The 257,596-nt window shown below is 41.6% G+C and overlaps 1 protein-coding gene, 1 long non-coding RNA gene and 1 other non-coding gene across 4 annotated transcripts; 1 reads left to right on the top strand and 2 right to left on the bottom strand.

Moving 5' to 3' along the window:
- The first annotated feature begins 12,060 nt into the window (after positions 1-12,060).
- On the top strand, positions 12,061-12,133 carry TRNAE-CUC. The gene has a single exon. It is a non-coding gene; the product is annotated as a tRNA-Glu (tRNA).
- A 3,606-nt stretch (positions 12,134-15,739) lies between these two features.
- CLDN23 (claudin 23) lies at positions 15,740-17,818 on the bottom strand. The gene has a single exon (XM_043893405.1). It carries the CDS (start codon positions 17,426-17,428, stop codon positions 16,547-16,549), a length of 882 nt encoding a protein of 293 aa, XP_043749340.1. The 5' UTR covers positions 17,429-17,818; the 3' UTR covers positions 15,740-16,546.
- Positions 17,819-47,306: 29,488 nt separating this feature from the next.
- Positions 47,307-234,521, bottom strand: LOC122688096. Of its 2 annotated transcripts, XR_006339329.1 has the most exons (7): positions 234,444-234,521; positions 229,122-229,389; positions 227,387-227,504; positions 60,508-60,599; positions 53,929-54,431; positions 50,951-51,044; positions 47,307-48,000 (listed from the first exon to the last, which is right to left on the bottom strand). It is a non-coding gene; the product is annotated as an uncharacterized LOC122688096 (long non-coding RNA). The 2 variants fall into 2 exon arrangements; XR_006339330.1 differs by lacking the exon at positions 53,929-54,431.
- Positions 234,522-257,596: the final 23,075 nt, after the last annotated feature.

The raw sequence follows: 257,596 nt of genomic DNA, 5'->3' as shown, positions 1-257,596 counted from the left end.
GCCCATTGTCTTCAAAAGGAGGTAGGACAAAATATAAAAGATAAAAAGTGAGACAAAAGAGCTAAGGACGGAGATCCGTCCCGGGAAGGGAGTCTTTAGAGGACGTTTCCAGACACCAGGAAACCCTTGCACTGGCGGGCCTGGGGGAAGTGTTTGAATCTCTGAGGGCAACCTGACTGGGAGGGAAACAATAAATAAAACCCACAGATTACTAGCCTAAAAGCAACTCCCAGCAGAAAAGTACCCCAGACACCCGCATCCGCCGCCAGCAAGTGGGGGCAGCACCGAGAGGATTGAGCGGCATTGCTTGGGGTAGGGTCCGGGCCTGAGAGCCCTGAGGACAATCGGAGGGAGCTTTTGTGAGTTATCAACTTAAACTGTGGGATAGCAAGAGAGAGAGAGATAATTAACCTGCCCGAACACACTGCCGGCCGTTCGCAGAACAAAGGGACCGAGCAAGTCCAGAGAAGAGCTCGCAGACTGCGGACCAGCCCAGCCCCGCCGGAGGCAGGAGCAGGTCGCGGCGAGACACAGGGCGCAGGCACCCGACAGGTGCGGGCGGGGACTGGGGCTGGGGACGCGGAGGGCGGAAGGCGCAGGCACCGGACTGGCGCCAGCGGAAACTGAGACTGGGACCGCGGAAGGGAGTAGGCGCGCTGCACCCGGGGAAAGTGTGCCCCTTAAGCCCCTGGCTGCCTGGACCGCTCTGATGGGGAAGGCACAAAGAGCACGCACAGCTTTCTGTTCCGCGCTTTTGTGGAACACCCGAGGGCTGGATCCTCGCGCAGCGCGGGAGGCGCTCCATATAGAACAGCCGGGAGCCTGAGCAGCGCAGACAGAGAAAGCAGCACCAGCCTCTCCCCGCAGCGCCGGCCCCTCCCCGCAGCGCCAGCCCCTCCCCACAGCGCCAGCCCCTCCCCGCAGCGCGACAGAACTAGCTACCTGAATAAGAGTCCACCTGCGCCCGCCTGTGTCAGGGCGGAAATGAGGCTCTGAAGAGACCGGCAAACAGAAGCCAAATAAACAAAGGGAACCGCTTCAGAAGGGACCGGTGCAACAGATTAAAATCCCTGTAGAAAACACCGACTACACCGGAAGGGGCCTGTAGATATCGAGAAGTGTAAGCTGGAACGAGGAGCTATCTGAAACTGAGCCGAACCCACACTGACCGCAACAGCTCCAGAGAAACTCCTAAATATATTTTTACTTTTTTTTTTTAAGTAAGAAAAAAAAATTTTTTATTTATTTATTTTTTATTTTTTCTCTTTTATTTTCCTTTAAAATTCCCTATTATTCCCCCATTACTCCTTAACTTTCATTTTCATAGATTTTTATGATTTTTTTTAATTAGGAAAAATTATTTTTTCCTTTCTTTTTTTTCCTTTTTCTCTTCTATTTTCTATTTTTCTTTTCTCTTATTTCTTTTAAAGTCCTCTAGTACTCCTCTACTACTCCTTAATTTTCATTTTCAATACACTATAACCTTACAAAAAAAAAAAGAGAAGCCCTATTTTTAAACTGAACTTCATATATATTTATAAAATTTTGTGTGTGTGTGTTTTTGGTTTTGTTTTTAATATAGTATTTTTAAGAGTCTAAACTCTACTCTAGATTTTTAATTTTTGTTTTTCAGTATGTGATATAAATTGTGAACATTTAAGAATCCAATATTCAGTTCCCATTTTTATTCAGAAGTGTGTTGATTATTCTCTCCCAATCTTGACTCTCTGTTTTCTACCTCAGAATACCTCTATTTCCTCCTTTCCCCTTCTCTTCCCAATCCAATTCTGTGAATCTTGGTGGGTGTCTGGGCTACGGAGAACACTCTGGGAACAGACAACTGCGTAGATCTGTCTCTCTCCTCTTGAGTCCCCCTTTTTCTCCTCCTGCTCATCTCTATCTCCCTCCTCCCTCTCCTCTTCTTCTTGTAACTCTGTGAACCTCTCTGGGTGTCCCTAACGGGGGAGAATCTTTTTGCCATTAACCTAGAGGTTTTATTATCAGTGCTGTATAGTTGGAGAAGTCCTGAGACTACAAGAAGAATAAAACTGAAATCCAGAGGCAGGAGACTTAAGCCCAAAACCTGAGAACACCAGAAAACTCCTGCCTACATGGAACTTTAAGTAATAAGTGACCGTCCAAAAGCCTCCATACCTACACTGAAACCAACCACCACCCAAGAGCCAATAAGTTTTAGAGCAAGACATACCACACAAATTCTCCAGCAACGCAGGAACATAGCCCTGAACGTCAACATACAGGCTGCCCAAGGTCACACCTAACACATAGACCCATCTCAAAACTCATGACTGGGCACTCCATTGCTCTCCAAAGAGAAGAAATCAAGTTCCACACACCAGAACACTGACGCAAGCTTCTCTAACCAGGAAACCTTGACAAGCCAGTCGTCTAACCCCACCCACTGGGTAAAAGCTCCACAATAAAAAGGAACCACAGACCTCCAGAATACAGAAAGCCCACTCCAGACACAGCAATCTAAACAAGATGAAAAGGCACAGAAATACCCAACAGGTAAAGGAACATGAAAAATGCCCACCAAATCAAACAAAAGAGGAGGAGATAGGGAATCTACCTGAAAAAGAATTTAGAATAATGATAATAAAAATGATCCAAAATCTTGAAAACAAAATGGAGTTACAGATATATAGCCTGGGAACAAAGATTGAAAAGATGCAAGAAATGTTTAATAAAGACCTAGAAGAAATAAAAAAGAGTCAATTAAAAATGAATAATGCAATGAGTGAGATAAAAAACACTCTGGAGGGAACCAAGAGTAGAATAACGGAGACAGAAGATAGGATAAGTGAGGTAGAAGATAAAATGGTGGAAATAAACGAAGCAGAGAGGAAAAAAGAAAAAAGGATCAAATGAGGACAACCTCAGGGACCTCTGGGACAATGTGAAACGCCCCAACATTCGAATCATAGGAGTCCCAGAAGAAGAAGACAAAAAGAAAGGCCATGAGAAAATACTCGAGGAGATAATAGCTGAAAACTTCCCTAAAATGGGGAAGGAAATAGCCACCCAAGTCCAAGAAACCCAGAGAGTCCCAAACAGGATAAACCCAAGGCGAAACACCCCAAGACACATATTAATCAAATTAACAAAGATCAAACACAAAGAACAAATACTAAAAGCAGCAAGGGAGAAACAACAAATAATACACAAAGGGATTCCCATAAGGATAACAGCTGATCTATCAATAGAAACCCTCCAGGCCAGAAGGGAATGGCAAGACATACTGAAAGTAATGAAAGAGAATAACCTACAACCTAGATTACTATACCCAGCAAGGATCTCATTCAGATATGAAGGAGAATCCAAAAGCTTTACAGACAAGCAAAAGCTGAGAGAATTCAGCACCACCAAACCAGCTCTTCAACAAATGCTAAAGGATCTTCTCTAGACAGGAAACACAGAAAGGTTGTATAAACGTGAACCCAAAACAACAAAGTAAATGGCAACGGGACCACACCTATCAATAATTACCTTAAATGTAAATGGGTTGAATGCCCCAACCAAAAGACAAAGATTGGCTGAATGGATACAAAAACAAGACCCCTATATATGCTGTCTACAAGAGACCCACCTCAAAACAAGAGACACATACAGACTAAAAGTGAAGGGCTGGAAAAAAATATTTCACGCAAACGGAGACCAAAAGAAAGCAGGAGTCGCAATACTCATATCAGATAAAATAGACTTTCAAATAAAGGATGTGAAAGAGACAAAGAAGGACACTACATAATGATCAAAGGATCAATCCAAGAAGAAGATATAACAATTATATATGCACCCAACATAGGAGCACCGCAATATGTACGGCAAACACTAACGAGTATGAAAGAGGAAATTAATAGTAACAAAATAATAGTGGGAGACTTTAATACCCCACTCACAACTATGGATAGATCAACTAAACAGAAAATTAACAAGGAAACACAAACCTTAAATGACACAATGGACCAGCTAGACCTAATTGATATCTATAGGACATTTCACCCCAAAACAATCAACTTCATCTTTTTCTCAAGTGCACACGGAACCTTCTCCAGAATAGATCACATCCTGGGCCATAAATCTGGTCTTGGAAAATTCAAAAAAATTGAAATCATTCCAGTCATCTTTTCTGACCACAGTGCAGTAAGATTAGATCTCAATTACAGGAAAAAAATTGTTAAAAATTCAAACATATGGAGGCTAAATAACATGCTTCTGAATAACCAACAAATCACAGAAGAAATCAAAAAAGAAATCAAAACATGCATAGAAATGAATGAAAATGAAAACACAACAACCCAAAATCTATGGGACACTGTAAAAGCAGTGCTAAGGGGAAGGTTCATAGCATTACAGACTTACATCAAGAAACAAGAAAAAAGCCAAATAAATAACCTAACTCTACACCTAAAGCAATTAGAGAAGGAAGAAATGAAGAACCCCAGGGTTAGCAGAAGGAAAGAAATCTTAAAAATTAAGGCAGAAATAAATGCAATAGAAACTAAAGAGACCATAGCAAAAACCAACAAAGCTAAAAGCTGGTTTTTTTAAAAAATAAACAAAATTGACAAACCATTAGCAAGACTCATTAAGAAACAAAGAGAGAAGAACCAAATTAACAAAATTAGAAGTGAAAATGGAGAGATCACAACAGACAACACTGAAATACAAAGGATCATAAGAGACTACTACCAGCAGCTCTATGCCAATAAAATGGACAACTTGGATGAAATGGACAAATTCTTAGAAAAGTATAACTTTCCAAAACTGAACCAGGAAGAAATAGAAGATCTTAACAGACCCATCACAAGCAAGGAAATCGAAACTGTAATCAAAAATCTTCCAGCAAACAAAAGCCCAGGACCAGATGGCTTCACAGCTGAATTCTACCAAAAATTTAGAGAAGAGCTAACACCTATCTTACTCAAACTCTTCCAGAAAATTGATGAAGGTAAACTTCCAAACTCATTCTATGAGGCCACCATCACCCTAATTCCAAAACCAGACAAAGATGCCACAAAAAAAAGAAAACTACAGGCCAATATCACTGATGAACATAGATGCAAAAATCCTTAACAAAATTCTAGCAAACAGAATCCAACAACATATTAAAAAAATCATACACCATGACCAAGTGGGCTTTATCCCAGGAATGCAAGGATTCTTTAATATCTGCAAATCAATCAATGTAGTACATCACATTAACAGATTGAAAGATAAAAACCATATGATTATCTCAATAGATGCAGAGAAAGCCTTTGACAAAATTCAACACTCATTTATGATTAAAACTCTCCAGAAAGCAGGAATAGAAGGAACATATCTCAACATAATAAAAGCTATATATGACAAACCCACAGCAAGCATCACCCTCAATGGTGAAAAATTGAAAGCATTTCCCCTGAAATCAGGAACAAGACAAGGGTGCCCACTCTCACCACTACTATTCAACATAGTGTTGGAAGTTTTGGCCACAGCAATCAGAGCAGAAAAAGAAGTAAAAGGAATCCAGATAGGAAAGGAAGAAGTGAAACTCTCACTGTTTGCAGATGACATGATCCTCTACATAGAAAACCCTAAAGACTCTTCCAGAAAATTACTAGAGCTAATCAATGAATATAGTAAAGTTGCAGGATATAAAATTAACACACAGAAATCCCTTGCATTCCTATATACTAACAATGAAAAAGCAGAAAGAGAAATTAAGCAAACAATACCATTCACCATTGCAACAAAAAGAATAAAATACTTAGGAGTATATCTACCTAAAGAAACAAAAGACCTATACATAGAAAACTATAAAACACTGATGAAAGAAATCAAAGAGGACACAAACAGATGGAGAAACATACTGTGTTCATGGATTGGAAGAATCAATATTGTCAAAATGGCTATTCTACCCAAAGCAATCTATAGATTCAATGCAATCCCTATCAAGCTACCAACGGTATTTTTCACAGAACTAGACCAAAGAATTTCACAATTTGTATGGAAATACAAAAAACCTCAAATAGCCAAAGTAATCTTAAGAAAGAAGAATGGAACTGGAGGAATCAACCTGCCTGACTTCAGACTATACTACAAAGCCACAGTCATCAAGACAGTATGGTACTGGCACAAAGACAGAAATATAGATCAATGGAACAGAATAGAAAGCCCAGAGATAAATCCACGAACCTATGGACACCTTATCTTTGACAAAGGAGGCAAGGATATACAATGGAAAAAAGACAACCTCTTTAACAAGTGGTGCTGGGATAACTCATCAACCACTTGTAAAAGAATGAAACTAGAACACTTTCTAACACCATACACAAAAATAAACTCAAAATGGATTAAAGATCTAAATGTAAGACCAGAAACTATAAAACTCCTAGAGGAGAACATAGGCAAAACACTCTCCGACATAAATCACAGCAAGATCCTCTATGACCCACCTCCCAGAATATTGGAAATAAAAGCAAAAATAAACAAATGGGACCTAATGAAACTTAAAAGCTTTTGCACTACAAAGGAAACTATAAGTAAGGTGAAAAGACAGCCCTCAGATTGGGAGAAAATAATAGCAAATGAAGAAACAGACAAAGGATTAATCTCAAAAATATACAAGCAACTCTTGAAGCTCAATTCCAGAAAAATAAATGACCCAATCAAAAAATGGGCCAAAGAACTAAACAGACATTTCTCCAAAGAAGACATCCAGATGGCTAACAAACACATGAAAAGATGCTCAACATCACTCATTATCAGAGAAATGCAAATCAAAACCACAATGAGGTACCATTACACGCCAGTCAGGATGGCTGCTATCCAAAAGTCTACAAGCAATAAATGCTGGAGAGGGTGTGGAGAAAAGGGAACCCTCTTACACTGTTGGTGGGAATGCAAACTAGTACAGCCACTATGGAAAACAGTGTGGAGATTCCTTAAAAAACTGGAAATAGAACTGCCATATGACCCAGCAGTCCCACTTCTGGGCGTACACACTGAGGAAACCAGATCTGAAAGAGACACGTGCACCCCAATGTTCATCGCAGCACTGTTTATAATAGCCAGGACATGGAAGCAACCTAGATGCCCATCAGCAGATGAATGGATAAGGAAGCTGTGGTACATATACACCATGGAATATTACTCAGCCGTTAAAAAGAATTCATTTGAATCAGTTCTAATGAGATGGATGAAACTGGAGCCCCTTATACAGAGTGAAGTAAGCCAGAAAGATAAAGAACATTACAGCATACTAACACATATATATGGAATTTAGAAAGATGGTAAAGATAACCCTATATGCAAAACAGAAAAAGAGACACAGAAGTATAGAACAGACTTTTGAACTCTGTGGGAGAAGGTGAGGGTGGGATGTTTCAAAAGAACAACATGTATATTATCTATGGTGAAACAGATCACCAGCCCAGGTGGGATGCATGAGACAAGTGCTCAGGCCTGGTGCACTGGGAAGACCCAGAGGAATCGGGTGGAGAGGGAGGTGGGAGGGGGGATCGGGATGGGGAATACGTGTAAATCTATGGCTGATTCATATCAATGTATGACAAAACCCACTGAAAAATAAATAAATAAATAAATAAAGGAAAAAAAAAAGATTTTTTCCATATCTTGGCTATTGTGAATAATGCAGGTATAAGCATAGGGGGTGCATTTATCTTCTTGAATTATAGTTTTGTCTGGATATACGCCCAGAAGTGAGATTGTTACCAAAAGTAGGGTCCGTCCAGCTGTTTGCTGCCCAAAAGCCAATAAAGAGGCAAGGTGGATGGAAAAGAAAAAGTTTGCTTTATTTCTGAGGCTGGCCACGGAGAGTGGAGTCAGTTGCCAAAGGCCAACTACCGCCCATTGGCAATCAGTGGACAAGAGCTTTTATTGGTGAAGGGACAGGGCTACATGCAAACAGCACAGTCAGCTGTGACAGCCCTCTTGAAATTGGTTATGCTGTGGTCTGACCGGCATCATCTTGATTTTATTTAGGTACAGTTAATCTTCAGTTCCAGAGTCATTTTGTTCCCATTTTTTTGAGGCCAGCTCTTGAAACTGTGGCAGCTTATGTCATGGCTTACAGTCTTGTCATCACGTACTTAACTTCTTCCACCTGGTGGGAGTTTTAGTGTCTATAATATTAAATACTAACACATTTTTCCTTAATCAGTTCAGTTCAGTTGCTCAGTTGTGTCTGACTCTTTGCGACCCCATGGCCTGCATCACGCCAGGCTTCCCTGTCCATCACTGACTCCCAGAGTTTACTCAAACTCATGTCCATTGAGTAGGTGATGCCATTCAACCATCTCATCCTCTGTCATCCCCTTCTCCTACCTTCAATACTTCCCAGCATCAAGGTCTTTTTAAATGAGTCAGTTCTTTGTATCAGGTGGCCAAAATATTGGAGTTTCAGCTTTAGCATTGGTCCTTTCAATGAATATTCAGGACTGATTTCCTTTCAGACTGACTGGTTGGATCTCCTTGCTGTCCAAGGGACTCTCAAGAGTCTTCTCCAATACCACAGTTCAAAAGCATCAATTCTTTGGTGCTCAGCTTTCTTTATGGTCCAATTCACACATGCATAAATGACTATTGGAAAAACCATAGCTTTGACTAGGCAGACTTGTGCGGTTAAAGCAAATATACAATGTATGTTTAGTAGGCTACAAGCAGGCTGTTTCAGTTAACCTAAAGTTCAAATTAAATCATATATAAGCCAGAATGACTTCCCTATACCTCAATATGTGAAAATTTCTTCCATCATTTCCCCCTTTTAATTGAAAATCTCTTCACAGAAAGCACTGATAATATATTTTTCCAGCATTGCCAGAATGCCTTAGTTGCTGCTCTGGGTCCATTCATGTCCCTTGGTGCTAGGCCTACATTTTGTTTATATATTGGCCCAGTTATCCACGTTGGATTCTAAAGCTAGACATGCGGAGGTATTGACACAAAGAGTCTTTGGACTGGAAGTCATCTCAACTAGCTCATGTCTGCTAGGGAAACAAGTAAATGCTACTTAGATCCCAACACCCGTTTGTGCCAATACCTCTGCGTGTCTTCCTGGATCACTGTTTTATTCATACCCACATAAGGAATCAAAGGAATTAAATCTGTGATGGGACACAGGTAACAAAGCAGGAATATGGTCTAAAGTTCAACAGCAGAAACCTTGGGCAAATCACTTAATCATGAAACTGTTACCCCAGAGATAAAAAATAGGAAGGATTAACAGAACCTACATCAGGCCATTTGGGTACTGAATTAAAACACAAAAATGCCTGCTTAGCCTAGTACCTGAGACTGGTAACATGAGCCGAAATCATAATAAACACAACTTGACTTGGAAGATTTCTTGCTTGTATCTTTTCTAGACTATTTATCCTTAGTTTCTTGCAGCATGAACTTGTATAGGATGCTAAGCACAAAGAGAAGTCCTAGGCTTATTACTAGGAGTGTAGTGCATAAAACAAACTGTGTTTTGCAGTCAAGTGTAAAAATTCCCAAGTACAGATCAACCTGACCTGACCTGGAGAACACTCGCTGGGGGCTCACCTTGCTCAAGGCCAGGAGACACATGGAGCATCATCAGATTGCCTCTGGGGCTCAGCTGTCCTTGAGAGAACCCATCTTCACCCCATAGTACTAGACCCCTCTTACCCACAGGGTCAGTCTCGCACTGCTCTTGCCATCTTGCCCAAGAGCCCTCTTCACTGCTAAGTCTGCCCTTGGCAAGGTTCTGCCTCTACCTGTGCAAAAGGGACTCAAAAGCATCCAGATACAAAACCTATGACACAGAAGCATCCAGACTGAAAGCCTGCAGAGACGAGGTATGATGGAATTACCCCTTTCTGAACATGCTGAGGCCGCTCTCTTGGCTCCTTAGACCTTAGGCCTCCAGCAGACTCGCAGGGTTGTGTCCTGGGTGGCTCAGTCTGCTTCTGCGGGCTCTGTTGGAATGGTACTCCCAGCCTCCCTCCTGCTCTGCAGACCTGTTTCGTGTTTGGGCCCCAGGAACACCCCCTGTTTGCTCTTCCTGGGAAAAAGGGAGCTGACTGCAGCTGAACTGTCTCATATGCACTCTTTCCATCCTGACCGCTCTTATTTATATCTTTCTTGTCTTTGGTCCTTTATGAATGTGTGCCTATTATCTCATCTGAATGTACTATAACACATCCAATTGCACTTTCTCTATTCAAGAATTCACAAAATATCTGAATGTCCTTTTCACCAGAAAAGCTTAATTTTATGAACAATATTTAAAACTTTATACTTAATTTCTAACCATCCCATCACCTAAACTGATTGTAATATGTCCATTTCACGACCTTATCTATTTGCAGCAGTGGGCATGTTATGAAGCATAAAAGCCTTCTAGTGTGATCATCTCCTCATTAATTTCTCAATTCCTCTACAGCTGACAAATGGAGCGGTAAACCTATAGAAGGAAATTCTGCATTTCATTATAGAAACTCAACTTCTATAACCTGGTAAATAGGTTTGAGTTTTCTTCTGGAAGAAAAAAAGAGCTTTAGAAAAGTTCATGTTTTTATGCTTTAGGCCCCAAGGGCCCTACACAAAACTTGACCTCTTGTATCTACTGCTAGCAATTAGAGAATTAAATTAAGAATTTATACTGCTGTTCCTTGGTATCCATGAAGAATTGTTTCCAGGATCCTCAAGGAAATGGCAACCCACTCCAGTATTCTTGCCTGGAAAAATCCCATGGACAGAGGAGCCTGGTGGGCTACAGTCCATGGGGTCGCAAGAGTCGGACACGACTGAGCGACTTTACTTCCTCATGGATACCAAAATCCATGGATGCTCAAGGCCATTAGAGCCAGCCCTCTGTATCCACAGGTTCTGCATTGAAAATATTCCATTTGCATTTGGCTGAATCCATGGATGGAGAACCTACAGATACAGAAAGTAGACAGTGCTTATTTTCTTTAGGAAACAAACAAATTAGTGGACAATGGGCTTCCCTCAAAGTTCTGTTGATAAAGAGTCTGCCTGCAGTGCCAGAGACCTGGCTTCAATCCCTGGGTTGGGAAGATCCCCTGGAGAAGGAAATGGCAACCCACTCCAGTGTTCTTGCCTGGAGAATCCCAGGGCAGAGGAACCTGGCGGGCTACAGTCCATGGGTTGGAAGAGTCAGACATGACTTAGCAACTAAACCACCACCACCATGAACAATGATGAGTGTGCTGTTCTAAGTTCCTACCATTTTAATTGTTGACAGGCTTTGGAAATTCAGAGAAACTGAAAACCAGAATATGGAGTTTGTTGCTTTCAGGCCAGATACTAATTTTATGTCAGTCAGCTTCCCCAACTTTCACTGTTCAAATTTCACATCTCTTCTTCCAGCCTCATATCTCTTCAAAATTCACATCAAATTTCACATCTCCTCTTCCAGCCTCACATCTCTTCTTCCAACCTTCACTCTCAAAATATTTAGATTTGGGAAGACCTTCTGATAACATCAAATCCAGTCTTCCCGGTTATGCAGCTGATGAAACTGAAATCCAGCGAGGACAAGACTGAGGCTATCATTAGGGAACATATTATTACCCACACTCTGGAAAAATGGCAGTGACTTGTTCAGTTTCCTCAGCCGAGTGGTGAGTGGCAGCAATTCGGGAGGCAACCACGGTGGTGGGCGAGGAGTGCAAGGGCCATCTGTCACGTGGATGGCCAGGGTGTGTGGCATCCTGGACAAGAACGCGGTAGAGCTGCACTTAACTCTCTCCCCCCTCAGTCCCACGGGTGAATCAAGCCCTCTGGTCAATACTGTCTCCCCTCACCCCACCCCAAACCCCCGCCCAGCCTTGTTCATATTATCTTTTATTTGTACAGATTAAAACCTTGTTTTCCTGTGCTCAGTCCGGCTTTGTGCTCAGTTCTACTTCATAAAGACTTGCTGGAGGAGGTCATTTTATTGTCTTCAGTGAAAAAAGCAGCAGAATTTGGGCAGCATTTGGGGGAGGGGGGGAGATGGGGTAAGACTTCTACGTAAGTTTTTACTTAAAATATTGGTCGGAGGAGATCCTGGTGGTCCAGTGGTTAGGACTCTGTGCTCTCACTGCTGAGGGCCCAGGTTCAATCCCTGGCCAGGGAACTAAGGTAAGGCTGGGTACAGCCAAACTTAAAAGGAAGAACAATTGATTGAGTTCCTTATTCTCCTCCTTTCCCAAAGGGAGAAAGATCTCATCTGTAGTGTCTTGGGAATAGAGCAGACATGGGTTGTGATGGGCTGATCTTTGTAAGCCAATCATAAAGATAAAGATTCACAAGGCTGCTCTCATGGCCCTTCCCTTGGGTTTTGGGCTAGTGGCCTCGGGCCATTAATTACTTTCCACATACATGATAAGTTGTGTATGACAACTTGAGGAAAGCACTTGGGTACAGAAAGGGCTTTTAGAGGCAACTTTTAAATTCATTTATAATTTAATTATTTGCTAACAGGCTCTGAAGAACTGTTAGTACCCATTCTAGGATTACAAATATAAATAGAAGCCATCCATGCCCAACCTTCAATTTAGAGATGAGATGAGAAAGTACATCAAGAAAAGCACACATCTGAACATTTAAATGGTATGTTCAAAGATGACACCTTTAAGCTGATGGGGGAAAGTAGTTTAGAGTATGTGTGTGGGAGAAAGTGATAAGGGTGAAAGCCTAAGCCTTGGCCAAGTCATGAATGGAATTTAAGAGTGAAGGATAGGTAAGGAAGACGCTGGGACTCTTAAAGATGAATTACGGTTCTTCATTTTAGGAAGATCAGAGTGAAGATATGAGACACAGTGAGATGAGTGTTGGGAGAAACAGCCTGCTTATTAACTATTCCCGTCACTTCAGGGATGTGATGAGGCTCTGAGGCTAAAAGACCTTCTTCTGCCTGTTGCACTGTGGGCTTGTCTACACATTGGCAGAACAAAAAGTTCTTCACCTGCTATTCAAATATCAAATTGTTTATACTTGACTCTGAAAACATTCTATGCTACAGATTGAATCCAGACTGTGTTCCCTCTTTTAAAAAGCTACTAGACCAGAAGAGGTCCTTGGGTTCTCTCAGTTGGTCCCCCCAACTTTGTCCTGTCCTTACCACCCCCATCTAGGGTGAAGAAAAAGTAAAGCAAACTGATACTGTGACCACTATGGCAACCTGTTTTCACTAACATTTCTTTCCTGGGAACTTGGAGTTTGCTGTTCTCTCTGACGCCCGATCTTTTCTCTCAGTTCTCTGCTCAAGCCCCCCTTCTTCCCAATCACCTTTCTTAAAATATGGCATTTTTTTCTCCAGACTTTGACCCTGCACATTTTCCTTGCACATCTTTCTCATGCTAGAGTATGAAAGTTCTACAAAGGCCAAGCCTGGAATAAATTTGCTTTCCAAGGCACTCAAAGATGTGCTGACAGGATGACAGGTACCCCCAAACTTACAAATGATCTAGACCATGAAAATGAGGGTGGTTGTTGAGGTATCTTTCATGCACCTCCCAGAGCCTCAACAAGGGATCAGCAGCCTGTGTGCCCCAAACCCCGCCCCTCCCTAGTGAGGGTGGGTGTCTGAATCAGAGCTGATTGGCAAAGGGGCAGAGCAGGAGCTGTGTTAACACAGGGTGTGCTCTATTTTCAGATTCCTCACTCCTCCAGGCAGAGCTTGAGTAATCTTGGAAAGACTTCGCCCATTAAATGGGGACACATACTCTGTATGTCATTAGGATTATTAAAAGTGAATCCTCACAACAAAGTCCACATAGTCAAAGCTATGGTTTTTCCAGTGGTCATATATGGATGTGAAAATTGGACCATTAAGAAGTCTGAGCACCAAAGATAGATGCTTTGAACTGGGGTGCTGGAGAAGGCTCTTGAGAGTCCCTTGGACTGCAAGGAAATCAAACCAGTCAGTCCCAAAGGAAATCAACCCTGAACATTCACTGGAAGGTCTGACGCTGAAACTGAAGCCCCAATACTTTGGCCACCTGATGTGAAGTTCCAACTCATTGGAAAAGACCCTGATGCTGGGAAAGACTGAGGGTAAGAGGAGAAGGGGATAACAGAGGATGAGGCGGTTGGATGGCATCAATGACTCAATGGACATGAGTGTGAGCAAACTCCAGGAGACAGTGAAAGATGGGGAAGCCTGGCAGGCTGCAGTCCATGGGGTCTCAAGGAGTTGGACAGGACTAAGCGACTAAAAACAACACAACAATGTAAAGCAACTATACTTCAATTTTTAAAAAAGAGTCTAAGAAAAAAGTGAGTTGTGATGGTGTGTCAGAGGTGTGACGGGCTTGAGGCCAGGAGGCAGTGTTATTTCACGTTAGAGTCTCACTGTGGCGTAGCTGCTAGGTTAGGTGGATATTAGGTTTAGGGAAAGGACTTGTCCATGAGAGCAAGTCCTGAGGCTTCAGCCTCCTCCAACATCTTGAGTCTCAAGTCTCTTGTCATTTTTTACTGCTTTAACACAGCATGACTCTCAGGTCAAACCCAAATCCTGCCCCAATGCAGGGAGGCTCTTTCCATGTTGTCTTGAGTATTTAATAGTAAAAGAGAAATTTGGTTTTCTTAAAGACAGTTTTCATTTTATTCCTCTGGATGAAGCAAAAATGGAGTTCTAACTCAGCAGCAAATCCTAATCACAAAGAAGTGTTTTGGATATAAGCCAGAGGAGAGTGACCAGGCAGGGAAAAGTAAAACCATACTACTAGTATTGACTGTTTTTACCAAGGCTTCTCTAGGAACACCGGAATTATGATGCAGGCAAGAGTCAGATTCGGTACTTGCCAGAAACTCAATATCTTTATGTTGTCTGCCTGGTGCTGACTTCTCAGGTGCCCAATTACTACCTTTTGAGCTGTCAGCTGAAAAAAGTAGGGTTGCCATTTCTCTAGTCTGGCTTGGTTCCCTAAATCAAGTCCCCAAACTCATCTAGGCAATAGTTTTCAAAGATCTGATTACATGCGGCCAGTCGGGATTGAAATTTGAGTGAGGCGCAGTCCCAAGGAAAGACATGCACCCCAAAGGGGGGCCTGTGAAGTGGGCAGCACTGGCGTCTCCTGGGAGCTAGTTAGGAAATCAGTTTCAGGCCTCTCTCCAGACCTACAGAATCAGAATTTGCATTTGAAAAAGATCCCCCAGGGATATACCAGCACACTCAAGCTTGGTTGCAAAAAGAAACCGGTGACTCCAGTACAAAATGGCAAAGAAAATGAATCTGTATTATCCCTTCCACTGCTAACACTCTGCATGTGCTGCTGAGTTAGTTCTATTATAGCTGTGTTGTCAGTGTTTGCTGAGCTCCTACCTCTGAATTGGCTACCATTCAGTTCAGTTCAAGGCAGCCCTTCAATCAACCACTTGGAATTGGAGCCAGCCCTGCTGGAGATTTAGTCCAGCTCATTGTACACATAGCTGTCTACCTGTGATTTTAGGCAGCACTGTTACAAGAGGAAAAGATTTCTAGTCTCACCTCATGTGGAAACTGGTGCTTCTAGTTTTTTCAACAATAGACCTGGCTTTGCACAGAAAACAGCATGAGCCTGAAAATAAAGCAATCAAAAACTGAAGGGGCCCATTGGCTACTTTTAGTAATCTTACGCTAAGAGGTGCAAAGATCTGAGTGCTAGATTTCAGAAACTGTGTAGGCAGCCAGGAAATTGTTAGTAATGAATGCTTAAACTTCCAAAGGTTGTGCTGGAGACAGAAATGCTTCTGTGAGTATAGTGAAACTCTTGCTCTCAAATTTTATTTATAAATAAGAGATATATACACATGTACAATAGCCTAATGTGATTAACAGGTTCCATTTTGTTCCAAATATTTAATATATAGCTCTTTATGGCCAGTGTGAGGTAGCCAAGGAATAGAACAATACAGCATTAGTCCCTTCATTCTCCTTCTGGCGTCTAGAAGAGAAACTCTGGAGTGACTGATAAAAGGATAAATCCTCTTTATACCTGAAGAAATGTAAATATGAGTTAATCGGGTTACCTCGTTCCATAAGAGTCACTAAAGCTGCTGGTATTTGCATGGCTCTATGTTTAAGAGCCTCCTTCAAATATAACCAGAAACATACTAGTCTCTTGAGAGTTTGCATGAAAATGAATTATACAGTGGGGAAAAATTAATAATTATACTGATCCAGGGTCCACAGGCATTTCAGAATATTGTTGTTTCAAGGTGTTAAAACGGTTCTGAGCCTCCATTTGCTTATTTTGACATTATTATTAACAGGATGCAAAGTCACTCTATCTACGTCTCCAGCTAAAAGTATGAAATGCCTGTCGCTCCAGAAGAGGGCCTTGATTCCTCTGGGGAGGAACACTAAACTCTTTAAAGAAAATCAAACCCAACCTGAACCAAGAGTTCAAGGAATCTAGTTTGGCCACAGGAAAGGAAGATCGCCCTCCAAACCAGTTACAGGAATGTGTCCCAGGGTCCGACTCCGAGTCAGGGGTTTTCAGCGGAAAGGGAAGGTCGGATCCTGGTGAGACAGAGCTGGGTCAGAGCAGGCTGGGGCTGCCACCTACACATCCGAGTCGCAGGGCAGCGCGCTGCCGCAGGGCCGAGTGCTGCGGGAAGACCCGCCGGGTTCGGAGTTTGGAGCCTTCTCCCCGTCGAGCACGTCCACCGGGTTGCTGTAGGCTCTGGGTGGGGGCCGGGGCATCGGGAAGCCGGCCTTGCGCTGGCTGGCGGCGCCCAGCTGATCAGGCCGCGGCCGGTGCTGGCCCTCACTGTAGTACTTGATGGCCGGCGTGAGAGCCGGCTCCGGCCCGTCGATGTACACGGTGCTGATGCTGCTGCGGCGCGCGCTGCTGGGGGGCGCCTTGCGGCAGCTGTCACAGCGCTCGGCGCACCAGGGCGCGAAGCTGAGCGCCAGCGAGAAGCCGCCCAGCAGCAGCAGGCAGCTGCCCAGGTAGCCCAGCACCAGGCTGTAGCCGACGTGCACCGTGACCGGGCTGGCCTGGGCCGGCAGGACGGTGCGATCCGCCAAGAAGTGGTTGTACCAGGAGACTGGGATGAGGCTCAAGAGGCCCGCGGCGAAGAGCACGACGCCCGAGAGGCCGGCCAGCGCGAAGTGGGGCTCGTCCCTCCAGCAGCGCACGCCGAGCGTCGCCAGCAGCAGCCCCAGGCCCGTGACGGCCAGCGACGTGACCGTCAGTCCCCGCGCCACGCGCACCGGCTCGGCGGCGAAGTAGCCCAGGTCGTCCCGCTGGCCGCACTGGCGCTCGCGACTGCTCTGCTCGCGGCACATGTCCCACAGGCCCTGGTACAGCACCAGGTCCAGCGGCTGGTCGAGGAAGCCCTTCACCAGCCTCCAGCCGGGCGTCAGCGTGCTGGTCAGGGTGAGTAACAGCCCACAGGGCGCGAGCACCATGCCCAGCGTCATCACCACCGGCGTCCGCATCTTGGGTGGCGCACCTGCCGCAGGCTGGTGATCTCTGGCCCTCGCGCCCTCAGAGAGCGCCCCGGGCTCCGGCTCCCTGAGGTCCGCACGCTCGCCACCGCCGCCACGCCCGCGCTCCCGCACTCGGTTCTCCTCCGGCCGCTCTTTGTCTCCAGCGCAGGACTGTCCGCTCTCGGCCGCGCGTCCTTAGTTTGCTCCGAGCGTCCCAGCCGCTCCGCCCTGCCTCCCGCCCGGCCGGCTGATCGAAACCAGTTCGCGGGCGAGTCTGATCGAAACCGCAGCCAGAGGTGTGGACGCAGCAGCAGCCGCCGGCCCAGCCCGTCCGGGTGGGAGGGGCGGGAGGGCCGGGAGTGGCGAGCAGGAAATTGCTAGGGCCCCTCCGGCCTAACCGAGCAAAGGTCGCCCCGCCCCGTCCCTCCGCTGGGCCCGCCGGCCGTGGGCGGGGAAGCAAAGGGGCGGTGCCACCCCGACGGCCCGGCGCACCTGGCCCGGCGCTGAGCAGGCTCCTGCTTCTCAGCGGCTAAAGCTTTTCTCCGGTCCCTGACGGTCGACCGTTCACCTGTAGCCTGTCTTCCCTCCACTCCCTCCAAGAGAGTTCCCCCGAAGTTTTGCGCTGTTAGCTTGCAGCCACTCGTGGCCAAATGGATGGAACCTCCCAGGGTGCGCTGGGCAGGTGTGCACCAAGGGTCCACTCGGTCGAGCAGTGTGTCCCAGAGGGTTGCACTTGTGTATTTTGTTTCATTTGCTTAAAAAACATGTCATACTCCGAATTAACCTTGATGCAAAAGAATCAAAGCGAGTGTTTCTGGGATGAAGAGTTCCTGAGGATTTTACTTTCTTTTTTTAGTCTCTTGAAAGATTTTGAAACTGACCAAAAAAAGAGAGGGGTGTGTGTGTCCTGCCTAGCGCACAGTTTTTTGGTTTGTCTAATTCTATAGACAAAGAGGCTTCCCTGGTGGCTCAGAGGGTAAAGCGTCTGCCTGCAATGTGGGAGACCCGGCTTCGATCCCTGGGTCAGAAAGATCCCCTGGAGAAGGAAATGGCAAACCACTCCAGTATTCTTGCCTGGAAAATCCCGTGGATAGAGAAGCCTGGTAGGCTACAGTCCATGGGGTTGCAAAGAGTCAGACACGACTGACTGACTGACTTCACTTTCACTTAAGTCTATAGGGTCCTGAGAGTTTGAGCTGTTTACAACTCTGTAATTTGCAGAAAACCTGTAGTGTCACAGGTGATTTTTGTCTGTAGTAGTGCAAATTAATTTGTCAGTAGAATGTTAATGATTATTACCCAATGAATATAGACCTGTTTGGCAGTGATTTGTAAATTCACTTTAGCAGGCCAGCTTGCCTATATACATGTGTACTCCTTGCACTGACCTTCAGATCGGCTGTAACATCATACTGGTTTCCTTAATAAGTTAAATAAAATCTTTGACACTCATTCATTTTATATTTGTGTGAGAATCATGATTTTACATTTTCCTAAAAATTATCCTTTAACAATGTTTTCCTCATTTTCTGTATTTCTTACAATGGAAGTGTGTTAACCTTTACAACTGGTTAAAATTATTTCTAAAAAAGCAAAGTTAAGCATTGGTTTGAAGTAATTTTGAACATTCTAGGAGTGGACAATACCAAGGATGGGTCCCTTTTTTTTTTGAAAATTTTTAAATTCAAAAAATTGTGGTAAGATACACAAAAACAAGGAATTTACCATCTTAACCATTTTAAGCATACAATTCATTGGAATTAAGTATACTTATATTATTCTACCATCCCCATCAGCCATCTCTTGAATTTTTTCATTTCTCCAAACTGAAACTATTCATTTGTCAGTAACTCCCCAACCCAGCCAATAAATTACCAACAACCAACCCTCCTACCCCTAGCCTGGGGCAACTGCCATTTTACTTTCTGTCTTGATGAGTTTGAATCCTCTAGGTATTTCATGCAAGTGGAATCATGCAGTATTTATGACTGGCTTATTTCTCTTAGCATAATGGTTTCATGGTTCACCCATGTTCATAAGCATGTGTCAGAATTCCTTATCTTTTTAAGGCTGAAGGTCCTTAAGGTTCTTTAAGGTCCACTGCAGGTATAGACCACATTTTGTTTATCCATTCAGCCTGTGACACACACGTTGGTTGCTTCCATTGTTTGGCTCCTGCAAATGATCCTGCTATGAATAAGGGTATAGTAGTATCTCTTAGAATCCCTGCTTTCAGTTCTCCAGAAGTGGAATTGCTGGATCATATGGTAATTTTATTTTCAATTTTTTTGAAGAAATACTTTGCTGTTTTCCACAGTCGCTGCATCATTTTACATTCCCACCAACAGTACACAAGGGTTACAATTTCTCCAACTACCCCCACACACACACTTCCTCATACCACAACTCAGGAAGCCTGGATTTCTCATTTTTTTTTCTGGCGTGTTGTGCTCCCTTTTGCCTCTAGACTTGGGTATATGCTCATTTCTTTTCCTAGAGTCCTGCCTGCCACTTCCCAAATCCAGTGCATCTCTCAGATCTTTGCTTAAATGCCATTTTCTCTGGGAGAGCTTCTCTATCCCATGGATTAACTCTTCCTATTGGACTTCCATACACACCCTCTTCTATTGTAACACTTGTCACAATTCTTTATTACTTGAATCATCTAGTTGTCCAGAGCAAGGATAAATTCTTTGAGGGCATGGGTATTGTTGTTTGGTTCCACCCTAAAATCTATCTTGATTGCCTGGCCTGAAGCAGTCATTCCACAAACTCATTTTCTCTCTTTCCCCTGTGTGTCCTTTCACACAGTATCCACACAATTCTCTTACAGATGGGTGCGTGGTCACAATAAACTGTTAATGCATTTTAGTAAAGTTGTTTATTATTTGAATTTTTTTCCCCCAGCATAGAAAACAATGAGATTTAGGGTAGCTCCAAAATTTATGACACACACAAAAAGTGTAGCCTGTGTGGGTGATTTTCTGTAGTAATAAAAGATGATTGCATTAAATGCAGCATCTGATTCTAGACCTGGGCTCTTTGTTCCCTGTGCCTCTGAGTTCATCGCAAGGCTGAGTGAAAGAGAAAGCATGAATCACAGTGCGGCAAGGATGAATTATTTCTGAGATTAGTACCTGCTGTGTAAGACGATCCTCAGGCCCTAGAATAGCTTTCTTCTCTGCAAAGGGGCCTATGGTAAGATAGGAATCTGTTTACAGTGCCCTGTGGACAGAGAAGCCTGGTGGGCTACAGTCCATGGGGTCAAAAAAGAGTCAGACACAATTAGCAACTAAATAGCAACAACAAAGATCCCCAGATAAATAGGGGGCTCCCAGAGACTAATTCTAAAGTTGGTCCCCTGTTAGCCTACACAGGCTGGGTCTCGTTGCAAATTTGGGGAGCAAAGATCAGTATGCTATTATGAGGTATCCTCAGAGTTCCTTTATCAGGTCTTTATGTTTCACTCTATCCACATATTAAGACCCTGTTAATATGTTAGTCTTCCAATGGCAATTCCAGTTCAGTAGGTCATAGAATAAAAATTCTATGAAAAAAAATTAAACTCTGATCATCCTCTAGTTTTAAATAGCGCCTGAAGTGAATGAAGACCACTCATGTGGCATTAGTTTTCCTTGATGACCTCTAGCCTGACAACTGGTTTCAAGCTTTGTGTGCAAAATATTGTAGAGAATAGATAACCTTGGATATACAATTTAAAGTAGCCCCCCAGTTAGCCCAGTATCATATCACCCTAGTTTATTTTCTATATAGAACTTATCACTACCAAATATTTTCTTATTAATTGCATATTAACCTATTTATATTCTTTTTCTACCACTGCATTGTTAAGTTACAAATAAGTGCTTGGTACCCTGCTGGCTATATCTCAGCACCTGGAATGGTACCTAGCTTATAGGTGGTACTCAATAAATATTCTTAGTTAAATAAGTGAAAGAAATTTTGTAAAATCCTATCCAGTAAAAGGAAGATACAGCACACATCATTTAAAAAATCATAGTAAAATACACAGAACATGAAATGTATCCTCTTACTTATTTAAGTGTACAGTTCAGTAATGTTAAGGGCATTCACATCACTGAATCTCCAGAAAACTTTTCATCTTGCAAGACTGAAATTTTCTACCTATCAAACAACTCTCCTGTCCTCCCAGTCCCTGACAACCATCATTCTACTTTGTGTCTCTGACTTTGACTACTGTATCCAAGTTATAGAAGTGGAATTACACAATATTTATCCTTTAGTAACTGACATTTCTTTGATCACAGTGTCCTTAAGTTTCATCCATGTTGTAGCATGTATCAGAATTTTCTTCCTTTTTAAGGTTTAGTAATATTCTACTGTATGTATAGACCAAAGTTCGCTTCAGTTCAGTTCAGTTCAGTCAGTCAGTCGTGTCCGACTCTTGGCGACCTCATGAATCACAGCATGCCGGGCCTCCCTGTCCATCACCAACTCCCAGAGTATACTCAAACTCATGCCCATCGAGTCGGTGATGCCATCCAGCCATCTCATCCTCTGTCGTCCCCTCCTCCTCCTGCCCCCAATCCCTCCCAGCATCAGGGTCTTTTCCAATGAGTCAACTCTTCACATGAGGTGGCCAAAGTACTGGAGTTTCAGCTTCAGCATCAGTCCTTCCAATGAACACCCAGGACTGATCTCCTTTAGGATAGACTGGTTGGATCTCCTTGCTGTTCAAGGGACTGTCAAGAGTCTTCTCCAACACCACAGTTCAAAAGCATCAATTTTTCGGCGCTCAGCTTTCTTCACAGTCCAACTCTCACATCCATACATGACCACTGGAAAAACCATAGCCTTGACCAGACGGACCTTTGTTGGCAAAGTAATGTCTCTGCTTTTTAATATGCTGTCTAGGTTGGTCATAAGTTTCCTTCCAAGGAATAAGCGTCTTTTAATTTCATGGCTGCAATCACCATCTGTAGTGATCTTGGAGCCCCCCAAAATAAAGTCTGACACTGTTTCCACTGTTTCCCCATTTATTTCCCATGAAGTGATGGCACTTCACTTATTAATCGATGGACATGGGTTGTTTCCACCTTTTGTCTCTTGTGAGTAATGATGCTAATAGTAAATCAATGTATTTATTACTTATTTTATTCAGCATGTGGTATCATCTTCCTGTAGCGGAAGAAAGTAGCACCAGGGAAGTCCCTAAAATGTTTTCATTACATCAACTAAACCAACAAATTGTTGCAAAATTTCCACCAGTGACATGAAGTATAATTGATGGTTAACCTTTTTTTTAAGACTGAAGTGTAGCTGATTTACAATGCTGTGTTAGTTTCAGGTGTAGAGCAAAGTGATTCAGAACCACTGAACTGCCAGGGAAATTGCCAGTAAATAAGTTTAAATTTATTCTATATCATTTCTGTGTGGTCATTGATCATCTAAAGCAAGCATCTACTTGCCATTCCTCTTTTACATATAAGAAGATATCACAGGATATTATGACACTTAAAAAGGAAAAAAAAATCTGCTTAAGTTATATCTTCTAGAGGCTTCTAATCTTTTTTGGTCTAGCATGAAGGTTGCTTCCTTTACAAAGTTGCCGATGTGTGGTGCGGGTAGGGCTGGTCCCAGGAATCAGCAGCTGTGCTTACATAGCCTGCTTTCCTTCAACTCTGTCCATTTCTATCTACTGTAGGGCAAAAAAAGATTTACCACACCATGGACTAGGTTCACTTAGGTCAATATTTCATATTATGAAACCTTGATTACTTTGTCATAGTACATAGACAAACATTTGAAAATTTTAGACATATTACAATGAAGATGATAATCAAAATTCATCTTTACATTATTCTCAGAATGTTTTTTCCCCTTAATGGTTAAAGCAGATGTACAATGTATGTTTAATAGACCACAAACAGGCTGTTTTGGTTATGCTGAAGTTCAAATTAAATCATGTATAAACCAGAATGACTTCCCCGTACCTCAACATGTGAAAATTTCTTCCACCACTTTCCCCTCTAAACTGCAAATCTCTCCATAGGAAGCACTGATAATCAGTACATTTTTCTAGCATTGCCAGAGTGGCTCAGTTGCCTGCTCAGGGTCCATTCATGTCCCTTGGTGCTAGGCCTATTTTTGTCTATACCCTGGCCTAGTTATCCATATTGGGGGGAAACTAATCAGACATGACAAACAAGTACAGAGGTATTCTGATGGAGAAATTTTATAGCTTATACTTTTGATCACTTATACCAAATTATCACACAAGAATGGTACATGTGCTTTTTTTTTTTTAATTTATTTTTATTAGTTGGAGGCTAATTACTTCACAACATTTCAGTGGGTTTTGTCATACACTGACATGAATCAGCCATGGAGTTACATGTATTCCCCATCCCGATCCCCCCTCCCACCTCCCTCTCCACCCGATTCCTCTGGGACTTCCCAGTGCACCAGGCCAGAGCACTTGTCTCATGCATCCCACCTGGGCTGGTGATCTGTTTCACTATAGATAATATACATGTTGTTCTTTTGAAACATCCCACCCTCACCTTCTCCCACAGAGTTCAAAAGTCTGTTCTGTACTTCTGTGTCTCTTTTTCTGTTTTGCATATAGGGTTATCTTTAACATCTTTCTAAATTCCATATATACGTGCTAGTATGCTATAATGTTCTTTATCTTTCTGGCTTACTTCACTCTGTATAATGGGCTCCAGTTTCATCCATCTCATTAGAACTGATTCAAATGAATTCTCTTTAACGGCTGAGTAATATTCCATGGTGTATATGTACCACAGCTTCCTTATCCATTCATCTGCTGATGGGCATCTAGGTTGCTTCCATGTCCTGGCTATTATAAACAGTGCTGCGATGAACATTGGGGTGCATGTGTCTCTTTCAGATCTGGTTTCCTCAGTGTGTATGCCCAGAAGTGGGATTGCTGGGTCATATGGCAGTTCTATTTCCAGTTTTTTAAGAAATCTCCACACTGTTTTCCATAGTGGCTGTACTAGTTTGCATTCCCACCAACAGTGTAAGAGGGTTCCCTTTTCTCCACACCCTCTCCAGCATTTATTGCTTGTAGACTTTTGGATAGCAGCCATCCTGACTGGCGTGTAATGGTACCTCATTGTGGTTTTGATTTGCATTTTTCTGATGATGAGTGATGTTGAGCATCTTTTCATGTGTTTGTTAGCCATCTGGATGTCTTCTTTGGAGAAATGTCTGTTTAGTTCTTTGGCCCATTTTTTGATTGGGTCATTTATTTTTCTGGAATTGAGTTGCAGGAGTTGCTTGTATATTTTTGAGATTAATCCTTTGTCTGTTGCTTCATTTGCTATCATTTTCTCCCAATCTGAGGGCTGTCTTTTCACCTTACTTATAGTTTCCTTTGTAGTGCAAAAGCTTTTAAGTTTCATTAGGTCCCATTTGAAGAATGGTACATGTGCTTTTAGCAGTAAATTTAAAGCCAGCAGTAATACACATCATGAGTAGTTATACCCTGTGACAACTTCCCTAGACAATTTTTTCCATCCTAAACATTGGGGTCAAAAATATGGTTTGAAGCAAAGCAATCACTTTCCACTAGAATTCTTTAAATTTCTTATCCATTAGAATTCTTTTATGCTTTCCATATAATTTATCGTATTAAATAATCCTAGTTGCCTTAATGATTCTTTTGAGATGCCTAGGGGCCCTTTGGAATACTCAAAGCTAGAGAAAGAAACTTACAATCTTACAAAAGCAGCTAAGTATTCCCCATCCCAAAACAAGCAGCTCTAGGACAAAATTATCATCATTTTTCCTCACAAAAATATCTCCATTCTTTGTATCTTCTCTGACCAACAACACATATCCTACTTGCTTTACTCACTGAAATGCTTTCCTTGTCATTTTTAGTAGCTTTAATTACATATAAAAAATTTTAACATTTAAAAGCCTTAACAAAACCAAGAAACAAGTAATTAAACTGTTATACCAGAATTTACTGATTGGCAAACTTAGAACATATTTCATAACCTCTAAAAACTTGCATTTTTTTCTCATAGCATAATTTCTCTTTAATGTGAAACAAGATGTGTTTAATAATCCCAAACATCTTTTGAAATTCTACTATTTAACTCAAACCTAAAGTCCCAGGCAAAGTGGGATAGTCTGTATTACAAGGATATGATAAGAGTTAACGTCAAGCTTTCTTCTAGGCTTATTTTTGCTGGTGAGAATCCTGAAAACAGCATTTTATCAAGCTAGCTTCCTCTAACTATATATACAAAAAGAACCAGTGTTGGAATTTCAAAAGAGTTTCATCTTAAACAATCTTCTCTGGAGTTTCAAGAATACTGTTGCCATACATTGTTTACAAAATCTTTCTATTTCTTTAATTGTAATTTCATAGCTAAAGCTTTTCTAATGAATTGAGCCTGAAATTCCCATTTTACAAAAGACAACAAAGATACTGATCACACAAATGGAATACATGTTCACACACCAGAAGATAGAACCATCACAAATCTGCCAAGAGAATAAACAATATTGAGTCCCAAACAGACACCTCCTCCACAAAAATGGCCCTCCACATCAGACATACATCAGAACCAACTGGCCAAAATGACCAATAATAACACTTTGTGCTCACAATCATCAACAATAGATACCCATCAGAACCAATTGGCAAAATGCTCAAATGACATTCAGTGCTTACGAACAGTTCTCAGTGGTAGACACCCATCAGAACCAACTGTAAAATGCTCAAAAAGCACCTTATGCTCAAAAGAGAAGTTTGCCCAAGTACACACAGATGGACTTACTTGGGTGTGGAGCTTGTCAGCTTGTCCAGGCGCATGTTTCCACTCCACCACGGAAATGTGTATGTTTGCAGCCGGTGCCAAGCACAGGAGACTGATCTGGATCCTTGAAACAAATGATATCCCCCAAAGCCCCCTCTTGGGGCCAGTGGGCCTTGAACAGTGAGTTCCTTGCAGCCATCCTGGCCATCATGGCCACGTTCTGATAGGGGAAAATGCTGGGAGACCAGTATCGCGAGAGTACAGCCTCACGTTGGGCGCCAGAGTCTATTAGCCAAAGTGGGTCCAGCTGCTCTCCACTTAAAAGCCAATAAAGAGCCAAGACTGATGGAAAGGAAAGTTTGCTTTATTTTGCGGGCCAGCAACCTGGTTGGAACGGCAAACTCCTGTCCAAAGGCGGACTTCCCTCACCTCACCCTACCATTCACAGTCAGTCGAAAAGAGATTTTTTTTTTTTTTCGAAAAGAGATTTTATAGACAGAGGAGAGAGGCTACATGCAGAAACAGCACAGTCATCTTGAAATTGGCCATGTGGTCATCTGAGCAGTTTCATTTTGATTGTTTTAAGTACAGTTAATCTTTAGTTTCAGGGTCGGTTTATTCCCGTTTCTCTGAGGCCATTCCCATTTCTGTAAATTACGACAGCTTATGACATGGCTGCAGTCTGGGTATCATGAGGTTAACTTCTTCAGCCTGGTAGGGGTTTCAATATCTACAAAACAGCTCAAAAGACATGGCTTAGGATATGATCTACAGCCCTTGAAGAGGAACTAAAGGTCCTTGAATTTACTTAATGACTAAACTATTATTATTTGGTCTCATTTGACTGTTTCCCTCTATTTCTACATTTTTTCATTTCTCTGATTAAATTTTTCATTTGGCTAAAGTTTTCTACAGGCAAAAGGTAGGTTGAAGACATGAGGCAAAGGATCATAGGGTCCTGCTCTGTTTCATTAGGACAATTCTTTCTGTTCTTGTGGCAGAAAAGAGGTTAATATTTCATATCTCTCTGGTGAATCAATAAGAACACAATATTGCAATGAAAAATGGGCAAAGAAAATGTACAATCACAGAAGAGAATAAATATCTATTAAGCACATTTAAAGTGATAAACTAAATGACCCTTTTATTCACATAAATGCAAAATAAAATGTGCATGACCATTTTTTCTCCTTTTAAATTGGACACGTTCCCACATGCCACAGGTAGAAAGATTCCACATACTGAAACCTAAAAAAAAAAAAAGGACCACAACTAAGACCCCAAGCAGCCAAATAAAACATTAAATAAATAAACAAATTTGACAAATTAAGGGGAAAAGATGCTATCAGTTTTGGCTAGATTTGGAAAAGTCACTAGAGGAAATGTAGTATTATATTTCACAAATAACACTGCAGTTTGTTTTGAAAGCTTTGATTATGTGCCTTCTCTTTGATTTTTCAATTAGCTTTTCAGGTATTTTTCTCCAAGGAAATAAACAGTATGTGGAAACGTTTAACTATAAGCATATTCACTGTAGTGCCATTTATAATAAGCAGATTACAAAATAGTACTGTAGCATGAAACCAATTAGGTTAAAAAGAAAGTTTGTGCATAGAAAAATACTAGAAGAAGATATACCAAAATGTTAGCTGTATTTGGAGTGATAGATTTCACAACCATTCTTTATTTTCTTTGAACTTTTATACATTTTCAAAATTTTCTTATTCTAGGTTTTTAAAAGCATTTATTTATTTTAATTGGAAGATAATTACTTTACAATATTGTGATGGTTTTTGTGATACATCTGTATCAGTCAGCCATGGGTATACATGTTTTCCCTCCATCCTGAACCCTCCTACCACTAGGCTTTTTTAAATTTGAAAATGACTTTTAAAAATTCATGGCCAACTAAGTTTCACAATTTCTCTAACTTTGAAGTCCAGTCCCACATTCTTATGACACAAATTTTTCTTCCATAGTTGTGAGTGCACAGTCTTTTATGGCTATAATTAGGCCATATGTGAAAAATGGGAGAGAGCAGAGTTCTGTCACATCGTCATCCACAGAAATGTACATACAATGAACAATATGAACATACACCAGAAAGAAAATTGGGTGGTATTTTTCCAAGTATTTTTCATGTTTATACATGAAATAGAAACCCTCTTTGAAGTGAAGTGAAAGTCACTCAGTTGTGTCTGACTCTTTGTGGCCCCATGGACTATAACCTTCCCAGGCCCCTCTGTCCATGGAATTCTCCAAGCAAAAATACTGGAGCGGGTAGCTGTTTCCTCCTCTAGAGGATCTTCCCAACCCAGGGATCGAAACCAGGTCTCCCGCATTGCGGGTGGATTCTTTACTGTCTGAGCCACAGGGAAGTCCAGAAATACTCTTTACCCAGCAACAAACAGCAAGGGCAAAATTCAGCATATAAATCAGTCATGAGTTTCATAATTCACATTTGGCTTTGACTTTGAACTTCAAACTTACATCAATATTTGGGAAATATGTTGTGGACTGGTAAGCAGAGAAGCCATACATCCAATTTTCTCATTTTTGCATTATTTCTTCTTTTGGAAGATCATTTTTATTAATGTCGTTCATAAAAACAGTGAGGATGGTATATTTAAAAGTAGTAAGAAACATATTTTCCCTTTTTCTTCCTGGAACTCTGAATAGACTTTCCTGTGGTTGCTAAGCAGATAGGACAACCCTATGATTTACCCAGTGTTATGTTTATAATGTCATGCTATGTGAATTCTAAACACATGTGAAGAATGCATTGAATCTAATAGCACAGGCAAAGACCATACTCTGCTAGCCCATAAACTTAAGTTAGAAAGTTTAGATTAAAGGGGAAATTTCAGCTTAAAGATACCAGATAGAATTATAGTGGCTGTATAGGGAACTTTTGCTACATCCCATAAGATTTAATTATATTTGGATGAAGTAAAAGTGAGTAAATTTAACAAGAAGTTGTTTTGACTGAAAGATCTTCCAGACTTGGAAATGAAAAAAGGGGCATAAAAGGTGTCTCCCTCCTGATTGGAGGACAAAATAACCCCTTTGCCTGGACATTTGCAGAACATATTTGTTCTCTGACAGGTAGAAATCTGTAGAATTGTTCTGGAGAATTATTTGTCCTGTTTCATTCCTGTGGACAGCTATGTTTCACATCAGCAGACAGAAATGGGGTGAATTTCACTGAAATAACTATAATATGAGAGATAAAGGAGTTATATACATCACTAACATCTAGAAGACTATCGAAACATGCAGAAGTGTATTATATTCACTTTATGGTTGGTGTGAGATTTGTTTAGTATCTAGAAAGCAAATGTTTAAAAATAGAGACCTTTCTAAGCATAAGCTTTTGAGAAGGATCATTTTCTCCTCAGTTCAGCATTCCTTTCCACCTCAATCTTGTAGAAGCACTTCAGAACAGAACCTGTTAAACTTGCAAAACTTGTCCGTGTGAAGCTTGATGCCATCAGTCAGGCATTTTATCAGTTTTTCAGTTCACCTGAATCAATAACAACCATAATGTTTACAACCAGACAGGCATACTTCATTTCCTGACCCAGTTACGGGTAAGAAAGACCTGGACAAAGCCTAGTAATGGAGAAATGGGCAAAACCATTATGGTATGTGCAAATCAGCTAACCTTGGGGCTGGAAGGATAGAGCATAGACTCTTATTTCCCTGATGTAAATTCAGAGGTGCAGAGAGGAGAGGTGACTTCAGAATGATGGAGTGAAGGCCACTGGCACCAGCTTTGACATAGAGCAGACCTTCCGTGTCAACTGGTTCTGCCATACATTGCTTATTGCTGGGCCAAGTTGAGCTCTCCGAAGCTGACCTTTTCTCTTCAAGTCAAAATGGAGCAGTTAGTTTCTACTCAACAGGATTGGTATAAGGATGAATGAAATAATCTTTATAAAATAGGCACTTAAAATGGCATTTTATTAACAGTGACAACACAATTAATATGTATTTGAATGATATCACCTTAAACCTCATTATACTCTTTACCTAGTATTTCTAAAATTTATAATGAAAATGGGAATCTAGAAATCTCAAGAGCATAGTGGAGAGTAGTGTGTTCATATGGGTGATGTGGTAGTGACTTGAAATAAAAGGCAATGTTTTGGTCCGTGTAGTTTTCTGTGGCTATAGAATATAAGATAAAGAGGCAACCGTCGAGGTGGTGGCATTATAACAATTGTGTCCAGTCTGCAAACCAGTAAGAACATGGACCATTTACAGTAACCTGAACCCTAGGCTAGCATTCCTTTTGCCTTTAGACCAAGGTATTCATTCTGTAAGACTTCCCTGGTGGCTCAGCGGTGAACAAGCTGCCTGCCAATGCAGGAGACTCAGAGATTGAACCCTGGGACACCACAGTGAAAGGACCAAGTCCTAGCTGCTGGATGGCCAAGAAATTTCCAATTCTGGCCAATACAGAAGTCTAAAGCTAATTGAAACTATTTTTTCACAGTCATTGAAAATGTAATGGGGCATTTCTGAAAGTAGAATGTTCATATATAATTGGACAATGTGAATGCAAAATTCCAAATTGGAACAACACAATTCAAATATAAATTCCAAATTGGAATAATACTTTGTTAAGGGGATGCAAAATACAACCAGTATAATGAAGATGACAGAATCAAAAGAAAGTGAACACACTGGAGTTGGAATCTCTAAGAAATGTAGAAGGATGGTCAGTCAATAGATACTCTCTTCTATTATCAGATCCCAGCCACATGGTACTTATGGTTTTGCTTTGAATATGTTTTAAATTTCGTGGACAATTTATTTCATTAGAGTACAATTCATGAACAGTTCTGGTCATGATGTTACTGGGCTGCTAGCCAAGTTATTTGGTTGCTCAGCTCTAAATAACAGATTCAATTAATTGAAGGATGCACGCTTCCATCTTTTGCCTGGGGGACACCTGCTGGTCCCATGGGGAGGAGGCTGGCTTTGGAGGATTAGTCAGCTGGAAGACTCCCTGGAGAAGTAATGACCTAATTCAGAAGCGCTGAATTGTTAGTCACATCACTTGTGAAAAGTTACTTATTGTAGGGGCAATAAAACCTATGTCACAGAGGCAAGAGTGTTTGTCCGTAAAAGGCTGGGCAAGAAGGAAGTTTCTTGAGAGAAAACTATAAGTTAGATACTGTTTTGAACTGCATGATAAGGCAAATGAAGAGACAGGGCGTTGGTAAGAAATGACATACTGGTGACAGGTTTAGCTAATTTAAAATCTATTTGCAAGAGATGAGATTATTTTGATTAAAGTGAATTAAGACTAATCCTCACAATACAGCTGATCTCTCAAAGACTGAGAGTACTGAATCATTTGGCCTTTGCTGCATTAAAAATGATATCAAAATTTCATGATTTGAAACAATGCTTTTTCATTATTTCTTTTGATTCTATGGCTTGGCTGGGAGATGCTTCTGTAGGTCTGGTCTGGGCTTAGTCACACGGCTGGGAGCTGGGCTCTGCTAGGACAGCTAGGTCCCCTTGCACAGCACGTTCTCTGTCCTCAGAGTCATCCTCCGGGAGACCGCCTGGGGCTGTTTCACGTGTGACTTCAGGGTTCTAGCAGCAACAGAGGGCAAGCCTAACTCACAGGTGCTCGGCACACCTCTGCTCACATTTGCCAAGTCACATGAACAAGCTCAGAGTAAGTGGAGAAGGGGTCTTCCGGGGTCCGCATAAAGGGTGATGAGAGCAAATCCAGGCCATTAATGCCACTATCTATCACAGATATGTTCAACCATCTCTCAATAGGAATGTCAAGATATCTGAGAAATGTTGGCAATCAGAGAGTAGAATTCAGCTAGATCAGTGCTGTCTAATACAGATACATGTCATTAGGTGTGTGTATGTATGTATATATATATATATATATAAATGGGGCTTCCCTGGTAGCTCAGCTGGTAAAGAATCTGCCTGCAATGCAGGAGACCCCGAGTTCGATTCCTGGGTCTGGAAGATCTGCTGGAGAAGGGATAGACTACCCACTCCAGTATTCTTGGGCTTCCCTGGTGGCTCAGCTGGGAAAGAATCCATCTGCAATGAGGGAGACCTGGGTTTGAGCCCTGGGTTGGGAAGATCCCCTGGGGAGGGCATGATAACCCAGTCCAGTATTCTTGCTTGGAGACACCCCATGGACAGAGGAGCCTGGCAGGCAACAGTCACTGGGGTTGCAAAGAGTCAGACATGACTGAGTGACTAAGCACATATATATAAATACATCCATACCAAGTGCTTCATGGCTGCCTGTGGCTGGTTACTGTTGCATTGCTGAGCACAGATGGAGATGTTGACAGATGGGGCAAGTGGGAGAAGGGGGATTTTAAGACTAGGACTGATGAACAGTCTGTATGCAGGGCAATCGTCTCCCTCCCAGCCATGCACACAACCTAGCAGTGAAGGGTGGGAGGTGGGGGAGCGAGACTCTGTATAAGAATGAAAGCCCATAATATAATCCATCATGTTATTAACTTAGAAGAAAACAAATAACCATACTAAAAGATTCTTTTTGATAAAACTCAATATGAATTACTAATTAAATCAACAACAGCAAGAACCCTAGTGAAATGAGAGAGAGAGAGAGAATTCTCTCAGTGGTAAAGAATACCTAAATCAGTAGCCAACATTGTAAGTGCTGAAATAGCAGGCACATTCCTGGTAAGTTCAGAAGTCATTTACAACAATGACCTGGAAGGCTAACAAATGAAACTGGAGAAAACCTAAGTTGAAGAGTAGAAATATTGGAAGGAAGAAGCAAAATGGCTGGGGCTGGGGGCAGGTTCATTCATAACAGCATATAACAACACAATTAATTTAGTAGGATTTCTATGACATGGAGGATTAAAAATGACTGCAAATTCTTTGCCACTTTGTCCATGAATAGGTAAAGTCTAAGTAATTTCCCTCCCACATTGGCTGGGCTTGCCATGGCCAATGAGACCACCATGCATAACTGAACAGAGGCTTATGGAATGGAAGTTGTCCAAGTAAGTAAGCTAGTCTTACTACTTGTATGGATGGATGGAGGAAGCCTGGAGGCGAACCAAGGCATCCAGTGCACAGTTAGCATCGAAGCCCCCTGACAAGTGAGTTCATCTTGGACCTTTCTTCTCAGCCAGCTGAATGCAGTTGGAGGAGTGAGACCAAATAAGACCAGAGGAAAAGACACTCACCAAACTCTAGAGAAATAATAAATAATGAACCATTAAGTCTTAGAGTAGTTTGTTAGGCAGAGTATTTATCTGATAAAGAACACTGCCTTCGTATCCTACAGTTGTAATTATTTTAGAAAGCATTGAATTGCATTTCCTTGTAACAAAAGGATACTGGAAACTAGGATTAGAGAGTTTCAACAAGGAATGACATTGGCAGGCTTGGTCCAGGAATCTAGTTTCCATCAATTTATTAATTTATCTGTTTTTTTTTTTTTTTTACCAGGCTTTCATTGAGTGCTCATGCTGAGCCTGGTGCTAGCAAGAGAAAGATCAAACCAGATCTGTTTAGAAGGCAAGAAGAATTATAAATGAACAGTCACGATTCAGAGATAGATACTGAAAGAAAGGAATGTGTGAAGTGTCATTTCCGGAGAACCCAGGGTCGGGGTGGGATGGTCACAGAAGTGTCGTTTGCACTGGGCCATAAACGATTAGTAATATGTTGTGAGTCAGAGAAGGTTGGGAAAGGACAGTCCAGGCAGAGACAGAGGGACTGAGAGCCAAGAAACATCTAAGTGAAGCCTGCTCTGGGAGATCATGAGCACTGTGCAGCCTAGTTATAGGAGGACTTGATTTGGTTTGCCCTTTGCCCATTGTGGGCCTAGTTCTTCCAATCCATTTGTGATTGCCTTCCCCCAGTTCAGTCCAGTTGCTCAGTCGTGTCCGACTCTTGGCGACCCCATGAATCGCAGCATGCCAGGCCTCCCTGTCCATCACCAACTCCCAGAGTTTACTCAAACTCATGCCCATCGAGTCGGTGATGCCATCCAGCCATCTCATCCTCTGTCGTCCCCTCCTCCTCCTGCTCCCAATCCCTCCCAGCATCAGGGTCTTTTCCAATGAGTCAACTCTTCACATGAGGTGGCCAAAGTATTGGAGTTTCAGCTTCAGCATCAGTCCTTCCAATGAACACCCAGGACTGATCTCCTTTAGGATGGACTGGTTGGATCTCCTTGCAGTCCAAGGGACTCTCAAGAGTCTTCTCCAACACCACAGTTCAAAAACATCAATTTTTCGGCGCTCAGCTTTCTTCACAGTCCAACTCTCACATCCATACATGACCACTGGAAAAACCATAGCCTTGACCAGACGGACCTTTGTTGGCAAAGTAATGTCTCTCCTTTTTAATATGCTGTCTAGGTTGGTCATAAGTTTCCTTCCAAGGAATAAGCGTCTTTTAATTTCATGGCTGCAATCACCATCTGTAGTGATCTTGGAGCCCCAAAAAATAAAGTCTGACACTGTTTCCACCGTTTCCCCATCTATTTCCCATGAGGTGATGGGACCAGATGCCATGATTTTAGTTTTCTGAATGTTAAGCTTTAAGCAAACGTTTTCACTCTCCTCTTTCACTTTCATCAAGAGGCTTTTTAGTTCCTCTTCACTCTCTGCCATAAGGGTGGTGTCATCTGCATATCTGAGGTTATTGATATTTCTCCCGGCAATCTTGATTCCAGCCTGTGCTTCTTCCAGCCCAGCATTTCTCATGATATACTCTGCATATAAGTTAAATAAGCAGGGTGACAATATACAGCCTTGACGTACTCCTTTTCCTATTTGGAAACAGTCTGTTGTTCCATGTCCAGTTCTAACTGTTGCTTCCTGACCTGCATACAGGTTTCTCAAGAGGCAGGTCAGGTGGTCTGGTATTCCCATCTCTTTCAGAATTTTCTGCAGTTTATTGTGATCCACACAGTCAAAGGCTTTGGCATAGTCAATAAAGCAGAAATAGATGTTTTTCTGGAACTCTCTCGCTTTTTTGATGATCCAGCAGATATTGGCAATTTGATCTCTGGTTCCTCTGCCTTTTCTAAAATCAGCTTGAACATCTGGAAGTTCATGGTTCACATATTTCTGAAGCCTGGCTTGGAGAATTTTGAGCGTTACTTTATGAGCGTGTGAGATGAGTGCAATTGTGCGGTAGTTTGAGCATTCTTTGGCATTGCCTTTCTTCGGGATTGGAATGAAAACTGACCTTTTCCAGTCCTGTGGCCACTGCTGAGTTTTCCATATTTGCTGGCATATTGAGTGCAGCACTTTCACAGCATCATCTTTCAGGATTTGAAATAGCTCAACTGGAATTCCATCACCTCCTCTAGCTTTGTTTGTAGTGATGCTTTCTAAGGCCCACTTGACTTCACATTCCAGGATGTCTGGCTCTAGGTGAGTGATCACACCATCGTGATTATCTGGATCGTGAAGATCTTTTTTGTACAATTCTTCTGTGTATTCTTGCCACCTCTTCTTAATATCTTCTGCTTCTGTTAGGTCCATACCATTTCTGTCCTTTATAGAACCCATCTTTGCCTGAAATGTTCCCTTGATATCTTTAATTTTCTTGAAGAGATCTTTAGTCTTTCCCATTCTAGCCTTCCCCCAGAGAATCCTAATTGCAGCTAACTCATCACCAACCTTTTTGCAAAAAGTTCCTGTAAAATTTTAAAAAGCATCTGTAAATTTAAAAGGTCACGTCTTGCAATATTTTGCTAGAGGGTTCAGAATTTATACTTTGCCTCCTCTCTGCTGTTCTGCTTTTAATGTGACATGTGTTTCACTGCTGATTAATTTTATCCTAATAGATAGGTGAACATAATTCCCAGTGTGACTTTTGAGGATAATCTGCACTCGTAAAATGAACTGATTGATTTCCTCCTGGGCAGAAGATGGAAGAGGAGAACCCCACTAATTCACAAATACTCTGCTTCACCATGTCCCATTTTTGTCATCAAAACATGACCTTTAACTTCCATGCTGTGAATCTGAGTACCATTTACTGGAATTTGACCCAGTGTTCCTCATTGTCTACATTGTCCTCTTTGTAACTAGGGAAATGTGTTTTCTGGGAGTTTTTAAATTCCAGTCTATAGTCTAGTTAATCTTTTTATCCCTGTAGATAAATAGGAAAAAAATGTATCAAACATTGTTTTTATTTTCACTAGCCCACATCCTTATTCAGAGGTTGTGCTGTTGACAATAATAAGGAAATCAGGTTCTTTCCTAAACACTTGACAAATTACTTGTTCCTGGTGAATATGGAAATAAATAGCTCTTATTTTAAGGCTGGATTATACTATTCCAGTGTTTAAGTTAAATTGGATAGAATAGCACATCAAACTACTTGTCAATAAAGAAGGACATATCATCTTGTCTCCTTATTTTGTGAGTTTAAAATATGTACACACTGTCAAACATGCTTCATTCTTCTCATTTCAACGACTTTTAAAATTCATTTAGTTTGCTTTCATGTTTTTCATTTAAAAAATATGTTTTTTATTTTTTTGTAAATTTTCTTGAGTAGTGCAATCCACTCTCAGTGCCTGCCATTCTAGACACACACTGTTATTCTGTCAGGTATTGTGCTGGGTTCTTAGGAAGAAGAACATATAACTATCACAGGGTGTGACGAACCCTCTCCCCGGAACACAGGGACAGGGGACGACTTGCAGAAAGCAGCTGGAGGGATACAGATGAGCTGGTGCTTGAAAGATGAGACTTTCCCAGGCAGATAAAGCATGCAGGCGAGAGAAGCCGTAGGAGGAAAAGCACAGAGGAGTGATTCTTTCCGTGTGTAAGTGTGTGTGTTTGTGAAGACATCATCACCAGCGCTACGACACCGTTAAGGCAGTTCTGAATGAGATCGCATGCCTGCTGAGATGTGCGGTCTTCATTCTTCAGGAAACAGAGGTATCAGCAGTTTTTAAAGCAAGGCAATGTCATGTTCTGGTCTGTTTTTGAGCCATCACTCTGGAGTAGAATAGAGAACTGGGAGAAGTGGGATGAGATAAGAGGCTACTTATTGTAATGCTTAAGGTGACACATTTTAAATTTATAGGCAATTATTTGGCACTTTTATCCTCATAGTGAAAAACCACTTTCTAAAAAAGTGTTATTATACAGAGAGAGGAATTTCAAATTACAGGTAAAGTTAAAGATGTTAGTGAATTTTAGGAACTATTCTGCCTACTATAAAATTGAGATTATGTATCTTTATGGTATCTTCCATAAAGAATTGTAGTGCTGGAGAAGACTCTTGAAAGTCCCTTGGATTGCAAGGAGATCAAACCAGTCAATCCTAAAGGAAATCAACCCTGAATTTCATTTGAAGGACTTGATGCTGAAGCTGAAGCTCTAATACTTTGGCCACCTAATGCGAAGAGCCAAATCACTGGAAAAGATCCTGATGATGGGAAAGCTTGAAGGCAAAAGGAGAAGAGGGAGGCAGAGGATGAGATGATTAGATAGCATCACCAACTCAATGGACATGAATTTGAGCCAACTCCAGAGATAGTGGGGGACTGAAGAGCTTGGTGTGCTGCAGTCTATGAGCTCACAAACAGTCAGACAGGAGTCAGCAACAGAACACCACCACCAAACAATAAAGAGACAATGGCGGCTGCCGTTTCTTGGGTGCCTACAGTGTACAAGGCAAGGTGCAAAATACTTAGTTCACGTCAACTCATTTTATCCTTTTGTGACAGGATGTGAAATGTGACTTTTCCTGTGTTCTCCATGTGCTTGGCAGGTGCTTCAAAGCTAGAGAACAATAAAAGCCAGACTATCTCTGCAGAACAAGTTCTGCCACCATAACCCATCGACCACCTCCAAGCTACACAACAGAAAAAACCCACGAAGACTTTCTAGGAGAGAGTATTCCTTCAGAGACAGTGGCGCGCCCACCTCCCAAAGCCCCACATCCACACTGGACTCCACGGACAGAGCAGAGGCCAGCTCCATTCTTTCTCAACACTGGGTTGTGACACTTTTCTATAGCGCTGTTCTTCCTGCCTCCGGATGGATTTCTGAGTCACAGCACTCCTTGTCCCTTTCAGATATTAAACAGACCGATAGCAAAATGCTAGCCACACACTTAGCTCACAGCCGTTCCCCTCCCCAGGCCTGTCCCGGCTCAGGCTGGGACGCGGGCAGTGTGGCCAGGAGAGGGTGAGCACGGCTCTGTTCCCTCCTGTCCGCTCCGTGCCCCCTACTCACCGTGCCCATTCGGGATTCAAGGGAAGAACGAGAAGAGCTGAGGGGCCACACGTGTTGGATCTGACTCAGACAGTTATAATCTGCCCCCTCAAGTGTGGCAGATGGCCAAACACTGGCTGCTTATCCCCAGGAGCCTTTTTGCGGGGATCTTGAAGACGCCACTGGGCACAGCCAGCTCTCATTTCAATCTTGGCCCCTCTGACCGCTACCCACCTGACTCCCTGCAGGGCAGGACCGCTGCCATCTGCCCGCTTCAGCCCAGGTGGCCTTCTCAGGCAGAGATAGGAGCTCCCAACTACCTTATTCACTGATTCCCGTAAGTGTAAAGCTTGGCAAGAGCTGGAACAAAACCCCTGGAAAACACCTGTCAAGGCCCAGGATGACAGACCTGCAACGTATATCAGCTGATCTCTGGTTCCACCTACTGGAATAAAGTGGTACTTCATGCTTTTAAAAGTTCAGCTATCACCGTTGTCTTTAGACCCAGCTGTTACTGGGTGGCGTTTTTGTCTGTCGTTATTAATGCAAACACACCTTGTATTAATAAGAGTTTAGTTAGGTTAACTCTAAAATGTGTCCCACCTGAGTGCTATAGGAAAGTGAGGAATTGACTTGCAATAATTTCTTCAGGCTACACCAGTGAGTTTTACTGCTTGCATTGTTAGAAATTAATCCCTATTACACATCATCCAGAACACAGGGCAGGACTTGCAATGGGTCCTGTCAGACCACCGACGGGGCATTAGGGTGTTGATGTGGCATGGCTGGGGGGTCCTCTGGCTCCACCCACCTGGTCAGAGACCTGGAGGCTCTTGCATCTTTTACCTCCGTCTTCTCCTGTGTGATGCTTACCTCGGTCGGCTTCACTTTGCACAGCGGAACGACAGTCTGTTTTACAAAACTTCTTTATTCGGTGTTATCCTTCCACTTGTCAGCAGGTGTCAGCAAATCTCAGGAAGTAAAATACACGGTTCCTAGATGTGGCCTTTTGTCACTAAACTGGGGATGAGGGAGAGGGATAAAGACAACAGATAGTGATTTATAAACGATAAATCAGGGTGCCTTTATCAGAGTTTGCTAAGGCTTCCTTGAAACAGGCGGAGTGTCATTCTTCAGAAATACCTTTGGGTTCAAAATACCAGCTATGTCTTTCGGGGACTCTGTCACTTTTGGTTCTTAAGTTGTGTACACTTTCCAGGCCACGGCTTACTCAGCTGTGAAAATGAGAACAAAGCCTTGACCTGCCTTTCAGGATGAAGTACCACAGAATGTGTGAGCTTCTTTTTAAAGTCAACTATAGGGAATTCTCTGGCTGTCCAGTGGTTAGGACTCTGAGCTTTCACCGCAGAGGCCTGGGTTCAGTCCCAGGTTGGGAAACTAAGATTCCACAAGCCTCACAGAGCAGCCAAATCAAACACACAAATAAAGTTAACTATGGTACCCTCTGGGCTTCCCAGGTGGCGCTAGTGGTAAAGAACCTGCCTGCCAGCAGGAGACATAAGAGACGCAGCTTCGATCCCTAAGTCAGGAAGATAAGTATTCTTGTTTAGAAAATCCCATGGACAGAAGAGCCTGGTGGGCTACAGTCCATGGGGTAGTAAAGAATCGGACATGACTGAAGCTCCTTATCACACACCTGTGGCACCCTCTAGAAGTAGGGCATTAGTAAAACATTTTTGGTGAGAAACTGGATTCAAATTTGCGTTCTGCCTGGGGCCAGTGAGTTCTTGTGATGGTATCCAGTTCTATGGGAGTCTGAGTCAAGGGGTGGGGGTTAATAGTTTCTTGTAGCTGCCGTAACAAATGAGCAAGGAAATTTACTCACACAGTTTGAAAACTAGAGGTCTGAAATAGTTTCCATTCGGAAATTCAGGGAGAATTCATTCCTTGCTTCTTCCTGACTTGGGGGGTTTGTGGTAGAGCCTGAGAAATTATGCATTTCTAACAATCTCCCATGGAGAAGGAAGTGGCAACCCACTCCAGTGTTCTTGCCTGGAGAACCCCAGGGACGGCGGAGCCTGGTGGGCTGCCGTCTATGGGGTCGCACAGAGTCGGACACGACTGAAGTGACTTAGCAGCAGCAGCAACAATCTCCCAGGTGATGCTGTTGGTCCATGGACCACACTTTGAGCAGCAGGTGTAAAGCACTTGGGCTTTTGTTTTTTTTCACAAGAGAAAATGGATTACAATCACTTCTCTTCTAATGAACATTCAGTTCACTAATATCAAATTTATGCCCCGCTGCTTTGTCTTCCTGCCTTTCTGAAGACACTGTAAGTTTTCTTTTCAATACTGAATCATGGTATAATCTTTCTGAAGACATTTTACACGGCAATTAAACCTGGTACATGTAATACCAGCAACGCACATAATCCCGCTAAAGTGATGACAACTGCAATGGCTGTGAGCAAGTTTGCACATGCGGGCAGTGACAACTAGGTCACGTTGTTGCCTGCAGGCCAGCGATCGTAAGATCATATAGGATGTATGCCAATTTCAGAGAGTTCAGAGATGTCAAAATGTGAAAAAAATGTGCATCTTAGAATCAATGCCAAATGGAAACTACTCTTTTTGTTTGTTTCTTTTCTACTCCTTCTTTGCTCTTAGCTTGAAATTTCCATCAGTGATTGATTTCACAGAATCTCTGTGCTCAGTTGGTTTTGCTTTTGGGGGGTGAGTTCTCTACCCCATCCAGACCCATTTAAGGTTCTACGCACGTGGTCAGGGCAGTGCCACCCCATGACCTTGTTTGAGGGTCTCTGTCACCTTCCAGCCTGGCCACTCATTCTCTTCCTTGGAAGCCTCTGGGGGTCCATGAGTCATCATCCCTCCTGGATACCTTCTTGGCATGGCCCTACCTTCTCTGAGCTTCAAAGACCAGTGTCCTGCTGACAGGCTAGGAATGCACTGAGCTTCACACAAGATAGATGCTTGGAAATGTCTGTGAACGCTTTAGAGTGATAAGCCCTGCCTGATCTGTGATGCTTGAACATCTTGAGTTACGGAGGATTCATTTTATTACAGGAGATTATGGACTGCGTTAGTCAGCTTGAGGTGAGGTAGGGGTGGCAATTTCCATTTGTGAGCAGTTATGCTAGGAATTTTTCTCACAAATTCACATGTTATCCACCCCTGACCTAGAATGGAATAGCATCAGAAAGAAGGGATAGGGTAAGTAAACATGTGATGAATTTAATCTCTAGATCCACATTTCCCTCAAATATTTTCCATGCAAAAACATTTGCGTTTCCAGAGATGAATAGGTGTGCCAAAAAATGACTTCCCCAACCATGTGAAGTAAACACACACCTCCACTTACCTCCCACTGACCTCAGCTATAAAACTTGGACAGAGCACAAATCAAATACGTTTGGGAAATTTGGGGATAAACCAAGTTAATTAAATAGGTTTCTTTACCGCACAAACCTGGATCATCTTTTTTTACCTTAATATTTGGCAAACTAGAATCAAATAGATATTTGAGGTAAAAAGGGGATGCCTTCACAGTGACAAATGATGCACTAGGATAGGATTAACAATAATGATTTCTATATATTTTGAAACCTGGGTCATCTTTATTAAACTCTAAAAGGGGCCCATTTGTACTTAGTGTTTTGCAAACAATTTGATTATGATTTTTTTTTCCTCAAGGAATATCCCAAGAGATGTGCTGTTTTCATGTATTCCCTCCTGTGCATTAGATGGATAAGACACCACACATGGCTTACCTTGAAATCATACTTTTTAAGACAACTGTTATATTTTGGGGCAAACAACCTGTCAATTCATGGTGACTTTAGCTTGGCTAGCAGATGGAAGGCTATATACATGGTCAGTTCTTGTAGTTTCTTATTATACCAGACTTGCTTTTTTCCCCCCTCTTGAATGATTCATGTAGCAATAATTAAAGCAGTATACAATGAGATTAACTTCCCTAAAACTCAGTAAGTTTGATTGACCAAGAGGGCAAGGAAAATAAAAGTAAGGAAGCAGCTTATAATTGTACAGAGTTGCATAGATGCATTTAGCACTGCTGGGGAGTTGATGTTGAGCAGATTGGTAACTTTGAGATATTCCTCTAATGCCGTATTGGGGATGCTGGAAGAAGACAAAACCAACAAAGTTTTGTTAGAAAACATACTGAGAAAAAAAATCAACACGTTGAAGATCACATTTGCTCAGACATAGACTTTGCTTTCAACACTGTTCCAGGAAGGATTAAGTATGTTAGATTTTTTGCAATGTAACAAATTATCCCAAACACAGAAGTGACTAAAACATAGCATATACTGTGTGCAGTATATAGTATGTAGCTCTAACTTATCACCGTCTTCCTGTTAGTGGTAATTTATGACTCTCATCCCCATCTGCCTACCCTGGAGAGTCCTCCAGGCTCTGCCCGGGTCTCTCTCTTGCTATACTACAGAGCAGAAGGTCTCCCAAGGCAGCAAGCTGGAGCAAAGGTACGGCTCATAATTTTTCCTTATTCTTCAGAGATCACTGTCTTCCATTGTCTGAAGACCAGTGTCTCAAAAACTGTTCTGTCATACATTTTGCTGATTTTGTTTGCGTGTATGTTTGTTTCAGGCAGTAGCCAAATCTGACATCGTTTCTCCACTTTAAGCGGAAGCAAAATCCCTCAACCGGTGCCTCTTTAACATGAATAAGACAGGTTCCATCCCTGGGTTGGGAAGATCCCCTGCAGAAGGGAAAGGCTACCCACTCCAGTATTCTGGCCTGGAGAATTCCATGGACTGTATAGTCCATGTGGTCGCAAAGAGTCGGGCATGACTGAGCGACTTTCACTTTCACTGAGTAATCAATGTTTTACTGATGAGGAAAGTGAGACACTGAGAGGTTAAAGGTCACAAAGCCAGTCCACGCCCTAATCATGAGGCCGCCTCCTGTCCTCACAAGAGAAATTTTAGTGAAATCTTTCGAATACAGCCCAATACTTGGCTCTCGTTATATTTATAAATGCTAATAGGAGTCAAATCACAATTATGCTAACCTCTGTGTCTAGTTCTACTGTTGCAAGCAATTATGGTCAATGAGCTCAGTTTGTAAGCTGGAATTTATTAAATCTAGCAACTTAAATACTCCTCTGTTTTAGGAGACTGCCTCTAACATTTTTGACTAAAACTATTTACTTTAAAAATATCCTAATAAGATACAAAAAGGCTTTTCATCTTTATTTTCCTTTGATAGAACAGAAAAGGAAAACATGCCTGGAGTCAGATTTTTGGCCTATCTATTAGATAACAAGGACTCTGTGAAGCTCTTCAAAAATATTTCAAAGAATGTTTTCTGAAGAAACATGCCCAGCTCCAGCTCAGAGCAGTAAAGGAACTGTGGAGGCCTTGAGTGAGAGAAACCTTATATTCTGGACAGTTGGTGGCACAGGTAGCTAGGAAGACAGTTAGGGCAGGAAATTAAACATACATGAGATCCTTTATATTTACTTTTCATATGTTTATTTGGATACCCATAAAATGCAGATATGTTCAGTGGATTTAGAACTAGCTTTAGGCAAGATTCTGAAGTGTAACTTACTCTCCTTGGTAAAATGAGAGCTGTAACTGACAGGGTCTTGAAGGTACTTGCTTTTCCTGAGAGTTTATGACTCTCTGGTCCCCAAGCTCAGCCTTCTAAGGCTCAGGACTTCATGCTGGCCTGGGTTCCCAGAACCTACCACGTGGTGCCTTGCAAAACCCATCACAGAGGAGACTGGCTCCAGCCAGTGTTCCAGCTTCTCTCCTAGGGTCGACATTTACCTTCTCTCAGGCCTGTTTCCTTAAGGCATGATTTCCCCCGGTTGATCGGATCAACTAACACCAGGAAGTTATCCCTTGTATTAGAGGTGTTCGGTAGAGTGCAAGCAGGAGGTGCATCCGATATTCACTGGATGAGGGAAAAACAATATAATTCTTATATATATTTATTATTACTTCATCTTTTTGTAATTTATATTTTGTTCCAGATGGTTAAGAACCCACCTGCAATGCAGGAGACCTGGGTTTGATCTCTGGGTCTGGAAGATCCATTGGAGAAAGGAATTGCTATCAACTCTAGTATTCTTGCCTGGAGAATTCCGTGAACAGCGGAGTTTGATGGGCCACATACAGTCCATGGGGTCACAGAGTCAGACACAACTGAGTGACTCACTTTTTATATAATGTGCATAATGTACTAATTATAATAGTACACATATGCAACTAAAATATATACACATGTCATAGGATATATATATAGTACAGTACATATATATAGTCCTAACCTTTCCCTAATTGTGTGAATTTCCTTTCTAATCAGTATATTCTGTGAATTCATCTTAGGCTTTCCCTTGGCCATCATCTTGGGACTTACTATTGCTTCTCTCTTTACTGGTTCCTCTGTTACCTGGATCTCTTGTTTCCTTTTTCTGTATCTATTTCTGGTGTGCCTAGCTTCCTAGAGCTTCCAGTAGCTTGCTGAGGAGAGGTAGAAAGGTACCTCTCTAAAGGCCTTGTATGTCTGAAAATACCTTGAGTGTACCTTCACAATTAATTGATAATTTTGCTGGATATACAAATCATTCTTCCTCAGAAATTTGAAGGCATTGCTTCATCATCTTGTAGTTTCCAGTTGCTACTGAGAAATTTGATGCCATTCTGATTCGTGATCCTTTGTGTAAAACCCATTTTATTTTTATTTTCATATTGGAAATTTGCAAGATTTTCTCCAAACATTCCCTTTAAAAAGTAACCAACGTGCTGAGCTCTAACACGGTAGCTTTTATTGTGAACATATTGTAGATAGAGTCACAGGATATGTGCTTTTTTGTATCTGGCTTCTTTTACTCAACATTGTGTTTGTGAGATCCATCACAATACCTAGCAGTAATTATTCAGTCACATTAATGTATGAAGTTCTGCTGTGCCAATAAAATACCACTTATGCATCCCAAGTGTTCATTTTGTATATCATCTATTTTTGCTTTATGGATGCAATATATTGCCTTATCTCCATATTAATATTAATGAAATACTTTTTCCTCACTCCCATATAGTCTTTTATTTATTTTATATGATTTCCTCACATAGTCTGATAATCCTTGGCATCTTGCTCATTTATGCATGAGATGCTAAAAGACTGATGGCTTTAGGACGCTGTGCCCATGGGTGGTCTTCACTGTAGGGTTAATTTGCTACACTGTTTTCTTGGGGGTGATTCCTAATGTAGTACCTTTAGTTTTTCTCTCCTTCTCTTGAGCTGCTCATGTTCTTTTTTATCATTCATCATTTTCAGCCAAAATCTAATCCTGACTCCCAGCACTTTGGGAGCCAGCTCGAGGGAGAATTTGGGGGAACCTCTTCATTGGTATGCGACCCCATTTTCAGTATGCCTCCCACCCTCCCACCCTCATCTCCCATCCAAGACTGTTTTTCTGTTTGTCCCTGTTTGGAGAATACACCTTGAGTGTTCTCCTGGTGAGGGTAAGAGATTTTGCCTGCTGCTTGGATTTGGGGAGGCCACCTGGGGGCCAAACTAACAACTGATTTTCTGCTTTAGCTCTGTCTCCACCTCCATTTTCAGAAGTATCTGGTGATACCAGCTTCTGATTTGGGGAGGCTTCTACAAAGTAAGACAGGATTTTCATGGCTGTGAATTTTCACTTGCTCTCTGGCTTCCAAAGGTTTTTGTTCTTGTCTCCTCTCTCATTGTCCTTTGCATTTATGTCTTTGAAAATCTTTGTACCATTATTTTGCAGGGCTTTAGGAAGAGGTGGAATCAAGAAGGTGTGCTCAGTGCTTGATTTTCACCCAAAATTCTGGTCTGATAATTTTTTGAACTCAACTCTCCAGCATTCTGATTTTGAAAAAAGGCTCCAGGACCCAAAGAGGAAGTGGTACTTGCGCCAACATTTATAACTATTTACTTTTGTTAATATTTATGTGCTTATTCACCCTTTCTTCTAGGTTGGCCTGATAAATTTTGTTTCCTGTGCTTATAGGGTGGATTAGCATCCTGGGTTTTTAAAATATTTTCAAGATATGGTACCATTTGCTGAATTATCTTCTAGATTCCTTAGGAATCTGTTACTGCAGGAAGAAATGTAGGAAAAGCATGTTTTTGATGCTCCTCCAAATCCACTCACTATATCAGTCATTTATGACAACATGGATGGAATTCAAGGGCATTATGGTGAGTGAGATAAGTCAGAGAGAAAGACAAATACTATATGATATCACTTATAAGCGACATCTAAAAGGAGCTGAACTTTTAAAAACAGAGAATAGAGTGGAGGTTACCAGGTGCTGGGAAGAGGGCGATTTAGAGAGATGCCATTTAAGGCAACAAACTTGCAGCCAGTCAATAAATAAGTGTTAGAGATCTAACACACAGCACAGAGATTAAAATCGACAGTACTGTATTATAACCTTCAAAGTTGCTAAGAGACTGGATCTTAATCATTCCCACCACAAAAAAAGAATGTTAATTATGTGACGTGGCAGAGATTTAGCTAATAATATGATGGTTAACGCTCTACAATATTTGTAAATGTATTAAGTCCACGTGTTATACAGTTTATGGCTGCACAATGTTATATCAATTATATCTCTGTAATAACACTAAGAAAAAAAGATTAGGACAGACAGAGACAATCTGAAAGTGAAAGTCGCTCAGTCGTGAGCAACTCTTTGTGACCCCATGGGTTGTATAGTCCTCCAGGCCTATATTCTGTCCTTCAGACCTGAATTCTCCAGGCCAGAATGCTGGAGTGGGTAGCCTTTTCCTTCTCCCGCAGATCTTCCCAACCCAGGGATCAAATCCAGGTCACCTGCATTGCAGGCAGATTCTTTATCAGCTGAGCTACCAGGGAAGCCCAAGAATACTGGAGTTGGTAGCCTATCCCATCTCCAGGGGATCTTTCCAACCCAGGAATCAAATCAAGGTCACTTGCATTGCAAGTGGATTCTTTACCATCTGAGTTACCAGAGAAACCTGAGACAATCTGGGCATGCTAATAATAACTCTCTCCAGTTCTCCAATATCAGGAACAGTCAATGAGATCTGATTTTTGCTTTTTTTTTTTTTTTTGCAGTCTAGGTGGCTACAAATGAGTGCAGTTGAAGGATCACTCCAGCTGGAGCACTAAAGGAACCCATCACCAGAGCTTTCCCAAGAGAATACCATAAGGAAACACAAAGGTTATAACTTTGACCAAATAAAATCAGAAGTGTCCGGCAGCATGAGAACTATCTGTGTTCCTACAGTCCTCTTAACACATGCGGCAAATTAATGTTCCCGTTTCTAAAGGCCAGGATCTGGAACATTTTTGTCTGCAATGTTGTCCTTTCAGGTGTGAAATCCTCTGGTGTTTCTACAGAGCAAGCAACATTCCACAACTTGAAAGTTTCTGACATGACCTTTTGGGGTCAAGCAGACGCTCCCAGCTGATGCGCGTTCCAGAAGACTGAAGTCAAGTTGTCCTTTCCCCTGAGCACAGCCAGGAGAACAATTCCAGGCAACCAACGCACAGCGAGTGCGACCTAGTTCTCCTTTTCTCCTTGGAGGAAAAGAAAAAGAAAAAAAGAATTGAATCTGGGCCAGGTAATAATGCAGTCCACTGGTTTGTGCCCAAGATGCTGATTCTGAGAGTTGCAGTCATTTCCATAAGATGATCTGTGCCTGGAGGAAATGCGTAACCTTTCTCCCAGTTTGTCTTTTAGGGGTCGATTACCTTGCAGTCACCTCTTTTTACCGGCACTAACACCCCCAAATTAGTCTCCATTCACAAAGTATCTCTGATGCTGCCTCCCTGGGAAAACTTAAAAGCCTATTTAACGAAAGGAGAGCCTGCTGCCAAGAAGTCAGCCTGGGAGAATGGCAGTAATTAAATGATGATAATATTTAGGATCCTGCAGGTATAACAAAGGCCCCTTTCTTTGTGTCTCAGGTGGGGACACGTTAACACATTGCCTCTGTCTGGGAAAGCATGTAGGCCAAAGAGGAACGAAACCATCCTGGGGGTATGAGAAAGAGGAACTGGGGAAAGCCTTGTGGCAGGGGAGGGGTGGCGACTCCTGAGCACTGGGGGAGAGACTGAAGCTGGGAGGTGGGGAAGTTTAATCTTAATATTCATCACAGATGGGCCCCGTGGTGTTTCAGCCTAAGATATATTAGAACAGGTGAGAGATGAAACAAAGCGTGTTTTCTGTTCCGTGGTCGATGGTCTGTGGGAGGCAGGGAAGGGAGGGAGGCGGGGCTGGGGAGGAGGGTAAGAGAAAGAGAAAGATGAACTATCGCCATCAGAAAGGTTTATTTGAGTGGATCTTGCACGGTACACTTGGCTGGAGATGTGAAGATGCTAGAGCTCTTGGCAGAGCCTCACGTCATAGTCTCACAGCGGTGGGGAGATGGAAATTTGAGTCTAATAACCAGCCTTTCCTCTCTCCAGTTGTGTGATCTCCTGCACGTCACTGAACAATCAGCTGTACCTCCCTCACAAAGGGGAGCCTGCTCAGCCCCTAGCCCAGCAGCCCACCAGCCAGACGCACTGCAGATGGACACCTGGGCGCCTGGCCCTGTCTGTGAGCACCAGGGCGGGCTTGTCTCCTGAGTTGGGTGGTCCAGAGGTCAGTCTGATGGGTGCATCCTGTTAAACTAATACATAAGTAAATCTGTGCCACTTCTTTCAGCGAAAGCAATTTCATCTTTTCAGCCCACAAAGAAGATAAAGAAAATGCACAGCTCAGGGCTCAGGGCCAGGGTTCCAAACATGTGGGAAGGGGCCTGAGTTTCTCGTTCATCTCTGCCAGAATCTGACAGATTCCATCCAGGAAGCCAGAATCAGCCTCAATCTCAGATCCACCTATTCCTCTCCCCTCCCCTCCCCTCTGCCCCGCTCTTCTCCCCTTCTCTTTGGTGGGGTTTAACTCTGGCTAAGCAATCTGAACCTTAGCGGCCACAGTGCAAAGACCAGGTTGCTGTTTGCAGCGTTTGTCAAGATGCCCTGTTTTGCAGTTAGGAGCGTGAAGGGCGGTGGGAGGAAAAAGAAGAGGAATTTAGCCAGAGGGTCTTCTCATTGTATCAAAGCAAGTCTGACCTGGGATCCCACATTGTTTACTTCTTAAATGAACACAAAAGAAAGAAGCCTGAATTTCCCCAGGGATGGACAAGGGAGGGATGGGAAGGTATACAGGAAAGAACAGACAAGAATTCTTTTTTATGCTTCCATTATTGCTGTTTTTTTCTGTTTGTAAATATAACACACATTCAGTATACAAAGCTTAGAAAACACACGAAGGAGTCTAAAAAGGGAAATTAAAACATTAACAATACTAAAACTCAAGGGTAAACACCATTAACCTTTTGGAGAACTTTATCATTTTAGTATACATTTTTCTTTTAATAATCATTAAATATTTAATGGCCTACTGTTTTCTTTTAAATCATTTTATGGGCATTTCCCAAAGACATCGCAAAATCTCCAAAAATTGTTTTTAAATTAGTTGATTCATAATTCTTTATATGGATAAAATGTAAGTTTTTAAAAAAGCATTTCATAATGTTAGCACTTAGGTTTTTCTTTTTTCTGTTATGATAGAAAAGCTCCAGTAAACACACACACACACGTATAGTAGAATATCATAGAATGTATGAATATACGAATAGAATAAAATAGAATTATTTTCTAGAAGTATGTTCATGAGAGTAGAATCATCAAATTAAATTCCCTAGCTGTGGAAATTCTGTGAAGAACAGTCTCACCGTTACACATAGGGGGCTCCAGCATCTCAGGGTTGCGACAGATGGCAGCTCATATACCAAAGGTCTTCTCTGGCTCACTTGAGTGTGAGTGTGTGTGTGTGTGTGTGTCTGTGTGTCTGTGTGAATGTGCACATGCATACATGCACATGTTAATGAGTGCACACAAGCATGTGTGAGAATTCTAGGAGGGGAGAGTGTTCACCTGAGCTGTTTCAGGTGGACTCCTAATTCAATATGACTGTGTTTTTACAAATACCATGTGAAGAGATTAACACGCACATACATACACACAAACACACACAGAACTCCCTATGAACGGGTGTTGTGTTGCCACGAGCCAAGAAACTACCAGAAGCCAGGGGAGGGGCCTGGAACAGCCCTTTCCCTAGCACCGCGAGAGGGAGCAGGCCCTGCTGACACCCTGATCTTGAATTTCTAGCCTCCAGAACTGTGAGAGGATACACTTCTGCTGTTTAAGCCACTCCGTCTGTGATCCTCTGTTAAGGCAGCCCCAGGACTGCGCTAGTGGTATAGAACCCACCTGCCAATGCAGGAAACACAAAAGACACAGGTTTGATCCCTGGGTCGGGAAGATCCCCTGGAGGAGGGCATGGCAACTCACTCCAGTATTCTTGCCTGGAGAACCCCATGGACCGAGGAACCTGGTGGGCTACAGTTCATGGGGTTGCAAAGAGTCAGACACAACTGAAGTGTGTCTGAAGCACACAGGATGCTAATGCACTCACCTTCCCCCAGGAGCTCAGAAGCCTGCTAACCTTGGAAGGACTCCTGGCCTCTTCACAGCTCTGCTTTGTCCAGAAAGACCAACCAGAGTCAGGCCTGATGTAGAGACAGGGAGACTGTGTCTCAAGAGAGATGAAATGATTCATTTGAAATTGCTTTCTTATAAAATTCTTTAAAAGAACAAAGCCAAGAAAAGTTAACTCTGCCAACATGCTAATGTCTGCCAGCTACTTACCTCACATGCAAGGCTCCTGACCCACCTTAAGGCTGGCCTCGGGGAGGCCTGTGCTCATGGGTGGAATGGCCACAAATGAGTAGCAGGTCAGGGGTGTCGAAGAGTTACACCAAGCCAAGTCTTGCTAGAACATAGAAGGACCCATTTGGGTCACTAAAACCCGCCAATATAAAAGGGTGTATACACCTAAAGTATATATGTTCATGCCATAAAATGCCAAAGAATGCCTTGAATTTTTTTTTTTTTAAGTATTTTTTACCCTGAAGGTGGAACTTCCCAGGTTCCCAAATTCTTCAGCAAGCATCTGGATCAGAACCATGTTTTAAGTGCCCAGTCATGAGGGATTAAACATAAAAGATTCTAAAAGAAGGCTGCAAGATAAGGAGGACCAAGCAGGCTCTGGGGTCAAGACATGCAGCTGGAGTTTGAGCTCCATTCTCACTGGAGGACCGACATTAGGCATGATGCCTTAACATTTTTGAGTCTCGTCTATAAACAGGCCAACCAACACCACCAAGTTCCAGAGGATCTGAAAGGAGTGATGCAGGTGGAAATGATTTATAAAGGGCAAAGTTACTAAGCAGCACAAGCAGTTGGGTCCTAGGTGTGCAAGGAGGACAGTTCAGAATTCCCAGGCAGCCCTGCACCTGGGAGTATCCTGGCACAGACCACTGAGTGCACACTGATCTCTGACTTGGAGACGTGAACTATGGGAAAGATTTGGGGAGATTAAAAACCAAAATGTTTTGCAAATGTGTGCATGTTCACTTTCTGGGGAGAGAACTCAGGGGTATAAGAGTATGTGACCATCTTCATCTTTCCTCCCGAAGGCTTCTTTGGAAAGGGTGTACCGGGTAGGATGGGGCACACAGATAGAACAGTAGGGAGGAAAGGAGCTGGGGCACCTTGAAAGAAGTACAGAAAAAAGTCTGGAGACCTGTATCCATCAAATCAAATGATCAATAATCTCCTCTCCTAGCCTTCTCCACCTTACCTAACACCCTACCATACTCAGCCTTCTCTCCAGCAGGCCACCTTTCTGTGACTCTTTTTTACCCCCTGAAGGCTTAGCCTGTGTCTTTCTGGGAGGAAGGGGAGGTGACAGCGGGGTCAGGTGTTTAATGGAGTGTCATTTGTGTCTAAGTCCCCTTCGCTTTAGACTAGAGCTGGGTGTCCTCTTGTACCCGTAAGAGGCTGTGGTGTCAGAGGGCGCTGTGAGGGAGTCAGACTGCCGCTGCCCTGTCCCGTTCCCCCAGGAAGACATCTGAGAACAAAGAGTGGCTCCTGCCAAGCTTTGGGTGTTTGTCAGGAGGATGTAGGCTGGAGGTGGAGTGAGCAGGGGAAGGAGGAGGGAAGGAAGGTGAGAGGGCTGTGACTCACTCCAAAAGAATTGTGGTTTCTCAGGGGCTGGGAAAGCAAACGCAAATGACCTCAAATTTAGCTAATAGAGAACATTGATTTCCTTTGTGCAGCACAGCCAAGTACATTTAACTTCTACTTTTAAACATTGCTAGCAAGAATGTTTCTGCTCTTATATTCAAATTCCGTTTTTAGGTCACCTTTAAAATTTCCTAGCTGTCCCTTTGAGGAGCTGCATTCAGCGATGATGTCTCAATCAGGCAAGACATCTGACTGTTAATTATGCGGCCAATATGCACTTGTTCCTTCCTTTTTCAAAGAGTAGAGAGAAAAAAGGCAGACATTCACTCCACACAGTTATTTTATTGTGATGTGTTTATAGAACTGCTGTATACATATGATCCCATCTCTGGCAGTCTGCCTCTGGGCTTACCTGTCCACCAACCACTCCGCCAAGCCCAAGCATGGTATTTATCAGAAGTGGGAAAGCAGCAGCTTAATAACAGCCACAAAAAGAGCAAGAAGAGAGTGTATTCTTTTTTGCTGGCTCCCACGGTGGCACTATATTATAATTATAATTTTGTATTGTCTCTATATTCCTTTAATCTGACTTTAGGTGACAGTCCTAAAGCAAATGATGCTTTTACTTTCATTTGCTTAATGTTAAAATGTATACAGAATTTGTGAGCTGACAATTATTAGGAACTAAAGAATATTTTACTCTCTAAACTAATTATCACTGTCGTATTTAGTCTCACAATAGGAAAACCCTGACATCCCTCCTCCATGGAAGCTGTCTAGGAAACGCATCTCAACCACTGGAGAAATTCTCATGCCATGGGTGTTTCTGGCTTCCTGCTCTTTTCTCCCTTGGGCTCCCCTCCCCCTCCACCCTAATGAATATTCAGCCTGCATCCTTCATCCAGGAATCTGAATAGGATGCTTCCTGTTTTTCCTATTAAAGATTAACTGTTGTCCTGGGTAAAGAGGATTGTTTGGTAAAACCTTGCAGCTGGGAATTCCTGTTTATTTTTCATTCTGACCCTGGTTCTGGGGACAACATATATCCCATAGTTTCAAAGAGGGCCCAAAGCTCTGTTAGCCCTGACTTTAAATATAACCTGCCTACCTCTTTCATCTCACTGTGAGAAATCCAAAGTCAGGGACTAGGTCTTATTTAAATGCTCTTTTCTGGTGCCCCACATAGTACCCAGAACAGAGCAGAAGCTCAATAAAATTTGTTGAATGGATGAAAAGTCATAGTGATTATAAGTTCCAGACAGAAGTGGTCATAATCATCCATTGTCCTCAGGCTAGAAAAGGATAAAGGGAGATGAAGATTCATTTGTGCCCATTGTCTGTACTTTTTGGAGAACTGGTGATTACCTAGACATGTTGAAGCATGAACCAGTGGATCCTGGAATTGGGTTTTCTTCTTCTGTCTTTCCCAACAGTAGATTTTCCCACGTTTCTCTCAAGTGCTTAGTAGCTGGCACAGATTTGCCTGGTTACAGGGGCTCCATGGATCATGGATGCTCTTCCTTGTTTGGTGTATACTTCAGAAGTCAATCACAAAGGATGTTTTGTGAACATTCAGTGGTTGTTACCTGGCTAAACTGAGATGGTCTGGAAGAACTAATTTACAGGAAGGTGATGGTCTTGTCACTTAACAGAGAATTATGAGCAAAAGCATGTTTGAAAACATGATTCTACCAAAGCCATTTATAAATATGCTGACATTTGCCACTTAAATCCTGTAGATTCTCGATCTATGACTTGGACTACACAGGTGAGCCATGAAGAAATGTCTGGGAACCTTCTTACGATTAAAAGGAGATCCATGAGTTCCTTTCCTGAAGACTTCATGGATGATGTTTTGCATTTGCCATCTGGGGGGAAAGATAGAAACACCTTCGTATTTCCTTCATACTCATTTTTAAAGGCTGCAAATGTACTTAATAATCATCATTTCATAAATCCTTAAACCAAGCCTGGGAAATAGTAGATATGCTTAACACCTTCTAAAATCTCTCAATAGCTTCCTCTCTCTCAAGGGATAAATTCTTCCACAGCAGTCTCTGATTCTACCCTCTGAATTCTTTCTCAAGCACTGACCTCCAGTTACACTAAACTTCTAGCCTCACAGACATTTTTCTGTTCTCAACCCTTTGTGTCCACTGCTCTTCCTTCTAGAAATACTCCTCCCTCCTCCCTCCTTTCCCACTTTTAGTCCTTCAAGTTGAGAAATTTGAATGTTGCTTCCTGGAGACGGGTTTCCCAACTCCTGCTCTAGGTTAGGTCCCTTGCTATTTGTTATCTTATGGAGGGAGCTCCAAAAAGAAATTAAGATTAGCCTCCAACTAATAAAAATAAATGGGAAAAAAAAAAGAATATTTGGGGATCACTATTCTGTATTATCTTATTATGCTGTAAATATTATCTTATTATGCCATAAAAAAAGCATCAAAAAAAAAAAAAGAAAGAAAAGAAATTAAGAGCCTAAGGTGCACACATTTTCAGGGTAATAACAACTTTTTAGAAGTTATTTTAGATGTACATAGGAAATACTTGAGCTCAGGATTGTCCTTTTTGTGATAATCCATGTCCTTCTATTTGCATATTTGAAATGAGGTCCTGTCAAAATTTGCTGCCAAAATTTCATTTTAGAGGAACCAGGAAAAGGCTGTCAAACATCTTGACTTGTAGTTTGGAGGGTTTTACTTTATCAGATTACCTTGGTTGTCCAGGGAGCAAGTAAATCACACTTAGTTCTTTAACATATTATCAATATTAGTAGTTGGACCATAATTCAAATTCCATTATTAGGAACGTCCAAAGAGTATATATATGTGTGTGTGCTAAGTCAATTCAGTTGTGTCTGACTCTGTGCAAACCATGGACTGTTTCCTGCCAGGCCTCTCTGTCCATGGGATTCTCCAGGCAAGAATACTAGAGTGGGTTGCCATGCCCTCCTCCAGGGGACCTTCCTGACCCAGGGATGGAACCCATGTCTCTTAAGTCTCCTGCATTGGCAAGTGGGTTCTTTACTGCTAGTGTCACCTCGGAAGCCCCAAAGAGTATATGAGTATGTGACTTTTCTAATTATATTGGGACGTGCTTTTATTAAATATTATTTAAAGTAGTTAGGGACTTCCCTGGTGGTCCAGTGGTTAAGAATACACCTGCCAATGCAGAAAACACAGGTTCAACCTGGTCCAGGAAGATCCCATATGCTGCAGCCCGTGTGCCACAACTACTGAGCCCAGACCGTATTCTGGATAACTGTGTCCAAGTTCTTCCCACACCCAGGTCTGAAGCCTTCACACTCCTTCCATCGTCTGTCTCTCACGAGTTATTGTTGTGTCACAGAAGGACACTACTGTGGAAGTAACAAATTCTAATTCTCCCTCTGTCACTTAGTATTTTGTGAAGAGAATCAAAGAGGAAGCAAAGCTGGTCAGCTATTCATTCCATAGCAGCCTGACCCCTACAATCCTTGGTTTCAATTTCCCATCTGTCTATTGAAGACCTTGCACTTCAGTGGAGGAGGCTTAAGCACCCTAAAGAGTTGTACTATTTTTTTTTTATTTACCAGCAGAAAAAACTGGAGGAGGTATTCAGGATTTGGGCAAATGGATTCTATTTTTAAAAAATTCTGCGAAGACTATTAAAATCCATCTCATTGAAATACTTGACTTGAATACCATTAATTTAGATGGTAAAGTTTTGTGGCTATTATAATGTGATAGCTGATTCCTTTGCTAAGCCCTGTGTTTGTTTATTAAACCCTGGAAACCATTATAATAAAGTGAATAGGAAGAGGGAGGTCCCTGAACTTAGTGTACTTGGCAGTTCCTGAAAACAGCCCAGGGTTAGTAAGTGGATGGCCCCTGGTAAAATCTGTGCAAACAGGAGGTGAGGACGCCTCTGGAATGCTTACCCCTCCTCCTTCACTTAATTATCTACATTCAAGTCACTTCCTTAGGGCCATGTCCATTTAAGATGGATCACTGTAAGGATATTTTTATTACAGCATGTTTGAGGGCAGATTGTTTCACAGATATATAAAGGTACAATTAATTTGCCCCTAGCCCAGGGCATGGTGTATAAGCGCTTAACTAAAAGTTACTGGATTCTGTTAATTTGAGAAAAATCCATAACGTTTAAACAGAATATTTGGGCCAACTTGCAACTAAATCACTTCTTTAGAAACTGCTTCACCCTTAAGAGTATGTCTGATTTTGTTTTCTGGAGATATCAAATGGCTTCTGAAAATAGTTAACACAAAGTTTTCACAATTAGCCATTGGTAAAATGAAGATTAGAGGATTTTTCTGCCTCAGAGCATTGGCATAATGGTTAATGGAGGTAAATCTGTGTAAAGAATTTTCAAGAGTGCCTGGTGTATAGCTGGTTCTCAAAAAATCTTAGGTAGCATTATTGTCATCATCGATAAATAGCTTCTCTGGTGGCTCAGAAGGTAAAGAATCTGCCTACAATACAGGAGACCTGGGTCTGATCCCTAGGTCATGAAGATCCCCTGGAGAAGGGAATAGCTACTCACCCCAGTATTTTTGCCTGGAGAATTCCATGGACAGAGGAGTCTGGCAGACTATAGTCCATGCGGTTGCAAAGAGTAGGACACAACTGATCAACATTCCCATTCGCTTTTGTTTTGAATCTATGATCAGTCTAGATATATTTAGTAGTCAATATGAACTTAGATTTCAAAAAATTACCACTGTCCACTATACTCTAAAGTTTTATATCTGAAGAAATACTACCTTCCATTTTTTTCTCTTTTAGCCCTTAATTTAAGGAAACCATTTGGTTTAAATATCTGACAGGAGTCTGGCAGCAAGATCTAAAGTCAAAGTTTTCTATCATTATGGAAACAGGTTTCTCTGGCCATTTTCCTCAAAAAAAGCAAAACAAAAAACCAAACCTAAACAAACAAAAAAGCCATGTGCTTTATAAGCATTAAAAAATCTGCATTGAAACTTAGAGGACTGATAGAAGAGAAAGGATTGTAAAAAAGCGTGCTGTTGGTAAAATGGTATGTGAACCTACAAAAATATATATAAATGAGAAACGTCTCAAATGTCTGCCTTGGGAGGCTTCAGGAAGCTGGAGGAAGCCCATTTCCTGACCTGAGGTTTCTGAAGAAGGAGCCAGGCCAAGGTCTTGTAACCTTGACCTGAGTCCCCGGCTGGCCTTTCCTCCCTCACTCCAACCCAGTGGATCAGGCAACAGGGGACTTGAATTCTATAGTTTTAGCTCAATCTTTAGCCCTTCCTGTGCCTACATATTTCTCATCCCTCTTTCGTGCACCCACAAATGTCTGTCAGCACCCAAAACACTATTGAAAATGAAAGTCACTCAGTCATGTCCAACTCTTTGTAACCCCACGGACTATAAAATTCATGGAATTCTCCAGGCCAGAATACTGGAGTGGGTAGCCGTTCCCTTCTCCAGGGTATCTTCCCACCTCAGGGATTGAACCCAGGTCTCCCTCATTGCAGGCGGATTCTTTACCAGCTGATCTATCAGGGAAGCCCAATTAAGGCTGTTGACCTAAAACAAAGAGACTGCCAGCTATTTCTCCAGCAAAAGTGGGCTTAATTGGTATCAACAAACAAATGCAATTCAGGGTTTATAACCATGGCAAGCCATGTGCAAGACCCCAAATAAGGAAAGAACCTGGAAAAGACTCTTGAGAGTCCCTTGGACAGCAAGGAAATCAAACCAGTCCATCCTAAAGGAAATCAATCCTGAATATTCATTGCAAGGACTGATGCTGAAGCTGAAGCTCCGATACTTTGGCCACCTGAAGTGAAGAGTCGGCTCATTGGAAAAGACCCTAATGCTGGGAAAGACTGAAGGCAAAAGGAGAAGAGGGTGGCAGAGGATGAGATGGTTAGATACCATCACTGATTCAATGGATCTGGATTTGAGCAAATTCCTGGAGATAGTGAAGGACAGGGAAGCCTGGTGTGCTGCAGTCCATGGGATGAAAAAGAGATGGACATGACTTAGTGGCTGAACACCAAAAAAAAAGGCGGGGTGGGGGTAGGGGAGAAAGTTAGGAGGGCTACAGTAAACATTGGAGGAATTCAAAGTTCTAAGCATAGCGGTTTCTCATTGGCTGAGATCTGCAGTCTCTCAGTGGCTAAGCTCTTGCCAGGCAGACAGTCTTTTTTTTCCCTTCATGAGCTCAGGAGTACTCCCCCTTCTGGTTTCCTCATTCTATTTGAATTGAGATTTCTGTTGATTAATTTTTACAATATCCAATTTCCTTACAATTTCCTTCATGGTAAAGACTCTTTGTTATCTATCTTTATACTTCTATGTTTAAAACATTGCCTTGCATTTTTTTAGTGCTCAAAATATATATTAAGTGAATGAATGAAATAAAATTTAAATGAAGTGACTGTAGTGTAAGTGCCTGACCTTATGCTTTTGGTTGCCAAGACAATCATTTTGAAGACATTCATCTCGAATAAACATATTGCAAGATGCATGACACAGATACCATCAAAACATCTAGATAAGAAACTAGGCTGCCCCCAGTCATGAAAGTCTCCTTTCAGAAAGCCCTGAGTAACCTAGAAAACGCATCACTTGAGTGACTCCACTTCTCCCTACCCACACCCTCATTCCAGCTCTGAACTTTAAATTCACCAATAAAGAGTGAACTCTCAAAACGCTAGATACCCAACCCTTGGACCCTAATAAAGACAGAGCTCCTGGTCTGCATTTCCTTCCACTGTGACCTCAGTGTAACATGGGTACATGGCCCTTGGGCATGCGGTGTACCCCCTAGGACCTTGTTCTTCAAAGTTCCCTGATGTTTATTGCTGAGATGTGTGCTGCAATCACGATAAAACCCACAAACCACGATAAAAACCACAACATTGGTACAGGTTGGGGAAACATCTGTGGGGACTATTATAAGTTGTAAGGTCCAGGCAAGTGTCTTAGGCTATTCCTAACCAATAACCCCACTATTAACAGGCTGAGATTCACACAGCAATGAAATAAAATGTTATTTTGTAACCCAACATAAATTAACTACTCAATAAAGAGTAGGTATGATTATAATAATAAATAATATTTTATTGCCACACATGACATTTCTCAAAAAATGTAGTTTAGTCTTATAGGCCATATTTTTAAAAAGTTATCAAACAATGAAGGCTTAAATATTCAATTGAATTTCTCTTATATGTTAGTCTCTAGAATATGCTCCTGAACATAATTCTTTTACAAAATACATTTTATTTTTCTTGTTATGATAATGTTAGGTGTTAATTATAATAATTCATAAAATACAGAAAAAAATTATGCCTAGTTTTATTATCTGGAGACAACCATATCCATATATAAGAAACTTTCAGCATCTTTTTTCTATGCAAGAGTCTTCTTTTTAGCATAGTTGTAATTCATTCCTTGATTCATTTAACAAATATTTATAAAACGCTTACTATCTGCCAGAATTGTGCTCACACTATGTATACTGTGATTATATAAATAATTTTGCTCCCAATTTTTCAGTTAATAGAGAAAACAAACATTTGCCTATATTACTAAAAACCCTTTGTAAATACAATTATACTGTGTTTAACTACACCTTCTTGTCAGACACTTAGGTCTTTTTAGGATTATAATGCTGCAGTAACATTTTGGACGTTTAGGATGCTTTGTTTAGGAAAGAATCCAAGGTCTGGATTTACTCAGAGGAAAGCTATGAACATTGGAGACTTGATACATTTACCAACTTGCTTTCCAAAATGATGTACAAATGAACTGAATGGAGGTCCATTGATATATAGAAATATAGAAAAAATAAATAAAACATATAGAAAACACATTTTCTTCACATAGAGTATAAAAATGCAGTTTAAAAAGTATACCTCAGTTTTAAGGTTTAAGTGATAAAACAGTGAGGCAGTGGCATTCAACCAACCTTGCTTCGCAAATACTTGACATTCATTTGGAGTTGCCAGCTTGTCGGGAGGTTGTGCCGGGTTGAGGCGCCTTGTTCCTAGTCCAGGGTCTCTGAAAAGCACAGAGCCTTGTTAATTTAAACAAGATGTCTCATTGGTATGTCTACAAGTGCCTAAAACTATGACAAAGCCGGGACAAATATAGCTGACTCTATGCACCCAAGAGTTTCACGTAACAAGTAAAACCAAGATTTCTTTAAAGGCTTAACATTTCTTTCATGTTAAATATACTTCTTTATTTTTAGATGGGAGAAGCTCTGGGCCTAAGCAAGCAATGTAATATCATCTTGTATTGTCTTGTCTTGAAGGATATTAGCCAGGAGTTTGATTCATTTTTAGCCATGACATTCCAAGAACCTTTAAGCACAGGAAACTAATACTTTCTGAAAGTAATTTTAGCCAAAAAAGACACAGACTTTTGAGGCAGAAGATGTAAACATTGCAGGCATTTTCAATTCAGTTATATTTTCTTTCCTTTCTTTCTCCCACCCTGTCTCTTCTGTCTGATGTATGATATACATACAAGTAGGAAATGTAGGTGACTTCAATGATATTTCAAGATTTCCCTTACTACTAGTGAGTATAAATCTCAGAAATTTAGTTGTGAGTAAGAAGATAGAGTATTTACTTTACTCTTGAAGCCCTTTCCTGAGGCATTCATGTAAAGGCTGTATGTTTTTTCAATTTCTATCAATGCAAAAATTTGTCATCCCTTCACTGGTTACAAGCATTATACAAATGAAGTCACAATTTCAGTCCCCATGACACTGTGAATTGTATACTGTTTCATAATCAGACTACCCCAGATTCCACTGGATTGATGTGTGGTGTTTGAGGAGAGTGGGAGTAGGTAGACCCTGGGAAGGAGGAAGCCTGGAGGCAGAAGCATCTGTTTACCCACTAACGTATGTCGTTCATTTCACAAGGAAGACCAGCTAAAAGAATAATGGTAGGTCACTCACTACAAATTCATCACCAGCATGGGAGGAAACAGCGTTGACAGTAGAGCATCAGCGCATTTATGGTATGAAGGATAGTTCATCTCCAACTCTAGTCTATAAAAGCCCTGTTTACAAATAAAGACATATTATCATTAACCACTATCAGCATAGGTCCCTTAGTTTCTTATCTAGCTTATTCACTCATTCATTCAATAAATATTTATGAACAGCTCATCGTGTGCCAAAGTTCATAGTTGGAAGGTTAATTCTTCTTTTCTAGAGAGGATATGTCATATGACACAGCCTTTAGCAAATCATAAAACCAACCTGAACTAGGAGTGACTGTGAATTCGGTATGCCAATAAACTGCATTGATATAGTAGCAATCTACACAAGGTAACTGACTTCCTTGGAATAGATAAGGCCAACTAAAATCAGACAAAGTGAAAAGGAAAGAGGGCTAGGTATGGGAATGTAGAGAAACTAATATTCCAGGGACTTTGGAGGAAAAACCATTAAGGGTGATTTAGAACGATGATGAAAGAGGGACCACTTTTTCTCTTTAAATCAAACTGTTTCTAAGAACTAGTTTAGCCAGATCAGAGATTCAACTTTCCCTGGTCTCTGTCTCTGGAAACAAGTGCTTTGTCTACTGCCTTAGGGAGACTTTTCTCCTCCTATAGGACTTTGGTTCAGATATGGACGTCAGATGCATAAAGTGCCATGGCATGACTGAGACAGTTCAGTCACTCAGTCATGTCCGACTCTTTGTGACCCCAGGGACTGCAGCACACCAGGCCTTCTTGTCTATCACCAACTCCCGGAGTTTACTCAAACTCATCCATGCCACAGTTCTGTTCAAGAGCAGCCTCTTTCAACCCCTCCCTACATCTATAGTAATAAACACTTGTTCCTCTCTTGTAACCCAATCCACTTCATCTGAAGGAGACAGCCGACCCTCCTCATGCCACTCAGCGGGATTTGAGACTTAGAGAATCAGTGCAAGACAATGCCAATGCTCTAGCCACTGCCGTTGCTGTAATAAAGTTCATTGTCTCTGGCCCAGGAGTCTCGTGTCTTATGTCAACATCCATGATCATAAGTGAATTGTTAGTTTGCAGGTAGAGTAAAATCTCAGACCTCTCTTGATTCTTGATAGTTTTGTTGACATGGGTAAGATGCCAACTGAGACATGGCTTTCTATAACAGGAAGGACAAGGGCATCCAGGGCTAATGAATGGAATTTGAGGAAAGTCCATTGGGATCGTAGTGATCATATTGACTGCTTGAAAAAAAAAAAAAAAAAAACCTATGCCTATTTCCAACTTTTAGTCTATTTAGATGGTTCTATTCTAGATTCTTGAGTGGATTTCAGACTTAGCCACTTTCAATAATTTTTAAATAATTAAAGAATTAAGACTAGATTACTTCTTCCTCCAAATGCAATGAGCAGCATCTGCCCACTGGGAATGACTATGAATATTCCTGCAGCTGGTCCAATGGGGAGGATGGAGGCAAGCAGCTGGAGTTTAATAGCTAGAAGCTCCTTGGGAGGAGGGTCTCCCAGCTGGCTCATGGGGAAGCATCATAAACCCCCAGAAAAGTTCAAGAGATTCAAGACAAAGGGGACTATTGTTGGTTTACAGGATTTAGCGGGGGACTCTAGAAGCCTCATAGGTAAGTTACCCATCCATTTGCGTACAATGGATAGGCAATGCCAGTATTGTGGTGAGTAGATGAGTGGGCCTGAGGGCATGATGTAGGGCAAGTGAGGGTCCTCTGATTTCCAGAATGTGATTGAGCAGCAAGGTCTAGTTGGGGAGAGTGCAGAGCAGATGGAACGTGAGACCAGAAACTGTGGTGGGACCACAGACGTCAGTAGCATCCGGTGTGGCATGATGATGCCCCTGGCCAGGTGCATCCACCTGCCCTGCAGTGGAGACAAGGTGCCTGGACAGCAGACAGGCCTGTGGGAAACTCTGGTCCCTCCAGGGGAAGAGGGGAGAGGAGCGAAGAGGACAGTCTTTAATATTCACCTGCCTGAGTTTAAATCTTGAATTGACTCTAATCCAAAAGTGACACAGGTTCTGAGTTGAAATGGGGCTTATAAACTAATCTAGGTTCTATTACAGAAAAGGAGTTAAAGTTACACATTTAAACACCTGGGGCATAAGTTTTAACCTTTTGTATATACACGTTCTGAATCCCCTTTCCCCCACTGCCTGTTTTAGAACTATCCTTTGCTCCCTTTCTCTCTGAAATCTTCGGTCTCTACACACTGATCCGAGTTAGTCATGCTTCTGTGATTCATTACTCTGCTCAACAACTAAAAAATCCTTTTCTTGACCTGCCATGCCCTTTCAGCTACATCTGCATTTCTTATCTTTCCTACCTAAGTTTCCTATAAACATTCTTACTGTCTTTAATCAACTTCCACTCATTTCTTAAAGCCACTCTTATTTGGTTTCAATCACCATTATTCTACTGCCATTGAGCTTATAAAGTTCACAAAAATTGATTGCTTCCTTTCAGGTAAACCCCTGCCCACCCCATTCTCCCATCTTCTGTGATATGTATCAATGTTAACCAAGCTCTTACTTTCTTTTTTTCATTATAAAATTATTTTTAATTCTAGTCTATCTTAAGTTAAAATTTTCCTGATTCTAACTTTCTTCATGGTTGGTTAATTTATTCCAAGCACTGAAGCTCCCATCATGGGTTTACTTGTTCAATTTATTAGATTGAATCATGCATGTTTATTTTTAAGGGTGAAGAAACAAACTACTGTGATGAAATCTACTTGATGACTCAGGTACACAGCCACCAAACTAAAGAGCTGGTGTCTGTTACTCTTTCTGAGGAGTGGGAAAGCACTAAATCAGTCCAGCTATTTGTGCTATCTGGCAGACACAATCTGATTGATGTCGCACACATTTGCATAAATTAGTCTCACTTTTCTTTTTCCTGCTTAACTCTCTCTAAAGAAAGACCTCCCAGCCTTTGGGAAGATGGGAGCCAGAAGGCTGAGCCACGGTGACCATCTGACACTGGGGAGTGCTGGCCTATAATTAACCATGGTAATGACTGCGGGGGGGATAAATTGAACTATTGACACCAACGAGGCCAGACCCTTGCTTGTTCCACAGAAAGAACATATATTGAGATCGTTGCAGGAACAGCACATATTTGGGGATGCTGAAAGCTTAATCAACTATAGACCTCTGCTCTCTGATTTGGAAAGGGCATCATATATAATGTTGCTTCTGACTGCTTTTGTTTTTAACTACAGTTTATAGTCAAATAGGAAAAAAGCATAAACTCTCTGAAATGACTTCAGATGATATTTTATGTGAAATATTGCTGGTGAAACTTGAAGATGCCGTATAGAAACGTGAGTTACCAAATGCAAGCACATGAGGTTAGGGGACCAAACTCCACTAAGGTATGTTTCCATGGTGGACTCCCAATACTTGTTTCTATCCATTTCTGAGTTTTATTAAATGAGACATTCTTTCTAGGCCCTTCCATGGTTTTTGACACCAGTTATTTATCACTAGTACAAACCATACAAAATTTCATTGACAAGAAGTATTCATCCTTGCTCCTGAATTTATGGGCCAGTTGGGCGATTCTGTGGATCTTCACTGAGCTCCTCCATAATCTGTGGATAGGGAGGCAGGGGCTGGATGAGCTAGGATAGCTTCAGTGACCCATTTGGCTGTTGGTTGCTTGTGAGCCAGGGCAACAAGGTGATGGAACCACTTGATTTCCATGATCAGCAAGCTAGGTCAGGCTTGTTTTCACTGTGGCTGGATAGGATTTCAAGAATGAGAGCAGAAATTAGGCTCAGAACTGGCCCAACACCATCTTTACCATATCCTATTGATCAAAGCCAATAATCAAAGGCCAGACTCAAGGATGGAACAAGAGCTTCCACTTCTTGATGGGAGGAGCCACTAAGTCACAGTGCCAAAGGAGTTGAGGTAGATACACGGAAGGAAGGAGAATTAAGAAAAAGTTTGCAATACATGTATTACAGGGATATTTCTTATAGATTATTATTTTTAAAAACTTTGCAAACAGACTTAACCAAGCACCTATGTCAAAGACTATGCTGAGATAAAGGAGAAAAAGAATGTGGTAACTACAAGAATCTGGTAGCATGACCAAGACAAAATCTTCATAGTGTTTCAGAATATTGCCTGAATCTGACTCACAGGTTAAACCAAAGAGTCTCTTTGGAAGGAAGTGAAGATCACAATGAGCCTTTTGAAAATAAGTATTGATGAAAGTTCTTTTTCTCTAAGTAGATTCACCTTTTTGCAGATTAAACGTCTGTGGTTTTTCACATCAGTGCACGTATTACCAGGGAGGTAGTCTAAAAGTTATCTTGTCTAATGGTTTTCAAACCTGCTTAGTTCCGTGGGCCCTGAGGCTTTCATGGAGGTGTTCCATAGGCGCCTCCTATTGGGGGAATGCGCAGGACAAACAGAGGGGACAGAGTTGTGAAGCCCTTGAATGGGTCTGGGTCAGAGCCCTAGGCCCTCCACATGAATCTTCTTATTTCGTATATTGGGCTTTGACATACAATTTCATTAAAGGTAGCAGCTTCCAAAGCTTTTTCAACAACAAAAATCCTGATAACCTAATTAAAATATGGGCAAAGAATTTGAATAGACATTTCTCCAAAGAAGATATACAAATGGCCAATATGCACGCGAATAGATGCTCAACATCACTAATCACTAGGGAAATGCAGATCAAAACCACAATGAGATATCACTTCACAGCCATTAGGACAGGATGGTTGCTTAAAAAAGAAAAGCAGAAAATAATAAGTATTGACAACAATACTAATTTCTAATTTCTGAAATTAGAACTCTTGTGTATTGTTGGTGAGAATGTAAAATGAAAACACTATGAAAAACAGTATGGAGGATTCTTAAAAAGTTAAAAATAGAATTACTATATGATTCAGCAATTCCACTTCTGGAATATAACCAAAATAATTGAAAGGAAGAAGAAGAAATATTTGCATACCCAGGCTTATAACAACATCATTCACAACAGCCAAAACGTGGAAGCAACCCAAACTGTCTGTTGAGAGATGACTAGAGAAACAAAATATGGTCCAGTTGTATAAGAGAATATTATGCAGCCTGAAAAAGGAATGAAATTCTGCGAATGCTACAACATAGATAAACCTGAAGACATCATGCTGAGTGAAATAAGCCAGTCACAAATGGACAAATACTGCATGATCCTACTTACAGGAAGCACCTAGAGCAGTTGACTTCATAGACATGGAAGTAGAATAGTGGTTGCCAGGGGCTGCAAGGGGTGGAGGAAGAATGGAAGGTTAATGTTTAATGGATACAGAGTTTCAGTTTGGAGAGATGAAAAAGTTCTGGAGACAGATAGTGGTAATGGTTGCTCAACAATGTGAATATACTTGGTACCATTGAATTGTACACTTGAAATGGTTAAAATGGTAAATTTTATGTTATATACATTATATTACAATTTGTTTTACACTTGCTCAGTGGTAAAGAATCCACTTGCCAATGCAAGAGATGCAAGAGATACAGGTTCAATTCCTGGGTCAGAAAGATCCCCTGGAGAAGGAAATGGCAACCCATTAGTGCTGGGAAATCCCATGGACAGAGGGGCCTGGTGGGCTACAGTCGGTGGAGTCACAAAAAGTCAGACATGGCTGAGAGACTGAACAACCACAACAACAGTACTTTGTGTTAAAAAAGCTGGAAAGCCACTGATCAAATTTAATCCCTCATTTTACATTTGAGAAATACTTTGCTTTTTTTAACCCATGGATATAACTTGAAAATCTTTACACATCAGTCCGATAGGTCTGCCCAGGAATGTTTGAACCCCTGCTCGCTATTCCGCAATTTAGATGCACCACAAATTATTTAACCAGGCCCCCAGGGATAGGCAGTGAGTTTCAGTGTGTTGTCATTACATCTAGTTTTTGCTCTGGCTTCCACTTGTGAACTGCAAGCACCTTCCAGAGGTGTGGACTGCATCTCATTCATGGTTCTCTCTCCAGAACCCTGCACAGTGCTCCAACCTTGATATGTTTACTTATTAAAGAAATGAATGAATACAGGCCATATATGGCCCAGCAAACATAGATTCTGGTCTTGATTCACTATGAATGGACCCTCTGACTTTGGGCAAGTCCCATCCCTTTCCAGGCTTCAGTTTCCCTACTGATATAAGTAGCTAAAAGGAGAGGTGCTTCGAGCTCTGAAATCCCAGGATCCCAGGGGTAGACCGACCCGGGATCTGACATGATTTTCAGCCTCAGGAATGGAGAAGGGAGGGAAGAGTCCCTCCTCTGCCGTTGGTAGAGTCTTCCCTTCCCTGGGCCACCACTGAGAGCTCAGCCTGTTCAAAGCCTGCCATTTTCACCTGGGAGTGGACATATCGTGCATCCATGCTTTTGGTTCAGCAGTGGGCTGAAAAGCCTTCCAAGGGGCCTTTGCCTGGGTCACAGAGACTGATGGAGCACTTTCACACGGTTAACTGCTATTTGCATAAAATGTCCCAATAATGCAGGGCACTGTGCCTTTTCTGCAAAGAAAGAAAGAAAAAAAGGGACTAACAAAAGGCCTCACAATGTTGGGAAAATGGATGTTAACATTTCTGCCTGACTGATAATCTCTGATGGTACCCTTGGGAAGCCCCAGCTTTCAGAATGATTTATTTGTCAGGGTTTGGAGGTTTTTACTCCTATAATGGGCAGTGAAGGGAGGCTCAGGGCTGGAAGCAAACTGAGAAGGGTTTTATATGTTTTCTGGAGATTTTATTTGTTTTTTATTTCCAAAGCAAAATTTTCATTTTGAACAAAGAAGGAACAAAAAGGGACAAAGAACCAGTGAGCTGTTTTGTTTGGTTTGTTTTTCTTTACATGACCTTTTCCTTTTTTCAGCGCCAAACTCTGAAATTGAATGTTTGGCCCTCAGGGGTGAAGCAGAGGGTGAGGTTTCTTTCTGACTTGTCCTGGGATATCTTGGGTTTTATATTTCTTTGGTGTACAGGAACATTATAGAGACATTATAAGAGAATTCACAGGAAGAGATTGTGCCAAGGGGCCAGAGCAAAATCTGCTTTGTGGCACACAGCAGGCATTGTGAGCAGGAGGGATGCCAAAAGGCCAGGACCCCAGGGCTTCCTTCCAAGGGAGGACACAGGACGCTGCCTGTGTTCGCCCTCTGCTTTCCCTTCACTCTTCCATCTGACAATCATCTATCCTTGGTTAAGGGCCCATGTGCTTTTCTAAATGTTTGTGCATAAAACAGTTTTCTTTCCACTTGCTTCTCAAAAATCCCTCATTATTTTGAGAAAAATATCAAACTTAACACCTGAACTTTGAATCCAGGATTCAAGTCAATACCTCTTAGCAGTAATGTCAACTTGAGATCAATGCTGTGTTCTTGGCATCATATTGTGAATGAAAAATATTGCCTGCCATATCAGTAAACAAAGGATGCTGCAGCCATCACAATACAACCACCCTGATGGTGAGCCCTGAGGGAACTCAGGATGGAAACAGGATGCCCACCATCAAGCCATCAACCAACCCACCAAAGATGCACCTTGAGGAGACTCAGGATGAGAAAACACAGGAAACTGGCCCCAGATAGCTGAGGTGCCTATGAAAGGAATGATTTCAGTGAGCCCAGACTCTTGCATCTTCCCATACATAGAAACTGGCTAAATTCTTTAACTTGAGATGTCTGTTTTTCTTTAATGAATAGTAATCTTTTGATGTTCCAACTACCTGGTCTTTGTCGCAAAAACCACTATGTATCCTGGTTCCTCCCTACCTCTTTAGAACAGTCCCTCAGAACTATCTGAGATGCCATGTCACAGGCTTAAGTCCTCAGTTTTGTCCTCCAAAGAACCCCATAATTCTCAACTTTTAGGTTGTTCTTTTTTTCCAGTTGACAGTATGTAGTCCTAGGAGTGTAGATGAAGGCTCACTTACTACCCAACAGACATGTATTTACAGCCAGCACTGAAATAGCTGCTCTAGGGTAGAACACATGGTTTTTTCTCTCACTGGATTAACAATGTGAAAGAAATAAGAAACATTAACAGATATCACAGGTGTAACAGGTATCACGAGACTGCTTCTGACTAAGTGCCAAGAGAGTGGAAGAAGTAGTGGTAGATGCTAAGTGAGATGTCTAAGAAAATCTGAATCAAGGGGAATCAGAACTTCATGGTTGGGACTTCCCTAGTGGTCCAGTGGCTAAGGCTTCGGGCTCCCAATGCAGGGGGCCCGGGTTCCATCCCTGGTCAGGGAACTAGATGCCATGTGCCACAACTAAGACCCAGCACAGACAAGTAAATAAGTAAATATTTTTTAAAAACAAAATCTTTCATGGTTATGTCTGTAGAGTATCCTTACCTCTATAACCTCAAAAATGTGATGTCATCTGGTAGACAGCACAGTTTGGAATTTAGTAACTCCACTGATAACATTCCCAAACCTTGAACTTGTCTTGCACTTGAAAGGTTTTCACTTCAGTAGGAAACGAAAATGATGGAGATGACCTCCATCAGAGGGATGTAGCATGTAATTCATTAATTAAAGGAGAATTCTTCAGGGAGCCTTACACACTCCTTGTGAGAGCAATTGCTGCAGCCTCCCTTCTGATTTACCAGGAAACAGTATTTGGGGACAAGGCTTTGGCATAGAAAATACGATTAGAATCTCTCTCGTTAAAAGTGTAATTACAGGGGGCTTTAAATTGACAGTGGTTGACAAGATTTCCACTCGCACATTAGAAAATCAATGGCAAACACTCTTCAACATCAGGCGGTTGTGATGGCTGCCCCTAAATTTGACAGCCAGGGAGAAACCTGTAACTAGTTGCGGTTTACCTAATATTGGCTTCTATATCTCTTTACAGAGTCTAACAACATTGTTTCCAATCTCCCTCTGCCTTTCCTAGGCCAAGTCTCTGCAGAGGAGATTAAATTTAATTTTCTTAATTATCACTCTATCTTGACGGGGAATTCAAAATGCATGACTTTGAGGTCTAAAAAAAAGTCTCAACTCAAGAGTAGAAAAATGAAAGAAGATGTAAAGTATGGTTCACAAATTTGCTCCCCAGTTTTAGTTAAGTCCCTCTGCTAATTAGAGAGAAATGTGCTTTTAAAGAGGAGAGCACAGCAACCCACTCCAGTATCCCTGCCTGGAGAATCCCATGGACAGACGAGCTTGGCCGGCTGTAGTCCAAAGGGTTGCAGAGAGTCAGACGCGACTAAAGCAACTGAGCAGGCATGCACATGCTTTTAAAATTTCTTCCAATACACTCTAAAAAAATTAATAGCAGGATTTAGCTCTGTGTGTGCGTGTGTGTGTGTGTGTGTGTGTTGGGGGGGGTCGGATTCTTAAATAAAAACAAGAATTTTAAATTGGCCTTACAAGTTTTTACAAGTGCTTTTCGGTTGTCCAGTTGGTTCCGAGAATAAAGCTCATGAGGCTAGGTTGTTTTTTGGTTGGACTCTTTGAAATCACCAAATTGTGGAGCAAAAACTACTGAATATTGACAATTTCCTAAGTGTCAACCTAAAAGTCAGTTAAAAGCCTGGTGACTGCTTGTGTGCTGTGATTTTTAAGACTTGTACAAAGGACCTATAATCTTAAAATTAGATAAAACTTCCTGTTTCATGAGTAAATAACTTAATAATTATAAAATAATAAACAGTAAACAGTATATAGATCAATGAGAACAATGCATATCATAACTTGAAATAAAGTACAAATGAGCAACATCAGAGTCTTTGCTTTGAGATAAAGAGGCCACTGAGCAGCAGACTCCAGGTGCCTACAAGGAGGACAAGGAAAGACCGCAGCATCTTTGCAATGACTCTGCCAACCCCTGGCGCTTCCCTTTCTGAAAGGTCATCTTTCCAGGTATAGTCAGCGTATCGGCTGAGGAGGCGTGTTCTCAGATTCATGCAGATCCACTGCACCCTCACTGATCTCTGATGTGGGGAGGCTAGACTGATCCTCATCCAAACTCATGGCCACTGAGCTATTTCTGGTCCTGTGTGACCTCCTGGGTTGAGGTTGAGAGACTGAACAAAGGGACAATGACTAGGATATATGTAAAACTAGGCTCTGACCCATCACCTGCAGCAACTGCCCAGGAAATCGCCTCCTTAGCTACCATAACGGGCCCAGGATGTGGGAGGCACAGAAGGTCAGACTGCTATCTCTAGCAACAGTCCAGGAAACCAAACAGTAACTTCCACAATAATCAACCCCAAATGGCCAGAACTTGAGTGATAACTGACAGCTTCCCTATCTGTCTTCTAACCTGGGACCAGCCAGAGAAAGCCAAACATCCATGGTTAGTCAATCATCCTGGATATGCTACTAGTCAGTCTGCCTTATAGCTTCTTCATGCAGGCAGCCTCCAATTGCCTTCCCTTTTTTCCTTTATAAAACTTCCCCATTCCTCTGCCTTAATGTGCCAGGACACAGAATGGGTTTACTTCTCTAGGTTCATAATTGTAAACCAGAGAAACCAACTCTGGTCCACAGAAGCAGAAGGGGGAACTGATTATATGCATTCATTCATGTGGGAGTAATCTCACCCAGAAAATAGGTGAACATTGTTTTGGGCAGAGCTAATAAGAACTTAGATAATACAATGGTCTACAGCTCTCTAAAGGGCCATTGTATTTAAACAGATATACTGAATACTCTCTACCTTAGTAAAACTTTATGGCCCAAGTGGTGGGAGTGGGGGTTGGGGCAGGGAGGTGGTCAGGAAACACAAGTCTGAAAAGGCCCCGTAGAGACACAGTTGGGGGTTGGGAGGTAAAAAGTTTATAAGAAGGAAGCAGGCAACTCTGACTCTATGTGTCTATACACAGGCTAGACCCCCAGATCAGATCAGAGGACAGCTGTAGCCTTAGGCCAAACTACAGAAATATGCCATTATTGCCACTGGTCACTGGATGCCCCAACGCTGGGGCAGGAAGCAAATTCCTGTTGCTTTGTTTTATTCGCTCCAACCTAAGTATCCTAGGCTCTCTGGTCCTCCCAAGACTCATTCATCAGTAGATTCCCCACAGATGTTCCGGCAGGCAGGCAGAAATGACAGTGCCCACATGTGGGGAACTGTCAATGCTGTGATTTCAAGTTCTGCTTGAGCCCCAGGACAGCACTAGCTTTGAAGCTTCATGTTTAATGTTGCATGCTCTTTGATTTGGGTTCCCCTCCGTCCTAGCTCATTGTCGTTCTGGCTAGTGTTTGTCCATAAGGCAAGTGTATTTTTTTAATCTTCTGATCTTTGACTTAGACTCCTGGGGCAACTAGAGATGCCACTCATTCTTTTCATGCTTTCTCTTTCCCTCCAGGTGAATGGGTTCTGGAATCATAAATGCTTTCTAACTTCTGACCACTCTGTGGAATTTTCTTGACTGATTCATTTTTACTCAACTTTCTTATTATTCTCAGGGCTTTCCTTTATCAGCCTTACCCAGGTTCCCAAGGTGGGAAGACTTTGACTTTTTAAACTCACATTGGGGTGGGATGGGGAATTGGGGGCAGGGAAGAGCAGAGGTCAGCTGGGTGGCTCTGGAAAAATTCTCATGGAAATCACGGGGTTTGCCTGGTGTATTTCTTGCATAATTAATGCAATCATTTATTTCATGGAATGCTTTGAATTCCAGTCCTGACATTATCTTAGCTGTATGTTTAGAATTTCACATACATTCTCTTACATAACAGTAACACTGTGATAAGACCCTTATTATGATATCTATTTTCTAACAGGATATGCATATGTAAGAAGTATATGCTCTCAGAATTTAAATACTTAAAAGGAGAGAGGAAAAATCCAATCTTTTTGCACAGCCTGTGCCTTATCAAGATCTTCTCTGATGATTTCAGCCCCACAGTGAATTAGGTATCTCCATCTTTCCTAAATTGCATGTTCTATGACTGCAGAGATACTCCAGACATTCTCCCCGCCACTCCCCCCACCTCCCCCCAGTTCTTGGCTAGCTGGCCTCAAGCCAGTTTATTTGTATTCATTAAAAAAAAAAAAAAAAAAGCCTCTGTCCCCTCAGTCACATCAGTCTCTGCCCTTTCTGTGTGTTACTGCTGAACTATGAAGTCAGCAAGGCTGACTTACTTAGTGTATGCCTAGTACTGGCTAAAAGGTTTACATGGAAGATTTCATAACTTCTATAACTGTATAACTCTGTAGCATAAGTACCACTCTCATCTAGATTTTACAGATGTGGAAACTGAGGATGAAAATAATTTAAGATCATACAGCTAAGAAAGGGGTAGGGCTGGAATTCAAATATCCATCTCTAAGCAATAAAGTGGGCTTCCCTTGTGGATCAACTGGTAAAGAATCCGCCTGCAGTGTGGGAAACTTGGGTTTGATCCCTGGGTTGGGAAGATTCCCTGGAGAAGGGAAAGGCTACCCACTCTAGTATTCTGGCCTGGAGAATTCCATGGATTATACAGTCCATGGGGTCACAGCAAAGAGTTGGACACGACTCAGCGACTTTCACTTTCAATTTCAAACAGGAAATTAGGGCTCCCCTGGCGGCTCAGTGGTAAAGAATTCGCCTGTAATGCAAGAGATCCGAGTTCAATCTCTGGGTCAGGAAGATCCCCTGGCGAAGAAAATGGCAATCCACTCCAGTATTCTTGCCTGGGAAATTACATGGACAGAGGAGCCTGGTGGGCTACAGTCCATGGGGTCGCAAAAGAGTTGGACAGGACTTAGCAAGTGAACAACAAGAACAAACAGGAAAGTTAAGAGAGTAAATCCTAAGAATTCTTATCAGGAGAAATGTTTTCGTCATTTTTCTTTTCTTTTCTTTTTCCTTTTCATTGTGTATACTTGAAAAGATGGATATTAGTTGAACCTATTGTGGTCATCATTTCACAATATGTGTAAATCATGCTGAATGCCTTAAACATATACAATGATGAACGTCAATTATTTCTCAATAAAACTGGAACCCACCCCCACCCCACCCCTCACACACAAATATCTACCTGTCTGACTTCTGTGCCTAAGTTCTTCATTTCTATATGTCCTTGTCATCTTTATATGTCTCTTTTTTGCCCATAAGTTGGCTTCCCCCAGGGGCTTCTAGATTCCTGAGGATGAGTGTCATGACTTCTGTATCTTGCATCTAAGACTAGTGCCTAGAACATAAGGGGCCTCAATAAACACTTACCTACTAAATGGATGGATGAATGGATGAGTTTGCTTTGGGGCTTTTCTGAAAACATAATTTTCAGGTATCTAGTGAATATCACTGCTTAAGATGTCCAATGGGCTGAACAATACATTGACTCAGAACTGTGAACTCTCCTCTAGTTTCCTGAGAGATGAGGCTGTTTTCATCAGCCTGGGTGTGGTTGTTTCCCAACCAATGTCTTGTTTTCCTTCCTGTTAAGTTTCCTTCCAGATGCACTAGGCCACCTGTACCTGGAGGACATTGTGAAAGGAAAAATCGGGGGATCCTAGGAATAAAAAGTTTTAAACAAACTGTAGGCATTTAAAGCATGTATTACATAAGGACTGACTTGTAGAAAAGGAGTTTTCTTTCTTCTTTCTTTTGCAAGCAGTCATAATAATTGGGGAATCATTAGATACTTGAAAAGATAGATGGAAAACTATAAAATTATGATGAAGATCATGTTTTATATTTCTTTAAACTCTTTCTCATCTCAATTTTGGTTTTAAAATTATATGGTATCAGTTGTTTTAGTTTGTTTAAACCTCAGCAAAAAAAGGGTTTTCTCTTTTTAATGGTTCTTTTATTTGAAATCCCTGTCTCACAGTGCTGTCAACTCCCTGGGTACCTGTTGAGGGCTGTGAGTATTTAATTATTTGGATAATTAGTTGGAGTTTTCTCTTAAGGTACTTGCATCTTCTTGAATAAAAAAACTATTTATTTCTTCCAAAATGGTTCAAAGAATAGGTCTGTAAGATACAGAAGTGAAAAATAAAGTCCTGAATAAACTTATAATATAATTCCAACTCAGAGAAATAAGGGGAAAGCGTAATCTTCTAGCTCCCCTACAGCTTTCCTCCACTGGTGTTCAACCTCTCAGTTTCCCAAGAAGACAGCTTCTATTTGCAAACAGGCTTCTGAGAGAATTACTTCCAGCCAACTTTCAGGTTAATATTTATGGCAAAGAAAATGCCCAGACTTAAACACGTTGGCAGCAGAGCTTGGAACCAAATTTATGAGGTTCTTCCTGACTTTCACATCCTCTTAGTGAGTGGTTCTCAGCTGCATCTGAATCACTCGGGTATCTTTAAACATTCTGATTACATCTCCCAGAGATTCTGATCTGGTTTTAATGATGTGTATAATATGGGAATCAAAATTTTTAAAAGCTTTCCAAGAAATGATAATGTAGAGCCAAGACAGAGAGTCCCTATATGGGAGATAACATAGAACAATTTCTAATGAAGAAAGAGAGGGGTGAGAGTTGTCACAGACTTAACTATAGGAAAGCAACTATGAAATGAGAATCAAGTGGAGTCTCTGTACCAACCCACCCCATGCTGGTCATCTAGATCCCACTCCTTAGAGTTTGGTCTGGATCAGCCACAGCAGAATCACCTGGAAGCTTGCCGGAAATGCAAAATCTCAACCCCACCGCAGACCTACTGAAGTAGATTCTGCACTTCATCAAGATCCTCCAAGTGATTCATCTCACCTTAAAGTCTGAGAAGCCTGAACTAGAGAGCCATGGGGTGGAACAGGATATTGATGCCTGGGGAAATACCTCCTTTTGGCTTCATAAGGAAGGCCATGTGAGGGTCTTGTTTAGCTGGCAGATCTTCACAATGACTCTTGATTCCCAGTACTCTCCTAAAACCTTCTCCAGGGTTTCTTTCATGAATGCTGTTTTTCCTGCCTCCCTTCTTACTTTTCTTTAGAAAGAGGGTTGTAAACAGGTTTGCTGCTGCTGGTGGTTGGTCCAGTTGTGCTTGCCCTTATCATACCTTATTTCTAACTATTCGTTATATATACTTATACAACTAATCTCTACCCCTTGACACTGGAACTAGGCAATTTTAGAATAAATAGGGTAGACTCATCATAAGCAATACATTTCTCTGAAGAATGAAGACACATAGGAAATAGAAATGAATTCCAAAAGTGATGGGAGGTGTTCGTGAATCACATCTCCAGAGGAAATGGCTAACATGAAAAAAGGATAAAATGTGCAATTTTCTGAGCCTTCTTCAACTTTCAAAATTGAATGAATTCAAATTAATAAAAATCTAAGCCAGACTCTCATTTAATTGATAAATTATAGAAGATGTATATAGATCAACAGGAGTCAATCCAACATTCGATAATTCTAACATGGCATTTGTCAATGTACAATCTGGATTCTGGTGTAGAATTTGCTGATGGTGGTATTACAAAAATAAATATATGTGATTACTATAATATTAGCAGAAGTCTATTATTGTTATATATATAGAGATATATTTTATAGAATCTATATATTTAACATTTATTGATATGTTTATATTGATAATGGATTTCCCTGGTAGCTCAGAAGGTAAAAAATTTGCCTCCAATGTAGGAGACCCGGGTTCAATCCCTGGGTCAGGAAGATTCCCTGGAGAAGGGAATGACTGACTACCCACTCCAGTATTCTTGCCTGGAGAATTCCATAGACAGAGGAGCCTGGCGGGCTACAATCCACAGGGTCGCAAAGAGTAGGACACAACTGAGTGACCAACACTTTATATTGATAACACATTTCTTATTTATACTTATTACCATCATCATCTAAACCCAAAAGTTCCTAATGCCAAAAAAGGGAATGGTAAATATTCTAAGTCAGAGGAGTCTTGTTCTGTCCTTGCATGCTGCTGTTTATAGACAATCATCCCCACTCCTCTTGGGCTCCAGCATTATGGGGGGAGCAGAAGCAGAGTCCAGAGAGATGAATAGGTGTGGGCTGTTTCCTGGCAGGTGTTGGCATGAGTACACAGCGGGGTCACAACAGGTCATCACCTGAGTTGACTGAGGACCATGCCAGGGATTGCCAGGCTTCATTCCAGAAGTTTCCTCCAATATAACTCCTTAGATTCAGAGAAGCACTGATGTGGCTCATCCATGTGAGACTTCCATGGATAACTAAGAACAAGACCAGAGATGGACCCAAAGTATAATCAATCAAGTATTTCCATAAGAATCAACTCTGTATCACTACAGATATCCTGGAAAACACTAATAATCCATGAATTGTTATAAAAGAAATTGGTACTTGTAAAGAAATTATAAAAATTATAAAGAAGCTTAGAAGTCATATGCCCATCCTGTACTTAATTTTACATCTATATTAATTCTAAGACAGACCATCAGTTCAAAAGTGGAGTTGAGCAGAACATAAAAACTAGATTACATGTAGAAATTGATTAAAGGCCAGACTGATTAAAGGCAATACTGACTAAGGCAAATGGACTTATAAAATGCTAACTTTTAAAAAGTATACTTTAGAATGAAGTACCAAGTCAGCTTTAAAATGCAAGGGATCACTGCTTAACTTGTATTTGTTTTTCTTTACCAGGACCCACTAGAAAGCTCACTCTGAATCATTTCAGTAGGGTCAAAATCTTTTGGAAATTTTTTTCCAACTATTACTTTATTTATATCAACTTGGACTTCAGTATTATGGGGCTTTAGAGCAGTTCTAGAATAAAAGCCTGTTACCCTCATCTTCAGGTGAAATGGTGCAACTTGAGTCAAGTGGTACATGACACTTTGGAATGGAGGGAGGGACTCTATTCAGAGGCTGTAATCATTCTGTCTTAATTTTTTAAAAAATTAATGGCTGATATTTTTGAGTCCTTATCATGTGTCCAGCACAAGCATCTTCCTATGTAAATCTCAAAATAAATCAATGTTAGGTTCTATTATTTTTTTTCACCTTACAGCTGAATAAATGAGGTTCAGAGAGGTTAATTAAATTACCCAAATATGTTTTACAAGGCCACAAATAAAAACAATCACGAACAAAAACAGTCCTTTGTTCTCCAACTATCCTGTCATTCTTGCTCACATTCATGTGTCCGTGAATTTCCTGCCCAGTTCTGATAGTTTCTGAATGCAAGCAAGATTCATTCCACTTTCCTAAATTAGGCAAAGTCTATCTTTTCATAGCACTAGGTACTCTAAAGTAATGTTCATTGAAATTAAACCAGAAGTTCAGCTTCAATAACGATAATGAGGGCTTCCCTAGTGGCTCAGTGGTGAAGAATCTGCCTGCCAATGCAGGAGACACAGGTTCAATTCCTGGTCCAAGAAGATCCCACACGTTGCAGAGCAACTAAGCCCATGTACCACAACTATTGAGCTTGTGCTCTAGAGCCTGGAAGCTGCAACTACTGAGCCCAAGTACCATGATTACTGAAGCCCACGCTTCATAACAAGGGAAGTCACTGCCGTGCACCACAGCTAAAGGAAGCTCTTACAGCAGTGAAGACCCAGCACAGCCAAAAATAAATAAATGAATAAACAAAATTAAAAAGAAAATAATGATAATGGATCTTATTTCTTAATTAAACTTAGGCTGCAAATATTTGGACTATTAATTCTTCTCAAGTATAAAATAGCAGCTATTTAAAAACACTGATTTCTACACAGTTGGTCTTGCTTTCTGCAGATATGGTACACATGTCAGAGGGCTTTGGATCAAGCCTAACTTTTGAGAAGTTACAATAGAGTTATATTTCTTGAGATTGGTTTCTTCCCTCAACTCAAAGTTCAGTTGACAAGAAAACAGTTAAGTCAATCAGAGTTTAGCACTAAATTATCCTCATTATGTTAAGAGAATAAAGTGATGGCATCAGCTTTGTAGATAAAAGAGAGGATGTATTGGGACTAAATTCTTGAGGACATTGTCCAGACACAGTGTTGAGAGGAAGGACTAGATCACGTATCTGATCAACCCACACAGATACAGAAAGAAGTCTGGTCTTCTTGGGGACGTGATAAACCAGGACCAAGCCACTGAGTAAGTGCTAAACTTGACTCCCCACATGAGAATAACAGCACTGTGGTGATGAAGGCTGATGAAACACTTTCACGTACTAACCAGATATCTTCATAGCGATCCCAGGATTTCTACCTTGAAAGCAATATGATCACGTTAGAGTGACTTTCCTCCATGATCATTTTTTGTTTGCTTGCTGCTTATTTACTTAAGTAAATAAATCAACCTTAGTAAGTAACTTTAGGAAATTTTCAGTTTCCTTAGCTAATTACTAGAAACCTTATTTCTTCTAGAAAGCAAGTCCAGAGATTCAGATTTCATATCAAAATTTTTTTTAAACCTTAGGAATTGGCATTATTATCTACATTTGGAGCTGAGTCTAAAATTGTCAAGGAATGAGATTAAATATGACTATGAAAGATAAAGTAACAGAATCATTGAACACATTTCATTCATGGACTTGGTATCACAATTAAGGCAGAACAGGAGAATACTCATTTCCTGCCTTGTTCTCTTTTTTGACACTATTCAATTAGCTGAACTGTTCTATAAATAGAGGAAAGTGGCACCGTTTTAGGAAATACAATAGAAATGAACATAGGAACAATAGGGGACAGGTGCCAGATGGGGACCCAGGCAGGGCTATGTGCCTTCCATCAAGTATTCATGAAGGTCTGCGGTCCCAAGGACACACCTAACAGTAACAGTCACATGGTTTGGGCTGACGAGGAGATGTCCTGGAGAAATGATTGTCTACAAGAAATTGCCAACACCTAAGTATAAATTAAATACAATCCTGACCAAGCATTCCCTGTCATTAATCATTGTGTAATGTCGCACGCATGACCTCTGGGCTGCATTAAACTCCAGGAAACATTCCTGGCTCTGTTCTAAAGGCCTTGTGTCTGGGCCAGGAGGCTGTGGGAAATAACCGGATTCTGTCCAGAGGATTGGGGCGGATCTGCTGTTCCCCACATGGCCCCTCCTAGTCCCAGGAAGTGAGACATTTCCACGAACTCCAGATCTGAAGATGCCCGAGCAATTGGACTGGTTTGTCACACCATTTCTGTGCTCTCAGTTTCCAAGGAGTGCATGAACAGTGTGGAGAGAATTTCCTGTGGAAATGAGACTCAGGTATGCTGCTTCAAGAAACCAGAGTCTGAAGAATCCCAAAATACCCTGTAGAAATCGTAATATTGGCCGCTTCTGAGGTAGTATTCCACCCATGGCTTTAGCTTACAAAGTGTTTGCCGATCATTATTGGAGACCTTCAAGAATCCATAATTACATGTTGTGGCATGATCCTAACTTTCACATCAGGAACAAGTGAAAGTGAAGTTACTCAGTCATGTCCGACTCTTTGCGACCCCATGGACTGTATGTAGCCTACCAGGCTCCTCTGTCGATGGGATTTTCCAGGCAAGAATACTGGAGTAGGTTGCCATTTTCTTCTCCAGGAGATCTTACTGACCCAGAGATTGAACCCAGGTCTCCTGCATTGTAGGCAGACACTTTACCGTCTAAGCCACAAGGGAAGTCCACACATCAGGGACAAAAAGGTGCCAAATTCCCAGTCCAGATTTACATCTCAAGTGCACAGAGTGATTTCATGTTCTTTCTTTCAATTAAACAGAAACAGACTCACAGATAGAGCAAACCAATGGTTACTGTAGGGAAAGGGGTGGAGGGGGGGAAATAAGTGAAGGGGTTTAAGAGGCCTAAACTAGTAGGTATCAAATAAATAGGCTACACAGATATAATGTACAGCACAGGGAATATAGTCAATATTTTATAACAACTTTGTATGGAGCATAATCTAAAAATATTGAACTACTATGTTGTACAATAGTTCAATATCTGAAACTAATATAATATTACATGTCAACTATACTTCAATTAAAAAAAAAACTATGGTTATTATATTCCCTGGTCAGAGCTGTTGCCTGGACTCCTATGTCACTAAACTTCTGGCTCTGAGCTTTCACGTAATGACACTGTCTGCCAAGATAAAATTTAATCTGCCATGACTTGAACTCAAGACCCGAATTCTGGTTCTCACCTCAGGCTCTATCATTCCACCTGGCACCTGACTAGTTGTCCTGACCCTGGCACACAATATCATTCTTGTGTCTCTGTTCTCAGGCTGGCTTTGATGTTTAGCTGCTGCTACACCTGGTAGTGACCTAGGCAGGTTTTCACTGAATTCCACTCTATAGCTGACTCGAGAGGAAGCACAAATTCTTTGCACATAGTTCAGAATGCTTAGTGCAGGGTTAAAAATACACTATTGTACACTCCTGCATATGCCAGTGCAGGCTCTCTAATCATATTCCTCACCTACCACCAATGAGGACTGGGTGTTGACCAGTAAAGTGGTCAGAATTCCTGGGACCAAAGACTGGAGTGGATTGTCCTCAGTAAAGGGAATGGGTTTGCAGAAACCCAGGAGTGATCCAAGCAGGCAAACTTTGTAATGTGCTGAATCCTAAGTAACTGAGCATCAGTGGACCCAGCATCCACTCCAAGGTCAGAGGCAATGTTTCAGAGCTAGTAAGGTAGAACTAGACAATAGGAAAAGCCGGTTTTAGGAGTAAAAACAGAAACACATATAAAGCATTTCAGGGAAATTCTTAGACTGCAAGCACTCAAATGGTAGCTGTGAGCTGAGTGGTTAAAGTAATGAATTTTAGACAGGTCCTCTACCTGCATCCCTGTGATTGTGATTCTATGAAAAGCTTACATTTTTTTCTGCCTATCTACTTTCCAAGCCAGGACATGGGTTGCTGAGCATCAAGATTAAAAACAAACGTCTGAGGGTCAGATTGCCTAGATTTGAATCTCAGCCCATCTGCCTTGGGCAAGGTAACCTGTCTGAGTATTACTTTCCTGGGGTCATAGAACCAATTTCATAGGGATGTTGTCAAGGTTCAATGAGATACTTTGTGACATGTTTCCATCACAGTGCCATAAAATAGGAAACTGACATTGCTACAATGTGCTGAGTGAGTTCTATACCACTTTTTATCCCAAGTGTACATTCCTGTAATCACCTTGACAATCAAGATACAGAATTATTGCATCACCACAAAGATCCCCTTTGGGCACATCCTTCGCCTCCCCTACTCCATCCCTAATACTTAGAAACCACTAATTTGTTCTCCATCTTTATACATTTTTCATGTTGAAAATGCTATATAAATCAAATCATAAAGTATGTGACCTTTTGAAACTGGATTTTTTTTTACTCAGCACAACGTCCTTGAAATCCATTCAAGTTGTTACGTGCATCAATATTTCATTCTTGGTAATATTTCATAGTGTAGTTGCGCCACAGTTTAACTTTTTAAAGGACATTTTGGTTCATTCCAGGTTTTAGCCATAAAGATAAAACTGCTATCAACATACATGTACATGGACATACATATTCATGTCTCTTGAATAAATGCCCAGGGTGTGATTGCTGGGTTAAATGATAAGTGGTGTATTTAGTTTTTAAGGAAACAGCCAAACTGATTTCCGAAGTGTACCATTTTACATTCCCATTAACAATATATGAGAAATCCAATTTCTTCTCATCCTCACCAGCATTTGGTATTATCGCTACTTTTTCTTTTAGCCTCTTCACAGATCCCCAAGGTCCAAGGAAGAGCGGTTGTAATCAGAGGGCAATTCTGAAGCAGAAAATGTTCATGACACAGACCTGCACTGACTTGGGTCTGCCCAGTCAGTGCAATTTTCTATTTTCTCCACTGTAATTGCAAAAATAAGAGGTCCCCAAATGCCTGACCATCTGCTATCTTGCTTGTCATTGGAAGCAGGAAGGAGGGCTGGGAGGACAGTTTTTCTCTGTAATATTGGCACTGGGGCTGATTTTCCAGATCAGAGATTTTGAAGAGAGCTTGTCTATAATCTGAAGCATCCTGCATGCCGCCCCCTTCTCTGCTGGGATGCTTATCTTAAGAATTCTATTTGCAAAGTTAGATTTCTGCCCAGCAGATTTGTTTTTATAAGAGATTCTGAAACAATGACTTCTTTAATATACTTCATTTATCTAATCTCTAGGTTACATTTCACTTTTTTCATCAATTGGTGGATCCTTGGGGCTGAACAGAGAGAATCATATCTCCCAAAAGCCTCAAACCTGGTTCATAGATGGAAAAGATGCTTGGGAACTACCAACATCAAGTACTCATTCTATCTTCCCTCTCTACAAAGAAGAGACTTCTTGGGGTGTGTGAACACTGAATAGAATGAAAAAGAGAAAAGCAACCAGTCAACTGTCTGAGAACTCTTGTTCCTTTTACGAAGTCTTCCTCAACTTGCTTCATTTGGTTGTTTTTTTATAGTTTTGATACTCTAAAGTCAAGGTTGATGTTTACACCACCCTGCCAGCCTCTTGGACTGATCACCTGGGAGTCATGTTGTTGCTCACTCTTCCTTGCCTTCCACATATGATGGTAACACCTCCCTTGTTTAGACCTTTATTTCTTCTCACCTAGAATGTTATAGTTGACCTTAATTGATTTCCCTTTGCTCATCTCATCTATCCTGTATATTTATGTCCAATTATTTCACCTAATGTACAGCTCAAATCACTGCATCCTTATGCTCAAAAATCTTCAGCAGTTTACTGTCACTCATGGAATTAAGCACAAACTTTTCTCTGAATCTGCTTTCCAGCTTCTTCTTTGGTTAATCTCCCATACATGTTCCATGACCTGACTAACTGCCATGCTTGTTGAACTCTGGGCCTTAGTTAATAATATCCCCACCCCCACCCCCTCCCACACACTTTTCGAGAAAGATTCATTCTGTTTACTTCAATGCCCATTCCGATGCTAACTCTTAAGAAGTCCTTCCTCCATTTCCGGTTAAGTATGTTCTCTTCCTCCAGTGTGTTGTGTGTTCTTCACACAGTCGTATCTGGCTCTGTGACCCCATGGACTGAAGCCTGCCAGGCTCCTCTGTCCATGGGATTCTCCAGGCAAGAATATTGGAGTGGGCTGCCATTCCCTTCTCCAGTAAGCCACCCTTAACACAAGAAACAAGTTTTTTATGGCCCTCTTTTACTGTTTGATATTATAGTGGAGCCTATACATATCTTATTCCCACTAAGAGACTGTAAGCTTCTTGAAGGACAAAACCAAGTTTTACTTATCTTTGTAAGCCTTTCTATATTTTATGTATTATTTAGTCCATGTGGGCATGCTAAGTTGCTTCAGTCATGTCTGACTCTTTTTGACCATATAGACTACAACCCACTAGGTTCCTCTGTCCATGGGATTCTCCAGGCAAGAATACTGGAGTGGGTTGCCATTTCCTTCTCCAGGGGATCTTCCCAACCCAGGGGTCGAACCCACGTCTCTTATGTCTTCTGCATTGACAGGAGGATTCTTTACTAGTGCCAAGTGGTTATTAAATAAGTATTTGTTGACTTAAATTCAATTCCAGTGATTTAAAAACTGTACTCATACTATTTGAGGTTAGGATTGGTTACTATAATTTAGTCTGGACTGAGATTTTGAAAAGTATCAACTGACCTCTTTCGGATAATTGGGCTCTATCTTCAGCTTGTGTAACAAATGAAAAGTGAAGAGAAAGGCCAGGAGGCAAGACAGATGTTCTTTAATACTCTTCAGATTATTAGACACTTGTCACGTACTTCCCTAGGGACTAGAATACAGAAACTAAGAGAACTGGGGACTTTAGCAACAGGAAGCCGCCAACAGGAGCGGTGGTGGGGTAGGGTGGGGCTTGGGGGTAGAGGGTGGGAGAAGGCTTCTGCAAGGTGACTCCAGAGCTGGTCTGCAGCTGGAGAAGTTATCAAGGCCTCACTAACCCACTTTGGAGTCATGATCACTTTTTCTCTGGTGCACTTTCCATAAAACATTGTTTTAGCTGTGTGTTAATATCTGGTAGCTGTTCTTGTCCAATGTCCGGCTGTCTAGGCTTTATGGAGAGGACCAGGAAAGGGCATTTTTGTTTAAGTTTGAACTGGAGGGTGAACGGAAGAAGAACTGGGTTTTATGATAGTGGGAGGAATTAAAACTTTTAAGGGAAAAAATTAGCTTCTGTAGGCGGAGAGGAAGAGAGAGTCGGGTATGTCTCCCTCTGTTTATGTGGAGATATCCTTTTGGAATTCTTCTCTGATGAAGCTATGGAGTGTTTCGTGACTGTTCCAAACAAGAAAGCTGGTTCCTGTCCAAGATGTTCAATAAATACTCACTGATTGATTGCCGATAAACGCCCTTGACTATTCCAAATGGATGACTCTGCTTGAAGTGAAAGCCATATGGAACTTCCATCCAAGATGACTACTGGCCCTCCTGTCAGCCCGGAAACAATCCTAAATCACAGTTGTTCTTTTTTTTGCTTTGATGAAACATGGGCTTCCAACATCTTTGAAGCCCGAATCTTGGCTTCCTGGACTGCACATTAAACACTTCATTTAAATGTGAGGGGACTCTAAACCTGATGCCAATTTTCATGTTTCTACAGACCTCCAAAGATGCATCCTTCCTTTATCCACAATTGTCTTCCAATTTTCCCGCTTTGCTTGGCTTCCCTTCCTTCCATTGTGAAGAACAGATTCTGAGGTAGGAGTGTGCTCAAACCAAGATGCTCACTGGAGACTCTGAGGGGCAGCAGATTCTACTGAGTCCTCGGGAGGCACGGCGGTCTTAGGGGAGAGAGCAGCAGGAGGAGCCAGGCCAGAGACAGGGCTGCAGGTCCTAGTGTTTTGGCCTCAAGAATCAAGTCTGGGCTCTGATGAGGACAGTGGTGCTGGGGCAAATTGTTTTTAAGATAAGATTTTTCATGCCTCCTTGAGAAGAAGCTAATGATGAGGAATCACCCTCAGCTGGGCTTCTCTTCTCTGATTTCAGATTGTAAGAAACTTTTTGAAACGAAATACAAACATAGTAAAAAGGCTAGAATGTATTGATAAACACTTTAAAGATAAAATTTGCAATCCCATCATGCAGAGATAGATGCCATGTTTATATTTGCTCGGGGGAAATATTGAGAAGGATGTTTTATATATATATTCTCCCCAAGCAAATATATACACACACACATGTATTTTTAAAATAGATTCACACTAATTGCTCTGCCATCTGGGTTTTGTTTTGGTTTGGTTTTCTTTTCTCAACACTAGCTAGTGTAGTTCTTGCCTGTCAATAAATAGAGATACACATAAACATTTGTAATGACTTCATGGATTTGATTTTAGGGGTGTTTTATAGTATGTACATGTCATGGTTTCAGTACTGGATGTGAACAAAGTTGCCATCATTAGTATTAATTTTTTTGCCTTATTTTAGCCTGAAATTAGAACTGAAGGTGCCTTGGGTGCAATATTTATATTAATATTTTGGACAAAGAGTTCTGACTTCTGGCCTGAAATATTTCTTAATGTAACCCAGATATCATTCCACACCCTTTGGCCCACCTTGCCGCTCATGGATTTAGGTCTAGCTGGACTCTCACTTTCCTTCTCGGGCTGGAGGAGTCCATGGTCCTCCCCACAGCTGCTACCTCTTCCCTTTGCTTTCCTCCGTTTCCATTTCTGAGCCCACAAATTCTTCCTGGAGCCACTTTGGGTCAAATCTGGATGTAAAACTAAACATAGATCCTTTTCTCTCTTTCTCACAAGCACTACAATTTCCCTCTTTGTTTAAACGAAGAGTTGAAGTGTCGCTGAGAAACCCATCACGGACCACACAGTCTCCCTGCTCTGCCAGCACTTCCTGAAGCCCATTTGCCCAATGAACCCCAAGTCCTGCTTGTGTTGACCTTGCCTTAACTGCTGACACCTGCCCTCAATTCCCACCCTTCCTCCAGATGGGGAGCAATGCCATGTGGTCAGGCTGCCCAGTAGAGTCAGCATTCTGGGGGATCAAATAGCACAGATGTGTAAGTACCCTGACTCATTTTGGTTGATTTGAATGGAGCTGGTTATATTTCGATATACCATTTATATAGACTTTTTCACTTAAGAGAGACTTATAGACTTTTAGAGTAAGAAACAGCTTCCAAGGATGATGTTCAGCTCTCTTGCTTTCCAGTGTGAGAAAATGGGTCTCCAGGGCCAATATTCAGCACCTTAGTTCCAGACCCTTGCCTAGAATTCCAGGTTTCTGGCTGCTGATCCTACTGCTTCACTTTGTTAGGAATAGAAAAAAAAAAAAAAAATTGGGGGCCTTTTCCCACTGCAGAGAGAGCAGGAAGCCCCCTCTTTCCTGCCCCAATCTTTCTGGGTCAGAAAGATCCAGGACTAGAAGATGTACATGGAAGAAAGAGGCTTTAAAAAACAAGCAAAAATAAAAGGTGATTTTTATTTTCTAGTCCTTAAATACGAGAGAAAAGAGAAGAGTATTAGCGTTCAAACCAAGAAGTCCAATATTCTTGATGTAACTTTTCTGCTGATTACCTCATCAATCTGCCTAAGCTTTTGTGACCAGAAAGATGACCCCAATTTGGGGGGCTCTGGCCTGGGATCCGAGATTCTGAAGATTTGTTCCAGGAGTTGCCCTCTGACTTTCTAAGCAATACTTGGGAATTACCTTAACCTTTTTGTGACCTGATCTTCTCTGTAAATGGCGATAATATTACTTGGCCTTAATACAATGCATTAAAAAAAAAAAAATCTGAGATTCCCAGAGGAAAGCTGGGTTTTTTGTCTAGAGGGAAAAATGATACCCTGCTCCTGCAGCAATGTTTAGATAATTATCTGAGATAAACGATTCAATTAAGTTTATTTTGTGTGTGTGTGTTCAGTACTTTTCAGTCAAACAACGTGTAACTGCCCCAAGAATTCTTTTACCTTTAACTTTGTTTTATCCTGGAACATTAAAGATCATGCCTCACAGGAAAAACTGCCCTTGGAGAAGGAAATTTGAAATACTAATAATGACATAGTCATAATAATAATTTAACCATTTCCTTTGCAACAGTTCTGAAGTGTGCATGGACCCCCTCTCGCCTCTGGTGTGTGTCATGGAATGAACAGGTCTTCTGGCTACTGATACCTAGTCCTACAAGTGACTCAGGGTATCACTAGCTTATTTACAAATCAATATGCAAATACCAGTACCTCCAAATTCCACACCTCGGTTCTGATCTCTCTGAGGTTTTTTTTTTTTTGCCTGAGTTCTAACTGCCTGCTGGGTTTTCATTTCAGTATTCTGCAGCCAACTCCATCTCAATATGTTCTGGATGGGGCTCATTATTACCATCCTCTCTCCCCTATACCCTCTGTCCCAGTCGTCCATCCAAGCCTGACATTCATTCCAGATCATTCCATCTTTCTTGCCCAGCATTTTCAATTAACCAAGAGCTTTCATCAATATCGCTAAAGCCTGTCTCTTCTTCCCTACATCCCTGTCCTAGTTAAGGCCTTAATCAGCTCTCATTTGTACTATTGCTGATTATTGATCCAACAAATATTTGTTAAGGATATGTTATAGAAACTTCCCTGGTGGTCCAGTGGTTAAGAATCTGCCTTGCAGTGCAAGGGACGCAGGTTCGATCCCACACGCCATGGGGCAATTAAGCCTGCATGTCACAACTTATGAGCCTGTGTGCTCTGAAGCCACAAGTAGAGAGTCTGTGTGCCACGGCAAAGGATCCCACATGATGCAACAAAGATCCCAAGTACCAAAATGAAGACCTGATGCAGCCAAAGAAACACTGTTTTTTTTTTTTTAAAGGCTATATTGTAGGCCAGGCACTAGTCCAGGGACTTGGGATACAAATAGCAAACAAAATAGAAAAAAAATTCTTGCCCTTAAAGAGTTTATATTCTAGTGGGGAGGGGGGATGGCAGGCTTCCTAAGTGGTGCTAGTGGTAAAGAACCTGCCTGCCAATGCAGGAGACAAAAGAGTGCAGGATTTGATCCCTGGGTCTAGAAGATCCACTGGAGGAGGTCATGGCAACCCACTCCAGTATTCTTGCCTGAAGAATCCTCCACGGACAGAGGAGCCTGGTGGGCCATGGTTCACAGGGTTGCAAAGAGTCAGACATGACTGAAACGACTTAGCATGCATGCACAATGGTGGTAGAGGAGAGAAGATGAGTAATAAGATCATAATATATGGATAATTACATAGAAAATTTTAAAAATAATAATTACTATAAAAATTGGAGCAGGGAGTGTCAGGAAGAATTTTTGGCAGGAAGGCTACAGTGCCATTTTAAGTAGAGTGATTGGGGTGAGTCTCTTTGAGAAGATAACATCTGCGCAAAGATGTGAAAGAGGAAGCCATGTGCGTAGTCACCTGGGGGAAGCAATGCAGGCAGAGGGAAAAGCCCCTAGTGTGGGAGCATGGCTGGTATGTTCAAGAAGCAGCAAGAGGATCAGCCCAGCTGGAGTGGGGGAAGCAAGGGGAGGTGGCGAGGAGAAAGGTCAGAGCTCATTAGATGAAGTTCAGCCTTTTCTGAGCAGGACCAGGAGTCACAGCTCTGCTGTATGTTTTCATCAGTCAGTTCAGTTCAGTTCAGTCGCTCAATCGTGTCCAACTCTTTGCGACCCCATGGACTGCAGCACGCCAGTCCTCCCTGTCCATCACCAACTCCCGGAGTTTACTCAAACTTCATGTCCATTGAGTCGGTGATGCCATCCAGCCATCTCATCCTCTGTCATCGCTTTCTCCCGCCTTCAATCTTTCCCAGCATCAGGGTCTTTTCCAAGGAGTCAGTTCTTTGCATGAGGTGGCTAAAGTATTGGAGTTTCAGCTTCAGCATCAGCCCTTCCAATGAATATTCAGGACTGATTTCCTTTAGGGTGGACTGGTTGGATCTCCTTGCAGTCCAAGAGACTCTCAAGAGTCTTCTCCAACACCACAGTTCAAAAGCATCAATTCTTCGGCGCTCAATTTTCTTTATAGTCCAACTCTCACATCCATACATGACTACTGGAAAAACCATAGTTTTGACTAGACAGACTTTTGTTGGTAAAGTAATGTCTCTGCTTTTTAGTATTGCTGTCTAGATTGGTCATAACTTTTCTTCCAAGGAGCAAGTGTCTTTTAATTTCATGGCTGCAGTCACCATCCACAGTGATTTTGGAGCCCCCCAAAATAAAGTCTGACACTGTTTCCCCATCTATTTGCCATGAAGTGATGGGACCAGATACCATGATCTTAGTTTTCTGAATGTTGAGCCTCAAGCCAACTTTTTCATTCTCCTCTTTCACTTTCATCAAGAGGCTTTTTAGTTCTTCTTCACTTTCTGCCATAAGGGTGGTGTCATCTGCATATCTGAGGTTATTGATATTTCTCCTGGCAATCTTGATTCCAGCTTGTGCTTTATCCAGTCCAGCATTTCTCATGATGTACTCTGCGTATAAGTTAAATAAGCAGGGTGACAATATACAGCCTTGACGTACTCCTTTCCCTATTTGGAACCAGTCTGTTGTTCCATGTCCAGTTCTATCTGTTGCTTCTTGACCTGCATACAGATTTCTCAAGAGGCAGGTCAGGTGGTCTGATACTCCCATCTCCTAAAGAATTTTCCAGAGTTTGTAGGGCCACCCAAGACAGATGGGTCATGGTGGAGAGTTCTGACAAAACGTGGTCTACTGGAGAAGGGAATGGCAAACCACTTCAGTATTCGCTTTATGTTTTAAAAGAATCATTTGGGCTGTCACCATGAGAAGTGACTGAGGGAAACCAGGATCGAAATGGAGACCAAGTAGGGGGCTGTAGCAATAATGCCTGTGAGAGATGAGGGTGGCTGGAACAGGGTGGCAGCAGTAGACATGGTGAGAAAAGGATGATTCTGGAAATATTTTGAAAGTAAAGGCAGTGAAATTTCTGGACGGACTGCTGCGTAATGGTGAGAGAAGTATAGGAGTCAGGCACAGGGAGTAAGGAGATGAGTGGTTTGCCTGCTGCTAGCTGCTCCCTGGCCAGGACCCCAGCCTCAAAATCCACCCTCTTGCTAGAGAAACCTTTCTAAACTGCAAACCCGATCCTGCCACTCCTCATTGAAAACCTCCAGCAGCTCCCCCTGTACCTACATCCTCTTCATTTACTACAGGAGTCCTTTTGTGATATGGTGCTGCCTTTATTTTCTGTCATAATTTCCAGCTGCTCTACCTGACAACTATTCCTAACTACCTTCGAGCACCTGCACTCACGATGCTGGGTCTTAGATAACACTGTTTCATATCTTCGGACTCTGCTTCTGAAACTCCCTTCTCCACTGATTTGCCTGATTGGTGGGAACTTGACAGCCCAAACTCAGACATGATCCCTCTAGAAGGTGAGTTGAGTGCCCTCGCATGTGTACCCATGGTTTCCTGTGCACATCCTCTTGTGAGGGTCATCACCTCTTGCTGAAATGGCTTCCCTCATGGCTCAGATAGTAAAAGAATCTGCCTGCAATGCAGGAGACCTGGGTTCGATCCCTGGGTTGGGAAGATCCCCTGGAGGAGGGCATGGCTACCCACTCCAGTATTCTTGCCTGGAGAATCCCCATGGACAAATGAGCCTGGCAGGCTACAGTCCAGGGGGTCACAAAGAGTTGGACACGACTGAGCGACTAAGCACAGCACAGCACATAAGCTCCTCTCTCCTCCTCTGCAAGTACTTAGCACATTACCAGACACCAAAGCAATAAGAGTTCCTTATGTGTTTGCTGATCTGATTCAAAAGCTCAAAGGCTGGCTTTGCATAAACCAGATTCCACCTCAGTCCACAGGTCTCCTGGCCATATCTCAGGACACAACATTAGCTTTCATCACTGAAAACCAAAGAGGTCACATGAAGTGAGTGCGTCACGTAGCTAATGACTTTCTCCCTTTTTCTCTCTGCATCACCTCAGCCAACCTGGGCTCCGAGCAGTACCACCCGCACCCTGAATGTTCTGTGATGAGTCATACCCCTTTTAGAGTATGTCTCCTGAGCTGAAGAAAACAAAGGCACCAACAGCATCTTCTCTGGGTGCTGCCAGTGACTGCCCCGGGCAGGGTTAGCAGACGGCCGTCAAGCCCACAGCCCAAGGGGAGCAGCAAAGGGACAGCGCGTGGTGGCTGACAGAGACCCAGGTTGCCTTTGTGGACAAAGTCTCAGAGAAGCAGATGGGGCCATTTTGTAAGCTTTCTATTCAAAGAAAATCAGGAGCAGAATAAAAAAGAGGTTTTGGACACAAATGCTAAATGGAACAGAGCAGATGTAGGAAGCATCAAGCTGGGTCTTTCGGGAGACGAAGAAATGAAATAGAACCCAAACGAGGCAGCCCCCCCACAGCGGAATAAAGACGCCAGCGCCGCCTGACACAGTCTGTGCAGCTGTAGCTCCGGGGGGCCGGATCCCAGCCAGGTGCACGGGGCCGCGGCCTGGGCCGCTGAACGGTGCCAAGGCCGTTTGCTGGAAGACAATGGTGCCCCAGCCCGTTACCCAGACAGCCCAGCAGAAGTGCCTGGGAGAGGGAGCCTCCGAGTGGCTACATCAGTGACAGCTTGGCAACCTCACGTTCCCCAGGAGGATGGAAGGGTTGCAGGGAGAGCAGTGGGGAGGTGTTGGCAAGGGCAGGGGGGTTGTGGCTTTAAAAAAAAAATCTCAGATGCCTCGTGACTCTCTAAGTCTTTGGTAAATTACCTTTTATTAGCTTTGTTAAGCCTCCACAGTCAGGAATTGTCTCCTCAAAACTGAGCCATCTGTTCCCCTCCTGTCTGTAATTCTGACCACACACAACAAAAAAGAGTTTCATTTCAGCAAAAGATGATTCTTCCTTTAAAAACAAACGGGAAGGGGAATGGAGAGGGCGGAATGAATGAGGACTGAAATCTGCAGAGGAGGTTACATAAAAAGGTGGCTATTTCTGAAACAGGATCAATCCTGACAAAGTGCATTATTAATTTCTTGCTGATTGGAGTCAAGATAATCAGCCCATCTGTCAGCACATTGCTGAACAATATATATATATATGCCTTAAAGCTACTTTTAAATGCAAGAGACTGGGCTAGAGGCTGTGAAAAGGAAAAAAAGGCTTTTCCGGAAGTCATTGTGCTCAAAAGAAGAGTAAAAATTTAAATCACAATTTTCGAGAAAAGTCAGCTCAAGAAATGTTGCAAGACAGTCATGTGGCACAGGCTAGAATTCTGTGTGTTGGGATGAGGGCACAAGTGAAGAAAAGTTTCAGGGAAGGGAAAGGGAAGTTAGGGAGATAGAAAAGGCCCACAGAAGCACTAGTTTAATCTTCCGACGCAGACAGAAAATCTTTTCATAGCATACAATTTCTTTTAAGGTGTTTTTGATAACAGGCATCCATTAACCTCATTAATCAGCCCATTTTGCTTGAGGATATTCCTTTCTTTTTTTTTTGAGGAGTATTTTTTTTCTAGAAAATTCTCTTCAACACAGAGCTCAGATCTAGCTTTCCTTTTTATCCTCACAGACAAAAGACAGTTCCATCCAACTCCTCCTCAGACTTGACGGCAACCTGCAGCAGCGCCACTGTCTTTCCTCTCCAGACCAACCATTCTCCCCCCTTCCCCCATGACTCAGGATCCAGCCACCCTCTGGCCGCATCTTCTATCTAGGGAAGGCTCCTGCCAGAGGCAATGCCCAGCGCAGAAGCCAGCACTCCAGATGTGCTGGGGTCAGAGATCTCGTGACTGTAATTTATCATCCTCTGAACATGATTCATCTCTTAAGACAGCTTAAGGTTGCCCTAGATTTCAGCCACCACACTGCATTGCGGGTTAGTAACAAACTTGTGATCCAACAAAAAATCCTTTTGTCTTTTCCACTGAAGCTTGCTGCCAAGCCAGGTTTTCCCTGCTTGAGCTGAAAGTCAAGAATGGATGCTTTGGAGAGGAGGGGAGAAGCTTGGGCCATCTGGGCATCCAGGGAACATGAGTGGCTACCAGACATAAAAATGGACTTCGATGCTACAGTAAATAAAAGTTTCATATGAACATGGATATACAGCCAAATATAGAATGGAGACACAGAGTCATGGAAATTAAGTATATGTTAAAATTTCCTCTTATGTATATGAGGCAATCTGGACTATTCATATTTAGAAAAATTGGCTATCCATTTGTCTGAAAGGATGATTCAATGCATTCTTAGCTATTATATATCCAAATTAATTGCAGATATATTAAACATATAAATTTTATAGAAATAAAAATATTATATTACATAAATATCATATATATTAAAAAAGACAATTTTAATTATGGGACAAATCTTCTTATTAAAAAAATAAGACCAAAGGTGTTATTTCAAATGCTCTGTACAACAGAAAACATTAGTTTATGTAAGCATTAAATGATCCAGCCTCCTTGGTACTCACCAGGACAGAAAATGGATTTTGGCTTGTGAGTGGGTTGGGTTATAAAAACAGAGGATAACTTCATTAGGAGAAAAATATATGTAACCTCCTATAAAGTATTATAAGTATATAAAATATTACTTTTAGTTAAACTTTCCAGATTGCAAGTCATTTTCTAACTGTGCTACTAGTTAGCACATAAATATGTGATGTCTGTATGTATGTAGCCTTAGATATATAAAACACATATATGTGTGTGTGTGTTTCATTATACATATGACAGAAAAGTGTCAGAGACCACCAGAGTTTCTGTGTCTTATCATATTTACATATAATATCCATTTTCTAGCAAATTATTTTTTACGGGAAAGCTACCATCTAACTCAGTGCAGCTGATGAACTTGAGACAGTCTTGGAGGTAGACAAAAGAACTAGATATTAAGATGGTGAGACAGGTTTTCTGAGGGGTGGAAAGATTACAGGAATGTGGTAGGAGCTCTGAGTGAATAGCAGCTGGATGAACAAATGAATGAAGGGTCAAGAGTTGAAGGGCTTATTAAGCTTTTGGTCTAAGAGGATGAATAAGGACCTTTGAGAAGGCCTCAAGAAAAACTTGCCATTACAGCCTCAGTCCCACATGGCATGTGACAAGATGGACATTTTGCTTCGGAACTGTCTGGTTCACTTAATTTTCTGTCTAGCTCTTACCTGCGACAGTGTAGTCTGTGCTACCTAAAACTCACAGGGAAGAGTCACTAAAGCTTCATATTGAAAATGACCCTAATTTCAAAAGGCACTTGCTAATGAAACTTATAAATTGAACAAGAAGAAATCATGGGATGTAATCATATAAACAACTTAATTTTGTCTCCATGTACCCCATTATGGGCCTCTCAGGTGGCTCAGTGGTAAAGAATTGGCTCAGCCTGTCAATGCAGGAGATGCAGGTTCAATCCCTGGGTCAGGAAGATCCCCTGGAGAAGGAAATGGCAACCCACTCCAGTATTCTTGCCTGGGAAATCACATGGACAGAGGAGCCTGGCAGGCTACAGTCCATGGGCTTGCAAACAGTCAGATATGATTTATTGACTAAACAACAACAAACAGCAACATCCCATTACAACACTGCCCTTGGGGAGGTAAGGGGACTTGACTACTTTTCTGAATTATTTCGGTCATTCTTAGAGAAAAGAAAGTCTTTCAATCACATAAGATCCACAGTATAATTTCAACAATTAAGGTGTCTAGTTCTAGATGTGTGTGTGTGTGTGTGCATATGCGTGTGTGTTTAGTTTCTTCGTCATGTCTGATTGTTTTCCCAGTAATAAATTGGAGTTATTGCTAAACCTTGTCCCCCGTCTCACCACACCCCACCCCCAAGCAGGGACCTATTGTGAGCTGCTTGGCTGCTGGAGTGTGGCAAGAAAAGGCTCTCTTCCTCTTTTTTCTTGTCAGGTGATGGCCTTCCCCTTCCACTCCCCAACCCCCTAACCCCCTGCCCCAGTTTGCCAACCAGGTAGCAGGAGGGAGAAGACCAGAGGAAAGGGGTGCCGGCAAGTTCTTGCTCCTCTGGTGCTAGTCTAAGATGGTCACCCTCTCTGGACCTGTATTATTTGATGGGTTATTTTGGAGATTCCCTTGCTTTGTGTCTCTGCCTGAAGTTCCTGCAGTTTGGGCAAAGATGCTTCATTTCCTGACTCCTCCTTGCTCAGTTCTTGTTTTATTCTTAGTTCAGGCTATGCAGAATCTCTGTTGGTCTCTTCCTCCTTCAGATAGACCTCTGCCCGGATGTTAAATGGATCCAGAATAAGTCCTTTTCCCCCCAGAATCTCTTCTTCATGTTCTACAGGAGAGGCATGTATACATTCTCTGTCCAGGCTCTGGAAGTTCAGGGCAATCCCAAGCCCAAAACTCCTTACAAAGTGTCCGACAGCTCATCTGCACAGCTTCCTAACTTCCCGATTTCCTGGAAAACATCTACCCGTTTTGCCCTTCAGCCTCAGAGAACGCATTTCAATGTCTCAAAACAATCCCATTGAAGCGACTCTCACTTGTCTCCCTTAGCTGGGATTAACAGCAATAAATCATTCTCCCCAACAAACTCTCTTCATGTATTCTTTCCAGTCCCTCCACTTCTCTTGACCTTTCTATATACCCCATATGTGGGAATAGCCCTTGAGTGAGAAGCCCAAAACTTGGGTAACCAGTTTTCAGTTATTTCCTTTGCAAAACTGATGCTTGCTTGTCTCACAACTCATTTTAGTACTGAATACTTTTCTGCATGCCTTGGTCAAATATTTCAATTTAATTTATTTTTATACTGGTTGATTGACAGTTTTTGGTCCATGTTGATGGCTCTGATTCTACAGCTAGCTGGAGATCCATGGGGAAACTGGATTATTAATCTGAATATGAAAGCATAAAAAGCCACAAGACGAGGATTTTGGAAAGTTTCATTGGTTTGCTTTCAGTGGTAGCCAGCCTCCAGAATGGCTCTCTGACTCCAGGTATGCACACCTTGTGTGGTACCACTGCATTAGGGTTGGTCTGTGTAACTGACAGAATGCAGAGAAGGGATGGAATGTTATTTCCAAGATGAGGTTGTCAAGCACTTGGGCTACTGTCTTGCTTGCTCTGATTCTCATGGAGATACTTGTGTTGATATTCCCTCTGGGGAAAGCCTTATTGTAAGCGGCTCCATAAAGAGCCTCACAGAGAAAGGAAGCCTCTTGCCAACTGCTGTGGAAGTGAGCTTGGAAATAGATTCTCCAGCACTACCCCCACAACACACATCCCATGAAGTTTCCAAGAACTACAACCCCAGCTGACATCTTGACTGCAGTTCAGTGGGAGAGCTGAACTAGAACCACCCAGTTAAGAATCCGGACCCTCAGAAATTATGAGATATAATGTTTGTTGTTTAAAGTTGGTAGGTTTTGGGTTCATTTGTTATGCAGTAATAAATAACTACTATATTGCCTCAGCAGTTGCATTAACAGTTTTTTTATATTTACAAAATACTTTCACACTGATTATTATATTTAACAACATAACTAAGCCCCTAAATAAAATAAATAAAATGCAAATTAATTAGAGAATGCTTCATTTTGTCAAAATATTTATTACAGGAATTTTTTTTACAGGAATTTATTAAAAGCAAGCTAATTAGGTATAACTGAAACATGACAATCTATAAAATCAACTTCCAGACAATTTTTTAGAAATATTTTATTATATAAACAAGATTATTGTTGTTGTTCAGTCGCATAGTCTTGTCCAACTCTTTGTGACTCCATGAACTGTAGCACACCAGGCTCCTCTGTCCATCACTATCTCCCGGAGTTTGTTCAAACTCATGTCCATCGAGTCAGTGATGCCATCCAACCATCTCTACCTCTTTTGTCCCCTTCTCCTCCTGCCCTCAATCTTTCCCAGTATAAGAGTCTTTTCCAATGAGTCAGCTCTTTCGCATCAGGGGGCCAAAGTATTGGAGCTTCAGCTTCAGAATTAGTCCTTCCAATGAATACTTAGGGTTGATTTCCTTTAGGATTGAAAGGTTTGATCTCTGTGCAGTCCAAGGGACTCTCAAGGGTCTTCTCCAATACCACAATTTGAAAGTGTCAATTCTTTGATGCTCAGCCTTCTTCATGGTCCAACTCACACATCTGTACATTACTACTGGAAAAACCATAGCTTTGCGTATAAGGACCTTTGTTGGCAAAGTGATGTGTCTGCTTTTTAATGTGCTATCTAGGTATGTCATAGCTTTCCTTCCAAGGAGGAAGCATCTCTTAATTTCATGGCTGCAGTCACCTTCTTTAGTGACTTTGGAGTCCAATAAAATATTTTAATCTGTCACTGTTTCCACTTTGTCCCCTTCTATTTGCCATGAAGTGATGGGATTGGATGCCATGAACTTCATTTTTTGAATGTTGAGTTTTAAGCCAGCTTTTTCACGCTCCTCTTTCATCTTAATCAGGAGGTTCTTTAGTTCCTCTTCACTTTCTGCCATTAGGTGGTGTCATCTACATATCTGAGGTTATTGATATTTTTCCTGGCAATCTTGATTCCAGCTTGTACTTCATCCAGCCAGCATTTGGCATGATATACTCTGCAAAGGAGTTAAATAAGCAGGGTGACAATATACAGTCTTGACATACCCCTTTGCCAGTTTGGAACCAGTTCTTTGTTCCATGTCCAGTTCTAACTGTTGCTTCTTGATCTGTACACAGGTTTCTCAGGAGACAGGTAAGGTGGTCTGGTATTCCCATCTCTTTAAGAATTTCCAGTTTGTTGTGATTCACACAGTCAAAGGCTTTAGCATAGTTAATGAAGCAGAAGTAGATGTTTTTCTGGAATTCCCTTGTTTTCTCTATCAATGTTGGCATTTTAATCTCTGGTTCCTCCACCTTCTCTAAACCCAGCTTGTACATCTGAAAGTTCTCAGTTCACATACTGCTGAAGTCTAGCTTGGAGAATTTTGAGTATTACCTTGCCAGCCTGTGAAATGAGTGCAGTTGTGTGATAGTTTGAACATTCTTTGGCATAAAAAAGACACATCTATAAAATCATAGTTTCAAGTTTCAGTCAGGACTCAAAATGTCATCTGAGTTACGTTTATTTTGGGCAGCTCTGCACCCTACACTTCCACACATATCACAGCTATTTCTTGTTTAATAGTCTCTAGAAAAGGAAATGGGTCTAGGGTGAGAAGCTTTGGGGAAAAGAAGCAGCATTTTGCCATCCTTGCAGTTGGAAAGTCCTTAATAGGTAACTAAATTTTATCATATTCAAAATGTTCTTCACTCTTAGCTTTCATTATGTCCTCCCAAGAATAAGTGAACAACTGTTTAACATCTAGAGCACCAAAGCAGAAAGTAGAGAAAGAGGCTTTCCAGATATGGGATAACAAAGGTGGGAAGGAAGAAAGACGGTCAACTAGACATCAGCCAACAAGTCAACGATGGGTGGGTTTTAATCTGAACTCAAACACTGAAAGCTTGATAATGTCATTAACTCTCTATAATTATAAACATTTTTAATCAATACTAAAGCGCTGGAAATATCAATCCTAAAAAATAAAGTGTGGGGGGGGGGGCTGAATTTGAATACACTGTTTCATCTTCCGAAAAGAGGCACAAACTAGGTGTTTTGTGGAAAGTCTCACATGACATTAGATAACTTAGGATAAAGTTTAATCTATGTATGTGATTTTAAAAGTCTCCACTCAGTTGTCCAGTTTCATCATTCATCTTTTCCTGTGTATTCTCTATGTTCAAGGCCATACTGGATTTCTTTCAGTTTCCCAAATTTGCCGTGCTGTCTCTCTGACCTCTGGGCTCCTGTTCATTCCATTCCTTCTGCCTAGAACATTTTTCCACGACTTCTGCCTCTTATCTGCTCATCTGGTCTCAGTATGACCATCTTTCCTCCAGGAAGTGTTCCCTGACTGCTCTAGACTGGGTTATATATCCCTCATGTGTGCTTTTTTGTACTGGACACTTCCATGGTCACAGAAAATGCTCAAACTGCATTACATACTGATTATCTCTCTTCTTGCAGGACTGAGGTCACCAGGTCAGGAGCCAAGTCTGCATTGCCCATTACTATATAGCAGGGACCTAGAACAGCGGCTAGCACAGAGTAGGTTTTAAATAAACATTTGCTCAAAAAAAACAAACAAACAAAAAGAAAACTACCTAGATACCAGGAAATACCACTAGGTAAACTGTTCCCCTTGGTGTGAATGAGAAATCACCTTGCTGTCTCCATACTACTAGGGAAGGTATACTAGAAGTCATGGAACTGAAAGACTCACAGCCAAATTACAATGCTAAAATCACCTGGTTTATGGAATCAATTTAAAACAAACAGAGCAAAACAAGAGAAAAGAGATGAGTTGGTTAACAGCCTTAGGATAGAGTGTAAGAAGGATGGACCACTCCACCTGAATACTTGCACACAATATTTGAAGACTTTTTTTTTCTCTCTCTCTCTCTCCCCTCTTCCCCTTTTCCACCCTCACCCTTTTCTTGCTGACGAGGAAAAGGTATGAGGAAAAGGGACCAACAGATGGAGACACCTGGGACCAACCTCACACATTATCTCAGGAAGATGCAGCACAACTACACCTGGTCACAGCTGGAACTCGCTGATGACCCGCCAAGCAGCCCAGGTTTTTGTCTCCCCATTTTAAACACTGGATATATGGAGCCAGAATAAGTGTCACCAGTGACCAGCCACTGACTTCATGAGTACTGATTGTCTAATGTGTGCCAGGTTCATTAATATCAGTGCCTCTTGGCCCTCTCATCTGTTTCCATCTACGTTTGGCATGAAATGCTTGACTTTATCTGTGTCTAAATTGTCCCATAGAAATTTATTCTTCCATATGTCTGGAGGCCAGAAGTCTGGAATCAAGGTTTTAGCAGGGCTGGTTCCTTTTGGGCTCTGAGGGAGAATCAGTTTCATGCCCCTCTCCTAGGTTCTCATGGTTTCTGGTGACCCTGGCTGTTGCTTGGCTTATAAATTGCTCAGTTCAGGTCAGTCGCTCAGTTGTGTCTGACTCTTTGTAACACCACAGATTGCAGCACGCCAGTCTTCCTTGTCCATCACCAGCTCCTGGAGCTTGCTTAAACTCATGTCCATCGAGTCAGTGATGCCATCCAACCATCTCATTCTACATCATCCCATTACTCTCCTGCCTTCAATCTTTCCCAGCACCAGGGTCTTTCCCAATGAGTCAGTTCTTCACATCAGGTGGCCGAAGTATTAGAATTTCAGCTTCAGCATCAGTCTTTCCAATGGATTCGGGACTGATTTCCTTTAGGATTGACTGCTTGAATCTCTTTGCAGTCCAAGGGACTCTGAAGAGTCTTCTCCAACACCACAATTCAAAAGCATCAATTGTTTGGTGCTCAGCTTTCTTTATGTTCCAACTCTCACATGCATAGATGACTATTGGAAAAATCACAGCTTTGACTAGACGGACCTTTGTCAGCAAAGTAATGTCTCTGCTTTTTAATATGCTGTCTAGGTTGGCCATAGTTCTTCTTCCAAGGAGCAAGCATCTTTTAATTTCATGGCTGCAGTGACCATCTGCAGTGATTTTGGAGCCCCCCAAAATAAAGTCTGTCACTGTTTCCATTGTTTCCCCAATATTTGCCATGAAGTGATGGGAACCAGATGCCATGATCTTCATTTTCTGAATATTGAGTTTTAAGCCAGGTTTTTCACTCTCTTTTTTCACTTTCAGCAAGAGGCTCTTTAGTTCTTCTTTGCTTTCTGACATAAGGGTGGTATCATCTGCATATCTGAGGTTATTGGTATTTCTCCCAGCAATCTTGATTCCAGCTTGTTCTTTATCCAGCCCTACATTTCACATGATATACTCTGCAAAGGAGTAAAATAAGCAGGGTGACAATATACAGCCTTGATCTAACCCTTTTCCTATTTGGAATCAGTCTGTTGTTCCATGTCTGGTTCTGTTACTTCTTGACCTGCATACAGATTTCTCAGGAACTTATAGTCTGCACATGGCCTTCTTCTCTGTCTTGTATTTCACATGGCCATCTCATAAGGATACCAGCTGTAGTATTTAGGGCACACCCTAATATAGTAGGATTACATCTTGACTAACTGCATCTGCAAATACCCTATTTCCAAATAAGACCACATTATCATACCAGGTGAACATGAGTTTCAGGGTGGGCATTATTCAATCTAGGACAACACCTAACACATCCTATGAGTTTTATCCATCTTGTACATATGCTTATTGTCTATAGTAAAATTGAACATCCTCAAATAATACAATAAACACACCTTCTATCTGGAGACATAACAAGACTGTTACACACAGTGGCCCTACTTTCTTAACTGGAAAGTATCTCCTGGCTGCAGTCAACCAGCTGCTGGTTCCTGACAAGGGAATAGCAAGCTCAGAACTTTTTCCTTTCCCCCTCTGAGGTCCAACTCCTGTGGGTTCCCCCATGACTGGATGCAAGTATTGCATTCCCAAGTGGCTCAGGCCTCATCGTCACCCCTGTTAACCTGTGATAGCTCTAGCAGCCTCACCTGTGGATCTCGCTACCCAGAGGGGACAAGCCCACAGGTGGGAAGCCCGTTCATGTCCCAACTTCCCACAGCTCGTGGTAACTGTGGGACTGGCTGGCTACTCCCAGGGCCTGAGCTAGTCCTGGTCAAGGTTCAGACAGGAGTGAGGGATTTTTCAAGGGAAGCAGAGAAAAATTCCTCTATATGATATTTTGTGCATGCGTGCTCAATCACTAAGTCATGTCCGACTCTTTGTCACCTCATGGACTGTAGCCCGCCAGGCTCCTTTGTCCATGGAATTCTCCAGGAAAGAATATTGGAGTAGGTTGCCATTTCCTTTTCTAGGGGATATTCCTGACCCAGGGATCAAACCGCGTCTCCTGCATTGGCATGTGGGTTCTTTACTGCTGAGCCACCAGGGAAGCCGATGTGCTATTTTACCTGTGGAAAATACTCCCTTACACAGGTGAAATAACTCAATGAATCGGTCATTTGTCAGAGTCTACTAAGGAATAAAGAAAAGAGTTTATTTCTAGATGTCTGAAAGTAGGGCCCCCTAAGTCTGCAAAAGCAGATGTTGAGTTATATAAACTAATCAGAAAAAACCTCTCATATGCTACCACTCTTTCCTATGACACCATTACACCAGATATATCCTCCCCAGTAGCATTTACTATGTTGATTGCTGAGACCACAGGCTCTTTGAGATTGGCCATTACTTCTTTCTTATCTTTACTCAGCAGGTTGCCTGGTATTTGTAGTGTCAGTAATTGCTTGTTGAATAACTGACCAACTGAATTATTTACTGTTCAGACTTATAAATGAACCTGTCTGACCATATACATAATTTACCCAAGTGAGGGGCTGCTGTTCTCATTTATGTTCTGTAATGCTAAGTGTTCATTTTTGTTTTCTCCCACCTAGTGATGGATGTGGCTTTTCTTCACTTATTTTCCCCATAACCTCAGGGTGACCCTAAATGAGACCTGACCTCTCTGGCACTTTATCTGGTCAAAATTCTTTGCATGGTTATCATTCCTATCTCTCTCAACTCTCAGTTGGATCAACTGACAGAGTAGATATTTAATCCCTGAACTCAGTCTCTCCAGATTCTAACTATTTGCTTTTGATGGTTCTGAACTCCTTTCAGCTCCACCTTAAAAGCCTTCATAATGTGGACTTGGGCCTCTGCCACTCAGGGGAGAGGTTCGTGGATGGAGAGATGCCTGCGTCTTCAGCCCTGATGAGGTCCTGTATGCGTTTCTGGTGTATTTCCATGGAATCTTTTCATCTGCACAAAGTCCCACGTTTTCAGCCATATTGACAGGTAATTAGGGGAAGAAATGCAATGCCAATTAATTTCTGTTTCCTCGCCCCATGACATGTAATTTGAAGCCAGGTTCAGCATGTCAGTGAGAGGCAAATACCTGAAAGGCAGAAATATCAAAGGGAAAGCTGACCTATAAGGGGACGCCTTCCCATCAGTTTAAAACGTCCTACAGGTAACCTGAGCACACAAAAAATAGACTCAGGCTTTTCCTTGGCTTGAAATTTCTGCCATGCCTACAGTAAGATCTTCTGGGAAGAAAATTAAATCTTTTGGCCATTTATGTAATCTACTCAACCCTGTGACCATCAGTGGCATCGTTACTGTCATTGGCATGAAGTAAAGAAAGTAGGTGTAAAGAAAGAGTAAAGCAAGTAGGTGTCATAGCTAGCATAGCTCAGCTGCCTGGGTGATGTTAAAACTGAGTATGTCCCAGGTGTCAGGCACTGGGCTACAGGCTTTCCGTGCAATCTTTTATCAAATATGATGCTATGATATAAATGATTACAATTTTTTCAGGTGAAGAAATTGAGACTTTAAGCCAATATTCTCAAGATCATAGAGCTATGAAGCAACAGAGTGAGGATTTAAAGCCAGCCCAATCTACCAGCAGCAACTGAGCACCAGAAAGGTGATGACAGGAAATGGCTTCTCCCAGCTCAGACCTCTGTGGCCCCAGCATCAGTGACTACTCTGGCCTCCCATCTGTAACTTCAGAAGCAGCTCTCCAATCTTACTTTCAGCTCTTCCAAAGGACAAAAACTGGTATTCTCACATATTTTTTCTTTTCCCTTCTCACAAGTACTTATAATTGGACACACAGAAGTATATTTTCAAGAGTTCAAAGCAAGACATTCACATAAACAGAATAAACAAATGTCAAAGGAGTTTACTGGTGGTCCAGTGGCTAAGACTCTGCGTTCCCGATGCAGGGAGCCCAGGTTCAATCCCTGGTCAGGGAACCAGATCCCATATACTGCAACTAAGGTTCACATACCGCAGCTAAAGATTCTTTGTGCTGCAACCAAGACCCAGCACAGCCATATAACTAAATAAATAATAAATAATTTAAAAAGAAAAAAAGACATGTGTCAAAAATGTATTTTAATTATTGAGGGAACGAACATGATAGTAAATTTGGTTCCAAAAGCATTTTGAAGAACTGGATACTTACAGGCACTTCAGTAAACAGGAGTTCTAGAATAAAATGCCTAGATTAGATACAAGAGTAGTTAAAGTCTATAGAACAATCAATTTATGACCTTGAGGTTGTCTTCTCTACTAACTAGAAATCTATAAAGTACCTTGTAACCTCACAGCAGTGTTTGGCTCTGATCAAATAGTTAATATCAAAGCCAAACACAGGTATATTTTGTTAGATCAGTGGGTTCCCAAACTTCACCACATGTTAGAATCACATAGGGGGATTTTAAAAATCCTGACACCCAATGTTCCACCCACCTGTGTCAGCTTCTTATTATAACAAATTACCCCAGACATAGAGGCTGAAAGCCAAACAACTCTTTTCTCCTACAGTTCTGGAGGTCAGAGGTCTAAGATGTGCTCACAGGACTGTGCATCTTCTGGAGGCTCTAGGGGAGCATCCATTCCTTGCCATATGGCCCCTTCCTCCATTTTCAAAGCCAGCAGCACCCATCTTCTCTCTGTCCTCTGACCTCTGCTCCCACCTTCTCTCTCTGATGCTGGTCCTCCTGCCACCCTTTTATGAGGCTCATTGTAATTATATTGCTCCCCTCCCAACTGGCTTCCCTGATAGCTCAGTCGGTAAAGAATCCCCCTGCAATGCAAGAGTCCCGGTTCAATTTCTGGGCTGGGAAGATCCGATGGAGAAGGGATAGGCTATCCAGTCCAGTATTCTTGGGCTTCCCTTGTGACTCAGCTGGTAAAGGATCTGCCTGCAATGCAGGAGACCTGGGTTCGATCCCAGGGTTGGGAAGATCCCCTGGAGAAGGGAAAGGCTACCCACTCCAGTATTCCGACCTAGAGAATTCCATGGACTGTATAGTCCATGGGGTCGCAAAGAGTAGGACGCAACTGAGCAGCTTTCATTCACTCTCACACCTTGAGATAATATAGGTTAATCTCTCCGTCTCAAGGTCCTTAACTTAATCACATCTTTTTAGATCTTTTTTATCACACGCCTGGAGAATCCCAGGGATAGGGTCGCACAGAGTCGGACATGACTGAAGTGACTTAGCAGCAGCAGCAGCAGTATCACATAAGGTAACATATTCACAGATTCTGAGGATTGGATTGAGGATATCTTTGGGGGGGAACATTATTCAGCCCATTACATCACCCCATACCATTACATTAAAATGTCTAGGCATAGGAGTCAGGCATCTGTATTTGAAGGTCCCCAGCTACTTCCAACATGAAGCTAAGTTTAAAACCGACTGCTCTAAATAACAAAAGGATCTTGGGCCAACCTTGTTAAGCAGTGGCCCAACAGGGCATTGAGAGGATGTGCTCTTGACTATGTTTTATTTTTAAGTTTGGGATAATTTTCTTAACAACTAAAAGGTAGTATCAAACAGTTCTCAAATGAACAAAGCTTTATTTTGATTCACATCTGCATTGTTTCTTTGTCTGATGCTGAACTGGACACCACTGTCACTGACTTTTGTAAACTTGGCGAGTCACTCCCACCTTTCAGCCTTCTGCAAAATGGAGCACATGTAACTCATTTCTGTGTGGAGGAAGGTGTAAGGTAAGTGACTGAAATGCCATCTGTGAAAGGTGTACGATGGCTGCACACGCCCACTGGCTGCTGGAGGGCCAGCCAGTGTCAGGTTTCCACAGCTAAGAACCAAGCTCTGTGGACCACAAAGCCTGAAGCTTCTAAGTGCTTTTCAAATAAGTAAAACAAAAATAACACCCATGCTTACACACACACCCATCCATCCTTTGATTATGCTCAACGGCTAAAAGCAAACAGAGGGGAACTGTGAAAGCAGTTAATGGCAAAGACCTGGGAACCTTGCTGAAGCTCCAAAAACATAAAATCTCTTGCAGTAAACCTATCATCAGTCTGAGTTTACTGCATTTCACCCAGCTCTGATCCCAGAGCCTCCAGGTAAACTTTGCACAAGAAGAAGAAACTGGTGCTGACTTTTGATACAAACATCTGAGTTCGTTACAGCAGTGCTTGTCTTTTAATTGAAACAATTAACATTCCTAAAAACATTCCCAAGGTTTGCAACAAGCTGCAGGATATACCCAGAGACCCTGAAAGTTCTGAAGAATGCTTCTCAGACTTATGAAAGGGGAAGAAGGTTAGATTCTTAGGGTTCACCTTCTAGGCAAATTGGAAAAAGGAATTCTAGAATAACATTTTGTAGATTGGATATAAAAACTGGCTAATGTCCTACAGGACAATAAAATCATGACCCTGAGGTTATCTTCTCTACCAAACAGATATCTCACAGGAACATGCAACCTCCCCACTCTGTGTAATATCTCCACTTTTAGACTCTTCTCTCTGTTCTCATCACGAGGCTGACAAACTTCATCAGTTCCCTGTTACTAGACAAGACTGATAATTGCAATTGGAATGAACCACGGATCAGGTTTTCAAAACACTGGTTTCCAAATCTCCTTTAAATAGGAGAACCAATTTTTCAAATGAATTCTATGCTAATTTTAAAGTGATAAAATGGAAAACAGTTATCTGAACAGTTGGCACCATCATGCTTCTTAGGAAAGGGCATACAGTTGATCCTATCTGCCAATTCCATATTTCTTAATTTATGTACTCGCTAAAACCTCTTTGTCACCCTCCCCACCCCACCCTCAATCAATACTTGCAGTACTTTTGCAGTTATTCATAGACATCTGCAGAGCGGCAAAAAATTAATTCATTTAATGTATATGTTTCCAGCTGGGACTGAACAAGGTGATGCTCTTTTTCCTTTGGCCCTTCTATTGCCATCAAGTGTCCTTTTGGAGCTCTATTTAGTGCCACTTTTTATTTTTTTGCATTTGTGTGCCTTTCGTTGGTAATTTTGCTGTTTAAAATAGCCCCAAAGCACAGTACTGAAGTTCTGTCTATTGTTCCTAAGTGCCTTACAGAGAAAATTGATAATCTTCATCCTGGCATGAGTTACAGTGCTGTTGACCACGAGTTTAGTCACTAATGAATCATTAATGAGTCAACAATATCTCTTAAATAAGGCTTCTTTAAATAGAAAGACACATGAAACAAAGTTATGTATTGACTGATTGACAAAGGAGTTGTGAGCCGAGCTTCACTGGAGCCTAAGCCTGTATTTCTCATGGGAGCAGGGGTTCAGTATTCCCTACTTCAGTGTTTGCTGTGATTTCATAGTTCACAACTACCAGGAATAACAAAAATCAAATACATATTTGGGAAAATGTCTGAATAATGGCTTAAGTTATATGATGAAACTCCAGGGGCCTGGGCAGAAATTAGCTGGTTCCTATAGGGATGGAATAAAGGGAAAGGAGAGGAAGGAGAGAGGAGGAGCCACTGGTCAGAAGTGCCACTAATTTAACTCTGGTTCAGTAAAGGGCAAGAGAGCAGACCCCAGCCCCTGGCAGGCTGCAATGGTGTTAGAGAACAGGAATGTCTAATAGCGACTTTGAGGGTTTCCTGCCATTTTGGGTACACTGCATCCTGCCAGTTTGGGTACACTACCACTCTCTCCTTGTGGCTTCCTGTCCTCTCTCAAAGTCTGTCATTCTCACATGTACTTCTAATGGCTAAGGCTTTTGGGGTTTGTTTTTGTTTATTTTTGTTCCTGATGGAAATCAGAGATGTGGCTTAGTGTCCTGGGTTCAGCAAAGAGATGAAGAGTTTCGTAAGCAGGCAGGATCTCACTGTGCCAAGAGAACAGGGAGGCTGTCACCCCTCCAGGGAGCATCCTGGGGATGACTTTGCAGAGTCAGAGGCTTTGGAATTGAAAACTCCTTTGCCCTGGCTCTTGAAGGCTGAGAGCACCCTGAGGACACCTGGGACACAAATGGAGCCCTTCTGTGAGGCGAGGCAGGGTATAGCAGCCTGTCCAAATGCCCTTCCCCTCAGCACCCCTCAACTCTTCAGAACAGAGGAAGCAAAGCACGGACCTGACTGAAATATGATAGACTAACAGGCACAGCTCTTTCTTGGGCATGTACCTGCTACATTCCCTGACTGTGGGTTTAGCTTTAACCCATCTATTCTTGGGGCATCCCAGGTGGCAGAGTGGTAAAGAATTTGTCTGCCAATGAAGGAGATGTAGGTTTGATCCCTGGGTCAGGAAGATCTCCTGGAAGAGGAAATGGCAACCCACTCCACTATTCTTGCCTGGGAAATCCCACGGACAGGAGCCTGGCGGGCTCCAGTCCGTGGGGTCGTCAAGAGTCAGACACATGGAAAGGCTGAGCACAGCGCACGCAGCCTCTCCCCGTACATGGCGTTTCATGAGGATCACAGGACTGTGCCCGCAGCACAGCTGGAGAATCAGGACTGGCTGGGGTGGGAAGGCTGAGTGCCCTGTGGTTAAGTGCAGCTGTATATTTGGTAGCAGCCGAGCCAAACCCTTCTCTTGTCTTCCTGCTTCCCTGTGGAATTCTGCTGGCAGTCAGGCTCCCCACTGACCTGGCTTCTTTCCTGGAGGATGGAGCTTTTAATCAAGTGAAACCAGCCTCTTGAACACTCCAGCAAAGCTCAAGCAGCCGGTGATTTCCCCTGACTCCACACACAAGCCAGGAATGCTCCTGCCACCTGAGCCCCAGGATCTTTCAGCAAAGGGGCTGGGGGGCGGGTAGGAGTAGGGGGATGGGGAGAGAGTGCTGAGGAGGAAAACTTGCTCTGTTGACAGACCCTTTTCAGCGGAGAGGCGGTGGGGGTGTGGGGAGGCTGAGAAACAGACAGAGGTGGCTGTTGCTCTCGGCCCACCTTTGGTTCAAGAGCACAGGCTTTGCAGAGCAGACCACAGCTCTCCTGTCTCACCTGGTCTCTTGGCTTTTGCTCTGGGGTCTGGGATCCAATGACCCAACCTCTATACTCCATCCCCTGAGCACAGAGGGTTCACTGACTGTAATTATATACCCACATCACAAACATCTTTTCATTCCCTTTATCTCATGTATTTTCCTTTCCTGATTTTTTTAAGACTGATACCTATATTCCCTTTTTAGGCTATGGGCCAATGTATCAGAGGTTATAAAGCTCTGTAACAGGGAAAATTTACTTGCTCCACATAAATGTGTTGGATAGTGGTGGTAACATGTTTTAAAAAGATTATTATTCAAAATGTGGGACTGGGATGCCAGGAGCTGTAAATCTCCCTACAGGCTTTGAGGAAGTTACAGTGCTCATGCTTTTTAATAACATGGACTGAAGAGATGGAACAGTCAGCTATTTGGTCAGTTCTGTAAAATATCTATTAGGCCATTTGTTTGACTCAGAAGACTGTTTAATTCAGGCAAAACAGTCTAGATAGTAGACCAAATGAACACAGACGGGAAGGGACCCAAGTTCTTAACTACGTGTACTCTAGTTACAAGATTTTACAGTAAGATGTGAATGTCTCATTCCTCTTCTATCCCTACCCTATCCAGCTGTGTGTGTGTCCTGCAGCCCAGTGGCCTGGTGACCAGTGTAATCCAATCAGCTTCTCATCTGTAGAGAAGCAGTAGGTTGGAAGGCCAGACTCTGTGGGGCCAGGCGCAGGGGCCTTCAGTCCATCATCCTGCTTTGACAGAGATTCAGTTTTCATGGATCCTATCTGGTTGATTAGGTTCTGGACAAGGCAGATGAAGGCCCCTGTGGGACTCTTCACTGTCTTCTGTCAAACACACTTTGTTTTTAATCAGAACTGCTCGCCCAGTAAAGACTCATTAAGCACATGCTGTTGCCAAGCTCTGTGTGGTCCAGAGTGGCCCATCCACTCCCGGATCAGGCTCACTCTGCTGCGTGCCCGGGCATCTACAGGGCCAGGTTCATTGAAGAGATCTAGTCTTTGGTATTCTGGTCTGAAGCAAACGTACATTTTCTGGAACTCAGTGGTGACACCAGAGCTACTTCCTAACAAGAAAGAATAAGTCCTCCTCCCTCCCTGTCCATGACTCATCAGGAACACAGGCCTTGAATCATCAACCTTTTATTTGATTTAAGGTCACTCTTCATCATGAATGCAATTTCCAGCCTGCCTGCCAACCACCTCCAACCAGCTGCCTCCAACCACTGTCAGACTCCTCTTCGTTAACCACGGCTGTGACCAGCTCTCCTCCCCTGCTCTAAAAGCTTCCAGGGGTCCCCCTGCCTGCTGAGCAAAGACAACACAGCTCAGCCTGTCACTTCAGCCCCCACAATGTGGCCTTAGCCTGCTTTCTTCAAACCCATCTCCCAATGTCTTTCCTGAAGGAAACTTCCTTCCCCTTCAATTCTCTGTAGGATGCCCAGCACATGCCTCATCCACCCTTTCCCCTGTGTTTTTGCTCATAAATGACTCTTCCCATACTGGGACACCTCCCACACTTTCCTCTTGCTGAATAAAAATCCTCCCCATTCTTTAAGAACTAGTTCTTTCTCTAACTAATTCTTAATTCAGACCACAGCAACATCTTTCATTGTTTTGACTTCGCTAAGGTCTCTTATATGCATTCTTTTGGTGGTCCTGGTTCTTTCCAAACTTATCCCATCAATAAGAAATTGGTGAGTGGGCACTGGCAACTGTAGGGTCATGGCAATGGAATGCTCCGGGGGCTGTTCCCCTTCTCCTTTTAATAGGGCAGGCATGGTCTGGAGTAGGGAGTGGAGGAGGAATAGAAGACTTCTCAAGGGGAGAGATACCTGGCGTTTATCCTAAGATAGAAGAACGTTCCTAATTGGCAAGTCTTTATATAGTAAATGGAATCCTTCACTGTTTCCTGTCACATATGCTTTCTTTTCTAAAGTAAAGGGCCTAATAGTACCTCCTCTGTATATAAAGCTTATGCCATTAATCTTCCTCTGAGCCCCTCTGGGAGCTGCTTCTGCCTCACATTCTGAGCAGTGTGGTCATGGACCTTATGGAGCCATTCTTCCTCTCTTACCCAGGTGTCCTCCGCAGCAGGGTCCCGTTATTATGGCACAGCCAGCCAGCATCTGGACACTGTGCTGTGGGACGTGAGCCAGACTGACTGCTCATTCCTGACTCAAGCCTATGACCTTGGCTTCATCAATACACTAGCCTGCATGAATGAGCCAGGCAGCCACAGAGCACTGTGACATTGATATAAGATAATGCCTTCATATATTATAAAGAGAGAGTCTGTTCTTCTTAATACCAAGGCATGAGAAAGCCTCTTGAGTTGAATTCCAAGAATCTGCCAGCTAAGATCAAAGGGGCCCTTGACTACAAATTTCAATGCTTGCTCTCTGATCCTCTATTAATTCTTCATATGACTGGGGAAAGTGCTTTGTTCTTAGTGGTGGTTTCCTCATCAGTAACTAAAGGGTTTCTTTTTTTTTTTTAATAATCTCTTGGGCATTTTTAAGCTCTAGAATTCCATAAATATGAATCATTTTGGTGCCCAAGACTGAACCAAATGACCTTCCAATATCATGACCCCTGAGACTTGCTGCAATGGCTACTGCAGAGAGAAGAATATGCATTTGTGGAAATCTACACAGTTCTATGAAGACCTTCAAGACATTTTAGAACTAAAACCCAAAAAAGATGTTCTTTTCATTATAGGGGACTGGAATGCAAAAGTAGGAAGTCAAGAAACACCTGGGGTACCAGGCAAATTTGGCCTTGGAGTACAGAATGAAGCAGGGCAAAGGCTAATACAGTTTTGCCAAGAGAACACACTGGTCATAGCAAACACCCTCTTCCAACAACACAAGAGAAGACTCTACACATGGACATCACCAGATGGTCAACATTGAAATCAGATTGATTATATTCTTTGCCCCCAAAGATGGAGAAGCCTTATACAGTTAGCAAAAACAAGACCGGGAGCTGACTGTGGTTAGGATCATGAACTCCTTATTGTCAAATTCAGACTGAAATTGAAGAAAGTAGAGAAAACCACTAGCCCATTCAGGTATGACCTAAATCAAATCCCTTATGACTATACAGGGGAAGTGAGAAATAGATTTAAGGGACTAGATCTGATAGACAGAGTGCCTGATGAACTATGGACGGAGGTTCGTGACATCATACAGGAGACAGGAATCAAGACCATCTCCAAGGAAAAGAAATGCAAAAAAGCAAAATGGCTGTCTGAGGAGGCCTTACAAATAGCTGTGAAAAGACGGGAAGTGAAAAGCAAAGGAGAAAAGGAAAAATATTCCCATTTGAATGCAGAGTTCCAAAGAATAGCAAGGAGAGATACGAAAGCCTTCCTCGGGGATTAATGCAAAGAAATAGAGGAAAACAATAGAATGGGAAAGACTAGAGATCTCTTCAAGAAAATTAGAGAGAACATTTCATGCAAAGATGGGTTCAATAAAGGACAGAAATGGTAGGGACCTAACAGAAGCAGAAGATATTAAGAAGAGGTGGCAAGAATACACAGAAGAACTATACAAAAAAGATCTTCACGACCCAGATAATCACGATGGTGTGATCACTGACCTAGAGCCAGACATCCTGGAATGTGAAGTCAAGTGGGCCTTAGGAAGCATCACTATGAACAAAGCTAGTGGAGGTGAAGGAATTCCAGTTGAGCTAGTTCAAATCCTAAAAGATGATGCTGTGAAAGTGCTGCACTCAATATGCCAGCAAATATGGAAAACTCAGCAGTGGCCACAGGACTGGAAAAGGTCAGTTTTCATCCCAATCCCAAAGAAAGGCAATGCCAAAGAATGTTCACACTACTGCACAATTGCACTCATCTCACATGCTAGTAAAGTAATGCTTAAAATTCTCGAGGCCACGCTTCAGCAATATGTGAACTGTGAACTTCCAGATGTTCAAGCTGGTTTTAGAAAAGGCAGAGGAACCAGAGATCAAATTGCCAACATCTGCTGGATCTTCGAAAAAGCAAGAGAGTTCCAGAAAAACATCTATTTCTGCTTTATTGACTATGCCAAAGCCTTTGACTCTGTGGATCACAACAAACTGTGGAAAATTCTGAAAGAGATGGAAATACCAGACCACCTGACCTGCCTCTTGAGAAACCTGTATGCAAGTCAGGAAGCAACAGTTAGAACTGGACATGGAACAACAGACTGTTTCCAAATAGGAAAAGGAGTATGTCAAGGCTGTATATTGTCACCCTGCTTATCTAACTTCTATGCAGAGTACATCATGAGAAACGCTGGGCTGGGAGAAGCACAAGCTGGAATCAAGATTGCCGGGAGAAATAGCAATAACCTCAGATATGCAGATGACACCACCCTTATGGCAGAAAGTGAAGAGGAACTAAAAAGCCTCTTGATGAAAGTGAAAGAGGAGAGTGAAAACGTTTGCTTAAAGCTCAACATTCAGAAAACTAAGATCATGGCATCTGGTCCCATCACTTCATGGCAGATAGATGGGGAAACAGTGGAAACAGTGGCTGACTTTATTTTTCTGGGCTCCAAAATCACTGCAGATGGTGATTGCAGCCATGAAATTAAAAGACTCTTACTCCTTGGAAGGAAAGTTATGACCAACCTAGACAGCATATTAAAAAGCAGAGACATTGCTTTGCCAACAAAGGTCCATCTAGTCAAGGCTATGATTTTTCCAGTTGTCATGTATGGATGTGAGAGTTGGACTATAAAGAAAGCTGAGTGCCAAAGAATTGATGTTTTTGAACTGTGGTGTTGGAGAAGATTCTTGGGAGTCCCTTGGACTGCAAGGAGATCCAGCCAGTCCATCCTAAAGGAGATCAGTCCTGGGTGTTCATTGGAAGGACTGATGCTGAAGCTGAAACTCCAAAACTTTGGCCACCTGATGCGAAGAGCTGACTCATCTGAAAAGCCCCTGATGCTGGGAAAGATTGGAGGCAGGAGGAGAAGGGGACGATGGCGGATGAGGTAGCTGAATGGCATCATCGACTCGATGGACATGAGTTTGGGTGGACTCCAGGAGGTGGTGATGGACAGGGAGGCCTGGCGTGCTGCAGTTCTTGGGGTCGCAAAGAGTCAGACACAACTGAGTGAACTGATCTGAACATCAATATTCTTGTTGCTTTGAAATAGTGCTTACAGTTGTTCTCTGCTTACAGTTTAAAGCTTGTTTGTCTGTTTAACCTGAAATGATAAAGTTTTCAGCTCTAAAGTTATCAGTCAAGATTCTTGATTGCAAGCAACAGAAATCAAGTCTGGTTAACTTAATATAAAAAGGAATCCATTGGAAGATTCTTTGATATCTCATATTCATCTCTGTTGAAGCAATGGACATGAACTTGGGCAAATTCTGGGAGATGGTGGGGGACAGGGGGACCTTGGCATGCTGCAGTCCATGGGGTCACAAAGAGTCAGACACGCCTTGGTGACTGAACAACAACAACAAATCATCTCTGTGAACTGAGAACCAGGAGGACAAAAAGGGCATACAATGAAGAGGCTGGTCTGTTTTTGATGTTTGACCATTACAGATTCCCACCCTTCTTCCCTGCTGGCTCTACCTCTGGGCAACCAAGTTAAGAGGGCTCATGGGTGATTTTCCTAGTGTGTCAGTGGTAAAGAATCTGCCTCACAATGCAGGAGACACAGGTTCAATCTCTGATCCGGGAAGATCCCACATTCTGTGGGGCAACTAAGCCCATGCGCCACAACTTTTGAGCCTGTGACCTAGGGTCTAGGAGCTGCAACTGCTCAACTCACATGCCCTAGAGTCTGTACTCCACAAGAGAAGCCACCAAAATGTGAAGCCCATTCACTGCAACTAGAGAGTAGCCCCTGCTCACAACTAGAGAAAATCCCATGCAGTAATGAAGACACAGTACGGTTCAGTTCAGTTCAGTTCAGTCGCTCAGTCGTGTCCAACTCTTTGCAGCCCCATGGACTGAAGCACACCAGGCCTCCCTGTCCATCACCAGCTCCCAGAGTTTACTCAAATTCATGTCCATCGAGTCAGTGATGCCATCCAACCATCTCATCCTCTGTCATCCCTTTCTCCTTTCACCTTCAATCTTTCCCAGCATCAGGGTCTTTTCCAATGAGTCAGCTCTTTGCATCAGGTAGCCAAAGTATTGGAGTTTCATCTTCAACATCAGTCCTTCCAATGAACAATCAGGACTGATTTGCTTTAGGATGGACTGGTTGGATCTCCTTGCAGTCCAAGGGACTCTCAATAATCTTTTCCAATACCACAGTTCAAAAGCATCAATTCTTCAGTGCCCAGTCCATACAAGACTACCGGAAAAACCATAGCCTTGACTAGAGACAAGCACAGTCAAAAATAAATTAAAAAATAATAAATAAAAAAGAAGACCCATGGGTGTTGTAACCCTCTGCTGGCAGCCAGGAATCTCAAATAATGAAGCCTCTAACTCAGTACTTTGTCCCAACCCCATCCACTCCCTACCTACAATAAAACCTCATCCTAGTTACCTTGTCATCAAACCTAGAATAAGCCTTTCCCTTTCTTCATATCTGGGAGGCTATGACTCAGTGTTGACTTCTAATAATACTGTGGAAACTGCATGCCAATAACCTTTTCATATTATCCCAATTTTCATGATGCTGACTCACAAATTTAATAACTTTTAATCTGTAAAAGCAAAAATGTAAGAAAAGTTCATTGTGCCTATTTTGAAGCCTAGTCCACAGTTACAGGGAATGAGACAAAATCAGGTAAGACTTAGAGGATAGTGTTGGTTTCCCCTTTCCCCTTGCTCTGACTGTAGGTGTCTTTGTTTTAGAAAGAGAACTTAATCCCCCAAAGAACTCCCTTACTTCTTTGCTTAGTTGGGTCTAATCAAATGGTGCTTCTCTGAGTCTTGGCAACCATATACTTCCTTTCTTACCTGGAACCACAAGTAAAACATGGATATTATTTCACTCAGGGTACATTTTGAATGTGTGACAGGGAGCCAGACAAACTGTCACGTGATGGAAGGAATAAACTGTATTATTCTCGGTTGGGTTCATAGCAAATCTGGTTAGAGTGGGAGTCTATAAATGGAGACAGGAAATGGTAATGTAATGGAAAATATATTTTATAAATGCTTATAATTTCCCAGATCTCTAGGGGAGTGAAAAAAAAAACCAAACAACTTGTATTCTGTTGGGATCTTTGGTGCTATCAGGAATCCCTATTTTCCTTCCCCTGCTTTTGAACAAACCTCATCAAACACCTCATCAGGTTGGTATCTCCAGAGCCCTGAGGAGTGTAGGGGAGGCTGGAAAGAGAACCTGGGGCCTACAGTCACACAGGAAAGAGCCTGGCCCAGGTTGGAAGCTCTTGCTGTGTCAATCTAGCAGGCAAGACTTTGGAGGAAGTGTGGGCGTTCTGTGAGGAGAGAGAAAATTGCCAGCGCCTTTGCTTGGCATAGATTTTCCTTTCTAAGTTTCAGCAAGAGGTACTAAGACCATCTGTCCTTTGGCTTCCTGTGGGCAGCTCAGGCCATAACTATTTCTCATTTCTCCAAATCCCAGTGGCCTGACCAGGTAAAGGAGTCCCACCAAAGCAGGCCCTGACCGTCCCTGTCACTGCACTCACTCTGCCCTGCCCAGCAAACTAGGGCCCCTTGGCCAGACTTCTCCAGACACCTCGGTTGGAAGTAAAATTTTATGAGAACTCGGCTGTGTCCAATCATATACGGTGCTCTCATCCTACAGCAACAGAGCTGAGCATTGTAGGGCCACAAGCCTGAAATAGTCACTCTCCGGCCCTTTACAGAGATAATATTCCCACCCATGACTCACACTCTGCTCACATCAACCTGCCTACCTTTTCTTGAAGAGATGAGGCTCATCTCCTGCCTAGGTTTCCCTAGGAGAGGTTTCCTTAGGTTTGTCCACATGGCTAACTCTTCCTTCTCCCATAAGGCTTAGTGCAGGCATCACTTGCTCCAAAGAGGTTCCTGTGGACCCCAGATTGAACTAAACATCCATGAGGGATGAGGATTACATACGATTAATGCTTTCAGGACATTAACACGCTGTCTGATACAAAGCAGGTATTTAATAAGTGGGCTGGATTTGTGCACTAGACATCTATGGTTCCATTGTGCTGCCATCAGGAGCACACACGTAATGGCCAATGGTGTAGAAATGGTTTGCTGAGAAGCTTAATAGCAAATGCACTGGGGCTTCAAGATCGAATAAACTTGCTGTCAAGCAAAATGAACTGCTAGGTCTGTCTCAGATCTCATCCGAGGGAGCTGAGTCAAGAAGCCACAATTCTTTTTGTTTTAATTGTCACAGCCCCTCAATAAGAACCTCATGGGCTCCATGATAGAAAGGCCTCAGGGCCATTAACAGAAATGTGCCATGCTCCCTCTTCATGAATGCCAGTTCTCTTTCAGGTTTTTCCAAAACAATTCTGATTCTGAGATCCTATTGGATGCCACCTGCCCTAAGCTCTGTCTTAATATCCTGCAAAGAAACCTATTTTGGGTTGGATTGCCAGAAATACAGTTAATTTGAAAAATTGCTTTCACAAACCATTCACCAGGGACATGTCTAGGTGTGGACCTCTTGGTGTAGAACAACTGAGCATTTCCATATAAATATGCATGAGTCTAATTTACTATAGTGCTAAGTGATTAGAAAGTTGGCCCTTAGCTAAACAGTACCTTGTACTATAGTGTACAATGACAGGATGTTAGTTCATTTTTATCGTAAAACCAGGTTAAATGATGGTCTGTGCTTAGTTACTCAGTCATATCTGACTCTTTGTGACCCTATGGACTGTAGCCTGCCAGCTCCTCTGTACATGGGGATTCTCCAGACCAGAATAGTGGAGTGGGTAGCTGTTCCCTTCTCCAGGGGATCTTCCCAACCAGGGATTGAACCCAGGTCTCCCTTATTGCAGGTGGATTCTTTACCATCTGAGCCACCAGGGAAGTCCAAGAATAGTGGAGTGGGTAGACTATCCCTTCTTCCTGACCCAGGGATTGAACCCAGGCTTCCTGCATTGCAGAGCGATTCTTTACCAGCTTAGCTACCAGGGAAACCACAAAATGATGGTCTAGAAAAGGACAAAAAAAGAGATGAGAATTCATGAATTAATATAGAAGGTGATACTGGAAGAAGTTAGACACAGTCGTTCCTTTTGTCACAGACTTGTGATCCAATTAAAGTATACTTTGGGATGCTTGCATAAGACTAATTTAAATTTAGTTTTTAAAGGAACTGTCATATTTGATATGAAATATGATCTTGTCTAAGTAAGGAAGTAAGTGCCCGCACTCTGGGTTAAAATGATTCCAGCAGGCAGGGTTTGATTTCTCTGGTCCTGTTGACTGTCAACTATGCAGGCATTAAATATCTGTAACGTGACCCTACCCAGACCTTTTCATTCTCTTCCCTCCCTCCCCTTCTTTCTCCCCTTCTCTGCTCTCTCCCCAATCCTCCTTCTTCTTTGCCACTTCAGACACAATGAATGCTAAAACTAGAAGATGATGTACAGTTTATCTAATTCAATGCTTTCATTTTACAGATGAAGAAAACAAGATTCATTGTCAGAGATCCAGAGTACATTTCAGGGATAAGACTTGGACTTACATGCCCTGGCTTCTGACCTGATGTCTTCTTTATGACATCATGCCCCTGCCAAAAGTGGGTAGAAGAGTTAAGAAGATGAAAATTGCATCAGTCAGACTTACTGATTGAAGCAATAGGAAAATATGTGATTGGTCAGGGGATAAATTAATTCATTGATAGTACCTCCTGATTGGGGCTTTCCTGGTGGCTCAGTAGTAAAGAATCCGCCTGCAATGCAGGAGATTTGGATTTGATCCCTGGGTCAGGAAGATCCCCTCGAGAAAGAAATGGCAACCAAGTCTAATATTCTTTTTTTTTTTTTTATATTATTGTGAAAACCTAAGATGTATCTTTTTTTTTTTTAATTTTTATTTATTTATTTATTTATTTTTTTGTCATACATTGATATGAATCAGCCATAGATTTACACGTATTCCCCATCCCGATCCCCCCTCCCACCTCCCTCTCCACCCGATTCCTCTGGGTCTTCCCAGTGCACCAGGCCCGAGCACTTGTCTCATGCATCCCACCTGGGCTGGTGATCTGTTTCACCATAAATAGTATACATGCTGTTCTTTTGAAATATCCCACCCTCACATTCTCCCACAGAGTTCAAAAGTCTGTTCTGTATTTCTGTGTCTCTTTTTCCGTTTTGCATATAGGGTTATCTTTACCATCTTTCTAAATTCCATATATATGTGTTAGTATGCTGTAATGTTCTTTATCTTTCTGGCTTACTTCACTCTGTATAAGGGGCTCCAGTTTCATCCATCTCATTAGGACTGATTCAAATGAATTCTTTTTAACGGCTGAGTAATATTCCATGGTGTATATGTACCACAGCTTCCTTATCCACTCATCTGCTGATGGGCATCTAGGTTGCTTCCATGTCCTGGCTATTATAAACAGTGCTGCGATGAACATTGGGGTGCACGTGTCTCTTTCAGATCTGGTTTCCTCAGTGTGTATGCCCAGAAGTGGGATTGCTGGGTCATATGGCAGTTCTATTTCCAGTTTTTTAAGAAATCTCCACACTGTTTTCCATAGCGGCTGTACTAGTTTGCATTCCCACCAACAGTGTAAGAGGGTTCCCTTTTCTCCACACCCTCTCCAGCATTTATTGCTTGTAGACTTTTGGATAGCAGCCATCCTGACTGGCGAGTAATGGTACCCCAAGTCTAATATTCTTGCTTGGAGATCCATGGACAGAGGAGCCTGGCAGGCTATAGGCCATGGGGTTGCAAAGGAGTTGGACACAACCTAGCAACTAAACAACAACAATGACACCTCCTGATTACCTCAAGATAAAAGTTGGGAAAAAATGCATATTTTAATTGTCCATGAAGACTAGCTAATAGTCATTTAGCTCAAATGTGCCCCTTAACATTTGCTGGTGCTGAATAAGCAGGCAGCATCTCTGAAATGAAAGGCAGTCCATGAAAATGCATGACCACTGATAATTAAGATAATGGGACATTTTTATATACTGATTTGAAGTTCAAGGATTTCTGAACTCTTTAAAAAATGAAAGAAGCCCAACATAATTTATCTTACTGTATTTCAATATAATGCAGTATCAGAAGAAACCATTGACTTCCATTGCTGTTTTTTTTTTAATTAGTGGAAAACTTTAATTTTAAAAAATTGTTAGCTACACATATTCTCAAGAGGGTTCCATAGAAAGAAACACCACTAACAGGATTCTCCTCCAACATCCTGCATATCTTCAAAATCACATGTAATTTTCTAAAACTCCTGATAGTTTGTGCCCTGGTTTGCAACATGTCATATTTGAATTTGACTAATCATTGTCACTGGTGGGTCATCCACTGAACCCATGGTGGCAGGAGTTAATGGGGCATCCTAGTGGGGATATCTGTGGTTGGAGGGAGTGAATTTTTATCCATTTTTAAATAACTCTTTGGCACCAACAAGACTCTGTATGTCCTACTGATAGTGGACCTTTTTTCTTCCTGTAATGCTACAGAACATTCTCAGTGTAATTTATAACAAAGAGAGATACAGATAATGCCTCACACAAGCTCCATAATATTTAAATCATGGAAACAAAACTTAACAGACAGAAAGGTCATAAGTTTGTCTTGACTATTTCCATAGCCATCTCAGTGCCTTCTTCCCAGAATAAAGCTTCCTTCATTAATATTCCTTTGGGTTTTAACAGATTTAACGTTTCAGAGTATATCTGAGCCTGGGGCAACTCTTCTCTTCCTCATCTTTGTCCCCATCATTCTTAATTACTAAGAGTTTTAATATCTTGTTTCAAGGTCACATCACTGTTATTTTTATTGGTTCTTGATCTGCTGCAGGAGCCTACAGACAGTCTTACACAAAGCATTTGTGCTAATGTCTATTGGTTCTCCCATTTATTATTTGCCTGATTTGGGGTAGATCATTCTACCCCTCTGAGCTTCTCAATGGAAAAGTAAGAGAGCTGACTTAGATGATTATTTCTAAATTCTGGTCTAGTAGTCAAAATCTCAAGTATTTGTTGATTGTTGTATGTTTTTATTATAATTCTAAATTACAGGTAAACTACTTTAAGGGGGCTTGGGGCGGAGGGATAAAACTGGGAAAAGATAAAGCAAAATGACAAAGTCCCTGATGGAGATTGAATTTGGAAGGAGAACAAAATGGAATTTTCTCTATCAGTCAGCATTTGGAAGAGGTATTTGGAGATGTTCCAGAAAGGCTGGGAGCTGCCAACAGCACACAATGCAAGCAGCTGCCTTCTCAGTTGAAGGCTTGTCCTGGTCCCCCTTCCTCTCTCCTCTTGTCCTGTTTTTCTCCCAAGTTTAAACAGGTGAAAGAAAGTAAGAGGATATAAAAGGATGGTAATAAATTGGGGGTGGGAGAGGCATGACGGGAGTAAAATCATCCCCCCCACCCCAGTTTTATGTACAAAGAGAAATACCATAACGGAAAGGTCCTGGCCCTAAAAGCTATTTCAAGACTTTGGCAGCTGACCCATAGGAAGGGTGGTCTGGTTTCCACAGATTCCACACAACAGACAATCTTGTATAAATATCTCATACAGTTCCTGTCTCTGTAACAGTCACTGCCTTGATGACAGAGTTTGATTGAATGCTTTTTCTAATACAGGCAGGTAAGGAAGAGAGAGCTGTAAGAGTCTTTGTCCTTTATCACATAGAAGCTTCATAACCGCTTTCACATCCCCACCTCAAACATCCAAGCCAGCTGAACAAAGCCATCCCACCTCCCACACAACCTACCCAAACAACATAAAACAGAACACCCAAGGCCATGTCAAAGAAAAGATCATCCCAAGACACCTCTCCTTCCCCACTTTGTAAATTCAACACACTTTCACAGCAAGATGTGAGCTCTCACTGGGCTGAGCTGAGGAGCCTCAGTTGTTGCAGCGTGGCTCTTGTTATGAGCTCATGGCATTCACCTGGATGGGCTCCTGCAGACCTTCATGACAACGCAGGAGGGCTGATGGAGCCCTTGTAACAACACTTGGGAGAAGCTGCTAGATTTGCTCCAAGACTCTTTTTGCCTAACTTGTCATCCACTTTTAGGCAACACGGGCCATCTGGCCTGGCCAGTTCTCCTTGCCACCATCTCCTGGACTGAACTCAGCTAATCCTCTGTGCTACAATACTACTGTTTCCTCAGCCTAGATATTTAATGTTAAGACTAAGTCTAGCTGAACTTTGGTAGTGCACTCTGATGATGTAGAAGGGTAGGATGAGGGGGTGGGTGGGAAGGAAGCAAAAGAGGGAGGGGATATATGTATACATACAGCTGATTCACTTCACTGTACAACAGAAACTAACACAACATTATAAAGCAATTCTATCTCAATTAAAAAAAGAGAGACTAAACCTAAAAAAAAAAAAAATGAGCTTAAAAAAAAAAAAAAGATGTGAGCTCTCATTCTCCCTCTAGGTCCAGTAGGCTTCAAATGGGATTCCTAGTCACAAAGGCATTTTAATAAAATGTTATTAAATAGACAATCTTGATATCCTATGTATTTTTACCCATAATAGGTTATCAAATGCAGGATAGTGCCTAATTCTGATCCACCTCTAGAAAGAAGAAAACCAGGAAACTTTGACTTAATTTGTGGTAGAATGATTTTGGTTATACATAACAAGAATTTCCTGTCCAAATGATTAATTAGAAACTGAAATAGCTCACTGAAGATTGTCAGTCCTTGTTCTTTCTCTGGAGATGTTTCAGTGAAGAATAATCACCCACCCACTCCTCTGCCTGAAAGCAAGTCATTCTGCTGGAATCTATGGGTTAGCAACTATGTTGTCATCCCCATCGCCCTCCCCACAGTAGGTGCTGTGGTTGACCACCACTGGACTACACAACCACACAATGGGTCTGCACCTGGAGCCTGCCAGAGCCACTGGCAGAGTCTTCATCTTTCAGGAAACAGTAGGGGGAAAAAGAGTGGCACACAGGAGATAGTTTTTTCCTCTTGGAGTCTTACTTAGCTTAAAAGAAAATCCATGGAGCAAGACCATGCTTCTTTGTATCAATTGATCAGTCAACAATATACTATGCAACATACAAGGCACTGTATATAAAGGCAACAAATAATATGACATGGTTCTGTCAGGGGAGTGTGTGATTTCCTTGGTTCTATGTCGTCGCAGCAAAAATTTGAAGCGATGGACGGACTCCTGTCACAGCTCAGTTTAAACTGTGGACCAGTGTTACAGTTTTGTTACAGCTCAGTTTTATTTGCCAAGCAAAGGAAAATGCATCCTTGAGGTGTGAGGGTGGGCCAACCCAAAAGAAGTGAAGAGAAGAGCGAGGCTCAATTTTGGCTCCTCTTTTTATTTGCTTTTTTCTCCTCCCCCTGAGCATGCCCTATGTAAACTGGGCTAGCCAGGAGGGCTGTTTGCTTCACCTGAACTTCTCACTACTGTCCTCAGACCTTCCTTGTTTCTATTTTCTCAGGCTTTTCCCTTTCTTTGTCTTCTAACCACTGCTATTTTGTACTTCTTTTTCCTATTCTACTTACCTAACAGCTCCTCCCTGCCTTCAAAGATCATACACAATTGTAAAACTGTGACCAAAGGCAAAAATTAGCTTATGATAAGGGGCAAAAGATTAGAACTAGAACTAAACTGAGGGAAAGTGCTTTACAGATGAGAGGAGAAGTAAGCACTCAAGAATCACTTCTCTTTAAAGTGTATTTCAGAAGGACCTATCCATAGACAATGGTTCTCCCAGGTCTTTCCCCTCTTGCCTTTGGCTCCGGCTAAAGGAAAATGATTAATATTCTATTCAGAAAAGTGATGGATAAATTGTTTGTGCATTTGGGTCCACAATGTATGGTCAACTTGCTCTCTGTCTCTATTTCTGTCTGTCTCTCTCTTCTCTCTCTTTCTCTCTTCAAATCAGAATAATTACAGCTAAGAGTTTTGTGAACTTCCCAGCCTCTTTAAGGGCCATGGACGGGCAAGAATGCCATAGAAGTGATGTTCAAAATAATTACAGTTGGTACATGAGCCTCAACCAATCAGAACAGATTTTTGCCAGGATACTGTCCAATCAGAATTGAAGCCAGCCATGAGCATGTCTGGTTGTGAATAAATCTTGACCTTCTGCTCCTGGATCTTCATGTTAGATATATCTGTGATATGGTCCTGACAGAGTCTGCTTTTCTCTAAAACCTAGGTTTGCACCAAGTGTGTTATTTAATAAGATTAATAAGGTTTATTTACTCCCTCATTAAAGAGAAAGGCACACCAATCAGAAAACTGATTGTGAAGTTCCTCTATCCCTTTGTCCTCCACTGATGTCCCCCTACCCCATCACTGAGGCTTCCAGGCTTCAGGAAAGTTAAGGGGTCACTTAATAAGATCTTCCATTTTATTTTCCACAAACAAAAGAATCTGATTTCATTAGAGCCCATCTTGACAAACTCCTCCCAAGTGAGCAGATAACTAAAGAATTTTAAGATGCTTTCGCCCTTTGGTATAATCAGATTCCCCCATGCAAAGAGGGCCCATCTCCTTAACCATCCCCTTGCAGTGTAAATTCTGTAAATGAGTTGTGCAGAAGTGTAGAACTGGTCTGCCAAAGCATTTACATGGTCCCAGACAGGAATGCATTAATGAGGGGTGCTGTGGTCTGTTCTGCTCTGTGATAATTCTCTCTGCATGGACCCTGCTGCCTGCTGGAAGGAGAGCTCTGGAAGGTAACTTGTCTCTTTTATAACCATAACCAGCAGGGAAGCTTAGAGGCACACCTTGTAATTTGGGTGCTTTGAGCAATGAATGACACAGTTTCTCCTCTTACTGTAGCATAACTAAAAAGTGCAAGCTTATTAGTAAGGATTACATATCTCTTTTCTTTATTCCCACACTTTTGAAAAGAGAATTGCAGTTTGTGCCTTCCACATCTCATTCACAACCTGCAACTGATTTCACATATAATCTGTGTTAAATGGAACGTGTTACTATGTTATTTATTTAATAAACTTGCTGTACTCTGCAAACATAGTCAATCACAGCTGATTCCTACCAAGAGCAACTTCTCTGAAGTACCCATTGCTATGCACACACTACATACATAATTTAACTTTATTTAATTAAATATAATACACACACAGTTTCATTGGTACCAATCAAATCTCCATATGGCTTATAAGATCTGAGCTTGCCACTCACCCTTTGTGTGAACTTATATTTATTCTATTTGGTATTGGAGCTAAGGGTTGTGACTTTCTATTCTGAGGCTGAAAGAAAGAGGTATTTGAAAATAGAAAATAAAATTATACTCCGTGCTCACTGTGATAACTAAACTCAAAAGACACCATAGAGGCCAAAGCAATTCTATTTTGGATGTTTAAAATTACTAATTAAGCTTCAAAAACATTTAGCTAACCTATAAAGACAGCTTTTTCAAAAAGAATGAAAGTGATTATGTAAAATTTCCAATATACTTTGTATTGTCTTTAACTTTAAATGAAGCTAAATCGGTACATTTCTTTAATATTAGGTACCTAGTGGCAAAATACCACTGTGACATATAAAATATTTATTATGATTTGTTTATAAATGCATTGATGACAACATTTAAAAGGCATCAAACGATCCCTTTTTCTTTCTTTCTTTCTTTTTTTTTTAGTAATTTGAGCATCCTATTCAGGTACTCTGGGATGTTTTATTTCTTGTGTCTAACTAGAACTTTTCAAAGAGGTCATAAAGAATTTTGCAACTATATTTGGTGGCAAATAGGATCAAGTCTGGTGTTCAAATGGAAAGGTAAATTAGTTATTTTTCCAAAGGTACTGGGAATGGCAGAACTAGGAGTAAGACTTTTCATTACACAGTTTAAGTGCCTGATGGGTTGATTTATTTCCAGTCAATTTTGTTTCTGTTGTAATGATGATTCAGTATTATTTTCATAATAAAAATAATACAAACAAAGCAAAACCCTTACTTCTATTTTGTGTCATCCATCAGCAAATTTTATTCTGCCTGTTAAATATTTCTTAAGTGTAGATATGCTCAGCACTATGTGAAAAGGAGGAAGAAATAGCCTCATTTGGCTCCAAGAATCCACTCTTGGCATGTTCTTCCAAACCTGCTGCTTAGCTTATAAAGTTAGCACAGATTTTATAAGATAAGGTGTTATTTCACAATGAAAACTTATTATCTTAAAATTGCATATGATAAGTATTGCCAAAAATTTCAAGCAAGACTATGGTCATTTGGTTATAATAGACAACACTAGCCTTTAACTGTAAATACATGTATGAAGATATGAGTCAAGGTCATGTGAAAAAAAGCAGTGATCACTGGAAATCTTCCTCACCTCCCACCTCCTCTTAAGGCTCAGTTCACCCAGGCAGACTGGCTGAGATGATGAATAAAACTGCTGAACAGGAATACTTGGCATACATGTATGTCTTATAATTTCCTTCTAATTTGTATAAGTTGTGGTTCCATCAATAGAATAGGACTGCACACGACACTTCACAATATAATGGAGAGGGTATTTTATGTTAATTATTGGCTCTAACTCTTTAAAGAATTAACCCATAACGACCCATTGGTTATATTATCAATTTATAGAACTTTTCTAATAAATAGATGTAAAGGTTTAGGCATTAAGTAAAAGATATTTTACTAAAAAGTGAAGCTAAATTAAAGGAGTCAGTGTGAGACAATTAGTGCCTGAACTAGGAACTAAGCGGTAGAAAATTAAAGGGTTGATGGTAGAGATGTTGTAAAAGAATCTCCTAGACTTGGTGACTGAGACATCTTGGCAGAGAAGGAGAAATAAGAGGGAAGGAAGGCTGTAACATGAGCCCCAGGGGCTTCCCTAGTAGCTCAGATGGTAAAGCATCTGCCTGCAATGCAGGAGACCTAGGTTCGATCCTTGGGTTAGGAAGATCCCCTGGAGAAGGAAATGGAAACCCACTCCAGTATCCTTGCCTGGAAAATTCCATGGACAGAGGAGCCTGGCAGGCTATAGTCCATGGGGTTGCAAAGAGTCAAACATGACTGAGTGACTAAAACACACACACCAAGTTTTAAAAATCTGTGTGACTGTCATTGGCAAAAGAAAAGCCCAGAGTTTACATGGTTTTTGTGAAGAAAATCTATGACCGTGGTTTAGCTATACAGAATTTCACATAATGGGATAAAAGGAACACCCTTATAGACAGGTAGAATTGCACATAAAATCTGGCATCAACTATTTACTGATATGAAGTACTGATAAGTCATTTCTTGCTGGCATTGGCCTCAGAGAACATCAAACTTTCAATGGAGGGCAGACTTCACGAGGCACTCTCCTCTACACACACACACACCCAGACACACACACACTTCTTTCCTGAACACTGAAGAGCTGTCATACTCACTAAGCTCCATTCTGTCCCCATTCACGACCATGTGGTACAGTACTTGATGACATTCCTGGCAATTTGAAAACTCCTCATGGCTTCCATGTGGCCATTAGAAGTCATCCCGCTGCCCTCTGTCACCTCTAGATGTTTCCACCTTCCAGGAAGTCTTTGATGCTTCTTCTGTTGGGTTTATTTTTAGGTTCCCAGATTGGTATCCATTGATGCCTAAATTTGACCAAACTCAATGTTAAAGGGCTCCACAGTGTAGACTTTGACCTCACAGGAATGGGAAGCCGTTTGACTGTCTGCTCCAGGCCAGCTCCTCTGAATTCAGCTTTGAGATGGAATGCCTCAGATGGGCGAAGGGTGGTTTTATTGAAGGCCTTGATGAGGGTGACATATCTGCATTGGTAGTGCCTAGAGGGATCTCTGAATACTCTGACACATCCAAAAATGTCTTCCCCTGCCCATGCCTGTGAGATAACAGAATCATCTACTGAGGTCAAGGAGAGCCCAGGAAGCACAGTCCAGTTGGTACAGCCTTAGAGCAAAGAAGGCAGTGCCTGACTTCTTGACAATCAAATGAATATACCAGAATATCCCAAGGCTGGGGTATTATTGTTATCCTTTCTTTAATGTCATTTGGTTTGAACATTTCCTCTCCTTTACTGTTATTGGCACATGGGGATTTAAACTTTCTCCCTGATCCTCATTTAACAAATTACATTGTGAATCAAGAGTAAGAGGAATAAATGAGAAGCAGTGAGTATTGAAGGATAGCCTTAAGGATTCTCATATTATCTATCGATTAAGAAGGGTTGCTTCTTTATATCTTGATTTGGGTAGTACATTTCCAATTTGGGTCATAAAGAATAGGAGATTTTTGTTAATATAAAATACAGTCAGAAATCTTTCTTGGCCCCTTCTCCTTTCCACTTGTTTTTGAACAATTTAGTCCTAAAGCTATCAGGCAGGAGTCCATATGCAGAGGAAATAGAGAGGCCACAATATCCTAGAGTGGGGTGTCTAACCAAATAGAGACAGGGGCAAGCCAGTAAGGTAGTGGAGACCAAGAAGGTGAGGAGTCAGGGAGATGGTGGTCCAGCACCAGATATCAGAGCATAAATACAGTGAGAAGGGCATTTCAAAGGGCAAGGGGAACCTGGTGTAGGGTGTCAGGGCCCAGGCAGAGAGAGGAAACTGTCTTCAGTGATGATACAACAGCAATGATGGAAATTGTGTACATGCAAGGAGAGCTCAACATTATTGTTAAGAATAATGGGAGCTTGGTTTCTCACCATCAGAGAAAGACATTACAGATGTGGAAAGAAAGAGAAAAAATGAACCCAGTGGTACTGGATTGGAATTAGAGGCATCAGAATGAATTTACAGTTTTCAATGTATGAGACAGGCATAGAAATTACCATAGTGATAATTACATGTGCATATGTATGTTCTCTAGCTCTGTCCATTGGGAAGATCTAAGAACATGATACCCCTATGGCAATGAGCAACACCTAGTGCCCAAATCTTGGCTTCAAGACACTATTTTAAAACAAGTAAGAGCTGATTCCTGTCAAACCAAGTACAAATTGAGATTGAAATAATTTGTTGTGCCAGGTAGCAAGGAAACATTGAGACAATGACAGGTCATGAAAGTAACACAGAGGCCAGCTTGAATAGGCTCCCACTGGCCACATGAGAGACAATTTGAGCATCAAAATTATCAATTATATAATAGGTTATAACAGATTGAATAAAATAAGAAATGAGTTCATATGAAGTAAATGTATAAATACACTGAAAATTGGAGAAAGAGCAGAATATTCACATGGTTTCAAAATCCTTACCCCTAACCTGCTTATTTAACTTATATACAGAGGACATCATGAGAAATGATAGGCTGGAGGAAGCACAAGCTGGAATCAAGATTGCTGGGAGAAATATCAATATCCTCAGATATGCAGATGGCACCACCCTTATGGCAGAGAGTGAAGAAGAGCTAAAGAGCCTCTTGATGAAAATGAAAGAGGAGAGTGAAAAAGTTTGCTTAAAGCCCAACAGTCAGAAAACTAAGATCATGGCATCTGGTCCCATCACTTCATGGCAAATAGATGGGGAGACAGTGGAAACAGTGTCTGACTTTATTTTTGGGGGCTCCAAAATCACTGCAGATGGTGACTGCAGCCATGAAATTAAAAGACTCTTACTCCTCGGAAGGAAAGTTATGACCAACCTAGACAGCATATTAAAAAGCAGAGACATTGCTTTGCCAACAAAGGTCCGTCTAGTCAGTTCAGCTCAGTTCAGTTCAGTCGCTCAGTCGTGTCCAACTCTTTGCGACCCCATGAATCGCAGTACGCCAGGCCTCCCTGTCCATCACCAACTCCCGGAGTTTACTCAAACTCATGCCCATCGAGTCGGTGATGCCATCCAGCCATCTCATCCTCTGTCGTCCCCTTCTCCTCCTGCCCTCAATCTTTCCCAGCATCAGGGTCTTTTCCAATGGGTCAGCTCTTTGCATCAGGTGGCCAACATATTGGAGTTTCAGCTTCAATATCAGTCCCTCCAGTGAACACCCAGGACTGGTCTCCTTTAGGATGGACTGGTTGGATCTCCTTGCAGTCCAAGGGACTCTCAAGAGTCTTCTCCAACACCACAGTTCAGAAGCATCAATTCTTCAATGCTCAGCTTTCCTCACAGTCCAACTCTCACATCCATACATGACAGTCAAGGCTATGGTTTTTCCAGGGGTCATGTAAGGATGTGAGAGTTGGACTGTGAAGAAAGCTGAGCATCGAAGAATTGATGCTTCTGAACTGTGGTGTTGGAGAAGACTCTTGAGAGTCCCTTGGACTGCAAGGAGATCCAACCAGTTCATTCTAAAGGAGACCAGTCCTGGGTGTTCACTGGAGGGACTGATATTGAAGCTGAAACTCCAATATGTTGGCCACCTGATGCAAAGAGCTGACCCATTGGAAAAGACCCTGATGCTGGGAAAGATTGAGGGCAGGAGGAGAAGGGGACGACAGAGGATGAGATGGCTGGATGGCATCACAAACTTGATGGACATGGGTTTTGTTGGACTCTGGGAGTTGGTGACGGACAGGGAGGCCTGGCATGCTGTGGTTCATGCAGTCGCAAAGAGTCGGACATGACTGAGTGACTGAACTGAACTGAACTGAACAGGTGGTGCTAGCGGTAAAGAACCTGCCTGCCAATACAGGAAATGAAAGAGATAGGGTTCAATCCCTGGATTGGGAAGATTCCCTGGAGAAGGGCATGGCAACCCATTCCAGTATTCTTGCCTGGAGAATCTCCTGGACAGAAGGGCCTGGTGGGCTTTAGTCCACAGGGTCACAGAGTCAGAAACGACTGAAGCGCCCTAGCACGTGCGCACACAAATACTAATTACAAAGGAGAAGAGAATAACTCTATATTGGAGAATCCTGGCAGATTCAGAGAAGGTTGTACTGATTTTATATCCATGAGTCCTCTACTGAGTATATAACTGCAAGGATAACAGTTCTCAAAGGGGAAAAAAAAGCCCTGGGAATTCTTGATGTTAAGCATCCTATTTTCACAAGGCCAGGTTGACACAAGACTGAGGTATGTATAGGTGCAGAATTCAAGGAGGCCTCACTCTCAGAGGCACCCTATGCTTGCACAACCCTGAGAGTGACAGAGAATCCAGGACCTGAACACAAAGCCCAACTCCAGGGTCAGAGCTGTGGATGGATGAACAGAGGTTCACCCCAGCTCACCAGAATCAGAGAGAATCAGTCAAAAGTTGAAGGCTGAGAAGAAAGCAACAAAACAAAACAAAATGAAGTTTGAGGGATGTGGTAGAGGGTTCAAGTGGAGAAACCAAATCTGTCATCCCTTGGAAGAGGTGAGTAAGTGTTTGGGAAATTCAAGGCCCAGCCACAGAGAGTAAGAGCAATGTTGCAACAAGAAGGCCAAAAGGGAAGAGTTAAGAGAGCATGGGCTGCACTGTCCCAAGGATGTCCTGTGGGCAAGACTGAGACACCAGATACCTCTCCTTATGAGACTTGGTGACATCTGTGTGGTTGCTTAGGCCTGAGCAACATGACAAATTGAGCAAAGAGACTCCTTAAGCCTCAATTTCCTCATTTGTAAAATACAAATAATGTCTTCCTTATCTGGCTGTTAGAATTAAAAAGGATTATTGTTTTCAGCTTCTCCATTTTACAAGGTTCCCATCATTATGGTTCCCATGAAATGGAAGGATATGGGTCATGGAGGGGTGGAAACCATTTCTGCCCTTTTAAAAATTTCACCCAATATCTGTGTAGAAACTCCTCAATCTCAGACAAAGGAATCAGCTCTGTGTGTGTGTGTCCACTTGTGTTTTAACTTTAGCCCGATTAAATGCATATTCTTATGCTCCTGGTTAAGGTTGAGAGAAGTTCTCCCTCCCTTTGGAATGTCCTCTCTTCCATTTTTCTCTCTTCTCTAAAAATGTGAACTGCTTCGGCACAGAAACTGTCTTCTCCCCCAGCATGTAACACAGTGCGTGACAAAAAGAAACACTTATTAAACACTTACAGAAAAAATGAAGAGAAGAAATCCAGGGTCCAGAAACAAACCCATTCAGAAGCCTAACAGTAAAAAAAAAAAAAAGAAAAGGATTTTCCTAATGTGAAGTCAAGTGGGCCTTAGAAAGCATCACTATGAACAAAGCTAGTGGAGGTGATGGAATTCCAGTTGAGCTAGTTCAAATCCTGAAAGATGATGCTGTTAAAGTGCTGCACTCAATATGCCAGCAAATTTGGAAAACTCAGCAGTGGCCATAGGACTGGAAAAGGTCCAGTGCCGATCCCAAAGAAAGGCAATCCCAAGGAATGCTCAAACTACCGCACAATTGCACTCATCTCACACACTAGTAAAGTAATGCTCAAAATTCTCCAAGCCAGGCCTCAGCAATACGTGAACCATGAACTTCCAGATGTTCAAGCTGGTTTTAGAAAAGGCAGAGGAACCAGAGATCAAATTGCCAACATCTGCTGGATCATTGAAAAAGTAAGAGAGTTCCAGAAAACATCTATTTCTGCTTTATTGACTATGCCAAAGCCTTTGACTGTGTGGATCATAATAAACTGTGGAAAATTCTGAAAGAGATGGGAATACCAGACCACCTGACCTGCCTCTTGAGAAACCTGTATGCAGGTCAGGAAGCAACAGTTAGAACTGGACATGGAACAACAGACTGTTTCCAAATAGGAAAAGGAGTATGTCAAGGCTGTATATTGTCACCCTGCTTATCTAACTTACATGCAGAGTACATCATGAGAAACGCTGGGCTGGGAGAAGTACAAACTGGAATCAAGATTGCCGGGAGAAATAGCAATAACCCCAGATATGCAGATGACACCACCCTTATGGCAGAAAGTGAAGAAGAACTAAAAAGCCTCTTGATGAAAGTGAAAGAGGAGAGTGAAAAAGTTTGCTTAAAGCTCAACATTTAGAAAACTAAAATCATGGCATCTGGTCCCATCACTTCATGGCAGATAGATGGGGAAACAGTGTCAGACTTTATTTTGGGGGGCTCCAAAATCACTGCAGATGGTGATTGCAGCCATGAAATTAAAAGACGCTTACTCAGTGGAAGGAAAGTTATGACCAACCTAGATAGCATATTAAAAAGCAGAGACATTGCTTTGCCAACAAAGGTCTGTCTACTCAAGGCTATGGTTTTTCCAGTGGTCATGTATGGATGTGAGAGTTGGACTGTGAAGAAAGCTGAGCATTGAAGAATTGATGCTTCTGAACTGTGGTGTTGGAGAAGACTCTTGAGAGTCCCTTGGACTGCAAGGAGATCCAACCAGTCCATCCTAAAGGAGATCAGTCCTGGGTGTTCATTGGAAGGACTGATGCTGAAGCTGAAACTCCAACACTTTGGCCACCTCATGTGAAGAGTTGACTCATTGGAAAAGACCTTGATGCTGGGAAAGATTGGGGGCAGGAAGAGAAGGGGACGACAGAGGATGAGATGGCTGGATGGCATCACCGACTCGATGGGCATGAGTTTGAGTAAACTCTGGGAGTTGGTGATGGACAGGGAGGCCTGGCGTGCTGTGATTCACGGGGTCGCAAAGAGTTGGACACAACTGAGCCCTGAACTGAACTGAACTGAACTGAACCGAATCCCATTTTATACCTAAGATTTGCATTTCAACGCCCTCTGAGATTATTTTACTTTCCCCCGCCCCCCTTTTTTTTTTCTCATTTGGAAAGTTGTTATCTCCTTTCACTAAATTTTTTCAGACAGTTGGCTCAGGCAGTTAAGAATCTGCCTGCAGTGCAGGAGACTTGAGTCTGGAAGATCCCCTGGAGAAGGGAATGGCACCCCATTCCAGTAATCTTACCTGGAGAATTCCATGGACAGACAAACCTGCTGGGATCCAGTCTATAAGGTCAAAAAAATCAGACACGACTAGCTACTAACACTTTCACTTCTCTTTTTTCATTTAGAAAGTTGTCATCTCCTTTCCCTAAATAGGTTTAGGAGTCTCAGGTTGGGTCAATAAATTAGAAGTGTTGCTGGGTGTCTGAGATCTGTTACACACCTGTGAGGATAATGTGCCAGTGGAGAGAGTTAGGCTTTAGAGTTGGAATCCTGGATCTGCTGTTTACTTGCTATGAGATCCTGAACTAATCACTTAATCCAGGTGTGCCTCCATTTCTATAAGCAGATAAGTTAGGGGATCCCTAGAGGAAGAGAGCCAGGAATGGCTTTCTTCACATACGAGAAGCTATTTTGGCCTAAGCCATTTTGGGATCTAAGCCTGTTCACAATGGTCACCCTTGAACAGGTCTCAGAAAGCAATGATCTTAAGGGAACAAAGGAAAGCTAGAAAAGAGCAAAGACAGTGCAGTGATAGAGCAGAGTCCTATTTCCTCCTCAAGGGATATATTATACATAATAATACGTCTTTGAGTTCTGCAATAACTAAGCCCCACCCCATGTCCCCACCCCCAGGTAGAGGACTGAATGATGGTACTAACTCTCCTGACTTCAATCAATCAAGACTTGGACTCTGTCAACCTTGGCCCCAATTTTATGGTGAATTCTCTGCTCAAGCCCTTTCACGAATATGCAGGTACCCTTAGCTTAAAACGTACCCAATTTTGCTGTTTGGGGAGGCATTATTTGGGAAAGATCCCTGGTAGTCTCCTTACTTATTGCAAGTGACAATAAATCCTTCCTTCTCCTGATCTTTGGCTTGTTTATGTCTATTAACTTGATGCTCAATGAGATATGAACCCTATTTTGGAGTAACATTTTCTCATTTCTAAAATTAGAATAATTGTTGCCTTATCACATGGTTAGAGTCAAACTAGACCCTGCAGTAGGTCTGTGGTGACTCCATTTAAAGTACAAAAACTTCTCCCCACCTCAGTCCCTTTCTCTATTTTATTTTTCTTCACTTCAGTTATATGATATAATTGACTTACTCATTTTTGCCCATTGGCTATCTTTCCTCACTAAGATGTAAATTCCACAAGGGCAGAAAGGGATGTAACCTGAGAAGAGGAAGTCTCTCGGGACAAAGCCTGATGGGAATTCTGCTCAGATTCTGAGTCTCGCTCAGGCTTCCAGCCTGCCTCTGGGTCACATCGGATTGCAGGCCCCAAGGAGGAAAGAACCTTGACATGCTACAGGACCTCATCCAGTTCTTCTAAAATAAAGGTTCTCCAAGTATAGTCTACATACCCTTTGGAGATCCCCAAGACCATTTCAGTGGGTTCACAACATCTAACCAATTGTAATAATAATAATACTGAGGTTTTATACGCCTTTTTACTGTATTAACATTTGCACTGACAGGGCAAAAGCAACAGCATGCTTTACAATGAATAAGGATGGTGCAACAAACTGAACTAGTGGTTATTTTGTTTATAGTAAAATTAAAAGGAAATCAAATTCCAGTTTCACTCAAGAATGCCCTTCGTAAAGCCACAGAAATCATTCATTTTGAAGATCTTGACTCGGCAGCATGTGCTTTTTAATACTCTCTGTGACACGACCGAAGTTCAGGTAAAGGAGTACACCTTCTGCAGTCTTGCTTGAGGGTGATGGCTGTTTTAAGGAAAAGCACCTGCATGACTGAGCTGTGAGGTGACTTAGATTTTTTTTTTTTAAGGGGAGGGACATCATTTTTTTCCTTGGAAAAACTGACAGACAAACAATGGTTATTCAGACTTGGAGATCTGGCTTGTTCTCAAAAATGAAAGAAGTGAAACTCTCACTGCAAGAAAAACTGACAGTGTTTATTGCCAGTGGTAAAATTTGACCTTTCAAGTCAAAACTGAATTTTGGAAAACTGGTATCTGGCATCTTGAGCTTCACAGCATTCCAATTATTAACACTTTTTCTAGAGACCAGAATTGGTATTAATCATTGTGACTTTCTGGTGGTGGGTAACACAGTGTGCTGCCATTAGGAATGTTGCCATCGGTGTGAATTACTAAATCTGTACTTTCAAATGACTAAAGCACTACAAGAGGCTTTTTAAAAAGATTTTAAAATAAAAAAAAAGATTTTAAATGGAGTATGGAACCTTCATTGATATAGTTTCAGAGAGTACATTGCAATATTTATCAAGAAAAATACCCCAAATTCTCTAAAAAGGCTATTTCAATACTCTTTCCTTTACAACTAAACATCTGCATGAAGCTGAATTTTCTGCACATCTTCAACCTGAACAACATATCACAGCAGAATAAATGCAGAAGCAGATATTAAATTTCAGCCATCTTCCCATAAACCAGACATTAAAACGACTTGCAAAAATGCATAATGCTACACCTTTTTTTGCTTAAGAAAATATAACCATTTTTCACAAAAATGTTTGTTAACATGTAATAGCTTTATTATTTTAAGCAAATAAATAAAATATTTTTAAAATTCCCTATTTTAATTTCTAATATGACAAATATTTATGTGTATATATACAACTCACATAAACAAAAGGTTTTCTCAAAAAGTTTTAAGAATGTAAAAAGGGTCCTGAGACCATACTGTTTGAAACCACTGTTCCAGAAGATGTAGACACATGTCACAAAGCATGACCTTTGGAACACATTGCTGTTTTTAGATTCTGGAATTTCCACTTACAAGCTGTTGACTTTTGCCTACTTATTTAAACTCTGTAATCCTTAGCTTCATCATGTGTTGAAGCAGGGATAAGAATACTTACTTTCCAGTTTCTAAAGATAAGAATTTATGAGGAAATGCTTGAGAAGAAACCTGAAATGTAGTAAGCAATTTAAAGGTTCACCTCCTTTCTCCTTTTTCTTCTTTAGACCCAAATAGAAAGAAGTATCAATGTCAAGGTCACTCAGGCAATCCTTTCTGCATACATAAATAGACCTGAATCTTTAAGAATAGCTGGCTCCACTAAGAGTGAGACAAAGGCAATTAAATTAGAAAACAAAAACTTCATGGAGGCACCCAAACCACGGGCACACACGCTGCGCAGAACACTGAAGATGGTCTCTGAGATCAGCTAAGTGACTTGCCCCCGACCTGGTCTTCCCGGTCTCAGCCTGCCTTCAGATTGGGATGGCTTCTTGTTGAGTTTCTGTCTCAAACTGCCCAAGTCTTTAACAAGCCCCAGCTTGCCTTTGGACGTGACCCTTGATATGATCACTCCGACTTTCAGCAGCTTTGCCCACAGGTCCCCACTATGCTTGACCTACATACACCATAGAGCACTTCATCCCCGCTGGACCCCAGACTAGCACCACTCCAAACAGAACACTCTCCTAGAAGTCCCCCAGGCTGAGAGCACAAACCTCTATCTTCCAGTCTTTGTTTCAAACTAGAGCTTTAGTGCTGAGGAAGAAGGCCTTGTGCTATTTATTTGCAGGTGCTCATCCATAGGGATAAAAGCAAGAGGCTTCCAGGCAAGGCTTCAGCCTCCATTCAGAAAATCACCCAAAATTCCATCAACGACAGGATCACATGCATAATTGTGAGTGTACCTTGCAGATAGCTTCATGAATTGGTGAGGATCTTCTGGCTCCTCTCTACTCCCTGGGGTACAGGATTATTTCCATTTTAATAATCCAGAGGAATGCTCAAATGCATTAGCTTTTAAACACTGAGTCAGGGTTTCTTGGAAATTTTTTTCCAAAGCTGCAAGGCTAGTCTGGATTCCAGACATTTTACACCTGATCAAATGGAGTGAATTGCTACCCTGGGAATATTTAATATGTCTGCTTATTCACTATGGAAGTAAATGAGCTTTAACTTTCAAAATGGAGAGGGCATGAGCATAGGAATAAAAGTAGTAATGGAGGAGAGTGAGAAATTGTGGAAGAGGGAAGGAGAGAAAAGGCCAGAGGGAAGGGATGACTATTACTCCAGAGTAAGGAACATAATCAAGGTTTATCAGGCTTTTAAAACATCACTCTGTTGGTGAATTTTTGGTTGTCATATATTCACTACTATATAGAAGCTCTTAGTACTGCAACTTTACATGACCAGGGTAGCTTGCCTTTTTCACATCGTACCAAACTTGGACAATTTCTAGTGCAAAGTTTTCTGAAAGGATGTCTCTGAGATGAGATTCTAACTGTCTAGCCATAGACTCTTACATGGTCTGCTGTCAGCCCTCATGATCCTTTGACTTTTCCTGCCTTGGTTGTCTCATCTATGATATTGGAGTAATGTAGGTACCCTCTGCAGTCAACCCTGCTAGTTGTGGTCATCAAAAACATCAATGACTGCCATTTTGAAGTAAAAAACATCGAGGGTGATGGCTTAGAAAACAGTTTTGTTCAATTTCAGCACAAGAAATTGTCAGGGCCTAAACACAATGCCAAATCTTATCTCTGCCTCTTGAGCTCCTCTCTAGGTCTCCTGCATAGACTGGTAGCTTAACTCAGTAGCTGTCAAATCCTTAAGATTTTCCTCTCTTAAAAAAACATATTCTTGGGAGTTTGGGATTTATGTGTACTCACTGCCATGTTTAAAATATATAACCAACAAGGATCTATTGCAAAAAAAATTAAAATATAATAAAATAACAAAATATGTATTCTTTACTCTTTGCATCTGAAAAATCACCCCCACATTTTTCTTAATAAGAGCTGCCTCTGGAAACTGCTTCCCAAGACTGCTTCACGTCAATGATGACATCTTTATTATTTTTTATTTATTTTTTTATTTTTTTACTGTGCCATGCTGCATGTGGGATCTCAGTTCCCTGACCAGGGTTGATACCTGTGCCTCTGCAGTGGAATCCCTGAGTCTTAACCACTGGACTGCCAGGGAAGTCTCTCACTGATGGCATCTTAATCCAATCCTTTTTTCAGAAACCTGGGTGTCATCCTGGACTCTTAGAACTCTCTCATCTCCCAGCACCTAGCATAGTATCCAGCACACAGTAAGCTTACCTGTTCTCTCTCTTTTTCTCTCTCTCCATACACACACACACACACACACACACACGTACACACATATGTACACACACAGACACACACCTTAAATTCTATCTTCCTCAAGATTTTGCCTTACTTTACTATCTTCCTCTCCCCTTGACTATATTTTTATAACCAATACCACTTTTCTCTGAGTGTGTTGGTCTTTTCTCAAACCCAAGTATCTCTTAAGTACTGGTCCTAGGTCCACATGCAGTCTCTGAAGATGTCTTATCCACAGAAAACAGACTCTTCTGCTTTTAAAAAAATCTGATTCTCAAAAGTATGGTGTCCCATGGATAAGGCTCTTTAAATTCCTCATTAGCTCTTGGGTATTGCTAATTTCTTGAATTTTTCCTCAACTTCCACCTAAGAAAAATGCTTAACTTCCTATTTAAGAGAGACACTCATTTAAAGTATCTGCTCATTGATTAAATGCTTCAAGGCTTCTATGGTGAAAATTCTGATTCCAACTCTTTGATCAGGGTTTACTATTTCACTGAGAATCCTAGGCCAGGAGGAACCTTGCCTGGGGGAAGGGGATGGTACTTTTGAACAGCTTACGCTACCATTAGGGACCGCAGTGGATTCCATCTTTGTATATTCATCTTGTATATTCCTACTTTTCAGTCTAGTATAAGAAATTGACTTAAGTATTCAGTTGGTAAAGTTCACGGTCAGGTGCCTTTGAGAATCTGTGGATAAAGCACAGGAATTCTGAAAACTCACACTTGCTGCTTCTCCCTTGTTAGTTTCAGATGCCAGTAAATGTGTCAGATTGCCCTTTCATGCCAGACAGGGTGAGCTCCCTAAACAGCACTTTGATCCCTCCCTACTAGCTGAGAGAAGTAGAAATAGAAAAGGAGAACTAGGATGGTGATTTCAAATAATTTGAATTAAAAATCTGCTTCAGATACTTGCTGCCTGACTTTGGGCAAATTGCTTAATTTCTTTGTGTCTCAGTTTCTCCATATGGGATTAAGGATATCTTCCTCACATAAGAGGCAGTAATGCCTACTATTATTAATATCATTATCAGTATTAACAACAATAATAACTGCAGCAACACCTTGAATAGCCAATGACATTGTGTGACATTAGCAATCTACACTAAAATCGAGAGCCTCCACTAATGCTGCAGCACAGTACAAATTCCGGGGGAAATGTAGCTACTTTATCTATAGCTTCAATGCAATCCCAATCAAAATCCCAACAAGTAATTGCAGATATTGACAAACTGATTCTAAACTTTACATAGAAAGACAAAAAGTCCAGAATAGCCAGCACAATATTGAAGAAGAACAAAGATGGAGGACTGCACTATCTGACTTCAAGATTTACTATAAAGCTACAATAATCAAGATAATGTGGTATTGGTGAAAGTATAGACAAATAGATGAATATAACACAATAGATAGCCCAGAAACTGATCCATATAAATATAGTCAAGTGATCTTTGACAAAGGAGCAAGGGCAACACAGCGGAGCGAAGAAGTCTGTTCACTGGTGGTGCTGTTAACAGGTGGATGTCCACATGAGTCCAGACACAGACCTTACACTTGCTCATTACAAAAGTTAGTTCAAAATGGATCACAGATCAAAATGGAAAACATGAAACTGTAAAACACCTACAAGATAACATAGGAAAAAATCTAGATGAGCTTAGGTTTGGCAACGGATTTTCAAATATAAGATCAAAGTTACAATTCATGAAAGAAATAATCAATAAATTGAACTTTATTAAAAATGAAACATCTGCTCTGCAAAAGAGAATGTCAAGAGATTGAGAATACAAACTACTGACTGGGAGAAAATATCTACAAGAGACCCATCTGATTTTGGACTATTGTCCAAAAACATATTTTTTTTTAAACTTAAAATTCAACAATATGAAAACAAACAACCTGATTAAGAAATGGGCCAAAGATGCTCACCAAAGAAGATATACAGATGGCAAATAAGCATATAAAAAGATGTTGCATATCATATGCCATCAAATAAATACAAATCAAAACCACAGTGAGAGACTGTTAGAATGACCAAAATCTGGAACACAGTCAGTGGAACACTGACAGTATCAAATGTTGACAAGAGGCAAGAGGAACGCTCATTCATTGCCAGTGGGAATGCAAAACAGTATGAAGAAACAGTTGGAAGACAGTTTGATGGTTCCTTAGAAAACTACACATTTTCTTACAATAAGGCCCAGAAATGGCACTCTTTGGTTTTACCCAAACATACTGAACATGTATGACCATTCAAATACTTGCACATGGATTTTATAGCAACTTTATTCGCAACTTCCAGAACTTGGAAGTAATCAAGGCGTACTTCAGTAGGTGACTGTATAAAGAAACTGGTACATCCAGACAATGAAGTATATTCAATGCTAAAAAGAGATGGAGTTTCCCAAGTGGCACTAGTGGTAAAGAACCCGCCTGTCAATACTAGAAGACAGAAGAGATGTGGGTTCCACCCCTGGGTCAGGAAGACCCCTTTGAGGGGGAAAGGCAACCCACTTCAGTATTCTTGCCTGGAGAACCCCGTGGACAGAGGAGCATGAGCTCTCAGGTCATGAAAAAACATGGAGGAAACTTAAATACATTTTACTAAGTGAACGATGCCAACCTGAATAGGTTGCATGTTGTATGATACCACCCATAAGATATTTTGGAAAAGGCAAAGCTATGGAGACAGTAAAAAAATCAGTGGTTTCCAGGGATTCGGGGTGGTGACATGTGAATAGACAGAGCACAGAGAATTTTAAGGCAGTAAAAATACTCTCTGTGATATCATAATGATGGATACATGTCATCACACATTTGTGCAGAGTTATAGAATGTACAACATCAACAGTGAATCATAATGTAAACTATGGACTTTGGGTGACTATACTGTACAAATGTACCACCCTGGTGAAGATGTTCATAATGGGAGAGGCTGTGCAGGGGCTGTATGAGAAATAGCAATACCTTTAGTGTTCCCATGAATCTTAAACTGCTCTGAAAAAAGTCAATTATAAAAAAATAATTCAAGTTAATAAAGAATAAATAAGTGAAAATGGCTGTATGGACTTATTTTCCCATTATAGGAATGCTAAATATCCATTATAAAACTTTTTCAAATATTTCAGTATAAAAAACAAAAAACTGCCTTAAAATCTTATACAGATAAACACTATTAACTCATGCTTTCCTATTGAAATGGCACAAATGCTGCTGACTTGATAAGCCATGTTTCTTTTCCAAGCTTATCTTCCAGATCTCATAGAATTGGGAGAGGGACAGATGCTTGTAACAGACAACGAAGACAAGGGTTTGGTGTCAGGTTATTATGAAAGTGAAAGTCGCTCAGTTGTGTCTGACTCTTTGCGACCCCATGACTATACAGTCCATGGAATTCTCCAGGCCAGAATACTGGAGTGGGTAGCCGTTCCCTTCTCCAGGGGATCTTCCCAATCCAGGGATTGAACCCAGGCCTCCCGCATTGCAGGCAGATTCTTCACCAGCTGAGCCACCATGGAAGTCACCAAGTTATTTTAGAATAGGCTAAAAATTATACAGTTAACCTTGTTCAGTGGGAAATTAATCCAGTTGTAGTTTTCTGAAGTAGGATATTTGGTTTTTATTTTCCTGGAAGGGAAGAGTTGGCATTTCATTCATGTAGGAGGGGAAAAAAAGGAACACTACTGTATTTATCAATTTGGATAAAAAACAGTCCAATGCACATAAGTCACAGTTACGAGGATAGGAATAAGCAACTGTTATCTTAAAAGTCCTGCTTCAAAAATCTCCTGGAATGCTCAGAACACAAATTAAGTATCAACTGCAGGAGTCTGTTACGTTAAGCCCTTAGAATTAGCAAATATTTAATTACTTCCTGAAGAGCCTGACATTTCTTCTTAACCTGTAACACAAACAACAGTGAGAACTAGTTCAAGTTAAACAGATTTGGATCATTATCAGATTACACTGCTCCAGATAAACTAACCTATTTAATTTCATGTTCAGACTTAACTTTGTGTTTCTGTGGGTTTTTAAACAATTTTGGGGGGCTTATTTTTGCAGTGCAGGCTCTTTCTAGTTGTGGTACCTGTGGGCTTTTCTTGTTGTGGTACTAGGGCTTTCTAGTCCTGGGATGAGGGCTTAATTGCCCCAAGGCAGGTGGAATCTTTCCTGACCAGGGTTCGAACCCTCATTCCCTGCATTGGAAGGCTGATTCTCAACCACTGGACCACCAGGGAAGTCCCTCACAGGGTTAATTTGATCAAAGAATAGGATGGCATTTGAGGAGTAACTAAGAGACTTAAAAAGAAGATAGAGGACATATACTGACAGCATACTGACTTCTTATAATCTGCCCCATGGCATTTTAAAATTTGATTACTGACTACTTTGCTTATAAAATGAGCTCACTATCCTTTATAGTTTGTATGAAAGCAAAAGTAAGAGCTAAGATTTTTGCTCTTCCTTTCTCTTTACTGTTTTCCTACTCCCCTCCCCATGTCCCAGTGGGCAATTCCTTTCTTTTTTTTTTATCATTAGAGAACAGAATGTATTTTTTTATTATTAAATTTTAAAACATATTTCCTACCAACTCTGCATGATTTTTCTTTTTTGGGGCATTTTGAGCTGGCTAGACTCAAGGTTTTGTTCTCCTAACTTACTAAGGATTTTCAGAAAAATTATATGAACTTAAAAATAGATAAAAAAGAACAGTAGGTAGGTTTCTCTTTTTTCCATTGCAGTTCTAAGATTGGCTTTCTATTGGCTGATTTAACTTATATCTTTACAAGGACAGAGATCAACTTGTAAATTTTGGCTGAGTAAAGGTGTAAATAATTTCTCTCTAGTGGAATCAGTTCAGTTTAGTTCAGTCGCTCAGTCGTGTCCAACGCTTTGCAACCCCTTGAATCACAGCACACCAGGTCTCCCTGTTCATCACAAACTCTTGGAGTTTACTCAAATTCATGCCCATAGAGTCGGTGATGCCATCCAGCCATCTCATCCTCTGTCGTCCCCTCCTCCTCCTGCCCGCAATCCCTCCCAGCATCAGGGTCTTTTCCAATGAGTCAACTCTTCGCATGAGGTGGCCAAAGTATTGGAGTTTCAGCTTTAGCATCAGTCCTTCCAATGAACACCCAGGACTGATCTCCTTTAAGATGGACTGGTTCGATCTCCTTGCAGTCCAAGGGACTCTCAAGAGTCTTCTCCAACACCACAGTTCAAAAGCATCAATTTTTTGGCGCTCAGCTTTCTTCACAGTCCAACTCTCACATCCATTTATGACCACTGGAAAAACCACAGCCTTGACTAGACGGACCTTTGTTGGCAAAGCAATGTCTCTGCTTTTTAATATGCTATCTAGGTTGGTCATAACTTTCCTTCCAAGGAGTAAGCATGTTTTAATTTCATGGCTGCAATCATCATCTGTAGTGATTTTGGAGTCCAAAAAAATAAAGTTTGACACTGTTTCCACTGTTTCCCCATCTATTTCCCATGAAGTGATGGGACCAGATGCCATGATCTTAGTTTTCCGAATGTTGAGCTTTAAGCAAACTTTTTCACTCTCCTCTTTCACTTTCATCAAGAGGCTTTTTAGTTCCTCTTCACTTTCTGCCATAAGCGGTGTCATCTGCATATCTGAGGTTATTGATATTTCTCCTGGCAATCTTGATTCCAGCTTGTGCTTCTTCCAGCCCAGCGTTTCTCACGATGTACTCTGCATATAAGTTAAATAAACAGAGGCAATATACAGCCTTGACGTACTCCTTTTCCTATTTGGAACCAGTCTGTTGTTCCATGTCCAGTTCTAACTGTTGCTTCCTGACCTGCATATAGGTTTCTCAAGAGGCAGGTCAGGTGGTCTGGTATTCCCATCTCTTTCAGAATTTTCCACAGTTTGTTGTGATCCACAGAGTCAAAGGCTTTGGCATAGTCAATAAAGCAGAAATAGATGTTTTTCTGGAACTCTCTTGCTTTTTTGATATCCCCAAACATTACATTTAAACTGAACATTAACCAGCTTTATATCTAACCCTGTAATTTATTAAATCATGTATACATGATTTCTGAATGTATACACAGCTTTCTGAATGCCCTTTGGATCAGTTTTAATATCTTACTGGTTCCCTCATTCATTAGTCAGTTAAGTTGACATCTTCATTTTATAGTTGTACGAGAGTCACATTTTTCAACCCTTTGAAAATTATACTTTGACTGAATGATTTTATTCTCTGGGCTTTCCTGGTGGCTCAGATGGTAAAAAATCAGTCTGCAATGTGGGAGACCTGGATTTGATCCCTGGGTTGTGAGCTTCCCTGGGGAAGGGAACGGCTACTCACTCCAGTATTCTTGCCTAGAGAATTCCATGGACAGAGGAGCCTAGTGGGCTACAGTCCATGCAGTTGCAGTGGGATACTGAGCTACTTTCACTTTCACTTCACTTGTATTCTCTAGAGAAAAGTTTGGCAACTGTTTTACCTTGCTTTTCCCCCCTCAAATTTTAACATTGATTTTCAAAATGATTCAAAGATATTTAAGGTATCCTCAAAATATGCCACAACTTGACATTTTGTTTCTTACCTATTAGCATGTCACATTCAGACTGCATCTAGGGAAGAATAATTATTCCTAGGTAGTCTACCAGTAATGTACTTTTTTAAAACTTATTTAGTTATGTTATCTTTGAAACACACAAAGAGGAGGATAATAATATCTGCTATCACCATCAATGCAATATGCTGTAGGGATGAGAGTGTGGGATCTGGAGTCCAATTCAGCTATACTATTTAGTAGCCATAGGATCCTGAACAAAAATTACTTAACTTCTTCGGGCCTCATTTGCTGTATCAAGAAACAGGGCCAGTAATGATATCATCTCATAGGGTTATTGCAAATATTAGGGGAGATGATGATGTAAAATGCCTAAACAATACTTAGCATATAATAAATAATAAATGTTAGCTATTACTAACATTTAATGTTACTAAATGTTACTATTATCATACCCACTAGTGGAGTCAGCTTGAAGCTAGTTACTAGAAATTATTTTACATACAATGGCTCCTTGGGAGAACTCAGTCAACACCCAGAAAGAAGATGCTTATTGTTCATGTTGCCTGGAGTCAGAGGCTCTGCTGTCACAGACTTTGGCCAGAAACAGGCCTCCTGTCTGTTTCATGGGTTGGCTTTGAATCTTTGCCAGGACTTTCAGGAAAACAGAAAACGGATTTGTAGCATTTATGAAACTAAGGCCTTATCTGAGTTCCCAGGGCTGGTTTGTCACATGGAAATGAGCTGTTCCGTTGCTTTATTCCCTGTAACCTCTGAGGATCTGGTTCAAGGCATTGCTGTTTCCACATGTTAAAACTTGGTGAGGATTCTCTACTGTCTTTGCTTTCTTTGAAACTCGGGATGACATGCTTGTTTTAGCCAGCATTTCCAAGCATTGCATTGTCATTCCATCTTAGTGGGAAGAACAATGAGCTTGACAACACATTCTGAAAGCTAAACTTTGAAAATCATTTGTCTGGTAAATGGGTGGGTTTCTTTTTGTCTCCTGGATTTGTTTTTCAGTTTGGTTGTTATGTTTCTCTGTTTGGAACCAGATAAGCTCTAAGATAGAAACAAAGACTCAGAAAATCTCTCCATTTAGGACTGTGGGAATGACGAGTGAGAGGGAAAGGAAGATTAACCAAAAAAGGTTGTGCTCTGATTCCTAATGCAACCATGGAAAAAAATGTACCTCAATGTTTGCATGCATGCTCAGTCGTGTCCGACTTTCTGCCATCCTGTGGACAGTAGCCTGCCAGGCTCCTCTCTTCATGGGATTTCCTAGGCAAGAACACTGGAGTGGGTTCATATTTCCTCCTCCGGGGGATCTTCCCGACCCAGGAATCGAACCCACGTCTCTTGTGTCTCTTACATTGGCAGGTGGATTCTTTACTACTGAGCTGTCTGTGAAGCCCATCTTAATGTGTACCTCTATTTAAATCCAATGTTCATCACTCTATCTGTTCCCCTCCCATCTCCCCATCAAAGTCTCCAAAAGGAGGAATGAGATGACATGCCAGAAATTGCCTTGAACTCCTCTGGCGCACATGTGGATTGTGAATGTGAGAGAGCACATAGATATAGATATAGAAAGCACAAGGATAAAGTTCACGTCTGAGTTATCACTTCAAGGAGGAAAAAAATTCACCAAGTGAACTGGGAGTACCATGTGAAAGTCAGATTTATCCCATGATGACAATATACGCAGCAACAACAAACACTCCTGCACATGCATAATGCTAATTTAGTCTAGCTCGGCTTATATGTTGCAGACTTTGGTTTTATGGCTGTTGCTTCTTCAGATTCTGCCCTTCGTCTCTTGACCCGGCACAAGCAGCATCAGAAGCTTCTGTGGTAAAATGATCAACATGCTTCATACTTGGACCACTAGGAAACCTTTGTAATTTCTTTAACCTGCTTTGACTTCAAAGCAAGTGAGACAGTAAAGAGTCTGCCTGCAATGCAGTAGACTCAGGTTCGATCCTTGGGTTAGGAAGATCCCCTGAAGAAGGAAATGGCAACCCGCTCCGATATTCTTGCTTGGAAAATCCCATGGACAGAGGAGACTGGCAGGCTACAGTCTATAGTGTCGCAAAGAGTTGGACGTGACTGAACGACTAACACTTTCACTTTCAACCTGCTTTGATGTTAAAGCAACATCTCAGGTTAGTTTGTTCTTATCAGACCTGAAATAATTCATTTCAACAGCATTTATTTCACACCCAAACAATTATGACTTTTAAAACTGTTATGTGTTGTCACCTGTATGATTTTTTTTATGCCAATGTCACCTTGGGAGCAAAACTCAGAATTTTATTATTTTACCCTAGTTGAAACATGGGACAATCTACCTTATGAAAATCTCAGGAGTGCATTTGAGCAGAAAGGTGAGATGGCTTTCACTAGGTTGGTGTCATGAAAGATACACTTGTATGACTGAAATGCACAGCGATTTCTCTAAATATATCCTAGAATGGAAATATCTACCACAGTGCTCAGTGGTAGATCAACCTCCAAATTGTTAAAATGGTGTTTTTTTTAAGGTGGTAAAATGTTTTGCAATAGTAACTGATTTTTGCTCCCCCGGCACTTCCTTTTTCCCCTTGGCTGGTCCCTGTCCTGTCAGCTTGGCATTTCTGCACACACGGCCTCAAGGCAGGTGTGAGAGAACAGAGGAAAGAGGAGTCACCTCAGGGCTTTTGAGTCACAACAGCCCAGGCCTTCTTGCAGCCAGAAAGGACAGCTGTGCACTAGCAATGGATCTGGAAGAATATTTGCTGAGGGAGTGCCTCAGCCTGGAGACATGACAGGCACTCTCTGGGCTGCAGGAAGGAGGGAAGTTGCAGCAGATGTGATGAGAGCTTAGGTGCTTTTAAACCTCTCCTGCTCCATCCCTGACAAACCGAGTCTCCTGCAGGATGGTACTGGGAATTAGAAAAGACCTATGCCCTTTCCTGGGTAGAACGCTAGAGAGGAAGCAAATCCAAGAGACTGTGATACGCCTGGACCAATGGAGCCAGAGCACCTCACCAAGTTCCCAGCATGTAGGTGGTCAACATGAAGGACCCGACAGGGGTGACCCTCAGTTACTGATGACCAAGCCCAGATGAGATGATGGATCATGTTGAAAACCTCTCTCAGCATGATCCACCATTACCCAGGCCTCCACCGCTACCATGGAACTCAAGTCCAGCTCCAGGAAATGGAGTCTGTGTGTGTTAGTCACTTAGTCACGTCTGACTTTTTGCAACCCCATGGACTGTAGCCCGCCAGGCTCCTCTGTCCATGGAATTCTCCAGGCAAGAATACTTGAGTGGATTGCCATTTCCTTCTCCAGGGATCTTCCTGACACAGGGATCAAATTCAGGTCTCCTGCGTTGCAGGCAGATTCTTTACCATCTGAGCTAAAGGAAGGGTAACACTGAATTTATTGTGACTTTTTTCTTGATACCTCAGCAGAACGAAATCTTTAAAAACTTATATGGTATTCTATAAAATAAACGTATTTCTTGAACACTGAGATGGTAGACTGAGCTCTGTAACTGGCCCAATTATATTTTAATCTTTTCCTTTTTCATATGTACTCACATCCTTCAACTGTACTGCTTTTATTCCATCAAGTACCATAGCCTCTCCTATTAAAATTTGATGTCAGAGGAGAAATTACTAGATCCTTATGCCAAGATATAAGTAGATGATAAAATTTAAAGTATTACTTCACCCAGAGATATCTGCACTTTGGCAAGGATTCAAAACTTAGGTCACAGGAGAAAGTCCATAGCTGTGCAATGCCAAGTTTCCATTAAAAGGTGGGAAGATGGTTTCCTAGGAGGCTCTATCTCTTCCCAGAGTTCCAAGGTGACCATGAAGATTGCCTCCCACCTGTTGAACTCTTCTCAGAGAGCAAAAGCAGTGTTTCTTAGCTTTCTTTTTTTTTTTTTTCATTATTAGTCCCCTAAGGAGCCATTGAGAAATATTAATAACCTCAGAAATGCAGATGACACTACCCTAATGGTAGAAAGCGAAGAGGAACTAAAGAGCCTTTGGATGAAAGTGCAAGAGGGGAGTGAAAAAAGTGGCTTAAAACTCAACAATCAGAAAACGAAGATCACGGCATCTGGTCCCATCACTTCATGGCAAACAGATGGGGAAACAATGGAAACAGTGACAGACTATTTTCTTTGGCTCCAAAATCACTGCGGATGGTGACTGCAGCCATGAAATTAAAAGACGCTTGCTCCTTGGAAGAAAAGCTATGACCAACCTAGACAGCATATGAAAAAGCAGAGACATTACTTTGCCAATAAAGGTCCATCTAGTCAAAGCTATGGTTTTTCCAGTAGTCATGTATGGATGTGAGAGTTGGACTACAAAGAAAGCTGAGCACCGAAGAATTGATACTTTTGACCTGTGGTGTTGGAGAAGATTCTTGAGAGTCCCTTGGACTACAAGGAGATCAAACCTGTCAATCCTAAAGGAAATCAATCCTGAATATTTATTGAAAGGACTGATGCTGAAGCTGAAGCTACAATACGTTGGCTACCTGATGTGAAGAGCTGACTCATTTGAAAAGACCCTGATGCTGGGAAAGATTGAAGGCAGGAGGAGAAGGGGACAACAGAGGATCAGATGGTTGGATGACATCACCAACTCAATGGACATGAGTTAGAGCAAGCTCCAGGGGTTGGAGATGGACAGGGAAGCCTGGTGTGCTGCAGTCCATGGGGTTGCAAAGAGTCAGACATGACTGAGTGACTGAACTGAACTGAAGGAACCATTTTAGACACTTTTCCCTAATTTCCTCCATGAAATTTTCATATTGCAGAAACATTAGAGTTATTCTTATTGCAATATATGAATATCTGTGCTTTATATATAAAAAGGTTAAGAGTTACTTTGCTCCCCTACAAATCAATTTTTGCTCTATTAGAGGATGTATAGGCTTCATGGAAAATTCATGTTAAGAGTCAGCGCAAGACTATGTCCATAGAATCATAAGAAATGAAAAGGGCCTATTGCCCTCCCCATCGCCCCCACCTCCACCCTCATTCCCCAGCTTTGAAATGACTCAGGCTGCACACAAGAAAGATGGAGAACCTTCTCATGCTATGAGTGCTCACTGCATCAGGAGATGCGATGAATATATTGTGGGGAAGTTGAGGAAGAGCTGGTTTTTATTCTTTGAACTTGTTAAAAATTAATCCATGTTCAAGGCTGGGCCAATGGAATTTGAAGCATGTGACTCACATCAAAATGTTCCTATAAACAGTGAGCCAACCGAAATCCCTTACAAAGGTATCCTCTGGCCTTGGTGAACCCTTCCAACAATCGCCTTTTGTGACAGCAGCATGACGGGGTACTTTGTTTGACAGGCACTCATAATGAGCTGTGTATACACATGCTGTAATTATAAGAAGCATAATAATATCTCACGTTTATATTGCTTGCTTTCATCTTAGTGAATCCCAGGGCATTTTACACATTATATCATTGTTAATAAAATAGATAAATATGTTAATTAAAGCATTCCTCTTCCTAAATGTATGTACTACATTATAGAGTTCAGAAGTCTACTACTATGAAAAATGTGAGCAATCTAGTTAGCACTTGTAAAAGAGTTGAACCTTCCTGTACTCAGAATGGTACCACACTGGAGCAATCTAACATGCTTTTTGATAGTCAACACCTCAATCTGCTTCCATCTGGTGGTGGCCAAGCCCAGTGGTGGTGAATTCATTAATTCATGTGTTAGTTCACTCATTTATCCATGCATTCACCAAACTTCTGTCACAGATGAAGGCTTTCCAGGTGGCACAGTAGTAAAGAATCTGCCCGCCAAAGTAGGAGACACAGGAGACAGGGTTTGATCCCTGGGTCAGGAAGATCCCCTGGAGGAGGAAATGGCAATTTGCTCCAGTATTCTTGCCATGGAAGAATATTCTTGTCCATGGAAAATCCCACGGACAGAGGAGCCTGGCAGGCTACAGTCCAAGGGTCTCAAAGAGTCAAACACAACTGAATGACTGAGCATGTCACAGGTGAGCTTCTGTCTTGTACAAATGAGTTTAGAAGGTGCTGGCTTTTCTTGGCAAGAAGTAGTGAGTCAGGGATGATCATAAGGCAAAGAAGCTGCAGGGCATGGAAAATGTGAAGCTTCCTTCCTGGCACTAACTTTTGGGTGTGACAGTAACTTTAAACACATACCTAACACATGCCTGAAGCTTAAAGCTCTTGTGTCTCCATTAAACTAAACCAGAGTCACAGCGTATTCTCATCCTGCTTGACACCCCAAAGAATCCTAAAGCTGCCTGACAAACACAGGCATCTGCTCAGAGTCTCAGCAATCAGGCTGCAGCTGCTTTTCCTCTGAGAGTCATATGTTGCTCCCACAGAGGAAGAGGTAGCCTGAGTTGCCTGGCAGGGTCTGGTTAAGCTCCAGCTCTGTCTTTCGAGGGACGTGTACTGGCTTGTTTTGTTCACACTAGTTGGTCTTATTCAGCTGAGTCCAGGTGTGTCCAAAGAGTTCAGGGCAAGTCTTCCGAGGAGATGGGTTGGTCTCAGTGTGGTCTCTGCAGGCAGGTACACCTGGGGATGTGGGCAGTGGCAGGCTGCCTCTGAAGTGGGATTGGGTGCTGGAAGACTTCTGGAACCAGATGTGTTTTCCACCAACCTGTAAATGCCTGCAGTCCACCATGACGGACTCCATTCGGTCTTTAAAACACTCAAAGGTCCTCACCAAAGGCCCTGAGCCTCTTACCATCCAAGGTCTTGCTGAGGGTCCTCGAGATAGAGGGAGAACATCAAGTGAACAAAGGCAAAAGCTGCCAACACTTTTGCTGGAGGCAAATTCTGCTATTCTCACCGGTCCCTGGGAAATGCCTCCTAGCAGCCACCAGATAGGCAGCGCCCTGGTGCTTGCTCACCTGGCTGGCCCCAGCTGAAAACAGTCAGGTGAGGTGACTGTTCATGAAGTGCTGGCTTTGGACGAGAAACGGAGAGAGTACCATCTGTCCTTCCCTTGAGAAATATTTTGTCCTGGTGGAATCCTGCCTCTAATACCCTGATGTTAGTGCCGTTTTTTGAGACGGTGGAAATTTTACCTTTTCTGAGCTTCAGAAAACAACTTGAAAATGCGAAGGGAATGTATTACTTCTTTCAAATGAAAGGTTGGACCAATGAGGGTCTTTCTTGCTCTAAAATCTTAGGCAGTGTTGTTGTTTGAAGCTTGTTTATAAGCACTCTCACTCCTGTCCTCAGGATGCTGAGCGGGCCACCTTCAGGGGCATTTGATGTGTGCTGTCACATGGGGCCTGGGCTCAGAAAGCCCTCACAGTCAGTTTAATAGTCTTCAGTCGCCATCTTGAAATTCTTAATTTTTGAACAAGGTGCCTCACTTTATTTCACACTGAAGTGCAAGTGTTAGTCACTTCATTCGTGTCTGACTCTTTGCAACCCCATGGACTGTGGCCCGCCAGGCTCCTCTGTCCATGGAATTCTCCAGGGAAGAATACTGGGGTGGGTTGCCATTCCCTTCTCCAGGGGATCTTCCCAACCCAGGGATTGAACCTCAGATCTCCTGCATTGCAGGCAGATTCTTTGCCATTTGAGCCACCAGGGAAACTCTGCACCTTGCTAATTATGTACCCGTTCCTGCCTGAGAGGATGAACCTGAGATATTTTTTCTTCTGGGAAGCCTTTTCTGGGCCCCCAAGAGAGAGGTGGCTGCTCCCCTGGGCTGGCTGAAAACCTGAGTTTTTCCTCTCCTGAGACTTTCCAGCTCACTGGCCAGTGCCCTCTTTGACCAAGAGTCCTCTGAGGCTTTTGTCTCCTTGCATCTCCAATGCCCAGTACAGTACATGGCACTACGCACATAACAGATTTCAGTAGACATTTCTGGGATGATTTTGAATGAACAGTATATTTTTAACAAGTGCTAATGTAATTATTAAATGTGTTTATGAATTTAAAAGACATTTATTAAAACTTTACTATGTGTCAGGCTCTGGGGAGATAATTGGAATACTAGAGAGTGCAACAAACAAATTCCCTGGCATGGAATTTGCCCTTAAATGTGAACACAGATCATAATAAGACTCTGAAAAAAACAAATTACAAATTGTGCTTATTTCTCTAAAGGGAAAAAAAAATTGTACAGTCAAAGAGAATGCTGGCTTCTCTCTAAGTAAGCCCTGAAGGAGTGTGTTATGGTGCCTCAAGTAGCCAGAGACTTGCAGAAAAGGAACCATCTGTGATGAGACCCTGAGGTTAGAGAGAACTCACATCCCCTGATTCAGGAATGGAAAGAAGACCAGTGTGGAGTGAGCTTGTTTGATGCGAGGATACTGGCGAGAGATGGAGAGGCAGGCAGGGCCCAGATCTACAGGTTCTTGTAGGAATATGGATTTTATTCAAAATCAGTGAGGAGCCTTTGAAGAGTTTTTGGCATTAGACTAACAATACAATTGGTCTTTTCAAGAAGATTTCTCCAGTTGCCTAGAGTAAATAACTTGGATGTGAAATAAAGATAATGATGATGATAATTAAAAAGAATGGTATGTAGGGATTAGAGAGAGCTAAGAGTGGGTCACTGCAGTAATACAGTGAAAGAAACAGCTTGGGTAGGTGGCCAGGGAGGTAAGAAGAGGGGGTTTTGTGAGAGATTTGAGAGGGGGCGGGTTATAACTTGTTATTGATGAATATTGGGCTTCCTGGTGGCTCAGATGGAAAAAAATCTGCCTGCAACGAGACAGACACAGGTTCAATCCTTGGGTCAGGAAAATCCCCTGGAGAAGGGAATGGCAACCCATTCCAGAATTCTTGCCTGGAGAATTCCAAGAACAGAGGAGCCTGGTGACCTAAGTCTATGGGGTTGCAGAGAGTTGGACATGACTGAGCAGCTAACACTTTGACATTATAGGGAATGGGAGCAAGGAAGACAATCTGAATGATACCCAGTTTCAAGCTTGAGTAACTAGATGGATGAAGGGCTGTTTGTTGAGGTGGTCAATGTGGAGAAAAGAACATATATGAGGTGAGAGCAGAGGGTGGGTGTCAAGAGCTCAGGTTTGAGCAGCTGAAGGACAGAACAGTGTCAGAGTTACAAGCGTGCTATTAGTAGTTTTCCGGTATGACAGGTGTAAAACCTGGGAAATGTGATCACTTCACATATACAGGGCTATTTCTCTCAGAGCCAGAATAAGTCTGGGAACCAGAGCTGAGGAGCAGGAATGATGCCCCCCACTAGGACATGTAATGACCCACTGCAAACACTTCATTCCTATGCTTGGTAGCTATACCCAGAAGGAGAGATTCCTAGGAGGTTCCACTGGATTCAGAATGGACATCGCCTGCCCCTGCTGTTAACTGCTAAGAAACCAGTGAACAGTGTGGTCTGGAAGCAGCCAGCTCAAGATGGAAATTGTGAGCTCCCCCTCCTAACCTGCAGAAAAGGGGCTGGGAGGCGGAATCACCTCCACATGGACTGATCCACCAGAGGAAGTGGTGTTTGCAGAATCCATGAAGGTAGTCTGGTTTCGAAGGCCAAGACCTGAAGGGCAAGTTCACCAATATGACTGAAGATATTGTGGAGCTTTCTGGACTTCAGAGAACACGGGGGAAGTTTGGAGAGAAGGGAGGAATGTAGTTTTGGTTCAGAATGAGGGGACAGTATGGGGATGAGGGCTGAGCTAAAAATGACTGCAAAGAGCCAGACTCAAATTTACAGCAGTGATTAAATTAAAGAGGAATGTGAAGCATGATATCCTTGAGGAGATGGATGGACAGTCAATGTTAGTTGTGACTCCAAATATGTCATAGAGTGGTTTGGAAATTCCAGAACCTCTGCTCCCTCAGGCAGTGATAGAGTTGGAATGCAGAGCTAATAGTCCTGGGTTGGAGCTGGTCTCAAATTGTGGGCTGGTTTTAAGCTCATGTGAACTTATCTGGGGGAATTTTGACCCATCTGGATTTATATTTCTAATGTCAGGAAACCATGGATGGAATAACATTCAGAATTAACTAGGACTGATACGTGATATGTTATTTGTGGCACTTGATAACCTCTACTCCAGTCTCCCATATAAACTAGAAACTCATGACAATGCTTTGGATGAGAGTAGCTGTCTCCACCCTGGGTGGACACTGAGGCTGTCTATCTTGTGTTCTTATAAGTTGTTGGCAGGGAAGTGACCCTATTGTTCCCCTTTTAAACGACCTTTCTCTATTAAAGGCTATGCGGTGAATAGTGGTCAACTCAGTGTTACCAAGCAATTATAACTTCTGTCTCGTATTTGAGGTTGAAGAGAGAAGAGAACATGTTCTAAGATTCACTTCCAAGTAGATGAAAGTGGTCCCTCCATTGCTCCTTTTCTTTTTCTTTCAATAGTCAAAATGTCCTTTGATGAGATGTGGTGGCCTGGATGAGAGATTCATTCACACATTCCCTCACCATCATACAATTTAACTTGCTGGGACTGTGCATTTGAAAATATGGAAACTGAATTCCTTTGTTTTTCCTATGAAATCATAAAAGGTGGGGAGAAGGGAACTAAACATTAAAAGTGGACTAACTTTTATTGTTTAGAAATATAACAATGGAGTGGTTTCCACTTATATTTGACATATCTATCATCTGCTAGTCATTAGCATTACAATGATAAGCCAGATAAACATGTCTTCCAAGAGTTTACCATGTAGTTGGATAAAAGAGTTGTTATGCATTATGGCAGCACCCGGATAGGACACCTAGGCTAGCCTTTAGGGTCCAAGGCCATGACATCTAAACTGAGTCCTACATATTGCATAGAGATTGATCAGGTTATACATTAGGAGGGAGAAGAGGACATCCCAGGAGAAGCAACGTGTGTAAAGCCTTGGGAAAGAGGGGCTTCCCTGATAGGTCAGTTGGTTAAAGAATCTGCCTGCAATTCAGGAGACCCCAGTTTGGTTCCTGGGTTAGGAAGATCTGCTGGAGAAAGGATAGGCTGCCCACCCCAGTATTCTTGGGCTTCCCTGGTGGCTCAGCTGGTAAAGAATCCGCCTGCAATGTGGGAGACCTGGGTTTGATCCCTGGGTTGGGAAGATTCCCTGGAGAAATGAAAGGCTACCCATTCCAGTATTCTGGCCTGGAGAATCCCTGGGGAAATTGATAAATCCTTGGGAAAGAGAGGCTGGGGTGTAGAGTAGAGTGAGGATGCTGGAGGGAAAGGAACTTGGAAGAAAAAAACAAATCTTGCAGATCTAAGATGAGTGCATGACATGTGGTTTTCCCGACGGAACTGGGAAATCACTGAAGCATGTGATATAGTCAGATGACAAGTAGAGGAAATTAACTGACACAGGCCAGACAGAAGCAGACCACTGAGAGGCTCTGCCTGTGAGCTAGGTCTCTGGCCTTCAAAACTTTAATCACACACCCCTGTCTAACATTTTTTGAGCATGGGCCCCAAAACATGACTACTTACTTATTTATAAATGATAGAGTCAAGTGTATATTTTAACCATATAAAATAAAGGATTTTATGTATATTTCAAATACATGTATATATATTTAAACATGTTACATACATTTTTAGCATATATAGTAAATCACAAGCTGGAATAAAGATTGCTGGGAGAAATATCAATAACCTCAGATAAACAGATGACACCACCCTAATGACAGAAAGTGAAGAGAAACTAAACAGCTTCTTGATGAAGGTGAAGGAGGAGAGTGAAAAAGCTGGCTTAAAACTCAACATTCAAAAAACTAAGACCATGGCATCTGGCCCCATCACTTCAAAGCGAATAGATGGGGAAACAACGGAAACAGTGACAGACTTTATTTTCTCGGGCTCCAAAATCATTGCAGATGGTGACTGTAGCCATGAAATTAAAAGACGCTTGCTCCTTGGAAGAAAAGCTATGACAAAACTAGACAGCATATTAAAAAGCAGAGACCATAGTCAAAAACCATAGTCAAACCTATAGTTTTTCCAGTAGTCATATACGGATGTAAGAGTTGGATCATAAAGAAGGCTGAGTGCTGAGGAGTTGATGCTTTCAAACTGTGGTGCTGGAGAAGACTCTTGAGAGTCCCTTGGACTAACAAGGAGATCAAACCAGTCAATCATAAAGGAAATCAGTCTTGAATATTCATCGGGAGGACTGATGCTAAAGCTCCAATACTTAGGCCACCTGATGCAAAGAGCCGACTTATTGGAAAAGACCCTGATGTTGGGAAAGACTGAGGGAAGGAGGAGAAGGGGGCAACAGAGGATGAGATGATTGGATGGCATCATTGACTCAATGGGCACAAGTTTGAGCAAACTCGGAGACAGTGGAGGAGAGGAGTCTGGTGTGCTGCAGTCCATGGGGTCACAAAGAGTTGAACAGCAACAATATAATAAGTACTATTTTAGATGATGCGATGAAACAAATAAAAATAGAAATTCTAAACATTTTCATTTCCTCGGCAGTGAATTATCTACTGAAGCCCCTGTCCTGTCCTCTGGAGACCACTGGCGGAGGGCAGTCTGAGCCTGAGATCCCATGGTAAGGCTGCAGTAGAACCTGGGACTTTGACGTACACCCAGGACTGTGCACTTAGACCACAGTTTTGGAGTATTCGCACTCTATTCCCAAAAGATTCTAATGCAAATGCTTCCATTCCTTAGGAAAAGTCAACACTTAGGCTGCTTTCAGCACTGAGAAAGGTGCAAACAGTACCATCTCTTACAAAAGCAAAGATAGCTTTTACAAAGTTTTGACTTTTTCTTTCTTTTTTAAAAATAACATGATTATATTACTGATTAAAATGTAATGGTGGAGGATCACAGAGGGAATTTCTCCTTGGCTTAGTTGAATTTCCATCAAGTCTTGCTAATTTTGACTTGGTGGTCTGCTTGGCTGCTGGTGGTGGAAGGTTTTCACTCGTCTAACTGAAATCTGTGGATTAGGCAGGTGGCTGATGAAGGACCCATGGCAGCATGGTGATGTGCTGCCTTTGTTAAGGCTCCAGCAATTCCCGGGGGGGATACATGTGTAAGAAATCATGTTTAAACACAGATATTGCTGATGGGATGGTTCCCCTAGAAAGTAACTCTCAGATCGGAGCACCTCTAAGAAGTCAGCAAATAAATACATGTGAAGCACCTCATGCAGGCACTGGGGGAGCAGAGCTGTTCTCTCCTTGAACTTGAGCTTCCTCTTTGCAAGAGTGGCCAACCCCTGCTCCCACTGCATCTCCTCATGCTCTTAGACACCAAGGCAAAAGTTAGCTCTTCAAGGAGAGATGTTCAAGGAGGTCTAGGTGACAGAGTTCATCATGACTTCTGCTCATTTAGGGAAATCATTTGGAGACTTTTTCCTTCCACAAGACAGATGCTCTTTCCCCAACCAAATCCCCAAAGCTAACAGATGCATATTTATGAGGAAATGTAACTAGGGCATCTGTGAAGGCACATTTCCATATCTAAATATTTATTGGGACAGAGGGATGTGGTGGAAACAGCAGCATGAAAGGGGTAATTAAATGTTACGGGAATTATAAATTTTTTTTAACAAATCACTCTTCCTGGTTGTATTATATATCAGCCACTTCCAGCTTTTGACTTATAAAGACAGAGGCTTTTATAGAGAGACACGGAACATTTCCATTTTTTGAGATGTACATGCTAGGAACTGTAGGAAGACACAGATGGCTTTATGCACGGCAGAGGGGCATGAAAACTGAGCTGGACAACAACTCAGCAAACACAGCTGAGGAAATAAAATTAAGGAGAAGGCTCTAAAACTTAAGTCATAAAATAATAATTTACCTTGAAAATAAAAGAGTGGTTTCTTTAGATGAATACTGCATTTCTTGTGTGTCCTTCACATCAACTTTTTTCTATCCTGTTTCCTCTGAGAAGAGTAAATTTTGAAAAATGCTCTCCCCTGATCATTTATTCTTTTTCCTTATTTTTTTCCAAAAGATTAAACTAGAAATCAAAGTTACTATTATTTATTTCTTTTTTGCCAGATAAAGGGTTAAGCTAAACGGTATCCTCATCTCTAAAGCTGGGAAGGCTTGGTGGGTGGGAGAGGTGAGAAGTGGAGTGAAAGGGTGGGGGTGGAAGACAACAGCTTGATCCAGGAGGAGGTTCTAGCCGGAGCAGAAGAAAGTCTGCGCAAGGCTAATGTACTGGTGGGAGAGATGCCTGCATGGATAATGGGTGTTTAATGGGTACTGAGATGTCATCTCAGACAACCATGTGAAGGGAAGAGAAGGTGAGACCCTCACGATGAGCCCCCTTCATTCTCTCACTCACTCATTCATTTGACAATAATTATCCAGCACCACTGTACGCTGGGTGTTCCTCTCAGAGCTGGCGATACAGCAGTGGGAGAAGTCCCTGTGCTCACAACCTACAGGGGAAGGTAGATAATAGATCATCAGGTAAATTCTTAGAAAGTCAGAGAGAGCTAAATGTTAAGGTGAAAAGTGGAGTTGGCAGGAGGGAAAGGGAAAAAGGCCTCAAGGGAGTGAGGATGCACCCGCCCCTCTGGATGAAGAGCTCAGCCTGGCTTCTATGTTCAGAGATGCAGAGGAAGCTGAGGATGCAGGGGGCGCAGAGGATGACCGTTGTGCCTGCAGCTCCAGAGGCAAAGGCCCCTCCCTGATCCTGGCAAGAGGCTGTAGGCAAGAGGCCTTGACCCAGAAAGGAGCTAGATACCCTCTCACTGCTTCATTGTCGGGTAGCTCCACAACAGAATGTAGAGTCTGAGAGGAACCAGGAGAAGCTACAGGTTATGGCATTTCAACCTGAAATGAAGTATTTCCCGTTATAATGGCTAAGTCAGAACGTACAATGCCTATTCACTTGTTTGTGTCTCTTCAGTAAATATATGTATTTATAGCGTGTATGCATGGATTTTTTTTTAAAGAACTTAACTCTTTTCTAAATGAACTAAATGCAGACATAAAAATATATTATGTTATATGGAATTTAGAAAGATGATAATGATAACCCTATATGCAAAACAGGAAAAGAGACACAGATGTACAGAACAGACTTTTGGACTCTGTGGGAGAAGGCAAGGGTGGGATGTTTCGAGAGAATAGCATGTATATTATCTATAGTGAAACAGATCACCAGCCCAGGTGGGATGCAGGAGACAAGTGCTCGGGCCTGGTGCACTGGGAAGACCCAGAGGAATCGGGTGGAGAGGGAGGTGGGAGGGGGGATCGGGATGGGGAATACATGTAACTCCATGGCTGATTCATGTCAATGTATGACAAAACCCACTGCAATGTTGTGAAGTAATTAGCCTTCAACTAATAAAAATAAATGAAAAAATATATATATATATATATATATTATGTTTACAAATTGATTGCCATTAGAGCAAATGCTAAAGAAATACAAGCATTTAGGGCCAATTTGTTACCCTTCGCAACCGTAATCAAAGATTGTTGCTTAACCCAATTCTGGTCATACTCAGACCCCAAGTAAAACTAGTTTACTGATTTTCTTTGACTTCTTCTCAGTTCAAAAATCTTCCTTGGGCGTATTCTAGATTTTGGCAATTTGGTCAGAGCATTTTTTTTTTTTCAGCAACACCAGCATCATCAGGGAACTTTTTAGAAATGCAGTCTCAGGCCTGCCCCAGAATATATTTTAACAAGATCCCCAAGTGACTCATGTACATATTAAAATTTAAGAAGCACCACTGTAGATGGTATCTAGTCCTGCTCTAACAGGAAAGCTTCTCTCTGAATCTTGCAAGAAAGGCTCCATATGTCCTTTGGAACTTCCAGCTAAAAGACACACCACCTCTATTCCCTGGCGACCCAAGCTCTGCCCTGTCCCATTGTCTTCACAATAAGCCCTGTCCCTCTCTTAGTGTCAGCACACACCTACCAACTCTAGGTTCCCCATACCCGGCAAGGAGTGAGGTAGAAGCAGCTCACCTCCGTGCTCAGGTCAGGATGCTGGCGCTGTTGTGGGGCAGACTCCTTGTCACACTCTGGTCTGTCCCTCCCCTCAAGTCCCCAGAAGCTTGTGTCTTCCATGCACCTCTCTTCCTGCTTACTGGGGGCTCCCTGGCTCCATTTGGAGTCCACTCACTGTCTACCTCCCTGAATTGTTGCAGAATGAATGCCTAGGGCCTTTAGCCCATTGCCAAATGCAATCATGGCACCGAAACTGGCGGTGGTGAAGCAGACTTGTTTAACTGCGACAGATCCCTTTTGGAAATTTGCTAATCTCATGATCTTGAGTCCTTGCCAAGCAGCCACTGGCCAGCTCCCTCCTCCAAACTCCTCCTTCTTGCTACTGAAGGCTATTGTTATACTCAGCATCAACAGTCCCTGTGTTTAAAATAAAACAAACAAAAGGAAAACAAAACAAAAAATAAACCCTAAGAAGCACGATATTATAGACATAGGATCTCAGGCTATCTGGCTCATGCCCAGCTTTCTTTCCCTGGTCAACTGAAATAATTTTTTCCTCTCCTTTCAGCCATCCCACCTCACGGTATTTACAGGTTATCTGTTTGTGCACTGAAATGATTTTCTTCTTAACAACCTGATTAGGCTTTTTAAAAATTGTTCATATAATTTTAAAGGGGGAAAAAAAAAAAAGAAACGAAGACCTCCAATCCAAAGGCAGTGATAAAATAAATGTTTAAAGGGACTACCTATTTCCCCCACTGAATATTTTTAAATGCTTCAGCTACAAAACTATTTCCCCAGTCTCTCTGTTGCAGGGAAAAGCCAATTCTGACTCCATATTGGAACTGTTTCTTTGACTTGCTTTTCATTGCTTTTGTTATTATAATCATACATAACAGCCTACCCTCAGGCTTCCTTGGTGGCTCAGATGGAAAAGAATCCATCCATGGTAAAGGAGGTAAAGAAGTAACCTCCTCGGAGCTTACACACAAGTCAGAGCCCATCACAGTCATTGTCACTTTGCCCAACATTTTTGGGTGATGAGGAGATATCCCAGTCTGCCACACTGGTTCAGTGGATACTTCCAGGACATAGTTTATAAAACTGAGAGTGGTCTTGGAATTCCCTCCATTGTATGTGAGAGGTGTGTAAAACTAGCTACATGACTGCACAGAGTGGATGTTACCACCCACCCACAGAAGTGAAAATCCCAAAAAAAAAAAGATTTAATTCTCTTTAACTTCAAAAAAATAGATGTCCATAACCCTTAAAATCCTGGGAGTATATCTGTTACATTTGTATATATTGGTGGTGCTAGTGGTAAAGAATCCTCCTGCCAAATCAGGAGACATAAGAGATGTGGGTTTGATCCCTGGGTTGGGAAGATCCCCTGGAGGAGGGCATGGCAACCCACTCCAGTATTCTTACATGGAGAATCCTGTGGACAGAGGAGCCTGGCAAGCTATGGTCTATAGGGGTCGCAAAGAGTCAGACACAACTGAAGCAACTTAACACTGCTGCTGCTGCTGCTGAGTCACTTCAGCCGTGTCCGACTCTGTGCGACCCCATAGATGTTAGCCCACCAGGCTCCCCCGTCCCTGGGATTCTCCAGGCAAGAACACTGGGGTGGGTTGCCATTTCCTTCTCCAACTTAACACAGCACACACCAATAAAATAGCATTTGGCATTTCTCAAATTTGAAAACTCTATGTAATTATTTAAAAAAAATACAATTCCCAAGAATCCCAAAGAGTACTTGGACCTTCAAATGTTGACCTGAGAAACTAATCTATTTTATGAACACAGCTTTTGGTTGCAATCATTGTTACAAAATGGTTATAATTTATTTTTATTTTATACAATGGAAATGTTTAATCATATACCAAAGGACAGAGATAGAGGTGGTTAAGTAGTGCATACATACACCTGTCACCCAGCTTCAACAATCATCAATTTATGGTCAGTTTTGTTTTACCTTTAATTTATTCTCCATATCTTATTTAAAAGCCAATCCCAGACACCATGTCATTTCAGTTGGAAATATATCAACATGTATTTCTTAAAAAGAAGTACTACTTGTTAATAAAAACTAAATCACAATTCCATTATTACATTTAACCTCTCAATATAACTAAATATCTAGTCCATGTTTAAATTTTTCAGAATGTCTCATAAATGTTTTATTGTAATTGCTTATTCAAATCAGGACCCAACTTTTTATCTGTATAACTAGCATTTTAAATTGTCATTAATTTAAGAAATTAAATTAATTAATTTGGGAATTACTCCCTAACCCCTGGGCTTACTATATGGGTGAACCAAAGTTTGAAATACTAGTATGGGGAGTAAGTGTGGGCTTTGGAAATGAACAAATCTGGGTCTGAATCCTGATTTCTGACTCCATTCTTTACTAGCTGGGTGACCCTGAGCAACTCACAAGGGATCAGCCTCTTTTGTAAATGATGTTAAGAGAGACCTTAATGAGACTCAGGCTTCCCTGGTGGCTCAGATAGAAAGAATATGCCTGTAATGTGGGAGACCTGAGTTTGATCCCTCGGTTGGAAAGATCCCCTGGAGGAGGGCAAGGCAACCCACTCCAGTATTCTTGCCTGGAGAATCCCCATGGACAGAGGAACCTGAACGGCTACAGTCCACAGGGTCACAAAAAGTCAGACACAACTGAGTGACTAAGCACCGCATAGTAAGAGACTTGTGTTCAGTCCCTGGGTCGGGAAGATCTCCTGGAGATGGAAATGGCAACCCACTGCAGTATTCTTTCCTGGGAAATCCCATGGACAGAGGAGTTTGGCAGGCTACAGTCCATGGGATCTCAAAAGAGTAGGACACAACTTTGTGACTAAACAACAACAATAATGAACAACTTTGTGTGTGTATACACACACATATACTTATATTAAGTACAATGTTTTTGTATGTATACATATTACTATATGTATTTGTATGTATATAAATTATTCGTATATAGGCTTCATACTAATTATTTGTAGGATACTTTTTAAAAGGGCATTTGCTGTTATAATTTTTGACATATAATTGACAAGTCTGAGAAATGCAGCAGGATACACTGGTGTCCACAAACACTTGGTGCACAAAATTTAGTCAAACCCCAGGTGGCCCAGTGGTAAAGAATCTGATTGCCAATGTAGGAGTCTCAAGAGATGCAGTTTGATCCTTGGATTGGGAAGATCCTCTAGAGTAGAAAATAGCAACCTGCTCCAGTATTCTTGCCTGGAAAATTCCATGGACAGACGAGCCTGATGGGCTACAGTCCATGGGGTCAAAAAGAGTCGGAGATGACTGAGCACACACACACAAACACACACCTCTCCTGTAGGATCACCAGATAAAACGCAGGATGTTCAATCTGAATTTCAGGAAAACAAGTAACTGTTCAGTATAAGTATGTCCCATGAAAATTCCAAATGTGATGGAGTCCTGTGGTTTTATTTGCTATCCTGCAGCTCTGCTTCCATGGTTATTATAAAGATTCCCTGGGATGACACATGTAAAAAGTTTAACACAGGGCCTGACAGGCACCATAACTGCATAGTTGATATTAGCAGTTGGACTAGTCCGTCCCAAGAGAGAAAAGGGAGGCGGGGCCAGCCCTCCTGTTGGACACCCATCTGCTCTCTGCTTTGTTTGGTACCATTCCCCAGGTAGAAGATAACAATCTTCAATAAGCTATATGTTTGTGCTACAGAGGGTTTCCAGGTCTAACTGAAGAATTACACAGTATTTGGGCAGCCTTTGCTTCTGATAACAAAGATATTTCTTGCTTCTTAAAAATGAGAACCCTGGCAGCTCTAGGCCCGCTCTCCCACCTGGCAGTAATCAGGGGAGCTGAGCAGCAGCTGCTCCCCTTCACTGGACATGTGCTTGCCAGCTTGCCATCTGGCCCATCCACAAGCTCCTATCACCTGCCTGGACCCTAGGGGGATCTGAGTTGCCACCCCTATGCCTCCCCTGCAACTCTCTCCCTGTGCTGGCTCTTTGACCCCAGAAAATACTGGGTCTGAAGTGGGGCAGGAACTGGAGAAAAGAGTTAGGTAGGAGGAAAGGAGGATAGATGATTCCAAAGCCAATATCTTTACTGGCTCCAAGCTAAGAAATTGTGAATTGAGTTAGGCTGTGATGCAGAATAAAAGGGTGGGGGTGGGAGCCTAAGCACAAACAAAAATGAAAACAAAAAACAGGAAGGGCATTGTGTGTGGCTGGGGTCAAAGAGGCTCAGGAAAGCAGCGGAGAAAGTGAATGAAAACTTAAAGGAACGAGGGTCAGCTAGTCAGGGCAGCCAAGGAGTGACTATTACGGTGACGATTAATGACTATTACAAACAAACTTTTACCCCAGTGGATAGAGTTTCTCCAAAGTATCATTCCCAGGTTGTTGAGGAGTTGCTGAGAAATTGTTACCTAAATACAGACAGAGCCCAGATCCTTTTCTTCCACTCCTGATGACATCCTTTCTATCTACGGTGGGGTCAGTGCTAGAATTGGGTTTGAGACCTAAAGGGTGGCAGACGGGACTTAAGGTCCACGGGATGGCTGATGCTTGTCAGTGCTTCCTTCCACAGAGTGTGCCTGGCAGAGCTGACAGAGGATGACCGAGAGATCCAGAAGTGGCCTCAACCGTGTCGCACAGATCTCGGCAGGGTAAGGAGGCCTCATCCTCTTCCCTCCCATACTCTTCAGAAGCGTGAGGGAGTGACAGGGTGAAGAACGGAGAATCATTTTGTCCCTGAAAGCAGCTTCTGGGATACCCTCCTCCCCCTAAGTGGGCATGTAGCTTTTGGAAAGCAGAAAATCCGAGAAAGGTAATTTTATTATATAAGACCTGCCTTGAATAAAGGAGGGGAGAAAGGACAGACTTCACTTTCTGGGGAAGAACAAAGCAGTTTGATACAGAAAAGAGGCAATGTGCTGAACAAGAACCTGCCAGAAGAACCCAGAGGAGCCTGAGGCAGCAGAAGACACCCCTCAAGTTCAAAGGTAACTTCCTCATCTGATTTTAGAAGCTCAGAGGGTTAATGGGAGATGATGGAACTTCCTCTTCTCTTTCAGGACCTTGGACTACCTCTGCTTATTCAGCTGTCCATTCATGCCTTTCTGGAACTGTTATAGAATTTTCCATTGAGGTCTTGCATAGTTCTTACTAGGATGTTACTAAACAATTTATCTTTTGTTTCTATTGGAAGTAGGCATTTTTCAATGAAATATTCAATGGTCATTATCAGTGAATATAATGTTATGTACATTTATATGGAAATCTTGAATCTATATACCTTGAGGAACTTTCTTACTAAATATAGAAGCCTATTTGTAGATATTTTATTTAGAGCTTTTGTGCCTTTGTTTATATGTGAGATTTGCATACCATTTCCTCATCCTTTCTTTGCCTAGTTTTGCCATCAGAATTATGCTAAAATCATAAAATGAATTGGGAGGTATTATCTACTTTTCTGAACTTTGAAACAGTTTATACAATATTGGAGGTATATTTTCTTCAAAGTTTGGTAGACTATACTTCTCAAAACTTCAAACCTAGTGGCACTTATTGGGAATATACCTTTGCCCTTTTCAGGATGTGGGTGTGTGGTGGGGAGAGTGTATTTTCTCATGTCAGATGTATATCTTATTTTGATTAACTTTATTTTCATAGAAAATCATTTTTTCGCTTATTTTTTTTAATTATGTTTAAAACAAAGTCATAAAAAGTATTCTTCTACAGTTTTAGAAATCCATGTCCTGAGTTCTGATTCTTCTCGATCCTAATTTTGCTTGTGTTTGCTTCCACCCTTGTTCTTGACCAGATCTGTCAAAGATTTGTCTACTTTTTAAAGGAGTAAGTTTTTGTTTTATTCATAAATTCCGTTACTTTTTCATCTTTTTATAACATTTTGCTTAGTTGCTTTTTTTTTAACTTCTCAGGATTTACTTTATCTGTTTAACTGAGTACAAGCTTAGTTTATTTTCAATCTTTCCTATAAAATTAGTTTCTTTTTCTTACCAATCCTTACTTAGTATTTCTGTTTTGAGTGGGGCAGATTCACTCCTTATTCAAAGTGATCACACATTGGAGTGAGTCTGAGGACTCTTGTCTCTTGGGCAAAAGGCTTTCTTCCTCTTGGGGTTGCTGAACTGAGAATATATATACCAGGCCCTGCAGTTGACCATTATTTTGCAGTCATATGGGGATAGTTTACCTGAGAATAAAACAGCAACACTGAGGAAATGTGAAATGATGATATTTTTTTGAGCACCTGGATCTAACCATACCTGAAGCCTACCCTGCACTCTTTAATTACATAAACCACTAGGTTTTTCTATTTGCGTAAGCCAGTTTAGTTGGCTTTCAGGCCTTTATACATTAAGGAATCCTGCCCTATCTTTCAATAAGAGTACTGAATTCTGTATATTTTCCTTTGTTGTTCAATCACCCAGTCATGTCCAACTCCTTGTGACCCCATGGACTGCAGCACACCAGGCTTCCCTGTCCTTCACCATCTCCTGGAGCTTGCTCAGACTCATGTCCAGTGAGTTGGTGATGCCATCCAACCATCTGTTGTCCCCTTCTTCTCCTGTCTTCAATCTTTCCCAGCATTAGGGTCTTTTCTAATGAGTCAGCTCTTTGCATCAGGTGGCCAAAGTATTGGAGCTTCAGCTCTAGCATCAGTCCTTCCAGTGAATATTCAGGACTGATTTCCTTTAGGATGGACTGGTTGGATCTCCTTGCAGTCCAAGAAACTCTCAAGAGTCTTCTCCAACACCACAGTTCAAAAGCATCAATTCTTCAGTACTCAGCTTTCTTTATGGTCCAACTCTCACATTCATACATGACTACTGGAAAAACCGTAGCTTGCTTTGACTAGAAGGACCTTTGTCAGCAAAGTAATATCTCTGCTTTTTATTTTATATATATATATATATATTTTATTTGGCTGCTATGAGTCTTGGTTGTGGCATGTGGGATCTAGTTCCCTGACCAGGGAACGAACCTGGGCCCCCTGCATTGGGAGTGTGGAGTCTTAGCCACTGGACCACCAGGGAAGTCCCATATCTCTGCTTTTTAATATCCTGTCTAGGTTGATAATTTTTTCTTCCAAGGAACAAGTGTCTTAATTTCATGGCTGCAGCCACCATCTGCAGTGATTTGGGAGCCCAGGAAAATAAAGTCTGTCACTGTTTCCATTGTTTCCCCATCTATTTGCCACGAAGTGATGGAACCAGATGCCATGATCTTCATTTTTTGAATGCTGAGTTTTAAAGCCAGCTTTTACACTTTCCTCTTTCACCTTCATCAAGAGGCTCTTTAGTTCCTCTTTGCTTTTTGCCATAAGGGTGGTATCATCTGCATATCTGAGGTTATTGGTATTTCTCCCCGCAATCTTGATTCCAGCTTGTGCTTCATCCAGCCTGGCATTTCACATGATGTACTCTGCATAGAAGTTAATAAGCAGGGTGATGTACTCCTTTCCCAATTTTGAGACAGTCTGTTGTTCCATGTCTGGTTCTAACTGTTGCTTCTTGACTTGCATACAGGTTTCTCAGAAGGCAAGTAAGGCGGTCTGGTATTCCTACCTCTTTAAGAATTTTCCAGTTTGCTGTGATTCATACAGTCAACGGCTTTATAGCATGGTCAACGAAGCAGAAGTAGGTGTTTTTCTGGAACTCTCTTGCTTTTTCTATGATTCAATGGATGTTGTCAATTTGATCTCTGGTTCCTCTGCTTTTTCTAAATCCGTGAACATCTGGAAGTTCTCAGTTCACATACTATTGAAGCCTAGCTTGGAGAATTATGAGCATTACCTTGCTAGCATGTGAAATGAGTGCAACTGTGTGGTAGTCTGAACATTATTTGTCACTGCCTTTCTTTGGGATTGGAATGAAAATTGACCTTTTCCATGCCTGTGGCCACTGCTTAGTTTTCCAAATTTGCTGGCACATTGAGTGCAGTAATTTAACGGCATCATCTTTTAGGATTTGAAATGGCTCATCTATAGTTCCATCACCTCCACTAGCTTGTTCCTAGTGAGGCTTCCTAAAGCCCACTTGCCTTTGCACTCCAAGATTCTGGCTGTAGGTGAGTGATCACACCATCATGGCTATCTGGGTCATTAAGACTTTTTTTGTATAGTTCTTCTATGTATTCTTGCCACCTCTTCTTAATATCTTCTGTTTCTGTTAGGTCCATACTGTTTCTGTCCTTTACTATGCCCATCTTTGTATGAAATGTTCTCTTGGTATTGCTAATTTTCTTGAAGAGATCTCTAGTCTTTCTCATTCTATTGTTCTCCTCTATTTCTTTGCATTGATCACTGAGGAAGGCTTCTTATCTCTCCTTTCTATTCTTTGGAACTCTGCATTCAGATGGATATACTTTTTCTTCTCTCCTTTGCCTTTCCCTTCTCTTCTTTTCTCAGCTATTTGTAAAGCCTCCTCAGACAACCATTTTGCCTTGTTGCATTTCTTTTTCTTAGGGATGGTCTTGATCACAGCCTCCTATACAATATTACGAACCTCTGAACTTCCGTCCATAGTCCTTCAGGCACTCTATCAGACTTAATCCCTTGAATCTGTCACTTCCATTGTATAATCAAAAGGGATTTGACTTAGGTCATACTTGAATGGCCTAGTGGTTTTCCCTACTTTCTTCAATTTAAGTCTGAATTTAGCAACAAGAAGTTAATATGCTGCAGGTTTTGATATATTTTCCTTATTGTGGTTCCATTCTGGATAACTAGCAATTTCTATTTAAATTTTTCCTTTCACTTGAAAGGATTTAGAAATTTTAAAATCCTATTGGATTGCTTTTAGATTGTTTTTTGTTTCTGTTTCTTTGATGTTTTGATTTTATTGCATTACAGTCAATGAGTGTGGTCTGTATAACGTTTGCTAGATTAGGAATTTCAGAATTTGTTAAGAGTTTCTTTGTGTTAATACATGGACGGTTTTAGGAATGTTCTACGTATGTTTTAAAAGTATGTTATCTATTTTATATATAGACATGTATAATTTGGGGGTCTTTGTAAATGTTTTTAAACCAGTCATATATGCATACTGAATTAAGTTTCTTATGTCATTTGAATCCCATAAGTTTCTTATGCAATTTTAGTGGGAAATATTTTAAAATCTCCCTTTAGCATTGTGAATTTTATTTTTCTTTGTACTTGTTCCAGTTCTTGCTTTATGTAACTCAGGCAATTTGTTGGCTCCATTAGGATCTATGTTATAATTTCCTAGACAACTGTACCTCTTCAGAATATGAAATATACCATCTTTGTTTCTCGTGAAGCTTTTTTTTTTGCTTTGAATTACATTTTGTCTAATATAATGTTGTCACACTGCAGGTTTTTTTGTTACCATCTGCTTTATAAATCTTTTTCAAAGATTTTCTTCCCCAAGATTTCTTTCTATGTCATGTTTGTATTTCTTGTAAGAGCATATAGTTGAATCACCTTGATTTTGTTTTTTACCCATTCTGAGAGTATTTAGCAAGTGAATTATTTTATGGTAATTACTGATATAGATATATAGAGTAGAAATAAAATCTAACCAAGTGGTATTATAGTTCTACTCAGGGAAATATTCCTGTAAAGTTTTTAGATGATTTTCTTCCCTTTCTTCTTTCTATTCTCTTCCTAAAGATAGAGGCTATAATTTTAGAAATATTCTCTAAGTCTTTTAATTCATTTTCCTATTTTTCATATTTTTGTTCTTTGAACGATCTTCTCACTTTTTTAGTTCCATACAGTGTTGCTTTTAAGCTTTGTCTTTCACTCTCAGTCTATCTACTGAAATGGTTCTTTCACTAATGGTGATTTTTATTTTCAGTTTTCCTGGTGGTTGTTCATATAATCTGATTTTGTTTTGCAGACATGTAATCTCTGTGGGGCTTGCCAGGTGGCGCTAGTGGTAAAGAACCCATCTGCCAATGCAGGAGATGTAAAGAGACATGGGTTCGAACCCTGTGTCGGGAAGATCCCTGGAGGAGGACATGGCAACCTACTCCAGCATTCTCGCCTGGAGAATCCCCATGGACAGGGGAGCCTGGCGGGCTTTAGTTCATAGGGTCACAAAGAGTCAGACACAGCTGAAGCAACTTAGCATACACACAATCTCTGTATTCCCTCTGAAGATGCTATTCATAATAACATTTCCTTTAATGCCTGCATCTCTTTCCTCCATCAACTCTTGTTTTCACTTATTTTGGTTCTTTTGTTTATGAGTTTGGTTGTCTCTCTCAGCTTGTCTATTTAACTAGCATGTTGGATCACTCTTGTGTGGACTCTTATTTGTGTTTGAGACACTCCCTAACTTCCTTGTAAATACTATGCCTTTTGAACAAGAATTGTTTCCAGTGATGTAGGGGAGAGGCAGAGTATATTCTCAAGGTACTGTGTTCATTAATAACTGGTCTTCTGGGCCTGGGCTTCTCATGTTTCTCCAGCTATAAGCTGCTTCCTGGGGCCAGAGTGCTCAAGTTCACGACTCCTACATTGGATTAAAGGAAGCAGTCCCACCTGCCACACTGTAGTATCCCAACCTCTCATTCTATTGTTCCCTGAACCCTAAGGCTGTGACCACCCCAGAGTTACACCCTCCAGGGACAATAGACCTCTTCTGTGTGTCCTTGGTCTACATTTATTTTATCCCAAGTTTATTATGACTAACAAAATTTTTAATGCTGATATTAATATTTAATACTCTGCTGGATCAGAATCCGTCACAACCTCCTACGTATTCCCAGAGTCATTTAATAGAATTGAGCCCTTCCATAAACTAAGTTTCAGAAAGTCTCAAATTTTTATTGCATTCAATAAAATATTTACACCTTGAATTTGCCTAAGGCTGTCTCCTTAAAAAATTAAAAAAAAAAATCCAATTTAGAATGAGATATTTCTCAGAATTATACTGCACATTTCAATGTGTTCCACAGGGTTTATAATTAATAGTCAAAGCAGCACCTGCTCTAAATCTTAATTGCTTTCTTCCCCATGAAAACTCCAGGCTGGAGGTGTTGGTGAATTGATTTGTACCACATAATATGGCTGCAGACACAGCTTGGCAAGCACAATACAGAAAGCTGAACACAGTATTGAAATTTTTCCCAAGGAAAAGCTTAATTATAACTTCTTCAGGCATTCAAGTCAAGTACCTGCTAATGAATATGATGGAGACAGTACTGCTATTTACCGCTTGAAGTCACACATATGTCTGGACATCCAAAGACATTAAAGAGGGACATAACTTTATTTGATAACAATAGAGACACTCCAGAGTCCAGTAACTCAGTTTAGCATAAACTGTCTATTCAAACCCACTGTCTCTTTCATTTAACTGTGTCCTTCTCAGTAAAGGAGTCCTAGGTTGTGAGTCCACCTGTTCTAGTCACATCTGTCCTGTGGATACATTGCTTACCTTCCCTGGACCTCAGCTTTCTTGTCCTGCAAAAAGGCTGCAGAGTCAGGCAAGGCAAAGCATAGTTGGTGCCAAAAGTGGAGCTGGCACTAGCTCTAAAACTCCAAGAATAATTTACTTCAAAAAGTATACATGGAAAATGCCACTTTTGTAAATCAAACTGGGTTCCTAAAATAATTTTTATTGTTTTTCCTGCTAAACAAGAAATATGTGCTTATTTCAGAAAAATATAAAAAATTCAGAGAAAGGAAGAAAATTTCTTGTGCTGTTTAATCAACTGCATTTTTAATGTCCTAGGGGAACATAAAAGTTTTAAAAAGCATAAAGATGAATTCCGTGTAATGTGGATGCTTGATTTGTTAGCTTGATTTTTCCTGTAATAAATTTATTCTGAAACAAGATTCAGGGGTATTTCCTGATATACCCTCATCTATCCATGCAGTCAGCATTTCTAGAGTTTCCTTGCTATGCCTTATCCCTACTGCTGTGTGTTACATTTAGAGTCAGTGTATTCTTTCTAGGCATAACTGCAACTGTATGGTTTCTGCACAGGGGTGGTGGTGGGGGGGGAGATTGATTGTTGGGTTTTGCTTTGTTATTTATTTATTTTTTTTAGCAAACTGAATCCAACAATGCATTAAGAGGATCATACACGATGACCATGCACCATGATCATTATGTCAAGGATGCAAGGATTTTTCAGTATCCACAAATCAAGAAATGTGATACATCACATAACAAATAGTCACTTTTGTTTCAGCTTCGCACTGTGGGGCAGGAGGACCCCTGTCCTGTGCTTGACTCACCATCCACCTGGATGATGGAAGCTCTCATGGTTGAGTACAGATCATGAGATACCAGTCCAGTACCAAACCGAGCTTTCCTGCCATCATGCTTTAAATCCATTCTCCAAAAGAAATATTTTACAAACATGATTTACTTTCGGAGGTAATTTTATCACTTTTCCACCTAGTCACTTGGGTGGGGTACATAGCTCCCCTGGAGGGGCAGAAAGCATGCCTTAGTAGAAAGGGTCACTCCGACCATGCAGCCCATGAAATCCTTAACGGCGTGCTGAAAAACCTAAAAGTGCAGAGCCCACTTCCCATCTCACGTCTTATTATAACTGTTGCTCTGATAGTCCCTATTTGGAGTAGAACAGGGAGGCCCATTATTAGCATGCCCTGAAGGAACTAGCAACACAAAAGGAAGCCGGGCTTATTAATTCAGTCACAGTCTTGCGGATTCCCAATTCAGCCTCTTGTGTTAATGAAACATGTGTAGTACTTGACAGTCTCTGTTGAAATTTGCTGTCATATCTACAGTTTACCAGAGTTTTTTCTACTAAAATTTCTAAAAAAGTGACAGGGATTTCCCAGGAGTCTAGTACTTTATTTCTCTGGGTTTATTTGAGATGTCAGTAAATGCAAGATATGAGGGGGAGATGTGTGTTTTTACAAAGAACATTTATTTGATGCTTCAACAATGTCTTGCATAAAAAGATAGTTATACGTGAATTGTCATCTCATTATTCATAAGTATATCTTTCAATATATATTGATTAGCCCAAATGAATAATGCTCAAATACAACTTACCCTCACAAGCTATGAAATATATTCACAGTGTATATGTAGGCACATAAATCACACATATATGTGTGATTTATGTAATTATTTTAGGTGTGCACATGGATACATTTTGGAAGCCATTTTATTTGCTTTGTGTTTATTCACAAAATATATACAGAGGAAAAGATGTTATCAGTGCTTTAAGTCCCAACAAATTTTAGAGAACTTCAGCTCTGGAGTATTAAATTTCTGTTGGAAGTAATTTTATAAAACAATATGAAACTCTGCGGCCATTTGAATTTACCTAGACTGATTTTGCAAAGGCTTAATCTATTATTTATTAAGAGCCTACCCAGCATTGTCCTAATGAAATAAGACACAATCTCTAGGTTTTGAGGATACTGTGCTTTTGGAGATGAACAGTATGTGTTACAAAAGGACAGAGTAGTGGCAATAACCTGCTTTAGTTACTGACAAGAGATTGACACCAGGGCCATGCACAGTGGGGCCACAGAGGTGACAGTGGCTTAGTCTACAAGAATGTGAAAAAGGGAGATTCTCTCTCATGCTGTGTCCATGGGTGAATCTCTTGTGTGGTCTCACAAGGTGACGTTATGATCCACAATTTAAGGGTAACACAATGAATGGTGATGCTAGGAGTTAAATGAGTGAACTGGGTTCCAGCTGCTGCCCTGATTCTCTTCCCATCATTGTGTCTCTTCCTAAAAGTTACTCTACACATAGACATCACCAGATGGTCAATGCTGAAATCAGATTGATTATATTCTTTGCAGCCAAAGATGGAGAAGCTCTATACAGTCAACAAAAAACAAGGCCTGGAGCTGACTGTGGCTCAGATCATGAGTTCCTTATTGCAAAATTATGACTTAAGTTGAAGGAAGTAGGGAAAACCACTAGGCCATTCAGGTATGCTGCTGCTGCTAAGTCGCTTCAGTTGTGTCCGACTCTGTGTGACCCCATAGACGGCAGCCCACCAGGCTCCTCTGTCCCTGGGATTCTCCAGGCAAGAATACTGGAGTGGGTTGCTATTTCCTTCTCCAATGCATGAAAGTGAAAAGTGAAAGTGAAAGTCATTTCCGACTCTTCACGACCCCATGGACTGTAGCCTACCAGGCTCCTCCATCCATGGGATTTTCCAGGCACGAGTACTGGAGTGGGTTGCCATATCCTTCTCCCATTCAGGTATGACCTAAATCAAATCCCTTACGATTATACAGTAGAAGTGACAGATTGAAGGGATTATATCTGATAGACAGAGTGCCTGAAGAACTGTGGATGGAGGTTTGTGACACTATGAAGGAGGCAGTGACAAAAACTGTCCCCAAGAAAAAGAAATGCAACAAGGCAAAATGGTTGTCTGAGGAGGCCTTACAAATAGCTGAGAAAAGAAAAGAACTGAAAGACAAAGGAGAAAAGGAAATACACGCAAATTCAGATACACTCATCTGAATTCAGAGTTCCAAAATTAGCAAGGAGAGATAAGAAACCCTTCTTAAGTAAAGAAAGCAAAGAAATAGAGGAAAACAGTAGAATGGAAAAGACTAGAGATCTTTTCAAGAAAATTAGAGATACTGAGGGACTATTTCATGCAAAGATGGGCACAATAAAGGACAGAAATGGTATGGACCTACCAGAAGCAGAAGATATTAAGAGGAGGTGGCAAGAATACACAGAAGAACTATACAAAAAAGATATAACCACACCATATAACCACAATGGTGTGATCACTCACCTAGAGCCAGACATCCTGGAATGTGAAGTCAAGTGGGCTTTAGAACAAAGTGGAGGTGATGGAATTTCAGCTGGACTATTTCAAATCCTACACAATGATACTGTTAAAGTGCTGCACTCAATATACCAACAAATTTGGAAAACTCAGCAGTGACCACAGGACTTGAAAAGGTCGTTTTCATTCCAATTTCAAAGAAGGGCAATGCCAAAGAATGTTCAAACTACTGCACAATTGTGCTCATTTCACATGCTAGCAAGGTAATGCTCAAAATCCTTCAAGTTAGGCTTGAACAATACGTGAACTGAGAAATTCCAGAAATACAAAATGGATTTAGGAAAGGCAGAAGAACCAGAGATCAAACTGACAACATCCGTTGGATAATAGAAAAAGCAAGGAAATTCCTGGAAAATATCTACTTCTGCTTCATTGACTACCCTAAAGCCTTTGACTGTGTGGATCACAAAAAACTGTGAAAAATTCTTAAAGAGATAGGAATACCAGACCACCTGACCTGCCTCTTGAGAAACCTGTATGCAGGTCAAGAAGCAACAGTTAGAACCAGACATGGAACAACAGACTGGGTCCAAACTGGGAAAGGAGTACGTCAAGACTGTATGTTGTCACCCTGCTTATTTAACTTCTATGCAGAGCACATCATGAGAAATACCAGGCTGGATGAAGCACAAGCTGGAATCAAGACTACTGGGAGAAATATCAATAACCTCAGACATGTAAATGATACCACCCTTATAGCAGAAAGCAAAGAAGAACTAAAGAGCTTCTTGATGAAAGTGAAAGAGAAGAGTGAAAAAGTTGACTAAAAGCTCAACATTCAGAAAACTAAGATCATGGCATACGGTCCCATCACTTCATGGCAAATAGATGGGGAAACAGAGGAAACAGTGACAGACTTTATTTTCTTGGGCTCCAAAATCGCAGCAGATATTGTCTGCAGCCGTGAAATTAAAAGATGCTTGTTCCTTGGAAGAAAAGCTATGACAAACCCAGACAGTATATTAAAAAGCAGAGACATTACTTTGCCAACAAAGGTCCGTCTAGTCAAGGCTATGGTTTTTCCAGTAGTCATGTATGGATATGAGAGTTGGACCATAAAGAAGGCTGAGCACTGAAGAGTTGAAGCTTTTGACCTGTGATGCTGGAGAAGATTCTTGAGAGTCCTTTGGACAGCTAGGAGATCAGACCAGTCAATCCTAAAGGAAATTAGTCCTGACTATTCATTGGAAGGACTGATGCTGAAGCTGAAGCTCCAATAGTTTGGCCACCTCATGTGAAGAGCCGACTGATTGGAAAAGACCCTGATGCTGGGAGGGATTGGGGGCAGGAGGAGAAGGGGGTGACAGAGGATGAGATGGTTGGATGGCATCACTGCTTCAATGGACATGAGTTTGTGCAAATTCCAGGAGACAGTGAAGGACAGGGAAGCCTGGTGTGCTGCCATCCATGGGGTCACAAAAAGTCGGACACCACTGAGCAACTGAACAATAACTAAAAATAACCTGTTGTGACTGACTCGTGTTCACTTATTCTACATCAAAAATCACAAATAAAATTCCCAGCACTTCTGGGACTTCCCTGGTAGTCCAGTGGTTAAGACTCCATGCCCCCAATGCAGGGGCCAGGGTTCAATTCCTGGTGTGGGAACTAGATCCCACATGCCACAACTAAGAGTTCACCCAAGATCGAAGATCCCACATACTGCCACTAAGATCTGGTCCAGCCAAATAAATAAATTAATTTTAAAAAATTCATAGCACTTTGTACAGAGCTAAGCTCTGCCTTGTTATCATCCTTGTATTTAAGTGGAAAGAATGATCTGTTTCCAGTTAAAAATTAGAGGTCATTTTCCTTCCTAGGGTAGGTTTTTAAAAAAGTAATGGCAATGATTTCTATCTGCTGATTAGATTTTTTCAGCAATTTGTGTTTTTCTCAGCAGTTTGTAGTTCATTGGGTTAGAGTTGGGATTCTCAGCTGGGGGTAGTTTTGTCTCCAAAAAGATACTCAGTAGATCTGGAGACACTTCTGGTTGCCCTGGGTGAGGGGAGGTGCTATCTGCGTGAGAGAGAAAAACATCCTGTGGTGCACAGTCTAGCCCCCTCAGCAGAGAATTATCCAGTCCAAAATGTCAGTAGCACCAAGGTGGAGGACTCCTGTGTTGGAGGACATGATTTTTATAAAACAATGATGACAAGAGAAAATTGGAATGATGGCCTGAGTAGAAGGAGTGAATATTTTTTCAGAAGTTCATCTCTTGGTTGAGAAAGCTTAAAGGCATGTTCATTTCAGACACCGCTAGCAAAACCTATGGACAGAGCAGCAACAGCTCTCTGACCTGTCTGAAATGGAAGTCACTGAATTTCTGCTCTGTAGGCAGCTCCCTCCCCCTTCTAATCCACGTCATCTATACATGCACACACCCTCCCTTCTCTCCCAACTCATTGTGTCTCCTACTCTTCATCGTCCATACTTTTCCCTTCCCAAGTTGCATATCAGTTCTTAAATGCTGTTTTATATCACCAAGAAATTCCATTCACAAGATATGCAACCCTAGAGTCTGCAACCTAATTTTAGACAACTGAATACTTCTTTAAATTAAAAGAATTTTGATGGCAGGAGCTGATAACAGCTACACACTTTTTTTTTTTTTCCTGGCATTCACAGAGAGACATGTATTTCAAAAGGCTGCCTCTTCTTTCCAGGATACCATTAGAGGAAAAATAAAGCAATTTACCCTTTGAAGTCTTTTTATTCTAAAAAAAGGCAGTGGGGATGGGGGGGTGGGGTTGGGTGGGTGGGTAGTGAGGGTGAGAGATAGAATGAAAAAGGGAACTTTCCTCAAAGGAAATATTCTAGACAGATGACTTGATTTAGAGCTCTTACATGCACTTAGCTTTTTAACAGTCTGAATAACTCAGCAAATCTGAAACAAAGAAGGTTTTTAAAAAGCATCCCATGGCTGGGACTGTGGGTAATGAAATTTGCTTTGAACAATATGAGCACTGTGTGTGAGTGTTTCGGATGATGACCAGAACATACACACAAAAATCTTTGTTCTATTGGTGCTGTTCTAATTTTAGAACCAGATTAGACCTTGTGCTCTTGCCACTGTGGAATTTTGCTTCCCATGGAAATAGCCACTCCTTCCTTAGAAGTGGGCAGAAGACACTATTTCAAACAGTTAGAGATGTCTTGAGGTGGAAGTGGCAAGTTTGTGGCACGTGCCTGGCACAACTGCTGGTTCCCACTCCCCCTTCCTTTCCCACGGCCAACACAGGAAAGGAGTAACCAAGGCCCCTTTCTGGTTGAGCCCAAACAAGGTCCCCGGATCCTCACAAAGCATTCCTTTCTGTCTAAGCCCCTGGAGGGGTCTCACTGTGGAGTAGATCTAGAGTAGGTCAGAGGTTTTAGTTTTCTCTTTTCACACAGCCTAGCACAGCGCTGTTTATAAAATGCAACCAACAAAATCCACTACTTTCACTGGACTGAGAGTACCTATAACACCTGAATGCTCAAGTGAATTACTGTCCCTCTAGCTAATACTCACATATCATTATTAATATAAATACTAACTTACATTACTATTAATAGTGAAGTCCTCAGAAAGAGTACCTAGCACAAATAAGTGCTTGTTGAAAGTCAGATATTATTGTTATTCATGTTACTGCTATTATTATTATTATTAGACCATCAAAGTCCCCAAAGAGTGTTGATTTGTAAAAAGAGGGTTTTGCTATCTTCATTGTTGAAGATATGATTCATGATATAACAAGGCTCAGCCCCTTGATGCGACTAATTTTGAGGGTAATTTGGGGTAAGTTCTTGGCACTGGATTTTGTGATGGCAGACAGGCCATTCTTAGGAGATAGGCTGTTTCCTTTCTGTTCAGAGAAAATTTGACAAGTCCTTGCAAAACCTTCTCCTGTCTAATGTTCTCTTCTGATATATGGAGCTGTCCAAGCTCAGTTTCTATCCCATGAGCCTCTTAATATTCAGTAAAGAGCAGTAAATAAAAGCTGGGAGAGATCTAACTCTTACTTTGACTTCCACACCATACACTTCAATTTTTCTTTCTGCTCATTTTAAAAGATTTCCATGTTACCTTTATGTAATTATTCCAAATGTTGGGAAGCCAGTTGCGCTCATGACTCAGACAGTTACATCTAAAATTTCTCCGGCGTTTTCAAACACTTGCAAACCACAGCTGAGGACCTCCCTGCAAGGTGTCACTCCCCTTGCACCCCTTCTCCTTTCTCAACGCAGTCACCCCGGCTCCTGCACGCACGGCTGTGGATAAATCCCTAGAAGTACAGGTGTGTGAGAGAGGAGGTCTGCCTTGTAGAATGCTCATCTGGGTTATCTGTGACAACAGCTTCCACAATTGAGGCAAGTGTCCCTGTGGGCAGCTGCACACAGATAGTGGATTGGAGGATGCTCAAAAGACTTATTTGGCTTATTAATGACTGAGGCGCTGCAATAAGAAAGCTTAAAACTGTTCACACACAAATGTTGTTGGTAGTGTTACTGTGTGAAACCACCCCAGTCACTGACATCAACTGGAGTCCCTCCAGTACTTTCCTGAGAGCACCTTTGAATGGGGAACATGGTGGTGAAGGATGAAGGCAGAGCTCAGCTAGGGCAAGGGGATTAGATGAGTATCTGCAGTAATAGTCTTAGAATCAGCCTGCTCACAGGGAGAAGGGTGACAGATGCTGTTTCCATCTCAGAAATGGCTTAGAGTAATTTAGTGATGTTCTCAAGGCTATAAAATGCAGTCATAGCATAGCCCAAAGTTTTATAGTAAAAATTCTGATATTCTTCATCCCACTGTACAGAAGAGGAAGAAGAGGCAAGGTCTGTTTTCATTAAATTTCAATTTTCACCCAGTTGTAGTAAAATTTAAATTCAAGTTTCATTTAGCTAGAATCAAGATTATCAAAAGAAATATCAATAACCTCAGATATGCAGATGATACCGCTGAAATGGCAAAAAGTGGAGAGGAACAAAAGAGTCTCTTGATGAGGATGAAAAAGGAGAGTGAAAAAGCTGGCTTAAAACTCCATATTCAAAAAACTAAGACTATGGCATCTGATTCCATTAGTTCATGGCAAATATATGGGGAAAAAATGGAAACAGTGACAGACTTTTTTTTCTTGGTCTCCAAAATCACTGTGGATGGTGACTGCAGCCATGAAATTAAAAGACACTTGCTCCTTGAAAGAAAAGCTATGACAAACCTGCTACTGCTAAGTCACTTCAGTCATGTCCGACTCTGTGCGACCCCATCCCTGGGATTCTCCAGGCAAGAACACTGGAGTGGGTTGCCATTTCCTTCTCCAATGCATGAAAGTGAAAAGTGAAAGTGAAGTCGCTCAGTCTTGTCCGACTCTTTGCAACCCCCATGGACTGCAGCCTACCAGGCTCCTCCGTCCATGGGATTTTCCAGGCAAGAGTACTGGAGTGGGGTGCCATTGCCTTCTCCAATGACAAACCTACACATCATATTAAAAAGGAGAGACATCACTTAGCCAACAAAGGTCTGTATAGGCAAAGCTATGGTTTTTCCAGTAGTCAGGTACAGATGTGAGAGCTGGATGATGCTGAATTGATGCTTTTGAATTGTGCTGGAGAAGGCTCTTGAGAGTCCTTGGACTGCAAGGAGATCAAACCAGTCAATCCTAAAGGAAATCAATCCTGAATATTTATTGGAAGGACTGATGCTGAAGGTGAAGCTGAAGCTCCAATATTTTGGCCACCTGATGCGAAGAGCTGACTCATTGGAAAAGACTCTGATGTTGGGAAAGATTAAAGGCAGGAGGACAAGGGGACAACAAAGGATGAGATGGTTGGATGGCATCACGGACTTGAAGGACCTGAGTTTGAACAAACTCTGGGAGATAGTGAAGGACATGGAAGCCTGGCATGCTGCAGTCCATGGGGTCACAAAGAGTCAGACAACGACTTAGTGACTGAACAATTACCCATTCCCCTGCCTCTGAAAATAATAATAGCTAAAACATGTAAGGCTGTATATTGTCACCCTGTCTATTTAACTTCTATGCAGAGTAGATCATGAGAAACGCTGGGCTGCATGAAGCAGAAGCTGAAATCAAGATTGCCAGGGGAAATATCAATAACCTCAGATATGCAGATGACACCACCCTTATGGCAGAAAGTGAAGAAGAACTAAAAAGCCTCTTGATGAAAGTGAAAGATGAGAGTAAAAAAGTAGGCTTAAAGCTCAACATTCAGAAAACTAAGATCATGGCATCTGGTCCCATCACTTCATGGCAAATAGATGGGAAAACAGTGGAAAAAGTGACAGACTTTTTTTCTTGGTGTCCAAAATCACTGTGGATGGTGACTGCAGCCATGAAATTAAAAGACACTTACTCCTTGGAAGGAAAGTTATGACCAACCTAGACAGCATATTAAAAAGCAGAGACATTCTTTTTCCAACAAAGGTCCATCTAGTCAAGGCTATGGTTTTTCCAGTAGTCATGTATGGATGTGAGAGTTGGACTACAAAGAAAGCTGAGCACCAAAGATTTGATGCTTTTGACCTGTGGTGTTGGAGAAGACTCTTGAGAGTCCCTTGGACTGCAAGAAGATCCAACCAGTCCATCCTAAAGGAAATCAGTCCTGAATATTCATTGGAAGGACTGATGTTGAAGCTGAAACTCCAATACTTTGGCCACCTGGTGCGAAGAACTGATTCATTTGAAAAGACCCTGATGCTGAGAAAGATTGAAGGCAGGAGGAGAAGGGGATGACAGAGGGTGAGATGGTTGGATGGCATCACTGACTCAATGGACATGAGTTTAAGTAAACTCCGGGAGTTGGTGATGGACAGGGAGGCCTGGTGTGCTGTGGTCCATGGGGTAGCAAAGAGTCAGACACGACTGAGCTACTGAACTGAACTGAACACGAATAAGTACTCACCATGGCTTAAGGATTGTCCTAGACGCATAGCATATACTAACATATTTAATCCTCACAGTTGCCCTATGGGGTAGGCACTATTAACTATCTCCATTTTACAGATGAGGAAACAGGCTCACTGTAAGTAACTTGCTTAGGTTTTACAATTAATAAGTGACAAAGCCAGGATTTGAATCTGAACAGTTTGGTTCAAATCCATGTTTTAACTTCTTCAGTAGTATATCTCTTTATACAATAAATAAGTAAAACAATTTTGGAGAAAGTAGATTTCTAGTATACTGGTGAAATAATTAGGTGTCTGAGATTGCTTCAAGATAGTCACAAGGCTAAGGACAAGAGTGAGTGGGGATATGAAATAAGACTGGATGTAGATTGCTGACTTAAGATTGGGTGACATGTGTATAGGACTTTGTTTTACTGGTTTCTCTACTTTTTAAAATATTCTGCTTTATTGAGGTACAATGGACATACAAAATTGTAAAATATGTATACATTGTGAAAGATTCCCCCATTTACTTCAAACACATCTATCACCTCACATATTTATCTTTGTGTGTGTGTATTGGCGGGGGTAGGGGGGTGGAAATTAAAGTTCTATTCTCTTGGTAAATACAGTGTTATCAACTACAGTCACCATGTTTTATGTTAAAACCTCAGAACTGATTTATTTTATAACTGAAAGTTTGTACCTACTTACCAACCTCTCCCTGTTTCCCTCACCCACCAGCCACTTCTCTATTTTGTTTCTATGAATTTGACTTTAAATAAAAAAGATTCTACGTGAAGTGAGATCATTTTTGTTTTGCTCTGTTTAGCTTATTCACTTAGCATAATGTCCTCAAGGTCCATCCATGTTTTTGCAAATGGCAACATTTCCTTCTTCCTCATAGCTGAATTATATTCCCGTGTACATAAATGCCACATCTTTATCAATTCATCTGTTGATGGACTCTTGGGTTCTTTCTATGTCTTGCCTATTGTGAATAATGTGGCAATGAATATGCGTGCAGATATGTTTTCAATATTCTGATTTTATTTCTTTTGAATAAATATTCAGTAATAAGATTGCTGGATTATATGGTAGTTCTGCTTTTAATTTTTTGAGGAAACTTCGTGCTGTTTTCCATAGTGACTCGTCAGTTTACATTCACACAAGACAATGTACTTTATTGTCTCAAAACATTTGCTTTTAGTAACTACTTCCTATAACTTATTCTCCTATCTTCCATGGCCACTTGGTTCTAGTCTTCATCTGGTAGTCCATGGCAATGAGAAGAGGACCCGTGATCCCTCACTCAGCCATTCTGTAAATATTTATTGAGGAACTATTAGGGATGGTGAAGAACTAAGAGAAAGAAAGCCCCTCTTCTGTCATGGAATTGATATTTGCAAAACTGAGTTCAAAGAAATAAGCAAAAGAGGGAACAGATGATATGCAAGCAGAGCAGATGATATGCATAACAGATGTTATGCTTGAGAATTTCTTAAAGGTAACCTTATAAAGAATAACAGACGGGTTATCCATCAATACAATTAGATGGTCAGGAAAAATATTCTAGAGGCGGTAACATTTAAGTTGAGGTCTAAAATCAAAGGGCAGTCTGCCATCAAAGGTTAGCAGGAAGAACATTCCAGGCAGAAAGATCAGGCAGTACAAAGGCCCTAAGGCAGAGCAAGCATGGTGGTGTTTGAAAACCAGAAAGACGGCTGTTATGATGAGGCTGGGGGCAAAGGAGATGGAGGCTCAAGATGAAAGCAGAACAAGAGAAACAGAGGCAGAGGACCATTCAAGGCAGACTTAGAAATCCTGGTTAGGACGCTTGACTTGTATTCCAAGTGTGTGAGAAAAACATTAGGAGGGTTCACTGCAGAGAAGCAGCACGACTTGGCTGAAGATGTGAAGCAACACTCTGTTGCCCCGAGAGAGTGATCATGGGGCAAGAGTGAATGCAGGCAGACCCATCTGGGAGCTCTTGCTTCAGTCCTGATGAGGGAAGGTCAGGACCTCAGCAATGAGATGGTGAGAAGGGAGCAGACCCAGGATATTTGGTGAGTGGAGCCAACAAGTTTTGCTGGTGGCCCGGATGGAGGTTGGGGGCTGGTGAGGAAAGAAGAACAATTTTTAGATTTGGAATTTAAACATTGGGGTGTATGGAGATGCTGTTTTCAAATGGGAAGACTGAAGGGAAACCAGACTTTTTTAGCATTTGGGTGGGTTGAGGGAGTGGGCGTGGAAGTCATCTGTATGCTCTAAGTGGTTAATACCAAGGAACTAACCACAGTTTTGTCATCAAATGTGGGTAGCAGCTTCTTTCGTTGACATTATATTTAGATGCATAAAGAAAACAATCACTTTTCTTTTTTTAAAATTAATTTATTTCTTTTAATTGGAGGCTAATGACTTTACAAATTGTAGTGGTTTTTGCCATACATTGACATGAATCAGCCATGGGTGTACATGTGTTCCCCATCCTGAACCCCCCTCCCGCCTCCCTCCCCATCCTATCCCTCAGGGTCATCCCAGTGCACCAGCCCTGAACACCCTGTCTTATGCATGGAACCTGGACTGGTGATCTGTTTCACATATGGCAACATACATGTTTCAATTCTATTCTTTCAAATCATCCCACCCTTGCCTTCTCCCACAGAGCCCAAAAGACTGTCCTCTACATCTGTGTCTTTTTTGCTGTCTCACATATAGGGTCATTGTTACCATCTTTCTAAATTCCATATATATGCGTTAAAACACTATGGTGTTTTTCTTTCTGACTTACTTCACTCTGTATAATAGGCTCCAGTTTCATCTACCTCATTAGAACTGATTCAAATGCATTCTTTTTAATAGCTGAGTAATATTCCATTGTGTATATGTACCACAGCTTTCCTATCCATTCGTCTATCAATGGGCATCTAGGTTGCTTCCATGTCCAGGCTATTGTAAACAGTGCTGTGATGAACATTGGGGTACAAGTGTCTCTTTCAATTCTGGTTTCCTCGGTGGAAAACAATCACTTTTCCAATAGCTTTTTTGAACATGACCAAGACTAAAATTGCTTCTTAACTAAGTTAGTAGAATCAGAGATTTGGTTGGATTTTCTTTCCTTTGTACAGCCTACGTTCAACAAAGCCCTAAATGAATGTCCTTTCAGGATAGCAATGATGATAATTCACATGAGGCAAGCTGATTTTTATCCTCCAAACCACATCAGAATAATTGTAAAATTACTGGTTTAATGGCTGTCTCCATCATCAGAATGTACACTCCTCAGAAGCAGGGACTTGCTTGGCACATTGTGGATGCTCAGTAAATATTTGTTAAATAAATAAATGAATAAAAGCTTAAAATATCTTCAAAGAGGTATTCTGGTTTTGACTATTAAGAAAGGCAGCTACATGGATGGACCTAGAGATTATCATACTAAGTGAAGTAAATCAGACAGAGAAAGACAAATATCACATGTTATCATTTATCTGTGGAATCTAAAAATATGATACAAGCAAACTTATTTACAAAGCAGAAATAGATTCATGGACATAGAAAACAAACATGATTACCAAAGGGGGATGGTGTGGAGGGATAAATTAGGAGTTTGGGATTAAAATATGTATATGACTATATATAAAATATATAACCAAAAAGACCTATTGCACAGCACAGGAATTATTCTCAATACCCTGTGATAACTTAAAATGGAAAAGAACCTATAGAAGAATATATATATATATACATATATATATATACATACATAGTATATAGTATTAAGTCGCTCAATCATGCCCAACTCTTTGAGACCCCACAGATTGTAGCCTGCCAGGATCCTCTGTCCATGGGATTCTCCAGGCAAGAATACTGGAGTAGATTGCAATTCCCTTCTCCAGAGGATCTTCCTGACCCAGGGATTGAACCCAGGTCTCCTGCGTTGCAGGCAGATTCTTTACTGTTTGAGGTAAGGGAAGACCTGTATATATCTATACACACACATAAAACTTAAGCACTTTGATGTGCACTTGAAACTAACAAACCATTGTAAATCAATCATATTTCAATAAAATTTTTTTTTAACCTTTTAAAAAGTAAGGTAGCACAGAGAATTCCACTTTCAGGAATAGGAAATAGATATCTCTTCCTTATTGCTTCTGCTAAGTGCAATTAAAACAAGCATAAGAAGACTCTGAAGGTGGGGAAATGAAGGCAGAGAAGTTAGGGAGACCCAGGGCATAAGGAACAACACAGTGGTGAGTTCTCTTTTGTCCTCATATATCACAGACAAGGAGCTGAAGATGCGAATAACCCAGAAATGCCCAAGAATGTAGATAAAAGAAACTGAACAAAAGCCTACTCTCTTCAGCCCAGGGACTAGGAGAAGGTGTCTCCTTTCCTTTTCCCCAAAGGAAAGGTGAAACTTTGTAAGACAGAAAATTTGCATATAATAACTATTATTCCTTAGCTAAATAATTCAGAAAAAGCTATGACCTGCCTCCTCCCCACCCATGGCAATATAGTTGAGTGGAAAGCCTGGATTTCCACCCATGCAAGGCTGATACAAGTTGCCCTAATACCCGTCTTAGAGGCAGTGTCAGTAAACGCTAAATAGAGCGCCTGCAATGAGGTCTGTCTGTGGCATCAGATGGAGACCACATGGGGAGCCTGGCCTTTCCTCCTCACCCACAGTGATAAGGCATCTATCCCTTAGGGAAGATGGGTGGGGAGATAGCAGGACTTTCCAGATTTACCAGAAGTAATGAGGCCGCCCCTGCCTCAGAGTTGGTGAAGACCACAAAGGGAGCTGGAATCCCACAGCAGTAACAAGACCCTCCACCACTACCTTCTTGGGTGTCCATGGAGTATGAATTGAGAGCCTGGACTTCAAATTCCACCCAAATTTGAATAGCCCTACAACCATCAAGTAAATTGAATTCATAATTTTAAAAAGAAATATCAAGGTCTAAAAAATTAACATCAATTCTATACAGGCTCTTCCAGGAAACAGAACAGGAGTGAATATGTCATGATTCATTGTATAAAGTTAATATTACCCTGATAGCAAAATCAGTACCAAAAAAGAAAAAAACCTACAGACCATTATTACTCATAGTTACAGATACAGAAGTCCTTAACAAAATATTAAGATAAAGAACTCAGAAAAATATAAAAAGGGGACTTCCCTGGTGGTCTAGTGGCTAAAACTCTGTGCTCCCAATGCAGGGGGCCTGGGGTTCTTTCTACTCCTATTCAGGGAACTAGATCCCACATGCCACAGCTGAAGACCCCACATGCCACAACAAAGACTGAAGATCCTGTGTGATGTAACTAAAGACCTGGCACAGTCAAATAAATAGATATTTTTTAAAAAGAAAAATATAAAAAGAATTATGTATTATGACTTAGTGGAATCTATCCCAAGGATGCAAGGCTGATTCACTATTTGAAAATCAATCAAGATAATATACATTTCTCCAATATACAGACATATCTCCAATAATGTACTATATTAACAAGCTAAAGAAGAAAAATTACATTGATTATATTAAGCAAAGCAAAAGGAAGCCTTTCACATAATTCAACATCCATTCATGATAAAAACTCTCAGAAAAAAGAACAGTTCAGAGGAACTTCCTCAACTTGATAAAGATTATCTAACACATATTTAATGATGAATACTGCACATATTTCTCCTAGATCAAGAACAAGGCAAAGATGTCTGATCAACACTCTAATTCAACATAGTCTGGAAGTTCTAACCAATTAAAAAAGGAAATGAAAGGCATACAAATTGGAAAGGAAGAAATAAAATTATTCCTGCTTGCAAATAACCTGTCAATGTAGGAAATCCCAGTTCAGTTAAGTTCAGTCACTCAGTTGTGTCCGACTCTTTTTGACCCCATGAACTGCAGCATGTCAGGCTTCCCTGTCTATCACCAACTCCCAGAGTTTGCTCAAACTCACGTCTATCGAGTCGGTGATGCCATCCAACCATCTCATTCTCTGTCATCCCCTTCTCCTCCTGCCTTCAATCTTTCCAGTATCAGGGTCTTTTCAAAGGAGCCAGTTCTTTGCATTAGGTGGCCAAAGAATTGGAGTTTCAGCTTTAGCATCAGTCCTTCCAATGAATATTCAGGACTGATTTCCTTTAGGATTGACAGGTTTGATCTCCTTGCAGTCCAAGTGACTCTCAAGAGGCTCCTCCAACACCACAGTTCAAAAGCATCAATTCTTCGGTGCTCAGCTTTCTTTATAGTCCAACTCTCACATCCATGCATGACTACTGGAAAAACCATAGCTTTGACTAGATGGACCTTTGTGGAGAATTGCCCCTTGTACAGGGACACAGGATACAAGATAAGTATATACAAATTAATTGTATTTCCATATACTAGTAATGAACATGCAAACACTGAAATTAGAAATACAATACCATTTGGGTTCTCTTAAAAAAGAATTAAATACTTAGTGCCTTAGCAAACAAATACAGTAGACAATCCAGAAATAAAACCACACAGGCATGTCTAACTGACTTTTGACATAGAGGTGCAAAAACAGTTCAAATGGCCCTAGAGCAACTGGACATCAACAGGCAAAAATATAAATATCAAAACTGACACCTTACACAAAAATTAACTCAAAATGGACTATGGACTTAATGTAGAACTATAAAACTTTTAGAAAAAAATTGGAGAAAATCTTCTGATTCTAAGGCTAAGAAAAAGATTCTTGGATTTGAAGGCCCTTTCATTTTGGGTGAAATTCCTCTTGCTAGATTGGACCTAGGCTGGTTTTTGGAGAGGGATCAAGCCCTGAGCCTTTGGAGTGGGAGCACTGACTCAAAAACCCTAGACTACCAGGGAACTAACCCTAGGGAGTATCAAACAGTGAGAACTCACCCAAAGGAAACCACTTGAATACAAAACCCAGCATCACCCAACCACCAGTAGCATCCTGTGCAGGATGCCTCATCTAAACAACAAACAAAACAAAAATACAAACCCAATCATCAGCAGACAGGATTACCACCTCACTCAGCCTTGCTCATCAGAGGAAAAACAAACAAAGAAAAACTCAGCACAAATCTCACCCTATAAACTTACACAACCACTGGACCAACCTTAGGAAGGAAGAAACCAATAGGAAGAAAGAATTCAACCTTGAAACCTGGGAAAAGGAGACATCAAACACATTAAATTTAAAAAAAATAATAATAATGAAAAGGCAGAGAAATACTACACAAATGAAAGAACAAACTAGAAACACAAAAGTCCAAATAAATGAAGAGGAAATAGGCAAACTACCTGAAAAAGAATTCAGAATAATGATAGTAAAGATGATCAAAAACTTTGAAAAGAAAATGGAAAAAATGCAAGAATCAATTAACAAAGGCCCAGAAGAATTAAAGAATAAACATACAGAGACAAAGAACATAATTACTGAAATCAAAAATACTCTAGAAGGAATCAATAGCAGAATATCTGGAGCAGAAGAACAAATCAGTGAGCTGGAAGATAAAGTGGTGGAAATAACTTCTGAAGAGCAGGAAAAAAAAAAAAAAAGAATGAAAAGAACTGAAGATAGTCTTAGAGACCTCCGGGACAATATCAAATGTACTAACATTCTAATTTTAGGGGTCCCAGAAGAAGAAGAAAAAAAGAAAGGGTATGAGAAAATTTTTGAAGAGATTATAGTTGAAAATTTCCCCAACAGGGAAAAGTAAATAGTCAATCAAGTCCAAGAGGCACAAAGAGTCCCATACAGGATAAACCCAAGGAGAAACATGCCAAGACACATACTTATCAAACTAACAAAGACTAAACACAAAGAAAGAATACTAAAAGTAGCAAGGGAGAAGCAAAAAGTAACATACAAGGGAAACCCCATATGCTTAACAGCTGATCTTTCAGCAGAAACTCTTCAGGCCAGAAGGGAATGGCAGGATATATTTAAAGTACTGAAATGGAAAAATCTACAACCAAGATTTCTGTACCTGGCAAGGATCTCATTCAAAATTGATGGAAAAATTAAAAAAAAAAAAAAAAAATCAGACAAGCAAAAGTTAAGAGAATTCAGTACCACCAAACCAGCTTTACAACAAATGTTAAACGGACTTATATAGTCAAGAAATACAAGAGAAGAAAACTGATCTACAAAATTCACCCCAAAGAATTAAGAAAATGGCAATAGGAACATATATATCAATAATTACTTTAAATGTAAATGGATTAAATGCTCCAACCAAAAGACACAGACTGACTGAATGGATACAAAAACAAGACCCATATATATGCTGCCTACAAGAAACCCACTTCAGACCTAACGACATATAGACTGAAAGTGAAAGGATGGGAAAATGTATTCCATGCAAACGGGAAGCAAAAGAAAGCTGGAGTAGCAATCCTTGTATCAGACAAAATAGCCCTTAAACTAAGAAGATTACAAGAGATAAGGAAGGACACTACATAATGATCAAAGGATCAATCCAAAAGGAAGACATAACAATTGTAAATATCTATGCATCCAACATAGGAGCACCTCAATACATAAGACAAACACTATCAGACATAAAAGGAGAAATTGACAGTAACACAATAATAATAGACTTTAACACCCCACTCACACCAATGGACAGATTATCAAAACAGAAAATTAATAAGGAAACACAATTCCTAAATGATACATTAGATGAGATACATTAGATGAGATGGATCTCACTGATATCTTCAGGACATTCCATCTAAATCAGAAGAATATACCTTCTTCTCAAGTGCACATGGAACATTCTCCAGGATAGATCACATCTTGGGTTACAAATAAAACCTCAGTAAATTTAAGAAAACTGAAATCATGTCAAACATCTTTCTCTGACCACAACACTGTGGACTAGATATCAAGAAAAAACTGTAAGAAATACAAACACATAGAGATTACTAAACAACACATTTCTAAATAATCAACAGGTTACTGAAGAAATCAAAAGGGAAATAAAAAAATTCCTAGAAACAAATGACAATGAAAACATGATAACTCAAAACCTATGGGATACAGCAAAAGCAGTTCTAAGAGGGAAGTTTATAGCAATACAATCCTACCTCAAGACACAAGAAAAACATCGAATAGAGAACCTAACTTTACACCTAAAACAACTAGAAAAAGAAGAACAAAAATTCCCCAAAATTAGTATAAGGAAAGAAATAAAAAAGATCCAAGCAGAAATAAATGAAAAAGAAATGAAAGAAATAATAGTAAAGATTAATAAAATTAAAAGCTGGTTCTTTGAGAAGATAAAACGAAATTGACAAGCCTTTAGCCAGACTCATCAAGGAAAAAAGAGAGAAGAATCAAATCAACAAAATTAGAAATGAAAAAGGAGAGGTTACAACAAACAATGCAGAAATACAAAGGATTATAAGAGACATTATGAACAACTATATGGCAATAAAATGGATAACCTGGAAGAAATGGACAGATTCTCAGAAAAGTTCAATCTTCCAAGACTGAACCAGGAAGAAATAGAAATTATGAACAACCCAATTACAAGCACTGAAATTGAAACTATGATAAAAAATCTTCCAAAAAACAAAAGCCCAGGACCAGATGGCTTCACAGGAGAATTCTATCAAACATTTAGAAAAGAGCTAATGCCTATCCTTCTAAAACTCTTTCAAAAAAACTGCAGAGGAAGGAACACTTCCAAACTCACTCTATGAGACCACTGTCACCCTGATACCAAAACCAGACAAAGACAACACAAAAAAAGAAAACTACAGGCCAATATCACTGATGAACATAGATGCAAAAATCATCAACAAAAGTTTAGCAAACAGAATTCAGAAACACTTCAAAAAGCTCATACACCATGATCAAGTTGGGTTTATTCCAGAAATGCAAGGGTTTTTCAATATATGCAAATCAATCTATGTGATACACTATATTAACAAATTGAAAGATAAAAGCCATAAGATAATCTCAATAGATGTAGAAAAGGCCTTTGACAAAATTCAGCACCCATTTACAATTAAAACTCTTCAAAAAATGGGCATAGAAGGAACCTACCTCAAAATAGTAAAGGCCACATATGATAAGCCTACAGCAAACATTATTCTCAATGGTGAAAAAAGGAGAGCATTCCCTCTAAGATCAGGAACAAGACAAAGGTGTTCACTTTCACTGCTGCTATTCAACACAGTTCTGGAAGTCCTAGTGATAGCAATCAGAGAAGAAAAAGAAATAAAAGGAATCCAGATCGGAAAAGAAGTAAAGCTCTCACTGTTTGCAGATGACATGATACTGTACATAGAAAACCCTAAAGATAGTATCAGAAAATTACTAGAGCTAATCAGTGAATTTGTAAAGTTTCAGGGTACAAAATCAATACACAGAAATTACTTGCATTTCTATATACTGACAGTGAAAAATCAGAAGGAGAAATTAAGGAATCAATCCCATTCACCATTGCAACAAAAAGAATTAAATATATAGGAATAAACTTACCTAAGGAGACAAAAGAACTGTACACAGAAAATTATAAGACACTAATGAAAGAAATCAAAGACAACATAAACAGATGGAGAGATATTCCATGTTCCTGGGTAGGAAGAATCAATATTGTGAAAATGACTCTACTACCAAATAAAATCTACAGATTCAATGTGACCCCTATCAAATTCCCAATGGCATTTTTCACAGAACTAGAACAAAAAATTTCAGTTTATATGGAAACACAAAAGACTCTGAATAGCCAAAGCAGTCTTGAGAAAGAAGAATGGAGCTGGAGGAATCAACCTTACTGACTTCAGATTATACTACAAAGCTACAGTCATCAAGACAGTATGGTACTGGCACAAAAACAGAAATATAGACTAATGGAACAAGATAGAAAGCCCAGAAATAAACCCATGGGTACCTTATCATTGGCAAAAGAGACAGGAATATACAATGGGGCAAAGACAGCCTCTTCAATAAATGGTGCTGGGAAAACTGGACAGCTACATGTAAAAGAATGAAATTAGAACACTTCCTAACAACATACACAAAGATAAACTCAAAATGGGTTAAAGACCTAAATGTAAGACCAGAAACTATAAAACTCTTAGAGGAAAACAGGCAGAACACTCAATGACATAAATCAAAGCAAGATCCTCTGTGACCCACCTCCTAGAGTAATGAAAATAAAGGCAAAAGTAAACAAGTGGGGCCTGATTAACTTAAAAGCTTTTGCACAGCAAAGGAAACTATAAGCAAGGTGAAAAGACAACCCTCAGATGGGAGAAAATAATAGCAAATGAAACAACTTACAAAGGATTAACTTCCAAAATATACAAACAGCTCATACAGTTCAATGCCAGAAAAACAAACAACCGAATCAAAAAGTGGGAAAAAGACTTAAACAGACATTTCTCCAAAGAAGACATACAGATGGCTAATAAGCACATGAAAAGATGTTCAACATCGCTCATTATTAGAGAAATACAAATCAAAACTATGAGATATCACTTCACACCAGTCAGAATGGCCCTCATCAAAAAGTCTACAAACAATAAATGCTAGAGAGGGTGCGAAGAAAAGGGAACATTCTTGCACTCTGGGTGGGAATATAAATTGATACAGCCACTATGGAAGATGGTATGGAGATTCCTTAAAAAACTAGGAATAAAATCACCATATGACCCAGCAATCCCACTCCTAGGCATATACCCTGAGGAAACCAAAATTGAAAAAGACACATGTATCCCATTGTTCATTGCAGCACTATTTACAATAGCTTGAACATGGAGGCAACCTAGATATCCACTGACAGATGAATGGATAAAGAAGTTGTGGTACATATACACAGTGGAATATTACTCAGCCATAGAAAGGAACACATTTGAGTCAGTTCTGATGAGGTGGATGAACCCAGAACCTATTATACAGAGTGAAGTGAGTCAGAAAGAGAAAGATAAATGTCGTATTCTAACGTATTCTAGATTCTATGGAATCTAGAAAAATGTTACTGAAGAATTTATTTTCAGGGCAGCAATGGAGAAACAGACATAGAGAATAGACTTACAGACATGGGGAGAGGGGAGGAGAGGGTGAGATGTATGGAAAGAGTAACATGGAAACTTACATTGCCATATATAAAATAGATAGCCAACGGGAATTGCGGTATGGCTCAGGAAACTCAAACGGGGGCTCTGTGTCAGCCTAGAGGGGTGGGATGGGGAGGGAGACGGGAGGGAGGTTCAAAAGGGAGGGGATATATGTATACCTATGGCTGATTCATGCTGAGGTTTGACAGAAAACAACAAAATTCTGTAAAGCAATTATCCTTCCAAAAAAAAATAAATTAAAAAAAAAAGAAAAAGATTCTTGGCTTTGACAGCAAAAGCACAATTTATACAAAGAAAAATTGATAAATTGGACTTTATCAAAATTTAAAACTTTGTCCTGTGAAAGTCAAGCTACAGACTGGGAGAAAATATTTGCAAGTCACATATCTGGCAAAGGATTAGTGTCTAGACTATATAAACGACTCTTAGGGTCCATCATTTAAAAAAAGAACAACTAAAACAATTTAATTAGAAAATGGGCAAAATGTGTGAACAGGCATTTCTCCAAAGAAGAGATACAGATAGTAAATAAGCACATGAAAGTATGTTCATCAGCACTAGCCATTCAGGAAATGGAAACTAAAACCATAGTGAGATACCACTTCACACCTCCTAGAATGGTTAAAATTAAAAAAAAATAGTGACAACATCAAATACTGACAAGAATGTGAAGAAACTGAATCACTCATGCATTGCTGATAGAAATGTAAAATGGTCCAGCTACTCTGGAAAACAGTTTGGCAGTTTCCTAAAAACATAAACATGCAATTACCATACTATCTAACAATTATATTCCCTGGGCATTTATCCCAGAGATATAAAGATTTATGTTCACATAAAAGCCTATATGTGGATGTTTTATAGCTGTTTATAAGAAATAAAAAACTGGAAATAGATATACCCTTCAACAGGTGAATGGTTAAATCAACTACACTACATTCTCACTATGGACTACTGCTCTGCTGCTGCTGCTAAGTCGCTTCAGTCGTGTCCAACTCTGTGCGACCCCATAGACGGCAGCCCACCAGGCTCCCCCGTCCCTGGGATTCTCCAGGTAAGAACACTGGAGTGGGTTGCCATTTCCTTCTCCAGTGCATGAAAGTGAAAAGTGAAAGTGAAGTCGCTTAGTCGTGTCCGACTCTTAGCGACCCCACGGACTGCAGCCTACCAGGCTCCTCCGTCCATGGGATTTTCCAGGCAAGAGTGCTGGAGTGGGGTGCCATTGCCTTCTCCATGGACTACTACACAGCAATAAAAAGAATGAAATATTGATACAGGCCAAAAACTGGATGAATTTCTAGAGAATTATGCTCAGTTAAGAAGTAACTGAAAGGTTGCTTACTGTATGATTCTATTTACATAATTCTTGAGGTGGCATAACTATGAGAGTGGAAAACAGATTAGTGGTTCCCAGGGTTTAAACAGGTGATGGGGTGGGAGGACAGTGAGTATGGTTCTGAGGGATGCTTGTGGTGATGGAATGTTTCCCATCTTGCCTGTATCCATATCAATATCCTGGCTGTAACATTGCACTACAGTTCCCAAGACGTTATCATTGGGGGAAACTGGGTAATGGAAATATGGGATGTCTCTATTATTTTGGAGAAGGCAATGGCAACCCACTCCAGTACTCTTGTCTGGAAAATCCCATGGATGGAGGAGCCTGGTAGGCTGCAGTCCATGGGGTCGCTAAGAGTCGGAAACGACTGAGCTACTTCACTTTCACTTTTCACTTTCCTGCATTGGAGAAGGAAATGGCAACCCACTCCAGTGTTCTTGCCTTGAGAATCCCAGGGACAGGAGAGCCCGGTGGGCTGCCGTCTATGGGGTCGCACAGAGTCGGACACGACTGAAGCGACTTAGCAGCAGCAGCTGTATTATTTATTACAACTGCATGTGAATCTATAATTACTTTGAAATAACAAGCTTAATTTTAAAAGTGAGTTATAAATATTTTTAAAACCACAACAAACAAAATGAAAGTATAGAAACTGAGGGCTCCAAGGGCTTTTAGTGTTTTTCTTCTAATCCAAAATACCATGTACCAGACAAAACTTATTTACTCATTTTAATTTAAATTAATAGTTTCACTTATAAATACATTAGGATATGTGATTATATGAAGAAAATTCACTCAGAGGCTGTTTAGTCCCGGTTTAATTGATTCATGACTGGTAAGATATTTATCCAGGGTTTCTAGTCCTATAGAAATGGACTAAAATAGCCTTGTATAGCTGTGAAGGTGCTGTCAGAGTGAGCTGAGGTCTAGCTCTATTTAACAAAGTGGTCTGGCAGAAAGTGAGGCTATTTCTTTCGTGAAACCTCATATTTTATGACTGATTTACTTTGAGGAGAACCCTAGCTTCCTTCTATGGAATGTGGACACATATCCTCCTAGTTTCTAACACAAGGACTGACACACGGTAGATCTTTGGTAAATGTTGATTTGGCACTGACAGTTCTTACTTTACCTACTACGTTTGTTTATTGTCTTATCAACTGCAGAAGTTTGCAGCAGGCCACTGGGTGAAGAGATGAAGGACCAGAGGGACCATCAAAAAAATATTAGTGATAAAACTCCTCAGGACCCAATTAAAAGGGTAAGAGATGTCTCAGAGGCCCTATCTGTATTCCTTTGCCTGTTGGTGAAGCCATTTACCAGGAAATCCACCAGAGGTACCTCTATAGGTTTTCTTTCTAAAGCCCTCAAACTCTTACAGATATTTTTCTAACACACTATGCTAGATTCTGGCTTCCCAGGTGGCATTAGTGGTAAAGAACCCATCTGTCAATGCAGGAAACGTAATGAGACGCAGATTCGTCCCTGGGTCAGAAAGATCCCCTGGAGAAGGAAGTGGTCACCCACTCCGGTTTTCTTGCCTGGAAAATCTCATGGACAGAGGAGCCTGGCAGGCTAAAGTCCATGGGGTTGCAAAGAGTCAAACACAACTGAAGTGACTTAGCATGTACACATGCATGCTACATTCTGTCACTGGCCACCCTCCTCTGATGAGATGGATGTCTTTGATGGCAAAGACTTAGCCATATCACTGAATATTCTTTATCCAACATTTCTCCTGAATTCTGTTGCCAGTATAGGAAATTGGAGGCAGCAGAATCAGAGCCACAGAAGCTGGAAGGGAGGCTGAAAAGGCATGTAATGACCTTCCTCGAGTTTTAGGTAGAACACGGGCATCCAGAGTTCTGTATTACCATGATAGAGGCAAGATGTAAATTTCTACATTTCAACCTGCTATTTTCCCTCGCTTATACTTCCCCCTCAACATTTGATGTCTCATTTCGGGAGAAGAAAGACTGCACTATGCTTTCATGTATGACTTATACGAGAAATATTAGATCACAAGTCCCTGGAAGGTAAAAATTCTGCTTTTTTATACATTATGTGTACCATCTAGCTCAGTGCTGTGTGTAGTCATTTAATATGCTCAGTTTTTGAACTGATAATTTGAGCGTTCATCCCTTCTTTCTTAACATGAGTGCTGGTTAATTTTCTTGAAGCTGAGGGCTTGTGTGGCACCTGCATCTCTCAGAAGGGAGTGTTCCATGGAGACAGACAGCTCCTCTGTGTCAGGACTGCCAGGCTGCTGTCAGACGAGCTCCAGCTTGTGCTCTGGGTATGTTTTCTTTCTCACTGTCTGCTAACCCAGGGGCCACCTGTCCTCAAAACCAAGGAGTGGCCCTGAAATGCAGCAGAAAGACATCTTTTTCGTTGTCTTAGTTGCTCAGTTGTGTCCGACTCTGCAACCCCATGGCCTATAGCCTACCTGGCTCTTCTGTCCATGGAATTCTTCAGGCAAAAATACTGGTGTGGGTAGCCATTTCCTTCTCTATGGGATCTTCCTGACCCAGGGATTGAACCTGGGTCTCCTGCATTGCAGGCAGATTCTTCCCACCAGGGAAGGCCATCCTTCTCCTTACAGCCCACTGTTTAACACATTGATTCAGGTCTCAACCAACTTGTAATGTGTGTCACTCACTCAGCTGTGTCTGACTCTTTGCAGCCCCATGGACTGTAGCCCGCTACGCTCCTCTGTCCGTGGGATTTCCCAAGCAAGAATACTGGAGTGAGTTGCCATTTCCTACTCCAGCAGATCCCAACCCAACTTGCAGCATAGTAACTAGCAAAAAAAAAATGTGGACATGAGTGTAACGATATTTTTCTTTTTCTTTTTTTTTTTTTTTTTTTTTTTTTGCTTTTTGGCAAGGAGATCCAACCAGTCCATCCTAAAGGAGATCAGTCCTGGACTGATCTCTCCTTCCAAGGAGTTCATTGGAAGGACTGATGCTGAAGCTGAAACTCCAATACTTTGGCCACCTCATGCGAAGAGTTGACTCATTGGAAAAGACCCTGATGCTGGGAGGGATTGGGGGCAGGAGGAGAAGGGGACGACAGAGGATGAGATGGCTGGATGGCATCACTGACTTGATGGGCATGAGTTTGAGTAAACTCCGGGAGCTGGTGATGGACAGGGAGGCCTGGCGTGCTGCTATTCATGGGGTCACAAAGAGTCGGACACGACTGAGTGACTGAACTGAACTGAACTTGCTTAACTTGCAATGTAGTAACAAGCAAAAACAGAAAAAAATAGTCACACTCACATCCACATTTTACAAATGTGCTAAGGAAAGAGTTTCAATCTGATTTCTTCTTGGGCATCCAACTGAGAGCCTTTCAGGTATTTTGACATCTACTGATACAATTGCTAATTATCTACTTTTGTTTGAGTCATTTTTAATTCCCTCAAAGCTGTCAGATCAGGCAACTTCTTTGAGACTCTGAAACATATTATCATCCAGGTGTGCACAACACCTGAGTTCAAAAGGAGGTCACTGTCCTCGTGAAAACAAATGTGTGAATAGTTTATGAATCAAAATCTCATACTGCTTTCCAGGTACCAGGAAGGAAAGAAGAAACCTGAAGGAAGAAACTTGAAGATGATTCATAGTAATCAGTTTTAGATTCTGAAAGGCCAGCTGTGGCTATCGCTATTGGAGGGCTGAGCCTCTTAACTCTGACTGGGAGCATAAATTCAGAGATGTAGGCAAACACAAGTGTGAAATGATAATTATGCTGACGATTGCCACAAGGCCAGCCTTGTTACACACATAGCCAAAAATGCCAGAGAACAAATCTCTTAGTCCAAGAAAAACATTACAATTAGAAGCAGCTCATTGGTTGGGACGGAAAAGGCAATGGCACCCCACTCCAGTACTCTTGCCTGGAAAATCCCGTGGATGGGGGAGCCTGGTGGGCTGCCATCTATGGGGTTGCACAGAGTTGGACACGACTGAAGTGACTTAGCAGCAGCAGCAGCATTGATTGGGAAATATATTATCCTGTCACAAAACCCAAGTTCTGTCCTCATCCCCGAACGATTGGTGGGTCACCCAGCCACTGTGTCTGCTTCCTCCCTGGAAGCTGGTCAAGGGAAGGAACACAGTGAGCATCAGTATTTTGCCTCATAAGCCAGTCAGGGTCAGTGGACTTCCTTTTCTACTTGAAAAGCAATCTGTTCCATCTTTTAATCTCTAAAGCTGTTGTTGCTAAAGAGAGAAGTATAGTCATCCCTTGATGTCCTCAGGTGGGGGCATTTTCCAGGACCCACCATGGACAACCACCATCACTGGATGCTCAAGCCCCATAGTCCATCTCCGTGGTTCCACAATCAAGGATCCAAGCAACCATGCATCGCATAGTACTGTACTTACTACTGGGAAAAAAAAAAAAATCTGCCTGTAAGTGAACATGTACAATTCAAACCTGTGTTGTTCAAAGATAAACAGTATGTATATGGAAAAGAGCTCCATCTGGGACCATAGTTCAGAGTTTATAGTCATGAATGATTGCAAGATGCTCATCTTCCAAGTTCCTGGATGATGGTGAGCTGGTATAAGGGGAAGACGAGATCAGTGAGTTGGTGCCTGGACAGAAAATCTCACGGAAGCGAGACTCCCCTTTGTGAAGGCTCTGTGACCACTGAGTTGCCTGGAACCTGGGATGGTAGTTGGTTTTACAGTTAGATTCTTTGATGTGGTAAATAACTGTTTCTTTGAAACAGCTATAGTGCATTCCATTTTTAAAGAGGAATACGTAGAAGGCACGGCAAGTCCATACCCATCCCTACTCACCAGAGGTAACATTAAGCTGAATGTTTCTGCAACCCCTCTGGGTATTACTCCTTTGACTTCTGCACAGGGCTAAACAAGTAAGAACAAAATTTCCAAAGAAAGTTGGTGCACACACAAATCTTCTCCTCTATGATATGTCAGAAAGGAGAGAAATCAAGTAGAATCATGCAAAAGCAGTCTAATTTTTTATTTCTGCAGATTTGTTTTTTATTGAACTATAATTTACTAATGAACTGGTATATAAGTCACAAGTGTATAAGTGCATTTTAACAAATGCACACACTGATATAACAATCACTGAGTTACTCACTATTTTTAAGTCCTCAGATTTCTAAAAATATCAATAAGCTAATCTTGTTTCTCCCTTGTTTTCAAGTAAACTTGTAATTTCTTTTCTTGTAAAGTTGGGGAAGTTGATAAGCAGAGAAGGTTAAAAACTTTCTTCTCCCTAGGCCAAAGTGTTTGATGAGTTTGAGCTAGGTAAAAATCCATTCTTCTAAAAGAAATAAGATCTCTGGGTGAATTTTCTTTAATTTTTGCTATTATGGAAATCTTCAAGCAACTCATTGAAAAAATATTCTTTCTAATTTGTAATTGCATTTCCAATAGTCTTTATTGGACCCATTTCCTCCCACCATCCTATTAAGGAAATAAACAAAAAAGAGAACCTTAAAAAGAAGTTTGAAGGACTTTGAATGCTACAGATTTCACAAATAAATATTATTTTTAATTTGTCATTTTTATTCAAGATGGTACTGAATTTCAGACAGTGCTTTCAAAATCCTAAAACATCAGACTTCCTTGAAGAATCTACTGAAAATGTAGCCCTCACCTCACACCAGTTCAACCAGAATCTCCAAGAATCTGCATTACAAAAATTGTTCTGAAGACAGGAGTCCTGGAACACACTTTGAGAAATCCAGATTTAAGGGAACTCAGGCAACAGGTATAATGACTAACCACTATGCCTAAAACTATGCAGAATTGTTCATTTTTTTCCTCTTAAATTATATCGGCATCCCTCTGGTGGGCAAATTCTGGGCTGGGTTAGTTGTATAGTTCACAGAGGAGTTTGCACTCCCCAGAGAGTATCATGGTTATCTGGTTAACTGTGTAGCCAGATACACTAGGTTTAAGTTGGATTTTTGACACTTACTAGCTGTCACCTTGCCCTCTTTACGACTCAGGTTTGTCATCTGTTATAATGGGAGTGACATTTTTGGAATTTGCTGGTAACTTTTCTAAAGGCCATCAGGATTGGGGATGATTGTGCCTACCTTGTGCTTTTGTTGTGAAGATTAGACATATTAACACAGATCATCCTCACAATTTGAGAATTTTCCAACTTGCTAAATTCATTTGTAAAACCCCAAAATCAATACTCAGGGCACTTTTGTGGTCATTCTGGCACATGTGATGAAGAATTTTAGTCCTCCCCATGTCATGTTCCCAGGTGGTGTGGAGCAAGACAATGCTCTGCCTTCTTGTTTCACCTTCAGACTGTTAAACAAGTGTCCTTTCTGAAGTCTACTCAGGGTTATGTTTTTTGCATTTTTGTGCTTTTTTGTTAATAATTCTGTTGCACATAGTGGCCCCTAAGCGAAGTGCTGAGAAGTGCTGACTGGTGTTTGTAGTTGCAGAAAGCTGTGGAAGGATCTTTCAGAGAAAATACATGCATTAGATAAGCTTTGTCCAGGCACGTGTGAGTGTGCTGTTGGCTGTGAGCTCAATGTTAATGAGTCCACAATATCTATTAAACAAGGTGTCTTTAAACAGAAACTCAGATAAAACAAGTTATGTACTGATCAGTTGATGAAAATGTTGCGGTTAGAGGCTTGAAGGAACGTAACCCTGACTTTCCTCTGGGAATATGGGTACAGTATTCTCTAATTCAGTGTCCACTGTGACTTTAAACACCACAATTACTGCAAAAATGAGAATAGATTGCATATGTAAAGGATTCTAGCACACCTGGCACACGGAAAAATAAGGCAACATGGCAGAGACCCTTCAGAAATGCAACCTGCAAGGTATACACTCAGGTATAGAGAGACACAACTTAGCAACTAAACAACAACAATGTAGAGAGACACAATTAAAAGGAATACAGACTATAGGAGCAACGAAGGCTGTGGAAGCGCCTTTGATCAAAAATGACCTGGTAGAACACTTCATCCAACAAAATTTCCACTGAAGCCAGTGCCTCAGGTTTTAACTGGAGCTTCCGTGGGAGCTGTGCCCATTTCCTGCCTTAAGAGAACTGTATGAAGCAGAGGAAGTTCGGCGAGGAAGTAGAAAAGAGCAATTTTCTTATTGTCCTACATAATTCTGTAAACAAGACCAATCTTTATCTGAAAGCTCATCGAAATACTCAGGCTATCTCTGGGGCTTATTTGAGTGATAACATTTTATACTATACATCCATCCATATACAGACATCTTGTATAGCACTTGCCATTTATAATGTATTTTATGTTATAGTGAAAGCATCTGAATCTCAATTATTTGATAAACCTGAAACAATTGTTCTTTAAAAGACCTGTGCACAAATATACATACCAAAAAGAATTGCAGCTTGTAATTCTGTGGCTGAATTAGCACTGAGTTTAATATTTAAATTGTGAATGAAATCCTAAAATAAAAACCATATTGCTAAATAATAAAAAAAAAAGCAAAATATAAAGCACACCTGGCACAGAGTTACTGATACAGAGATGTTTCTGAAATAAAGAAATCTCTGTCTAAGTTTGCAGAGAAGCCAGATTCCAACTTCAGAGAGGCTCTATGAGGGACAGGTATGAAGCAGGTCAACCAGGTGCTGGCAAAGTCTTCCCAAAGAAAGTCAGGGGTCGGGATAAAGGGATTTTTAATGGATCAAGGCAGGTTTGGTGATGGAACTCCCCCAGCCACAAGGCCCATTACAAGCGCCAGTGCTGCTGTGGGAAGCAGTGCTGTCCAGTGGTCTGATGCCTGGTGGAGCTGAGCATCAGAATCACCAGGAGGGCCTCCAAACATCTGCAGAGGCAGATTCCCCAGCCTCAGCTCTGAATTTCTGAATCAGAGTTTCTGGGGGTGAGAGTGGACATGTGTAGACTTAAGCAGTTCCTCAAACCAGTCTAATATTTAGGAGTCGCTCAGGTGAACTGCTCCCTTGGACTAGGATAGGCTTGGGTTCGAATCCAGATACATGGTCTTGGGGAGTGATTGAAATCAGTGAGCCTGGGTTTCTTCACCTCTAAAGATATAATTATAACCTTAAAGCATCATTGCTGAGGATAAGCCAGAGAATACACATAAATTTCCAGATCCAGTGTCTGTGATGTTGTAGCTATTCAATATCTGACAGGCTGACCTTCCTTCTTGCTGGTTCATCCTCAATCGCTGTGCCCATGCTCTTTTTATACATGAAAGTGACACTCTCCTAGGAAGCACGGGGTTATTTTCCGGCAGGGTCGGGAATTTGAGGCAACCCCCACCCCCGCCTCTTCTTCCTCCTCCTCCTCCCACTGACTAGGGAAAAACAGATGCTAGGGCATCCAGGTGACAACTGGGGACACTCAGCCCAGGCTCACTTTCCTCAGAGTTTCTGCAACTCAGGGAAGCCTGCCACAAGCTGCGTGGTCAGTTACAATGCACACCAGAAAGGAAGCACTGCTTCCTTGGGTCTGATGTCAGCCTTCGTTCGGAACTTGATCTGGAGCCCTGGGGCTTTGCCCCTGTAATTGGTGGATTGAGTAAATGCAGACGGACCAGGTGGGTAGCGTGGGCGCCAGAGCACAGGTGGCCACTGCCCCACCTGCATCTGCCACCAGCTGAAGTTTCCCCCAGAGTCATCTGCAGGCCCGCCAGATCCCATCTGTTTGCTACTGTCCAGGATGCAGGCTCCCGGGGCCCTGAGCACTGACTTTATATTGCAAAATGAGCGTCCTTACTGAGCAGACCCATGCAGCCTCTGTCACCTCCTCCCCTCCCATCCCTAACATTTTGCCCAAGCCTGTCTCCTTTTCCTGTTCCTTTCTGCCCTCTCCTCCAACTCTCACTCTGTCTCCAAAATGAAAATTCCTCTCTGGTCTGCTCTGGAACACTCCCAGTTTTTGTCATGCATATTTTTGCTGGATCTTGGTTAAGGGTTCGGCAAGAAGGAAAAACTTTTCAGTGGCAAAGGCATAATCCTCCAACAAAAGCAATTTCCCTCTGTCTCTTTGGTTGTTAACTTGCAAAGAGACGTCCATTCCCTGGCAGAGTGAGATGAAGCCCCACATGGTTTCCCTTCTGTTCCCCTTGACTGGGTTTCACTTCAATCAGGGTCCAGGGTTTGCTGAAGTTCAGTCCTGTCCATCAGAAGGCAGGAATTACATGATTGTTCATCAAAGTGCTTTGAAGTCAAGTGGAATTTTCCTAAACTTCCAAGTGCATTCCACTGACATCGTCCACTCTGATTGATGAACGAGAAGAGTATGTAGGACAGTGGAGAGTCCAAGGGTAATTCACAAACTCATAAATTCTATCACCTGACATTTCTGAGTACTGTGTTAGACACTTTCGTGAATGAAAGAATTCATTTAATCTTCTCTCTACCCCAGGAGTTAGGAATTGTTAGAATTAGGTACCACTCTGATTTTATTGATGAGGATATTGAAACACAAAGGGATTAAGCAATTTGAATAGGAGACCAACCCTAGGAAGCAGCAATGTCAGGTTTAGAAGCCAAGCAGAATGTCCTCAGAGTCAGGACTTGTGGCCTCTGTACTAAACTGGGCTCTAAAATAGCCTTTTTCAAGCTCAATAGTTGGGTCTTGGGGTTCCTGGTCACCCTGGGGAATTATCAGGGGTTGGAAGGTACCTAGATCAGGGTTCATTTAGTTTCTCAGTCTCCACCCCTCTTCCCACCCCACCTGCCTTCCTTCTGCTTTTCTTTGTTATATACAGTGGACTGGTAGTCTTAGCTTGAAAGGAGGGGTCTGAAAGGAGTACGTAACTCACCAGGCTGAGTCCCATTGGTCTGGGGCAAATTGGTTGGTGTCCAGCACCTGGCAGGAGATCTGGCTTGTGGCAAGTGCCCAACAGCTGTTTGTTGAATGAGCAAAGGATGCTTCCCACTCCCTCTTTCCTCTTTGAAGATGAGGAAACGAGCACAGGAGGGGAACTGTGTGACCCAGTTCTCCAGGGCCACAAGCCTGGCCTGGGAGTGACACTGACTTTGCCACCCATGGGGGAACTCAGAGCTCTTGAGGGCTGAAAACTGAAAACTCTGTTTTCTGAAAGCCCTAAGAGCTGGACTATACAATTTCAGTTTCTACCGCAGATCTATGAGTCAACAGTAAGGATGCCAAAACTGGAAGCCAGTCATGCATCAGAAATGTCAATCACATCTCTTATCTTCAGCAAGGGAATCCTCCTCCCTCCATAGGGAGTGCCCCTGGCATGTTGCTCCATGTTATCACTGGGAGCTCCTCTGGGGAAAAATTAATACCAAACCTCTCAAGGAAAGACACAGATGTGTATAAACAGTGATTTTTTAAGCATATGTGGATCAAGGATGCTGCCTAAGAATGGGACCCTTAAGAAGGTTTTATCCACAGAAATTATGTCAAAGAAAGAATGAGAGAGGTCAGAAAGTAACAAAGCACCTGCAGAAAGCTGCCCCTGCCCCTTGGTCAGAGGCAACAACAAATGCAGAGACATCCCTGGTCCAATCATATTCCTCAGGCTGATTCACATTCATTAAAAGTCAAATATATCAACATGACCAGCAAAAGTGATAAGCATCCCCTTTGTAGCTCAGTTGGTAAAGAATCTGCCTGCAGTGCAGCAGTCCACCTGCAATGCAGGAAACTCATGTCTCAGAGGCATCGAGACCCAGATTGAACCAGGTTTCAATGGTTGGACTGGGGATGTCTCCGCAATTGTTGTTGCCTCTGACCAAGGGGCTGGGGCAGCTTTCTGCAGGTGCTTGTCACTTTCTGACCTCTGTCATTCTTTATTTGACATAATCTCTGGGGATAAAATCTTCTTAAGGGTCCCATTCTTAGGCAGCATCCCTGATCCACGTATGCTTGAAAAAATCACTGTTAATACACATCTGTAGCTTTCCTTGAGAGGTTTAGTATTAATTTTTCCCCAGGGGAGCTCCCAGGGATAACAGGTAGCAACATGCCAGGTATACTCCCTGTGGAGGGAGGAGGAGACCTGGGTCTCAAGGTCATTGAGATCATTTTTAAAATTATTTCTTTTACAGTATAATTTAAAGTGGAATTCTTCCTGCTTTTCTTCTGCCTGACACTGTGGCTGCTGTAACAAATTACCCCAAGTTGGGTAGCTTAAAACGCAGAAATTTACTCTGCAAGTTCTAGAGGCCAAAAGTCCCAAATCCGTATCACTGGGGTGAGATCAAGGCACCCGCAGGGCTACGCTCCCTCAGGAGGCTCTGAGGAGGATGGGCTCCTTGCCGCTCCAGTTCCTGGGGGTCACTGGCACTCCTTGGCTTGTGGCTACAGCTCTCTCCTCTCTGCCTCCATGATCATACTGCCTTCTAATCTTCTATGTGTCAAATCTCCCTCTGCCTCCCTTGTAGATGAATGCTTCTGATTGCATTGAGCCCACCCAGATAATCCAAGATAGTATCATCTGAGGATTCTTAGTTTAACCATGTCTTTTGGCATGTAAGGTGATATTCTCAGGTGGTGGGGCTCGGGACTTGATATCTTTGGGGGACATTTTTCAGCTCTGACAGCTTCCATGGGCCAAGAACAAACCAGTAGGTGTCAGGCCAATGTAAGACTCAGAAAGCATCCAAAAAAGGCAAATACCATCACCCACCTCGATATCCAGAGATGGATGCTGTAGAGGCCAGAGAGATGTTGTAGAATCCAGAGAGGTGGATGCTGTAGACACTGCTCACTTCCTCCCACCCCAGTGGAGGAGAGAGGACCTTCCCCTCTTCAAGGCCATGGAAGGTTCTCCAGAGTAGAATGGAGCATGGTGACAGAGTTTTTAATGTGACTGCATCCGCCTGGAGTGTGTGCAGAACACAGACACTGGCCCCTTATACCTGCCTGGGAAACCTTAGGGCAGAAGTTGTGACCACAGGCTTGGGCAGGAAGAGCTGAGGGAAAAGGAAGTGGGTCTGGGCTAAGTGGGGAGGTGCTGCTCACAGGCCATGAAAGATCCCCTTCCCACCATAGGGCTTCCTGGAGGAGCACGGCCGTTCCACAGAAGGATCGCCGTGCAGACGTCCCAGGACCGAAGGAGGAGTCATCATAGGGACCATCCAGTGGAACAGCTCTGTCCTCACCATGTTGTCCAGTCAGAAAGGGCCTCCATGAGAGAGAAACAGTCACCTAAGATCAAGTCTGATCCGCTGTCTGACTACACCTGGGCCTGTCAAGAAAGACCTCTGGTCTCTCCCCACACCTCCCTCTGTCAACTCTAGCTTCAGAGAAGCCAGGAGCAGTGCCAGGAAGAAGAAATACGAGGGAAAATCCCAATGTCAGATCTTGAACCCAAACCAGACACAAAGAAGGAGAAAAGCTTTAACTTTGGATGAAGTTTTGAGTTTTGATGTGTACATTCAATTGTTGAAATGCTTAATTTCTGAAATGAGACTTATCTTGAGATCTAGAGGACCCAGAGACATTTTACTATTAGCACTGACAAGATCAGTGAACCTGCCTGAGTTTTTTCCCAAGCAATAGGGATGAACTTGCCTACAGAATTACAGAAGGGATTCAAACACACCAGAAAAAGATAAAATAATGCAGCTTTCTGTTTGCACCTTATGAAGCCTAGCCCACTCATCATAATATTTAGATTTCTTTTTATTAATATCATTTAGTCCACTTTTATTTTTTAGGCCAGACAGCTGGATTTTGCCAGTGATCTTTAGCTTCAGGAGAAGGCCAGCGTAGGCAAGTGCATTAGCTGGGGCTGCCCAAGTCTTCCTGTTTTCATAGATCAACCGGCACATATTGCCTTCACAATGTATGTCTTCAGCCATGGATCACAAGGATTGCTGGATCAGTGGGGAATCCCCACATTTCCACAATTAGCTGAGCCATTGACCTCACCACTTAAAGTGCTACAGTTCATTTGGCTTCCAAACGTCATCTGGAGGGCCAATTTCAGTTTTGGTACAGTATCCTTCTTCAGCCTGGGAACAAATTCACTGTTTGACTCATTCTTCCGGTGCCTGGGAAGCCCCATGCCTTTTTAGCATCCTTTGTAGCTCTTCCAAATGTGGTCATCTCTGCATTTATCTGCTCCTAAATAACAAGCAGCCTGAGCAGTTGGAGCAGATAAAGAAAGGCAAGAATGGAATAAAGAAAGGCAAGCATGGAATAAAAGAGTTCTATAACCTGCTTCCCTCTCCTATTTCTCTTCTTTGTAGACTCAGGCAATGAACCTGAAACTTGAATCAAGGTGATAAAAGGAATCATGTTTTCCCAGGATCATTGGTGGGACCTGAGAGCATCATCCTTTCTAATGGCAGATGGTCTCCTCAATATAGGCCAGGATACAATATGAAAATGCGGAAATGGCATTGGATAGAAGTCAGAAGGCCTGCAGTGTGATCCTGGCACAGTCCCTTACTGTTTCCACGTCATCCTTTATCTGTGCTATGGGCATATGACAGCCTTATGACCTGTCTGATTAGGCTGAGAAAAACAAAAATCGTGAAAGTGCTAAGACATTACTCAGGAGCATGAAGATAGCTGATTGTCTATCATTCAGTGGAGCTGGTGATTAAGGGCTCTGGCCCCTCCATAAATATGATGGTTGAACACACTCATCTAACTCTACTCCTGTCCGTATCCTCAGCAAAATGAGAATTTGGCATAAGGTTACTAGCACAAGAGATGAGGCAGAAACTAATATAACAAATACATGCACAAACATCTGTGGGTGTATGTGCACATGGTCAATGCTTATTAAAAGCAGAAGGACAGATGATAACTGGGTCAGGTTTTCTGGGCAGAATCACCCTAAGTCAGCAGTAGGGAATCTGAGAAACAACTCAGTTTGCATCCAGAACCTTCAAAAGCCTGAGGAAATGGTAGCACAGGCTCCTTTAGAAGTGAGGATATATAAGGGACAGAAAAGAAGGTAGTTGGTTAAAAGTCTATTTCCAAGGCAGTAATGTGTACAGATCTCCTCCCCAGCTAGACACAGATGGATGGATGTCTCTTCTGGCCACACTCCTTCCCAATAGACTGGAGTCTTATTCTCTAAAGAGGATCTACAGACCCCAGACGAGTTGTGTACTCAGGCCAGAGTGCTTGGTTGAAAACAGAAGGAATAACTAAAATATCCCAGCCTCCCTCCCTGACTCTATTCCTAAATGCTGGCATCCAGTGTAACACTCTTCAGACATGAGACTGGAAGATTCTTCTCTGGGAGATATGCTCAGCCTGAGATTCAAATGCCCAATGACGTACCATAGATGCCTTGTACACATGGTTCCCAGTCTGATTTTTAGCTCCCTTTTAACACCTGGATACAAACAGCCAAGGATCATAGGTCATCTGAGCCGAGTCTCAGATATGAAAGGCAAGCTTCAGAACAGTCAAACAGAAAAAAGTGACATGAAGTAAACAGAAACTATGCAAGGACGTGAAAATTACTCCCTACCCGTGTCAAAAACAAATAGAAAACTGTCATTGTTACTCTCAGAGAGGTAGCAACAGAGATTACAACTTAGAACAAGAATAGAATTGTTTAAGAAATGAAAAGATAACAATGTAGTAAGTGTACTACATAGTAGTTATGTAATCCAAATGAGGTAATCTGCTATTATATTATCAAAGTATGATGCAACTACACTAGAAGTGAGAGGTGATGTGCAGTAAAATCTCTGCCTTCATCTTCCATGTGGGAGGGTAAAAGTTAATGCTTAAAACTGAAAAAAGCATAAGATCACATAGTGTTGTTGTTGTTTAGTTTCTCAGTTATGTCTGACTCTTTTGCGACTCCATGGACTGTGTAGCCCACCAGGCTCCCCTGTTTCTGGAATTCTCCAGGCAAGAACACTGGAGTGTATTACATTTCCTTCTCCAAGGGATCTTCTCGACCCAGGGACTGAACCTGCATCTCCGGCACTGCAGGCCGGTTTTTACCTCTGAGCCACCAGTGATCAATAGTAACGAGAGACCCATGCATAAATATGAAAAGAAAAAGTAAAATAGCTGAAAGTGACAGCATTGCGAATGAGGAAGTAGGACAGGGGGTTGTGGTGCTAGGGGATTGATAGGCTGATATTTTTCGTAATGAGATTTGAGAACTATTTGATTCAAAATTGTGTGTATTGAGGTTTTATAAAAATAAAAACCAAACTATAAAAAATCTTAGGCTCTGGCATCAGATTGCCTGGATTAGTAACTGGTTCTTATCACTGGCTCCCTGTAAGATACTGGGTAATCTATTCAAGCTCTTTGTACCTCAATTTATTTCCTCAAATGTTTAGAGGAGATTGCAGCAGGACTACCTGATAGAACTATTATTGGGGTGAAATGAGGTAATGTGTGTGAAGCCATGTAGCATGGAATCTGGCATGTCGTATGTGTTCAATAAATGTTACCTACTATTGCTTCCATTATTGTTGCTTTCTCAGCCCTAGATACATGATTTAAGTTTTGTCTGGGGCGTAGCCAAGGTATACAGAATGGTTCTGTGGGGAGGTGGTTCAACAAATGGCATCTTTAGAGCACTTAGTTTGAACCAATGTCAAAAACTTGCAAAAAGCTCCATTTATTTCATCTTTAGCAACGTACAGGTCTCCCCCAAATCTCAAGGTTTAAAAATTTCCAATATAACTCAAACTAGCTTAAACAAAAAAAGGAAATGTGTAGGCTCAGGAGGCTGGGAAGAGTTTGGGGACAGAATGAAGGCAAGAGCAGAGGGAACCAGCGCTTTGGAGACCAGCCCTGGAATTCATGGTACTCACAGTATTCCAGGATCCATTGGACATAGAGGATACGGCAATGAAAGCAACAATAAAAACCAGAGAGATAAATATATAGTGCACAAAAATTAAAAGATAGAGTCAGAGAACGGAGAATCGATCAGAAGCAGAGGAGGCTGAGAAGCTCTAAGGAGGAGAGGACAGAGGTTGCAGGAAAAACCACTGGCTTTCCTCAGAGTGAGGTGAAAATCATTTGAAGGGATTGAGCAGAGGAGTGACAGGCTGTAATTAATGTTTCAAAACTCTGTGCAAGCAGACAACCAAATGACCTCCGTGCTGTATGGAAAATGGACTGCATCAAAGCAAAGCAGGAGTACGAGGACAGGGAAAAGGTTACTGTCATTTTCCAGGGGAGACACACCGAGGTTGAACCTAAAGCCATCACGATGGAGATAAGACCTTGTTACATTATCAGGACCAGGTTCTAGTTCAAAGGTGGGAATGAGGGCTCTCCTGGTAACTCAGTGGTAAAGAATCCACCTGTAAATGTAGGAGATATGGGTTCCATCCCCGATCTGGGAAGATCCCACATGCTTCGGAGCAACTAAGTCTGTGTGCCCCAACTCCTGAGCCTGTGCTCTAGAGCCTGGGAACTGCAAACACTGAGCCCATGTGCTGCAAAAACTACCAAAGCACACGTTTGAGAGCTGGTGTTCCATAGCAAGAGAAGCTACTGCAACGAGAAACACCATGACTAGAGAGTAGTCCCCATTCGCTGCATCTAGAGAAAAGCGACAAAGACCCAGCACAGCCAAACATAAATAATTAATTAAATTATATATGTCCAGTATATATATGTGTGTGTGTGTGTGTGTGTGTGTATATATATATATATATATAAAGGTGAGGATGAAAGGACATGCTGATGGATCCCACCTGGGCTGCAAGATTCTAGAGAGTCATGTTTGATGCCTTGCTACCAGGGCTCTCTCCTTCCCCAGCCATCCTCACATGTCCATTCATCCATCTTCTATCTCTGCCTGTCTCTTGGCTTCACTCTAATTCTCCACATGGCAGGTGATAACATGATGTCCAAGAGCCCCAAATCTACACCTTCCCATTCAGTGACCATGGAAGCTACTTCATATTTACATATCAGACCTCAGCAAAGCCCTGTCTGAGTCATGGATCCAATTTTTGCACCAATCACTGTTGTCAGGAAGGCAGCATATAATGATTGTCCAGGCCTGGGATATACACTTACCTGATCACCAGGGCAGCAGGGAGAATTACTAGAATTGAGGAGTTAGAAAAACTTTCCAGACAAACAAAAGCCAACTGTTACCACAGTCTAACCTCCCCCGCCCCGGACTGCCAACTAAAACCCAAATTATACTTCGTTTGAGTTTTATCCAATTCCTATGGACCCTGAAGACTCTGCCTCCCCTAAACTCAGAGAAGCTTCCAATCTTGGACACCTACTACAAAATAAATATTTTTCTTTCAATATCAAATGGTAAGAACTCAAAAGTCACAATAATTTTAAATCTGGTCTCAGTATCTGATTTAGTTTGTCTTTCAAAAGCAGGTGAATAGGGGAGGGGGAAGAGAGAAAGTTCATCTTGAATTGTCAGAAAGATGTTTGATTCTACCCACACACACCCAGTTTAATTATTGAAAGAGATTTTCTTTCAAATGTTTTTGCAAAAAGCTGCCTGGATAAGTGTTTCCATTCGGCTCTCTGAGCATCCTGAGATGTTTTAGAACCAACTCAGCCTGCATTTTTTTTTCTCCCCCAGGCCTTTCTGCACCCTTGCTTGGCTAAGGATTCTTGGCGCCAAACCAGCTCCACCACTAGCATTTGTGTGCTTTGGAAAAACTCTGCTGAAGAACTGAGGAAACAGTTCATTGCAGGATCTTGAAAAGTGAGTTTTACAGACAGCAGGGGGCCCTGCGTGCTGGCCACATTAACATCCGGGGACCTCGGAGCAGTCAGGGAACCTACCACGGCTACTGGGCTCACTCATCCTTCCTCGCGAACACCTGCTCCCACAGTCGCTGAGAAAGAACTGATCTATGTCAATGATTTTGCTTACCCCAAACAACCTTGGGCTGTTTACAGTAAATATCACACACTAGTGAGGCTTCCTTGATCTCTTTTTTCCCAGACACCCCTCCAGCTCCTCCTCGCCTGCTTTCATTCTTGTGCGTCTGCCACCTGGAAGCCGCAAACACAGCCACTCTTGCTCTTCTGCATACCAGAGGCAACCATAATATTTACCATGGCCATGAGAGCCTTCTGCTGTCCGCACAGCTCACACTGCAGCCAGATCCAGAGAGAGCCAAGTGTGGAACAAGGGCTCTTTCCCAGAAAAGTGTTGAGCTCTGACCGAAACTCATTGTGTGATTCTGTATGGAAGCTCCCACCTTGGCCACCTGGGACACAGTATTGTTATTATTTAGTTGCTAAGTCATCTCTGACTCTGCAATCCCATGGACTGTAGCCCACCAGGCTCCTCTGTCCATGGGATTCTCCAGGCAAGAATACTGAAGTGGGTTGCCATTTCCTTCTCCAGGGGATATTTCCCAACCCAGGGATCAAATTCGTGTCTCCTGCATAGCAGGCAAATTCTTAACCATCTGAGCCACCAAGGACACAGCAACCAGAGAACATATAGAAGTTTCCCCAAAATGGAATGGCCTCCCCTCTAGGTATTCAAGAGAGAGATTGTTTTTTTGGAAGAGAGTTACAGAATAGATGAAACCATCTGGTTGAATCTGATTAATTGTCTTAAAAATAGATTTCACGTCCCCTGGGGAAAATGAAGACAATATGTTAGAGGACAGGAAGAAAATAGTATAACTTTTATATATTTATTTATAAATATAATGTCTGTGTAGGTTTTAAAATAAATCTATTAGTACAAAAGGCTAATATAGCATTTAAAAATGAATGAGTATGCTTAAATTGAAGCTACATGCTCAAAGTATGTAACATGCTCAAGCAAAAGAGTTCAGAAATGATTAAATGAGGAGACGCTTAGGCTCTTTCCTCACACTGAAATTCTGTGGTTCCGTGGTCTTAGGTCCTAGGACAAACTCCACCTCGGTAGACCCCGTGAAGGAGATGAAAGCAGACAACTGTTTGTCGGGGCAGCCAGATTCCAGTGGCCTTTCTGCTGCCTGAGACTCAGGGCGCATCCGCACTCTGGAAGCAGCGAGAGCCAACCCAGCTCTTGGGGAAAAGGTGAAGACGATTTCAGGCCCAGGGGACAATGGCCTCGCTGCCGCTCTGTGGTGCCATCTGGGGGCTCCCACTGTTGGGTGGGTTCAGCTCCACCAGACACGGGGACCAGGCTTCTGGTCTTCAGAGAATGTGTCACCAACTGGCACCATCTTCTCCTAGTTCTGTTTAGGAGGTCTTCCATCCAATGCAGACTGTGTCATCTCAGCTTTAAACTGGAAAAGTCTATCTCTTGATCACCTGCTCCAATTCAAACCACTCTGTCATTTTTCATTTGGAGTTTAATATATGATTTTTTAAAATCTTTTTCTCTTTTCTTTAGTTCTTTCCCATTTGATTTTCCTCATGTACTCTTTCATGTCCCTTCTTTCCAGTATTCAGTTTCACCTTTATCTTCTCTTATAAGGATCTGTGGCCAGTAGCAAAGTTAATATTTATTCCATGTGCTTTCAGTAAGAAACCAGTGATACATAACTGGTTGAGTGGAGACCACAACACCTATTAATTGCCTACTCTGTTCATGAAGAAGCAGCCCTTTCTCCCTACACACATCCAGCTAAATGACGGTATCCTGCTTGCTGGGCTCTATCGTTAGATTGTTTCTTAAGTTAATTCTCTGTCTTTTAATCACAGTTTATGCATGACTATTCCTGGACTTTGAGGATTCAGACTTTGCACCAGGAATGCTGCCATTTTCTTGTTCCTGGAAATTCACTGGAAATTTTCCAGCCGCCAAAAAGTTGAATCTAACTGAAACACAACTTTCTATGAATACAATTTTCCTCTGTTTTCTTCTCCAACCAAAATATCATTAAAAAAAAAAAATCACCAAATTGAAAAAAAGAATGCAATTTACTAACTTTGATGACTAACTTCATCATCTGATCCCTCATTCACAGCCAGGAAAAATGACGTACTTTTTCTTTTCATCTTTTGTATTTGAATTCCACCTGGCTTTCTCTCTTTGTGTGTCTCTCTGTCACACACAAACACACACACATGCAGCCTGGATCATGGAGGTTTCATTCCCAGACCAGGAAAAACCTTTTGTGCCTGCAAGCATTCCTCTCTCAGCCTTACAATCAGGTCAGCTCTTTGCACCCACAGTTCCCTGTTAGCAGCTGCCCAGAAACCAACAGAACCTGAGAACCTCCCCCTATGCCCCACCTCTGCCAGAGTATTCCTGACCCCAGTTCCCACTCCCACAATGATACACCTATCCCAACAACTTGTCCATGAAGAAATACTTTCCCTTGAGGCAGGGCGAGCCCACACTATCGTCTAACTTCCCTCTCTAGTTAATGCTATCATCCCAGTCTTAGACTTCCTTGATAGCTCAGTTGGTAAAGAATCTGCCTGCAATGCAGGAGACCCCAGTTCAATTCCTAGGTCAGGAGGATCCCCTGGAGAAGGGATATGCTACCCACTGCAATATTCTTGGGTTTCCCTTGTGGCTCAGCTGGTAAAGAATCTGCCTGCAATGCGGGAGACCTGGGTTCAATCCCTGGGTTGGAAAGATCCCCTGGAAAAGGGAAAGGCTACCTACTCCCGTATTCTGGCCTGTTAAGTAAACACACTTTGTGAAAACAAGCACTCGTTTGTGGGGCTTCCCTCATAGCTCAGTCGGTAAAGAATCTGCCTGCAGTGCAGGAGACCTGGGTTTGATTCCTGGGTGGGGTAGATCCTCTGAAGAAGGAAATGGCAACTCGCTCCAGTATTCTTGCCTGGAGAATCCCATAGACAGAGGAGCCTGGCAGGCTACAGTCCATGGGATCACAAGAGTCGGACATGACGTAGTGACTAAACCACCACAGTCTTAGAAAACTGAAAACAGACTGAAAGGCACATATCCAAGTTCTAAGATCCTCAGCTACCTGAAAACTAGGAGAACCCGGGTGATCCACTGAGTCTGAGAGTCAAAGTGAAATTGAGCAAACTTGCATATCCCCTGGGTCTTTTTCCTTCTTTCTGTCTGATTTGTCTGCTCTCCTATCTCTCTACTTCTATATAAGGTCATCACAAGGATGGACAAGGCAATGTTTGTGAAATGCCTTAAATTTCTACAATGGAGGTTTACAAATTCAAAACAGTATTGCTTTTGGCGATGCTATTTTTAGTGTTGTGTGAAGACTGTTAACATATTTTTATAGATAAATAGAGTTCCTGGCTGGATGGTGGTGCTAGTGGCACAAAATGTGAATGTACTTAATGTACTTTATAGTGATTAAGATGGTAAATTTTATGTTATGAGTATTTGACCACATTTTAACAATAAATATATAAAGAGTCAACAACAACAACAAAATTTTTGCATTATTTGCCTGTTTAGAAAGCAGGTTTCCTGACATCTACCTACTCTGTACCCTCCAATTTGTGATGGAATCTCACGGAGCCTGGCAGGGCACTTGAAGATCAGTGGTCCATCTCACTGCTTTCTCGCACATTACAGATAAAAGATGAGACTCATTTGAATGAAATGATCAACTCTAATTAAGGTTCCTCCCTCCTACAGTGTTGCTAGGAACATAAGTCGGTGTAGCCACTATGGAAAACAGTACAGAGGTACCTCAGAAAATGAAAAACAGAACTACTATATGACCCAGCAATCCCACTCTTGAGCGTGTATCCGGACAAAACTATAAATCAAAAAGATACATGCACCCCTATGTCCATACAGCATTATTAACAATAGACAAGATATGGAAACAAACAAACTAAATGTCCATTGACAGATGAATTGATAAAGAGGGTGTGTAACACATATATATAACAGAACACTACTCGGCCATAGAAAGAACAAAATAATGCTCTTTTCAGCAACATGGATGCAACTAGAGATTATCATATTAAGTGAAGAAAGTAAGAAAGAAAAATACAAATACCATATGATATCACTTATATGTGAAATCTAAAATATGATACAAATGAACTTATCTATGAAACAAAAATAGACTGACAGATACAGAGAACAGACTATGGTTGTCAAGATGCAGGAGGTTAGGGGAGGGATGGAGTAGGAGATTGGGGTTAGCAGATATAAGCTTCTATAAGTAGAAAAGATAAACAACAAGGTATTCCTGTATAGCATAGGAAACTATATTCAATATCCTGTGACAAACCATAATGGAACAGAATATATTAGAAAAAAGATGCATATATATGTATAACTGAATCACTTTGCTATACAGCAGTAATTAACACAACACTGTAAATCAACTATACTTTAATAAAAATATATGAATGAATAATTTAGGGTTCCTAATTTTAGGTCACATTTCATTTTCCAGGAGGAAAGTAGCACATCATTCTATGGATTATTAGTAGCAATAGCCGTAATATTAGTAGCAATTAATAATATCATAATAAAAAACTGTAAGACCAATATCCTTCCACACGCTTGCCTTTGCAGGCCCTGGAAGAAGGGCTACAGAAAGTGGAGCCCAGCGTGCACCTGCCTGGCCTCCTGTGGGTGAGGAGGGCCACCACTCCAGGGCCAACAGGCAAGGGGACACACAATGGAGTGTGTCTGATTCCTGTCCTCCTCTCCCTCAGGTTTTAGGTTACCAGCTTTCAATCTAGTACCAACTCAGATAACTGAATGCCAAGTGTCACCAGAGAGTAGATGGGACATTCAGTGAGTGGGTTATAAACTGTCATCGGGGGCTCTCGGACAGATTGACATACCTCCCACTACCTTGGCTGAGTGGTGCCGCAGTAATTCAACCTGGACCTTTAGAAGGTGCTCTCTCTAGAAACAGATCTGCTGAATATACGATGTGGTCGTCAAGCAGGGCAGAGCCCCAGGAAAGGATGCACAATTCCATTAGTCTCAGAGACAAGGTTAGAAAGTAAGAGTGGGAGGAACAGTAGCCATCTGGTTAAACCCCTTATTTCACAGATAAGGATCTGAGGACAGAGGCACTGGGGGTGGGGCTACAACCTGCCCAAGGCTGCCCGGCTGCTTAGCAGCACCTGGGAGTGGAGGCCAGACCATTTACCGGCCAGGGCCCTGCTCTTTCTGTCACCCTAGTCTCCCTGTGCCGGGCAGGCAGAAGAGTAGGGGGAAAGCACGGGCTTTGGAGCCAGACCAACCATACATCTCATCTCTCCTTCAACGGCCCTAAGGCTTTGGGCAAGTCATACTCTTTGAGCCTCAGTTTCCTCATCTATAAAATGGTCATAATAATTCTTGTTTTTCAAGGTTGACATGAAGGTTAAGTTAAGGGATGTGTATGAAGTGCAAGCAGTTTTTGGCAGAACAAGTGCCCCCCACAAACAGTACCTATGATCTCATACTATTCTTTGGTCCACCATGGTTCTCTGGGCACAATGGGCCAGGGTTCCAAATGCACTGTGGGTCCTGCTTATTGGATGAGGGCAGGCACAGAGTGGGGGTTCCAAGGTAGAATGGAGGGGTGCACAGAAGGAGGACTGCCTGGCTAGTTGGGGTGCCATTAGATCGGAATGACTCCATGGAGCTGGCTGGCAAATGCCCAGGACACTGTGTTCCCTAGGATTACCAGACACCCATGATGATAATTATATGGCATCCCCTCAAATCAACAAGATCAGCAAAGAACAAAGCCCTTACACTTCCAGGCTTGAAAAGGGAGGGGCTTCCTCCCATTGGCTGGAGGGAATGGGGCAAATCAATTCAGATGTGCCCTCTAAACACACTGAAATGAGGGTCCACAGAACTCACAGGGGTACCGCAAGGAATTATGAATGGTTAATTGTCTCCAGACATGATAACAGAAGATCCACTCAGGCCAGCGGTCCTCACAGTGTGATCGTTGACCCAGAAGCAGCAGCAACCCTGGGGAACTTGTTAGAAATGTGTATCTCCAGGCCCTACTCTGACCTACTGAATCCTCTGAAGATGGGCTCCAGGAGATTTTACCAATCCCTCCAGGCTATTCTTAGGCATGTACAATTTGGAAACTACTGGCTTGGGCCTTTTCTCCTGATTTCCTGATTGACGGCATCAGTTCAGTTCAGTTCAGTCGCTCAGTCATGTCTGACTCTTTGCGACCCCATGAATCACAGCACTCCAGGCCTCCCTGTCCATCACCAACTCCAGGAGTTTACTCAAACTCATGCCCATCAAGTCAGTGATACCATCCAGCCATCTCATCCTCTGTCGTCCCCTTCTCCTCCTGCCCCCAATCCCTCCCAGCATCAGGGTCTTTTCCAATAAGTCAACTCTTTGCATGAGGTGGCCAAAGTACTGGAGTTTCAGCTTCAGCATCAGTCCTTCCAATGAACACCCAGGACTGATCTCCTTTAGGATGGACTGGTTGGATCTCCTAGCAGTCCAAGGGACTCTCAAGAGTCTTCTCCAACACCACAGTTCAAAAGCATCAATTTTTCGGCACTCAGTTTTCTTCATAGTCCAACTCTCACATCCATACACGACCACTGGGAAAACCATAGCCTTGACCAGATGGACCTTTGTTGGCAAAGTAATGTCTCTGCTTTTCAATATGCTGTCTAGGTTGTTCATAACTTTCCTTCCAAGAAGTAAGTGTCTTTTAATTTCATGGCTGCAATCACCATCTGCAGTGATTTTGGAGCCCAGAAAAATAAAGTCAGCCACTATTTCCACTGTCTCCCCATCTATTTCCCATGAGGTGATGGGACCAGATGCCATGATCTTAGTTTTCTGAATGTTAAGCTTTAAGCCAACTTTTTCACTCTCCTCTTTCACTTTCATCAAGAGGCTTTTTAGTTCCTCTTCACTTTCTGCCATAAGGGTGGTGTCATCTGCATATCTGAGGTTATTGATATTTCTTCCGGCAATCTTGATTCCAGCTTATGCTTCTTCCAGCCCAGCATTTCTCATGATGTACTCTGCATATAAGCTAAATAAGCGGGGTGACAATATACAGCCTTGACGTACTCCTTTTCCTATTTGGAACCAGTCTGTTGTTCCATGTCCAGTTCTAACTGTTGCTTCCTGACCTGCATACAGGTTTCTCAAGAGGCAGATCAGGTGGTCTGGTATTCCCATCTCTTTCAGAATTTTCCACAGTTTATTATGATCCACACAGTCGAAGGCTTTGGCGTAGTCAATAAAGCAGAAATAGATGGTTTTCTGGAACTCTCTCACTTTTTCGATGATCCAGCGAATATTGGCAATTTGATCTCTGGTTCCTCTGCCTTTTCTAAAACCAGCTTGAACATCTGGAACTTCACAGTTCACGTATTGCTGAAGTCTGCCTTGGAGAATTTTGAGCATTACTTTACTATCGTGTGAGGTGAGTGCAATTGTGCGGTAGTTTGAGCATTCTTTTGGATTGCCTTTCTTAGGGATTGGAATGAAAACTGACCTCTCCCAGTCCTGTGGCCACTGCTGAGTTTTCCAAATTTGCTGGCATATTGAGTGCAGCACTTTCACAGCATTATCTTTCAGGATTTGAAATAGCTTAACTAGAATTCCATCACATCCACTAGCTTTGTTCATAGTGATGCTTTCTAAGGCCCACTTGACTTCACATTCCAGGATGTCTGGCTCTAGGTGAGTGATCACACCATTGTGATTGCATAGTGGCTATCAATCTTGGTTACACAGATGTAGTCCAGTGCCAAGCCTACAACTCAGAGCATTTAAATCAGAATCTCTAGGACTGGACCCAGGGATCAGGTATTTTAAGGATCCCCAGGTAATTTCAACGTGCAGCCAAGCCTGAGACCCACTGATTTGGAGCAAGAATTTGAATGAAGCAGTAAGTCATTCATAGCATTTGTGCATGAGAGTATCAATCAACTTGGAATGCTGGGAGTTTCTACATTTTCCTTTGTTCAAAGCTTTTGTGTTGTTTTTCCCACAACTACTTCCTCAATTGTCCTCTGTAGGTTCTGCTACCTCAAGAGAAGTTCTGAACACACTTGTCCCTCATACCCATTCATCTACTGCTACCGCCATACAGTTGTTAACGTTGCTGAAATCACTGACTAAAGGTAAGACCCAAGAAAAAGCCCCATTCATTCCAGGTTCTTAGTATCCAAAATCAATTTGCGAATTAAAGACAATTATGTTTTTGTCATATGTGTGTTTCTTCTCTGTTGGGAATTGTCTAGAGTATTCTTGGTGTGTTTATTCATTTTATTCAGCTTTTGGTTCAGATCAGCACCAAAGCAGGTCCCATCTGGTTTATGTTTTGTTTGGCCTTTGAAACATGCAAGCATCTCACCTGCTACTTAACATTGGAGACAGCATGGTGTTTCTTCAGCTAGGCGAGGGTGGAGAGGAAAAAAGAATCTATTCTTTCCCCCAGTATCCTGCAAACTGTACTGCAAGAAAGCTGGTGAGTAACCTTAAATGACACTTTCAGGTTCTAATAAAAAATACTATGTTTTAAAATGAGGCAATAAGACAGTTTATCTAAGATGTCATCATAAAGCCTGGGCTTACACTTTTAGCTTCAGATCAATTACTTGGAAGTTTTAGAAATCTTCAGGAAGCCCAATTTAGAAACGTGTTCAGTTCATGGAGTTAACACTCTTTAGTCTGCCAATACAAATCAAATGTTCCTTCTCGGGGGGTTCCCTAGGGTGACCACTCCAGGAATTCTGAAACTATTCTATTTTAAAGAGAAATGGATATTTAATATATTTTTTTCATGTTTCTCTGCACACAATAGGCCGACCAAATATCCCTATCACTCTGGAACTTTCCCATTTTAGTATAAAAACTCTCAGGGTCATGTTTCATCCTGGGCAATTGGGACAGTTGGTCACCCTGTATCCTGCCCAGATCTCCTTGCTCATCAATTTCTTTACAAAACCTCCTCTTCTGTGTGACTCATGTACCACCTCATCTCAAACCATCAGTACTTGTGCTTGGAACATACACAATCACACCCAGTTCCTTCCTCACAATAGGAATGCAAATACATTCACTTATTTTTCTCAAATTTCTACTTCCCATTTTTCTCATGGCCCCATCACCACCCTCTCTCTCCACAGGGATGATTCCAAAAACATCTTGTTCTTTCTAATCAAACTGCCAGAACAAATGTGGAGAAGAAAGGAAGGTGATTCCTGTGTTTCAGAGCTGAAACTAGATGAAAGAGTGCAGCATAAAAGTTAATGAGTGCCTTTTTATTCAATAGCATAAATCTTTATTGCATCTCCCTTAGGTGCCGGATACTGTGCTGCACGGCATACACAGTAAGACAAGTCCCTGTCAGTAAGCTAGTAAGTGAGACAAACCTGCTCTCTTCACTAAGTAAGGCTCCCTGGTATCCTAGATTTCCTTGTTCCTTGACTTTCCATTGAACCAGGCAAATGCATCTTTGGTTTTTGCCATTCCTTATCTTGGGCTGCTAGTGGAAATTGACTGAATACAGTACACTGCCAAATTATTCTCCCTAATCTCAGTGATACCCTAAAATAATTATAGTAAACTCAATTAATTTCTTATAGTGGTTCTAAATTCTGTCCACACTGAAGTGACTTCACCCACCAGTCAAGTAGCACATTACCTTGCTGGCTTCAACATCCTGGGATGGAGTTCTACCTAGCATTTACCTCCTACCTTAAATTCTTCCAAGCTCATTGTGGTCTTTTTCTCTTGCCCTGCTGTCTTAAATAAAGAAATCCAGTTTTTTCTGAGACTTCTTCTTTTACCCTCTACCCTTTCTTCTTTTAATGTGCTTTTTCCATCTGTACCCATCTGATGTATTTTTTCTGCCCTTTGATTTCTCTTCAACCTGTTCAGTTCAGTTCAGTTCAGTCGCTCAGTCATGTCCGATTCCTTGCGAACCCATGAATCGCAGCATGCCAGGCCTCCCTGTCCATCACCAACTCCCGGAGTTTACTCAAACTCATGCCCATCGAGTCAGTGATGCCATCCAGCCATCCCATCCTCTGTTGTCCCCTTCTCCTCCTGCCCCCAATCCCTCCCAGCCTGTAAATGTGTTTAAATCACAATTACTCTTAAGAAAAACGGGGGTGATCTGACTACACTAAAACTATGGAATTCCCATACCTTTCCCTCTTCTGACCTCCCCCACCCATTTATCCCACCCATTTCTCAATCCTGTGCTCCTACTAAACTGAAATTTCTCTCAAGTGGTACCAATAAGTTCCCTATAGCCTGTGATGCCTCTTCTGAGTTTTCATCCATCCAAGCCTCTTGGCATCATGTGAGGGTGTTGTTAGAATTATCCTCTTTGACATCTCTCCTGTCCTCTCACTGGACCACATCACCTCCCATTGTCTGTTCCTTCTCCCGTGCCTGCCTCTTTCAGTCTTGCTCTGGACCTACTCGTTCTTCCCTGGTGGCTCAGACAGTTAAGCATCTGCCTACAATGTGGGAGACCCAGGTTCAATCCCTGGGTTGGGAAGATCCTCTGGAGAAGGAAATGGCAACCCACTCCAGTATTCTTGCCTGCAAAATCCCATAGATGGAGGAGCATGGTGGGCTACAGTCCAGGGGGTCACAAAGAGTCAGACACAACTGAGCAACTTCACTCACTCACTCACTGGACCCATTCAGGGTCATGGGCTCCAGTTTCAGCTCCATTCTGACCCACCTCTGAACTCTCTCCTGAGCTTTCTATCCTTATTTCCAAACACCTAATGAGCAGCTCCACGTGGCAAAATTCAAAGATCTTCAAACCTAATACATCCAAAATTAAGTTCATGACCATCCCTCAAACCTGTCTGCCTGCATTTTCTGTCTTAGTCCCTGAGTCCATACTACTAGAAACGCCTGCATCAATCCTCACTTTTTTTCTAGTCCAAACTTCCAAGCGTCTGCTAAATAACACCAAGTTGCGTTCATCATCAGAACTTTTTTTATTACAAATGGCAGAATCCCAACTCAAATTAAACAAGAAAAAGAAATGTATTAGCTCATGGAACCAAACCATAAACAAGGATGGATTTGTGCGAATTGTATCAGATTTCTCTCTCCACCTTTCACCTCAGCTTTTGTTTTGTTTGCCCTCATTTTTCCAGGTTCCTTCATGTGGAGGGGGCCATGGCTACTAGCAGCCCCAAAGGCACACCCTGTTAACAATAATGAGAAGAGACACTTAACCTGTATCAGGCACAATTCTAGGCACTTCAGAGCCTGTGAGGCAAGAAGAAAGAGAGAACATGCTCTCCACTTCAAATTTAGAAAATCCATAGACAAGCTCTAAATTGAGCCAGCTTGGGTCACGTATCCACCTGCTGAAACAATCACTGGGTCTAGAACCATGAAGTAGAGTAACTGCAGGGTTTGGACCATCCACCAGCCCCTTAGCTTGAGTGATTTAAGTAGGAGGAAGTCTGATGAACCACAGTTTCTGCATTTCCATTTCTTGCCTTGAAGTCTAACCCTGCATGTTTTCCCACCTGCTGTGGTTCTAGACCCACTCAGACAATCCCCTCCCCCTGCTTCAAGTTCATGGGTCTTTTTATCACCTTTTGAAAACTGAGAAACCCATCAGGAATTGTATCTGAATAGACGTCTCGCCTATGTACAGAAGAAAATGTACAGAAGAAAACCATGACATTCCTCAAAAGACAGTTTTAACAATACACTAAAAACATAAATAAAGGGTCATCAGAGATCAAAAATGTATGCCAAGAGTTCCTAGCCTCTGAAAGCATAGAATATCTTAAAAAAAAAACTCTCAAACTTCTAAATAATAGTGGTTGTAAGATAAAAAGTATAATGATGAGACAGAATGGCATGCCTTTGTATAATGTTACCTGTTCAGCCTGCAGGTGCTGTTTCATCTCTTGCACTGACTTTGAGGCCCCAGGGAGGTCTGTGGTCATGGGTGACATTTTGCTGTTCTTTCTCAAAGAACTTCACAAAGAGTTCTACCTGAAAAATTTCCAGAAAGAGTATTGAAATTGACCACTGAAATTGATGACTTCTTACAGAAGAATCTCCACAATGTATCTGTAATTTAACTTTTTAAGATAAATAGTTGGAAAATTTATCCTGAGGTAACTTGACATTCATCATTGTTTCAAACCCCAAACACTGCATTTATGGGCTGGCACTTACTGTCATGCACGGTAAACTCTATTTTTCTTCTATTTCTACACCTACAATTCCTCGGATTATTGATTTCTCATACATCAGAAGATTTGTAAACATAATAAAGCCTAAATGGAGCACACATGAATATGAATTTGTGATGTGTATAAATTAAGCCTCCCACTGCAACATTCGGGGAAGATATTTCTCCCAAGAACCAATGACAGGTGTGTAATAAAATGCTATTTTCATTCCCCATCATCTAAGGTTTTGGATGTAACTGGAAGCATTCTTGGAAGCAGGGGGAGGGGATTGTCTGAGTCATTGTTGTGAAAGCCATTATTCTGCATCATGCTCAGTTGGACTTGGGAATGAATTAGAACAAATGTTCAAGAATGTTCTGTTTCTACATGAAGCTATTTCATCTGTTATCTCTTCCTCTTGCACTTAAATGTGACCACAAGATCTTCTAAAATGAAATGCAGTCTTGTATGAAATCAAATTGATTTCTCTTATTTGTAATCTACCAGAGGATATTTGTCCTAACTATTAGGGAGCAGCAGAGCTATTGTTTTTATTTAAATAAAAAAAGAAAAAGAAAAAGGAAAAAAACATTTGGCATTGGTGTTTAAAAAACCATACAGTGTGCTCTGTATTTGAAATTCCACGAACTGTTGATAAACTGGGTTTTTCCTGTAAAGAGAGACATGCAAAAGTCTGATTTTTCCACCTCAGTGTCCACTTTTACCATCCCCAGCACCTCTTGTTCAGTCAAATGTGTATGAAGTCCCAAGGTGTCTAAGAAACGCCCCCCTCCATCCAGGATCAAACAAAATGCTTCTGGAATGGAACATCAGCAGAACTCCCTTTGTTCACCTTTTTCCCCCATGTTTTTTTTATTGTTAGCAGTGACTGCAATTCAGAAAAAAGGTCACCTGCTTTCAAACAGAAATGAGGAAAGGCTAAGTCTGTGTGTGCTTGCACACAAGTGTGTGTGTGTGTGTGTGTGTGTGTGTGCGTGTGCACGTGCATGCTGGGATGGGACAGGGGACATTCAATGTGTTCCTGCACAAGAGTTATTTGCTGTGTTGAATCAGTCTTCAGATGCTTATAAGATATTCAGCAGGCTGGAAGGAACCTCTCTAGAGGGTGCTAAGCCCCAGATGGACATGTTAGGGAGTAAGTACTCAGTCACCTCTTCATTGGAAGGCTCGGGAGTCCCCAGAAAGGTGCTCGTGCTGAGAGGCCTCTAGACTGGCAGAGCCAGCACTGACCTAGGAGGCCAGGAGAACCATGACACCTTAACTGTGAAAAAGCAGGGTACCTGACATTGCCTTCAGGAGCCTCCGTTTTTTATCTATAAAATGAAAAGCTTGAACTAAGTCAGGGATCTTCCACTCTGGCCACACAGTAGCCTCATTTGATTTTCTTGTTTTTAATAATGATAAAGGGCCTTACCCCAGACAACTTGAATTAAACCTTCAAGGATGGAACCCAGACATGATTATTTTCTTTTAAGCTCCCAGGTGCATCTAGGCACAGCCAGGGTGGTGGCTGGGTGATCGCCAAAGTCTCTCCAGTGCAGGCTCTACAGGACTTGCTCCGGTCAGATCAAGTGTCTGTTGGGTCAGCTCTCTCTCCTCAGCAGGCCACACTGCCCAGTCGTTCTCTGTCCAATGGAACTTTCCATATTTATAAGACACCAGGGCCAGAGCTCCTTGAGGATCTGTGAAAACAGTCAATGTCATTAGTTTTACTAACCAACCTAAAGAGTGAGGAGTTGGAGGGAGGAGGGGAAGGATCCATTGTTTAAGGGGCATCATTGTGGTTCCTAGGAAAACTGCAGGACAGCACTGAAGCTGCAGGGAACTCTGCATGGCGAGCTCATTTCCCTGTTCACCTCCAGCTACGACATCTCTTTTGCTGCCCAGCACTGTGCTGCAGAGATAAACTAATTTAATCAGTAGCAAGAGCTGCATTTTGATCTTGCAATCAAGTCACATAATTTCCTTTTCCAGGACAGCCCCTCACTTCTCTCTGTTCTGTTCTCTTGCCTCTCAGAGTTTTCTTTCCCACTGGCTCCCATTTAACCCATCCATCCCCGCTTCCCATCCTCTAAAGATCTGCCCACTGCCTTGTGCAGCCCCCCACCCCAACCCTCCACATAATGTGTTTTTTTTAGTCATTTCCCATTCACCCTACTTTGTATGCTCTGGCCCTCCTTTCCCACTTCCCCATTTCCCAGCCAAGATTGCTGGGCCACCGGTGGCTATGAGGATGTGAAAATCTGAGCCACAGGCATGAATAATGAATTGGGAGCGGCAGACTGAAGCCAGTCGGAACTGAGAACACTATTTCTGAAATGCAGCCAAATGATTTAGCAAGAGGCGATATGGAGTTATTGCAATCCCTGGAAGTCCTGGACACAATGGTAATTATGAAAATGCAGTTTTGACAAAGTACGAGTCTGATGGAAGTTCCAAGGCTGATGGAAGCGTCATACCCTGCTTTGGGCTGAAGTGAGAGCTGTGAAAGGTATGGCAACACTTGCTGACCCCATTGGACTGAGGGACTAGTGCAATCACTGGCAGGATGGCCTGCTTCCTCATTCCAAGAATAGCATCACTACCCTGAGTCCAGTGCAGCTGGACAGGATGGCGAGAGGGGCTGGTGCTGGAAACTCCATCTGGTTGTAAGGTCAGGGAAGTGGAGAAATCTGGAACTTGAGGTTGCCAGGATGGGTATAGGCAGAGTCGTCTGCTGCTCTTCTAACTCATTAGAAACCGGCCTAAGTACCAGCCCTCAGCTCTCCTATGTCCGATCCTCTACTGTTTCCATTTAGTCAGAAACCTCCTTTGGACCTTCTCTTTACAAGCAAGACTTGATGGATGAGTCTATGGAGTCTGTGATTCAATCTGGGGACTTGCTGGAACTGGTTAGTGAATGAGGGCCTCCAGACAATCTTCATTAACATTCTGACCACCCCTTGAGTCCTTTCCCATTTGCCCTCCAAATGCTGCCAGACGCATCTTTGTGAAATATAAACCTGGTTATTGGACTATCTACCTAGAAACCTGTTAGCGGCTACTCATGGGCTCCAGAATGAAGGCTAAATTCCTGATCATAGCATCCAAGGCTGTCTGTGACTTGACCCAAACTTCCATCTCCCAACTCTTGTCTCCATACAGCCCAGAGCTGCTGCAGAGCTTTCTGCTTTGTGACCTCTGCTGCTCTTTACCTGCACATCTGTGCTCAGCCTGTGTCCCCAGCATCCCTATCTCCTGCATGAACACCCATTTATCCTCCCAAGACCCAGTGTAGGAGCCCTGCTTGCTAGGAATTCATCTGGAGCTCTCTTATCAGAGGAACTCTCCTCCCCTTGTATTCCCATCTTATCTTCGGTCTACTACTTAATACGGGAAGGATCTCTTTGTGAGCGGGAAATGTGTTACCCAGCCCAAAATCCTTCTGCTCATTGCATAACAGGCCAGTAAATCAGGAGAGGAGTTGTTGGGGCGAGGGGAAAGCTAGCAGACCCATAAGACAGCAGACTAGTGTCTCAAAAACCCATCTTCCCTCAGTCCAAAATTCAGTTCCTTTTATACAGAGGAAGAGGGGTAGTGGCCCAGTGCGATGCCAACCAGTGGCTGAAGCATGACTCCTAAGGGTTGCTTCTTGACAGCAGCTCCCAAAGGTCGCTAACTTAGGCGAGGGTCCCACTGCTGACCAATGGCTAGGCAGGATGGTTAACGGTTGCTCACTGACAGTTGCTTCCTAATGGTCTCTCACTAACGGTCTCTCACTAACGGTTGCTTGCTTGGGGGAGGGGTCCACTGCCAGGGGGACCAATGGCTGAACTGGAACACTAATAGAGGCTCGCCATCAGCTATGTACCTACCCCGCCCCTATTACAGAAGACATTCTGGAGGCAGAGACTCTGTCCCATTCACCCAGGAATGCTCCCTGCATGATGCCTGGAATACAGTAGACACGTATTAATGCTTGTGCAGAGAATCCTGGCTAGAACAGAACAGGAAGCTAGGATCGCAGGGCTCCCATCTTACAAGAACGGACGTTCCCACAGTCCCTGTCTTCAACAGAGGTCCTGCCTTCTGAGCCATGCTCCGCTTCCCATCCCTCTCCATGGAGAGCTCCCAGCGCCCGCTTCTCAGATACCCCCACCTCCAGCCTGACGTGCTGTGATCGTCATCTCAGAGGGTGCGCTGCTCCCAAGTTCTTAGTTCTTGTCATCATTATGCAACCTTGACAGGCAGTGGAGACGCACCCTGGTGACTCAGGTATTGCCAGCTGTGAGCCGAAACTTTCGAGCCAAAACTTAGTTCACTTTCCCTGAATAAGGGCAATAACTGAGTCAGGAAGGAACTAGGTACAGCAGGTATGAATCTATGTCTGAAAATACAAATGTGCAGAAAAGGTACCTTGAACTTTTCACAACTCGATTTAATTTCTATTTCAAGTCCCATTTTTTCCCTAAGAATGCGAGGTCAGTCTCCCTTCCTTTCCCTTTTCTCTAGCGTAGCATCTGAGCACCTGGGAGGGTTAAGGTGGTGTCCAGGTGAGGGCAGACCTGGTCTTCATCCTCAGCGTCTTCTTTTCATCCTGGTTCCTGTTGGGAAGCCCCATCTCATCTAATACAGTCTGCCCCCCGTGGTCGCTGAGGCTTCCTCATTCCTGTCCTTTCTGCCATGGTTGGAGACCAAGAAACCGTGCTGAGGTTGTAATGGGGCCTGGAGAACTCTGGGAGGCTGTAATAGCAGCAAGGGAAGGCTTCAGCTGTAGCAGTCCTAGTTAGAAGGCCCCTCCCACAAGCCAGCAGCCGATTAGGGAATAACTGTCAACCAGCAACCGTTAGTGGTCCTGCTCACCTATTGGTTGGTGCCTCAGTGGGCCCCTCCCCCAGGCAAGTGACTGTTAGAGAGCAACTGTCAACCAGTGACGTTAGTCAGCCATTGGTCAATGCTATATTGAGCTCCTCCCCCTCCTCTTCTCTATAAAAGGATCCCAATTTGGGACAGAGAGTTAAATGGTTCTCTGAGATGCTAGCCTGCCATCTTCTTGGTCTGCTAGCTTTCCCATGAAAATGGTTATTCCTTGTTCTAACAACTTGACTTTTAATTTATTGGTCTGTTGGGCAGTGTGCAGAATGAACTGGGCTCAGTAACAAGGTCACATCTGCCAAGTCCCACTATAGAGTCATTGTTACTTCCCCAGAACCTTAAAGAAATATGACACAGTTCACTCTGTTGTTCTCTTCCTGTGGGGTTGGTTTTAGGTTCCGGGATCCCTCACACCTGACATGGTACCAGAGTTCAAGGCCTCCTTTTTTAGGGATCTACCAGCATCTAAGCTCTCATAACCCTCATTTCAATTCACTCTCCCTCCAATCTGCAGCATCCTTTTCTAGCCAGTGTGTGGGGAGGTGGAGGAGAGAACACTTCCAACTACTCGCCTGAGTCCACAGTCTATTACCTTTGTCCTGTTTCCATTTCCTCAAAGCCTGTTCTTTTGAAACTCACAAGGAGAATTTTTCTTCTTTCCTTTCACATCATTTCCCTATGACAGTGATCACCTACCAGCATCTAGTTACTGAATGGAGAACAGGGGTAGGGTCTAGGGGGATTGGGGTGGGTGTCATTAAGAGTGTGAGCAAACACTAAGGTAGCATTTACAGTCAGTCAGGCACTGCTCTAAAGCCTTTATATACGTTAGCTCATCAAATCACTGCCACTCAGTGAAGCAGATACTATTATTCCCAGTTTACAGATGAGGAAATTAATGTTAAGTAGCGACAAGTTGGGCTTCCCAGGTGACTCAGTAAAGAATCTGCCCGAAAAGCAGGGGACTGAGGTTTGATCCCTGGGTTTGAAAAATCCCCTGGAGTAGGAAATGGCAACCCACTCCAGTATTCTTGCCTGGGAAATTCCGTGGACAGAGGAGCCTGGTGGGCTACAGTCCATGGGTTGCAAAGAGTCAGACACGACTGAGCAACTAACACTTTCACTTTGAATGACAACTTGGAGGAGCTGGGACTTGAACCCAGGCAGTCTGGCTCCTGAGTCTGTGCCCTTAACCACTAAAATGATAGCTTCTCACTAATCAACACCCTGCCACACACATTATTCTTATTGTAGATTTGAACTCCTTGAAGATATATAGGAAAAGAAAAGTTTAAAAAATATTATAATGAACGCTTCTCCTTATACTCAAAGTGCTTATGCTGAGATCTAGCAAATTTTTATTTTGATGAGAAATCTTTTCATCATCCATGTGAGTCTAAAAAATATATATAAAAGCCTAGAAGTCCTTAAAAAATAGAATCTCCCACCACTACTGCCATCAACCAACACTTTTAGCTCCAGCTTCCTAGAAGTGTTTTATCAGGCCCCTCAGCAGCAGAGTAGGAATTAGAAAGGCATGATCTCCGAAAAGGTGCTGCCAACTCTATATGTGTTCCTCTGTGTGCCCTGAATGCTTCTACCTAATTCTAAGCACTAACATCCCTTTTGATGAAAAGATGCTCAAGAAAAAACATTTGTGTAGAACAATCATTCTTAACATTTTGAGGAGTCACAGACCTTTTTGCAATCTATGAAGTTACCTCCCCAGGAAAAACAACTGCTTATATCCAAAAGCACATATAATTTGGCATAAAATTTTAGGCAAATTACTGAGCTCTATACTGTGTGCGAATTATTCCTAGAAGGGAAGTTGTTTTATTCATTTCTGCAACCTTCAACACCTAGCAGAGAATAAACTCACCGAGTTACACGCATCCTGTCTCCACGCTGGCCCAAGCATGCACGCCGACTCTCTGTGGTACCATGAGAGACAGAAAATCTTCCCCTCCCCTTTATCCAGCCCAGATTCTCTGCAAATGCCTGGTGCCAACAAGGGCATTTGTTCTTTGTGCATTGATGCCTGTGTTTCTGCCTCCAAGAGACAAACGCTGACTGTGGGATCTGAGTGGAAGTGGCCACTCTGATTTTCAGGCAATTTGGGGGTTGTACATAAAATTCTATACCCTCTTGGAGGCTAGGAAGGAAAAGACCAAAGCTTTAGGCCTCTTTACAAGCCCACAGAGGATTCCTCACCCATTACAGCAGGGTAGCCAATTCCCTGACTAGTTTTTCCCTTTTCAGAAGGGAATTCAACACATCAAGTTTTAAAATACCTTTTCAAAGAAAACAATTTAATGGGTTTTCCTGCACCTCAAGAGTATCAGGGAAGTGCAGTTAACTCTGCTTTTCAAGTCTCAAATCAAGCAGCAGAGAGGATGTTTGGGTCAAGGCCAAATACTATTTTTTCTATGAAGAAAACAGAGATGGTTCAGATAAATTCTGTCAGCAGCTCACAGCCCTCTGCAAGAAATCATGGTTCTCTGTGAGGGCAAACACTTACATGATTACCATTTGTGGTTAACTGGAGTCACACCACCAAGGAGATTATAAAAAACAAGTAGATCAAACATGGCAGAGACAGTTAAAAGCTCCTGAGAAATAACAATACTTTGTTCCTTTTCATTTTTCTTTTCTCTTCCTCCTATGTTGGGGTGACATGGTTTATCCTTTCTATCCCTTCTATCAATAGTCTTTACTTCTTTGATGATTATTTTGTGTGATCTATTCTTGTTATCAAGTTTTATATCTTAACTGTGTTCATGGATTCCTATACCTTGAAAAGGGCCATCTTCCTTCCGTACAAGTGACTCCTAAAGCCTTTGCGGCGCCATACCACTCAGTAATTATTCTAGACTATTCCTTGTTATGAGTACATTTATGACTATATAAATTACATACACGTAAAAGTGTAGTAAAATTCCACATATACATAAAGCACAAAAATAAATTGTAAACAGATAAGATGAAATAATTATAAATAAGGCTCTAACATTTTATTCTTTCTCCTAATGGATTGTCCATTCCCCTTTGAGATTTGAACATCCTGCTTTGAAACACAGATCAAACGTACCATCAGGCAGGTAAACATCAGGGGAAAGCCCTCCAAGGGCTAAAACTAAAACTGGCTGTCAGTTATAACCTGTTCAGCCTTGGGTTGTACCTGTAATAATCTCCTTACATCTGTCATTCATATAAGTGAGTTCATAAGAGATGCTCTGTTATGGACTGAATGTGTTCCCTTCTCAATTCCTATGCTGAAGCCCTAACTCCCTAGAGTGACATATTTGGCTAAGGAAGTAATTAAGGTTAAATGAGGTCATAAAAGTGGGGCCCTAATCCAATTGGATTAGGTAGGTTCAGTGGCCTTATACAAATAGACTGAGACCTCCCCCTGCATATATATATATGTCGGTCTCTCTCTCCCAGTAAGCTTGCGTCTAGGAAAGACCATGTGATCACACAGCAAGATGGCAGCCATCTGAAAACGGGGGAAAGAGCTCCCAACCCTGCCAGACCTTGATCTGGGACTTCCAGTCTCCAGAACCATGAGAAAATAGACGTCTGGTTGTTTAAGCCACTTGGCATTTTGTCATGGCATCAGAGCAGAGAAATCTACTCTCAGAAAACTCACTAGATTATTCCTGTAAACACAGATATATTCATTCCACTTCAGGTTAATATTTTCTTTGAAATTGGTCACACAATTAGTATTAGGTGAGAAACTTCAGTGGTGCCAGCAATGTTTGTGGAAGGTATGAGGAACTCCCACAACATCCCTTTGGCCGGAGTGAGCAGAGGAATGTAGGGCCTGTGCAGTCCTGCTGTTACAGCAGAGGTGGAGCCTCACCTTTCCACCAGAAAGGCAGCAGCTCCCCCACTGCTGCGCGCTGTAACTGCCCCCATTGCCACGCTCTCAGTGTGTGCCTTAGAGAGACAAGGATTGAAGTGTCTGTGGGAAGCGATTAGAGACTGAAGCTCAGGTCTTTTATGGGCTGCTGTTCCTGGACATAATTTAGGAAAGATAGCATGATCTGCTCTTCCACTGAAAACAACAAAGATAGACTCTGCTTTTGCTTATTTATTGAAACAAAACAAAACAAACAAAAAAAACTCTTTAAAAATGCATCCATGAACAAGCAAGAGAAGAAAATCAGTGGAGGGTAAAAGTTAATTAAAAGCAGAGATATATGTAGGTAACTAAGCCCTGAATCTGGCTTTTGCTCTGGGGGAATCTTTTAAATCTTGATTACTTTGAGCTCCTGTTTTTGACAACTGTACAAAGTGTGAGGCATATGACAAATCCTCACGCTCAACCAAAGCAGGAGTCTGAAAGGAAAACCCATGAGTTTTCCTGATGTTCCTAGGAACATCAGACAAAGCTAAGAACCCTCAGTAGAGACCATTAAAAAGTGCTAGTTTCTCTCAACTGTGGAGCTGTGTTGAAGGGGAAAATATCTCTCCTGAGAATGCATAGTGTAATATAATTTTCATGGGAATTTTCAACCCAAATTCACACTCCTTCAAACCTGGAACTGATTTTAAAACAGTCCCTGCTGTCCCAGGTAGAAGTAAATGTGTATTATCATTGAAGGAAATTACTTTCAACTTAGGCCTCAAAAATTACAAGTAATGTTTCAAGGAACATGAGTCCACAGTAAATATTACAAGAAACACATAAACAAAACACATCATGAATGCGAGATTATAAAATCAATCAAGAACATTCAAAAAAGAACCCAAAAGGATGCCCAAAACAAAAATACAATGATTGAAAGTCAAAGCTCAATATTCAGGCTGTACAACAGGCACAGTTTAAGACTTGATTTACTGAAATAAAGAATGCTTAGGCAGAAATTACCAGCAATGTAACATAGAGAGAAAATGAAATGCAAAAAATTAGAAAGACATTAAGAATCTTGTTGTATAGAGTGAATTTCAGAATTCGCAGATCACAACCAGGTTTTATGAGGGATGCAATAAAGAGAATGGAGAAGAGGCAATATTCAAATTGAAAATGGCTAAGAATTTTCTGTTACTGCCAAAACACTCAAATTATCTTATCTGAAAGATCAATACATTCAAAGATTAAAGTTTTAAAAATATATAACTATACACATTATAATCAAATCATAGAAACAAATACTAAGAAGAAGGCACACACACATAAATACACAAATATAGCAAGGAACCCATGGCAAAATGTACCATATTTTAAAAATATACCTCACCTTTGTGAGAGTAAAACAGCTTCAAAGAAGCACTCAGACTTTCCCTTCTCTCATATGTAATAACAGAGCTCTAATCCTTGCATTCACTACAGTCTTATATGAGCATTCCTCCTCCTCTTTATACCCAGTTCAATTGTACACTCCTTGAAGGCCTGAATCAATATATTATTCCCTTTGTAGTTCTCACAAAATACATAGAATGGAGCTTTGTATAGAGTAGATGCTTAATAAACATCTGAGTTACTATGTACTGTATTTTATGGATTTGAAGGTTTTGACACTATTAGACTTATCTGAATCATATTAATAAGTTTTTATAACATGTGAAAATCAATGGTATATGAGTTAAAATTTGAATGTTTCAGTTCCACTACCTCTTTTCACTTTCTAGATTTCTTGCTAAATTTGGCACAATAAGAAAGACTTCAGGCATTTAGGAAAGCAAAACCCACAATACAAAATTGTCTTAAAAGCAACCATATTAACATGTTCTTAACATCTCCATTCTGTGTGACCCAAAAGCCAGCATATGGAATGCATTCTGTGATCATGTTTGTATATGTCACATTCTTAAACTTTGCAATGAGGAGCTCTTGGGCTGAAGGCCAAATCTGAGAAGTGGATGGGGGAGTAGGGTTCTGGATGTGTAATGGGGGTCAACCATTAATCCCAGATACCCCAGTCAACACTCCTGGGAGTCTTCCAAATCTTACAGATCAGTTGCAGCTGGAGATGCAGAATTGGGTCCTCTTGGTAGACAAAGTAAATGGCTTTCTGTATCCTGAAGTTATCTGGACAAAATCACTTTTTTATGCATTCATTTGTATTCTCACTAGAAAGAAATCATCAGTGAAGATAAGCCATGAGAAAGTCTTTTTCAGAAGTTCATGCTGAAATAGTTGCTTCTAACTTAAAAAATTTTTGGCCACAGGAGTGTTACTTCCAGTGCTTAAAGTAGATGGATGAGAAATAGGGGTGGGGCAGCCCAGGACCCCAATTTCCGGCTCTTAAATCTATGAACTCTTAGTCGGCAGTGGTTCTCAAGTTTTTGCATGTGTTTAAGAGTCACCTGGGAGTTCATAAAATATGCAGGTTATTGGATCTAACTCCTGAAGAGTTTGATCAGAAGATCTGGGTGGAGTCTGAGAGTTTAAATCTTAACAAGCACCCCAGGACATGTAGAGGCTGTGACCTGCCCTACTATATCTCACAATCCCTCATCCTTTACAGAGATGCTCAGCAGAGACCTGTGTGAAAACTACTTGGCAAGTCTCTCCTGAGTGAGGCGCCGTCTTTGACTCACTTACAAAGTGGTGATAGAAGCCCAAGATTCTCAACTCACTGTAGCTGATTTTTCCCATAATTTCCTAAGCTGCTCAAACCTGAGGCAGCAACCAGATTTTCTCTGACTGGTGGAATGAATTCTAAGAACTTGTTTATTTTAAAGCAGCAATAATGATAGATGCAGAGATTGAAATTCTACCTAATACTCATCTCCCAAATGATCTCAATAGAAGGACGTGAAGCCTAGATCACATGGAACTTGGTAGGACACCAGCTGAAACCCTAAAAATAGCCGAATCATGATCCGAGCCCTATCAGGGAATTCCTTCCCGACAAATGACTTCAATGGATTCCCATGAATGCACAGCTGCCTGGGGGATGCAAAACTGCCACTCAGGGCTGAAACAAAGGGTCTTAGATTTTTAGAAACACTGGCCACTAGTTACCCTACATTGGACCCGCTATTTTCTTGTCTAAGAAATTGGACATTGGTGAAATCTGTATTCCAGAACAGCAGTGGTGTACTGGGCAGAAAAAAATTGCTCTTTCTGTTTGGGGCGTGGTAACACGTCACACTTGGGTGCCCATCCTGCCTCTCAGATTAGACAGTAGAAAAACTACAGAGTAGGAGTTGGCAGATGTGTCTTTCTCTATCCACATTCTATCGCAATGTTCTTTAGTGTGGTTGATAACACTAGCTGATTCCATCAGAGCAGGAAAAGCCTGCAGGAGGGGTTCCGAGAGAAGAAATCATGAGCTCACTTAGATATGTCACTAGAAGTTCCAGAATCACAGTCTTATAGCTCCTGGGACCATATATTGGCTAAAAATACTAAAAACAGCTCAGTTCAGTTCAGTTCAGTCACTCAGTCGTGTCCAGCTCTTCGCAACTCCATCGACTGCAGCAAGTCAGGCCTCCCTGTCCATCACCAACTCCCGGAGTTTACTCAAACTCATGTCAATTGAGTTGGTGATGCCATCCAACCATCTCATCCTCTGTCGTCCCTGTCTCCTCCTGCCTTCAATCTTTCCCAGCATTAGGGTCTTTTCCAATGAGTCAGTTCTTTGCATCAGGTGGCCTAAGTATTGGAGTTTCAGCTTCAGCATCAGTCCTTCCAATGAATATTCAGGACTTATTTATTTTAGGATGGACTGGCTGTATCTCCTTGCAGTCCAAGGGACTCTCAAGAGTCTTCTCCAATACCACAGTTCAAAAGCATCAATTCTTCGGCACTCAGCTTTCTTTATAGCCCAACTCTCACATCCGTACATGACTACTGGTCATGTACAGTTAAAAAAAGCAGCTAAACTGTGGTAAATTACATTTGGTATTTCTCTGAAACTTGAAATTTCACAGAATCTGAGAACCTATATAAAGAGACATTATATAATTTTCTATTTTTTCATAAGGATTGTGGAAAATTGTGTCTCAAATCTGCAAAGCCCTTCAACTCTTGGGGGAGACAGATGAATAAGAAAGATGATTATCAGGCATTAATCTAATTTTTAAGTGAGCTTACTAGAACTTTATTAAAATATCATTAACCTTCAAAATTCAGCCAAAGAAGGCTATACCTGTACTTCAGTGCAGAGGCTATTTCTCAAAATATTTTGGTGTCCTATTTTGTGAATTGTTTTTGAAGTCAAGTTGGAAACCACACAAAAGAAGTCCTATTACAGCATTTTTAAACTTTTCATACATCTTTTTGGACATATGAATAAAAATTTTGAAGACTGTTAGCTATTCTTTGTCCTAAACCCCATTACACTGATCATGCTATTCAAGAATGTTTAAGTTAAAATTTATTTTTGTTGTTTACTTAATGAAATCATGACTTCCTTTTTCTATTTTTTTTTCATAAAAATCACCATCCCCAGAATTTTTACTTACGCACTCAGAATCACTGTATTACATTTTAGTAAAAGCTTGTTTTTAACCAAAAACAAAACACAATCTGTCATACCCCAGTGTGATTATTCCCTTTATTCAACAGCTTGCCTCTGAATGAGGCCTTTTTCAAAATTCAAATCCATTTTGAACAGGGAGAATTTGCTGTCATAAAATAAGAGATGTCACAGATTTTGACAACAGTTTCAGATGGATTCTTAACAGATTTGACATCTAGAAAAGGACGATATCTGTTTGTGTACACAATATCTAATTGGTTGATTAAGAAAATTAACCTTAGTCTTATCTACTTGTTATAGTTTTTAAACAGGGATTCTGCTCATAACACAGGTCACTATAGATTAGAGGCTACATGTACAGAGAGCAAAGTCTGATTCCCAGTTTATTAGTCATGAAGTGTGTTAATCTAGGACCTCAAAAGACAGGGGGTGAGAGGGACATTCATATTTGTATAACACAAGTTCATAAGGAAGAACGAAATATTATCATAGAATTACATGAGTGTGTGTGTGTGTGTGTGTGTGTGTGTGTGTGTGTTGGGATGTGTGAGGAGAATGAGTCAGGAAAAGCATATATTCAAACTTACTTCAAAGACATTTTTGAACGCTGACCGCTTCCCAATAAATGATGAGAAGAATTTGATCAAAGAGAGAAATTTGTAAACTACCTCTGCCATCAATGCAGATTGAATATTTGCTTTTACTGAATAAAAGTCTGTATCCTGCCAAAGCCATGTTTAAATGTTTGAGGTCTGAAAAGGCTTGGATGGTGATGGGTTATAGCTCTTTAGTGAAAGGAAAATAATAAATGTGATATTCACATGAGGAGGAGACATCGACCCCTTCTGCCCTAAGAAAATCTGGTGATGGAGGGGATGGTTACAGTGGTGGTGATCTTGCTGGTGGGGTGGTGGTGATGATTATGTTGTTGGTTTTGCTGCTGGTGGTGGAATTATGATTAGTGGGAGTGATCCTCTCATTTTTATCACACCTTTTCCCCAAGTGGCTCCACTGAATGAATAACGTGGTTTCCTGAAGTTTCATATTAACTCATAAGCAAAAACACAGATAACGGAGTTGCTTATGTTTTGAAAGAGTAGAAGAAAGTGAGAGACCATTTATTGTATCAGAATTATTTTCAATCCATAGTAAACCTGGGACCAGAGACTTAATTTCCAAATCACAGCCCTTCAGTCACTCACTGTGACATTCAGTGGTGTATTTATGCTTTGTTTTTTTCTTGTAAAGATTAAAAAATCATTTCAAGTTCATTTTCAAGTGCCACTGTGGGTTTCTCATGAAATACATTTATTTTTTATCAGCACCAGGATTAATAAGAATGCTCCAGAAGTTAACCAGACAAAACAATAGACAACCCAGTATTACAGAATTAAAATCTGGGGAATTCAGTTCGAATCCCAGCTCTCACATTCTTAGGATGTGTGAAGTTAGACAAGTTAGTCTCTCAGAGTCTCTATAAACCATTTTTACTCATAACAGTTTGTGATACCAAGTGTGGGTTTTCCACCCAAGCAATTCTCCAACTCTCTGGACACCAACTGTGTCCTACAACTTAACTCAGTTATGACACTGGCTTCCCAGAGTTAGCATCAGACTCCACAAGTTGAGGTTTGGTCTCACAAAACTGCCCCTGCTTCAGACACCCAGTGTAGGTTCTGGACCTCTCATACTGACTATAAATCAGGGATTTGCTAATTTGCTAGATCAACTCACAGAACTCAGGAAGACACTTTATTTAGTATTATCAGCTTCTTATAAAGGATACATCTCAGGAATAGCCAGTAGAAGGGATGCTCAGGGCTAGGTATGCGGGCATACCACCTCCCAGCACCTTGATGTGTTTACCAACCAGGAAGCTCTTTAAATTACTCCCAACCACCCCCTGCCATCGTTTAGGGCATGTTATGGCAGTTTCATTACGTAGGCATGAGTGATTAAATCATAGTCATTGGTGATTACCTCAATCTCTACTTCCTCCCCTCCACCCAGCAGTCAGGGGGTGGGGATGAAATTTCCTAGCCTCTAATCATGGACTTTCTGGTGACCAGCCCCTACCCTGAACTCTCTAGGGGACCCTAGCCTCCAGTCAATTCATTAGCATACAGAACAACATTCTTACACTCCAGAGATCCCAAACGTTTAGAAGCTTCTGTGTCAGGAACCAAGGACTAAGAACACGTATGATAACAAAAGATGCTTTTACTACCTCTACCCTATTTCTCAAGAAATTACAAGGATTGTGATAATTGAGGACAAAGACCAAATATATATTTCTTATTATATAACAGTATCACAGCCTCATTTTTTTTTTAACCTGTGAAATAGGATTATAATAAATACATCACATGGTAGTTAAGAGGATTCAATCTGTCATTTGTTAGCAAATGCCTGGGACTGAAGGAGTGTTCCCTTGGTGGCAATTATCTTATTTTTTTCTGCTCAATAATGGTGCCCACGCCCTTTGTGCCCATCTCTGAGTGGAGCACTATGAGGGTGCCCAAAAAAAAAAAAAAAAGCAGACAGGTCACAGTCTACCAGGAACGTCAGCAGGGCTTTGTGGGCCCCTTAAGGGGAAAATGCTTCACAAGAATAGAAACTTAGTTTGCAGAGTGGCTGAGCATTTTTTGCTTAAGAGTGTCAAGTAGTAAAGTGTCTCAAATGTCAATGATTAGCTTACTTCCATTCAGAGTTTAGAGACCCACTTCATGTATTTGTTTAGAAATCAGGGATGTGATAACAACAAAAAAAGGAAACTGAACATTGTTCTCCTGTGTGGTGAATCTAGAAAGCTAGTGGGAGCCTCTGTCTGCTCAGTCTTTAAAAATGAGGTGTTGCTTAAAAAAAAAAAAAATGAACTGAAAGAAAATAAAAGACACCTACACAGCTACACTGGCAAGAAAGTGTTGTTCCAACAAGAATAATTTTTTGAAGTTCTTTGTGAATGGCATGGTACTATACAAATGTTTGGCAAGCTTCCACGTTTTATTACCTTTGTTATTTTAGTGTGGGTTATAATCGAAGGTTTTAAGATTGTAAAGAGTGTTAAATCCTCCACTTGCACTGAGGATGCTTGAGAGAGAAGAGTGAACTTGTGTGCATAGGAAAGCTCATACATCCTGGGATACGGGAAGAGACATTGGGCAGCGTGACTCCTACATTGTTCTATTTTTAAATGTCTGTTTTTCAAATTAGCGACTGAATTTGTTTCTGATGTGCAGTAGCATTCCTTTCATGGTAGAAAATTCATAGACACAAGCTTAGGAGCTGAAGAAAACTGAGTATGACTTCTGTGTCCCTGGTGTTTCCAAGCTGTGACCTTCAACTGAAATTAGGTTATCATCTTTGCTCTCCCAAGATATTTTTGCATGAGCCCTTCCTGGTTTAGTTAATCGGATGTGGCCCTCACATCCCAACATTCACATATACCTTCACCCCATGCCTCTCAGATAATCTGAGGTTTTTCAAGGTGTCATCACATATGTTCTCAGGGGCAAGTTCTGGGGGGTTGGCTTTTATTCTTGCTTTTTTCAACTGCAGCCTTTGTTACTGCTGCTGCTCCTTCTTACATCAGAGTATAGTTCTACTGGGCCAGGCATCTCTGTTGTCATAAGCATCTTTTTCTCCAGCATCCAAGAAAGGCCCTGGTTTTCATTAACCCCCAAAGTACACTGGCATATAGTACATCTGAGATCAGGCTTTCCATAAAACTTTACAGAAGACAGGGTCATAAACTAAGTGAAATTCACAACTGCTTCTAGGGTTGGATACTCAGGATTTCAGGCTCAGACCCAACCTCTGCATCCAGGTCTAGGTTCCATGGGGCTCCCCACACTTCAGAGTCCAAGCCCAACTCAGTTCCCAGAAAAAAAGTGAAGAATCCTTCCAGCCTGGTTCAAACCCAGCCTCCTCCTCCCCTGGGATAAGTGTTAGTCATTCAGTTGAGTCCAATTCTTTGCGAGCCTGCCAGGCTCTTCCGTCCATGGAATTCTCCAGGCAAGAATAGTGCGGTGGGTAGCCATTCCCTTCTCCAGGGGATCTTCCTGACCCAGGGATTGAATCTGGAGCTCCTGAATTACAGGCAGACCCTGCATTACCATCTGAACCGTCAGGGAAGCCCTTTCCCTGGGATAAGTGATCACTATGTCTTCCCTTTGGGTGAAATCCCACCCTTCTCTGAAGATGATAATAGTTTGACCCTCAGAGCTCAGGCACGGCAGGCACGCGAGTCCTGAGAACTCCCAAAGCCTGGCACATTTCACCTGCCATCACCGCTCGTGGGGGCAGTGGCAACAGTCCAGGCTGCATGACCCAGCCCAGCCATTCCTTTTCTCAGCGCTTCCTCCAGCCTGATGGGATCAGAAGTTCAAGTCATCTTGTCATTTCTGAAAAAGCTGGTTCTTCCTCTCAATTATTCAAAAGCAAATGTTTGTATGACACACTACGCCTACCTCCCATGATCAAAAATAACATTCTGGAAAACTTGGGGGAAAATCATGCTCTGTCTCTTCAAACAGGCAGTTCTGTTACTACACCTGGTCAACATCACTAAGCGTCAAAGGACAACTCAACCTGAAGTATCTAGTCCTGGGTTCTTTCTCTGGGTTCCAGGTTTCCCTTTGCACAAGGGGTGACTGTTTGCTCTATAACTAACATTCGGAAAAGTCCCACCCAGCAGTACCCCCTGCCACAGGTGGGTAGTATCCCACCCCCAGGGATGCTTGCATCTCTCAATGTGGCAGTATTTTGCACATCAAAAGATACAGTCCAGTGTCTTATTACATAAATGTTATGATTTTAAGTATATTTTTCTTAAACTTCTCAACTCATACAACTCCAGAGCATAATTCCCACCTGTCAACCTGTCATGGCAGCAGTAGAAATAAATAGTCCCCACTGGGGACTACCTTATACCACCATGTGGTAGGTGATCATCCTGGGAGTTAGGCAAAATGAAGTTGGAAAGATTTACAAAGCACAAATGTCCTTAAGGAAGAGAATTTGTTTATTTGCTAATTCCAGCCAGTCCTTTCCCCCACCCACACCCAACAATAACAGCAACAAACAACCATTGCCTTTCCTTCCTTTACTGGCTTGATTTTGCACTGTGATTTCACTAGCTGTTTAGATAATGTGGTTGGTGCAACAAATAAAGCCCATAAAAAAACAACATAGCAGATCACTTGCTGGTGTCGAGCAGCTTAATTGTTGTTTTAAGCAAACCCTGATTGACAAAGGGGATTGTATTTAAGTTGTGATGATGGCATTTGTTCTAGACAAAAGATAGTATTGACTTTAGTAGTTATTATTCTCCCCTGCAGTTTACTTTTTTTTACTAAGAGCAAAAAAGCAGTAAGGGGAAAAAAAAAACAATTCTAACCTTATGCAAATGCAGTTCTCCAAATAGATCATGTTTTGCAGATTTTGAAATCATTAAGAGAGATATGGTTACACAAATCTAAAGAATTCCAGAATTTTAGAGATAGGGCCATAAGTATCACAAGTCAGTTTCTGTAGTCTGTGCTTCTGAAACTGGGATGCTTATGGCTTGATTAAGTAGGGACATACCAAGGCTGTTCCAAGAAAACTACAAGATAAAACCCCACAGAATGACATTGTTATGGGGCCTGACACAAGGTAGGCCATAGTTTACTAGTTTTGCTAGATGTTAAATAATTTAAAACATTATTATTAAAGCATGAACCTTGATGTATACAAATTGAAATAAAAATCATCTAGGAGATTTGGGATCCCAGGGATGGAATGAGGATGTGGTGAAACAAGTTAACCATATCGTTAATGAATTAAACAATCTATCAAGGGGTTTTGGGGGCTTGGGGAAAATTGGTGTTGAGCCTGGTAACCTTGGAAATGAGTGGAGTCTGTAAGGCCAAAGACAAAAGAAACTGTAAGCAATATTTATACATGTTTTCCCTTGAGAAGATGTATGTGTGGGTATGAGCAGAGGTGATGGTACAGATCCATCAGCTGTGAGAAGGAGGAATGGGTTAAAAAAATAAAAAGAAACCATGAGCAAGCTTTGTGCTTGAGTTGATAAAGTTGTTTCTAACGGGGATACAGATGAAAAAACTTAGATTTGCTATACCTTTATGCTAAAATAAATGAATGACCAACAGTGGGAGTCAGATCTCCTATTGTTGGTATGAGAATTTATAGATAAGCAAAGGGAGAAGGCTAGAATGAGCCATGTGTTAATGAATCCACATTGGGAACATTGTATGTTTAGCTGAATATCAGTATCTATGCATCTGTATACACTTTAGTTACATATATGAATATTTATGAACATGCAAAGAAATATAAGTTAATATACACAGGTGAATTTCCTTGCTGTGTCAGGACCTGGAGGCAAGGACACCAAACATACCTAGGCCTCAGATCTTGGTTTCTTATGAAGAAGTGAAGTCTCTAAGTCATGTCTGACTCTTTGCAACCTCATGGACTGTAGCCTACCAGGCTCCTCCCTCCATGGAATTTTCCAGGAAAGAGTACTGGAGTGGGTTGTCATTTCCTTCTCCAGGGGATCTTCCCGACCCAGGGATCGAACCTGGGTCTCCCACATTGCAGGCAGATGCTTTACCATCTGAGGTTTCTTATAGCACCCTCCAATAAAAGGAACCAGGACAATTGGAGACATGGCTGATTCTAGAACTGGGGCAGGAAACACCCAAGTTGAGTCTGGAGTATCTTACAGTGCCAGAAAGTTTTTTTCTTTTTTAGTGGCTTAAAAAAAAAGAGAAAGAAAACTCCACAATGACTGAAGTATATCAAAGGGATTCGAAAGTCAAATAAAAGAGCTCCTAATAGACAAAACTGGAACAATTTGAGCAAAAAAAAAAAAAGTAGAATTAGATTATTGTTGTTGTTGTTCAATCACTAAGTCGTGTCTGACTCTTTGTGACTCTTTGTGACCCCATGGACTGTTCCCCAGGCTCCTCTGTCCTCCACTAACTCCCAGAGTTTGCTCAAATTCATGTCCATTGAATTGGTGATACTATTTGAAAGTAAAAATAAATATCCACAAGTCTGTGTGTATATAAATAAGTGACTGAATAAATAAATAAATGGCAAAGGAGAGACAAAGTGCTTGTGCAGAAAAATTCCAAATAATTTCTGTACTCTGCCCTCCAGGAGGTGGAGGATAACTGTCCACTTCTTTTGTAAAAATTTGTATTGGAGTATAGTTGATTTACAACATTGTGTTAGTTTCACACAGCAAAGTGAATCAGTTATACATATACATATATCCGTTCTTTTTTAGATTCTTTTCCAAACATAGATAGCTACATGTAAAAGAATGAAATGAGAACACTCCCTGACACCATACTAAAAAATGAACTCATAATGGATTAAAGACCTAAATCTAAGGCTGAATACTATAAAACTTTTGGAGGAAAACAGGCAGAACACGTTCTGACATAAATCACAGCAAGATCTTTTTTGATCCTAGAGTAATGAAAATATAAAAATAAAAATAAACAAATGGGACCTAACTAAACTTAAAAGATTTGCACAGCAAAAGAAACCATAAACAAAGCTAAAAGATAACCTTCAGAATCTATTTTCAGAGAAAATACTTGCAAACAAAGCAACTGAAACGGGATTACCCTCCACTTCTTAAGTGTGGGTTGTGTCTAGTGACTTCCTTCCTCCTATGGAACTAGGAGAAGAGGAGTGACTCTGCCGTAGGGAAAACTGACGGATACTACCTCAGCCAGGCGCTCAAGGTCAACACCATCAGTGACAGGTCACATTGTTAGTATGTTCTTTAGATATGATGGGATGAGAGGTGCCCTTCATGTGGGGTCTTCCTCCCAAAAACCTATAACCCCAGTCTAATTGTGAGAAAAACACCCCAACTGAGGGGCATTCTACAAAATACCTAACTACTAGTCCGAACAATTAGCCACCTGATGTGAAGAGCCAACTCATTCAACTCATTGGAAAAGACCCTGATGCTGGGAAAGATTGAGCACAGAAAGAGAAGAGGGCAACAGAGGATGAGATGGTTGGACATCATCACTGACTCAATGGACATGAGTTTGAGTAAACTCCAAGAAACAGTAAAAGACAGGAAAGCCTGGCATGCTGTAGTCCATGGGGTCCTAAAGGATTGGACATGACTTAGCGACTGAAAAATAATAAGTTCTTCAAAACTGTCAACTTCATCAAAGACATGGCAAGTCGGATAACTGTTACAGTCAAGAGGAGCCTGAGAAAACTTGACAGCAAAAAGAAGGGTGGTACCCAGGACAGGATCCTGGAACAGAAAAAGAATATTAGGTTAAAACTAAGGAAATCTGCATAAACTATGGTGATAATAAATAAGAATGTGTCAATATTGGTTCATTAATTGTAACAAGTGTAACTTACTAATGTAAGACGCTAATAATAGGGGAAATTTGGTACAGAATATATGGGAATTCTCCATACTATTGTGATTTTTCTATAAATCAGAACTGTTTTAAAATAAAAAAGTTTATTTTAAAGAAAATCTGGATAAGTCATGAATGAAAGGCCAAGTATGATCAGTCTTTAGAGAAACAGGTTGAAGGCAGGCTGTAAGGACTAAGCCAGAATGCTGAGTGTCCTTCGGCCCTTCTCTGCATTAGGGGACTTTGGTGGTGAGGTTTATGGTTTGTTGAACACTACCTTAAACTTTGGACTTTACCTAAGATAACTCCAAGGAAACTTCAAGGATTTACAATCTGCTGGTGGTTTAAGAAGTAGAATAAAGAAGAAGACTGGCAGTCCTCCAATGATTAACCAATATATTTACATTACCCAGGTTAAAAAAAAAAGACTTTATATACAAAGAATTAAATCAACCACTTATCAGTAGGACTTACTAAAATATTTTGATTTAAGATGTACAGACAATAAGTTGAGCTACTTTCTTTTAGCAATATTTCCTTAGGTGCTTTTTAAATTCCTTTGGAAGTTTATAGCGACTGTACATGTTTAGGCCAAGAATCCACCTAACCTCATTTCAGTACTTTACCTCTTTCTTTTTGCCTTTTACACTTTCCAAAGCTAATATCCAGGTAATTCTTGAGGATGAAAAATCTCATCCGTTCAGTTTATATTTAGGACTTGAAAGCTTTTTAAAATGTATTGCACTTATTTTGCATTATGTCAGGCCCAGAGTACCTGTTAAATTATAACTTGTATTTGAATCTTAAATAAATCATACGTTATTATTAGTAAAATGATTCATCAAATTAAGTACATGTTCTACTTTGTTCAATATCTTTGTAAACATTATAGGTAAACTTTTGCCTCTTCCTCCCTCTCTCCCTCACTTCCTACTTTCCTTCCTTTCTTTCATCCAAAATGCTCATTGAGCATCTACTCTGCCCAGGATTTAGGAAAACAATATAAAGAACATATGCGTGGTAGCAAGGGGGCTCACAGTCCAGTAACAGCAGATGAATGGGCATATCGTGAGACTTCCTGATATAAATATTAGACTAGGCATGTGCAAAGGATGCTTGTGATGGGAACAGAGAGCAGAAGGCTGTTACTCAGATGGGGGTTGGGGGAAGGCCTGTCTGTGCAAACCCCTCCCTCACCCAGCACTAGGCTATCAGTTTCAGGAAATTGCTTCCTATGTCTTAGGTACTTCTGAAATCTGATCTTTTCAATCAATTGACAAATTCATCAGCCGTAATGGTATCAGCCAGGCCCTTCTTATCATGTCCCAACTTGTCTTTATAATGCCTCCTAGAAGTAAAAAACAAGGTGTTTGTGATTAAATCCTAGAAGGAGCCACGAAATTCTTTCTGTCCTCCAGTCCTCTTCACATTAAATACATAAAATAGAAGGGGTCACTTTAAAAAGTGATCAAATTTAACTGCTTTGTGTATTATTTAAATATTTGCATGGAAACTCAGATTTCTTTAAGGGTTTGGAAAGTTTGTGACTTAATGTTTAAAATATTTCTTCAAAACTTTCTTTTCTGATAACATTTTGGTCTTTTTAAGTTGTGAGTAATTAGGGATTCATGGTTTCTACATCAAACCAAAGCGATAAATAGCTATCAAAGCATAATCTGATAGTGCTGGTCTCAGTGACTGTCTTGGAAAAAGAATGTCCCCATTGTAATGTTGCACAGGGCAAAGTGGCAGCCTGTCAGAAGGGTCTTAGTGTCACGCTTTTTCTCCAAAATGTGCTGGATATCAAGGATCATGTCATATTACTGTATAAGGCAGTGCCCACATCACTACATAAAACCATATTATGTGGGCAAGACACGGACCACCAGCAAATATCAACACTGACATACCAGTTCCATCTTCCAACCATTAAAGTCAGCAGTAGATTTTCTAAAGTTTTTATTCAGGGAGCGCTTTATTAAAAGTCTTACTATTTAATTCAGAAAAGAGATATGTCTACATTTGTGAACATTAGAGGAAAAAATTCAGTAAAGAATTAAACATGTAAATTTCACAAGCCCTACTGTGTTTCATTGAAAGTTTAAAGCAGATCCTGCAGACACTTTACTAACACTGAATCTTAACAGAAGATGTTTATAAAACCCACCAGACTGACATCTGAGCCCACGACTTCTGTCAAGAAAGAATCTGTTACTTACACAATGCACTTAGCATACTACCTGGCTTGAATAAACCATGGGTGTGACTCTGCATGCATTTTTGGTTAGTCAACAATAGTTTCAGTAAATAAGGAAAGTCCTGAAGGTAGTTCTTTGGTTAAACAGCATTACTGGCAGATCAAAAGTGAAAGTGAAATTGCTCAGTCATGTCCAACTCTTTGCGACACCATGGACTGTAGTCTATCAGGCTTCTCCATCCATGGGATTTTCCAGGCAAGAGTACTGGAAGTGAAGTGAAGTGAAATCACTCAGTCGTGTCCGACTCTTTGCGACCCCATCGACGGTAGCCCACCAGGCTCCTCCATCCATGGAATTTTCTAGGCAAGAGTACTGGAGTGGGTTGCTATTTCCTTCTCCAGGGGATCTTCTGCCCCAGGGAATGAACCCGGGTCTCCAGCATTGTGGACAGACGCTTTACCGTCTGAGCCACCAGGAATCTGGAGTGGGTTGCCATTTCCTTCTCCAGCAGATCTTCCTGACCCAGGGATCAAACCCGGGTCTCCTGCATTGCAGGCAGACACTTTACCCTCTGAGCCCCCAGGGAAGCCCCTAGCAGATCAAGCCTTTCATCTAATCCAGATAAAGAGTATTCTCCCTGGTGGCTCAGACGGTAAAGCATCTGTCTACAATGTGGGAGACCCGGGTTCAATCTCTGGGTCAGGAAGATCCCCTGGAGAAGGAAATGGCAGCCCACTTCAGTACTCTTGCCTGGAAAATCCCATGGATGGAGGAGCCTGGTGGGCTACAGCCCATGGGGTTGCAAAGAGTCGGACACGACTGAGCAACTCCACCATACCACACCACATGGAAAAGCTACAATGGAAGCAAGCCTGCCATGCAAGGCGTGTGGAGAAGTGAACTGGTAGTGGTGCTTCCTACCATGAGACTATTACAGAGGGAAAAACAGAGAGAAGTTAGGGTTTAACAGAGACCAGAGGTCAGAAGGCACTCACTTCCTCAATTACAGGGTTGATTTCATTTATCTTCCCCTGGAAACATCCAGGGTGGCAGTGAGCAGTAGACAGAGGCAGGAGTTTAAACGGGGGGAGGCTATGTTTTACAGAGCCGATGACCAGTGCCTGCCGGGGACTTCTGACCATTTGCACCCTTTGGCTCAAACTCTTTCCTTCTCTTCCCTGATGTTCTTCTTTACTTTCTTGGGAATAGCCATTGCTCACCTTTTAAGATTCTAATCAGAAATCACATCTGCCAGGAAACACCCCTTATGTCAGGATAACTAGTTTTCACCATCCCTATCACCCTGTTCTCATCACAACCTGTGGCTGGTACCCTTCTTGGGTGGATGGGTACCCCCTGACTCTTCCTTATGATGTCATTCTCCAAGCAGTGCAAGATTCTCCCAGTCACTGCTTAGGCATTTGCCCTGGGAAGAAATTTAAAGAGAAGTGAGCATAGTGATAATGAAGGGTGATGGGAAATTGCCCGTGAAGAGGACCTGCAAGGCTGAATGCAACCTATTTTGACATCACCAGTGTGGTCACCATTGCAGTCAGTAACACAGTCAGTCTAGGACCAAAAGAGGCACAGAATGAACACAGGGCTACCTCTGTCTCCTGGAAGCAATAGAAAAATTATAACAAAATAAATCCCAACAGGAAGAAGATTGGTGTGCCTGAAACACATACATGTGCTTGTGTGTATTTGTGACATATGTGTGGATGCATGTCTATATCTATAGCTATCCATCATTTAGTAAATGAGTGTACCAGTCACCCTAGACACCTATCCTTTTGCTCTTAAGAGAAATGTTCTTGACATGCCTTGACTGACACTCATTCAGATGAGATAATCCCAACAGAATCCCTTACCTTGTCACTCCCAAACCCAGCTAATGTTCCACGTTTTAAAGTAATTATTTCTGTCCTTTTCTCTAAGGTGGTTAGGCCAAATTACTAATTCCCAAACTAATCAAAAATGAGATCTTTGAGAAGTCTGTTACTCATGATATTGGCACTTTTAACAGATTCAGAAGGAGCCTACTCAAGAAAACATAAGGATGACTAATTTCTGCTCAAACATGATAAACTGCATGGCACAGACTTAACAAGATAGTCTGATGCCTCTAAGATTTTTTTTTTAAATCGAATATAAAAAGACCAGCTTCAAGATATATTTGCAAGAACGTGGTTCCTAATTAAAAAGAACATTATCTAGTCAAATTACTTGTGAAGTATTTCTGTCAGATTTTCCCATATCATACTTCAGAGGTCAGCACACTTTTTCAAGAATGGGCAGGATAGTAAACATTTTCAGCTTTGCAGGCCATACAGTGTCTTGTTCAACTCTGCCACTGGAATAAGGAAGCAGATCTAGAAACCAGCTGCCAGAAGGACTCAGATATTAATTGAAATGATAATTGCAGCTGAGTTTCCAGAGCCCTGACTCCTTCATAGTCAGAGCTATGGTAGGCAGAATTGCTCCCCAGATAAGGAGACTGAGCAAACAGCTAATGCTTACCTGCATGCATGCTCAGTTGCTTTAGTCATGTCTGACTCTTTGTGAACCTATGGACTGTTGCCCGCCAGGCTCCTCTGTCCATGCAGATTCTCCAGGCAAGAATAGTGGAGTGGGTTACCATGCCCTCCTCCAGGTGATCTTCCCAACCCAGGGATTGAACTCAGGTCTCTTACATTTCTTGCATTGGCATGTGGGTTCTTTACCACTAGCTCCACTGAGAAGCCCAGTTAATGATTGGCAGAGCCTTGATTTGAAGTTGGTTAATTGGCTCCAGGGCCTCCACCATTAACCCACTGGACTCTCCTGTCTCCATCCAGATGACTGTTCTCATTCTGCCACTGACTTGTATAAATCTTAAAGGTTCTTTGGAGAAATAGAATCAAGAGGATGTGTGAGTGTATCTATATATCTGTATCTATTTATTTTTAAAAATTGGTTCATGTAATCATGGACACTTGATAAATCCCAAGTTGGCAGGGTAGGCTGTCTGGAGACCCAATGAAGAATTGAAATTCAAGTCCCAAGGCAGTGGACTGGCAGAATTCCCTCTTGCTCCAGAGGTCAAATATTTATTCTATTCAGCCCTTCAACTGACTAGATGAGGCCCACTCCTATTATGGAAATAATCTGCTTTACTCAAATTTACAGATTTAAATGTCTATCTCCTCTAAAAAACACTTTCACCAGAAACATCCAGAGTAAGGTTGAACCAAATATCCGGGTGCCCATGGCCCAGCCAAGTTGACACATGAAATTCACCATTCCCCAGAGGTTCTCTGCAAAAACCCATTCCAGTTCTTGCCTGGTTTCCCTGATCCTGACAGTCAGGTAGTGTCAAGTGACTTGATTTTGGAAACAACTTCTGAAATTCTAACATCAAAGGTGCTATATAATTACCCAAGGTTTCCACTTCCTTCTTCTCATCCCTTACCCCCTTTTCCCTCCTTCATCTCCTCCTCCCCCCTTCTCCTATTTGTCTGGGAAGAGAAGTTGAGAAAGAAAGAGACGTTTTAACAGTCAGAGTTTTGCAATGTGATGCCATGGCGTGTTACAACACTGTGATGCCTGAGGCAAATGAATCTAAAAGACAAATTCCATTTTAAGTGAATATACTGTATAATAAATCAGCACTCACCTATCTTAGAACCTTGATGTCTTTATATGTACTTTTTCTTTTTTACTCCTCAGATAAGTAATTTTCAAAATGGAACAGAGTTTGAAGAATTGAAGTTCAGCTCCTAATTTCCCACGGGTAATGTTGAAAACCCATTCACATATGATTATTTACATCATAACCTTATTGCAAAAGGGGAACTATTGGATCTCAGGCAGCTACAGCCATGACCTTCTGAGTCCCTTCATTCTGAGAACGGGGTACTCGCCTGTTCAGATACAGAGAAGTGGTGTTTTCTCCACATGGAAAGTCAAAGGCGTGGAATGACAAGTACAGGAAAAAGGCTACCTTTTGGAGCATCTATGCTAAGTTGCCATGGCCAGCCTGCCCTAGTTACCATTATATTTCAGAATGAATGCTTCAGTTGATAAGGCAAAAGATAATCCCTTAATATCAAATCAAATTAAAAGTACAGAGGACTTCCCTGGTTGTCTGGTGGTTTCAACTCAGGGGTTCCAATGCAGGGGGTGTGGGTTTGATTCCTGGTCAGAACCCACATGCCATGTGGCATGGCTAAAAATCAATCAATCAATCAATAGCTTGGGTAACTAAATACTGGAGATGATTAAAGGTTTAAAAAAAAACCTTTCAAAGTGAATTTTTATTCAAAATCACCAAAACTCAGAAAGAAATGAAATGTCCATCAATTGATGAGTGGGTCATCAAATGTGGTATATCCATATAATGGAATACTATTCAGCAATAAAAAAGTACATATAACTATATGGAGCAACATGGATGAATATCAAAAGCATTATGCTAGATGAAAGAAGCCAGATTCAAAATGTGACATCTTTTATGGTGGTGGTGGTTTAGTTGTTAAGTCGTGTCTAACTCTTGCAACCCCATGGACTGTAGCCCACCAGGCTCCTCTGTCTATGAGATTCTCCAGGCAAGAATACTGGAGTGGGTTGTCATTTCCTTCTCCAGGGGATCTTCCCAACCCAGGGATCGAACCTGGGTCTCCTGCATTGCAGGAAGATTCTTTACCAACTGAGCTACAAGGGAAGCCCCAATTTGAGTCCAATATAATTTTCTGGAAAAGGCAACATGATAGGAACAGAAATTAGACCAGTGATTGCCAGGGGCTAGAGATGACAGAATGGCCACAAAGGGGCATCAGAGAACTTCTGGGAGTGATGGAACTATTATATCTTGAAATGTTAAGAAAATTCCTCATAAGGAAGAGTGTTTATACATAGTGATTACAATACTGTATCATATTTATTGCTATTTCTAGGCTACACGGTTCATCTACAAGTTTTTTCAAGTTGTTGCAAATCTCCAAAAATTTTTCCTATATGTTTATCGAAGGAAGTTCACCTAAAAGTGGACCAGTGCTGTTTAAACTTGTACATTCAAGGGCCAACTGTATATTCCCTGAAACTCACCATGGCCACACTGTGCTGGGTGCTTTCCAAGTATTATTTCATTTTCTGTTAAAAACAGCCCTATGAGGAAGGTACTGTTAGCACTCCCATTTTTCAGATAAGGCTAGAGACATAATTATTTGGTATTCCAAGTCATTGTCAATTAACATGAAAAAACAACCAAACATCATTTTTCAAACTTTTGAAGGTTTTAGAATGCCTGAAATCCTGGTGTACTTATAGTCAAAATTCAACCAAGGCTGGCTGAATTCACAAAGGCAGAACACGTGGATACAGAACGCTGACAGTACTACTGGGTTTTACAAAGAAGACTTGAGCATCCATGAATTTTCCTATCTGGGGGGGTCCTGGAATCAATCCCAATAGTGAAGGGGGAATGTGCTGAGTTGTGTACCAGTTGTGAAGGAGGGAACAAAACTCGTACTGCCTTGTGAAAGACACAGTTGTTTTCAAGATAGACCTACTAAAATGATACCATCAAGATTGATATTGGACAAATCTTCCCCCTTTCCATTCTACCCCTCCCAACCCTCCCCTTGCATAAAACCTTTTCATCTGTACATCTGAAACCAGAATCTTACTTGTTTTTTAGGTGCTATATCTCTTGAAAGTCTTAAGTAAATTGGAAACCATCATAGATTAAAAGAAGACTGGAGTTGCAATTGATTTGTGTCTCTTATGTCCATGTAATGCAGGCATCTCTTTCATTATAACTCGATTAATCATCTGAATACATCCTTAAATCTGACAAGTGTTAAGAGTGTGCTCACCAGTTACAAAGCAATTCCTTCCACTTTTAAATGCAGAGAGCTTCCCTATAAGTTAACCTCACTAGTCATAGCTTTCATATAAGCAAAGCCCCACTTCCACATCACCTCCCGACTCACATAAATAAAA

Source organism: Cervus elaphus, chromosome 32, assembly GCF_910594005.1.
Source record: "Cervus elaphus chromosome 32, mCerEla1.1, whole genome shotgun sequence".
NCBI lineage: Eukaryota > Metazoa > Chordata > Mammalia > Artiodactyla > Cervidae > Cervus > Cervus elaphus.
Note: the sequence above shows the minus strand (reverse complement) of the source record. Positions and strands in the feature narration are given on the sequence as shown.

Coding starts and splice junctions, on each gene's coding strand:
- CLDN23 (XM_043893405.1), bottom strand. CDS start 17,428: ATGCGGACGCCGGTGGTGATGACGCTGGGCATGGTGCTCGCGCCCTGT.